We start from the raw sequence: 225,012 nt of genomic DNA, 5'->3' as shown, positions 1-225,012 counted from the left end.
TCATTTCCAGCTCTAAATTTTGGTTCTGCAGCGGACAGTGCTTGTGACTGCCTCGTCTCTTAACAGAGTGCCTGACAGCGTATGACAGCTACAGTAACTTAGCTTGGCAAACAGCTAATTTGATGAGGCCGAGTTTTATAACTTTATACACTGATTTCTGTAAAGCTGTATCATATTCAAGGGAGAAAAAAATCTTGTTTTTTCTGATAGATTGTTAAAGAAGCAGCCATTAGCTAGTTAGCTCAGTTAGCCATGCAGGTAGTGATCCTTTCAATTGACTCTGTTTGGAATGTGAGCTTGAAGCATTGGGGGCGAGCATTGGTGATTGCACAATCAGACTGAGGCGAGGGGGACCCAGTGGAGAAAATGAGCTCATAGGACCACTAACTGCATGGCTAACTGAGCTGGCTAGCAAATGGCTGCTACAGTTTAGAGTTGGTTTTGCAAAAAGTAAAGCTACCATCAAGATATTCGGTAAATTGCTTAGTTGTTAAAGAAATCAAAAATTAAAGGTTGGACGGTCGTTCGGGCATGGCTAAGAGAGGGGAGTGTGTAGTTGTGACATCACAACATTACATAAGTCCTGATGGCTCGTTTAAAGGCGGTTTCTGAATACAAGCTGTGTGCATTTCTCTGTGGACTCTAAATTGTAATCCCTCTTCAGTGCTTAAATCTGACCAGCATTTAATTTAGTCTGAGTACCATTTTACCAACTTCAGCAGCCAAACACAAATACAAAACATACCAGCTTTGCTCATAGAAATAACATTGCATTGTTTTGAAAAGGCAAATGAAATGTTTCACGGTCCAGGCCGAAACAGAGAGACTGAGCACGAGGGGTGGAGGACACTCTCCCTGTAATGGGTCACATCCTCCTGCCATTATCGTGACCGTAGACACGATGCTCGAAGACTAATCCACCAGGAAGTAGAGCTAAGCATTAATCACCGCTCCTCTGACTGCACGCACAGATTACACACAAACTCAAACACAGACATGCACGTGTTTATGTCATATTCATTTTTGTGCATGTGAACATCAACATGTACAGTCTTAAAGGCTATATTTACTTTTATGTACACAGTTCAGAGACTGACTTGGCGATCCTGAATGTCAGTAACTCTTGTAGTATCTCTCTCGTCATAGACTTGATTGATTCGCCACAGCTGTCTGGCCAGCAAAAGCCCACAAGACTGATTCCCATTTTAATAAGTCACAGCTGTGCCACATGGGGTTAAAAGTTTTTTTTTTTTCCTCTGGGTAAATGCAGACATAATCCCAAAGTCATAATCTAGCAGAGGTGGCAGAGAGGGCCGTTAATCCTCCTACAACATCATCATCAGGGAAGCCCTCGCCATCACCGCATCCCCCCTCCCTCTTGCCCCAGCAGGAGTGAATACATCCGTTCGGGCTTTACGCTGACTCTCGCTACTCTGATGAAGTGGAAAACTGGGCGGCAGAGGGAGGACACAGCGCGAGGAACAGTTTGTGAAGAGGACGGAGGACGAGGGAGATCAAGTGGATGAGGGTGGGTTTAATATCAGATCTGTTGGAGAGCGGACATGCGGATTATGAGGCCTTTTCATCCGCTGAACAACGGACGTCCATTCATAAAGTGGTTTGCACGTCACAGCAATATCCTCTAGCATTTGTACCAGTGGAAGCCTCTCTGATATGACGTCAAAAGGTCTGGACCATACGGACTATTGGATGGATCGCTTTCTTATAGCCCTGGCAGGATCTAACCGTATGCTCCTGAATTGTGACTTGAATCAATGACCATAATTTGATGGCCGTAAAGTAAAAGGACTGCATTAAAGCATTTTGAAAATAACAAGTAACTGATTCAAATGTATTCGACAGCAGCCAAAAACATTGGTGCAGTGGTTTCCAAATGTATCCTTTTTTCCATCATAAGCCAGTGTCCTTGTGGATTGCCCAAGAAGCAAATCCATTCTCAGAGCTCCGAGTCTGTGTCTCTTTTTTGTGAACCTAGCCAGTACTGTGTGGATTGGGAATGGTTTCCCAGCTGTGTTTGTAGAATAATCAGATTTAGGGAACACACAAGTCATCCTCATCTTGCACTGTGTAATTAGATATTCATCCCTGACTCATTTTTGGCTTATCGGTCAAGATAAGCGATCTGTAAGAAATCCAGAAAGAATCGCTTCATTTTTCATAAGAAAAAGCACAAGGCTCCAGCCAAGTCATCTTCCAAAGAGATAAAGTAACACAATTTGTGTGGCCCTTCTGTCAGCAATCCCCTCCCTCTTCTCTACATCACTTGCACGACTCCTTTCTTTATTTCGAGGCAGCTCTATCTCTTTCTCTTCTTCAAGCGTTTTTCATCGCTTGGCTTACCCTTACCCTGTTCTTCCATTGCTGGTGTAGGTAGCAGACAGGACCATAGTGGGCAGCCATATGGGATTACTGTTGGAATATAGAGCTATTGAAGATTTAATTTAAGATGACAATAATGCTTGCAGCAGCTTTAAAATGTGTCAGTGTAATTTGAGCCGAACCCAACATCCTGTATCGAACAGTTTCCAGATAACATACACATACCATAGCACCCTTATTATTTCAGCAGATTTCAGATTGGAGAGTCTTTGCCATGTGAACCATTCGATGATGGATGAAGTTGCGATAGCTCGGCCCTGGACCTGGTCGAGATGATACGTTGGGATTTTCATCCAGGCTGCTGCCATGGTTTAACAGTCACAGATGTGAAGAGGATAGCGCACAGCTAAAAAAGTTACATAACTAAGGTTGCATTGGCAAAGCGTGTAATTGAGGTTTTGTGGTTAAACCAGCTGATAAAAAAGTCTCATTTATTTATGGCACGTCTCTCCAAACTGCTGTTAGGTGTAGTAAATATTACAATGGTATCCTTCAGGAGACAGCCTCGGTCCGGGGGAAAAGTTTACGAGGACAGAAAGACTGCCTTTGTTGATAGGGGATTTCCAAGTGGCAGTAATCCATTAATAAATGCAGACTCTGGGTTGCTTCAATGTTATCACAGTGACTGAATTGTAACTTAAACCGTTTTATGTAACCAAGGCATCTATAAGGGATTCACTTTTCAAACAAACATAGCCCCACTTTAACTCGGATGTCTGAACTTGATCACCCTGCTCATTGGATTACCAGCAGGTCAAAGCAGGAAACTGGAACCCCAGAGACTGCATTCTTGATGCATCACTTAAAGTAACAATATGTACGAATTCTGAAATGTCAAGACCTTTGTCGGACATTTTGTGGAGTTGTGTACTTATTTTAAACGTTCAAAGTCAGGGAAATCAGCTAGTTTGCCTGAAGGTAATGGTAAGTGCTTTACATTTGGTCGCTAAACGTGGCGTGGATAAAACTGTTAAAAATCACCTGAACATCTGTACCTGAGTCACGTCCAATATGTTTTTAATCAGCATGGTGGTTATTCAATGGTGTGTTGACCAAGTGAGTGTTTAGTTGCCCCAAACAGCTGGTTTATTTTACTGTACATTAGCTGTAACCTAGCGGGCTACCACACGCACCAAGTATGTGTGTGTGTGTGTGTTTGAATTCAATCACTGAACTCAGCACTCACCAGAGACTCAAGTTACCTCTGTTATTTTCCCCTCTGCTCCCCGTAAAGTTACGTTCATGAGGTAAAGTATAATTCCCCTTGAATTGGCAGAAATTACATACTGAGGCCTCATCTTGTGGAGGCGTCCAAGTTAAATTTGACTTTTAAACAATAATGGCCTTATATGATGCATTTTACTAAACAAAATGTGATGTGCTTTATCAAAGTATAGCAAGTGGAACTGATCATCAATATGATGTTAATGTCATGGGTACAACAGGCGGCCATGTCACAAAGCCATCTATAAAGTGCCTGTTGATACATGTATCCCATGCGGCTCAGTGCCAGTGTGTCTTTCCCAAGGCACTCGAGCTGAGGCATCGTGGTCCAAACAGTCATTTGTTTTTATATCATTCAGTTACATCAGCTTACACTAAACCGCACGACTCATCCCTCCACACGATGTGAACACAGCAGCCTTCGACCTCTCTGATGAAAGCAAACATAAACTTATCAAAAAGGTGATGAGTTTCTATGACCTTTTCTAAGTATAGTGCGCTATCTCTTTATTTAACTTAAACTGCCATGTTCACATTTCACATTGTTGCTATTCCTGATGCGCTTAATCTACTGCTGTGTAATTCTTAAGGCCCAGTTGTGGGAAATATCTTCTCTTTTTTTGGTCCTCAATACAGAGAAAGATAATGAAACTAACAGACAGGGCTCTCCGTCCTTGAAGTGATGTGAAGAGAAGGGAAGAGAGAGTCCTTCAACTATTTCTACTGGAAGCCATTCAACTATTTCTGAGTGATTACTACCCAACAGGAACATAGTAGGAAGCTGTGGGCTCAGGGCCAAAGGCAATACATCTGTCAACAGCGCAAGCTCATTCTGCCTCTTGTTCTCCATGTGCGGCAGAACATGAGGTAAAATACTCTTGTGGTTCATGCTGCATTTGACTTAAAACAGGCCTGACACCCAACAGGAGTTTTAAGTCGGAAAATTGAATATGCAAGGTGAAACATCAACTCAGCTCATCAAACATGAGCCCTAAAATGTTTATCGCTATTAAAATGCTGCTGAAACAAAACAAACAAAAAACACTTTCGGAAAGAAACCGTATCGGATTTAATTGGGGTTACAAATAGGCTATCCTACATGCACACACTCAGCAATCAAGCATTTGTATCTTTCTATTTCCTCACGCTGTGTCCTCATCTACAGTAACAGAATGATCTTACACTTTAATCACATAAATCAAGCCAGCCTGGAGGCGAATACTGAAGAGCAGGAAGAAAGAACCAGGGAGGAGAAAACAGCAGCAACACAGTGATAGAAATGTCTTTTCCTTTCTCAAAAAACAAACCCGGTCGCTAACAGCTAGCAGTTCTTACCTTTTCTTTTCAAAGGATTAAGCCATTTTAACACCATGGCTGCCTCGCCACGTGCACAACAAGCTTGTCCCGACACTGTTTTGCAGGAGCACCCTCCTAAGAATTGGCCTCTGCTAATATAACCAAACATTTTTATGGGCAAACAATACCACAAAAATGTTGAAGGAATAGTTAAACATTTAGGAAAATACACTGATTTGATTTCTCTACAAGAGTTTTAAAAAAAAGACTGATACCACTTGCTACCAAATATGAAGCTGCTTAGCTTAGCTTAGCTGGAAATTCGGAAACCAGCATTATGTGTGGGACCATTTCGAGGCCAGATGCAGTGACTTCCCAGCAGGGACGTACACAGACATTTTGAGGGGCTGTTCCTCCAGCCTGAAACAAATAACCCTAACCCTGCTGCCTATGTGTTAGCCAGCTAGCTAGCTAACACATCTAATATCATAATATAAGTCAATATTGCTTGACATGATGTAAAGGTGACAAGCTGCACATTGTTCCGAAGCGTATGTAAAGATTGTTATTACCAGGGCATCCCATTGCTTACACCATTCATCAGAAATAATTTCCACAACTTAAAAAGACTCACCCAGAGCCTGTATGCATCGGCAACGATACCAAGTATGGGTGCCACAGTGTCAAATAACAGCGGGCAAAAATAAAACTTTTTTCCCCATGGAGGCAGTTTAGCCAAAGAGGGCCAACTGGCTGTTGCTCAGTCAAATGTTACTCAGCTTTGAACACGTCCTTGGTTCCCAGAGTCGTCGCCGGTGTGTGGATTTAGAATCCAAGACTCTAATTTAGACGACGCTAAGTTTTCTCCACTGTCCCTAGCTGCAGGCTAGCTAGCTAGCATGCTTAAATTTAGCTTGTGGTGATTGGTCTCCTCACCTGACTCTTGGTAAGATAACAAATGTCGAACATTTCCTTTAACAAAAACAAGTGGCTATGAAAATGCAGAACAACTCCCCACTTCCCACCCCGGTTTCTTGCCTCTGTTGAAACATTCTGTACCACAGTGAGCGTATATGCTTAAAACATCAGTGTCTGGGACTGAAGAGGCCCCTCGTTTCCCAGCAGCACATGTGCTTTTGAAACATTGACTTCAGCTGTTTGATTCTGGGGAACCATCAAAAGCTTTACAGTGAGCAGTGATCCAAAACGGGCTGCGTGAACTCTCAGGGTTACATCAGTATATGTGAGAGTCAGTATGGAAGACTTTAAAGTGAGTTGTGACAGGTTTATGCAGTGCACCATAAAAGGAGCATAATATCATTTAGAGTGAAAGTGATACCAGAATAAGCTCAATAAATATCATCAGCAGTCAGTTGTTAAGAGGTCAAAGGTCAGATCCACAGAACCCAGCTTGTAAATTTTAAATCGAGTAAATGTTTGTTGTTGAAGTGTTCAGTTCAACTCAAAGGAGCTTTATTGGCATGGGAAACAGACGTTTGCATTGGCAAAGCAAGTGTGAAATTCAGATATCAACACTTATACAAGTATTAATGCTTGTGCAGGAGGTGACACGCCCAGCTGGGAAGTGTTAGTCTGATGTTTGGAAAGGACGGACAGTGCATATATTATTATGCAACAGCACTGCATTCATAATAACCTTCCAGGAAAGCTTTTGCAGGGTGAGATCAAGTCCAACCCGATTCTATGAAATGTAAACAGCATGATGTAATGGAACAGGGAAATATCAAATTAAAGGGGTGTAATGAAGAATTATCAGTGAAACATACCTAAAGTATAAAAAGTGAAAGTGTGTGATTGTGCAGTAAAATGTTCCCTGTCAGTGTTTTAACATTGTAGCTGATGTTTTTGGATCAATAGTACTGCTGCTTTAATGCGTATGATGTGGATGTTGTAGAAAGTTGAGTGGATTACATTTGTAATCTGAAAAGTAATGAGTAACTAATGCAGTCATTCTTTCTGGCAAAGAAAAACTTAATATCATAAGCATAGCAATAGCATAAGGTTCCATAAAATGGAAATACTCAAGTAAGGAAAAAGTACCTCAAATTTGTACTTCAGTACAGTACTTTGCTAAAAGCTGCTTACCTGACGTAGACTTTAGGCGCCGGTGTCCTCATGTGACTCAGACACGTCGGCTGCCCACCACTTCTTTCCTTTACACAACACTGACCACACCTGGCCTGCAGACGGAAATATCCCAACATAATAAGTATCACTTAAACTTTCAGCATTGTTCTCACAACCTCGATCTTATACACTCTCATCACGGCAAAAATAGCAAGCACATTAATCCTCCTGACAGCCAGAACAATGTTTTTGACCCTCTCACCTACAGCCTGTAATGTTCCCTGTAATTGTCCGTCTGAAATGAACCTCTTGATCGTGCCACATTGATTTACAGTCTGCTTATAAGGATTCAAGTGGCTCTGTGTTTGGGAATCAGAGATGTCTTGATCTTCTCATGAGGTAAGTAAAATTCCTCGTGGTCACTTGAGCAAGGCTTCAGCTGTCATTAAGGCTGACTCAGCTGTCAGCTGTTATCATTCAGGAATTTGTACTTCATACTTATATAGGTAAATGATGCACTTTTTACTCTTTTAACCACTGATCACTGTACAGTTTCAGATTAATACAAAATGGAACAAATATTCAACTTCAATAAACTAATAAATTGTGATGTGTTATTATAGATTAATGCAGTATATAAAGTAGTTTAAATTACAGTAGCTTAACGAGCTGTAACATGAAGCTTCGATATAGTTTTAATGTATCAATAATTATATAGTGTAAAATATATATTATATCCAATAATATGATTTAGAATGTATCATTCTGAATGTATGATGAATACTCTGAAGTAAAGTTTTAATTCAGGACTATTCCTTGTAACAGAAAAATCTGTGGCATTTCTAATTTACTACAGTAAAAGAGCTGATGTGAACATTTCCACCACTGGGGGATCTTTTAGAATGACTTCATGTATTTGTGGCAGTTTGTTCAGGACTTATTTAAAATCTTCATGTTATCTGTAGCATTTCATATTATGATCTAAAGTACTTATGGTATGGTTCGTGGAAACCTGCTCAAATCTTAAACCCTATAGCACCATCTAGTGTGTACTTGTAGTAATGAGTCCTTTTTCACATTTGCGTGCCCAGAGGACTTTGACATTGTAAACATTTCTCCATGCTGTCAGAATATCAGTTGGATTGATCAGCTCTCTGACAACATATTTATTTTGCAAAGTCAAGAAGTTGACATTGCCAGACAGCGTGATAATACAGGCTTCAGAAAATGGTACATCCACAACTCTTCAGAATCAGTGGCAATATTTGAAATGCAAAAGTACTTAACGATGCCTTATTAGTCAAATCCAAGCTTAACTTAATTGACCTTTTCACAGATGACACATGCAGTAATGGGCTAATTAGCAGTAATGGAAGACTTGTCATGTCTATATTATCAGTACTTAAGTAATTTGTTGAAACTCTTGTTGAAACTCTGTATAATAAAAAATAAATAATGTAATAATGAAAAAGAAATACTATATAGATGTGAAGTTCATGATCTCCATCTGCACATAATTCAGCTGATTGAGTCATATTTGCTCAAAAAAGTCTACACCAGAAAGCAAATTATGAACGTCAAACATTAAGTAAGACCTGCCAGACATATGATATTGACCACGCATCCCATTAACACTACTCCAGTTACACACCACACCTATTGACATTAGCCGATCATCTTACCTGTCTAATCATATTTAAATGTTTTATTGAGCGTACGAGCAGTGAGATGGAAGTTGTGTACATACAGATTGAGAGAGGAGTGGAAAACACTGCAACAGTGGTTTTTAGATGTTTCAGTGTACATTAAGACTCGTGTTCTGTGAAGAAGGAAGCTAAGCTAAACTTTGTACAGCCACGTCCTTCGGCCTACACATTAAGTTACATACTGAAAAGATCCACTTTGGGTGGAGTATTACTTCATTATGATTCATGTATTATACGTGTGCTATAATATGCCACATGTTTAAGCTGTATGTTGATAAACTATGCCAATCTACATCCGTTTTTTCTTTGACTGAAAAGGCGTCCGTCCACTCCACTCCATGAATATAAGTTCAAAACACATTAAAAACACATTAACTGAAATTATCAACAGCATGTAAAGAATTGACAGATTTGACGTCATGATATCTATGTTGCAGAGACATCTACTAAGGTTATGCTAACAAGCTGGCCCTTCCCATCCTGGTCTAGAGTTCCTGAGCTCAAGGTGTAAACACAAGCACTTCCCCGGTGCTTCAAGCTCCCAGTCTGGACCACTGCACTGCACTGCACAGCTAACTGAGCTAACTAGCGAACAGTCCTTATTTGGGACATTTCTTACACGTTGCACCTTTAAAATGGGCTTTGGTGATCCAGCACACGGTTGTTGGGACGTGGTACTCCAACTTAAATGGTCCAAACTGCTTCCACATATTTGTCCACTGTAAGGACTCCATGTATGAGAGGGTTAAAGGCGTCTGTTCCATGTAAGAGTCCCAGTATGCCAAACCACAGTCAAAGCAAAGCCTCTTCAACTGGTTAGTAACATTATTTACTGTGCTTTTCCTAATGTGACATGTCAAAATGTTTTCTTTGAAAGAAGTCCAATGCAGTTGTTGTTTTACAGTCAGGTGTAGTAGTATTACTGTCTACGTCCAGCAGGTGGCATGAGCGCTGCAGAGTTGGACATATTCCCACAGCAGAGAGGGTTGACTGAGTTCATATACAGTGTGCTGTGTTGGAGCAGTATTAAGAAACCACAGTGAGATCCAGACTGAGTGCCTCAGTAGATATTATGGAAGCAAATACTTGCATTTAACTCATTCAGTCTACCATGCGGTGTCTGCGGTGAAACTGGAGAAATGCACATGAAATCAATGAAGGCACCATGTAACACTTAAGGGTACAATGTCGAGTTGAGTGTAAACATGTTGTTTTCTGTCATTCTGAATTAGTGATATGTAACTTGATACATTTCTGTTACTTTTGGATTACCTCAATACCAAACAAATGTAAATAAAGATCTTAAATTGTGTAGATGGCTTCACTTGAGACCAGAGTGATGTTGTCATGTGTGCGTGTGTGCACCATTCTTTATTTTAAAGTTGTAATCCTGTCAGTAATCCCCTTTTTTTAACGAATGTAATGGAATATTTTTACCTTTTTTGTATCCTAATTGCGTAATCCTGTTACATGTATTCCATCACTCCCCAAGCCTGGATGAATTAACAACAACAACAAACCCAAGCACACTGCACTGCTCACTGCACTCCTCCATTCATCTGACTCATAATCCCATTAGTTAACACATTTCCTGTTTATATTCCTGTCTGCGTCCAAGGTCCAACACAGTCACCTTGGTGCTGAGTTCACTGCAGAGGTTGTGTTTACTGAACGTGTCTCAGAAGACTTATTTCTCAAAATTGGCACGTTAGTATTTATTGATTACATGTGTGACGTTCAGTGATTAATTCAGATTTTTATTTGAACTGACTGGCTCTCAGCAGCAGCTTCTCTGTTTCAAATCAAGTGAACCTGGTGCACTGACTGGCCCCTGTCCAGTTACATTCTGCTACACTGGCCTACTTAGATGGATTGTAGTGAGTCTTAAATCCAGCTGGTATGTGTTTAGTTCAGTTACGCCGCCTTCACATTGTACCAGCAGCACAAATTGAACAGTATGATATCATGTTGCAACTTGGAAAGCAATTTGTTAAACTAATTGGATCACCCACACCATAATAATTAGAATGAGCTGCGGTTAATTTGAGTGTCAGTATACAGACGGTAGATTTTGTTTTATTGCTATGAATATTGTGTCACATATGGTTTGGATCAGCGCTGTCTGCTGCACCGTTTTTGCGGTTTCTGATGCCAGACTGTTTTTCAATTTGTTCCTGCACTCACTCTCCTGAAGAGGGCGCACATCCCCTGCAAATCAGCTCACACACACACACACTCAGAGGAAGGGGGAACACTTGATTTTCCTTCCTGTCACATGAGCGTCTGACTCATCTGTGTGGTCAGTGAGAGTGAGTCATGCTGGGAATCCTTCCCTAATAGTGTGTGTGTGTTTGTGTGTGTGTGTGTGTGTGTGTGTGTGTGTGTAGTGTGTAGTGTGTAGTGTAGTGTTTTTTTCATGTAATTTCAGTTGAATATGAGCTCAGAGCTCTGCAGAAAGGAGCAGAGGCTGCCAGTTCAGATTAGATGGAATTATGAATCTAACAGGACGCGCTGATCCTGACACAGACAGACAGTCAGACAGACAGATTAACCATAACCGTGCCTCCAGGCACCCAAATGCAAACACACACACACACACACACACACACACAAATGGCTGGGGTCACAGATAACGTGCACGTTCACCTACATTGTGCTGGTACAGTATACAGGATGTTATCTGATAGAATAACTGCAGTGTGCTGTGTCACAGAACATCCAGCTGTGAAGTCACTGTACTACAACACAATTCATTTAATCCCCAAACATTACGTTTCAATACAGTTTGTCACTCTAGATACAAATACAGACTAAAATACATACTAAATATACGCAGTTAGACATAATTGTATATTAATTTATTTTACAAGTGCATAATTATCAAACATTTCCCTCAGAGGTGTCTTTGGAAAGAACTATGTAATGCAGGTAATTGATTTTATCTGCAAGCTTTATAATCCATATTTGCTGTATGCTTGAATTGAGTTTTGAGTTGCAGTTGTCTACTTGCCTACTGGCAACTTTCACATTTTTGTTCCACAACAGTTGAGCATGCCTGAAACTAACCATTAACTTGCAAGTGCGCTAACGCTAACGTCTCCATTTTCCCCTATAATCGGTACCAAATTACAGAGTTCTCCCCGCAAATTTACACCTAAATGTCAGTTGCAATCAGAAGGTGGGAGCTAATTATAGTAAACTAAGCGGCCTATAAAGTGCCACAAATTGGACGTATAAAGTTAAGCAGGGCTTATTATCGCTTTTATTGTGAAATTCAAATTCAGGCACACAATAAAAGCGCACGCTGTCATGAAGTAAATAGTCGAACATTTTGGAAAACGTGCTTTTCTTGCCAAGAGTTAGGTGAGAAGATTGATAACACTTGAGCCGATTAACTTAGCACAGACAGAAAACAAGAGGAAACAGCTAACCTGCCAAATCATTACCAAATCCACTTACCAGCACCTCTAAAGCTCGCTCATTCACATGACCGTAAAGATAACAGCCTGTAACAACCACATGTGTTGAAAAGCAGCACATGTGGTTGTTAAGCTTCAGAGGTGTTGGTAGACGGATTGTGTGAGGTTAACTTTGGACAAAGCCAAGCTAGCTGTTTACATTCGTTTAGTCGAGCAAAGCTAAGCTAAATGTCTGCTGGTGCTTCATATTTACCGTACAGACACAAGAGTGGTATCAGTCTTCTCATCTACTTATTGGCAAGACAACAAATACACATATTTCCAAAAATGTTGTTTTATTTCTTTAAGAGAGTCGAAGGTCAAATGTTAGCTAGCAAAAAGCCCTAAAGCTAGCAAGCATTGATGCAGTTTCTTATTTTACTGACGGGGAAATGAGAGTATGTTTCTGTAAAACCACAGATAAGTTCAAACTTAACACTTTTTTATGGTGCCACTTTCTGTTTGTTTAGGTTGAACTTTCGCTTTCTCTCTTGTTCCAAGGCTGTGCTTCTGCTCTGGTTAGGTATACACACAAAAGCCACTTAGTTGGGGTTAGGAAAAAAATCATGGTTTGACTTAAAATACCTGTTTTGGTCACCACAATCACAGATGTAGACGGTCCGACTTCCTGTGAAAAATAGCCTGGCTTGAAATGTCCGCAGGTGTCCTTAAAAATATCCGGCGGTGTGACTCAAACTGCGCTCGGCCGTTTGGCCGCCTTGTTGGCTTTAATAACTCCACCACCATCTCCTCCAACTCCTGACTAGGTAGGCTAGCTAACGTTTTACCTTTGACTCTCTTAAAGTGAAATAAACTTTTTTTTTTTCTTGCCAAGAGTGAGATGAAAAGAGTGATACCACTCTCATGTCTGTACATTGAATATGAAGCTACCACCAGTAGCCTGTTAGCTTAGCTTTGCTTTAGTAAACAAAGGTAAACAGCTAGCCTGGCATTGTCCAAAGGTAACCTTATGCAATCCCATCCGCGAACACGCTGTTATCTTAATGGTTATGTGAATTAGTGACCTGTAAAGAAGATGGTAAGCATATAATGTGAACGTGTGTGCTGCTAACATTATATCCTGGCGACCGGGCTGAGACTGAGAGTCTTGAGGATGTAGAAGTGAAGCTGGTGGACTTCTGGTTTCCATATCAGACGCCACGTCGGTTTACACAGGTCACCAAACATCATCATGACTCACCGATCACTTCAGTAATCCACACTCTCATGTATTTATCACACACACCAACCTGCAATCATCCCACACTGCTGGCTGACTACCACGCACCACAGAATAAAGAGAACTATCACTGCATTAAAGTAAATGACAGCTTCGGGGAGCTGGTTTGTCTTCATCACTACCGCCCACAGACAGACAAACAGTTATATAATGTTCACAAACACCAAACAAAAGCACAGGCGAGTAGAAGACACAGGCCGTGGTGATGATTACGAAGAACGTTTTAGTTATTATTCAACCAGCCATATAAAATTTGGTGTCAGTGATGATTCATTAATATTATCAAGCTGCCAAGTAACAGTAGGAATAGGGCTGCTCAGTGTAAAAGTGTTGAGTAACAGTAGAGATATTGTGTTAAAATATTACTTTGGTAAAAGTAAGTAAGGTGCAAGTACCTCAGAATTTAACTTAAGTACAGTACTTGTGTAAATGTACTTAGTTACATTCCATCGCTGCCTTCCAAAGGATCACACCTAAATCTAAAATGACCTCACATTGTATTTGTGTTGTCACATCCAACAACAATCAGTGCATTTTTGGGTGTTACATCACATATTGAACCCGCTCAACCTGCTTGATGCCTCTCTACAGCTGATAGAGAACAGGCCTCTACTTGTTCCATCACAACGGATGTATGGGGCAAAAATGTAACTGGCCAGGTAACTATGAGTGACAGCTGCACCTCTTTCTTTTTTTGTAATTCAACCTAGTTGGTGCTGCTGCACATCAACATGGGCATAAAGAGTTGTTTACTCAGTCAGTATGGGTATGGGCATGCAGACAGTCAGACAGCCGTCTGGGTCCCTTCTGCATTTGAGACAGTTTCTGTTTTTATCAGGGTGGAAAAGTCCCTGAAACATTATTTAGAGCAGACTGAAACTGTAACCAGAATGATGAAATAGCAGCTATTTGATTGAAATATCAGTCAGTTAGAAAGAACATACTTAGATTAAGATTGTTCCTCTGAACAACACCAACAGCCAAGGTGTTTCCTCTGATGGGTGATACACCTAGAAACACCTGCGCGCACACGTCATGTTGCACGGATGTAAGTCAAACAATTGGATTATGAAATAGCTTGACGATCAAAAGCTAATTATAGTTTTATATTTGCATGTGATAGAGGCAGAATTTGAGAGGTGGTGAAGTCCTGTATATGTAAAGTATTAAAGCTTAATGTCTGCACTCAGTGCTGTACGTGATGCTCGGTGTAGAGATCAGGGTTACGTTAGTGGGCCATGCATCCTGACAGTTAAGAGGATGTGCAGCGGCTAAGAGCAGATACTGTCATGATATGTTCAGCATTAGACCTGCTCTCACACAGTGCTCTGACAGATAAAGGAGCAGTTAACCGCAGAGCCAAAGACCTGCCATTGGTGTTGGTATCTTACTCTCATTGTCCACATTGGCTCGAACGAAGTATGTTATTAACAAAGACATGTTTAGATGTTAATTGACTGGATGCAAGATAAATCACTGTTGCCTGCTGAAAGAATGGAGAAAAAAATGCACCAGTTTATATGTAAACAGTGCTTTGAGGACACGAGTCTTTAAAAGTTTGGCTAAGTTACATCTGTTAGATAGTGTAGCAGAGATATGCAGATAGGGAGCAGGTTTGTAAAGGATCCTGGGTAAGACCATTAGAGCTGCCCTACAGCTGAGAGGACAGAGGATCAGAGAGAGTTAAGTTTCCAGGAAACATCAACCTGCTGTGACGCTGACGGAGTCTTTTATCAATCAATGGCTTAACAAGTTCACACACGGTACTGTGGCTGTGGTTAGCTTTAGCTGTGGTCTACTTGTACGTTCATGACGGAGGAAGATAACAAATGTGTCTTGCCAAAAAGTATATAAAGGCCGGAGCTATGAGAGGAGTTAGATTGATGTTATTTTCAGTGTTTATTATAAATGTAATCGGCCCAATACGTCCATGACACTTTTTTCACATGACACAGTTTGATAAATAGTATTGCATTATAACATGATACTGGTCTGTGTCCTAGCACGACAGCAATACGCTGCTGATATAACTACATGAATTACGTAAAACCATCCATTGTGATGAGTGTTTGTGAACTGTTTGTGAAAGGTCACACTGAGTGGTCACACTGAGTGTAAAGGCAGATTTCAAAATAATTCACATCTGCAGCGGTGCTTTGTTGCAACACTGGGAACTCGACTACGCAACTACAGACATTCAGTTCTGTCAGTCTGTTGCAAAAACACACTGTACAATCAGGATCATCACTTATTTCAGCATCAAAGGAATCTTGATTTTGTGTCATGTGACTGTGTGTCACAGCTTCAGACAAAGTGCTGAAGTTGAATAACGTTGCATTGTAGCTCAGAACAATACAAAGTGTTTCGTAATGAATCAGAGTGATTTGGGGATTTGTACCTCTGACGCAGGCAGCTACAACAAACAGGAGGTCAAGTGAGGTATTAGGTATTGTGGCGCCAGACATGAGAAGGGTCAAATTTTTACAAATCTGAGTGTTTGGGACAAGCAGTCCTGACAGTGAAGACACTAGTCCTGTTCTGTGTACCTCCACTGACTCCACCATAATCATCCAGGGTGAAGTTCAAACTGAAAATTGTTGACCTCTGAATTCAAACAATTTAAAAATGCAGCTTAATCTTAGTGTTTTAACACAATAACATTAAATCTCAGTTTTGTCTAACCCCACAGTCTCAATGTTCTTTGGCTAAACCTTCTACCTTCCATCTCATCAGATGATACCTGTATTTTTCTCTCTATGGTCTATTTCTGTCAGTAACATTCCAGGGTCACTCTGTCAAACCCTTGTAGTCTATGTGTTGGTGACTGATAATGCGAGAAACCTGCTCTCCATTCAACTTGATCCACTTGAATTCCTGCATCCCTTATGGTGTGATTTTATTACATAAACTATATTTTGACATATCTTGAAGCCTTGTTGGGCACAGTCGTCTCCAACAATGATACCGAACCAAGGGTACATCTACCGCAGTCTGTAAGCTACTTCTGCAGCTGCCAGGGAGAACATGGAAAGATTTTGGAATAGCTCATGTATGAAACCTAATTAGCAAGTGAGCAGAGATTTCTTAATAATTGGCAAAAAAAAGTGGGCCGTAATGGATAAATGGTTGAAATAGTCAGCTAAAAGTGACCTATAGACTATAGGAATAGTCAGACCTAGCATAGAATTATCACCAGTAACCAGCTAAAAGTAATTGATAACATGTTAAGATAAATTAACTGACAAAGTTAGCTAAAAGTGATTTATAGACAATGCTAAAATGGTTTCGTAATTTATAAATAGTTTAAATGTTGAGCTAATGCTAATCTACAAATGGTTTTAACATCTAGTTCTACCAGGCTACAGTAGGCTAACAATATTAATACAAACTTAAATGACAATTCACGTGTATAAATACATTATTGTGGCAATATCCCCTTTTATAAAGTGTTAAATAACATCCTAATGTACTGTATATATAGTTGTTAGCTAAAATAACTGATGAAGTTAAAAGTAATTTATAAATACTGCTAAAATAGTTAGCCACAGTAATGTAGAGATGGCTGAAACGTCCAGTTCTACCACGACAAGGTTAATAGGCTAACAGCATGATTGCAAACTGAAGTCCCTTCACATCACATCACAGAACAAAACAAACCAATTTATAGGTTGGAGTATGGAGGTTGGATTGTGGAGTCACAGCCTGAGTTGAGCCGTGTTGACAGGCAGGTTTGGGCGGATCAGAGAACTTCATGGTAATAATATACATCACCCTGTTTGGTTCTGCTTCAAACACTGCATGTGTCTCTCCCTCATGACATGAGCAAGAGGAGGTTACCTTCAGGAGCCCTGGGAACTATTGTTTGAACGAGTTTAGCAATTGGTATTTCAAAATCCAATTGCGGCACAGTTAAAATAAAGAAGTGGATTGCTGTCATTCAACATTTCCCAAATGTCTCAAGACCACAAGAGTTCAAGTTATAGAAGTAAAGTTTGAAGTACGGATGACCTCGGAGTCAACGTTCAATACTCTCAAGTCATATTATGGAGGTTTACTGAAATGATTACGTAATTTAAAGTGTTTAATGCTAACTTAACTTGTTAAAATTATGTATATATGCCTGTCTAACACCTAAGCTGCTGCACTGTACTGTAGTGTATGGTGGCCCTGAAGGTCAAAACACAACAACATTTCAGACAACACAACAACAATTCAGGGATGTGTTTTGTGAAATGTCATTGTGTTCTGACCTTCAGGGCTACTGTAGTAATGTACTGGATGTCCTACACCTAATCAAAATGGCGTGACCCCTCAACTCTCTACAGTTGCGTAAGATCCTTAACTAAAATCCTGACGTGTAAACAGCGAGCCTTTGTTGGTACACAGAACAACCCGGTGGCACGATTGGCTCCACGGGTGCTTTGGACCTGTGACATAAGGCAGCTCACTGCCAATCTGCCTCACCCCCCAGGGTGCTGCTCACCCTCCTCTGTATTTATAGGTTGGGTCAGAGGAAACGTTTGGCAGCTACAGAGACAGGAAACGTTGAATTCTTCTGCAACAACACTGTGATCGTTTGTTTTGGTTTGGTTTCCAGCTGTTGGTTCATTGGTCCAAAGGAACAATTCATTTCACTGCAATTCTAATCAAGATTTTTGAAAATTATTCTTTTTGTGAAATTGTTTTGTCCTTTCAGTGTTGAACCTACACGTCATGTAGTAAATGGACTTGGCCTCCTCCTGCACTTTGTTACTGGAATACAACAGACATGCACACACAGATACAAACACAATAGCCAGAGGCCACTCAGAATCAATGAACTCTTGGTGCACCGAGGAAACGTCACCGCGTCCGTCTGGGTCACCGACGGAGGAAAATTCAGTTCATTCCAGTGTTTTTCCCCTCAGTGCACACAGAGTGAGCCCTGTCCAGACACTAATCATTGCCCACGTTTCACCCACATTGACTCCCTGGCTAGACTATCCGATGATCCTTTGGGGGGGAGGTGGTACTTTTCCAGCATTTCCTCTGTTTATATAATTTCATGAAAAGCCCTTCTGACAGACGTGCAAACTGCAATATATTTGATTTGCCTCACTGACGTTTTTGCATGTATCCTTTTGAATAAGTAATGGGGATCAAGTGATTGTGTAGCGTAGAAGAGTGTAAGGCTGGGCAATATGGTCAAAGGTCATCAATATTTGAATACAAAAACCAGAGTCAAATATTCAGCTGCAGTGGAATGTTTGCTATTCCACCACCGATTTCTATCAGTGTAAACTTTCCCCAAGGCAGAAATAATCTCATTCTTTAAGTTAGACCTCTCAGCACATTTAGAAAATATGCATGAGCAGCAGGAGGTGCTGTGGGTGCTGTGGGTGCTGCTCGCTTCGTCTCCGTCCGAGTCCTGTACAGTAAGAGCTGTTCCTGGTCCAACACCAGCTTGTAAAGATGCTGAGGCAGAAATATGCTGGGCATTGCCTGCTTTTTTTTGGATTATTTAAGCATATAAATATTTTTTTGTAGTAAACCAGAAGAGAGAGTATGAATCTGTAAAAAGCATAATATGGGATCTTAAAGGTTTGCCCTATAAACTGCTCACTTTACAGAAGTTGCAGCAGAAAGAGGAAGCATTTGTCACTTTGCCCAGTGAAAGTAAAATTCACCAGAAATGCCCCTCACTGTTCCTGTTTCTTCACAATTCTTTCCATGTGTCATGGTACTGTTCTGCCTACGTGATCACAAAATAGCTGCAGCATGACACAACAAAAAAGCTTTTTCTTTGTGTTTTCCTGGTTTCTTTGAAAGTCAAGTCATAAAGGGAAGAAGCAGTACATCGAAAGCATCTTAAAGCTGTGCTAATCTTTTTCATTAACACTGGAATGTTATGGTTATTTGTAATGACAGGGGTCGCTCAGTGTGACAACCATACAGAGAATTATCACTGTAGTTCCCCTCGGCCTTTTAGGGTCTCTCAGCTCATTGTTTTGGTTTTGTGGTCTGCAACTACTGTCTTGGTTCAGTGTTATCGCTCTCATCAACTCCTTTTGTAGCCACAGCATGCAGCCTGGATTTAAGGCTGCTCCTGGCCAATGTTCAGTTGCAGGAAAATTAATATGAACGAACACCACCACGACATCCCGGATGGAGCTGTTGCACTTATGTTCTGAAGAGGTGGACTCTGTGTTTATGTCATCGATGGTCGGTGCTCACACGCAGTCAAAGTTGATGGACGGTGTTTACCTGATGCTGAACTTTAAATGCGAGGATGCCTACCGTGTTATCATCACCATCTTGTTGCTACTGTTGAAATTCACTCTGACACAAAAAAAAAATGCACTAAGTGATAAGTATGTGTAGTATGAAGTAGCTCTCATTTCGTTATGCAACCCTGTGTTGTACAATGACAAAGAATACTTTGTCAGTGACTGGTGGATGCTGCAAAGAATCAATGTTGGCTGAAGAATCATAAAGGTTGCAAGAGTAACAGAGGAAACATTGTGACCTGTACATACAGAAGGTGCTCAGAAGAGTTCAAATTGACAGAATAATCAGAAACATATCTGTAGGTGTTCTTTGGCTGGACAGAAGATTTAACCAATCAGATTTTTCAGTCTAAATTGTTTTAACCTGTTGAATAACTCTTTCTCTTCAGCCTTAACTCTACCAGCTTCTAACTTTCTCTCATGATTCTATTAATGGAAAATAGCTGCTTAAAAAAGTCCCAGTATGCAGTAATCCACCTGAGAATATATTGCTTCATAGCGTAGAGCAAGAATAAAGTCATTTTGGGGATTTCATATCTGGCAGCAATTATCTGATAACACGATAGCAGAAAGACAAAGTGGCCAGTTGTCATTAAAGGAAATGAAGTCTCTATTTTTTGCAAGCTGGCATAAATGACTCCACCCTAAATCCACCGATGAGGTTATTTCTTCCTCTGAGAGATGAGTGGGTGTTCATGGTTACAATACTTGCATGTTTTCATCACCTCTTCCCAGGAAACAGATGCATGCACCGCTGTTGCTTTTAGTTCCCTCTTCACCAATATAACTTCTCTGCCTCCAAGTTTTTTTTCTTCCCCCTCTCTGTCATGCTGGGACTACGTGAGCCTTCACACATCACTCCCTCAATTATTCATGTAGAGGGGGGGGGGAAAAGAGGAGGAGGAGGCGAAGAGATGAAGAGAGGGGTAGAAGGAGGAGGGATGAGAGCAGAGGAGTTCAGGTGGACGTGACTCTTCTCACGCTGAACGCTTTCCACTTCCTCAGAACTCATCTTTTCCCCTCCTAACTTCTTTTTCCTCTCCTCCTCTCCTCGTACCTCCTATTCTCTCCATCTTTTCTTCCCTAACCTTCCTCTCTCTTTACATTTCTGTCTCCCTCACTTCTCTCTCCTTTCTTTGTTCCCTCCTTTCCTTACCTGTCTCACCTGCTCGCCTCCTCTCTGTAGCCCCGGGCGATCCCATTAGTCAGCTATCTCTAACCCATTAACTTGACGAGGACTTAGGCAGAGTCAGTACTGATATAACAGGAAGTAAGCCACTGTTGGCTAAAAGCGTCAGGAGCGCTCTGTAGCCACCTTGGAGATTTAGCTCTTTTTGAATCCACTGACTAATCTAGTGTCTATTTGAGCCCAGAGGGAATGATTTAATGTGCTGACTTCCAAGGCCGCTGGCGCCTGAAGCTGACCTACCTGGATGTCTGATTTAGATGAGATTAGCACAGCAGTGCTCCTCAGAAACAGGTTCAGGTGTTGGATGTCGACACGCAGAGAATATCTGTTGCACTGTGAGAAAGTCCTTCTTCCCACTGCAGTCGGTTGGTAAACAATTACTTCACCATCTATTCTTAAATTTGCTTTTTTTTAAATATTGAATTCTCTCTGGTCGGGGAGTCCCGGGCTCCCTGCAGCGTGAATCACATTCCATGTAACCACAACATCCTGGTTTTAAAACCAGCAACAGACCTTTGTCGCTTCTCATCCTTCTCTCAGAAGTGCTGGAGTATCAACCTTTGTTTCACAGTGCCTAAGATTTCAGTTATATTCATATTAATGGGGAAAAAACTGATAGCTTCCCAGCCAGGAGACAGAACTTTGACCGCTGGACCATTTGTGCAGTCTGTGTTTATTTGACCCAAAAACAGCCAGTGTACAAATTGTACAGATGAGACAGCCAACAACAAACAAGAAAGACTTCCCATCATCCAGAAAACAAGCATCCATTGCTCCGAAGGCCTTTTGTTTTGAAAATCCACCCTCTGGTATCTCAACCGTACGTATGTAACTTAAGTGACATCATTTACGTACTTTTAACCCAAACCGTGATCTTTTCCTAAACCTAACCAAACTACGACTATTTCACATTTTCAACCTTGTGTTTGTTTCCTTCTCAGATTGATAAAGCTCTGGGATAAGTACAAATTTTACTCTTTCCACTGACTTTGAATGCACCATAAGCTGAAAGGCTCTGAGCAATCATATGGACTGACTGCAGCATAGACGTGGACACTGGTTCAACAGAAGTGGAGACTGGATCAGCAGAAGTGGAGACTGGTTCAACAGATCCTTGAGGGAAACCAGACCAAACCATCGAGAGATGAACTCTAACCTAGCTCGCTTCTAGCCACTCGACAGTAAACACGCCTGTTCTGTCTCACATCTCATCTCTTGAATCTCCATCATAATGTCGTCTCCTCAAAACACTGTGGTTTTCATTTGTTATGTTTCGTTGTGACTTCCTGTTTTGTGGCTGCGACGCACCCGTACAACAAACCCACAATAAGTTGTTTGTACCCATGAAGGTCTCAGCATGCTTTGACACACAGGCTAGCCATGTTGATCAATTATATTTACTTACTGGTAATTTAAACATTGTTACATTTTATGTGACATTTTAATGGTTAACTCATATGATAAGAGGACCTTTGTGTTTAAGAGACACGACATAAAATGACATAAAATGAAACTAAAAGCTGGCCACAGTCCACACAAACCCTGCTTCACTGTCCTCTCTAATGTCTAAAACTGAAAGCCACCTTTAAGTTTATTCACACAGTAACAAACTGCATGTATTTATCATTTTTGTACAAGTCTGCTGTTATTTCGCTCACTTTAATATAATGTTTCTCTCATTTTTTTAAGTTAAAATGTGTAGTCTATTAAACTTTGTTTGAAGCTGTTGAAGTTATTAGTTTTTTATAGTAGTTTTCCTTTTCCGTGTGCCATACTTTCAGCACTTTTATTAGGAATAGAAAAATGCCAAAGTGTTGGAAAAGACAATCCATAGTCTGCCAGTTGAGCGTGACACAAAACAAAACTTCACGATGACTCATTACAGTACGACGATTTCTTTGAACGACGGTGGAGCTGTGCATAGGATCACGTAAAAGGGCTTTTTTTTTTCAGCAGCAGTGTAATCAGGGATAACACATGGTCTATTTAATCTGCTCTGTTCCATTCAAGGCCCCGCTGAATGACTTATCCTCCCCATTCACTGCAAAATCTCCCCATCAATGGCCTCTGCACAAAGAGAGAGGGATGAGTTTTCACTCCGCTGCACATACAATGGAGCTAATGCATTCTTTACAAAGCAGAGAGAAAACACAAAGTCAACTTGAGCATGTTCATTTACTATTTCACTGTAACCCACTCATAATCAGGTAGGGACTGTAGACCAGGTTGGGGAGGTAGGGTTTTTTTTAAATTAAGTCTATGGAGTGTAAGATTATTTCACTGGCACAAACTGGTTTGGTCCGTTTGAAAGCAAAGACCAGCAGTGTCCGTGGAGGGCAGCTAACAGGACTGTTGGATCTCGTTAATAAGTATACGTTTTCCAGGGGTCTGACCCAGTAAACTTCCACTCACGAGCCTGGCGTGACGTTGCAGGGTCCCTACAGGGAAAAGGGCATGCTTGACAAAGACTTTGTGATCATGTGACAACTGTTGTCCAGCAGTCATAAAGACATAAACGTGCATTTACTGGCAGTGAGGCAATGCAGGGGAAAGGGTATCTGTGTCGGCCGGTTCCCAACCTTTTTATAGCCTACCTGTTCTGTCAGACGAACGCCCTTTGGCCTTTGGTCTTCATTAACACCACGTGTCACGTTCCAAACATCTGAATATAATAAACTGGACATTAAAGGTGCAATATGTAAAAAAAAAAAAAAAAAGAAGTGTGTGGAAACGTTCAAAACTGAAATTAACAACATAAGTTCTGACGTTGTGGCTGTTTTGATGGAAGATTTAACATGCTAATCAAACACCAACACTTCCCTGGTTCTCCGAGCTCCACCACTAGCTCCACAGCTAACTGAGTTAACGGGCTAATGGCAGCTACAGTTATTAGCTGTTACTCTAGTCATATGCTGCCCCCTTTTTGTTGAGAGTATGAATTCAACAAGTGGCTGATTCTTACATATTGCACCTTTAACCATAAATGATAAAAGTAGATATTGTTTGTTACTTTATCAGTGTTAGCACAATACTTTTCAAGCTAGTTCAACCTCATATACATTACCTTTAGCTAGCAATTTCAACCTTGTATTCATTAGCCCATGTTTAGCTAACAAGGCTTTATCATTCATCCACTACTTTTAGCTAACTTTGTCAATATTTATACAACATTTAGCTATTTCAACCTCTTATACAATAACTTTAACTACATTTACTAACTATTTTAATCATGTGTCTCTTACTTAAGGCTAATTATTTCAACCATTTAGGCTATCCATTACTTTAAGCAATGACCTTTTAGCTATATCAACCTTTTATCATTATTTTTAGCTAATTTTTCAACTTATCCATTATTTTTAGCTAATTTTTCAACTTATCCATTACTTTTAGCTGTTTTAACCTTTATCATGTATTTTTAGTTATATTTAAACTGTTTATCCATTAGTTTTAGCTTGCTATTTCAGACTTTTATCTGTTCTCTTAAACTATTTCAACTTTTTATTCAAAACTACTTCAACCATTTATTACCTGAAGCCTGTCTATTTCAACCATTTACTAGTATTATTATTATTATTGTTGTTGTTGTTGTTATTATAACTATTATTATTATTATTATTATTATTATTATTGATGTAACTGTTTCAGCTGCTATATCCCAGGTTTTCATGCTCTCTTGATCACAACATGTGGTGTCCATAAAGGCCACAGAGTTTTGGGCATAGCCTGCGGTGCTGTGTGTTTGGCTGTACTTGTGTGTACAGTACAAGTAGCCTAGATTAATGGGAGCTCAAATGGGACAGGGACACATGACCGGCTTATAAGGAAGAGCTAAGCAGGTAGAAGAGGACGAGCTGCTGAGTCATGAAAAAGGAGCGACGAAAATAGAATGAGACATGATGACCGGTCACCTGGTTGCGGTGGATCAGTCTATGATTCACCATGAGTAGATGTTTGCAAAAAATCAGCCAACTTTCCTTTTTCATTACTCATCCATCTCATGTTGATAAGAGGCCCTGGGTTGATGGTAGACACCAGTCTGGACTCACACCAACTTGTCTGCCTTTAACCTGACTGATTGAGAACGCACACAATCCTTTCGTCAGCGTAGAATTAGCAGCTATTTGTGGAGCCAGTGGCTTAGGGCTGCACATACTATTCATATGCCTGACACAGCAACTCCTCTCTCCCACAGAGATTACACACACACACACACACACACACACACACACACACACACACAACCACAGCAGCATAACCATCAGTACCAACAGCAGACCATCTACTTTAGGCTAAGCACAACACATGCTGTAGTTACACATCTGAGCCACTCTTTATTAAGTTTATATCTCCGAATTAAAGGATAAAGACAAGTGAAACATCAATAAAATACTGCAGTGACAGGGTATGTGACACAAACATTTTGCATATTCTCAATCACACATGCACAGGTAAAGTGGCCCAATGTGACTGACAGCAATATGCAAAGTTAGAACGCAAAGTAGGAAGGAGGGTTTTGGTGATGTTGCGAGTGCTGAGGAGAAGGCATACTTGTCAGGAGTCACATACACAAGTTTATATCTGTGTGAATGAGGTGGAGCAGTGAGTGGTGGACCTGATCACAGTCACATAACCACTCTGACCACATGACGACCAGTCTGAGCCAAGACACTAAGTGCCTATGATTCAAACTTGAGGAAATACCACATTCAACTGGCAAATGCAGAGTGTGTGTGTGTGTGTGTGTGTGTGTGTGTGTGTGTGTGTGTGTGTGTGTGTGTGTGTGTGAATGATTGAGTGAGTCAGCGAGAGCAGGGAGAGGAGGAGAGGAAATGGTATGGCAGTGTAGACTGGCAAATGTTCAGCTCATTTGATGAGCTATTCAGGTCAATAATCAGTAAACATCAAGCAGGCTGCAATCAAATAATATCTCATGGAGGACAGCAAATCATCTGGGAATTCAAGAAATATGCAAAAACTGTATCTTTACTTAAACATATTTCCTGTTTCACAAGCATTGTGTCAGTCTTCTCTGCAGCAATAAAGCAGTTGAGCAAAATGTTAACCCGTCCGGAGAAAAAGCATTCGCACAGCAGGAAGCAGGAAAAGGATCGGATCATTTACTTATGGAAATTGGTGTCAAACTCACCGACCTTTGGATTTAAATAAAAGGGTTTAATTTAAATCGGCTGCTTTATCTTTAAAGACAACAAAGTGTTAGGTAGCACGCAAACAAGCTGAGTGCAAGTGTCAATAACTAGATAATAACTAGCAGAAATGAATGTAGAAAGGTGGAGTTCAAAATGGCCAGTTTGTACTTAAAGGTGCACTATGTAGTTTTGGTCATAATATTTACAATGTGAATAATGTTATAATACAAACACAGACTTATTTGCTTTTTTCCATACCTGAAAAACAAGCTGTCCTCAGAGAAGAATAAGGTCCCCAGGATGCTGTGTGAAGCTAAAAGGTAGCTACTTAGAAGGTTCCTGCAAATATAAAACAAAGCACAACTCTATTAAGTTATGAAATTATTATTTAGTTTATTCAGTAATTAACATCAATAAATGACCATTTTTCTCTTAAAAATTACAAATTGCACCTTAACTTTACACAAAATGCTCAATTGTCTGCTCAAGCATGTCAAAGTAGGCTAGCAGCCATGCTAACGGCTTTGCAGTGGTGCTTTGAGCTAAACACTAGTGTCACCCTGCTAACATACTTACAATGAAAATACCAGCATGCTAATGATTAGCATGTTCATGTTCATGTTCACCATTTTAGTCGTGTTTTAGCATGCCAACATTTGCTGAGTAGCACTAGACTCAAGGTACAGCTGAGGCAGGTAGGAATGTCATTAAAGCTGCTGTAAGCACTGTTGTCATTGTAGCTAACTTCCTGTCCGTATTGCAGTTAGCAATCCCCTCTCTGCTCTCCACGTCACCACACTTGACTTTATTTTTTTGTAGTTCTCTTTGCCTCTTTCTTTTCTTCAAGTGTTTTTCTTCGCTTGGCGTAATTAGTAGTATAAGCCTTCATGCTGAAATTGTTAGCTTTCCCTGTTCCGCCATTTCCGGTGCGTAGGAGGATCCTGCTCTCTGTGTGTTCACAAGCAGACAGGACCGCCTTTTTTCTTCTCTGTCCTGACTTGATAAAGTGGGCAGGGATACAAGAAAATGTCTTTTCTCTTTTACTGAATGAGCGAGGGGGAGGGAAAGACGTGGGTTACTGTCAAAACACTCACAGAATGCTCAACTGTCTCCTAAAGTATGTCAAAGTAGGGCAATTTCTCTACTGGCATGCTAACAGCTTTATGAGCCTGCCTAGGCACAGTGGCGCTTTGAGCTAAAAGCTAATGGCAACATGCTCACAAGGCCGCTACTACAAACACGCTAATGTTTAGCAGTTATGCTTACCATTTTTACCATTGTAGTTTAGTGTATTAGCATGCTAACATTTGCTGAGTAGCACTAAATTCAACGTACAGCTGAAGCTTATAGGAATGGCATTAATTTTAGTACGTGTTGGATGAATTTAGTTTTATTCCCTAAATGTAAAGCCACGAGGATAGCATGGCTAAAACAATCCAGTGAAAGGGTTACGGGCTTGCTACATACATAACATTTAAGCTAACTCCAAACCATGTTGCTACTTTATAAGTAGCTTTGGAGAAAATCTAGCTGTTTGCAAGTTGGCAGCCAGAAGTTTCTGCATCTTCTAAGATTTTAGAAACACAATGTAGATAAAGGTTTCATTCTAATTCAGTCTTTTCAAAATAACTCCAGAAATCGAAGCACCCTGTCCTGAAAATATGCTTTTATCTACCATGGAACTTGATTTCATCCTCAGTACAATAACCTCATTGACCTCAATCATGTAGGAGAAAGAGGGATCTGTTATTATCTCCTCTGATGCAATTTCCTGGCAACTTCCTGAATGCACATATTCACAGTGAGTCTGATAAGCAGCCAGCGTCTCACAGTGTGTGACTCATGGATTTTGTGAATGGGCAAGATAGGGGAGGGTGCCAGAACAGGCTGTGTACACCGCAGATTAGCTCCATAAATGGAAACACAAAGGGTTGACGTAATGAAGAGAAGCAAACAACGAACTGTACGTTATCCTGGAGTTAATTTATTGGTCCAGCAGATGCAAAATCAACTGTACAACATACTGTCCTCTCATGCATAGTCCTGTGATTAAGACAAGTGCCTTCCCTCCAAGCAGTCATCCAAAAACTACATAAAAATAAATAAAGAATATAATAAAAGTTTTTACAAAAACACATCTCAAGTATCTCAAACAAACATGTTAACAAAAGTTTTACTGAGAGAGGTAAGCGACAGCTTCTTTCTCAACAGATCATTGTTTCCATTCATTCCCAAAACATTAGTACAAAAACAGACGCATTTTCATTAAAACGACTCCCGGGACAGTTTCAAGTCATCTCCCATCCATCTCCAGTTATACTGTATGTACATTAACATTTACAAAGATATTATTAACAGCACGCATTGTTATCATAAAAATATATGTGCGTACATTTGTGCGTAGCAGACAACGGCAGCAAAGGGGAATAAAGGAAAATAAACTTGAAAATAATCTGTCCAATCAGTGGAGCGAACTCCGTCAAATGATTAGCATATAACTAAAAACAAAGAAACATAAATACTCAAACTGTGAAGAGTAAAATATTGAAATGATATGTGGAATTATTAGGTGAAATGTGGCGCCTCTCCTCAAGCAATCAACCCCAGAGAAGTAGCAAGAGAAGCGGCGTCAGGCTTGCAAAACAAGCACTACAGGCACTCTACGGCAAAAATCACCTCCATTACTGTGAAGTAACATGAAAAACACATTGTGACACAAAAAACACAAACATAAGTAAAAATGTATCCCCACTGTGCAAAATAATCGCTTATTTTGTAGCATGTCAGCATATAAAGGAGTCAGTTAAATCACAACGCTCCATTTTTAGAAAAACATGTACATGAAAAATGCTAGTGCTTCCAAAGAAGTGCCAAAAAGTTTACCATGTAAACTAAATACCTTATCCTTTTTTTAAATTAAAAGTGCAACCAGAAGGTGAAAAAAACAATGAGCTGAAAGTTGTACCTAGGCATGAGGGTTGGTCTCTCTACATAAACAAACCAGAGGAAGCTGGTTTTTCCCAGAGTGCTCGCTATCTGAGCTGTGAGATGCAACAGGAATGACTGTTGATTTAATGAGTCACAGTTTGCCTCTTTCAGCCTGGATACATTAATCACGTGAAGGTTTCCCAGAAAACAGATTCAGCCGTCTCAGAGAGAGAGGAAATGTCTAACAATAGCAAGATTTAAGATTTAAGAGTCTTGCTTTGAAATGACATAAATATCTCACGGAACACAAGTGAAATATCCAAAAAGGTACAATAACGTGTGTCCTCGGCTGACAAAATGATACATTAACCGAATTTACAGGCTGAGAAATGTTGCTTTTTGAGAAATAACTCTCCTTGTTCTTTCATGTTATTGTCTGTAGTGAGTCTTAGTCAAGCGTTCCACTTTCTGGCCTCTTCAGCCAGGTGAGACATCGGTACAATATCACTGGCAGGGCTGCAGGACGTCATGGCGGCCAGATGAGCTTCTCCTCAGGTTCTGTAAACACAAAAAAAGAAAGCAATAGGGTTAAAACTTTAGACGCCATCCATATTACTGCAAATATTAACCATGTGACACATTACATTCAGCTGCCAGAAGTGCAACAAGCACACTAAACACAGTGCTATTGCATAAATGAAAATAATATATATCCCTGGGCCTAAATACTCTCCCATGTAGTGTAATCCCTTAACCACCAGTTACATCACCCGTATATTCTCAGGCTCTGATGTCCTCTTTGATATTTTTAGAGGGCGTGAAAACTAGCAGTGAGTTCATGAGTGTGTGAATAGGTTGTTGTGGCTGACTGCGAGTGTGTGTGTGAGAGCCTGCACAGAGTTAATCCTCAAGTGATTATGAATGAAGCTGACAAGATCCTCACACACCCAACTTCATTATCCACCCTTTTCCACTGTGACAGCAAAACTAGTGCAGGCATGCCATTTCCCCTCATGCAGTTAATGAAGTTTAATGCAGGTTTGTTTAACCGCCTCCAGACAACTGTTTGGTTGCCTATGGTGGAGACCCAACTATGGTTAACACTATTATAATTCTCACAAGATGAATCCCAGTGAATCCAACAAGAGAAGACCATTAAACTGACTGTAAACGGTACCAACATGGCTAGTTAGTGAACAGTTTGGCTCTTCTGAAACACACAAAACGAATTTTCTGAATGAAGTATTGTCATCTCACTTATCCTTTTAATTCAGCTTGTGAACATTGTCAGGTTGTTAGTATGCTAACTTACTGACAAAACAAGTGCTTCTAGAGGCAGCTAGCTTTTAGCATGTTACATTTATGTCTAGACTTCTAGCAAGTTAGATGATAGTTACTTGAAAAACTTGCTTGCTTATCTGGTTAAGTCTGGTTGTTGTTTGAACTTATTTGTGTCAGATGTGGCTGCTAGCAGAACTATGAAGCAGCTGCAAAGCTTCTACAGTGCGTTTACCTTTGAAAAACTAAGAGTGAAATCACGTTCAGATATTGGAGGGTGGTTCGTCTTTAAGCGACAGGACAAGACAGGCCAGAAATAAGCAAAACACAGAGACAAGAACAGGAAAGTCAGCAGCATGAATCAGCGTAGTTCAACAAACAGAGCGTTTTGATGACAACAGTGACGACAGCACAGGAATCACAGGAATGTAAACTAGGAGTGTTTCCCTCCCACAAAGGAAACATTCTACTACTCCTCCGGAAAAACTATCATTTCCTGTGAATGAAGTCTGAAATAGAATAGACTCACTGGAAAAGTGTTCATGCTGTATTTAGGCAAAAAATGTCAGTGTGTAACTTTTACTTAGAGATGTTGCATCTATCATAATAGTTAGGTACTATGGAAGTCTAGGAAAAGAAATGTAAGCGGTGAACACGATGTAAACAAACATAAAGCCACAGGAGAGGAGTGAGGGGGTGAAATAAATAAAAAAGAGAGAGCGAAACGGCCATAAATAGTGAGTGAATACTTACAGGCAAACTTTGCCAAGCCAGTGCTGTATGGTGCAGAGGAAGAGAAGGCAGCAGAGGGAAAGAGGACAGGAAACAAATGAGCAACATACATGCAGTCTATACAGAGAAAGGAACAGATAAAGGAAATGTTTTGGTTTTTAGTGTCTTGATGTCCTAAATGCTCTTTGGAGAGGTCTCCTCTCGTGATTTGAGTCTAGATAATTTGGTTCTGGCCTTAAGAAACGCATCACTTGATTCTTAGTAATTACTAAATATATAAAGCATGAAGTTTTTAAGTGTGTTCCTGTGTGTTTATGAGAATTGTACCTGTCCGGCCAGAGCAAGAGGAAGGTGTGAGGGGCTGCAGAGTGCCAGTGAGGCGACTGATGGAGGCACCTCCTGAATGGGAGCCTCGTCCAGATCATCGATGCGAGGTTTCTTGATGTTTGACTCGGGGCTAGTCAGAGGAGTCACACTGTTTCTCCTGATCAAGGTGCCTGGACCCCTCTTCACCTCCTGGAGGGTATTAAATATCATACAAACAACATTTAGACTTAGAAATCAAGCCTGAGTTATATCCAGTTCTCTAGAACTTCTACAGCTGTGATGGCCTCTCAGAAGCCTAGTTTCTACCCCCTATAATGAATTGCATGACTTATGGGTGCGACTTCAGGCGCCCAGTTCCCAGTCTATCAAGTCTTACCTCAGGTCTGTCTCTGTGGGTGTTCACCGCCTCCACATTCAGAGAGATGGACTCCACTTTGCACCCATAGGCAACCGGGGTGAGCTTCAGCACTGTGTGGAGTGGACACTTGAGGTAGGGCATCTCATCTAGAACAACCAATCCAAGGAAAACAGATATGAATACAACCACATCAGACTCACGTATTGCAACTGATTATGACACTAATACAGAGGGATTATGGGAGTTGTAGTACCAACCTGCACTCTTATCCAGAAAGTAGGCCAGCAGGCAGCGCATGACGGCCTGGTGGCAGACAACCAGGACGTTCTCTTGCCTCTCCAGCTCCATGATGACCGGCTCAACCCGCTGGACCAGATCCTGGTATGACTGCAAGAATCATTATTGTTAGTTTTTTTGAATGCAGTTAGATCAAATGCTCTGTTAAGTGTGAAGGTCCAGACTGTGTGTGTACCTCTCCAGCAGGGTAGCGATAGTAGAATTTATCTTCATCTCTCAAAGCAAACTCGTCTGGGAATTTCTCCTTCACCTCATCGTACGTCATGTCTTCACACACTCCCTAAGAACACCCAAAAGGATAATACTTCAGTTTGACCAACACAAATATAGCAGTGAGATGTGTAGGACTGTAAAAGTGTGATACTCACAGCGTCTATCTCATTGAGAGCCTTCCACTGCTCGTAAGGGACCCCCAGGTGCTCGGCAGTCTGGATGCTGCGACACAGCTGGCTGGTCCAAACCTTCAGATCCTTCAGTTTCTGCTCCTCCACGAACCGAGCCAGGGCAGCTGAGAACTACAGCAGGGAGGACACAGGAAGTTGATCCTTTATGCTGTTAAACGTCTTGTCATGTTGTTCACTTTCACGGTTCTGTCTGCGACTGTTCGTACCTGTTTCCCCCGTGCCGACAGGCCTGCGTCACCGCCTAGCCGTCCCTCCAGGTTGTCAGTGCTCTCTCCGTGCCGACACAGGTAGATGGTTCGGGGCTGGACGTGGATGTTCATCAGGTAGTAGACGATCTTACTCTGGATGTGATCCATGATGCGGTTGACAAGGTAACGCCGACCCACGTCTATCACCTTGATGAAGGAGAGATCTCTGGAGGGAGAGAGAAAACAGGACTGCATGAGAATTTGTATTGGAAATTGATAGATGTCCTGACAAAATAAGAATCAGTGATTGTTTACCTGTCATGCTCATCTGGGTCCAGAGGTTGGTAGCTGGTTTTGTAGCATTCAATTCTTCTCTGAAAATCCAACATGGCATCAGTCTTGTTGCAGTCCTTGTAATCCGGACACGACACCTTCACTTCCTGCGCAGGGAGGGAAGCTTGTCAGACGGCAAAACACACGCCTGATTCCAGAGAGTTGTAAAGATTTAATGACGTCTCACACAGCACCATGACGAATTGTGTTGTCATGTTTTGTGACTCACCATGATGTTCGACGCAATGACGCTGGGATCATCGCAAACAGACTCGATGAAAAAGATCTGTGCACAGAAAGGAAAAGTAGTTCAGAGATGCTGCTTTGTCCATGAGGTCATACCTTGACTCCTCAGGTCGCCGTAGGGACACTTACCTTGAAGCTGTTCTCAGCACCGAACTTGAGGATCATCTCTCGCCTTTCTCTTGTCGTGTTTGTGGCATCGAAGACCTGAAAGAAACATGAAACAGCTTCGTCAGACCATGAGGCTAATTATCTAATTATCATGTCCCACATTAGGACAGTTTTAGAAAAGTTAGTCATGCATGATGGGAAACTCACCGCTACTTGGCCTCCCTCGTCCTTCAGATAGGATTTGACATCCCTCAAGGCTGCTAAGGCACATTGCCTGAAGAGGAGAAGATGTTCATTCAGTGTTTCCATTAAAGCATACACAGTAGATGACTCTGATTGTGCATTTGTGTTGAACTTACTGCCTGATTTTCACGGCACACTCGTTATCAGGCTTGAAGAAGTCATAGGAGCTGTAGTTCTTGACTGCTTCCCTGCGGTACTCTCCAACATTAAAGACTACAACACACATACACAGAGAAGAAAGAGGCAACAAGCATGAAACGATGTCTAGGAGGCAGAAATATGAGTTGATACTGACGGGAAAACCCCTTCAAGGAAGTGGCAAGTCTTCCTGTAACTGATAAGCTACTGACACTAGTGTTTACTGTATGTGTTTGTGAGTGTAGTGTACCTTTGGTGGGCATGCCGATCCAGTTGAGGTATCGGGTGAGCTTCTTCGAAATGTAGGTCTTTCCTCGAGCGGGTAGACCCACCATCACGATGACTGTGGGGGGGTTGGCGAAGTGGGGGGCGCCAGCTGCTGCGGAAAGGGACGACAGTGGGGGATATGTCATGAAATCTGTTCTTGTTTACTGACTGCAACAGGGACAGAATGAACATCTTGAATTGGCATTTTGTGCTCTGCAACCTGAGAGGGCAGCAGCAGCCAGAGAGCTGGCACAACAAACGGTGGGTCGCCAGGAACTGAATTATTAAAAACCACTACTTCTATGCCTAAAATCTTAATTTCTCTCCATGCTGACGCACTCTCAGTGGGCACTTGGGGGTCTGCTGATGCCAGACTAGCCTTTTATTTCCACCCCACTGCCCATTGACCCACTTCTGCGCACTCTGAACCAGCTTACACGAGCCAGCATGAGCCATTTTCACTTGACCAAACACTGTATACTTTACTGTAACTCCAGCCCTCAGGAGCTTTTATATCATATGATGAGTCTCTGCAGGCTGCCCTGGATTCACACAGTGGGAGGATAGGTGGGCAAAAATATATTCTGTTCTACAAATAGTGTATAAATTACTGCAGATGTTTAAAAGTGTTTTATCATCCTTGTGTGCAGGATTCTTTTCAGTCTCCATCAGTGCAGGTGGCAGTATCATCGCCTGATAACTCCTTGAGAGCAAATAATACGTCCTTGCAGCGCTGCTAATCTTGTTTTCATAACACAAGAGCCGCCATGCTTAAGCGGAAAAATGGATCAGACTCTAAATCAGTACTGACACGTGGCTCATCACTCCCCAAACAATTCATCTCACCTATGCAGCATTCCAGCTCATCCTACTTCATATCGATATGCATTTCAAGTCTCAGTTTTATCTTCTCATCACGGTCTTGGGCGCAAGTGAGGGGGTCAGTGCTCTCTTCCTCTCATCGATCCGTAAACCACAATGCCCCATGAATAATCAATGAGCAGCAGCAGAGGGTGAAGTCACCAACGTGAATCCAGATGTGTCGGAATGAAATCTTTTCAGTCACGATCACGATAAAGAAAACCCTTCTCTGTCTTACATCTTCATCATATAATTGCTCTGATATTTCACATTAGATTTAAATCCCTTCTACTTTTAATATGTAATTAAGAAAGATCTTCATCGGCTGATTTTTTTATGCTCAAACAAACTTTCTTCGTCTTCATGACTGAATGAACAAACTGACCCTGAATGCCAACACAATTTAATACTGTTTCACTTTTTTTATTTGGCGGACCCTGCCACCTTTCTAGCTTCAAACAGTGTTCTGGGGACCTTACTGTCCTCTGAGAACAGCTTGTTTATTAAGTTATGGAAAAAATACATATTTCTGAGCTTGTATTAGGTTACCTCATTAATACTGCAGATATTAAAAATCTGAGTTTGAATGTCTTCTCCAGAACTACATAGTGCCCCTTTTAAATTTGATATTTGACCTCTATTTTCCTTAACAGCAGCTTTAATTCATCTTTAAAAGCAAAAATACATGAGAGGCAGCATCTCGGAGACATTACAGTGATTATAAGATTATAAATTGCTTTAAAAACCCTGTTTTCTGACCCCGCATCCCTCATCAATAACCCTTCCCGGTGGTCTCTCTGGTGCTGAGCCAGACACGAGACAGCGGCAGGGTCGCGCCATGCACACGCGCTGCCGGCCGACCAATTAGAAAGCGGTACCGCTTCAAAAGGCGTCAGACACCGGCTGCGCGGCGCTGCGGTAACCATGGTGACCGTGGAGGGCCGGGACGTGCCGCGCGTGCTGATGGAGAGGACCGTTGATCGATGGAAGTGATGAGTCGCGAGACCGGCGTAGAGCAGGTGCACCCGATACGTCACAGCGGAAGAATAGCTTTTTAAGCTAACTGTGATGAAAACGCAAATTTCAATCGATGTTTAGCTCAATAGAAACACAAAAAGGTCGATATATGGTTGTATTACGGTGTTAGAAGCGGACTAGTAATGCTACAGACTCCATAGTCACATGCTTATATGTCAACTTAACTAAGCAGTAAGTCACCGTGAGGGAGAAGAGAGACATTATACCAATACTGCGACTATCATTCATCAGCAGACAACTTTGGGAATACGATAGAAGTCTCACCTCTCCGGGGTGCCGGCTTGTCATCCTTGGTGGGAATCCAGATCTTTTGGATCCTGTTCTGGGTCAGCTCCCTGGGCATTCCGCACAGCACACGAGAACCGAGCCGCTTATATCCCGAGAAAAAGTAGTGAAAAGAAAAAGAGCCGGCGAGCTTGGCTTGTTTTCAGCAGGAGCCTCCTCCGTTCAGGCGAAATGAACCGGGCCGTTCACAATGTCTACAGAGCTCTCTGAGCCGGGGCTAATCTGCCGGTGTGCGGCACACATCCGCTATTTAACTCCGCCCGGCCGGGAAGCAACGTGACTGCGGTGACGACATGCGGACGCAATACAAACTATACACACACACACACACACACACACACACACACACACACGGAGAAAGAGGCAGCCGCAGCGCCTCCATGTGGTCACTCTGTTCATTAGGATGATTATTTTATTATCAGTTTATTATCACGGAATTTAGCGTAAAACTTCTCAATTATAGGTTAGTGTTCGCTTAATTGCGTTTAATAAACCTCAAATAACACCGCAGCAGTAAAGAAGTATCGCTCTTTCTATTTATATTTTAACTGCTTTATTTTCAAACACTTTTTAAACTATTTCTTTCTTGTTTGTGTCGTTTTATAATGAATCGCGGGTGCAGCAGTCGTCATTTGATGATTTCCACATGGTCTAAGTATTGTATATAATATATTTAGCTTTTTAAATGTCATTTTCGTTCATTTCTCATCATGGTGCATTTATTATTTCAGGTAGTTATTATCCGTTTCCTACCACTTTAGACAGGTTAACACTGTTTCTCCTGATGCTGTAACACGCTGTAGTCTTCAGTCTGCAACCTGGTGTAAACGTGCAGAGTCTCACATCAGCCCCCTCTGCTTCCTCACACTGGGCTGGCCCACTGAGTCATGATGGGCATAATCATCACCTAGTCTAGATATATATATAGTGATGTGGATAAACATCAAAAAGCCCACACTAAACAAACATGTTTTAATAGTGCACAAAATCATTTTGAAAGGGAATATAGCAGGAGAACCAGACTCCCTTGATCATTTAATTAAAATAAGCTCAGTGTGTGTGTGTGTGTGTGTGTGTGTGTGTAGACAGTGTGTTTGAGTGGTAGCTGAGGACCTACTCTCATAAAAGGGTTATAATGAGTGGAGTTTTTGATGATGACTTTTTTTTTATCATATATTCAATCCAGCATTATTTCATTCTTTATAATTTGCAGTCTGTGTATGCAGCTTCTGTGCAGACACTAAATATAACAGCTCACCCAGTTTCTGCTGGTTTAGAGTTTCACCCCGACCCCTGTGGCAGGGGCTGCAGATGAAGAGGTCAGATAAGGCGATACACGCACTGCGCACACACACACACACACACACAATTCTTTCACACTATGACCTTGCAATATGGTTCAAATGCAATATAAAATATCAAACCTTTAAAGCTGTTCAGCGACATTCAGAAAATCCCAATGGAACAAATCTGTTAAAGGAAAAGTTCACCCAAGTTTTGTATTTCACAAAACATTTCTGGAGCTTCACAGCAAAACAGTGCTGCAGCATTCTCCTAAAATGCTGTGGTAGATGGGGACTTGTTTAAAAACGTAAAAATACAACTGATAAAAACATATAATGGCTCCACACAGCTCGTTTTGCATAATGCAAGTCTCTAGAAGACCCGAGATCCCAAATTGATTTGGAAAGATTTTTATTTACACCCCTTTTTTAAGCTGGGATTTAGCTGTTATGCTAAAATTATTAGCACACACCACGCCTGAAGTGGATTGAGTGTGGAAACAACATCTTTTCAAATCAATTTAGGATATGTGGGATTCCAGAGACTTAGATTAACAATGTTATGTTTTAGAACAAGTCCCCATCTACTTCAGTTCTTTAGCAGAATGCTGCAACACTGTTTTGCTGTGAAGCTCCAGCAATGGTTTGTGGGCTATGAAATTTCACCAGACTTTTGCATCAGCATGGGGATGAGAAGATAAAGCCTGAATCTTCATTTTTGGTTGCTCATTTTTCTTAAAGTGACTTAAAGGGCATCTGTGATGCTCATTACTGACTTCACCATGACCTCATTCTGTTTGCACACTCAGTATTTTTCTTTTTATGACCTCTTTTTAAAAAGTACTGCACATGTGAGGATTTATGTTTTTGTTTATGTTTTTGTTTTGTTTTTTTTAACTATAATTGATTTGTATAGTCCTCTATCTACAGCAGCATTGAAGTACTTCCTGCAGAATGAGGACTCCACTGTAAAAATATATATTTTTTTATTTACATTAGCTACTGCTACGGCTCTTAAACCTTTTACAGTGTGCTGAACTTCCCCATTGCCTCAGTTTGGACTTTTGAAAACCCTCTAAACTCTCTCCAACCTCTCCTCAAAGATCTCAGCACTTCGTAAACGCAAGTCATCATGGGAATTAGGAGCTGTTCCCTGACAGGATGTGTAATATTGTTTAGTGTAATTTATAATTTTGCTTTAAAGTGTTTATACCATGATGAAATATTTCACATTTTGAAGACATTCTGAAAAACAGCGGTGGTCCAGTCAGCATGACTAAGCTGATTTCTAATTTTAGAATGATGAGCTAGACTGACTCTCATAATAAAGGTTAAATTAAGGACAACAACAAAAAACTGCTCCCTTTATTCTGTCTCGACATCGACTTGAAAAGCCTCTGAACTCTCTCCAACCTTTCCCCTGAAGACCTCCTTCTGTGTGGCTCTCAAACTGCTATCCTGTTTATTAATGTGGTTTATTGATCAGTGACAAACTCTTTCCTGTTGAGCACCTGAACAAAGGGTAGAGTTGTGATATTTTTGTCTTGAACATCCTGCTTAAATAGTTATTGTGACTGCAGTTTTTAATTCTCAAATACAAGTAGAATAAGAGGAAACGCATACGAGGTCAGGTTATGATCTTTTACCAGAAGCGCCACAGTCTGAACTGAAAGCGTTCGATGGAGAAACCGTGATTGTGAAACTTAACTGTGTCAATTGTTTGTCCTGATAGTCTAGCACCTTTGTGTCTGTGGGTTTTTAGAGGATAAGATTGTTGCCTTCCCATAACTCACAGTAACACACTGATTCGACCGAGGCTTTTGCAATTTCACTACAATGTCTTATTGTTATTTTAAAGTATTAAATATAATAAGATTGCCCTGGCTTAGCTATTCACTTATATTGCAAATGCAGAGTGCCTGACAGTGATTCAGACTGTGTTTTGTCTCAGGAGGACACACTGCTTGTCTGTCTTGGCCAATTTTCCCCTAAAAATAGCTGTGAATCCACACGGGGCTCGGCGGAGTGTAACGTAATTAAAATGATATTTGTGAGGAAAACACTTGATTAAGTCTTTAGTCTGTAATGACATGTCATTTGATTGACAGGTCGGACCACAAAAGGGTTCATTCAGAGTATAAGTATAAGCATTAATGCATTTCCTTGTTCATGTATACAGTATGTAGGTTTGCTGCAAGTTATAAGACACCAGAATTTCACTTTAAATCACAGACAGGTGGAGATTCAGAGGACTTTCATATAGTAATGACTTTATTCCTACACTTAATCATGTACATCATGTGATCTGTTTCACTACAGTTTTAAGGTACTTGCACTTAACTCGAGGACTTCCATTTTATGTGACTTTATACTTCTACTCCAATGCACCTCAAAGAAAATATTGTACTCTATTTAATAGTTACTTTTCATGTGAAAACATATGATGAGCTCAGTGAATACAGTAGACTGTCAAAGATTAAACTAGTGGCTCTAAACCTTTTTGGCTTGTGGCTCCTTGTGGCATCAGATATGCATGTTAACCTGCCATCCCCCCTCTCCATGTCCTGGTCACAGAGAGTGCAGGGGCAGTGAGGTTAGTTAGTTGAATATGTTAGTCTGGTCTACCTGACTCACTGATCCTTTATCTGACTGAGGTTTGTGTTAGAACCACGACTCTGAAATATCAGTAGCCTAACTGTGCCGTGTATTGGTAAATCGAAGGTAGTGTTCGTGGTGCTGAAGTAGCAGGCAGATTTGTAGTTGTGCCATTTTCTGAGTCCTGCTCTTTTGTCAGTTTGGTTTTGTATTCATAATATTCTTTAAACTATATCATATAAATTCCAGTCCCTACTATACTGAAGCCTCTATATTAGAGGTGTCAGCCTTGTGATCAAAGTGACAAGTAGGAATGTGTGGTTATGGAAAAGCAAGAAGATCGTGGAGACAGACTGTGATATTGCTAAGTTTTGTACCACAAACAAAAGCTTTGTCAAGCATCCATAATATCCTCTATACTACATAATATAAATACTGATTTCTCTACTATAGTGCAGCTTATATTCTCTATAGAGTAGTCACCTTTATTATCGACGTGAGAAGGAGCAACATGTAGTCACAGAAGAGTGAGAGGATCATAGAGACACACTGCTGCCTGTAGTATTCCTGGGTAGGAGTATCTGTTATTCCACAAAAAAAGCTAAGATTAGAAATTAATTAATTAATTATATAAAGGAATAAAAATCTGTGTAGCAGAACTGTTTTTTCTTTTCTCCTCACTCCATGAATCATCTTGAGACCTTATGAATAAGGTGGAGGGTTTTTCTATCAAACCACAACAACCAAACACAGTAACCACAGAGATATATCAGTTGACCGCACCCATTCAAAAAAAATCACCAAATCCATTTTTTCATCCCGTTTAAGCTGCGTTCAATCTTGATTTTGGTTTATCGAAACATCTTCAGCTGGAAAAAAAAGAAACTGGACGCAAGATATCCAGGTCAGCCAGGCCCTTACAGAGGCACACATCGTGACCTCTTGACCCCGTCTCATGTCACACCCGCTGGTATTTAGGTCAGGGTTTCTTAGGCCACTGACAGCCAATCATATCACTCTGCTCAGCTGTGCACGCTCAGGGCACGTTCTTAGCATCAGCTTCACGCCTGGGTCTCACATATACACTACACACAGTGCTGCTTCAGGCCTGAAAGAGGCCAAACATACCTGCTGCTGACCCCGAAACCCAGCATGGACAGGTGTACGTTTGCGTGTCAGCCATTTTTGTACTATATTCAAAATCACATTAAGGAATTTGGTGTTTTTCTCTACTTGATTTGTAAGCTGGCAGCATTTTATTTTGTCATTTTCAGCTTTTCAAAGTAAAAAAAATACTGTTTTTAAAGGTGCTATATAAATAAAGTTATTATCATTACTGCTACTCTTAGCTGCATTCTTGTCCTTCAGAAGAAAGATCAGATGCATTTTTCTGATTTTATGACAACTTTTACTTTTTCAGGTAGTTTTTACTGATACACTCAGTGCTGTATCGTAGGCAACTGGACCTGTTTCAGTTTTGTGAAAACGGAGAGGAGTTGCAGGCTTTTACATTCTGGTAGGTGTGAGGCTTCTGTCCTTCAGTGTGTACTGCAACAAGGTCAGACTGTCTCCTCTGACATCTTCCTGTGTGAACTTGACGTTATTGTCTGCAGCATTTATATGTTCTGTGAAGGCTTCCACTTCCCTTGCTCTGATTTTGACCCAGGTGTCGTCCACATACCTGAACCAGTGGCTAGGAGCAGTTCCTGTGAAGGTAATCAAGGCTCTGCGCTCAACTTCTTCTATGTAGAGGTTGGCCACTATTGGGGACACAGGCGAGCCCATGGCAGCGCCGTGCTTCTGTCTGTAGAAACCTTCACTGTACTGGAAGGAGGTGGTTGTCAGGCAGAGGTCAAGTAAGGCACAAATGTGGTCTGGGGTGAAGGTGGTTCTGCTGGACAGAGTGCTGTCCTGCAGCAGGCGTTTCTTCACTATCTTCACCACTTCTTGGGTGGGAATGCATGTAAAAAGTGAGGTGACATCATAAGAAACCATTGTTTCGTCTGGCCAAGTGCTTGGATATGTTATAGGTAACTGAGTTGATGCCGCTGAAGATTGGTCTGAGTGGTGCCCTTTCATTGTGTATCTCTATAGATGCATTGGATGGCTTCCCTGGGGTACAGTTGGTAATACAATGGTCTGTCATTGACTTTGTCCTTTTCCAGTTTTTGCAGATATTCTATTTGTAGAATTTATATCTATTGATGATGTCAGGGCCTTCTTGGAGGTTTGGGGGGGGCTTTTGCATGAGCAAGAGCGGCTGATACCTTCACCCACAGCTGTTCTGCCTCTGTGTCTGCCAACTAATAGCACTAATACCTGAGGAACGTTTTAACAACAGCACGTCTACATGAGCAGTATGTTTCAGTCTTTCTACAGCTGTCTCTACTCAGTTTAATCCACATTCCTTTGACCTTTGACCCCTCCAACTCTGCAGTACGAATGAAGGAATTAAATCTTTCTAATGAGTCTCTCCTCTCCTTTTTGCTTCTCTGTCCAACCTGTTTCCCTGATCTGAATTAAACCTGCTCCGGTGGGATCCTTCCTTCTGACGTTGCTCACTGGAACCTCCAGGGCCCTTCTGGCGCTCTTACATAAGTTCTGAATGAGGCTGGGGCTGCGTTCACCGTCCCAGTCCCCCTTCCCATAATCCATCAGGTCTAAGTTAAGACTGTGGGCCGCTGGGGATGTGTTAACACTACTGAGGAACCAGAGTTATGTCAGATGAAATTCAAAGGGAAACTAGGCTTCCTGGATATTACGGGCTGTGTGGAAGTTTTGAATTTATGATTTTGCTAGAAAGTGTTTATAACCGAAATGTTTCATATGAGGCTGAAAAACAACTGTAGCCAGTCAGCATGACTAGGCTGATTTATAATTTCAGATAATCAGCTAAACTGACTCTAATAATAATAATAATAATAATAATAACAGAATTATGATGCTACATAAAGAAAACGGTAAACTAGACATAGTTTAAACCCTTTATTTTGTCACGACATAAAGGTATTTTTCATCACAGGAAAAAAACAACAAAGAATCTACAAGATGGACTCATCACTACATGCAGACACTGCTGATGGGGAAATATAAAAAATATTATTTACAAGTGGGGAGATGATGTGTGGCGGAGCTGGGGGGAGACGTCAGACCTGCTCGCCGAGGTCCAAAACGCGAAACTTGTCTAGATTGTAGAAGCAGGCCTTGACGACTCGCCCGCCGAAATAGCGTCCGTTCAGATCCACCACAGCTGCAAGGGAGAGAAAGAGAAGGTCAGAGTGTACTCGAGTACACAGATAAACCTTTCAACAGCAGAATCAGTATTGATATATTACAAGAAAAACCACTCAATCTGCCTTCAGATACGTACTTCCTCAGAGTCCCAGAATGCCCTTTGAAAGATCCTGAGCAGGGTCCTGAACATGTGTGTGTTCTCTGTTACAATTAATTTCACTGTTTGGTTGTTGAACAATAGAACAATGTTGTGAACGCTTCATTCTGTACCTAGCTGCTGGAGATATTTGACTGTGAAGCAACATCAGTTATCCACAGGAAGAAGTGCAGAACACCAACATAAATATGCCAGGACTGTTTTAAACAGTTCACTTGTTTCATGGTTGTTTTCCTTTAACCCTGAAGGCAGCGGCCTCATGTTCTTAGAAGAAATTATTTGTTTTTCTGTGGAACAAATTGTTGTGGCAAGCAGCTGACTGATGCTAGCCCTAAGTGCCAGAGATAAAAACCCAAAAAAGAAAAACAACTTTGTTTTGGCGCTCACACTTCTGAGAAAAAAGGAAAATTATAGTATCAGTGTCGTTTCCTGGGATTATGCGGAAGCGTACACTAAATGCTGTCCTAAGTTAAGACACACACATCAAAATAACCTTCCTTTAAAAAGGACAGTGTTGGTTCTGTCCTGTCTGGCTGTTTTAACCTTATCAATAAGATGAACAGTGTCCAATCCATTTTCCTTGAAGGGCGCTTGTGATCGCCTCAGTCAGCACATTTCATGCAGCACTTTTCATTAATGTCTGTGGACATGAGCTCCACTGTGCTGACACTGGATGTACAAAACACAGTTTGTTATGTTGCAGCGATTAGACTGAGAAGATTGTCTATCTGAAAATCTCATAACATCCTGAATCACTGCATTGTGTGTGTGAGGACAGCACAGTAGATTCTTTTAAGAGAAAAGTGTAGACATGTTGAGAAATATGTTTCTTGTTGAGGGTTAGATGAGATGATCAAGACCACTCTCATGTCTGTACACTATGTGATATAATAAATAATATGAAGATACAGCCAGGAGCCTGCTAGCCAGAAATAACCTCAAGTTTCACAGTAAAAAACAGGATATAAAGTCTGTTTTAGCGAGCTTTAAATGTGTTGCTAGGCAGAATGTTTCACCCTGGAAGTTTAAACAGAGCCAGACTAGCCGGTTCCCACTTTATACTAAGCTAAGCTAACAGGCTTTCAGCTACAGCTTCCTATTTAACAAACATGAAAGTGGTGCCAATCTTCCACAATTTCCCAGAGCCCAAAGTGAAGTCTTCAAATAGCCTCTTGTTATGGCAACAGTGCTGGCTATGAAGCTCCTCCAAATTAAGGTTTTTTTTTTTATTGACCATCTTCTTTTGAGCTTTATTGCTTAAACACATACCACCCTTGGCAGAAATACTGCCAACATCATCATTCACGAGAAGAAAGCCAGATAATAACAGAGGTGAATCAACATCCGTGTGTAAGGGTAAGCCAGCAGGGCGGGCAGGGGTGTGACGTTCTGATGGTGTTCACAGTCTGACAACTAAACAGATCCTTCACACATCAAATAAAAGAGAAATGTCCCACACTTCAACCCACAAAGCAAAGATACAAGACCAAACAACACTAATGTGGCAGCAGGCAGTGTCTTTGGCGACTCAAGCAAGAGAAAAAGTGCCAAAATGTATAAGTGGAGTAGTTGCTGTCACTCTGGGTCGCACTCAACAGCATCTGCACCCGGCAGAGGTAGTTCCTGCTGTTTACTGGCAGTGATTATGTGACGTGATTTTGGGCAAATCATTTTAACTCATGTCTTTGTCACCTTCCACTATTGTGTTGTTGTAGTTACTGTCTTCGGGATCTTGTATAAAAAAGAAATCACCAAATTTAATGTGGGAAAGTCACCGCGATGGTCAGCCCTCCCTACTGAGAACTTCCCCCTGAAAACAGCAGTCCTCTCTGGGGGTGAGAGCCAGACAGGTTCCACTATTTACTGATGGTGATTATGTGATGTGATGCTAGCACTGACTAGAAGCCATCCTTCACTGTTGCGCTGTTGTGGAATCACTAAAAAAGGGCTTAAGACTCACCACCAACGATAATTTTCATTCTCAATTACTCTGCAGATTATTTTTTTCATTATTTGTTAAAATGTCAAAAAAAAAAAAAAAAGATCACAAAAAGCTCCATCTTCAAATTGCTTCTTTTGTCCAACTAACAGCCCAAAACCCAGAGACTCTTCATTATAGATGACAAGAAAAGCCGCAAATCCTCGCATTGAAGAAGCAGGAACCACGGATTGTTTGTGGTTTTTGCTTGAAAATTACTTCGATTGTCAAAATAGTTTAGGATTCATTTTCTTTCGATCGGCTATTGATTAGTCGACTCATCGCTGCAGCTCTATGGGAAGCTACTTCAAACAAGGCCACGGGTCAGCTGTTGGCCTGAGGTGACACTTTAATGTAACCATCATTAATAAATGGTACATTTATAGATAGTTAAACTTTAGTTATTTCACTGTTAACAAACATTGTAATGCTTTATATTTGTTAAGCTTTATAAACATCAGTTGCTTCTTTATAATGGCCATCCAAATAATGTTTACAGATGAACTACACAGAATTTATTGAACATTTACAAAGTATTATAAATATCAGTTGTAACTTTACAATGAACAATTGCTTAATAAATGATTTATAAAGCATTTATTCGTTTGGTGACAGTGGTAATAACTTAAGTTTAATTAACTTTAAATTTACCATTTATAAATGATGCTTAATATTAAGTCTCAACTGAAGACTTGTTAAAGTGACTTCACTAAAATTTTATGCAGTCACAGAAGGGAATCAGGTGGAGTTGGACTCAAACTCTTGTGTTTGCAGCTGTATGGTGGTCACATCCAACCTGCTCCTGTGTGAACTCCGACCTCTCTCATGCAACAAGAGACCTTCCCTCCTGGGGGCAGTAAAATGTTTCATCATCATCTGTAGAAATGGATCAGGCAGTGTGAGTCTTCATATCATTCTTTGAGTGTCTGTCCCGCTTTCTGAGAGCGGTGATGTAAGCGCGGTGCCAGCGGTGCCGCAGGGAGCCGGCTGGGTTGCTGGGCCATTTGTGATGTAACACCTCGGGGAGCCGAGTCTCACCTTGTTTCTGATCTGGGCCAACCCATTTAGAATGGGACACACTTTCACCCACAATATTAGAGCAGTTATACAATGGAGAAAGTGATGCAAACACATTGAGGATGATCAACGCGTACATGTAGAAACACTATTTTGATATCAAAGTGACTCAGTGAGAGCAGAATCTCTATGGAAATGTGGAAGATTATGGTTTTCAGTGATGGAGTGTCAGTGATGACAAATGCAGGCTCGAGTTTGGAGAGTCAACAATCGGTCCAGTTTTTTTTTTGTGAGCTTCAGCGCTCCTGTGACATTTGACTTATTTTGAGGCAACATGACCTGACTGTAGAGACGAGTCTGCTCAGTTTTAAAGTGTCAAGCAACCTTTTTCTGGTGTGTCGAATAAGCTCAACTCTGAGCCGAGGGCCTCATTCAAGGTCTGTCCACACACAACGACTGAATACTGACCTTTAATGGCTGACTCCACCCTCTCGAACTCCAGAAATATCCTGACAGCTTCATCATCAAGCACTTCTGCAATCTGAGAGGAAATGTGTGTTTTTTCAGAGGGTCCTGTTTCACCGATACATTCACTTCACAAGTTGCAATTCTCTTCTCTCACCTCAAAAATGACACATTTAACCACTTTGCCGTATTTCTCGCACTCTTCTTTTGTCTCTCCCTCCAGATCTTCGTCCACCTCTCCTCTGCCCACCATGTTCTACAAGACAAACGCAGACATTAGGCCAACTTGCAAGGAACGGTGGAAGCCAAGAAAGTCTGATTTAACTAGCAAACTCAATTTTCCAAAATAAACCTTGACAAAGTGTTTTATATTTTTTTCCATTTTGTAATTTAAAAGTAAAATTTTAAAGTCTGCGCTCTGAACGCACTAAAAGGACTTGTGTTGTCCCAATTTTCTGACTAATTTCTGATCTAGATTACACTTGACAAGTAGTTTTGTTTCTGTCTGTGCTGAAATGTTGAATGTTGATATTTCTTGTTGATATTTGGTAGAAACATGAGGTGAGGACTCATCATTAACACACAGTGAAAAGAATATATATTTTTTCGATTATTCTATGATACTCATCCAGTCTAGAAAACAGAAGAGCACAACCAACATACCCTGAGCAGGACCACTTTGGTCGGGTTTTTCAGGATCTCTGTAAGCGGGTTGGCCTCCGACTTCTTGGAAGAGTCCGCTGGTCGGATGGAAACAGGAACAAAAGGTCACACTTTTTCTCCTGAAAAGAATATTCTCAGGCTGCTGGTGAGCTGGATTAAGCAACTGACAAAAATGTGTAACAATAAGTTTTATCGCATTGTATTGAGCTTGATTCAATGCGTGTGATAAATGAAACAATTCAGCAAATATTTTGTTCAAAAGCTGTTAAAAATACTGTTCTGTGTTTGCCAAGCCGATTTGATATCCACTTCTTCTGTCGTGTCTGGCTGTTTTCGTCACATTTGAACACTGCTTTTATTGTGTTATACACGCTGCTGAGAAAAAAATGTTTTGCTCAAAGGAACACTGAAGATGTGTACATGTACGTACACAGTGCATCTTAAAGAAGGACTTTTCAGCCAGTCCTTGGTTAAACTCTGACAATCTGACAAGACCAGCGATCCCCATATTAATAACAGGGGGCCACAAAGTGTTCCTCAGATAGCACCTAGTGTGTTGGTCCACTCATCTAAACTCATATTCTGCTCAGTGTACAATACTGATAACAGGGATTCCTGCTGACTGGCTGCAAATCCCTTCAAAATATAAACTCATACAAAAACAGCAGTTCAGCTGAAATCCAGCAGTGATGAACCTGACATCCAACCCTGATACTTAGTGGCCAAAAGTAAACACTGCACCACAAAGAAACAAAATATTTTTGAGAACCCAACACATCTGGTTGAACCATTTCAACTACAGTTTATGTTTGTCTCTGACGATCACATCACAGTTGGTGCTGTCGATAAACGACTTATTCTCATGTTTTTATGTTGCCGGTAATCCAACAAAAACATCGGAAACGTTTCCGTAAGTGTGGATTCTAATCTTTTAGGCAAAAATTTAAAATTTTGATTAAGACTTTTAGTCACTCTCTGGCAGAGTTCAGTGAGAGGATGGTTTGCACTCCCATGTCTATACTGTAATTATGAAGCTACAGCTAGCAGCTGGTTAACTTAGCTTATCTTAAAGATTGCAAACAGGGGGAAATAGCTAGCCTGGCACAGTTTATAATAATCCACCAAAGAGAACGTCTAAAGCTCACTAATTAACCTCTTATCTTTCTTGTTTAATCTGAACCAAAGACAAAGTGTAAAACAACATTTTGCAGCCTTAAGGAGGATGTGTGGCAGACCATGCAACCAGTGGTGAGCCCAGGGAGTTACTGAGTTACTTGTGAGGACTGAACATCGAAGATGTAACTTGTTAATTTGTGAGCTTTTGGGGGAGTCTATGTCTATCTGATCCATCCCCATATAAAAGGCACTGTGGTAATTTACTTAATCCTACCTTTCTATCTGCCCTGGCCTTGCTGGCTGTTACTGATCATCAACCCCTTTGCTAGTACTTCTCTAGGTCCAGTTTGTCCTTTCTGTGACCTTTGGACGAACTGCTTCTCTTGGTATATGTTATGTTATATTTTCCTCCATTGATGGACCCTGATCTAGGGACGGGTCTAGTATCGGCCTGGTCGATTATTGGGGCCGACATTCTGCATTGTTGAACTATCCCTTTAAGCCTTAATGACTATGCATTGTGGATTTTGCTTAATTTCATCATCGTCTACGGGTGAGGAGAGCAGGTTAAAATAATGAGAACAAATTTAAAGCTTAGGTGAGTCTGAATTAGAAGCAGGGACTGTTAGAGAAGACCAAATTCAAAAGAGACGGAAATTAGACCAAAACTATAAAAGACTGCAGCGTTAGCCAACATTAAGAGCAGTTTTTACTAACACACATCCAGCAGAAAACCATGCAGAACTATTCTACTCCTAGCCATGTCATATGTTAAAACTGAACTCTGGTTTGAGGACCAATCAACTCAACAGACAAGCACAGCTACTTTCATTTTGGTAAATGAGTGAGACAACAGATAAATACAGATAAAACATGCAGACACACAAACATACACACACACTTCTAAATTAAAAGGCAGGCTGGAGAGCACACTCTGTCTAATGGGAGAGAGAGAAAATGGGAGTGGAGGCCAACCTGCAAAGCCTCCGCCTGAAGTATCAGCAGCACCTGACTGGCTGGACCCTGCTGCTCAGTCACACACATACACATCACACACCAGCACACACATACATACCACACATTCATACACAAAATGAAAAAGAATAAAAACATGCACACAAAGTCACAGTAAACACAACTGATCCGGAAATGACACCATGATGTGTGTAGAGCTAAAATATACATGAAAGGAACAAAAGTGAGAAGAGAAGCTAAAACTCAAAGCAGGTTAGACACTGACAGAGACGAAACAACAGACATAAGCTCTGGACACAACACGAGCAAAGGTCGGTTCATGCAGTCGAAGGGTGAAAAGGACTTGAAGGAAAGAAAAGAGAAAAGTCAAAGTGGACAAAGAAAAACTGTGGCAGCAAAATAAATAAATATATTTCTTAAAAAGACAAATAGAGTACTTACGTTTCTCTGCAGCATCGCCTATGATGATCTTTCCGCCTCGCTTGCTTGTCTTCTCCACAGACAGCGCCGTGCTGAGGCCCTGCTCGTGCTTCCCCAGGCCCTGCCCTTCTTTGAAGCCGTACTTCTGCATGATCTTATGGGCCACAGTACCTCTGTTGGGGCAGATGGGGAGAAAAACGTTATAATCTAAGAGTGAATTGTTTTAATATTAAAGGCGTTTGTCCAAACTGACATTAAAAATCTCAGACTCGCATGTTTGAAACATCACAATACAACTACTACTACACAATGTAATCTACAGCTTTAAGACAAAAATTGAATTAATCAATATTGGTTTATTATTCAAATGAGCTAATGTTTTAGCGAATTAATATTGATGCACTGCAGAAAATGTATCAATTTACTTTGAATGGTAATGAAGTCACATATAAAACGTACCTTAAGATAAAGCATGTTACTCACTAAGTAAATGATTACATGAAACTACAGGAGCTTTTGTAGATTCCAGAAGATTCCAAAGCAGCTGAAGTTAAAGTACAAAAACGTAAATTGCCTGTCTGTTGTGTGTGTCTGTGTGCATGTGTGTGTCCCACCCACCCCATGTTGGCCAGGAAGGAGCTGGTTGGTCCAGGCGGTGAACGTGGTCGTTCTGAGTCATCATACATAGGTGGAGGGATGGCGGCCTTTGAGCCTCTGGCAGGACGACCTTCATCCTCGTAGGAAAACGCAGATGAGCCTAAAAAGCACAGAAAACACAACTGATATTGACATGCACCGAGGAGCACAACCAGATCAGATTTTGTATCACTGTCATGTTTACTGTAATTTGCTACCATTACTTGTTTACAAGTTGTATTCTGTACAGTGTCGTAGATTATTTTTATGACTGTGGCATCACAGCAGCTCTGGGAGGAGCCAATAATGATGCTGAGGCAAAAACAACTCTGACTGCAGAAACCTTGGTTTGATTTTCCTTCTTTGCATTTTTGACATTCACAATGTAAAAGACACCTCAAACACTGGTTTGGTCAATGCTGCCCCCTGCTGCTAATTTAACAGAATACTAACTGCACTAACAGTCTGTGGCCATCACTGACTATGTTTACATGCACATGAATATACTACTATTATTCAGAATGTGACAATAATCTGAATTTCATTCGGGCCATGTAAACAGTACATTCCAAATGCAGCATTTTCCATTGAAGTCATGCAGGAGATGCTGATATTGTTCCAGTTTAAGGGCCGTTCTTTTGACATGTATATTGCACATTCAGAATATGCATCTCATTTGGGTTTTTTAACCTGCAATTTGCAACCCAGTCTCTTGCTATTTAAATCAGCTCTGTGCGTTGCCTAGCCAACACTTTGCAAGGCTGTAGTAGAGATGCATGCAGAAAAGGAAAGCCAACATTTCTGGATTGAGGGAATGAAAGAAGGAGGGCGTTCATTAAATAGTATTCACACATGGATGTAAATGTTAATATTATTGGAATATTCATCCCTATCAGAGATGTAAACAGCTTAGTGAGAATACTGTCTTTTTCAGACAAAGATGTAAATACTGGAATACTCTGTGCATGTAAACACAGGCAATGTTTCACTCAGTTATCCAGACAGTTAAATAAAAAACAACCTTACTACAGGTTACAGAGCTTGTGTCTTACAGTCCAACATGTTAGAGGTCATTTCAGGACAGCCTAATTCTCTACTAACTAACCAAGTCAGAGGATAATTTGTCTCTCCAACTTTCATACAGGATGACCATGTAGCACACTGCCGTCTCAGTTCTGGTTCATTTTTCATAAAATTAGTCATGGGTTTAAAACAGAGGCCGAGAGACACTGTTCCTTTCCTGCTGTTATTACTGCTTAAATATCCAGTTGATGTTAAAAACCAAAAGAGTTTCACCTGATGAATCACAAGGCTTACCATCCCTGTCTACGAGTGAAGACGGAGGCGCGATAGCTGCTCCACCCATACCTGGAGGAGGGAGAGACAGACAGATGATGTTAGAGAAGTGAAGTTTAGATTTTAATTTTGTTTTTGATTTTCTTAATTTGCTGCTAAAATGTGATGGTTTTTTTTGTTTATCCTTTGTGTCCCTGAGTGATATATTAAGATCTTGCTGTTGACCAAAGAAAAGCATCTTAAGCTCAAACAGATAATCCACAAAGAAGGATTGGCCTGTATTTGAACTCACATTTAGTCCACAAAAGTGGACCATACTCATCTGGAGAGAATTTGTTTTTAAATCAGATAATGACAAATAATCACTTAATCATCTGGGCAAGGTTGGCCTTCAGGCTATAAATTCCAACTTAAAGCAAGAAGGATGAAAATATGATGGATGGATGGATGGATGATGGATGATGAGTCTTCACTACAAGCACTAACTTCGTTTCCTGCGCTCCTTCTCATAGTCGTCTTCCTCATCCGACTCTTCCTCTCCTGCTGGGAAACGAGAGAAACCACTTGGAGCTCCACCGTCGTGTCGGTCTTTCCTCTTCCTGCAACACATCAAGTTCAAGATTGAAAGAGGAGTTCCTGTAAATAATCAGTGCAGTGCACTCTCTCTGTAATTACTATTACATGACGAACAACTAAAAAATGTTGGGTCTGATCGAATGTTATGGCTACAAGCATACAATTACAGATGCAGCCCCCAGGACCCTGAATAGCAAAAGTAATTTTGTAATAATTGTAAATTATGTTTAACTCTTGAAGCTGGCAGTACTTTTCTCTCTCCTCGATCTCCTTCTGTCGCTCCTGCTCCCTCTGCCGCTGTCGTTCTTCTCTGTGTCGCTTCACCACCTTCTCATAGTCGTTGGGGAACATGGGATCGTACTCATCTGCCAACGGGATCAGCACGTCGCCAGAGGAGAAACCACTTGGCACAGCATCCTGAAGCACACACACAGGACAAATCCAAAATATGAGAGTGAGATAGAGCTACAACACAACCGCACACACTGCTCTGTATCCTATTATTAACATTAAATTTTACCATTTTCACTCTGCATCTTTGGCAGATCCGCCCAAATCAGGGGTAAAAAAAAAATTGGGCAACTTGTAACATTCTAATCACAGGTCATCAAGATCTGGATCACACAAACACTGATGACTAGGGATGGGTATCGAGCACAGGTTCCAAATTGTCAGACCATCTGAATCATATGCCTCCAAACCTATCAATTCCTTTCATCAATGCCAGAATGAATTGCAAAACAATGATGTCAAACTCATGCATCTACGCTTCTGGAAACTTGCAACAGGAAGGAGTCATAGTGGAAAGGAATAAACAGTCCAAAGCTTGGCTTAATTTCACACAGAAAGATGTCAACAGGGTTATTTATAATGTCTGTAAAATGATCATTTGAAGTAAGGGTTGAACATCTTTCTACACAACATGGGCTTAAATTCCAGGAATGCCAGTTATTTGACACTTTTCTCATAAGTGACACAGCTTCCCAACTGAGCGCCGCGTCTGTTACAGAGCTAAATATCCTCTGTTATAATAACATGAGCGCCATGCAGGCAGGCTTAGCAGACTTTTTCTGTGACTAAAACCGTATTTTTAAAAGACTAATTCACAAATATTCCCACATTTCATCCATCTTAGATAAAGATTGCTGCCACAGACAGCTCTCAGGCTACTCCCAACCCAACTCAATTCAACCTGTGTAGCCCTTTATTTTTCCACACAGAACATTAAACTGGATTCAATAAGGAAGTCGATAAAGAATCAGACCAATGAGCAGAAGTGATAACGGCATAGGCATCAGAAAAATCTTATCAATTCCTATTCTTTCTGATGACCAGGTTCGCTGGGTAAGACAGACCTTGAGTCCAGCGGCAGCATGTGGAGGAGTGTCTGTGATCTGTCTATCATCACTGGAGCCTCCTCTCTTTAGATCGATGACCGGGGCCAGGACAGTGGTCTGCTTCATCCGCTGGGTCTACACACACACACACACACACACACACACACATACACATAAACACAAACATTGGATATATGCACATTTGCTGTGGGAACATATCATTCTGTGTCGTTTATATTCTCTACTGTCTATGCACTCTTTTTCTTCAGCAATACCAATGAAGTACCTTCTCTGTGACAGATTGTTTATACATGCAAGTATTTTACCCGTGTACTGTACTTGTATTGCATGATGTACCTACCTTGGCCTGGGTCAGAGCTGCCTTCTTCACCTTCAGCTGGGACTGCAGCAGCTTGAAGTTCTTGGACCAGCCTTCGGTCTTGGTGTCACTGGCACCCACACCGAGGTCATCGTACAGCGACATTGCTGCCAGTCAACGTTTCTGTTTCCTGCAGACACAGAGACAAGTTTCATTTATAGCAACATTAACTGGCTTCTGCAGCATCATTGCCTTTTGCAACACTTGGATAGAAATTGAGGTTGTAACTCAGCAGCAGCATCAAAAGCTCAGTCACTTTTTAGAAAGTCGTTTTTTTTTAATATATTAAATGCAACGAAATGTCTAAATCTTTGTCACATAGCTATATGTAAGCAAGTAAGTGTAAGTTACACCAGGAGGGAGATACTGGCTAAAAGTATAGCTAACGTTAGCTAATGCTAAGACAGCTACATAACTACTCCTACACCAGTTGTGCTGAAAAACCAACAACATTATTTTAAGCTTGTTTTCAACTTACCCGTTTAAGAAACACCTGAACATGAACTAAATGTGAGTGCCTATAACGTGAAAGTATTTAACAGCACATTTGGTGTAGCGTTAGCTCCGAGCTGTGTACGAGGCGGAAGTGAGCACAACAGCAAAACCAAGCGCGACAGTCAACGACATTCGGCTACATCTTCCGCTTCAGCGCCACCTAGCGGCTGGGCTGTCTGCCTTCCCCTCTCCCTGCTAGCATAAACAGAGAGGAACGCTCTTTAGCTGAAAGACACTTCTCTTCTAATGTAAATGTGCTTTCGACCGAAAGAAGAAAACACACAACATGTCGTCTAATTCGAGCCATTTTGTGAGCGTAGTTTTGCAGCGGAACTACTAAATATGTCAACTACAGGCACCCGCCAGGAACCGCCCTCCTCCTCCTCCTCTGATTGGCTAGTGTGTGTCAGTGAAAGTGAAAGCTTCAGTGACTAAAAGTGAAGTTGCAGCAGGACGTTGCGCACTGAGGATGGCCTTACCGATTGTGCTTAATTCGGCGAGCATGTTTTAATTCTCCACAGAGCTGTCAGATGGATCTGGGTTCCCTCTTATTCTCTGTCTGCTTGATGATGATCAGTGTGCCGGGAGATGTGCGCTGCTCCGCCGGCGGTAAGTGCAGGACAGACACACCCCACTTTACACACACAGGGTAATGTTCAGAACTCCCTTTAAAAAATCTATACTTTTGCTGTAGGTGTATAGTCCATAGCACTGCAAAATAACAATAACAAAAACTGAAAATTAGAAATACTCTTTTCTTCCTACTATATTATTATTACTTTAACTTTCACCTATACCTTTCACAGCCACTACCGCCTGAGTGGATTTGTGCAGTGTCTGCAATTTTGATTAAACAAAACACACGTAGGCTATCAAAAAGACATATTAAAGGTGCACTATGTCTTCAGTGACTAAACAACCTAAATAAACTAACTCACTCTGTTTTCATAACTGAATAAACAAACTGACCATAAAGGAAAACAAAGTTTCATGCTGTTTTTAGTTTGTTTATATGTGGCGGACCCTGCCACCTTTCTTGCTCCAAACAGTGTTCTGGGGACCTTATTTTCCCCTGAGAACGGCTTGTTTATTCACTTATGGAAAAATAAAAATCTGTTTTTTTTAATCATTTCCTCATTAATATTGTAAATATTAAAATTCTGAGTCTGAATGTCTTAACAAAACTACATAGTGCCCCTTTAAAAACACATTTCAGTCACTATAAACTCTTAATAAAAAGTACAGATGACAGTTTAATAACAGAACAGACTGATGACATGTAAAGGAGTTATGACCAGTTCCTTGGGAGAACTTTTATCTACTGATGCGCAGTGTAGCACTGAGAAACTGTTGGATCTCAGTGAAAGTGAGTTTGAAGTTAGAAATACTGTTCACTTGTGTTTTCATGTTACTGATTAGCACGTAGTATAAAACAAATGATGGATTTACAGATCAGTAAAGGGTTAAGAAGCCCATATTATGAGGGCCTACAGAAAGCATATTGAAATCAACCATGACTCAATAACAACAGAAACCTGTTGCTGAGGGACTTTTTCCTACCACTGCCCTCTAGTTTTTTCTTTTGCCATCTGAAACTAATTTATAAAAAAAAACCATCCAAGGTCAGCATTTTAACGTTCTCCTTTTCCATCTCTGCATTCATATTTTAATTTTGCCACGTGATATTTTTTTCTTCCAGACGCAACCAGTTGCACATGCCCGCCAATTCCTCCAAAGAGTCTAACGCAACCTCTACCAGGGACCTGCTTCCAAATTAACGACAGTTTTCGCTACAACTGTATAGGAGGTTACGTGAGGAAGGCGGGAACCTCATCTCTCACCCGATGCAAGAACATTACTGGTGTTCCAAAGTGGATGGATGCCAGACTCGAGTGTATACGTAAGATTTCAAAATTATTTGTCTTCACATAATTCAAACCCTCTCCACCTCTCTGCCTGGTTACCATATGTTTGAGGACTGGCTCATCGGGCTCAAGACCATTCCCCCACTCAGTAACAGATTCCATGTATAGGAACCTGTTAAGACACACTGTGAAGGGACAAAGTAGTAGAAGATGAGAACACAGATATACACAAACTTGCAAAACTGCTGTGCAGTCCAAGGAAAACATAAGTGTGCATACCTGTAGGGCTTCAGCAGACAGAAAAAGGCCTTTGACAGCAGAAGTTATACATTGTCTGACTTGAACCGGTATCCAGGCTCAAATCCAATGTAGAAGCAGTTGTTGTACTCCAGCCCTCAAGCTCAATAATGTCATCCAAATTAAAGTCGGAAAGGAGAAATGATAGATCATTCACACCCTAGATAGCGCCAGCAGGAAGGAAGTTATCCCTTTCTCTCACCCTGATAGCCAGCTCCAAATACCTGGGTGGGGACCTTACAGAAGGTCGCCCTTCCTGAGTAAACACTCTTGTGGCAAAGGTTGTCATTTAGGGCTGCAAGTAACATTTTTTCATTTCATTTCATTTTCTTTCATGCCTGCAGATTATTTTCTATATTCTATGAAATGTCAAAAAGTCACAACTTTCCAATCCAAAAGACTATTCATTTACTATCATAAATGTAAAAGAAAAGCAGCAAATCCTTACATTTAAAGGGGCACTATGTAGTTTTAGAGGAGAAAATCAAACTCAGAATTTTAACATTGACTATATTAATGAGGTAGTAATACAAACTCAACTTTTTTTTCCCATAAGTGAATAAACAAGCTGGTCTCAGAGGAAAATAAGGTCCCCAGAACACTGTTTGAAGCTAGAAAGGTGGCAGGGTCTGCCAAATATAAACAAAGTAAAACAGTATGAAATTGTGGTCCTTTAAGGTCAGTTTGTTTATTCAATTTATTCAGTCGTGAAACCAAAGAGAGTTTGTTTATTTCATTTGTAATTCAGCCGATGAAGATCTTTCTCGACTGATTAAAACACTCCACACTATCACTACTTGACTGGCACCTTCGCATCTACTGGGAGTCACCTTAAAACTTCAAATTCAGCCTGTGTTCTTTTTGCGAAAAAGCAAATAACACAAATGAAAATGGCAGCTATGTCTGCCTGTGATAAAAAGCTGGAAAACAGTGAGGGAATGCGGGAAGATAAGTAACCTAAAACATGCCCGAACTGTACTGTAAAGACCTTCATCCAATCTTTACGCTACTTTTCCTCATCTCCATTGTCTTCAAACACCACTTTAGACAGCTGTCATAGCAATCACAGCTATTCCTGCACCAACTTGTACTGCACAAAAGTACAGCCCCAGACTATTTCTAACTACTTCCAAAGAACCTCTGTGATGCTCTGGGGGGGAAAAAATACAAGCTGTGGCCACATTGTTGCCAAGGAACCTAATGAAGAAACAAGGGTCATTAACTCACTGAATCTTTGGTGACAGCTGTATTGAAGTTAATAGGAAATGCATGAAGAAACACACTAAAACCCAACAAATGTGAGTCATATGACTTCTGATGAAGATATAACTCCAAAGAACAAACTTCAGAGAATAGGTTAACCATGAGATTTTGTCCTCCAAATGATTGACAGGGCTGATAATATTGTGATCAAACGGAGCCTTTCCTACACAGTCGACACCACAGTCTGGCCCCAAGCAAGATTCAGTAACGTAATGACCCCTCCTTCTTTTTTTAGGTTCCATCAGTAGATAAAAGAGTAAAAAAGGCTTGGTTGTCCTTGATCTCCTTAACCCCTCACCTGTCTCCCGAGGAACTGGTCATAACTCCTTTAAATGTCATCAGTCTGTTTTATTGTTAAACTGTCATCTTTACAATATTAATGAAGTAATTACAAAAACTCAGAAATATAAATTTTTTCCATAACTGAATAAACAAGCTGTTCTCTGGGGAAAAAAATATGGCCCCAGAACACTGTTTGAAGCCATAAAAGGTGGCAGGGTCTGCCAAATATATACAGAGTAAAAACAGCGTGAAACTGTGTTGTCCTTTAAGGTCAGTTTGTTTATTCAGTTTATTCATAAAAAAAGCATAAAAAAAGCATTCAATGAAGATCTTTCTCTTCTTATAAAAATGTATTTCCCAAAACTATGCAGTGCTCCTTAAAGAAGATGCAAATTTATGACATTGTTGCTTAAAAAAAAGACAAAAACGATTTATTTATGATTATAAACATAGTTGGAAAATTAATTTTCTCTTGATCGAGGAATTGGATAATCACCAAGCATCTTTTACACACACACACCCACACAAGTAAGTCTGCCATTGAGGAATTAAGATGATAAATTAAGGAAGGCACTCTGGTGTCTATATATACACTGCACAGCCACCCACTATGTGTTTGTAATTATACATGTCCCCTGACTCTAGTGGATTCATCAGACAGAATCTTTAACTTGGCGGAAGCGAAGGAGTACATGCTGTATGAGTGAAATGAGTCATCGCTGTATTACAGCAGTTTCAAAATTACACACATTAGAGCGGATGGAGATGCAACACCCTATATATTCCTTGTACATCACAATTTCTTTGGCACAACTGAACAGATTTAATTAAATGCAAGAGAGCAATTTTTTTTATTGTTCAACTGCTATGCCGTTGCTGACATCGAGCTGAGCAGCCTAAGTCAGGCAACATAAATTGTTTACTTATGTATTTTGCAAAATTCTGGACAATTTAGCCTTCACACAGCTGCATTTCACCAATTTCTTCTCATCATACCAAGCGGATACAATCTTTGGTTTTGATTTATGTGGCGAGGAAAAGTTTCAGACAGCACTCATCCGGTTTAGTTGAAAGACGAGTAAGTGGTGTATGCAGTACGCCCTCAAAACAAACATGATGAACACACACAAATTATGCAATTAGTGCTGCAGATGAATGCTCTTCCTTTGATGAAGTCTGGTTTCACAATAAATCAGAACTGTTAAAACTGAGTCAGAATAAATGAGAATAAATGAAAAAAAATCATAGTCACATAATGATGGGTGTAGTTTGTTAACCCACAGAGAACAAATGAGTGGTATCTTCAGTACACATTGTGTTTATAGGATTTAGGGGGGGAAATTGGCAGAAATGCAATATGCAGGGACATTTCTTCATACATCTGTTGTTCATCTTTCAGTCATTAGTTATTGTGCTTTGAACTCAAATTCAGTGGAACAAATATAAACTTGCATGGCACTCAGTAGAGAGCATACCTCCCAGCTCCCAGTCTGAACCGCTAACCGTACTACTAACTGAGTTAACTAACTAACAGCTAAATTCCTGGATCTGCAGCAAAAGTTAATAGGGTCTATTCTGGGCTGAGATGTATTGATATAGGAATTTTCATGAAAATCTGCTCAGTAGTTTTTGAGTAATGCTGGTGACAAACCAACCAACCAACCAACCACCCAACAAATGGACATGGGTGAGCACATAACCTACTTGTTGGAAGTAAAGAGTGGACTGTTGTAATGTATATATAAGCAAAAAACATAAATCATTGTAAAGCAAATGTATAAATGTGACAATTATTGAGTAGCATCTCTGACGTTTCCTCAGTAATACTTCATGTTTCATTGTGATAACACATCAAACTACAGACTACAGTAACAAGCTACATGTAAACACAGAGCTGCTATGTAAATATCACTTCGTGTTGCATCTGTATTGTTCATATCATGCAAACCATGTAGGAATATAATAGAAAAATATCATAGAAGCAAACTTCACTGCAGTCCCTTTGGAGGGCTTCTCTTGAAACTGCCGCTCTGCCTTCTTTCCCCTTCTCGTCTGGCCCTGGCTGCTTCACCACCTCTTCCCTCTATCTCTAATCTCTGTAACACGACTGGGTGGTCTCTCCAGTCTTTGACTCTGCAGATGTGAAAGAAAAAAAAATGTTTCCTGCTAACACTTTTTCCTTTTTTTCACCAAGAGCCCTGCATTATTCCACGAGAAATCAAACACAAATGTTGAAAAACATCCTGTCTTGCAACACCAGAGAAAGTGAGAAAAAAAATCCTGGATCCATCCCTTTATTCGGATCCGCACCAAAAGTTAGAGGGGTCTATTGTGGGCCGAGACCCACCCTCCATCCAAGTTTCATGGAAAACCATTCAGTGGTTTTGTGTTATCCTGCTCACAAACCAACCAACCAACAAACAAACAGTCACTGACAACCACCTGGGCGGAGATAATAACAAAATACAATTTCTAAATAAAGGCTACTCGATAAGGTCACAGACAATCACATAATTTTAGCACCTGAATGCTACCATAGGTTCTCCTACATGCTTGGAAAGGGAGAGGTGAGAGGTATTCAGTTGGTTGCAATCTGCAACCTCACCTTAGATGCCTCTAAATCCTACACACCTTTAACAACACATATATTCATCCATCTATTATCTATAACCACTTTTCCTTATAAAAGTAGGATTTAGTCCCCAAACATAATTTTTGTATTAACACAAAGTTTATGTGTAAAGTATTCATAATTTCAATTTTTTTCTTTCTAACAATTTGTTGTTTCAGCTGACCCGAACATAATCCCACCACCGCCACCACCGCCACCATCGCCAATAGTAGAACGTAAGTCTTTCTTTATGCATGAATTAGGGGGGAAAGAGTGATAGCTGTGGGCCAGTAATGAGCCAGAGGGAAGAACCTTTTTTTCTTTTTTTTTTTTAAACATTTATGACTAATTTTGGTTTGATCTTGCAGAGGTTCACACTGATATTCCCCTTGACTCCACCATTGCCACCATTGCCACCACAGTCAGTGAGTTCTGTATCTGCAATACTAAACTACTAATAAAACAGTACTAATCATGAAAATGAAAAAAAACAGACTAGTCTCTTTCTAGATCATTTTTGTTAGTATGGTTGTAGTGGCTAACATTATTGGCTGATTGCAGTAGTGGCAGTAGCGGTTGTGTTAGTAGTATAAGTGGTTGTCGGAGTTAGAGGAGAAAAGAGTACCAAAACATTTAATTCAAGTAAAACTCTTAAGTAAGCAGTTTTGTGTGTCAAATTTACAAAAAAGTACAACATAACCTGTTCAAGTTGTTTGCGAATAAAAGTGACTTTGTTAGAAATGGTGTGAGGATGACAAAAACAATGAGAGGATCCATCCTAAAGTCCAATATTTCAGTGTATGACATCGTTTATGATGTTTGTTATAGGACAAAACAAGGAAAAAATGCTCCCCCAAGACATTGGAATAAACAGTAATTATGTGCCTTCAGTGAGAGACTTAATGTGTTCTTTATCTCTGTCAAACTGTTTTTGTTGCATATTATAATGAACCCAGATACCTGTGTGGAATTATGTTTGTCTTAGCAGAGTTGTGGAAAGCACAGGTGTAACCGCATTGTCTGTTCTGTTAAGTGTTGCTATTAATGTAATGTTACACCTACACCTATGTTCCACAAGTCAAAATGTCCACCCTGAAACTGCTATAGCTATTAATAGTTATTAGCTGTATATAGCTATATCCATTAATAGCTATAAGCTATACATAGCTATAACCATTAATAGCTATTGATGGCTGTTAGCTGTATATAGCCATAAGCTATATATAGCTATAGCTATTAATAGCTATTAGCTGTATATAGCTAATAGCTATCAGCAAATAAGCTATTCTCCTTAGTCAATTGAACCAGACTCTGCAATTATTTTATCATACTGACATAATATATATATATATATACTATATTATGTCAGTCTAAATGGAGCAAATGAGCATTCTGTTTGTGACTTCCTCAGGTGCAGTATTAGTAGTGAGGTAGTTGTTGTACTAATATCAGTAGTAGAGGTATAATGGTTGTTCTGGTAGCTTTAATGGTTGTGGATATAGCATCAGAATTGTGTGCTTGTAGTTGTAGGAGTAACATTAGTCACAATGGGAGATGTTGTAACTCTTCACTTTCACGATGTAGTGTGACATATCTCTGCTTTACGAACTACACGTCCTATTGATTCCGGTGCCAAACTGTACAGTATGCGTCCATAGTTATCTCAGTGCTTTTTCATCTGTAACTTGGTTAAAATACTTCACTTTTCACAATTCGCTTTGTTTAGTGTTCCATTTTTTTGTATATACTGTTATTAGCATTTCTGATCATTGTTTAATCATGTAGGTGTTTATAACTTGCGAGGTTAGCCTGCTAAAATGAACAAAGACCTTCGTAATTGAAGCCGGACACATAAAATTTGAATCCCTTATCCAGCAATGAGGTCGAGGCTTTACTGCTTACTTTCACCAGACAGGGTACATCAGTCACTTTCATTTTTGGCAGCTCTTCCAAGCACCGAGTGTAGAAAAGAGCCGCAGCTACCTAAAGTTAGCGTGTGGCTAGCTAACATCCCAAGCGGTTACCTACCTACTGAATCTATCTAAAGGATCGAAAATGTTTAAAACACAATACTAAATATATGGGTTAACTATAAACAGTTTATACAAAGCAAACTGTGAAAAGTGAATCATTTTAACTAAGTTACTGGTGGATCACATGTGGATACACTGTGAAAGTGGAGTAGCAGTTGTAACAGCAGTTGTAACAGTGGTAATAATACTTAACAAACTAACGCATGACGCATGATGTTTTTTTCGTCTTATAACCATAACCAATGTGTGTAACACACTTGTGAAATAATCTCACACTCACTGTACTTCTATGCCACAGTCAATTGTGAACTGTCCATGCGAACTTACACCTGGACTCTCCAGATCACAGTATGAGTTTGTTTTCTTTAAAAGTAGTTTTACAAATAGCAGTGATAGTAGAAGAAGTAACAGAGGTAGTAAACAGTGTTGTAGCGTAGTAAAAGAAGTATTTTCAGTAGTAGATGCAGTCACCCTCTGAGCAGTAAGAAGTACATTTCTTTTCTTATCAGCAGCAGCCACAACCAGCCTACAGATGACCCAGAGTATAAGCACCTCAGTTTCAGTGACTGCAGAAACAGACAGCACAGAGCCAACCTCACCTGGTCTGCAGGATCTGTCAGTTCACACAACGGGTAAATAACTTACAGTCACACATACTCCGCTGATTTTCCCATTTAGCACATGCAGTGTTGTTGCTGCACTGCGGCCATGTTCCTCTGAAGTCACACTCAGGGTTGGAAGCTCAAATATTGTACTGAAAGTAGGGAATCTGACCTGATTGATCAGCAACCAAAAAGACAATGGATAGTGAAAATGTGGAGGGATATCGGGACATAATCAAAGGCAAAACAACACATTTGATAACCCATTAGCTAACGTTAGCATTCAACCACTTCAAAGCTAACATTACTGTTTGATTGTGTTTTGCGATAGGAAAGACATAAATACATTCTAAAATATAAACAAACATCTTTGACATGTTTATGATTGAATACTAATGTTATCTAAGGGGTTGTCAAAGGTTTGCCTTGAAATATGGCCTGACATACATCCAGATTTTCATTATCCATTGTCCAGTTCATCCTCAATCAGGAAGAGTTGAAATGATGTTTTGTCAGATTTGGTAAGTTTATAGCACTTCTAGCCTGGAACAGAGCAATCCAGTATATGAGTTTCCCATCCTGAGCGCCACGTCAGAGGAAAATGGCTGCTATGTGAGTATAATCTATTGGCTGACCTTTCTCATGTCAGATGATTTTATTGGTAAATTCCAACCAATCACACCTGAACCTATATTTATAAAGCTTCTGCGAAATCGTCTTAACATTCAAACCACGTTGTAAATTACCCATGGCATGGGTATATTGAACCTTTCAACAGCAAGGCAATGCAAAGTGCTTTACATACACTTTATATATAAAGATATGAAGACATGATCAAAAAGAAACACATGGCAATATATAAATACATTATAGTGATTAAAACAAAGTTTAACTTAAGATTTGAGAATAAACTAATAAGCTAAAATCAAATAATACAGATAAAACAGTAGTGTAAAAATTGCAGCCCAGCTACAGTGCCATTTAAGATATCAACACATAGTCCCAAATTTAACATATGAAAGGTGCAATATCTAAGAATTTTTGTTTAAAACATTCAAAAAAATAACTACAATTAACAATCAACAATTTTGATGCTGTGTTAAAGACATTTATATATTGTGTTGGAGAAATATCGTCTAAAGTTAGTGTACTAACTAGCTGCTCCGAGCTCCCAGTCCGGACAGACTAATAGGAGCGCTAGCTGCACGGCTAGAGTTAACTAGCTAACGGCAGCTACAGTTAGGAGCAGTTAGTTGTTGTGATATGCTGCCCCCCTATTGTTATACTGTTTGGAGTATGAATTGGACAGATGGCCAATTCTTACATATTGCACCTTTAATAAAATGCAGTGGAAAACAGAAAAGTGTCAGATCCTGACTTAAAATAACAGAGTTGGGGCAGACTTCAAGTTTTCTGGTAGATTCAGCTCTTTACAGTATAAACCAACAGTAGAATTGTATGATACACAGGAAGCCATTTTAAAGCATTTTGGTCTGAGTCAATGACTACACTAAGACTTCGGGCTAGTTTGTGTTCTTTACCATTAGTGATTGTAGGTGGACAGTGACTGTTATTACTTCTTCTTTGGGTCCAAAGGCAATAATTTCAAGGCCATCTTTCTTTAAATGGATCAAATGTTGGCACACCCAATTACTGATTTTCATGATGCACTTACTCAGTGCATGGTGATATTGTTAAATAAATATTTGTAATGTTAATAGTTATAGTAAGATATGTTGTTGTTTTCCATAATCTGCACTCTTGGGAGTGTGTAGATGTTGAACAAAAGAGGTCTGAGAATAGAACCTTGGGGAACTCGACATCATTGGATGTGTAACTACCAATCCACAAGAAGTAGTCCCTGTCCTTCAAGTAAGATTCAAACCAGTTAATCAGTGTTAGAGAAACTCCCACCAAGTTCTCCAGTCTATCTGGTAATATAATGTGGCTGACCATGTCTAATGCAGCACTGAGATCTCATAATAACAGGACTGAGAATTTTCCATGTTCTATGGTTTTGGATATCATTCAAGAACTTAAGAAAAAAGGCCTTGATGCTGTGGTGTGAGCTAAGTCCTAACTTGAAAACATCAAAACAATTGTGAAGGGCCAAGAAAGTGTCAAACAGCCCAACTTTACTTGGAAATGTGAGGCTTGATAAGGGCCTGTTACCGTTCATTTCGTGAGGTGTCTTGATTGTTATTTTACGAGAGTGGTGTAATAACCACAGTCTTCAGGGCCTGGGGGAAGAGTTTAACAATATCCAGTAGGTAGAATTTCAAGGGAGGAGGAATTATTAGTCGCCACAAGCTTAGAAATGTTAAGACCCTTTCGGGTAATGAAGTCATCAGAGTACACCCCTGATTGCTCTCTACAAACATAATTGGCCCCCATATAAAGAATATATTTAGGGCTGTTTCATTAGTTGAGTAACAGACCTGGGATGCAGTATGTATTAAATGTACCAAGCTTATGTTGCTGCTTACAGTACGTACAGCTTATACCTGACAGCATCGGTTTAACCGTCTCTTTGGATAGGGGGATTTTCCCATTTGCTCCACATGGGACTTTATGTATTCTCGTGTCTTCTTGTTCTAGTTCATCCCCTTTATATTGAATCACACTTTATATCTTGTGTATACCCCTGCACCTTGTGTGAAGCCTGTTTGCTTCATTCCCACTGAATGTTGCATCATTCATTCCCCTTTTCTTTGCTCTGGGGACCAGGAGAAACACAATTGCATTCCTCTGTTTACTGTACTGCACTGTGTACACATTTTCTCCCTTATCTGATGTTAAAACTTACAGTATCAGCAACCATCTCTAGTTTCCATGAGTCTTGGGAAAGACCAGTTCTGTCTGTAGTCCACTGAGTTACTGTTTAGGTCGGATTAACATTGTGTTAGCCAAAGACAGTTCAAAGTAGATGATCGCAACTGATCTGAACTGATGAGTTGCCATGCATTATCCTCCCAATGATTTAGCTGGTATAGGAAACCTCCTTAAAGGTTTTGTAGTTTGACACAAGCAGGAAAAAGTAGCAAAAATAGCAGCTAAGCAGAGAGCTAATCAGAAGACGGTCGGCGCTGGTGCAAAGGAAACAGCCATCTGCCATCGTATCCGAAATAATATATGCTTTAAAGGTGCAATATGTAAGAATTGGCCACCTGTCAAATTCATACTCAAAACAAGAGGGCACAGTATTTTACCAGAATATTAGTTTAAAAGTTTTTGCCGTTAGCTCAGTTAACCGTGCAGCTAGCGGTACAGACTGGGAGCTTGGGGACCAGGGGAGTGGTGCTGTTCACGCTGCTAGCACAGAAGCTTTGGATTGGGACAGGGCTGGTTAGCATGCTAACTTCAGTAGCTATCTCTGCAACACAGTACCTTGATATCATGCATATTTGAATGTTTATGTTTATGTTCATAATTGAAATTCTTACTTATAACAAGTAAGTAACCCTTTAATTACCTGTATACCTGTATATACCTGTATGCTTTTTTAGATAACCTTATCTTACCTAACCAATTTTAAGTGATAATTTTATAATTTAAGTGTTTGTATTTTAATTATTTCAATTGCATGTGGTTCATAACTATAAAGGTAGAGGTCGAACTAAAAATGAGACAGTACATAAAAAACAAAATTAAAATTCACATTTTTGTTATTTATTGTCTTTCAAATTCACCAGAATGTGTTTGTTTCACTGTAGCTGATACAATTTTTGCACTATTATAATCGATAAACATGTGGTTTATATTACGTTTATATTATACTTTATGTGGACTTCTGGAGTTGTCTTAAATTATTTTTTGCGCTAACTAAACGTCTTATTATTGAATCTGAGTGCAAAACTAGTGTACTTCATTTTAAGAATGTTAGGTACAAAATTTGGGCAGCTTAAACAAATTGGCCCTGGTCTCACCTGATCAGAGCTCCTCGTTATTGTGCTTGTTCAACTATTGGTCTCCTCAGCAGTATTGAGCATGGTGGTAAGGTGTGGAGTGTTGAAAAAATGTTAATCTAATCAGCCTGATCCACCATTTTATTTCTTTTTCATGCATACAGGCATCTTTAATGTAATTGATCTTACATACATATGTACTGGCTGTGTTTTCTTGCCACCGTACCAAATAATATTCAACCTTTCTTCCCAGCTACAACAGTAGATGTGACAGAAACCCAAACAACGGTCAGGACGACACCAGCCTCAACCACCGCTTTGCCCTCAGCGAATAGTACAGTTGAATCTCACAAGTTTGGTGAGCTTCTGCGCTGTGTCCAATTGTACTTGAAAAGTATTAGGAGCATACATTTGTTAAATATTTCTCTCTTGTTTAGCAGAACATACCAGTACAACAACAGCGTGGATTGCCATTGTTTCACTGATGATCGTCTGTGCTGTGGCTGGAATCAGCTTCTATTGTTATAAAAGGTTAGCTCAAATAAAGCATGTTAACATAACAAGATTTAACATTTTCTGTTGAGTTGTGTACTCAAACCCAGAGTAATCTGATTTTTGAGCAAGGTAGCGGTGCGTTTCATTGGGTCGCCTGTTGCTATGATTTTCATTGTTTGATTGAGAGACCTCCCAGTGGCATAAAATAGATATTGTGGGATTAATTGAGTAAAATTCACATAAAATTCTACTGCTTGTAGTCTCATCTCTGTTTCCTTTATACCTTAGGAGGACAAAATACAACATCCCAGTTCCCACAACAGAAGACGATATGACCATGGAAGACATTCAGTCTTCACGTAGAGTTTGTTCCCAACAAACTGATGCTGCATCGGAGAGCAGCAGGCTCAATGGAGATCAGGACCGGATAGTGTGATCAACTCCGTCCAATGACCCATTTGGTGTAAGCGTTATCAGGCATGATGTGACGTTTGTTATTTGCACATTTCCAAGAATTTGAACTGTGGACCTTTTTCTGAGCGGATCTAAAGAAACTTGTGATCAAGTATTTGAATAGCACACATTTTAAATAACCTACACCTGTTAACCGGGTGCTACAACAATTGGTGCTATTTTCTGAATACTTGTCCATCCTACAAGTATTGCTTGGTTAGCCAAAGACCGATATACAGTAGGTCACTTGTGTCAATGAAGGTTATTATCAAAAACGAATACTTTCATTTAAATCGATGAAATCTGCATCTGAAAATAGTCGCCATCTAAAATACAATTGACTCCTTTTTGAGTGCAGAGCAGCACTCAAAACTACAGTGCCCAGCTGTTTAAGTAAATCAGAAATCATTATTGTCACGTTTTGTTTTTTTTTACAAATGAGTAATTTGGTGCAGAGTGCCACAGACAGGAAGTGGATGTTGGAAAGCATTGACAGACAGGAATTGTTGGTTTTGCTCTTTTCATAGGAATGGTTGGCAATAAGGAAAATATATATATATATATATATCGCCAGCCTGATTCTTTAACCGTACAGTGTTGTTGTTCAAATAACCTCAAACTGGGCATTATAGGCCCTGGTGATGCTGGTGGTAAATAGGGATGATAGGGATGAGGATCTCTTCAACTGACTAAATTATCTGTATTTGTACCCAGAATGGGTGGTGCTTAATCAGGAACTGGGTGGTGCTTAAACCAAAAGTGGGTGGAGCTACATAGAAGTTGTTAATTTCAGCCTGGAATGAACATGGGTTGATCTGAAGTTGCTTTATTTATTATTTATTAGAAAACTATCACAGAACAGCCTCAGAATCAAGCTTCAGATCAATGTTTTTGACCACAAGAGTTTGAGAATTATGTACAGAATGAACAAACTTCAGTCAGCTGACCAATGAGAATTTTCTAAGATAGAAAAATTAGAAAGCATTACTGTGACTAGTATGAATTTCTTCAGTTAGTAGCAGGGTGCCAGACACTCGTACTCGCTCATCCCTGTTAATAAACTGGATTATAGGGTTTTGCCATGAGACATAGGAAATTAAAGATCACATTTTTGTTTGCACCATTTACATAGCAAAGAACAAACGTGCATCTAAATATGAGCTTAATATGAACAAATGCTAACAAACATATGCTAATGCTTACCTAAAGGCCAGTATAATTTATTCAGTAAGTAGCAGCAAATGTAAGCCAAAACGACAATCTGTAAGCAGTGAACAGTGAACCAGTGACCAATGTATTTTTTAGTGTTTAGTTTTCCAGCACTGTCTTTTAGAAAAGCTCAGTTCAATTGCAAAAAACATATCTAGTCACTTATTAATTGGGTCTGCACCATTCTGGGGCTAATTCTGTCATTGAAGTTACACAATTCAGCACGTTAGCGCATTAGCTGTGATGTGGTTTAATAGCCAATGGTGTGTTTGTAGCTTAGCTTATTGGTTAGCATGGCCATAGGCAGAAGTACCATCCAGGTGTCAAATACTGAGTCTTAAAATACTGGAGAAAATGTTCTTAAACATAGAATATAAAATGTCCCGAAGTGCTGTGGTTACTGAGTGTGTATAGTGCTGCAAGCGTCACCTGTTTCCTTTCCAGGCAGCCATCTTTGTTGAACGTCACGCACGCCTCCTCTGAAACTAAAATTCTTACGTATTGCACCTATTTAAAAAACAATATTAACTGGCCTTTTTTGTAAAAACCCCCAAATTAAACGGTATTTATAGGAAATGACCTCAGTTAATTTCCAGACCACTGCTTGTGGTTAGTCACTTTGTTTTGCATACCGTCTCATACTGCTTCCTCTTAATGAATGTGTTGTTGTGTGTGTACCCTGGTAATTCCATCATTGTGTGACATGTTTCAGAAGCATCTAGTATGTAATGACTGTATGACTTTTTTATTGAAGTATGTATCTTATCCTGAGACATCTGATATTTATGGACAACTGAATATTTAATTGTAAATCGATTTTCTGTTTTTAATCAACTATATATATATATTTTTTTATCAGTTGTTTTGTGTGCCTGCTTAGGAACTTTACTGTCCATGTTCATAGTTTTATAGGGATCAGTTTAAAATGAGCCTCTTCAAAGACCACGATGAATGATTTTTTTGCTGAAACCTCTCATGAAATGTCAGCAGCTATGGAAGGCAGGATTTCTTGTTGCTCTACGCTGTCAATTTTGTATGATAATTAAAAACATGCTTTCAAAAATCAGTTGTGTTGCAAATGACAGACTTCTGTGATCTCTATGGCCGCTGATAATAGAACAAGCTTTCAAGTCAAAACTATGTCGGCATGTTATACAAGAGTGACATCATTTTGGTTCCAGATCTTAGTTATCTCCCCTGGAAAGAAGTTCTTTGACTTCTCCAAAGTAAACTTGATAAAGAAAATCAACATTCCTAGCAGCATGTCCAGACAACAGAGTTCATTGTAAAGTTCTCCTGTCACTGTTCTGCAGACTGACACTCACAGCTGCTCACGTACTTCACGTAGACAAATCCCACTGATGCTGAATCACTGATAACAGAGAATTTCAGATTTAAAAAAGGTTGTCAGCGTTAAACAAACATGACTTAGTATTTAAATACTCAATGTTTTCATGACTTGTCTAATGTGCTGAAAAGCATCTGTGGTTTGTTGCCGTTACTGGGAAACCTTTTTGACAGTGCTCCCAAGAGGCTGGGGTTTATGGATATCAGCTGTTTGACGGGAGTAATTCGATAAATCCCACTGCAGTCGTCTGTGATTTGACTTCCACACAATATCAAGTATTGTTCATGCCACAAGTTTTGTAACAAGTTGTTAAGTTTTATCATATTAGCTTACTAAGGTCATAATACACATTAACATGAATGTTTTACCATAAGCGGTCTTAAAAGTAAAGAAAAAAGGTCAGATAAATTAAAAAAAGACACTCACAAATGTGGTTTTGTTGTTTAAGTAAAAGTACAAAAGACTTCCAAAAGTTTTCTTTTTTTTTTTATATACTCAAACTGTCACACAATCACTGTGTTCTCCAGTTATACCTCAGTCCTCTGCTGATGGCCACTATAAAGGAAATCAGCAGCCTATAGCTCATAAAGGACATCTCAATCAGATATTACATCATCTGATTGCAAACACATGCAAACAGCAAACATGCACATAAAACAAAAATACAAAACAGTCACAACACAAATGTGATGTCTGTACAAAGAACATTAAGAACACCTTGTCAGTAGTTTTAAGTCTGTTTTAGGGTCTCTGTCTGGGACCTGGCATTCTTCTGATTGGTGTTTGAAAATGGGATCTGAACGTCTTTTTCCAAACATCCATACAACACGACGGTTTTATTTTAGGTCCTCGAAGTCGAGTAGCGTTAAAAAAGTGCCAGGAACATCATGTGGTGGCCCACTGGGCCGAGTCTTCGTGGGATTTCAGCCATCGAGAGCACATCGTCAGTCATGAGGAAGGCAGTTGACCCGATGCGAGTCCACACACACCTCTCACACAATGGGCCGCCGTCAGACACGTCGTCCGTCTAAACAAAAAGAAAGGACATAAAAACCAGAGCAAGCAACGTCTCAGAGGGAATCACAGCTGGAAGTTTCAAAAAATAGCCATTGTTTTTAGACTTTTCCTTGTACAATCTTTACAAAAAGTTAACTGGCTAATTAAAAAGGTGCAATAAGTAAGGATTAGCCGCCTCTCGATTTCATACTCCAAACAAATAGAGGGCAGCATACCACCAGAGTAACCGCTAACTGCTGCTTACTGTAGTTTCTGTTACAGTTAAGCTATCTGTGCAGCTAGCAGTAGGGACTGGGAGCTAGGGGTGGTTTTATGAACGGGCCAAGGCTAGCTGGTAAGCATTTGTCTCTGCAACACAATACATTTACATCTTTGAAATAACATCAAAACTTTTATTTCTTAATTAAAATGATCAACATTAAAGACGTTTTAAATGTTGCACTGCATTAGGTTGTTCTATTCTAGTGGGAGTTTGATATGTTCTTACATATTTCATCTGTTGTTTGCACATGATGAAGGCTGAGCCAGGTGTGATGCAGTTGGGACAGTCTGTGATGGTGCACGGGATTGGCTCGCCCGCCTTCTGCAAGGTGCTGGGCATCACCGACTTCAGGAAGTACTCCTGCAGATGACAGGAAGTTGATGATGTGGTAGAGAGAGCACACCGCAGACAATTTCATTTATTTTAAGCTCGTTTTTTGTAAACGTTTTTGAACTGTAGATGTCAATTTTTCTACATTATATATGCAGGGCGGCTCCACAGCACAAAATTAAAAAAATCTTACTCAACATTGCCAACTCAAACACAACCTAAGGTAAACTGAGGTGTTTCTGACAAGCCAAGACACACAGCAAAGAATTCTGGCAAAAAAACATGTTAAAAAAATGCTTTAAAAAAAGAAAAGAAAAAAAGATTGCTTTGAAATTGTTTTGATAAGGGACACAAAATATCAACAGAATCCAATCAGTAGATTTAAAGATAGCTGTCTCTGGACCTTGCGAGCACAATTTTTGAAGCCAGTTATAAAGTATATTATAAAAGCAATCCTCAGTCCAACAAGAGTTACACGACCAACAGTTACAAATATGCTCTGTTCAAACTCAAGCCGAACAGGTTTATTGCCTTTGGGAAGATTTTGCAGTCTGAGTCTCGGCAGCTGTTTTATGGGCCAACTGGAGGGCCTCATTCAGGAATGCATTAGCTGGGGAAGATAAATTCTGCCCGTCTACGTGTCATGCTGATGCAATGTATCAGTGCTTTATTGTTCTGACTTTATCACACGGGATCACACATCTGGCGGATGACAGCTTCAAAAATCAGTGTGATGGTACAGTGTGAATGTGTTTCTGTAACTTCAGTGAGAGGGTAGGATCACAGCGTGACCTGGGATTTGTATTTACGAAGGTGGTGTTGCACTCAGAAGCTGTGGGGGGTGCAAAATCTCACAAAATGCCAATTTCTGAAATTAATTAATTAATTAATTAATTAATTAATTCAGTCCAAAATTGTAATAGGTGGGTCACAAAGACATAACATACACCAGCCTTTTTCCACTTCACATAACAACACCTGATCATATCGCGCTGTGTTTCCACCGCACACGTGACACGTCCATGACCTGGAGTGTGTGATGCAGTTTTGTTCCGTCCTCCACACCGCTTCATACCCCACTGGGAGCATTTTACATGCAGGGCGTCATGCCTGTGTAGTTCTTTAGTTATTTCCCTTGATTTTTGGGCCCTAACCGTGGTTACACAGGCGACGTAGTTAAATGGTTCGGTATTTTGTCTGTTTTATTGTCATTATTCCTGACCCTGTTGTGTTGAGTTCCTGAGTCTGCACAGGGTGTTTTACATTGAAAATTGACCAGATGCTATAGGACATCTCTGACTTCCTGTCTGGCTAGATCTGCTCTGTGCAATGTAACGTGGCTTCTGCCCACTTCCATCAAAAATAGACTTGTATTCTCACCAGAGTAGAGCGGAAGAGCTGCCTGGTGGAACCATCAGCATTGTCCAGCCCTGGAGCCAATAAAGTTTATTATTAAACTGTAAAATATCCTGCCTTTATCTTTTTGTCACTAGTCTATGATTACCACATTTAATCAGATCATTTATATAAAATGTGTTTATAACAGACAATATCTTGATATTGGAATTTTTAACCCCATTATATTGGTATTGTTCCAAAAATAGAGTTCAGGCTTTAGATCACATATGAAGGCGTTCTGTTTACAGAAACCTGCAAGCTCTAGTACTCCTCCTACATTTAGACTTGGTAAACTCGGACGTTGAACCGGAACCAGTAGCTCAATAATCCTTCAGTCCAGTGGCAAACTTTTTAACTACTATTGTGATAATCAATTAGTTGCTTTAGTCATTTTTTGAGCAAAATTGCCAAACAATCACTGACTCCACCTCCTCAAATATAAGGATTTATAGAAAACCAGTTACTTTGGTCTGCTGGCTGACTAAAATGAGTAATTTGATTGCATAACCTTCGGCTGCTGAAAAAACTATTTCTGTTATTTCGTAGATGATAGTTAGTCATCTACGAAATGATGTTAGTGGCAGCCCTTTTTTCCATAGGTCTTTTTTTTCCTCAGCAGACATAGTATGAAAAGCACAGGACTGAAAATAATGTGGTATTTGGTGAAAATAAAAAACCCTTGAAAGTATCTGGAGGAGAACTGGACTAAAGTTAGTTAAGCATTATGTCGCCGCCAACACATCAGCTTATGTTCCAAGCTTGTTCCACAGGGAAATGTTGTAGGGAAAGAGAGGAGCTAACTTCTGTCCTGTATGTTTATCTTTAAAACGGCGACAGAGCAACTTCCATTTCACTAGTGCGGCACCAGCAGTGGTGGGTGTCATTTCCTCTGCACTGCACAGATAGCCAACAACAGCAAATCATCCATAGAACTTGTATAACAGTCTAGACAGTGGTGTGTCCACATATTTGGCTTCAGTTTGGTTATCGCTTCCTTTTTGGGGGATTTTTTCTCTGCCTTGAATCAGCACATCTGTACACTGGACGTCTTCCAGACAATCCTGACAGAGCAGGACACCAGCTGGGTCCTGGCCATATCAGGTCACTAAAGAGAGGGCGTGGAGCTATGAAGCAAATGGATTCCAACTTGGGATCTGGCTATCTGAAAGCACTTTATCTAATCCAGGCTTAGTATAGCCTCTTGGTTGATACATTTTAGAATAAACAGCAAGTTGTGTTTGATTTACTGATACAAACTGGATCACAGAGACAAAGACTTTCCTTAGTTTTTCTAACTAAAGAACAACATTCTATTAACAGTTTCTTCTATCCTGGTTTAGATTGTTATTTTGTATGGATCATAACCCATCAAATGTAAACAACAATCAAAACCAGTTCAGTTATAGTCTTGAAAAAATACCCAATTGTAGGCTTTTATGACATTTCTGACTTAAACAACAGCACATCTGCGTTTATGGACAGGAAGTGAAACTGGAAATGATTAATGGTGAGAAAAGTTAGATCAGATCAGACAGAAGATTGACTTCCCCTTAACTCGCCATAACATCCTGACAGCTTCGTGAGAAGACGGACAAAGAAAATCGCATGTTGGTGGAGGTGTTGTTGACTTCATAATGTAGCACCCTGTTGCCACAGACCACAAGTTTCAACACCGTTTAAGGCAGATATAGACAAACAGCAGCGTAAGTTTGCAAATGTAAATCTTTCATTCAAAAAAGAGACAGGTCGGTTCCCGTTTTCCTTCACCCAGGACAAGTGGAACTGATACAAAAAAGAATAATACTTAAATCAAAACAGCAAACAAAAATAAATACCACCATGGCAGTGGCTCACTAACTGCAAACCAAACCAAACATCATTAATCCCATACAAAACAACATAATATGTTAGAAGAAAAACACAATAGAAAATATAATTAATATATTAAACCCACCAACGATACAGTCAGATTTCCCACAAAAAATTTCATGCTGACGCTCTGCCCATGCAACCTGCCGCACAAGGGCAAGACGCCTCCCCGACACTGGGACTTCCTGAGAACAGATTCATTCATTCAAATCTTATGAAGCGCACCCAGGATGCCGCAACATTATTGCGCAGAGTTAAAGGGGAACTACCGTTTTTTACAAGCTGGACCTTATTTCTAGCATAAAATACGATCATTTACTCACCCAGATAACTTTGGTGTCATTTGGAGTCGTTCGGACGAAATTAGATCAAGTGGAGCGCGGCGTATATCCATATAATGTAAGTGATCGGGGCACTGAAGCGCAGCCTCTATATAACGCATTATCTGCTGCGTAACTAGCTCATTTCACCAATATTTTGTTATGATACGCTAGTGCTATTCCCCTCTGAGTTGCCCGTTATCAACATCCGGGATCTGTAGGTTGACCTAGCCGTTTAGCCTAGCCGCAGCCGTTTGTTGTTCTTTGGTCAGCTGTTCCTCTCTCTGCCTCCGCATCCTCCTTTCAACGAGCTCCTCATCTGTGTACTCGGGCTCAAAACGGTAAGGACGTCCATCATAAACAAAGTCATCGCCCACCACCTCAGAATCGGAAAAATATTCAGCCATGTTGCAAAAAACTAGCAGTAGCAAACTACAGGTAAACAAGCCGGCTGTCGCGGGTGTGCGCGGCTTTCAGAGATGACATCAACCAGGTCAGAGGTCACCCCGGATGTTGATAACAGCAAACCCCGGACTCAGAGGGGAATAGCACTAGCGCATCATACAAAATATTGGTGAAATGAACTAGTTTCGCAGCAGATAATACGTTATATAGAGGCTGCGCTTCAGTGCCCCGATCACTCGCATTATATGGATATACGCGGCGCTCCACTGGATCTAATTTCGTCCGAACGACTCCAAATGACACCAAAGTTATCTGGGTGAGTAAATGATCGTATTTTATGCTAGAAATAAGGTCCAGGTTGTAAGAAACGGTAGTTCCCCTTTAACTTCTACTCACCGCCGTCCCAGTCAGCCACTTTCTTCACCCACGGAGCACACAACAGGCAGCATGCCAGCCCTCCGCGGGAAAGACAAAGCCGAGAAATGCCCGCACGGGTTGCCAACAATTTCCTTTTATCTCATAATCAACCCATGTGTACTGATTCACAGGTCCGACTAGACCACACACCTGCGTCAGTTCCACCCGGTTACAGTATGTACATGTGAGTGTGTGTGAACAACATACGCGGATGAAGAGTTAGCAGCAGTTAAACACTGTGGGTCAAATAAAATAATGCGTCAATTCCACCCGGCTACAATAATACCAGAAGGCTGAGCTTTAGAGATTTAAACAGAGGAGAGACTGGATGAAAAGACATAACTGAACCTACATAAGTCTTAAGGGTAAGGAGTGAGGGGCATTGTGTGATCATGTCTTACCCCAGCCATTGTGAGGATGCGGCGGATGGTCTTAGTGATTATCAGTGTGGTCTTGGCACGGGTCACCGCAACATACAGCAGGTTCCACTCATCGTCAGGGATGTTAGCTGAGCAGGGAAGAAAATAATTCAAATATTCACCACTTTTCAGACTACCTTAGCTACTGATCAGTTTATCAGATCCTTGGTATGGACCAATTATTACTCTAGCTTTACTCTCAGCCCTCTGACATTAGAACTTACTAACAAACAGAAGAGAAACCTTGAGAGGCAATTAGTCTGTGGAAACCGACTGTATACAGTTCATCGTGTATGGGATAAGAGTTTTAACCAATGTAAAATATATGTAGAAAAAACAAGAAAGACAGGTCTGCCCAAAGTTACATACAGAACGAGAAGTCGATATCGTCGTCCAGCTGGTGTCTCGAAGAGGGAACCTTGGAAAAGTCATCAGAGACCACCACAGTGTCGAACTCCAGACCTTTAGCCTTGTGGACGGTTCCCACAACGAAGTCTGGAATGAAACAGTAAACAAAGTATAACTGAGTCGAGGGTTTTGCCAGAATTACTTAATATGAAATATACTGTATTACTAAAATCCCAGAGGGAAGATTGCGGCATATTTGAAGGTTTCCAACAACGATATGATTTACTTAGTCAGTAGGAGCAATTGGGCTTGAGGTTGGGGAAGTCCGAAAATACTGAGAGACAGACTGAGTATTTACATGAGACTGCTAACAGTAACAAAGGCATAGAGTAGTGTTTTTACTATACCATACAAATTTCTAACCTCAGTACAATACCTTGAAAAGTACTGATATTCGATCCCACTTGGAAAAACATTGAGGGCGTAATTTTTTTCATTTTTATTAAAAGATAAATATAAAAAGGCTTGTGTACTGTGTGTTAAGCACAACAGCATCTACGTTAATTCACTTCTGACCATTGTCAGACAAGCAAGGGGAGGCGGTTTGGAACTGTAGTGGTGTGTGTGTCACTCTGAGAAGAGAGAGTGAGAAAGCTCAGCTGGTATGCGTGTATTGATACTGTGGAAAATGAGCATTGAAATAATTTAAAATATTCAAAATCATTTATATGTATCAAAATATCAACATTTTTGACAACACTAGTATAGACCAACCTTAACCCTTAAAGGTGCAACATGTAGGGCTTGTGCGACGCGTCAACATAATCAATTACATACTGTAAATACTGCCGCTATGTTGTTGTGCTACTGGCATGCTGGTCCTGCTAGTGATTGTTTGTCCTCACTGACGGATTAAAAATAACAGTAAACAACATGGATGAGCCGAAAGTGAAACTTAACGCTACACAGAGAAATGTCTGTTGTGTTCCCTCTGTAGTATTTATCCATGCTAACTAACACGCCCTGCTACTGACCAGTTCTACTCTGCTTATGATCCCCAGTCATGCCTCTGCCACAGTTGGTTAAAAATGCTGGTTACTAGTTACTACGACTAGTTGTTTTTTGTCCCCAGCCAAACATAATATATATATATGGATTACACGATTACCAGTTAAGACTGGGAAATTTTTTGTTGGGGAATAATGCCCTGCAGTGCATAGTTTGTCATATTTGTTTGTTGATGATTGAAGATGATTGAGTAAAACATTGAAATATAAATGACAAGTTTTAAAATGTTATTTTGGGTAAATTCGTTGTGATATTAATCGAGTAAAAAAAATTGTTAGATTAGATAAACTAATTAGTAATCCAAAAAATAATCAATAGATGAATTGATAAAAAATAATGTTGAAAACATTCAAAGATTTAGAGATATCTACTGAAGTTAGCATGCTAACTAGCTAGCCTTGACCCGTCCTGGTCCAAAGCTCCTGTGCTAGTGGTGAAAACACCAACACTTTCCCGGAGGTCCAAACTCCCAGTCCAGACTGTAAGCAACATTGCTAACTGAGCAAACTAGCTAACAGCTAGCAGCTACAGTTAGCAGCAGTCAGCAGTTACACTAATGAAATGTTCCTTTAAAGATGCAGATTCAAGAACATGGACGTCAACTTTACTGGCAGGTTTTGGGCCGAGACCTGACAGTGGTTGGACACAGTATATTAGACATAAACACTTTAGCTAACAGTACATTCACAAAGCAACAATTACTTGACTTCTACTTGATATCTAACATTTCATTTTGTTTGTCATTTCTGTGCAGTGCCTAGAAAGTAATCAATTTAAGATGTTTTGCATACCTGCTTGGTTAAAGTCATATTCAAAGCACCTTTCCAGGCGCTTTACCAGTTCGGGGATGCGACTTCCGTATTTTTCAACAATGCTGAGTTTGGCCTCCAGCTCCCTGTCCTCAGTCTCCTCGGCGTACTTTTTCAGGGCCCAGAAGGGATGCGTCTCACTTTTCTTAGCGAAGAAGCGAATAATAGGATCCCTGATGACTGAAGGCGGAGTTAAATCAATATACAGTAATGTCACAATGCAAGTGTTTTTTTTTTTTAAGGCAACAACTTACAGGGGAAATATAAATGCATTTGTATGAATCTCACATTTTGGTTTTTGGCCTCTGGATGCGTCCCCTGACTGCATCAGCTGCCAGACATCCAGGATCCTATTCAGGCCGATACCGCTGACACCCTGAAGGAAGAGTTTTTGAATTTAAATGTTACCTCTGCACTTAAGTTTCCAAATGACAAAAAGACGTTCAAACATTTTCAAATATTGATTGTTCCATCCCAGACTCTCTTTATATTAGGGCTGAAATCCTTTGGACAATAACAGTAGGTATTTCTTAAAGGCAGGATTAAAAATTTTAAATACAGCAATAGTAGCAGTATATATCACTCTCATATTTGTGATTTAAATATGAAACTACGGCTATCAGCCAGCTATCTCATTTTAACATAAACATGCACGGAAGGAAACAGTGAGCTGGGCCTTAGTGCGTCTGTGAGTATGTTATATATGTTTATACACTCACTCCTATGAAGTGAACCTTGCAGCGCGGGTTGGCGTCGGTGAGCCGGACGGCTTCGCTGAACACACTGAGATTGCATCTTGACAAGATGGCCATCTTCCCCCGACAATTACTGACCCCCGTCCTCATAGCTGCTTTGACACTGTCCACAGTCTCGTCAGACACGCCACCTACAGAATGGACAATAGTCATATTTTCATATTACATCAACTTCTAGGGCATTAAAATCATGTGTATTTTTAAAGCACACTATCCGTTTTTTAAGTAAAAGGAAACCATTTGCTGTGTTTACCTTTTTGCTTTCCTCCCACTAGAATCTTCTGCACGTTCTTACACACTTTGAGGAGGGTGGCACCCACATAGGCGATCTCAGCACCGAACCTGAAGCTCTGGACAAAGACAAAAGTAGCAGGGAGGTTAATTTTTCTGACCAACACTGAACTGCTGAGAGTTTAACACAAGACCATCTATTTGTGACTACTTCTCTCCTGTTTTGTCTCTACATGCAACGTTATCTTCCTTCTTCATCATCAGAAGGTTTTAAAAAGTTGACAAAAAAACCCCACACCTTGTGTTTAGGACTTTTTAATTTTTTACAATAAGTTTTGAATTGATTTATGGACTTTCATCCTCAGTAGATACTGGAGATAACTCCTGAGTTGATTCCAGAGGAATATCTATAATGTATATACGTTCTAGTTTTGCTCATCATCTACTACTGCATATTATACACGCTGCACCACACGCTGCACCTAATCTGTGTTCCCTACATGCAGTATTATCTACTGATGCGGAAAAGGCGTTTGACCATCTTGAGTGGAATTTCCTGTGGTTTACACTGGAACCCATAGGCTTTTGTAGTGTGGCATTATGTAGCTGAATATCAGTTGTTAATATGATGGTCTTACCTAAGATTAATTTTTTATCTAGTATGTTGCCCTTACCTTCACCTGCCCGCTATTGGAACAAGATTCAGAGTCTTGTATCAAAATTTCTGTGGTCAGGAAAACGACCTAGACTTAAAAGCACGATACTTCAACAGGGCAAACAGTCAGGGGGATTTGGGTTGCCCAATTTTAATTTATATTATTTGTCATATATGCTCCGCCCTCTAAGAAACTGGCTTTCCCAAGACTCGAACCCTTCGTGGCTCCAGATGGAATGTGGTATTGTTTTCCCTTACAAATCGGAAGACTTAATTTTTTGTGGTTTACCCTCCAGATACTGCCAATCAAAATTTGGCCCTATAATTGCCCACTCTATACAAATCTGGCATCAAGTGGTGAAATTAGGTAATTGGGAGATGCAGTGGCACACTCAGACACCAATGGCTTTTGAAATAATTTACTATGCTTGGAGAGGAAACCAATTATTTATCCTTCATGGTCTAATTCTGGTATTCACATTCTATCTCATGTTATAGATGGCAGAGGACTAAGGTCATATAAGGATCTTAAGAGCACATATAATTTACCCAGATCATCTTTTTACTTTTAGTTACAACTGAGAAATGCTATCTTAGCTCATGGAGTTCCATGTAATATTTCTCTTCCTGAACATCCCCTTCTTAAGCCTTTAGGCATTAAATCTAAATTCAGAGGTCTGGTATCCATTCTATACCAAAAAATGCAAGAAGCTAAAAGTCATACACTGGGGGTGACCGAAGTATGGAATGTTGACTTGAAGGAATTTAACCAAGTTACTGACTGGAAGAGAGTATGGGGAAACATTACGTCACGGAATTTCAATCATCAAATGATCCATTACAAATGTATTCATAGATTCGATCTCACCCCCCGGAAACGTTGTCAACTTCACCTCTGCTCCACTCCCATCTGCCCCTTGTGTAATCGTAGACAAATAGGAACTTATTTTCATTTGATGTGGCAATGTCCGGATGTGGAGCTTTTTTGGTCTCAAGTAACATCCCTGATGGGAGATATATTTGGGGTCAATATCCCGTGTAACCCAATTGTTCTGCTGTTAAATGATGACTCTCAATTACTGCTTTAGTTCACTCAGAGAAGACTACTATTTTTTGGCCTGACAGCAGCAAAAAAAATGCTAACACAGAGGTGGAAACCACCACACGCACTCAATATCTCTCAATGGAGTGCCCTATTGTATGACATTATTTCTCTAGAACTCTCTATGGCTCGATGGATGGGGCTATAGCAAGCAATATTGAGGTCCTGTCTAGGGCAATTGAGAAGGCTAGACTTAAGCTACATAGATGAAACTGGTTGGTCAATAAGGTTTAATCTCCCATATATGTATGAAGATATAAAGGTTTAGGTAATTCCTTGCATATGGATTTGTGTGAATGGACGTGTACCTGTATTTAGTATGTAGGTGTGTAAGCACACCTATTTGGGAAGATACTACTAGCAGTGTGAACTGATGGGATCACCTTTGTCTCATGATTATTATCATTATTTTCTTTTACCTGTGCATTCTTTTGTTATTTATTAGTTAAAGAGGAGAGGGAGGGAGGGATACAATTCTCCTGTATTAATTAGTCAAATTATTTGCTATGTATTCCTTTTTTATGTTCAGATATGACTGAATCCAGCAAGGGGAGGGGAAGGGGGTAAGCCAGAGGGATAAGGGAGGTATGGGTGGGACAAGGGCGGGACAATAGCTCACATTTTTACTATATTTTTTCCCTTTTTTACGCTGTCCGCAATATGCTTACGAGATGTATGGTTGTATATGGTTGTTAAAAAAAAAGAAAGAAAATGAAATAATAAAAACTTGATGCTTATCTATTTGACACCATGGACATGTTGTTGTGGAAGTTTATTTAAATAACCCAAATGATTGTGAATATACTGTAGCAGTAGCAGCATTAGCAGTGGCATATATTATTCAAAGGCTTCCAATAAGGTGTATCAACAGTGTTGCAATAAAGCTGGAAATGCAGTCAAATGTGGTTTCTCCCTGCAGAGCGGTAATGCAATATGTGACACTTTTTATATATTCATTGGAGTGGGGCATGCCCAAAACAAGAGTTCTCCTGAAAACCATTTTTAGAGCTTTGAAAGTTCAGTGTCAAAGTCTATTGAAAGACGAGGACAGGAAGGGGAGACATCAGCCACTGTCAGTTCCCCCTATTCTGCCTCCAAGGTCTCAAAAGTCAACTTGACAAGTGAGTGAACACTCTTATTGAGTCTTTTGCCTCTTTTTTGGTGCAAATAAAACGTCCGTTTCCTCTTAAAAAACTCAATTACAACGGTAAAGGCTTAAAAGCATTTGGGTCAGTCCTACATAAAACTCATTAATTGCAGAAAGAGAAAGGATGTCTCCTTCAAATTTTGACCTTACTACCCGTAACAGCTTCTTTGCAAATGTTTGTCTATTTGAGGGTGAAATTTCCAATACCTGTGTTAGGTAGTAGATGTGTGTGTGGTCCACTATGTTCAGGGCATTGACCGCTCCTTTGAAGGTGTAGATCTGCTGATGAGGATCTCCAACCAAGACTTTTCCACAGCGCTGAGACATAAGCACATCCATGATGGCTGTGAGGGAAGACACAAAGACACCATCACCATCACAAGCAAAATAAGCACGATAAATACATTTCCATAATCCTGCATCACTACCTGGAGTGCAGTCCTGGGCCTCATCGATGAAGAGGACATCGTAGTCGTCAGACAGCTGGGGCTTTGGGGTTTGGAGCTGCCACAACTTTAAGTAACCTGGGAATGAAAAAGTTCATCTGTGCAGCATTGCCTCTAATATTAGAACTACTTATTTATTATTGATTCATTTCACTAATTCACAGCCGACGTACCATCATGGGTCATGTAATACGCCTCCTGTTTTGTCTCGTTCAGGTTCTTCATCTTTTGCCAGATGTCTGTCGCTTCCTCGACAAAAAGCTAGGATTTCACAATAAAAGACATACAGTTTAAAAGTCACTTTGTGGTGCTTATACTTATATTTTATTTTTTTCCCACACTACGGGTACTAAATATACATTTATGTGTCCATACAGGCTTTTCATTCTCATCCAGAAGCAGCCTTCTGCCCTTTTTTGTATCACGATAACTGGGGACGTGTCTGGTCGTTATTGAGTCATCAGCAGAAGACATGAAGGTGTTGAGAGTTGTGGTCACCACTTTGGCTTTGATATAGCCGCCGCGGCCTTTAGGCAGAACAGAGTTGATGGTGAATGGCTTCAGGTTGAAGGTCAGCTTCTTACATAAATGGTAGCTGCCACATGGAAGAAAACAGAAGAGAAACAATCCTTTGAATCCTTATCCTTTGAATACAGCTTACAGATTTGAAATACTATTGATCTGGAGTTAACAGGAGTGAAAATTCAAAGTCAAAACTTAGGAACTTCAGATAGACCTTCAACGGATGTGGTTTTAGAAAACTGATATACATCTCGACACAATGACGAGTTACTGTGGACGAGGTTAGTCACCCAGAGAGAGCAGATTGGCCTGATGGTCAAACACACGTCAAGCTTCGTGGGCAGAAAACAGATAAGCAGACAGTGGGCGATGTTCCATCGACGTATAATGCTTAATTACCATAGACTCACACTCGCCACTTTTTCCACAAACTCAAAATATATTTTGAGTTATTGAATCAATGTACATCTTTGCCATTGTTAGTCCACAAAATTGGCATCGATAACAATAATTTATTGTGTTATCAATTGAGTGAGTTTGTGACTCTACGAACACAGGGCAGAGATTTTCAGACTTGCAGTTCTGGGTTAGGGAGAGGCATGCATCCATAAATATGTGCGTCAAGGTGTTTGAAATCTGTGTTAAGCACATGCACAAATTATCATTTAACATTTTATGACTCATCATCACTCATCATGACGCATGTATCTATAGACAGAAACACAGTGAGATATGCCAAATCGCCACCAAAGCATGTCAACAGTGACGTGTGACAAATCTCATTAGTTATATACATAGTCTTTCAGTCTAAAATAAACTCAGTTTCAGTAGATTGTTTCAATGATGTAGTTATTACTTTCAAAACTTACAATGTACAAGTCCAGTCAAATAATAGATTAACAAAATGTCTGACTGTTTTCATAATTCATTAAATTATACTACACAGAACCACAGTTCAACATCTTTTTAACATGCTACATTTGCCATCATGTTAAAATCTTCCAGAAGTTCTTCTTTGATTCTAATATTACGCGTCTCTGAAAAGTTTACTGCTCTGATCAAAACTTAAACAATGTAATCTGTGAGGGGGAACTTTAATGATGATAAAACTCACTATCCATTCATTTTCTATAAACACTTACCCTTTGAATACAGCTTACAGGTTTTAAATACTATTGATCTGGAGTTAACAGAATTGAAAATTCAAAGTCCAATCTTCCAGATGGATCTTCTAACTTAGCATTTGATTTAAGTTTGTTGCCTTAATTTTCCTCTACCTTTTCCCGTTTACAGTTGACGCGGACATTTGATCAACACGCACGCTTTTAAAGAGTTACATGCTTCCCTCCTTCATGTCTGGGATGCTGTGTATTAGACCCTGACTGGCTCAGAATACGTCTTCACAGTTGTTATAACTGAACTGAGCAGCACAACTTCCTGTCAACAGCACTTATCTTGGCGCTCAAGATCAGTATAAACTAAATAATGAACTACACATTGCACATTTGACATTACCGCTTTGATATTCAAGTAGTTAACTAAACAAAAACATATTTGCCACAGCTGCCTCTTTTTGTCCACACTTGGTATTTATATTTCATGTTTGACTGTCTCTGAGAAAATCTGAGGGGAAACTTCTCACCTCCTCCCAACCTCATTGAAGGCCAGTGAGTGGACAGTTTTGCAGGCCACATTGCTGGGGAAGCGGCGCTGCGCCTCGCTGGCCACTGACTTGTTGAAGGCCACATACAGGAAGCGGAGGTGTGGCCGCTGCTCAGCATACTTCACCAACGTGGTGGTCTTCCCTGTACCTGTAGCACACATCACCGTCCATTCAGCTGTGACACTATGATTCCTGATTGCAACACTCATAAAACTGATCATCCACCTTCAAAATAAAACACAATTTTTAGAGTAACATGCAATTGCAAAGATTAGGAAGAGTTTAAAAGAAACAACCTACCCAAATTACAGATATCATGAAACCAAACAAAACATGTTGCACATTGTAGTACTAAATGCGTTCTTCATTAAATACAGAGGCGAACTGGAACTCAGACATCGCCTATATGTGTATAATGTATAAACCCTTCAGGTCCCTGAGAAAATCTAGAAAAGGATGCTCCCTGGTGGTGACACAAACACTTCACCTTTAAACTAGTTTCACTATTAAACATATTCACTGCATGAGGATGCAATTACAGTCACAGTCAAAAGTTTACATACTCTTGTAAATTAAATTTATATCATGGCAGTCTTCAGTTCCAACGACTTCTGCAACTCTCATATTTCTGTGAGTGGAACACAAACTACTTTGTCACAAAAAACATTCATTAAGTTTGCTTCAAATCTGAATTTATTATGGGTCTTCTGAAAGTGTGACCAAAACTGCTGGCTCAAAAATATACATACAATAATTTCAATATTTAGCTAGATGTCCCTCGGCCATTTTCACCTCAATTAGGTGCTTTTGATAGCCATCCACAAGCTTCTTGTAGTCCTCTTGTAGTCCGCTTCTTGTAGTCCTCAAGTCAGGACTTGTGAAGGCCATTCCAAAACCTCAATTCTAGCGTGATTTAGCCATTCCTCTACCACTTTTGATGTGTGTTTGGGATCATTGTCCTGTTGGAACACCAAACTGCACCCAAGAGCCAATCTTCTGCTGATGATTTTAGGTTTTCCTGAAGAATTTGGAGATAATCCTCCTTCATTATGCCATTTACTTTCTTTAGAGAACCAGATCTACTGGCAGCAAAACAGCCACCACCATGCTTGACAGTAAGTATGGTGTTCTTGGAGTTAAAGGCCTCACCTTCTCTCCTCCAAACATATTGCTGCTCACTGTGGCCAAACAACTCAGCAAACTTCAGTCGAGCTTTAAGGTGCCGAGTCTGGATCAACGGCTTCTTTCTTGCACAGCAGCCTCGCAGCTCATGTTGATGCAAAACACACTTGACTGTGGACACTGACACCTGTCTTCCAGCAGCTTCTAATTCATTGCAGACTTGCTTTTGGTGGTTTTTGGTTGACCTTTGACCATCCTGACCAGTTTTCTCTCAGCAGCAGGTGAGTGTGTGTTTTCTTCCTGATAGTGGCAGTGACACAACCGTGCAATGAACTTTATACTTGCACAGCTGATATTGGGACCTGTAACTGCTTTGAAATGGCTCCAAGTGACATTCCTGACTTGTTCAATCAATGCTGAGCTCCTTAGACTTTCCCATTGTAGTGCTTGTGGGTGGCTAAGTCTAATGGGTGTATCAAAAAAGCCCTATTAAAATGGGCCCAGAAAAGTCATCAGCCATTATCGATCAGAATCACTCAGAAGAAGTTAAGAGGCCATGCTACAAAAAACATTTTCTATAATCACCAAAAAATCATCATTCAAGTTACTGCATGTATATTTTTGAGCAAGCAGATTTGGTCACATTTTCAGAAGACCTATAATAAATTCATTAATTGAGCCAGACTTCATGAATGTTTTTTGTGAAAAAGTAGTTTGTGTTCCTCTCATTCCATCACAGAAAAATCAGAGCTGTAGAAATCATTGGAAGCAAAGACTGCCACGATATACATTTTCATACAAGTGTATGTAAACTTTTGCCCGCACCTGTAAATGTTTTTTACATTCTGATGTAAATGCTGTGAGTGTGAGACTAGACACATAATGATAATGCAACATTCACACTGACATTTGGGATTGTCTTTTACTTGGTCTTAATTTCATTTTAGTCTGTCCGTGATGAAAATAAAATGGTTTTATAGAATGGTGTTGATGTACCTGCAAAAGCCACGATCTTGACCACGTGATCTGGCTGGATGTCGTGGCTGAGGATCTGCTGCTGTTCACATGTGAGGTGAATCTGAGGTCCCCTAGTAGACACACAGACACACAGACACACACACACGCAAAATGGTCATTGTCAGCAGGCCAAACCTCCCCACTTCCAGTTGGCTTAAGGGCTGACGGAGTTGTCAACAGTCACTTGACCTGCTATTCAAACAAACTGAAGAAGTTCATGGCTCTGAATCGAGGCAGAAAGAGTTTGAGAACCAATGCACTAGATCAGAAAGTGGGTCTATCCTCATGAAGAAATTAAGGGTGAATAACAAATAGGGTTGTTCCAATACTGATACCAGTATCAGAAATGCCACTGATACCACCTTAAATGCTGGTTTGGGTATCTGCGAGGACGCAAGTCTATGCACCAGTCTGATTCCAGATTATTTATTTATTAGAAACAGAACTCTGCAATTTCCCAACAGTGTCCTGCACACTGATGGAGAACTTTTACTGCACAAGTGGTCGATTTACATCTATGGCAAGCGACTTGTGTAACTTCAAGCACATACATAACATAATACATAGGATAAGTCAGGGCTTTCCACAAGGACGTGGAGTAATCAGCCAGTGCGAAAAAGTAGTCAGCTAGGGGGTCCAGGGGCATGGCCCCCCTGTAGAATAATTTTGAACATAAAAACAAAAAAGCCCAAACTTCTGGCAAATTCTGATGCTACTATTCCATCATGTTCACTGATCTTAATCATTGCATATTTCAATGAGTTCGCCTTCCCGATTGTAAACAGGGAATTAATTATTGTAAAGTAGATTAGGCAGTCTGATTTACAGTCTGTAAATATCTATTAACATTTAAAACAACATATATTCTGAACTGATCAGAACTTCAGTAATCAAGAATCATTAGACCTTATTTATCATTTTATGTTTATTGACACCTTCGGTGTAAAGTTATAAAAGGCATGTAATGATGTTTAATGTATTTTTTACTATTGACATACAGTAAATGTTTTGTTTCAACGAAATATTTTAAGAGGGAAAATGTCTCTAAATCACATGCCTCAATGTAATCTATGTATTGGTTTAATATTACCTTAGAGTAAAACTTTCTATATTTTTTCAACTGTAAATGTTTAACGGGAAATGTAGCACTTCTCACTGCTTACTGCGCACTTCTCAAGTCACAGCCACCGGTGGTTTTCCGAAGTCGCTCATCTACTGAGGATGTCGCATCTGTGCAATCATGTTTTATGAGGAGAGGAGTCTCCGCTCTCATACACGAAAGGACACAACCTCTCAGCTAAACACAAACACACATTGAGAGCATGTGGCGGTGGGACTGAAACAGACATAAATATTTTTTTTGGAATCGGTAAGGCGGAAGGAAAATAAAGAAGAAAAAAAATATTCCCGGTATATCTCTAGAAACAAAGCAGGCTGTACTTATTCTTCATGTACATCAGTCAGGCTAATGTGTTTGTTCCTCACCCGCTCTCACCGGAGCTGACAGAAAAGGGGCCGTTCTCCATCAGGTGAAGAACGTAGTAGATGTTGTAATGCAACCTGGAGAGACAGAAAAGAGAATTGTAGTGAAGCTGAGAAGAATATTGTGGGATTCAAAGGTGGTGACACTTGAAGCTCGTACCTGTCACTGATCTGGATGTTGCTCCTCTCTAAGGCAAGCAGCATCATGGCCATGTGACTGAGGTACTCTGTGATGGCGGTGTCTGACATGCAGCCGGTGAGCAGAGACACCAAGGCTTGCACGTCTCCAACACTCTCACTGAGGATCAGTATGATGGCCATGGCTGCGTACGGGTTGGGACCCTGCAGACCGGAGAGACAGATGATGTGAAAACTTCCACGGTGATCATGTGCACCCTACACTTTCTTCTTTGTGCATCTGTGCGAGTCATACCTCCAAGCCAAGGTTAAAGGACTTCTTAATGTCAGGAATACGTAATCTTATCGAGGCCTCCGCATGAGGAAAAAGGCGATGTTTCTTAACACACTCCAGAACGTCCTCCGGCCTCACCCGCTCTCCCAAATTATGCTGGGCCATTAAACTGAGCAAAACACACACAGAAAAGGACATACATTACCACACAGAGCATTTTAAATCTGCCAACATTCCCATACTTTAAACATTACTGGTCATTGTATATGACAATATCTAATCATTTAACTGAAGTTCTGAGTGAAACTGAGATCAGAAAAAAGTTTCACATTTAAATGAAAAAAAGTTAAAGTTGTCTCTACTTGATACTTAACCCAAATACTAAACAGCTTTGTGTTGCTATAATTAAGAAGATCAGTCTGAGCTTTTGATTTGGAAGTTTTAATGTCCATTTGGTATTTATCTATATGTGACAATTTCCATATTTGTCTCTGTCAACATCCGACCTCTTTGTCTTCATTCAAATGCAGACAGACACATGACAACTGGTTCTGAATGGCTAATTTTGCATCTTTGGCCGTCTCTTCTCCAGCTTCTTAAATTTGAATATTTTCAGTTATTTTAAACTCCTCTATGACAGTAAGCTGAATATCTTTGGGTTGTGGACAAAACAGGACATTCGAGGATGTCATCTTGGGTTTTGGGGACATTTTATGGACCAAACAAATCGAGAAAATAATCGACAGATTCATCGACAATGAAAATAGTCAGAGTTGCAGGCCTACTAGAAACAAGCACATGTTCAAATTAGTTAAATTTGTAAGATTACCACATATAGAAGTCATCGTTTATCGTATCTGCCACAACAAACAGAGAGCCTCTTCTTAATGTAATATTGTTACAGGACTGTCCCTTACTGAGGAAATGTAGACTTACACAACGAGGTGTCGTATGCTGTGCATTGTTAACGCTGGATTTGTTATGCGACTCTTCTTCAGGATGCCGAGGATCTCCAGCACTGTAGCGTTTTCCCTCATCATGTAGCGGAAGTATTGTTTCTTGAAGGGGACAAACTGTAAACAGAAAAACAAATACACACCCATATTTATCTCTCAAACACTTGAAGAAGAAACCTGAAGAATCTGCGTGAATGTATTTCTGCAGCAAGTTCACACTCCCTCTGCTTTTGTTCCATTACTTCTACTAAGATAATGTCACCTAACTCTGACATAACCCCCCACCCCATGCTTAAAAAATAACTTAATGCTACTGTGGTTTGTTTAACCTTGGGGTCTTGGACAATGTTCCTCCAGCGTTGGCAGACCATGCTGACACTGCGGTAGAGGTCCCGGGCAGGGACCTGGCACAGCACTTGTCTCAGCACCTCCTCTGGAAGGTCATCTATGCAGCCCTGGGGCTCCTGTAGGTCCTTGTTACTACCCAGGAGCCCATAGTGGGTGTCAGGAAGGGCCTCCACCTCCTCATCCTCTTTGCGAATGTCAGTGTCAAATTCGTCATCGCCCCAAAACATCTCTGCTGTCATTCCCTCCAGATAATCAAGCGATGCCTCCTCCCGCTTCATCTCAGGCTCTGGCAGCATCGCGGCAGCTAACAGGCTTACATCGTCAACCTCGTCCTCCTCCACCTCAGGATCTTCCGGCATTGCAAATGATAAAAAGCTGACATCATCATCCTCCTCATCCTCCTCTTTCGCAAGCTTTGGCCCTTCTTTGGGAAAAAGTTCTCCATTGAGTCTATTTGTGTGTGTTGACGAGCAGGGCTGGGGGGATTTGTGCGGACTGGATCTGAGGACTCCTGTCACAGAGAAGAAGTTGTTGATGCTCTTCTGTTGCCCGGAGGGACTTCCTGAGGCAGATGCTGTTGATATAAGGAGTGAGAGAGAAGATTCAGAGTCTGACATTCATTTTAGGATTTCCTACCAAAGGCTGGGCAAAAATAATAATGACACTTTCATGCACAGATGCTGCTTTGTCTGTTTCAGTGTTCCTTTAAAAAGTTTCTAGTGGAGTCTCAACAAATAATCAAGTAATTGGTTGGTAATAAACTATTAAAGTAATGACCAATTATTTTGATAATCAATTAATTGGCTTAAGCATTTTTTAAAGAAAAAAAAATATTCCCATAATTCCCAAATTCCCATATTTTCTGGTTTCTTTACTCCTCTATGACAGTGAAGTGAATGTCTTTAGGTTGTGTACAAAACAAGACATTTGAGGATGTCCTCTTGAGCTTTAGGAAACACTGATTAACATTTTTCTACATTTTCTTACATTTTACAAACCAAACTACTAATTGATGAATCGTGAAAATGATCAACAGATTAATCGATAATGAAAACACTCGTTAGTCGCAGCCCTGTTTTCTAGCATAATGTTTTTACAGCAGATTACCACACTTCCGTCGCTTGGTGGGTGTCCTGGGGTATAGCCCCCGGTTGGGGTTGCGGTTTCCCAGCCCACTGTTGACGGTTTGGGGCTGGGTGAGGGCATCAGTTCCCTCTGCACTTTGTCCAAGCTCATCACATTCCACTGCGTTTAGGTGTTTCCTTTTGACCTTCCCTAGGAAACAACACAACATTCAGTCATGTCAGCACGAGACAAACCACTGTATTGGGATTGACCTTACATAATGTCAGTCATTCTTTAGTTTTACTATCTATAATGATAATGACACTATTCAATCCTTACCATGCTGAGGTTAAACAAACAAACCAGTTTTATACTACATATTATCGTTTTTGACTCATTACCATCCAGACCTATCCTTTTATAAGACGTTGTTGCCCCCTCTTGACTCAACAGAGGTGGATTTTACCTCAGGCAACAGCAGACCTATGTATTGTAATATGAGCTCAAACTGAGAGTCCTATTATAGTCTAAAAGTAGTGCAGAAGGCATTTGCACCCTGACAAGAAAAGAGTTCAGGTGTTGTTCTTTTATGGCTATGAAAAAGTTACCAGTATTCAACTCAAATGCAAAAGAGCATACTACTTTGCCTAGCTAGCTACATAAAGTGACGTCATAGTTGAATAAAGTATGAAGCACTTCGTTATGTTTACCTTCTTTGGTGGCTGAGACAGACTTAGCTATTAGCCTGATAATTAACTTACCTTTAACAGCCACTTCCATCGTCGTGTCCAGCTCATACGTCTTATTAACAAAACTATGTAACTTAACGTTAAGGGTTTGTTTTGCTATGTATCCGTTCAAACTAAGCTAGCGTTAGCTAACTACCAACGTTGAGCCTTTAGTAAACAACGACTGTTGCTAGCTTATTTACACTTGCTAACATCACTTTCCGCTTATGTCTGCAACCACAAACCTGACCCAAAACTCAAGTACGCCTCTACAGTTAATGTCATCAAACTAACTCCAGTTAATTTTGACTTGTTTTTGTATTTGCTGTGTCGTCAGATACGCTCCGTTGTTGGCAAGTGCCTAGCTTTGTTTCAAGCATAATTACTAGCCACCTTATTGGTCGGCTCTTCTTCTTCTTCTTTGATTTTATTAGCGGTTGGTGAACTAGCTTATGGGTACTTTACTGAACCAAGAGGACTGGAGTGTGTGGCAGTTTGTAGGTAGAAAACCACATAAGTGCTTTTATATGAACGTTACTTTATTTAATTACATGAATTTTAACTTTATCACAGCACACAATTATTGCTGAGTTTAAAAACGTGTCTTTCCATTGAAAATTAATGGTATACAATATAAAGGTAATATGTCCTGCATGGAGGACACACTAACTCACAATGTATGCATGTTGATGTAAAGTGTGCTCCATCTAATTTCTTAATCATTTAAAGATTCAACACAAAAAAAACAATATAGAGTGACTGTAAGGTGTCACTTGTAGTGATAAACATACAGAGAATTATCACTAAAGCTATTCATAGGATAAATAAACTTCAATAAACTTATACTTTCAGTTGATTGAGGCAGAAACACAGACTGAGGCAAGAGCAAAGGTAGTATCACTTTTATTCATTGGTCAGTCATTTCTAGGGGTTAGGTTAAGTACATTTCCAGTTAATTGCACCATAATGAGATTGGAGGCACAGCATCAGTCATTTCCTCTTAATTATCAATACAGTACCTCTGATGAACATTACAGTTGAGTTACAAAGACAAAGATAAATCCCCCCTCATGTTGTTAACACTGTTGTTAATATACTAAGCCAATTACCATCTGTAACTATTACCACAGTGCATGACGTATTTTGTAATTAATGGCTCCTCTAAAGTAAGTTTAAAGATGTCTTTAGACAAAATCCAGAGGAAGGATGTGAGCTTGTAGAATTTAATGCTCCGACTGCTCTCTGGTTTTCTGTGGATTGATGGATCATGTTAAATGTTAGTGCAAAAAAGTCTGATACACTGTCTCCAAAGTCTATTATTTCCCTCAGAGGTTATCGAAGAGAAAAATAAGAAAATAAAAAAGTAAATGAAGCAAGAATTAACTACATTGTAGATCACCAAGAGGCTGATTTTTCTGCCCTTAAGTCTGGGAAACAGTATGTTAGCACGTGGAAAGGAATGTCGTACAATCACTACATAAAAATTACAAAAAATAGCATCCTTTCGTAATCTCATAAAAACCTGAAAATGACTATTTGTCACATAAGGCATACAAGACTAAAGCCTGAAATGCAGTCGACGATTGGCCACCAGGTGTTTCAGGCCTCACCTTGCTGAGTACAAAGAGTGGTCCAGGACATGTAGTGTGAACAGGGCTGATTCAGAGGCTCAGTTAATCTTTTTCAAGGCTTTGATTTCAAGATTTTTTAGCGTGATTTACACATACTGGTATTTCAACTCTAGCTCTATGGATGATCATTGCACTTCATAGAAACAAATATTAAAATATGAGGTCACATCAGGTCTAAAACCATGACGCGACTTCTCATACAATTTCTTCATATAATTTCGAACACTTCAATTTGCTTTCCAATACATTTCCAGATTTTCCAGTCCTGTGCATGAGCCCTATGTAACAGCAAAGACTACTTCCTCCTCCTGAGCATTCCTCTTCACTGCTTCAGGATGGGCAGCTCCCTCGGCTTAAAGAAGGCCTGAGCCATCCCCATGGCGAAGATGTACACTTTAGAGTCCACCACGATTTTTTCTTTCTTCAGCAGATCTGCGGGAAAAGAATGAACAGAGAGTTAAGTCAGCGTTTTTGGGGTGGTCTCGATGCTCACATACTAACACCACTCTGTGGAAAACATTAAGCCTCACCGTCTATTTTCATCTGGAATTCATCGAGAGGCAGGAGGATGACTTCAACGAATTCTGGAAAGAGAGGATAAAGGTTTGTGTGAGGAGTTGCTTTATGAGGGAAAAGGATTATTTTTGATATAATAAGAAACATAACTCACCTCCATCACCTGCAGAGGAACAGAGGAGAGCAAGATTAGCCAGGACATAAGACAGGTTTTTATATTACACACAAATGTATTCTTAAAATACATTAACATTTTCAGTGTCCCAACTTTTTTGGGGTCGGGGTTGTATATTAATTGATTTCAGTAATTAGATTTTACACTTATCCCTAGACTTGTATTACATCAAGTCCATTAGACCATTACATCAGTGGCATAAAATTGTCTTAAATTACAAAAATGTTGTTTTCTAGAACAATGTATCATCTAACGAAAGTAATAAGAATGATATGACTAGTAACATATTCAAGCTCCATATAAACTCAAAATGAGGCATAATAAATCTTAAGATGGAGTGTATAAAGGAGTGAGTCTGCTCACCGAGCTGTTGTGTTGGGTTGATATTCTCCATATCATCTCCGTTGATGTTGACCATGATGATCTGGGTGGTGCAGTTGGACAGACCGGGGTCCAGACAGGTCACTGCGATCCAAACAATAACATTAATACTAGACACTCAGTAGATAGGATACAACCTACAATGGCAGCTAATGCAATCAAATGTACAATACGTCTTTGTGTGACGATACCTGGAGTGACTCCGACTACTTCCCCTTTGTAGCCGGTTTCTTCTTTAAGCTCCCTCAAGGCAGCAGCCTCTGCGCTTTCACCCTCGTCGATCAACCCTGAGCACAGCAGACACAATGTTAGAAGTGTCAGAATACACAGATGTGGCATCGAGAGTTTGCAAAAGTCCCAACAGCTCCATTATGTGGGAAGAAGAATGAGATGTCAGGTGTTTTTGAGACTAAAAAACAAAACTTTACCACATGAAAAGTTCAAATTAAAAGGTTTGTTTTGTTGAAACTCTGGACTGAAAATGAGAAGTTTTAAAGGATGTTTGAGGAATGTATTAAAAAAAACCACTTTCTGACCTGCAGGAAACTCCAGAGTGTAGCATCCCATAGGGGGACGAAACTGCTTCACCATCACCACACAGTCTTTGTGGAGTGTCCGTTTCAGCAGCGCGATGATTCCAACACCTGCAGGAAAAGTGTGTTACAGCCAGTTAAGCTCAAAATCCGACCTTACTGTCAGCGCAACCTCCACTGACGAGCTAACAGGAAAACAAAAAGTACATAGATGCTCACCATCTGCCTCTGTGTTGGTTTGTCTCGTCGTCCTTTTTGCAGTCTCCCAGGTTCTGGTGGATGAAATCAGAAGGTGAAACTGTGCGCAGGATACTTGTGCAAATGATAATCCATGTCAGTTGAAGACGGAACAGTACCTGGTGTTTCCAGCAGGGTCCACGTACGTCGTCTTCTCCAGCTTCACCCATTTTCCTGATGCAATGAGCTGCAAGACAAAAAGGAAAAGAACCAGGCTGATCTATGGCACCGAACACGACTCTTTAAAGACTTATTACAGTCTGAGCTGCTGCTCTACTAATCTTACCAAACTACAAGAGTGGGAATTGTCTTACAAAGAAGCACTTATGTGGTTATTTTTGCAATACAATAATTTGATGTCATAATCTCAAAAACTTTGAATCTAAGGGCCAATTTTTTTTAATTGTGATATATCTAAATTTGAGAACACACACTCAGCAAGCTGAAAGTTTGAGGTCTACAAGTATCAGACACTTAAAGTGAAATGTTTGTTGCTGCAGGAGTCAGTACTTTCCAAGCTGTTTGAAGAAATTGTTTCAGTTTCTTGAAACAAGTCCAGTTGCCTACGTTACAGCACTTAGAATTACCATGACCTGGGTGACTGAGAACCTTCATCAACACTAATGTATAATGTGTTTAAACTAGGGTCTTTAATTGTGATTTTGTATGCAATTTATTTTATGGAATGTCTCGTCGGTTATCTGGACCGTGAGTCTGCAATAAAGTTTTGAATTGAAATGCATTGAATATTTAATTACTTTTAAATGCCTAGTATTCATAAAGCAGAATTTCAGACTTTTTAAGGACCTGCAGACACCCTGTTTGATGCAAGTTGATCAAATGTAATACATCAGAGAGGTGTCTAAGGTTGTTTTATTGATATATATAGTCAGGATTCTTCATGGAGGAGACTAATATAATCCTGTGTTTTGGAAAATTACGACGAAAGAACATAGAACCTCCTGCTTTTTTTTTCTTTTATTAATTGAAGGGTTAAGATGAAGCGTTGTACTTGGTAAAGGATATTTTGTTGTAACATGACATGTTATGTACTTCTGTATCCACTTGGAGCAGGTATAGTTTTTTGGAAAACCTAGTATGTGTAGTGATAAATAAGCAGGGTTCCCACACCTGCTTTAAAATAATATTCAAGGACCTTTCAAGGACTTTCCAGGCCTGATTCCCCTCAAATTCAAGGACCCAACATGGCTCCACAGTAACAACTGGAAGGACACTGAGCATGTTTGTGTTGCATTATTGTACACTGACAATGGTTCAGTTCATCGCAGCTATAATGTAATACCACGATGAAACTATTACTTTAAACTGAGTTATGAGGCAGACCTGTACAAAATCCCTGCTTTAAAACATGTCTTTGTGTGTCTTGTGGTTTACTGATGTTCTGTTGTGTTAACTCGACTACATTTTGCAGGTCATGTTACTGAAACTGTGAGTGGAGATTTCGGCTTCAAGTCAGAGTTAATGTGGGGTATTTTAAAGCAGCTGTCATGGAGTTTCTGTCTGGACATCATTTATTAAAACCCTAAAAACAACAAACGTACCTCTTCTTTCACTATGTGTGCAGTAGTCACCGCTTTAGGATCCCCTGAGTTGCTCATTTTCAGTATCCGGACAACTGGAAATGAATAACAGTCGAGTCAAAAAGCTTTAAATAACAAATTAACACTGTCCACCAAGAGCTCGGCTGAGAATTTAAACAAAATACAGAGAACCACCATTTTAATGCGGACCAGACTGGTCGCTTCTGATCATGAGTTGCTCAATTAGCTGCATATTTCGACATTTGGCTTATCAGCTCGTTTTTTTGTTTATTTTACGGTAGCTAGCTGATTTACACTTAACACTGCTACGAGGGTTGAGAGCTCGCACAATTTAAACTTTAAACAATCATTTAAAATGGAAATAATTAAACTTAACTCACGTGAAATCCAAACGGTGTGTAGGTACTGACTAGAAGAGATGGCATAGAATGAATGAGGAGTCACTCTGACACTACTTCCGGGTACCGCAAACGTCACCGGAGTCAAGTTTTGTCCCCAGTAAAATGGAAAAAACATAACAAAATGTTATTTTTCGGAGTCATTTCTATCATATTTTTAAAGTAGAAATTCAATGACATAGTAACATGCGCAATTCTTTTGGAATTATACTCATTCCATTCCAACTAATTGTAATACTTTGATTTAAGGTAAGTAAATATGGTTAGTATTTTGTGAAAATGAAGACTAACGTTACGCCTGTACTTTTTAAAAAGTTTATTTTGATCCTTTTTAAATTATGAACTGATCATATTACTGTTTCATGTATTGTACTGATTTCTGCACCATGACGCGGTGGGAAAATTGTTTCTTGAAACTTTCATGCCAATAAAGGAGTGGTAGCCCATTTGGATAAACGATCTATGTCTCAAGTCAGCGGGTGTTGCATCGACCCCGCCTACATGTGCACCTCCATAAGAAGTCCGACCTCTGAAAACACAATTTTATTATGTAAATCTAACAATAAAGCCTCGGCGGTTTAATAATGGGAATTAAGTCCATTAATAACAGTGAAAACTGAGGAGTAATATTCCCTCAAAATGACGCCGCGTCAAGTGAGAATGCGGCGCCGTACTTTTCCAAAATATCATGGCGTCGGAAGATATTTACTGATGGACACTTTTCCGTTACAGGATATTGCAGCATGAAGAAGGAGCAAGTTGTCAACTGTCAGTTTTCGGTTTGGTATCCGATATTCAAGAAACATACGATTAAAAGGTAAACAACTATAATTTGTACTTGAATACCAGAAAACATTTCATCTGTTGTCGCTGTAAAAAAAAATGGTTCATTTAGCTAACGGCTAGCGCTAGCTACCAGATAGAAGCACATAGCTGCCATCTCTATCTTCTTGCTTATCTTAAGCTTTAATAGGTGTGTTTGAATCCTTTTCAGAGGAGCTTTCTTTAACCTCATTCTCCCTTTGACATATGTATGTGTGTTGTCTTTTATTAACATGTATTTATATGCTATGTTATTACTCTTCTTTATTCCAGTCTGATTCTCCCACTGCCTCAGAATGTAATAGAATATTTACTGGACGATGGGACACTGGTAGTCTCCGGGAGGTATGAGGCCACTGACACACACACACACACACACACACACACACACAAATCCTGCCATTTGGTCTTTTGTGAGTGATCCACATGAGGTCTCATAAGTGATCTTTGGGACTCCTATTAAGTGTTGGCAGAAAGGTTGACCTGACCTGCTATGTTTGAGAAGCTCTGATGTAAAGATGCTAAGGGGTTTGCTTGTAGCAGATGATACAGGTTGACCCTGTTGTTATGGTCATATACTCATCTGTTGTTTCTCTTCCCTTCAGTGACCATAACACACAGCAGACTCACACTAACAACAGCGACTCGGATGCAGAAGAAGACGTTCAGGTACGGGAACAGAAACTAAGGTTGTGTGTCCGCTTGGAGGCTCTCTTTGGTGCAGATCCTGTTCTATTTTGGCTCATCTCTTTGAAAGGAAATTTGTCTTTACTGAAAAAAATTCACAACCATAAAATATTTCACATTTTCACAGGAAGGTGTCACCCTATTCTGTCATTTGAGAAGTCACTTTGTCATTGTTTTTTTACAATGTCATTGTTTAGTTATCTGTGAAATTATTTGTGACGGATTATTAGATTTGTTAAAAGACCCATGCTGAGATTGTAGACTGCAGTTAGAGAGTCAGTAGGGAAACTCTGACACAGAGTTCACTTTTAAAATGAAGAGGTAATTTATAACAAAACCTTGGTTAATGAACACACATGACAAATACATGTTTTAAAGGTTTTCAGTCTTTTTTCAGAGGCTTATATCAGGGAGAAATTGTGTTGTCTTTTGACAGTACTTTTTACATAACTACTTTGTCTGGTGAACAGACAACCTAACAGCATTTACACAGCAGTTAAACAGTAATTAGAAATGTATTTAATGGTGTCTTTTTAACCTCTCATCCTGTTTCTTGTCCTCTGCTTCCCTCTAGTGGTCAGATGATGAGACAACCACCACTGTCACTGTAAGCACATTTAATGTTTCTCATCCAAATGCACTGTCTGTAATTATGAGGCCAAACAAACATGATACACTCATTTCCCACCTGAAAAAGCTTTTGTTTAACATGTTTGAACACTTTTATTCTGCACACCTACTCTTTGTATGCAACAGAACTATGTATTTTAATACCCCCATGTTTATCATTTGATAACACTATAATTATGACTGCAGTTCATGATGTGTCATTGCGTCTGTTAGGCTCCTGAGTTCCCAGAATTCACCTCTAAAGTGCTGGAGGCTATAAACGCCCTGGGTGGGCGTGTCTTTCCCAAACTCAACTGGAGCGCTCCTCGGGTAAAACACTGCACACATGACCAGCTTTGTATGACTGTTTTATTTTAAGGTTGCAGACTGGCTTGTCATGATGAATACTTTTGTTGGACAATGTGAGAAATTAAATAGTTTTCCATTCAGTAAGAAATATACTGTAAACACCGTATCAGGATGTGAGAGCAGAAGGGGAGAAACCCCTTTTGCTGTAAGTGTCATAGAGTCAGACGAGAGACAATTGCCTCTCGTCTGAGGTGTTACAGGAAGATAGATGGTAGACGACATTTACATTCTAATTAAGTAGCAAAAGGGTCACTGTCCTGGGAAAGAGACGATCCACCAAACATCAAGGGGTCATTGTTCTGGGAAGAAATGTTGTAACCCCCCACTCTGTTTTGTATTTAAGTCAGAAACACTTGGAAGACGGGAGAGAACACTTTGGGTCTTCTCTCCATGCAGCATGTTTTAAAGAGATCTGATTCATGATACTGATTCTGAAGTTCTTCAGAGAATTAGCAACTCTCTACTTGAACAAGGAGAAATTCCCTTACACAATACTGTATATTGTCCCAGAAATGATGTTATTGTCATTTTAAGACCATTTTATGTCACCAATAGAATGATAATATAGTAGCATAATAATGCAAGTGCACCCTTTCAAAGAGCAATGAGTTTTTAATTCTTCAGACATTGGAATTTGAATTTGAGAAAAATATTAAAATATTCTAAATAGATTGAACATAAAACAGTTAATTAAACCACACAATCAAAACAATAAATTAAATGGACTTTCTGGCTACGTCAAAACATTTTTCAACATTTGGCACAGGGGTGTAGAGATGAGATTAGATGAGCTTTTAGGTAAGTTGTGTTGCCACTTTTTAAAGTAAAATGAACACACCGGCTCACTTATGTCAATGGGCTCTCCTCTCACCCCCAAAATGTTCCCACACTGGAGCTGTGGAGCGCGGCTTCGGGACTAAGTCTATTTGGACTCATTCTTCCAAACTTTCTGGCTGGAATCATGCTGTCTTTCAGGACACGCCCCTTGGCGCCTCATACAGACGCACAACATACTCTTCAGCGTCTGTATGCGATGCACAAAACCTTCCTGCCAGAAAGCTGAAGGGTGCATGACAAACCACCTCAACGTATTCGACTAGCAACGAATGAGACTGACCTGAGTTAGCTAACTAGTTTGCTGTTATGGATAGGTGCTGCACAGTGATGTAGTGTAACGTTAGGTTAGCTAGCTTACACTTCATGAGTGCAGAACGATTAGCCTAACATCAGTGTTGGGGGTTGATGTGCATTTTATTTTACAACTTGATCATTGCCAATAATATGTTGGATCCATGTTCATGTGTATTTTTAAACACATTTACATTTTTGAAAAAGTTCCAACTTTCAAAATACCATCAAACAATAATTTGGCGTCCCCCTTGCAATAACTATGCAGACCCCCCTGTTGAAGACCAAGTTTTGGGAGCAGCGGGCGCAGGTTCCACCAGAATGCACTAATTACTCACCAATCCCACAATCCATTAGTTTACACACAGACACTCTTGACTAACAGCAGGGGTCGCCACACTCAGCATAGTTTTTTTCTGTTCATTCTGCTTGTAATGGTGGAGAAATCCCTGCCGTTTATTTTGGCGTTATGTTGGCGACGTTCTTATGTAAACACAACAGGCAATGTCAAGGTCAGCTAAAATGATCGAGATCATGTCCATTCATCATATGATAAGTGGATAATATAATCATTATGACAGGGAGTATTAAATTCATTAGAAAAGTGTGTCACATGACCTCTTTTTATTTGTAGCATAAGCACATAATTTGTTGGCTAAAAGCCCTCTCCTGTTCAGTGCAGAGACAAATTAGAATTGCCTCTTGGAACACTGCCAGCACCAAGAATTGAGGCATAACTAAAAAACTGTGTGTGTGTGTGTGTGTGTGTGTGTGTGTGTGTGTGTGTGTGTGTCTTTCAGGATGCTAACTGGATCGCTCTGAACAGTTCCCTGCAGTGTCACAGCCTCAGCGATATATTCCTGCTGTTCAAGAGTTCCGACTTCATCACCCACGACCTCACACAGCCGTAAGCCTCTCCATCCGACAACATCGACACACACGTTCAAATACTTTGCATTTAGATGACAACCGCTATCAGAGAAAAATAACCAGCTCTGGTGTGCACGGGCGGCTTTCAATCTGCAGTAAAACACACGTGGCAGCTGGAGAAATTGCAGTGATGTAGATTTATGCCTCGCGCTCTTCTGCTCTGCGTGACAAACGTTTAGCGCCGCGACTGATTTACTGCAGCGTGCCTCCTCGGGAAAACTGTTTTCATGATATATGCTTGTTTGTCTGACTCTTTTAAAACTTCTTAAACGTCCTGAGGGGCTTTTTGCACTCTAACAAACATAAAAATTAAAGTGCAAAGCCATGTGATGTCTTAGTATTTGGTATGTCCCTCTTTTGCTTCTTGTGATGTCACAGAGTGCTTGGCTTCGTTAGTCTTCAAGTGCCCCCAATAAATGTTCCGTGGGGTTGAGGTCAGGTGACTGTGGAGGACTTCTTGGTCTTCTTTGGTCTTCAAGTAGCTCTTGCAAAGCTTTGAGCTGTGTTTTGGGCCATCGGGTTTTGCACAAACTTGTGGAGTCCATGCAAGCTCAAGTGCAAGATGTCACTAAAGCAAAAGGGGGACATACCAGATACTGAAGACAACCTGAAGACAAGATTAACCTAACTCACTTTAATAAGTACATTGCTACATAAACTCAACCTCTGCACAGACTGCATATACACTACAGTACATACCTTTTGTACTTACTTGATGATTTGTCCAAAAATCTGTCTTTAATCTGGTTATAAATTATCTTGAAAATGTGAAATACTTGTACTACTATACTTGTATACCCCTGATTTTAGTTTTTATTTAAAGGTTCTAACCATCAGTCATTTCTTTGTGCAGATTCCTTGTATGTAGTGACCAGGACTCCCCAGATCCAGTTATAAACTATGAGGTAATTAACTTTCAAAGGACAAAGTAAACACACAGCATTAGTACACTGTCTGTAAAGGATGTCAAGTTTGATTTAAATCAAAATATTACATGTGATTAGCTTGTGTTCAGTATGAGTTTACATGTCCCATCATGCAGTTATAGGGGGCTTTTTTGCTCTGAAGAAAAATTCTGTTTTCAAACTTTTTGTCATTAAATGAGTCAAATTTAGTCGGACTTGATGCTTCCTTCATATACCACACACACACACACTCACACCTCGATGGACTTTATCCACCATGCTGTCTTCTGTCCTCAGCTGGTCCTGAGAAAGTGGAGTGAGCTGATTCCTGGTGGAGAGTTTCGCTGCTTCGTCAAAGAGAACAAGCTGATCGGTAAAAACTCTGCACTCACACCATCAGTCGATCGCTGTGAAAAATGTTAAGATATTACTTATTGTTGTTAACTAGAGAGACAATCGTGTTTCCATTACATTTTACAATTTTACATCTTAGCCGACAAGTTGGAGGAAAACATGCTGGATTGATTTACAGCGCAGAATGGCTAGAGGGCGCTGTCTTTACACGGCAAACTGAGCTGGATATGGCTGATATGGAGAAAACCAGTATTTAACAATGATATAACCAGCTCCTTGGAATCCTTGAAAGTTTTTGAATTTGAGGTGAAAGTGAAAGGGAAAGTTGCTGAAAATAGACATGAATAAACATGGGGTCATTGAAAGTGATGGGTCCTTGAATCTCAGGGAACTGGGCCTGGAAAGTCCTTGATAAGTCCTCGAATTGGATGCGTAAGAAGGTGTAGGAGAACCCTGTGTAATGACGTTAGAGCTGTACTTCTACCCAGCAGGCTAATTTAGAAACAATTATAAAATTCAATTTGAGCTGGCTGATGGCGTTTCTGTGTTCCCAGCTATCTCCCAGAGAGACTACACTCAGTATTACCATCACATCTTGAAGCAGGAGGAGCAGATCTGTCAGGCCATACAGGAATTCTTCAGCCAGCACATCCAGTACAACTTCCCGGACGAAGACTGTGAGCATCAGCGTCCTTTTTTTTCTCCCTCACTGTTACACACCTCCTTCAGCTCTCCTCTGCTGCTGGAGTCATTAAATATTTACAGCTGAATACAGGATATTGCGACAGGAGAAAATGCAGAGGAACATTGATCAAATGTGGCATTTTTTGACTTGACAGTATACGTGAATATAGCACATACATATACAGTATATAATGTTAATGTTTAATGACTACATGTTGTTTATGCAGTGGTTTCCTTTCTGTTACAGTTGTGTTTGATGTCTACAGAGATAGCCAGGTAAGCACTGATGAATTTTGAAACAGTCTATTTTCAAGAACGCCATGTGAATGCTAAGTTGCGCCTCCATGTGTATTCTGTGTGTGTGTTGAAGGGGAGGGTGTGGCTGATCGATCTGAACCCGTTCGGAGAGGTGACCGACTCGCTGCTGTTCAGCTGGGAGGAGCTGACGTCTGGAGAAATCACCCAGCAGCAGGTCGGCCTTCGGTTCATGTTTTTTTCCACAAAAGGTTTCTCTGTAACGTGACAATTTAATAATACTAATGTGGTTTCTCTGTACGTGCAGGAAGGCCCGGCGTTTCGCTACACCAACAGCGAGGTGACGGTGCAGCCCAGTCCCTGTCTGAGCTACAGAATCCCACGTGACTTCGCTGACCTCTCAACTGGAGAAGACGCCTACAAACTCATTGACTTCCTCAAACTGGTAGGATGTTTTTACATATCTTTTTTTATGAGTATTTAGCTAGCTAGTGTTGTTGCTGCACAGTACCACACACTGCTGGGTGCTAACGCAGTTTTGCTAGCAATCAGAACCACCTCAACAAGTTATTTAAGATCTGTACACCAGAGAGAGCTGGAGAGGAAAACTAGTCAGTATTAGGGCTGCAACAAGTTATTCTGATGATTATTTTCACAATTAATTGATTAATTGTTTAGTCCGTAACATTTCGAAAAATGCTCATTACAATCTCCCAGAGCCCAAAGTGATGTTTTCATCTTGTTTCTTTTGTTCAACCAAATTTCATTTACCATCATAAATGACAAACAAAGCAGCAAATCTTCACATCTAAGAAGCTGGAACCAGCAGATGTTTGACTTTTTGGTTGAAAAATGACTGAATCAATTAATCGATTACCATCATGGTTCGCAGTTACTTTTCTTTTGATCAACTTATCAGATAATCGACTAATCACTGCAGCTGTAGTTGTTATTATCCCTCATCAGGTCTGAGTATTTCATCCAGTTTTGCCTGTTTATTTCTGTTAGTGTTTGTTACCAAACCTTAAACATATTTCATTTATCCCCAACCCCAGGTTCATCATACAAAACACATTTAAAAAAAAAAATATATATGGCTGGAATTATTGCCACAGTTTTCAAATGGCGAGCCGATGCACAAAGGATTCAGAGGAAAGGATGCATCTACATACCGGAACAAATTCAATGTGCATTACATTTATGCACTGTACATTAGTGACCTGAAGACATGATTTGGAACTTGCGGGCATTTTGAGTATAGCTGCAGAGAATTATGAAGAACCGGTTGTTTGTCTTCTTCTGTCATATTTCTGACAGAGTAGCTACTCAAGGCGCATTTCCTGCCCACAATGATCAATAAATGTGTCATCTCAAATGGAAGTCTGGTGTTTGTGTTATGAAGATATTCTTAGCCTCCCTGCCAGCAACCACAGGTGTCACTAAATCACTCTCTGTAGTGGGTCATGTGCAGATATTGTAAAGAATAAAACTATTAAGAATGATGGCATTAAACATAATGCAGGTTTTGTTTTTAGAGTTCTTGACTGGTCTGTTATATCACAAAGTCTATTTCTCAAGTGTGAATCTACTACACTGTATGCTAAAATCGGAAAATAACACTGGGAAACAGAGTATATCTTGAAGTTTAATCTCTTCTCCTACTCCTTGTCCTCTCTACAGAAGAAAAGTCAACAGGAAGACTCTGAGGAGGAGGAGGAAGAGGAGGAGAACGCTGCACAGTGACACGGCTCCTCTAAAACCTGAAGATAGCTGCTAGTGGCAACAACCCAATATATAATGTTTTCTGCATGAAGTGACTCTGTAGTCTCTGTCCTGTTGCAAGCTTTTTTTTTAAGTCAGCCTGTTTCTGTGATCAGTACAGTTCCTAGATAGCTCTTGTGTTTACGCTAACGGAACGTGTTAGATAGCAGATCACGTTAACGGCTCTCTGAGCGCTGTGTTGCAGATAGTAACGGCCCGGTGAGGGGAGGGAGTCCTCTTTCAGCTTTAGGAGTATTTTTCTTTTGTTTTTTTTTATTAAGGGGGAAAAATTGTGTTACTGCAACGGGATGTATTCACCAATACTGTAACAAATGCCTGCTTTTATACTTTGAAATAAGTGTGTACAATACTTAATGTATCTTTATTGCAGCGCATCGTGTCTCTGGATGTAAACTTCCATTGTACGTGTGTGTTTGTGTGTCATGAGGCTGTGACAGACTTCTTAATTTAACACTAAAGCCGTTCATCACTGAGTCACCTTTAATTTTCTGTCCAGCCATCCCCGCTCCTCCATCTCTCCCTGCCAATTTCCTCTGAGCAGTTTTGACACACTCATCGCTCCGAGCCGCTCCGGGCGCTCTTTTTGACTCCTGTTTTCTCCCATCATGCATCGCTGTAGTCTGCTGCTCGAAAAAACACCATTAAACTTCTTGTCGTGTATTGGCTCGGCTGTCAGTCTGGTGGGCGCTGTAAACCAGCACATTAGAAATTGATTGTGCTTTTACGCAACAGCTCTCATTACGCCCGGGAGCTAAATGAGCTGTGCATGCACGACACAGGGCAGTTCATTTTGTTGGGTTTTTCTTTTTTTTTTTTTTTGCCTTCACTGGATTGATAGAGCAATTACAGGGAGATGGAAAGAGCTGGTGTGATGAGAGTTACAGCTCCCCGGGTGAAACGTTGGGGACGGGAAACAGTATACAAGGTGCATATTGGAGGGAATGTTGCACGTTAATCATCATTATGAAAATGAAACCTGGCTGTAAATATAACAGCTAGAGGAGACCTGGTTTGACCTGTGGTGGATATTTGTGCACAGGGTGTGTTGTGTTTAATACGAACCTTGACATCTGACCAATGTTGTTCCACAGCTTAAACAGCTGATCTTAATTGAGCTTTATACTTTTCATTTGCACTTAGTTTGCTGCAGTGCCATTTCTGGTCAATACTGAGCTTAGCCACTGATGAGCTCCATTCTGTAATCAACATCAGGCTAATGAAAACAATATAAGAGTATATTATGTAGCATATTTTGTTTTCTTGAAAGACATGCAAGAGCTTGCTAATTTATTATTTATTTAGAGAGGTGTCGACTGAGCTGAGTATTGACTTAAGATGGGATTTTACACATGCCACTGTACTTATCACAGTGACAAAGCTGCAAAGAATTTTACTCTACTCCATTTCCTCTAACTCTGAGGAGCGTCTTTCAGCTTGTTGTTTTGGTTTCCTGGCCCGCAACTTAGCTGTTTTGGTTCAGTAGTCAGCTCCTTTAATTAAAGGTGCGATATGTAAGAATTCTAGTTGAGCATCTAAAAGAAAATAACTCCAATTATCAGCAGAAGCTGAAGAAATAACAGTTTTGATGTTATGATGACGATAGATATCTACTGAAGATAGCATGCTAACCACTAGCCTGTGCTAGCAGTGCAAACACCAACACATCCTTAGTAATCTGAGCTCCCAGTCTGGACTGCTAGATGCACAGCTAACTAGCTGATGGTAGCCACAGTTAGCAGCAGTTAGTGGTTATTCTGTTGAGTATTAATTCGACAGGGCGTCAGTTCTTACATATTGCGCCTTCAAGTGACTGAACACTACTTACCCACCACCAAACAGTGGACCGACAAAGTTCGCACCTAACTAGTGAGCATAGTGGAGCATTTAGCAGCTAAAGAGCCAGGTATTTCTCTCAGGAGAGAGTGGAAAACCAAAACAGAGCTAAAAGGAGATGAAACGAGTCATCTGGTTGCTCCCTAGTTGCTGCATATGTAAATGAGCAGTTTGCTAACAAATTCACCTTTAAAACGGGACAACTTGTGGCGGCTACAGCTTGTTGCGCTGCCCCCAAGTGGTCAAAAATCAGTTGATGCAGCTTTAAAGTTGAAACTAGATTTGTAAGCTAAATACCACGAGTAGCCTATAGGTAAGATATATGTCAGCTTAAAACACATTTCCGAGAGGTAGAAATGAACTACTCTGTTCACAGATTTTTACACAACCAAAGAGCCACAGTTTGAAGCTAAAAGATGCGGCCGAAGAGCTCTCAAAAGACATCAGTCATGTCTTTGTCCGTCAGCGAAAGTAAATGTAGAAAGACTGCTTCGTCTACACCTCTGTCTTCAGAGAATTAGCTGACATTATTTATCACTCTGGGAAACAGCAGACGTTATATTATTATTATAAACCAAACATTTTGACTTGACACAGAGCCAAGCACTGGTACTGCTGATAACACTGACAGTGCCCTGGTAAGGCATGACAGTGAGCCAATCAGCTGTTTTATTATTTACATCTGTGCTTTTTTTTTTTTACTGTTACCTGTCAAAATGTCCTCTGGAAAAACAGCAAAAAACCCATCATGCGGTTCTTCATTGGTTCTCTGGCTCCCTTTATAAACCCAGCCAATGAGATCATTTCTGCATATGTGCAAACAGGTCGACTGGAAATTATGGCAGTGTTAAAGCTGCATACAGGGAGTCTGCGCCTTCATCCCCCTCGACCTTCATGCCTCTTTTTAGCCATCTCTCTGATACCCCCCTCTCCTTCCTCCTTCTCCTCCCTTTGCAGCTGGGTAATCATCTATCATCAGGGAGGAGGTCAGATCTGCTGACTCAGAGCAAAGGATGTGGATGAGGGGGAGGAAGGAGGCAGGGATGAGAGGGGAGGGGGAGGAGGGAGAGGAGTTTTCCTCGGCTGCTGCTGAGGAAGAGCTGCAGTAGTTTGCAGCCGGAATACTCATGAGCAGCTGAGGCTGCTACACATTGTCCTCTCCCTCTCCCTCCCTCCCTCCTGTGTCTCCCTACAGCATTACACAGACACAAGTAACAGGGCCAGAAGTCCTGACTGGTGTGTGTGTGTGTGTCTGTGCCCCGGCCTGGGATGACCTCAGCCCCTGCAGCTGTCAGAGTCCATTGGATCAGGGCTCCTCTGCAAACTGAAACTTAGTAATCCAGGTGTTATGCGGCCCGGTTGAACCCCGGTATGCGTGCAGCTGTACCCGGGGTCGCTGCTGATCCCCGGCCGGCTGTGCTGAGCCTTGCCGACGCCTTTGGGGATCCCAAATAGTGACGGGAGCATGATGGTTGTTGTCAGCAAGTTGGCGCATTGCGAATTTACTGCTGCCACGTCCTGACCAGAACTACACACACACACACACACACACACACCCCTCTCTCTGGTGTCGGACAGGACGCATGAGCAGCATCCCGCCAGCTCCATTTATTGCCATAACAACATGCACTGCCACAATAAGGCTCGGTTTAAGGGTAAGTAGACAGCACAGTCAGGGAGTCAACAAGAGGAGAAGAACATTTTAACGCATTAAATTGTAAGTGGAGGAGTGGAAACCCAGAAAATGGACCGACAGCGCAGCAATTAAGGGCGTTTAGACAATTGCAGGTGGCAGCAGGTCCGCGGTCAAGTCACACATACGTAACATGCGTAATACAGGAAATGGGGGGTTTTGCCTTCAAAATAAAGGCACAACAGAAATTACAACGTGGTTTACAAATGTTTGAATTTGATAATAGTAGATACCCTGTATGTGATACTGTTAGATTAAACAATACAAATAGAAGTTTTTGGATTAGAGTCAAGTTTGACTTGTCTGTTATCACAATGACAGATCTCTCTCTCAAAATCATAAACCACTAAACAATTAGAGCCATTACAAACAGCCTACTTAAAACAAATCTGTAAACTATTACAAACTAATGTCACAGATCTTGATTCTGTTCTGATTTTATTTTTCATTTTTACATTTTTTAACAGTGTTCCTGTTTGTTATTTTACTTGTTATATCCAAAAACAAAAACAAAAACTAATATACACTTTATACACCTTACATAATAATTGAGCCTACTTTCAGGTTTCTCACATCGATTTGACTGTTCTTCCTGTTTTATTTTGTGTTTTTATTAAGTTGAAAATGTATATAAAGTTCTGTGCATTCTGTGTATGATAATAGTGATGACGATGACGATGATGATGATGATGATGAAAGGGATTTTATAGTACTGGTAATAGTAGTAGTATATACTTAATTGTTAATGCCACACCATGACGACCAATAGGGCCTATAAGTAATATCTAATTTCCTCCCATTGCTTCATTATGCGAATCAACATGCTCTTATTGTGAAAGCCCCGACGAGAAGCGCTCTTATCTCCGCGTGGCGTTGACAGCTGCTGTCCAGACGGCCGGAGGGGAGGAGGGGGAGGCGGGAGCGAGAGAAGAAGAGGAGGAGGGAGGCGGCAGGGACACGGTAACCTGCAGGAGGACTCGCATGGTCCTGCAGCAGCGGAGCGCACACCACCGGGACTCTCCAAACCTCTCACTCCCAGCTCAGCCTCATTTTTCTTTTTTTCTTTGTTTTTTTTTTACAGAAAAATACTCCCTTTTTTATTTTCTTTTTCTTCTCCCCCACTCCGCATCCTTCCTCCTCCCGCAGCCCAGTGTCGGTCGGACTTGGGCCGGTAAAGCAGCGCCATGGCTCGGGAGAACGGAGACACCGGCAGAGGAGAGACGTGGAAGAAACAAGTCGACGACATCAAGAAGATTTTTGATTTTAAAGAAGTCCTCGGCACGTGAGTACACGGAGCTTCACCTAACTTCACCTCAGATACCTCTGTGATGTTACAGTAACAGTCCGGTGGGGTTCAGTGTACATGTGGGGCTCCGTACTGACACTTTACTCCTTTACACACTTAATTCGCAATATTAGTCTTTGAATTGTATTAACAGAGACTGAAACTCTGAAACATTACTTTGAAGTAACTATTTGAGCTATTTATCCATTACTTTTAGCTTTTTCCTCCATGTATCCATTAGTGTTACTTAGCTATTTCATCATTTATCCATATTAGCTGTCAACTGATAAACGTACTTTTAGCCGTTCGTCTTAGCTTTGTTTTCACACACTCAAACGCAACACGATGTGTTCAGGTGCGACACAATATGTGGATATGTATTTTTCAGTTTTAAATCGAATGACGATGATGATTATTGTTATTGTTAATATTAATATTATAGTAATCAATGTTTTTCAGAATTAGTTGAGCTAATTTCCACGTACCATCTGGTAACTTTGGCTAAGTCCACCCTCTGCATTATGGTATCATTACATCAGGTGTAGCTGTTTTGTAATGTTCTTAAATGAACTTCCATTAGAGCTCTTTACACAACACTAATCCTTGTTGTGGCTTCAATCCTCTCATTAAATTATGAACTATGAAATTCCTTTTTTATATTTATACAAAATGACATCAGCTTGTCAACAAACTCCATGCAGTTGTATTCATGTTATTTTCAGTATCCCATAATTAATTTATATCAGGTTCATATTGACCCTCTGAGCATTTCTTTTGATTTCTCCTGTCTCCTCTAGTGTCACTGTGGTTTTCATGTAGTCTCTTCCGCTCCATGTGGTGTTTATAAAGGGACTCGTACAATGACTTGGGATGACTGTTTTGAGCCTATATGATTATGAGCTTATAATGATTCAGTGCTTCATCTGTTTTGGCACATTCTTTAATATTCCTTGAGGGGATTTTCTTTTGTTGATGACAGCGAGGCTCTAACAGACCACAGGAATTTCAGCCTCCCTGCAGCAGTAACGGTGTCACTGTTACACACTAGCTGCATTTTTACTTTCTCTTTCCCACAGGTCATAAAGGAGATTTTAATCTCCAGATCCATGTTAGGAAATGTCTTCTCTTCCTCTTCTTCTTTCTTGTTCCATCTTCAATCTCCTCATTCAAACTGCAGCAGAATACAAGTCGACGCCCCCCTGAATCTCTCACAGTCAGTCCCTGTCAGCCCCCCTCTGGTTTCCCCCCCTGCTGTGAAGAATGAGCCGCGTGTATTTGGACGGCAGCCTGGAGGGGGACACACGGGGCGGATGCAGATTGGGATTAACTGAGCAGGGATAAGGAAAACTTCCCTCTGAGTAGGAAGTTCAGTCATGTTGTGTAATGACTGATGAGGATGGACGACGAACTACAGTAGCTCGGGGTTTGTTCCTCCAAACACAACTCAAAATGGACCGGATGTGAAACACACACACACACACACACTTAGGATACAGAAGGGTACAGGACTCAATGATCCGCGTCGGCCATGTTGTAGGCACACATTAACCAGAGCTGCTGACGGATCTTTGAACCTGACGCATCAGCAGAAAAGAGGAAGGGGCGATCGTGTGGGAGACGGGGAAAGCGATTTGCAGGGTGAAGGAGAAGAGGAAGAAGAGGAAGAGGAGAGATGTAGCAGTGACTCAGTCAGAAACAGATGAGTGTTCTTTTTTATCAGTGAACAGAACAGGGATGAAAGCAGCAGCCTGGAACCAAACAAAAATGTGTTGTTGCCAGCAGGGTGAAGAAGTCAGTTTCACCAGCAGTGGTGTTGCTTTCAGGTGCAGGAGCACACGTGGGAACACCAAAGCTTAAGATTGATGTGAGTGTTACTGCAGTGATGAATGTTTCTGCGTCAGCGTTTCTGAGCTGCATCTGCACTGACAGGATGTGATGTCACAGATGTGACACTGACCCATCATATTTTGTCTCCTTGTACTGGGTCAACCTGACATACACTGGCTCACGTGTGTTATTGTGCTTGTGTGTTACACACCTTTTCCGTTGTGGCCCTTTCTTAGTGTGTGACATACTATTTTTTCTCCCCTAATGCTGGATTAATGTTGCCAGTATTAGCTTATGCTGGAAAGTGTGTGTGTGTGTGTGTGTGTTTGAATGCAGGCATGTACATGAGGCTCTCATTGGTGTCTTATTACCCTCCCCTGGTGTGTATTCTGTGTGCGTCCCTGTTGCTCACTGTTCAATAATTCAATACCAACAGGCGTGTGTGTTCTTTGTGTGTGTGCATGTGTGTGCGTGTCAGGTGGGACGCATCTCCCAGCAGGAGGGATCACAGTGAGAACAAGCGCAAAAGACAGACAAAAAAGATGAAGAAGAGGAAGACGGCAGAACCAGTATGGGTGCAAACTAGGGCTGCAACTAACAAATATTTTATGATATTTCTATAACATTTCAGAAAAGGTGATAAACTGCTCATCACAATTCCCCTGATCCCAAAGTGATCCCTCTAAATTGTTTCTTTGTCCAACCAACAGTCCAAAACCCCAAAGACTCTTCGTTTTTGCTTTAAAAAATGACTGAATCAATTAATCAATTTTCAAAAAAGATGGCAGTGAATTTTCTTCGGTCATCTAATCGATCAATCACCTCATCGCTCCAGCTCCAAAGTGTACTTTTGTCATTGTGAGCCCATTGCAGCTCACTGCCACTCAGCACAGCGTTTGCCAAAGTTTGGATTAGCCTAATGTTTTTAGACTGCGAGTTGAGGCTAGAGGTCAGGGACTAAATGGACACACTGGAGCGTCTTTCCAAGTGGCTCTGCAGTAAGATTCAAGTGTGTGTGTGTGTGAGTGAGATAGAGACACAAAGTAAAGTGGTGGCCGTGATGGCGATGCATTGTGGGAATGTCACTGTGCCATCTAGGGCACTCTGCCCTTAATTGATGCTCTACTTCCCTGCTGCTGGCACTGTTCTCTCCACTGTTTCTGGGACTGCAGAGCCCCCCCCCCCCCCCCTCTCTTTATGTCTCTCTATATCTTCCTCTTTATGTCTGCAGCTCTGTCATACATCTCACTGTATGCCTCTGTGTTCATCTCCAACAAGCTCTCCCTTTTTTGCACAGCACAGACGAGGACACGATGCAGAGTTGAAGTTTCTATTCTTTTATTGCCGTTATAAATAACATCTCATAAATAGAACAAAAGAGGATTGTTTTCTGTGTGACAACTTCATCGGCGGACTGCTGGCCCTCGTTACTAACAGTGTGTGTGCCTAGATGTCTAGTACTGTTAGATGCACGTGTGTGTGTGTTTCTAAATTTGTTCACGCACACAGACTTGACCACGCTGGAGTGAAATGTGAATACTCACAGTATGTCGGCAGGCTTATCCTCTGTTCATCTGTCCATCTGTTCCTTCCTCTTCACTTTTTCTGCCAGTTTGTCTTCTGTCGAGTCCTTCCCTCAGCCTGCCGAACTGTGTTGTTGTTTGTTGTTGCCGTAATGAACCAGTTATTGTTGTTGATGGCTTTGGTAATGTCATCAGCCATTATGCTGATGCACCTGAAATGATCTGCGTTGTTTGTTCCCGTGATGTTTTTGCTGATGATGTTGGCATACTGCTGATGTGATGTTCATGTTGGTTGAGGTTAGCCTTGTTGTAGGATGCTGCTGTTGACTTTGTTATGGCAGATGTAGATAAATGTATTGATAACGGTATTCGTGTTTTTGTTGTTGGAAAATTATGATTTAATACAATGGACCCTTTTGACAAAATGATCTTAACTCAGGGGCCACTTGCTCAGTTGTCATGACTCAGCAAACTCATTACATACTCAATACATCTTTTGATTCCATGACAAAAAGATAAGAAACAAAAAGGCACACAAAATAGTATATAGACAGTGTACAAAGAAGCAAGATGTCTCACTCCTGAGCAACTTCTGTTATCAGCTTCGGAATAAACGATGTGTCTTAATCAGAATTTTATTGATAAAGACCTTTTAAAACAAGGTTTAACATCATCTGGATGTAGTCTGATGAAGTATATGATCTACTGCTTTCTATTGTTCCCTGTTTTTCCGGAGAAGGGAAATGAAACAGAAAGGCAGAATTGTCTCCTAGCAATGTGAAAGTCGAACGTTTAGCAGGTTTACCCACATTTAAAAAACCTGCAAATGCACTCTAATTTTGGAGCTATGCATCGTGATGAACTCATCAAACTGTGACGTACATGGCAAAATAGTCAAAACAAAGTCTGATGTGGAGATATCAGATGATCAGATAAGCGACCATTTTAGCTTTATTATCTAAACCAGTTTATGTAGAGGTGAAACTGAAAGTGAACACACCCATAATTGTGTCATTTAACTTTTGTTTCCTCTTCTTTAAATACTGTCCACAATACCAATATGAATTACAGCCCAAAAAAAGCCTGAATGATCCTTAATGGTTTTGTTGTTGTTATTGATGACTCTGTTAGTGATGCCATTGTTATTGACATCAGTGCTGACGTTGTTACTTTTGTCTGTCTTCTAGTTTTAGAGGGGCTGAGGGTTTCAGCACAGATTGACACTGAATATGCTCATCTCTGTTTGGCATCTCAGCGCTACTAAAATTTGAGCTACAGTCATGTCACACAAACCGCCCACACACACCACAGGCACACACACACACACACACACACACACACACACACACACACACACACACACAAACACACACACTGAGCAGGACATTTAAAAGCAGCAGAGGGGTAAAGTCTCTTTTTTTGCCTTTGTACACATAGCAAATAAAACGCTTGCATTTGCCAGCTGTCAGGACTCTCCTCATCACCAAATGCATTTAATGTGAAATTATGTGAGTGTGTGTGTGTGTGTGTGTGTGTGTGTGTGTGTGTATGTGGAGGGGGAGCGCACCATCCATCTCTCTACACAGATTGACACGTGTCCAGACCTGAGTATTAATGATCATAAACTTTAGTCCATTATCGGATCAGCGCGCTATTTTAAGCTTCTCTGCGACCACATCCAGCTTATAATGGCCCCGTGCTGAAGGCCTGTTGTCTGTGTGCTGTTGTGACACACATGGCTCCATCATCCGACAGCTGCATGCATGCTTGTGTGTTGCTGTTCATGTAAGTAAACACAGCCACGTGTTCAACAGTCATTCAGACATTAAATGCAAATGACGGAGTGAAGTGTCACTATCTGTGCCAGAAGAAAGTCATTCTCTGAGTGTAAGGCCTTTTTGAAGACGTGCACTGCCAAAAAGTTGACATTTAAACCACTTTTTGTCTTGTAACCTTTCACTTTCTCACTTTATTACAGTAGCATTTACTTCATGCTGCATCATTTGCTTTACATAAGAAAGTCAGATTTTTCTGAAGCTTGGCATTACGCATCAAAAACACTTCACACTTGCCATTTTTGTCAGGGGCAACGTGCCCTGATATCCCGCTATGACTCAGTTTTTATCAGTCATGGAAGCAAGTCTTACTGCTGTTTCCTCATGATCTATTGAATGACATTTCAAGATGAACAGATGAACATGGGGATATTAAACCAAGCACACACACACACCTACAAAAGACATGACGTCTCTGTGTGGTCTGCAGACATAAATGAGGTACATAGAGTTATCAGGGACACAATATGAATGCAGGTGCTGTGGGGCAGCTGAGGAAACAGGACACTTGATGGTAATGCTCTTGAGTGGAGGATTTGGTTTCAGGCCTGTTGTGCAATCCTAAAGGGTCTCAACAACAACATCTGCTGTTTGAGGGGGAAATCAGGGCCACAGCCTGCTGGGAGACAAATTTTGCTTGTTATGATGAAGTTAGCGTTTGGGAGGCTGACCATATTTTGGTGATCAAGGACGACAGGCTGCTGGGGGTCAGCAGAGTTGTGTGATCACTGATGTTTACCGTTTCCCCGCAGGATATTGGCCTCTGAAAACATCATTAGAAGTCAACAGAAGACATTATGTGGTCATTTGGGCTTAAATACATTTGTTACAGCTCTCTGCTCTCAGCAGAGAGAAGCCACAGTGTGTATGAGTAAGTGCTTTGGTCATCTAACATGTTTGAATCAGACAAGAAAAAGAGTAAGATGTATGTGTTCCTGGGGTCCTGGGGTATCATTTACTATGAGTTTAATGCAACTGTCATCAGATTCTTATTCAGATGTTGTCAAATCTTGATTGGTGCATGAACACAACCGAAATCTTTGATGTGAACAGCAACCTTGGTAGGCAATTGTGTGTTCATGCAGCAGTCAGTTACTCATAGTGAGAATCTGAAGTAGAAATGATATTTTCAGGACCTTTAATATGTTGTTAATCCTTCTTTAAAATCTTGTTAAGTTTTTTCATTATTTGCTTTTGAGAAATACAATTGCCAGGAAATCTGAGGATTCCCCCTGAGGTCATGTCCTCTTTATTGTTTCTGGGAAGTGAAGAGATTTGGTACCTTCCTGCGAGTATGGACAATGCTTAGAAACTGTATTTAGACCATCATGTATAATAACCTTAGTGTAATGATAAAAAAACAGTTGAATTAATACATAAAAATGGATGTTTTATAATCATTTTTGTTGGCTTATGATGCCTTTGTTGAGTTGTGTTATGCTGTTGGAAATTACACTCCTCAGTATTTCTTAAATCCCAGCTGTAGTCCTGATTAACCACACATTCTTTGAAAACAGATTTGTATATTTGGGCAAAAAAATATGAAATAAAAATAGTGAGAGACGAGCTTGTTGAACCAGCTGCGTGAACCTGGAGGTTTAGGAGAAAGTATCCTCTCCTCTGAGCATTAATGCCGGTGGTCAGATGTGAAATGTGTCTGTGAAGCAGAATGCCGCTGAAATAGAGCAGACCCTGTTTCCCGAATAAATCAAGATTAAATCTGCCAGCGTGTGTTGTGGTTACCCTCAGGGAAATGCTTTCAGACTGCGTTGTGTGTTGGAATTACGATGCTTGTAGTTTTACTTCAAGCTTCCCTACGTTACCTGTATATCCTGTTAGAACCAATAAATACAGCGCCACTCAGTCGGCAAACCATAACAGTGATTAGCTTAAGTGTGAAGCAATGTAACACATCTGGGTTTCGGGTCGATGCTTAATACATTCTCAGATTTCCTGTTATTCATTTCATCAGTTAAACACACTGATGTACAGTCACTTCTTAATCCTGTTCACCATATAAAAAGTACCCAAAGACACACATAGACAAAGCTAAGTTAAACAAGGCGCACAGAAAGGGGGAAGACATTTATTTATATGAAAGTGTTTCACATTGTAATTTTAATATTTATTTGAGAGAAAGCCTTACAGTTAGCAGTTGTCAGGTTTTTGTGCAGAGCACAGCTTCTACCTGAACAGAGAGGCAAGTCAGACAGCAGCTTAGCATATTTCCCTTGAGGCTCCACTGCTTCTGACAGTGGCAGCGCAAAATATAACAAAATACCAGAGCAGAGGAGAAGGAGGAGGAAGAAGAGATAACACAGTCGAAAAGAGGAATTTTAATGAAAAGCAATGAGGGTGGGGAGTAGAAGCATATATAAGCCTAAGGGGACGGCCTCGGGGCGTGCTAGGGGTGTCCTGTTCCACCCGCTAAAGGATGAATGTGTTGGAATTGATTTTTCAATCAGCCCTTCCTTTCCTTCCACCATCTGCCGTCACCAGAAACTCAGGGAGCTTCTGCTCTGCTCTTCCTGGTATGTGCTTTAATTTGATTTCACAATCTTTTTATTAAGATTTTGCATATAAACAAAGAACAAGAAGCAAATATTCCCAGAATTGGGTAGGAGTCATTGCCTTGCAGCATACATTGAGTGTATGTCAGCGAGACGTCATATGTTGGCAGTGGCAATGATAATATAACGGTAATACAGCAAAACAACACTCTCCTCCCCAGCCCCACCATCCCGCCCGTCCCATTCTAGGAGGTTTAAAACTGGTGTACAGCACATCATTATGAATGCAAAAGTAAGAGGTATATGTAGAAAGGAATGCCATTCATATTTAGTCAGGAGTTGGTCTTCATGTAAAGGGATGAAAAAGAGTTTGTACCATATTATGTTGTTTGAGTGTTATGAAAGTATGTCAGAAAGGGTTGCCAGGTTTTATAGAACCTCGTCTGTGACCCCTTGGTTGAGAAACGCAGCATTTCTCCTGGTATGTGCTTTAAGAGTTCCCTCCAAGTACTGGCACAGTAATATTGATTTAATGGTGGCAGTGTTAGGCTCACCTGAGGAACGACTGCCCAGTACAGACTGTTCAGAATCCGGGATGAATCATCAGCCAGACCGTCTCAGTCTGGGTCTGTCTCCATCTCTCTCTCTCTCTGTTAGGCTTTGTCCGTTTCAGGAACATTAAGATCTGAGCTTTCCTCTCTTTCTTTCTTTCTGCTCGTCTCCTGTTGAGATGGCAGCAAGCGAGAGAACAGGCTGCACGGCTGAGATTGATTTTCAGAGCGAGACGAGGAAACTTTGCAAAAAGAGATAAATTCAACGCAGTCCGGTGATGTATCGGTGAATGAAAATGTGGGATATCACCATAATGCAATCTTTCAGCAGAACTCAGTAATGTTTCCAGGGAACCTTATATCAGTTTGATTTTCTTCACTGTGGTGAATATGAAGGTTCCCTGGTAGATTGATTCAGACTGCAGGCTTGTGATCAGAAAACAGGCATGTAGGTACATGTTTGTTTGTGTGTGACTGTGTTTTCTGAGATACAAGTGCATCATCTCTGGGTGTTCTGTAGATAATCACTATGTAGCTGTAGAGTTGATATGTATACGATACTTGCTCCTGAATCACTTTGTCTCTCTGTCCTAGAACAAACAAAATCAGTGCCAAACCTGAAACAAAATGATCAGTTTTATTCCACAATATTACCAGAAGTCCAGCCATTCAGCGGTATTTTTTTCTCTTGTCTGTGTGGAAAGCATCCTGTTGCACAAATTGAGATGGAAATAGCTAAATTCAGGCCATCTGTGTTTTGTTGTTGTGTTGAAATATCAGAATTATCTTGTTCAGTGAGCCTATTTCCCCTCAACCTGCTCTGTGTGCTAAGTGATATCAAAGCTTTCCACAAAATGTAAAAGTAGTAAGAGAAATGGTTGCATTCAACTTGATTAACATGTATTTTAGTTAGCAGTTAGTTGGCAGCTCGTTGGCATTCATGGCCTCAGCAAAACAAGTTTAAATTGTCCCGCCTTGACGTGAGATCTGTGTAATGTAGTTGATTGTGAGAGATGGATGAGACAGCTTTATTTCAGTGGTTATTTTTATCAAATTGTTTCTACTTTATGTTTCATTTGCTAATAACTCACCTGCTTCTTGTCTTCATTTAACATCATGATCCCCACAGTAACCTCTCTGGGACTTTTTCCTATAGCAGTCAAATTGCAGATTTAGTTATAGTGTGACAACATGCACCCAAATATTATTTGGCAGGCACGCAGCAGGTTGCCGTGGTAACAGCTAGCTGTTGCCCATCAGATTGTGAATGATCGCTGCCGTTAATGGAAGCAGCGCCACAGCAGCTCCACTGCTGGCCAGCACGCACTCTGTCTTCTGGACAGGTAATTTAGGGCAGACTGCACACACGCAAATACACACATACACACACGTACACACACTCAAAGAAAGAGGGAGAGAGGCAGACACATGTATAAACACACATGCATGAGCTAAGTCAAAAAAACTTAACCCAATGACACACAAAGTATCTGAAAATGTCAGAGAATCCCACATACACACACACACACACACACACACACACACACACACACACACACACAGACAGGAGCATAGCATATCTATGCTAACCCATTTTTTGCTTAAAACATACCAGAATTTACTCACAACAATGCTGTAAAATGACACACACTGTCTGCTCTGTGCTAGGCATTACACTTCACAAGAGTGGCACACACACACACACACACACACACTCATCTGCACCTTGGAGGCTTTTGCTGTATTATAGCAGACCTACTTTCACTGAGTCCCACTACTGTACTTAGATCAGTGTGTGTATGTGTGTGTGGCTGTTTATCTGGTGCAGCTTGGCCCAGTTACACTCAAGTCGTCCTTGAGCAGAATACAATGCTACACACACACCATCACACACACACACAAAGACAAACACAAGTGTTGAAGTCCCAAAGTTTTAAAATGTCTCCGACTCAACTGTAACAAGCTTAAGGAAGAGAGAGAGAGAGAGAGAGAGAACAAGAGGTCGCATTTCAGTTAGTGAAATCATTTGTATGCAAAAACTGCATTACCGTTTGGTCACACCCAGCTGTGTGCGTTGATGTGCATGTGAGAGAAAATGACGCATGCGTCATCCGTCTACTCAGAGCAGCCCTGTTATGTATCAGTACTGTCTAGCTTTCACTCATTTGTCTGAAAGCCACCTGAGCTCCACACACACACATAGCAGATGTGCATTTCATCATTTAATTTGTACACTGATGCCATGACATCATTGTGACATAACAGTGAGTCATTCGCATTTTGTCTGTAGTTGGGAAAACCATCTGTACCTCACATGCAGTGTTTCAGATGATGCTCTCTGGATTACCCTGATATGAGAGGTTATACTGTGTCTCACATTCAGGAGTAAATACGCATCAGGGCTCATAGTCCAGATCAGATCTCTGGCTCTATTCCGGGGGAAAACCTTTTATCACATGTCATTTCCCTCTCTGTCCCATGTTTCCTGTCTGACTCTCAGCTGTCCTTATCAACATAGGCAACACAAGTAAAATCATGTTCAGATGAATGGACATATGATTAAAGGTACTGATGGATCCTCTCGCTTTACACAAAGCAACATCTAGAAGTCTCAGTCCTCTGAGAAACATACACACAAAAAAATTCTGTATGCTAGAAATGAAGCTACAGCCAGGAGACGGTTAGCTTAGCTTAGCATAAAGACTGAAAACGGGCAGGAACATCTAGCACGTCTCTCTCCAAAGGTTCCCTTCAGTTTACATCAACATCTTTAAAACTCACCAATAAACATGTTACATCTTGTTTGTTTAAGTCGCACTGAAAACCAGTGTAAAAACAACTTATTGCGCCTTCATGTGCCGGACTATTTCTAGGCCGGGTGCCGTGACCACAAGACCCCATCAAACAGTTCGGGCATATAATCTTTTTCAGTACAAAAACCATCCATTTGACTGAAAAGCCTAACCTGTTTTCTTTATTGCATGTAAATGTCCTGAATAAGTCAGACACTGCTGGGTAGATTTTGATGAAACGCTCCACACTGCATTTTTTCACCGACTAATCAATTGGGAGAAACTGGCTGAACTGACTCATGGCATTTGCATCATTCATATTTTTGGTCACATGACACAGCTTCACGTCGATGCTAATATTCACATATAAGTCATGTGGCTGACACTCTCACCCACAGGTGTTCATAATAAGCAGGCTTGCTCGGCTGTTTATGGGTACCTGTCATTCTCCCTAGTCTCAAGGCCAGCCGCGCCCTGAGCAACCTTCCGCTACTGTTTACACACCTCATTTGGTATGTTTGTGTATCTTTAACTGCGCTTTTCTGACGTTAGCAGTGATTAAATGAATTTGTAATCTATTGAACGGAGCCAAGATAAAGCTGACTGAATAACTGTTATGCTGAGCCATAGTTGTGTTAACACCTGTTCTCTTGTGTGTCACCCTAACCCTGGGTGTGACGGTGGTATATGTGGTTAGGTTTGTATGTCTGAAAGAGAGCTGCAGTGGAAGTGATTGCATAGTTTCATTAGAGGGAAAAGCAAGTTCGTGCATGTGTGTGTATCTGTGTGTTAGTCCTTCAGTCACTGCACAACTCCATCATCTTTGAATATTTGTAATAGGTCTGTTTACACTGATACAACCAGTACAATAGAGGCAGTTATATCATACATCTGTAAAGCTAATATGTAGGTCTCCAGCATGGAGCGAGATCTGCTTGTTAATTACTAATTTCCATGCCTAACAACCAGACTGGAGACAAAGAGCTTCATCTACAGCTTGTTATGGTGAAGCTGGAGAGCCCTTCAGTAACACTCTCTATCATGTTCTCACTGAACAGTCTGTGAAGGTTTTTTAAGGTGATATCACTCCTTTCAGCCAAGGATCCCACTCAAGGACTAACTGAACTGAAGTGAACTGAATAATATTGATCATCTCATTACAGTTAGAGCCCGTCCGATGCATAAATAAAGTTTACTGTTCCAGTGCACCAATGTAATTTTGGACAATGCAGTTTATTATTGAATAGTAAAAAAGTCTACATCCATTATGTATGTAGCTTTGTCACAAGTCTTTGAGAAGCACATTTAAGGGATCTTTGCTTTGTTTCTCTTTCTACAACAGCCAACAGAGGAGCCCGAGGTAGTTGATATGTTGCCTCTGAACCAGACTCCTCTCTCTTAAAGGAAATGAAAATATGATGAAAGGTCTCCATCTTAGGCAAATACAGTGATGTTTACCCACAGCATGTGATACATGGTGACAAAATCCCCCAGCAACCCAACAGGTAATAGAGTGGCAGTACATCTGTGGCATCTCAAGTACAATATAGGCCCAGTAAATATGAAGTGTTAACTCATAAATAAATATGGCCGTGCATGACTACATTACCAAATATTGGAGTAGCAGATTAGTAACTGTAATGTATTTGCTGAATTTAATAATAAAACCCTAAATCAATGGTGAACTGTAACGAATTTACAGTAGTTCCATACGTGTGACCTCTCCTCATGTCTGGATGTCATGAAAGAGTCTTATCTTCCTTCTGCTGACAAATCCATTTTACTGTTCTCATCACTCCCTCTACACCAGATATAAGAGAGAAGGACCTCCAACATGGCCTTCAACATGTTTGGTAGTGACTTTCTATCTCCAGCCTTTCAAAAAAGAAAAAAAGAGTGAGGAAATTATATTTCACTCTGTCTGTCTTTCTACCATTTCCTGCTACCCCCCACTTCTCTCTCTGTGTCCCTCTGTATGCCTCTCTCAGCATGGTTCTTGTTAGCTGACTGTGTGCTTGTGTTGCTGTCACTGCAGTCAGCCTTGTACCTTTTAGACTTAGCTGATGCTGTTGTACAACATCCATCGTGTGTGTGTGTGTGTGTGTGAGCAGTGAGGGGTATCTCCAAGGTCACAGGAGACAAAATGCAGAGTCAGTTACTGCACTGTCAACAAAACAGCCTCTTAGGCGTAGCGGTGTATTGAAGTAACGGTGTGCTGTTTTTATTGTTGATTTCAGGCCATTGTTAATCATCAGATTTGCATAAAGAAATGAAAATGTGTGTGAATACACCAAGTATCAGCCAAGGAAAACACAAAGTCACGTTCTGTTTACAATCTTCTCACAAAACCCAATATTAATCGATCCTACCCTTCACACTGTGACGCCTCCCACCTATACTCCTTCTGCCAGCATAACAACTATAGCTGTGCAGGAGTAAATGTTTCTGCTTATCTACAAAAATGTGAAAACATAACATTGCACATTTGTGACATTACAACATGAAACAGCCAAAAAAGAGAGCGGTTTTCTGTCTGGTTCAGTCCAGAGTGAGTCAAGACATTGAGCATCCCCTTATGAGCACCTCTTCTAGCTAATTCCCCCAGCTTCAGTCAACTTTAGATTTTTAGGGACCATAACCAGAGCACCAGTGATAGTGAACTGTTATATATTTGTGGTTAAGTTAATCTTTAAACCTTACCTGACAAGCCACATGGTTTCGTTTGAAAAAGGGCAGGCACTTTTAAAAGACGCTTGGCAGATTATTGGACGAACCATCTGTCCACCACTGTCCATCATGGGCTAACTTCAGCCAACAGCAGGGGAGCGCTACCAGCAGAGCCTGTTGGTGAATCAAAGTCTTGCTGGAGCCAGTCAAGAGAAGAGCAAAACGTCTTTTCTTCAGTACTATTCTGTCCTGTTTTTATAATGACCAAATATCTTTCTTCTCAGTCAAGCTACAACTGATGCTATAGCAGCATCTACGCTAACCTGTCTACACTTACAAATGTCCACTCCCAAATTTTGACTTTCAGATTGATCATACGCAGTCATACACACACGTGTTCAAAAGCATGCGTGACCATGAGCATAAAGCAAACACATGCAGTCTCTGGCTCTCACACACAACATTGGATTGCCCAGAGTCCTCGCACGTCCTTGCAAACGGGCTGAAGCTGTTTCCATGGGGATTAATGTAAACAGAAGGGACATCCCAGTAGTGGTCAGGGCTGTTGCCATGGCAAATCCATACCTCATAGGCTGCGTTTAGTGTGTGACTGTGCGTGCATGTGTCCATGTCTGTTTGATGTGAACACACAAAGGGGACAAGAAGCATCATCTTTCTTTCCTGTGTAGTCGCTCCCTTTTTCCACTGAATTACACACACACAAGCACACACACGCACACATCTCACTCAAATACTGTTTCTCTCGTCTCAGGGAAATTCATTCCACCAGGCTTTGTGGTATCAACCTTAGACAAACAATTTTGCCAGGGTAGCTCAGATTAATTAGGATAAGCAAGTAAATGAACCAAATCCGTTACGTCTAAAGCGTTTCCAAATAAGAAATACTGAACATCAGCGGAAAGACAAAACACAGACGCTGCCAGAGAGGGTAAAGATCATTTAAATAAGATAAGATAATGTTAAGCAGTAACAGAACACTAACTGTGAAAAAATAGATACGCTGGTGCCTCCTGCCTTAAAGACATAATATGTAACATTCCTGCACTAAAATAAAAAAAACGACTAGACGTTTGTTGTACAGTATATTCTGTTGACTTGTGTACTTCTATCCCAGAGAAATCCCTAATGGTAAGCAAAGTAACATTGCGTTTCATTTGGTTGCCTGTTGCTCTAACTGGACTCTCTCAGGAGTCAGAGAGTGAGGACATTTGTCGGTGAGCGTGACTAAATTAACATGAATAAACCCACGAACATTTCTTCCTGAGTCATGTAGGTAGATTTTCACCAGCAGTGGTGGATCCCACACAACTTGCATCTTATCTCATGTCATGTTTTGATTGAGAGTATGAAATTACATACTGTGTGTTTAAACATGGATTAAATTCCCAAACGGAGGCATGCACAAACAGCTGCAGACAGCACATATTCATAGTACTTCTCTTTAAACTACTTAAAAGGGCACATTGTAGTTTTGGAGAAGAAACTCAGAATTCTAATATTTACAATATTAATGATGTAATAATACAAACTCAGAAACTTTATTTTTCCATTAGTGAATAAACAAGCTGTTCTCAGAGGATAATAAGGTCCCCAGAACACTGTTGGAAGCTAGAAAGGTGGCAGGGTCTGCCACATATAAACAAAGTAAAACAGTATGAAATTGTGCTTTCCTTTAAGATCAGTTTGTTTAAACAGTTTATTCAGTCATGAAAACAAAGAAAGTTTGTTTATTTAGTTTGTTCAGTCATATGTAGAGATGTATTTCCTAGTTGTCTACAGTCCCTGTAGTGGCTATGCAAGTCCACACAGTCGATGTGTTGAGGTTAAGGCGGGTAATGAAATTTACATCACGGGAAGGTATAATTTCAGCTTAATACATTATTTAAGGCCATATTTAAGGCCATTCCCATCAGCCATGTTGAACATGGCAAACATTATACAGACTAATGATGAGCATGGTAGCACATGACTTGTGCTACCATGCTCATCATTAGTTTGTAAGCATTTTGCTTTGCTGACATTAGAGCTCAAAGCAATTCACTGACTAAATAGAGCCTCGTAGAGTCCCTAGCATGGCTCTGCTTCAGAAGTGTTTTTGTGCCTGACCCAGCATCAGCATCTTTTCTGTGGAAAAGTGCAACCCCTCTATCTGATAAGTGTTTACAGTTTATTTTGTCTGCAAATTGGAAACATCCAGTGTCCAGATAAACATCAGGTTTTTTCTTTGAACCTCTATCTGGTTTCCACTGAAATACAGTCTTGAATTGTTATCTGTACCTCAGTTCTTGGGTATGAGGTCTTTGTCATTGATTCATCTCTTTTGAATTCTTATTGACAGTGGTATCAGATAGTGTCCTCACGTGATCTCGCCCTGCATGCATTGGTTCATGTTTCTCTGTTAATGTTTAATTTTGTCCTACAGAGCTCTGCATGCATGTGCCATCTGTTGTGGAATTGCTGGTGGAGTGGAGCCCATTATATCGCACCCATATGGACAATGGGTTGGATTACAATGTCTTGAGCTTTTAGTCCAAATTCTGGTTGATGTGGCTGTTTTGTCTTAATTGCATTGAAGACTGTTCAGGCATTTTACTGTCAGTGCTCTCTCTCTCTCTCTCTCTCTCTCATCTTCATCTTCCTCTGTCGGAGCCACAGTGAGAATATAGACTATAATTGGCACTTAATTGCTGCCGTGGCAACGGTGCTATTTAAGCCTACGCACCCTGCAACAAAGGCATATAGTGCACGTGCACGCACACACTCGCAATAAAAAGAGATAGGAAGACATACGAGGAAGGAGGCTCTGAGCGCTCTTTCCGTAATGTCACCTCAAGTGTGTGTGTTTTGTTTTTTTTAATATGGACTTAAGACTATGAGGTTTGGCTGAAAACTGTGTGTACTTGCGCCTCTGTGTGTGACAACAGTTTTCCGCTCCATTGCGTTTTCACAGCAGCAGTAATAAAATCCTTACCCATCACGCCTTGCCTCCCGTTGCCATAGTGATTCAAATCAGCAGTTTTCCACCTGTGGGTCAGAAAGCTACAACAGGTCTTGAGATCATTTTTGAGAGGCCGTGAGAAGATGAAACCGAAAAACTGACCAGTTAAGTTACATTGTGTGACTGTTCAACACTTTTTTACAACTTGGGTTTTAGTTTTTGTAGTGCTGGCCATGCAAAAAATTCTGATGATATTGTGTTTACCAAAATAATTGCAGACTAATTGCTTGGAACATGGCAACATTACTAGAAATCCAGCGGGACAACAAACAGGAGTAGCAAGACAACCATGTAAGTGGTTTTAACAGATAGGGTACCACTTTAAAACTGTAAGTGAGCACAGCTATGGTGTTAATAACTCGGTGCAGAGAGAGTTTGTTTAAAACATGTATGATCATGGAACTGTTATTGTAGTCGTTTGTTCATTTCCAGAGTGTTTTTGCCCGTTTTGCTTCAGTTTTTATCGTAAAAGATGTTCGATCGATTTTTGTTTTGATTCAGTGCTCAGTATTGGCAGAGACATGGTATCGTCAGGGGAGAAAAGGTTGAATCGTGCATTCCTTCCTTTCAGTCTCTTAAATCCTTCTTTGGCACACTGTGAATCAGTTTCACACACCATGAATGTTCTGCTCCATCTTCTTCTAGTGATTAATTGAATCTAACATGCTTCTGATGATTGAAATATTCAAACCCAAGATGAATAAGGGATGAAAATATTCAGTATCTTGTGCATCGCTTCATTCACATTTATACAGTATTTCCACCTTGTAATATTAGTGGGCTATTATCCTTTGTTAATTTTGTTATGGCAACTTGCCGTCAGTGAATCCCCACCTTCCTGTTGGTGCACCTTCCTGCCGCTGTACGAAGAGACTTCTCCACACTTTTGCATTCTTAGGTTCATAGCTAGCAACTCTGCACATGCCAAAAAAAAAGCAATACTGAGATTACTGAAAATGTGAGTTTCATAGAAATGTGAGCTTCTTGAGATAAAGGACGGAATCTTCAACTGAAAGGGAGTCACAAAAGGTCATTGTTGTAAAGTAAAAAAAAAAAAAATGTGACCATAAAACCCTGTTTGTCTCGAAAAGTCAGCTTTCAGTGTCAAATAAATGGTTGGGTCCTGGTTCAGTGGGCTGAATGCGGCTCCAACACTCAGCCTGCTGGGTAATGGAAGATGCTTCAGATGAAATGTTTCTGTCTGAGAGCCAAATGGCTTGTGCCCAAAACTGAAGCAGGAGGTCTTTTTCTACCAAACGACACCGCCTACCTGACATCTACATTTCATCTCTCTGTCTCTCTCTCTTTGTCTTTGTCAGTGTTGCTCTCTCCTCTTAATCTGACGCACACAAACCCTCCAATCATTTCACTGCTATTGTTTCGTTCCTTCTTTCCATTTCCCTTGTATCTTTTTCTCATTTACATCCCATCAACTATCTCCCCGTGCGGGGGGAGGCCTATCCGGCCTATCTTTTCATTGGGCATCGAGACAGTGACACGCAATCCAAGCAGATTACTTTGTATTCAAAGCACATGAAAATAACGGTGTGTGTGTTAATGTGTGTGCATGGTCCGCTCTGCGATGACGATAGTTCGGTGCTGGATAATTGTCCTTGTCCATGCTCTGTCATTATCAGGCCTTCTGCTGTGTGTGTGTGTGTGTGTGTGTGTATCCATTCAGAGTCAACCACTTCTGCTTTGATTAAACCTCTAATTATTGATCGGGCAGGAGCAGACCTACCGAGCTGACAATATCCCTTTCTGTGTGTGTGTGTGTGTGTGTGTGTGTGTGTGTGTGTCACAATGAAAAGAGCAGGGATGGAAACCTTTGGAAAGATGGGAGGGTGTCTCTGGTTAAGCTTAATCTCGTGAGAGGCGTGTTAACATTTTGCACTTAATGAATTAATACAATTACTGTGCGCCATTAATGCCATTTCACAGCTTCAATTTAAGTCAACTGCTCTGTACCAGAGCACTTTGTGAGCCAACAGGAGAGCATTAATGGACTGGTGTTGTCGAGGATACGTGTGGCCATCATCTACTCTTACTTAATGACCATGTGTATGTCAGTTGGTTAATACAGGTGTGAAATCATGCTAATTCAACAAAAGTTGAGCCATTTTTCTCTGCATTATTAGGCTACTTTTATATATCAGATGGAAATTTACACTTGTCAATAAATCAGCCTGATATTTTCTTGCCCAAATATTGTGATAGATGATATTATGGTAGCTCATTCGCCAACTTGCTGGGTGATGGACTAACCACTTCTTACCGTTCTTCCAGCCTCATTCAAATCCCTTGGCTCTGCATTTTCTCCCGCTTTTAACCCAAAATATTGCCAAATTGGGACGCTGGCATTCTTCTCCATGTCTGTATGTTAAAGCACTGCATGCATGCCGCTTCAACGGGCCAGTTAACCCAAAGTAACTTCAAAATATCAATCCGCGCTGCTATGACAGCTCTGGGTGAATTTTCTTTTCAAAGCCAGGAGATGCCATAACAGCTGTTTGATATTCGATATTGTGAAAAATATTGCATACGACGTCAAATATTGCGATTTACAAGAGTATCTATATCGGCCCAAACCTAGTAGCAGGTGGAATACTACCCTAGGTTTCCAGTTTGAGTTGTTCCAATCACATCCCAACTTGTGTTTTCCTGCCATGCCCTCTTAGCCTCTTCTGTAATGGATTTCTCTGTGTATGATTGTTTCATGGTGGCCCTCTAAAAGAAGCTCTTGCCCTTTGACTAAGAGGGGTTGACACCAAAACCTAGTGGCACCACTGCAGGTGCAAGATTGCTGAAACATTTAAGATGTTTTCCACCAGTGCACTCCAACAGTGCCAGGTCATTTAACAGAAACATGGTCTCTTTTTGTCAGTTTCACAGTGGTTCCAGGTGGATTTTCAGTAAAACACAAAAGAATGTGATGACTTTACAACTTTCCAGGCTGAATGTATTTTCAGCTTGACATTGAGAATCACTGATGGTTGCTGTCAGGCTCCATGTTAAATGTGTCACTGTCACCTTGTCAGCCTATTCTAGTCTCTCCCTTTCTACTTTCTATCTCTGTCTTTCACCGCGTATGTGTGCGTGTGTGCGCACGTTTGTGCGTGTATGTGTGTGTGAGAAAGTGTGTGTGTGTGTTTCGCGGTTCGGTATGTGCGATGGTGAACACACACATGCACACGCTGTTCCTGCCAATACATCTCCTCCTTTCGACAGACTGACAGAGGCAGTGGAGCTCGACTGACACAATTACACAGGTTCATACAGGAGGAAATGCAATCATTGTTGCCGCGGGTAACAGCAAGCGGGGACTGCCAGCTAGTCAACCCCCGACGCACACACAGACACACACACACACACACACACACACACAGCCCGTTTTGTGAACTCAGCTGCCAGATGTTATACAAGCCCCTTTCCTCTAATCAAATGAACCCCACAGGTCCTTAAGTGTGTGTGCGTCGGTGTGTGTGATGGTCTGTGTGTGTGTGTGTGTGTGTGTGTGTGTGTGTGGCAAGCAAATACATTTAGGGTTGACAAAATGTGAAGTGGACCATGCTGGGTTTTCTGGTAGTGCTGGTGGTGTGTGTATGCTTCTGAACCTGCGAGTAGCTTATTTATTAGGTCCATTTTGCCTCAATTCACAACGCTCACACACAAACACACACACACACACACATACACACACGCATACACACACTCTCTTCCCCTCTCCATCTCCTGACCTTTTCCCTTACTTCAGCACAATTCATTTTTCGTTCACTTCTTGCCACTATTCACACATGATATTCAGCATGAATGAACAGAGTGTGTGTATGGATGTGGGAGTGTGTATATATGAAAATTACACATTTCTTTCCTGTTGTAGTAAATCATATTTGTTGCTCTTAGTTGCAGCATCGTACTTGCTACTTAGTGATCCAACATCCACATTTTGTTGACAGTCACATCAGTGTTGGTTGTTGGTACATCAACATTTCTTCTGGAGGGATGAACACCATCTATTCTCTCATTTGCTGTTTTGATGATGGTGGTGGTGAGCACTGTGTTAACATGTCAGTGTCATGATGAGAGCCAAAGCAGGTTTTACTTGCACACAGGGTTCAAAATTAGCGGTCGCCAGTCGCCAGTGGCGACTAACTTTGAACCTTTGGCGAGTAAAGGAAGCCGGCTAACCGGCCACTCTGGCGAGTGAAAAAAAAATAGGGTCCGTCTATGGTCCAACTACTTTGATGTTCCTCCCGCCCCGGCTGTGACGCTCGGGTTGTGCGCCGATGTCGCGCAGATCTTCAAGCTCACAACATGCTGTAAAGCAAGGATTTGCTTGTTGCCTCTGATTATACTGATAATAGCCTACCTATTAGCTTCCAATGTAGACGCGCGACATGCGCGCTCACAACCCAAAGCGGCGCGTAGCCGCGTGCATTCGGTGCGACGGCGACGCCGTTTTTCCCCCCGTGCATGTCCGTGGAGCTGTGCGCCGCGGACGTGCACGGTTCCCTACGTTGCTGTGTCAGGCAGGTGTTTCCCCCGTTTCAAAGGTGAAGGAAGCCCTCAGTGGAAAGACGTCGCCTCCGCGATGTAGAATGTGTTTTATAGAAGAGAAACACACATTTCAGGAGCTGACTTGTATCATCAAAACAGACACATGTAAACACAGAAAGCTGAAAATCACTGGACATGTCTGTTGGGATTATACAAATCAACAGTGTAAAGTAGAGCTGTCAAGATGTATGCAGTAGTTAATTATTGCATATCCTACTGCACCTATCACTCCTATTGTTTCTGATGTAGGCCTACAGGTGCATTAGAATGTCATGGGAGAGTTTATTAAGGCCTATGTCACTAATTCACCGAATGAAACATCCCATGTCTTTATTTATTCAGTTTATTTTAATAGTAATAATTATGGCTAACATTCAATGAAGACCTAAAATTCAGTATCCCCAAAAATGTAAATATTTGGCCTTCTGAAAATTATGTCCATCTATATGCACTCATACTATAATGTAATTATTTGTTAATGGTAAGCACCCCCTTACCTTTAAGAATGCAAGTTAATACATTAAATGTTAATACTTTTCAGCAAAAAAGTATGTTTTATAAATAAACCTTTAAGGGAAAAAAAGGCAAATTTGACTCATTCCCTTATTCCACACAATAATATGCTAATATTGCTATAATATGTGTTAAAAATGCTTATGAGTGTATTATAACAGTTAAACACATTGAAAAATATACAAAACAGCTATACATAATTTTTGGCCAGTAAAAAATCTTTCTGGCCAGTAGATTTTTAAAGCTCACTAGCCAGTTGGCCAGTGAGCAAAAAAGTTAAGTTTGAACCCTGCTTGCACATCATGAAATTCATTAAAGTTTGTAGGACTGTCTTGCATATAATTTTTGTTTTCTTTAACTTAACAGTTTGTTGGTTGGTTGGTTTGTCAGCGGGATTACACAAAAACCCCAAAATGGATTTCTAAAATACATGAAGGAAGGATGGGTCTTGACCCAGAATAGACCCTATTAACTTTAAGTGTGCATCGAGGAGTTTTCAACATAATCGTTAATTTTCCAGGGAATGATACATGGATCTTGAGTCAGGGTAATTTAGGTGGCTGGTGTCTATGAGTGCCTACAAAAGGGGACTGTTGGGCCTTGGCGGTGGTATGCGCTCCACTGGGTGCTCTTCTAGTTGAAATCATGAGTCAAATTGGAGACAAAGATAGGAGGGGAGTCATCAGCCACCTTCTGGACCAGTGAGCATTGAGCAGCTGCCAGCGCGTGGGGAGGGTCAATCTTGCCTGTCACAACCCTGTGCTTGTGAGAAAACAATTGTGCATGCAGAGCAAAACTGCTCCCTCGCGAGTTCTGTTCTGTTCCCTCGTATGACGTGCACGCGCCTGATTTTTATGTGTGCTAGTTTTGGGACTAATAAAACGCAATGGAGGAGCTCTACTGTATCAGTCTTTTGCCTTCTTTTGGTGCAGCCAGAGCATTCGAATACTGATTTCGCTCTTCAAAGGGTTAGGGTTAGCATGATGGTGGTAATGTTTAGTTAAGCAATCATCCCTCCCAGAAGTGCATCCCTGAAGTAGAAAAAAACAATACCTACCATAGAGACTGACTTGATTTTATGTTTTTCTGTATATACCCAGTGTTACATCTGAGTGGTTGTATGGGAACAGCTGAGGTTATTCCGGCTGTAGTGGCAGAAAGGGTATATCAGTCATATGCCATCCAACCAAAATATAAACCAAATGTAAAAAAAGTTGCGTCCCGCAAAGCCAAAACAATGAGCCAAAAGATGCTTAAATACTCCATAGAGCTGAGGGAAAGTGCTGTTAGATAACAATTCTCTGTTGGTTCGTCAACACAAGCCTCCTCTTTACCATTACCTATTGTCATTTCCAATGTGATTATAAAAATGTCAGTTGTTCCTCTGTTTCATAATGTATTACCACTGAATTATTTTACACCTCCAATTAAAATCCTGGATTTAAAAATGCACAATAGCAAGTGCAGCTGCAATCTGCCCACCTGTGAAGATTAATAAGAGCTGCAGCTGTGAAAATCTAAGAACCACTGTGTGTCATAATTACCAATACCAGTGGTGTGAGAGAGAGTTGAGGCTAACCAGTTGTCTCTAATGTAGCGGGAATGTTTGTTGTTGACTGTTTACAATAATTACACCAGTGTAGCGGTGTAATCATTTCATAGTGACAGAGGAAGCAGACATTTTGAATGATCATCAAAGTGAACTCACATTGATACGATACTGATTCTGTTTTATTTTATCAGACATAATGTGTTTGTTGCGTTAGGATTATTGGGATTAGGGGGGAGCGGGGTTTAGTACAGATTAGGGCGGAGATCAAGTACAGTCGGTTGTGTAGAAGGCACCCCCACACACACACACACACACACACACACACACACACACACACACAGAGCACAGAGTGTGTGATAAAGAGATTGAGAGCTTATGCTACACTACGTATCTCCTGTTCTTTTCAGTAGATGCTCATTCATGCATGTACTAGTCTCTCCGAGAGTGATGAATGAAAAGAACAGAGAGTGTGTGTGTGTGTGTGTGTGTGTGTGTGTGTGTGTGTGTGTGTGTGTGTGTGTGTGTGTAGCTGATGCAACAATACAATCAGACTGGCCCACTTGTTTTGTCTGGTTTTGCCGTCAACAAAACCCACAACAGCCATTATCAGTGCGAGCAGGTATCTGCTCTGTGTGTATGCGCGCCTGTGTGAGGTGATTGAAGCGATGTGATCGGTCACCGGACAGTCCACCTTAATCACCAGGGGCAACTGTCTGGCACTATGATCACATGTCACTGTTAAAGATGTGGCGAGCGCGAGGTGAGAGACAAGAACGGCAGAGGGAGGGCGAGGAGGAAGGAGTGAAGGTGAGAGGGAGAACGAGATTCCTGCCGAGAGGCGTGAGAAAAACACAGAGAGCAGGCGCTGCAGGAGAGACAGCAGCGAACCGTTTTCCCATGCGTGTCATCTGCGGGGATGGCAAGCTTGGTTTCGGCCTTGTGGCAGATGGGCGGCTTGTCAAATGTGCTTGGCTCTAAAGGGCTCGGAGGCTTTCTGCATGGCAACACTCTCATATTGATGTCTCGTACTCAGCAGCCTGAATAAAAACCTCAGCAAGGTGAAGGAGGAGGAAGGGTTTTAATAAGGTTTAGTTTGGTGGTTGACTTTATAGAAAGTAACCTGATTATTTTTTCCAAGCAGGCAGATGAGATGGAAGTTTATTCATGAATTGTGCCTTTTCTGATTTAGATATAAAGCCTTGACAGATATTAGAAGCTGAACAAGGCTCTGTATTTTTATTACTTAAGATTACCATGAGTTTCGTCTTGTTTCTGTTTCTTCCTGCTTTTGATAATTTAATAGCCTGATATTACAAATACAAATTAGCCTTGAACCTTTAAGTTAATTGTCCAATTTCCAAATACCTCTTAATCTAATTGGATAGACTTACCACCAATCAGAACAACAAAAGTTTTTGTAGCACAAAGCTAGATAAAGTGTCAGTAGACCGGCAAGCATGTTAGTTTCCGCTGAGTCATAGTGTAGGAAAGTAAGCTGGCTACTACTAACTCTAATACAAAGAACATCACAGAACATCCTGTCAAACCACATACAGTATTTATAGTCACTATATCAAACCTGCCCCATATCAGATGAACGATTGTGATTGGCCCAGGCCTGACTTTGTCATTTTAGTGCACCCAGTAATACATTTTAAATGTAATTTCTTAACACATTATGTAAATGTTTGTTAACAGGAATGAAGGTGCAAATACATGTTTTTCATGTACAGTACGACCCATGATAGCACAGAGAAATAACCTCAATTGTTTGAAAAATAAACTGAAACTAAATTTCAGGCGCACTGGTGTGACTGATGACTATGTTAAGCTGTAGTTGACAGATTTTTGGGTTACTGTGCAATATAGTCACACCCTGGAGCCCAGAACAAGCTTCACATGAGGCAACAGATTAACAAAACTACAAGTCTACAGCCAGGTAAGCAGCACTCTGAGGCTGCACTTGGGCACAGTGGTCTTTAAGCTAAACACTAAATTCTGGTTAACATGCACAGTCACTCGAAGTTGCAGGACAGTTTTTTTTCCTTTCTGCAAGGATGATAATCATGACTCAGTGTTCAGCACTGGTTGCTTCAGTGTTAACTTCTACCCAATGCAGAAGTGCGCTGCTGCTAAATGCATATAGGCGAAACACTGGACACTAGACACCATAGTTCCCCTCATCTCCATTTAGCATTTTAGCTTCTTTCAGCTAACTTTGGTTATACGGCCCACACGAGCAGACGGTAAATTTAGCAGCCGGCTGGTGAACATGGTTGAGTGTTAAGTAACTAATGAACCAAACATTTCCCCCAGGAGTTGGTAGAGACCAAAAGTGGAGCTAAAAGGAGATCGAATATTGGACTTACATTCAACAGGTGGCCAGAACACAACTTCCAATCAATGCTATTGTTGCTTTGTGTCCTCCGTACAAAATTGTCTCTTATGAAGATATTAGATGATAAGATGATACTGACTCAGCCAGCCTTATTTCTACATGCAGGTAATTCTACAACCTTATTGCACAATTTCTCTCCCCCTTCAGTTATAACGGGAATTTCGAGCCTCGTTCAAGCTCATATGAAACTGAAGGTCAGAAGTTCAGCAGCAACAACATCAGCCAGGCCATGATGCGCCTTAAAAGAATCGTCTTGTGGGCTGAAATGTAATATCATTGTGCATTTAGCGGGACTCAAAATGTTATAAATTTGGATTTGTGTCAGCTGCAGGTAGCCTGAATGTTGTAGAGGATAAGACGACAGAGGAGAAGAAAAAAGAGGGGGAGGAAACAGTGAGAGAGAAGAGATAAGGAGAGAGAGAGATGTTTGCTCTAATGTGACATTAGTGAAGCTGAAGGCAGATCGACACAGGAGTCAACATATGGTTCAGCCAGATTAACTCACAATAGGCTCATCTTCATTCATCACCCTGCTTGTCTTCCTGACGCACACAAACACACATGCGCACATACAAGACCCCAAAGACATGGCTGAATTTCATTTTCCAAGTGTTTTGCCTAATATTGGTGCTGTGATTATTATTGAAGATCATCAATGTTTATGATGCAAGAAAACAAAAACTTGAGACCATTCTGAAGCATAGCAGTCTCTCTGAGTGAATACATAAAAGAAACTGCTAATGGTCTAATGTTACACTTGGCAGATCCAATCACATTACCATTTCAGTGTAATTTTCTGCATATTAAAATTTTATTTGATACCTGTACCTGTTGTAAATGGGATCTCAAGGGCAAAATAACTGAATTCACAGTGTTACATCTGGAGATACGCTGACTTTATTTTTCATCTAGGATAAAAGTCAGTTTTCTTTTTATTTTGCAATGTTTAATCTGAAGCAATGGCACTGAAATGTGAGTCTCAGTTGTATGTTTCCCTGTGTATTTAAAGGACCAATATGTAAGAATTTCAGTTTAAAGCATCCAAAAACGCTGCAGAGATATCTACTGCGGTTAGCATGCTGACCAGATAGCCCTGGGCCTGAAACCCTCTTTGTCCCAGCAGTCCAAAGGACCTGTGCTAGCGGTGTAAACACCAGCTAGCTGTACGGCTAACTGAGCTAACAAACTAACGGTAGCTACGGTCATGAACAGAATACAGTTAGCAGCAGGTAGCTACTCTGGTGATATGCTGCCCCTATTCAGTAGGAGTGTGAGTTCAACAGGTGGCCAATTCTTACATATTGAACCTTTAAAAATGATGAAAAATGATAAGTAATACTGAGTTTACCTCTAGCCAGATGTAGACCGTGCACCAAAACACACAGGCCTTGTCCATACCTGAAGCAAGACTGCTTTCCCAGTGTTTGTCGGCTGTTATTTATCAGTTTATCCTGCAGCCTGTTATCTGTTAAAATTACGGGAAATGCTTGTCCCATACTAGGGAGTAAAAGTAAGGTTATCTTGGCTTCTGATAACTTTTTTCTTTTTATCTTTGCTCCAAATTTATGCAAGTGAAACACTAAATCACTCGAGTTCTTCTCCAAGAATGCAACAATGGAATCGCTTACGTCTGCTTAAGTCTGTCGGGATTTAATTGAAGATTGATGCTTGCAGGTTTTTCTTCCCTGGCATGAATTGCAGATTTAATGTATGCTGTGGAAATGATACAAATTAAGCCAAGAAAAGACTGCTAACAAGACATATTTTTGAAAGTAGACAAGGCAACTTGTCTTTGTCCTCAAGTAGCCTGTATGCTGCTGCTGATTGTGCTGAATATCTTTCATATAAACACTCAATGTGCATCTTGTTTTTATCCCGCTGGTGTATGTGAGGGTGTAAATTGAAGGATGAGGATCTTTATTTCAGATGAGATTAAACCCTGCAGGGTGTACAGAACCCCCCACAGCTGACAGAATGTCATGAAAACTTTAATGTGAAAACCAGTCGGACACCAGAGAACAGAAGGTTATATTGTCCAGTAAATGATCCGCGTGTGACTCACGTGACATTTTTGTTTATGTGTTGACAGAGGAGCATTTTCCGAGGTGGTCCTGGCTCAGGAGAAGCTGACCGGCCGGATGTTCGCCGTGAAGTGCATCCCTAAAAAGGCTCTGAAGGGGAAGGAGAGCAGCATCGAGAACGAGATCGCCGTGCTCAGGAAGTAAGTGTGCTGCTAGACAAACACACACACACACACACACACACACGCACACACATAATCCTCCTCATTCCTGGTTACCGGGGCAACTGTGCATCTCCTCTCTCTTCCACGCACCCCTCGCCTCCCCCCCAACCCCCCCGCCCCCAGGTCACGATCCACAGCCCACCTACCACACACACACGCACACACACATCACGACTGAGACTTCTGTCTGTGTGAGCACGAAACAGCTGCACACTGTTAACCACAGGAGTCCTGCTGTGGATTCTGTTTGGATACTGGGCTCATTGTCAGAGTTTAAATGTGCAACATGTAAGAATCAGCCACCTGCCGAATTCATACTTTGAAAAAATCAGTAGCAGCATATCACCAGAGAGTTGGAGTGTCCACTTCTACAATAAACAATAAAAGAAAATACAGTCTGTAGCCAATGTCAGCATAACAGCTATTTATAACCACAGCTGACCAGTCTAGAAGAAAATCCCTTGACTCATCTAGAGCTGTCCCCAGCGGTGGGAAGCAACGGCAGTGTTAACGTATATTTTGCTTCTATTGCTATCATTTCTTTATCTGCCACCGAATGTAGCTTCTTGCTGGAAGTAGGTGGTGGAGGTGATAGTGGTAGCTTGCCAAGACCTTCAGCCATTTTTACGTTCACTGTGTAATTTATTGACTACCTGTTCTTCAATGGCCTAACCACGGGCAGTGCTTTCAATATGACTGAAGAGAGGTTTGAATTCCGCCCTCAGGGCAGCACTACTTCTTCATCCTCTCATGTTGAACTGTGGGCAACTGGATGCAACAATGATTCACTCTCTCCTTTTGAAGTACAAAGTGGTATTATGAAATGGGAAAGGTTTTGGCTAGCTGGTTAGCAAGCTAACTAGAGTAGACATCTCTGCAACAAAATACATGTTTGACATAACATTGTCACTGTTGTCTGTTCACATTCTGTTGATTATGTTGTAAAGTTCATTTTTAAACAGAAATGTATGCCATATCTTACTGCCCCTTTAGAGCAAAGACACAAAAGGAGTACGGCTTACCACACCAGATTCAAACCAGGGTTGCTGTGGCCCCAACACTGAGTACTAACCACTGTACAATCACAGCCACATGGTCAACTGAAAAAAACAAAAAATTCTTACATAAACTTCCTTTAAAATACATGCGAATCCAGTTGATTTTGAATAGATTGAAACCATCTCATTGGGAAAAAAACATAAGATGAGAAGAAAACATTTTTAGCCTTTTACTTTAAGTGCATTCAGAGTACAAAAAATGTTTCACACAAGCCTCTGGAAAGATCACTTTTTGCCTACTGCAGTTAAAATCAAGAAGGAATCACACAAGCATGTTACAATGCAATTACACAGAAATGTCACACTGCTGGGCTTCTCTGTGCTGTGAGAATACAATGCACATGTATCGTGCAATTGAATAGCGTACAATAAATGTGTTGATTTGGCTCTACTGTGTAACATTAGAGAAAGTTAGAATTGCCACCAGTAATGGAGGAGAGATGCAGACATTCATTTAGACAAATGAGTGTCATTAGTGTAAACAAATGAGAGCCTAAGTGAGCAGACTGGCAGTCTCTACCAGCCCGTTCACTACGAGACACCAGGTCGGCTTTGGAGGGAAATCTGGTGGATTACTTTACGGCACAAATCAGGAAGAGGGTGATGTCCTTCCACTGCAAATAGAGATTAATCGGTGGAAAGGACAACCAAGAAGAGCCATTTGGTCTTAATTTGGAGGAACTCACACACTGACAATGGCAATGTATTACAGGAGGTAGAGGCCAACACCATCATCCTAATAGTTAGCATTTATTTTTATTCATTCCCATGGTACCAAATTTTCAGGGACTGTCCCAGCCTAAAAATAGCTGGTGTGCAAACAGTTTCACATTAGCTTTAACTGTACCAAGATGTTACTTAAACGATAAAAATAAAGATTGCTATCCTCTGAGATACTGCTGTGATGGTCACTCACATATAAAAAAGTTCTCCACTTAATAAAATAATTGCTGTCATGACAACTGATTTTCAGCATTTATTTTAACATGTTTAAAAGGGGAATATGTAAGAATTTTAGTTGAAAACATTACAAAATCAACTTAAATTATCAACAGAACGCGAATACAGATACGTACAGACATTTGTATGTCTACATATTGTGCTGTAGAGATATCTACTGAAGTAAGCATGCTAACCTGGTCCAACGCTCTCATGATAGCAGTGTAAACACCGATCCAAACCGCTAGCTGCAAATCTAACTGAGCTAATTAGCTTAGGGCAGCTACAGTTAACAGCAGTTAGCAGTTAATCTGGTGATGTGCTGTTTTGTGTATGAATTTCACAGGTGGCCAGTTCTTACATAGTACACCTTCAAGACCATCCAACTCCTAATCTAATACTTTTTGTCTACAAATAGAATTATTTTTGCCTTTTGCTGATTTACTAACACTAGCTAACATTATGTTAGCTGCTAAGTAAGGGATAATGTGTAGTTCGGAGGTTGTTATGGAGAAATAAACCCCGACAGGTTGTATGGAACAGTTTCATACAACCTGAAGGGGTTTATTTCTACATAACAACCGACTAACTATACATTATCCCGCTTATTACACGGCCTTACGAGTGAAATAAATAATAAATGATTACCCATAATGATTCAGCAGCGACAAGGATTGGTCGTAAAGTTTTCACTTTCACTTTCACTTTCAAGGCCGGCCTGAGAGAGGAGCTGGACAGCGGTGCTGTCTTGCTTATGTTGCTATATGTTGCCAGGGCGGATCAGAGCGCCGTCCCTAGCAACGGTCTGTTATACTTGACGACGGTCATTATACAGAAATAACGGACCGTAGAACGCAGTGATGGACCAATCAGAGAGCAGCATTCAATAGAGCCGTGTAATAATGCTAGCTAACATGCAATATGCTGGTCAGGTACTGTAGAACTCAACCAGGACTCTTGATGCTGACAAAACACAGGTTCCACATGGTACCAACAGTGTTAAACAACTGGCTCACAAATCTTGTTAGAAGCTGGAACCAGCCATCAGAATTCTTACACAGAGACAAACAAAACCATCATTTTGGACCTGACAAACTTTACATTTTTAATTCACCATCATAATAATGCTTTTACTTTTATTTTTTGTGTTGTCAATATTACCTTTAAGGAAAATTGAGGATGAAATTCTAACAGCCCAAAACTGAAAGGTATTGAATTTCCAGACCAACGCAGCAAATAATCACAATTGTGAAGCGGATGTTAGAGACTGTGTGGCACTTTTACTTTGTAAATGACTTGATAATTGACCAATTATGTAAATTGTTGTAGATTCATTTTCTGTTCATCACTGTCGTCATTTCAGCAGACGTCAGAGCTTATGGATGGATGAAAATCATTTCAAAAGATATGAAATGATTAAGAATGGCAGACATCACAAGTTTGAGTGTGCAGCTGCTCCAGCCGTGTGGAGCGGTAACACAGGACACATGCAGGAGAAATCCATGAATGAGAACAACTAACTGTAGCATAAAGCCTATAATCTATGAGAGGGTTTTTCTGAATGCTCTCCTCTGCCATTACACTCAGACTGTTTGCTGCCAGCTCTTCATTATCCCAGGCAGGGCTTGAATACACACACGTTATCCCTTTTCAACCTGCACGCCTGCGTCTGGTGTGTGTCTGTGTGAGTGTGTGTGTATGAGTCACGTCTAAGCTCTGCCATCGCAGAGGTCATGCGCTCCATAATTAGTGTTAGATGCTCACCTGTGTGCCTGCTCTGGATTCCTGTATGTGTGTGTGTGTGTGTGTGTGTGTGTGTGTGTGTGTGTGTGTGTGTGTGCATGTGTGTGTGTGTGTGTGTGTGTGTGAGTGTGTGTGTGTGTGTTTGAAGGAGATAGACCAGGGGGAATTGCCTCTGTTCACAATGCAAAAGATGATTAACCCAAACACCCACAAAATCAATCGTGTTTCTACAAGGTATGAGGTGTTAGGATAACGAATGTACACCTACACACGCACACACACTGGCACACACACAAACATCCTCATCACAGTGCTGTAACCATGGAGAAATCAGGAGAGAACCGACAGAAATGAGCAGAAAGGTGAGGGGAAGATGAAAATGGGTTTGAATCCCTGACAAATTTGTACTGAGAGGAAACGAATGGTAAGATGTTCGTTTGAGAATTGATTCTCGACTTTGGAAATAATCTCACATATTTACTTTCCTTCATTCGAACATTCTTCACAGTCTTCTTCAAATGTCAACAAGCCTCCATCTGCTTGAGAAATGAAGTTGAGCGTCAAAGTTTAGCAGTTGATGTAACGATCTCACCTCAGTGTCCATTCAGAAGCTCTTCCAGACCTTTATCATATTACAAGATCTTCATCGGCAGATGGCGTTTGCTGGCAACTGGGCAAAAAAATGAATAAAATGGAAATTAGTGGGCAGAAGATCATGTGTAGCTGTCCAAGTTAGCTGTTCCCTGTAAAAGCAGAAGTATATTTTGACATGTAATATGGACCTTTAGGTAAGACGGTTTGTCAGTTGAGGAACCAAAGTTAAAAAATCAGGATACTGAAGTTCAGATTATGGGACTATCCAAGGCAAACACTGTCAGTGTATTACTTTGGATTATGAGTTTGTTGATGTGGCCGAATTTTAATGGAGAAGCAACATTTTTGAAGTCCAACAGCAATCATTAGGATTAAAAAGTCATTTAGTTCTCTTAATGTGTCATTATGTGATGTAAGACATGTTGCAGCTTTGAAATAAAAAGCTCTACTAATGGTTTGTTGTCGCTTTGCAGGATCAAGCACGAGAACATTGTGGCACTGGAGGACATCTACGAGAGTCCCGACCACCTCTACCTGATCATGCAGCTGTGAGTCCAGTTTTCATGTTCCTCTCTCTTGCTCTATACTTGGGTTTTTGGAAGATTTAGGGGAGAACATGGAACATCGGGCCTGTGAGAGCTGACCAATCAGAGCAGAGCAATTAGGCTTTTCTGCAGGGGGGGCTTTAAAGAGGCAGGCACTAAAGTGGAGTGTTCAGATAGAGGGTGAATAGAGGTGCTCCAGCAGTGGAGTGTTTTTTTGAACATTCAAGTATGTAAACATTTTCTAGTGGACACCCAGGATAAATATATGAACCTGAAAATAATCAACATATTTAAACCTCTCGGCAGCCCGGATACCCAACACTCAATATTTTAGAAACAAAGCTTGTGTTTCATGGTTTGTCTCATTTATGAGACAGCGATGATCTAATGCAGGGGTCTACTATCTACCAGCCTGGGAGCCATATCCATATCCCCACATTTTCAGTGTCCCTCCACGTGTTCAGAATTTAATATTAATTCAGGTAAAATGCTTTTGTACCATTTTTATTTTTTTAATTTTCCTTTTGAGTAATAATTGAATTAGAAAGCAAGCCTGTAACATTGGAGCCTGAAGCAAGCTGCTCCTGTCTTTGCATCCTGTTAACATGAACACTCAAGGTATGACCACCAGGACTTTGATATACTGCAGCTCACCTGACACAATAGGTCATTGGGAACATAAAAAGCAGGTTCACCTGGAGGTGAAGGATTTAATGGAGTTAAATGTGACTCCGTCCTGTCTTATTTATGAGGACGGAGATGTGCTTCTACAGACATTTTTCTACAAAACATGCAGAGCAGTGTGGCTCAGTATATTTAGATTTAGAGTGTGTTGAGATTTAGAGGACAATCAGAGCTGTGGCAGCGTTTTCGGAGCTCAGTTGATGACGAAGAGAATAACTTTCTTTTTAGATTCTGATTTAATTAGTTGGTAGCTTATGGAGCTATTTGTTAAAATTAAAATTGTATTCATAATTATTCATAAAACGCTATGTATGATCCAAATAATCATAATACCCCATCTCTGTCTTCTTTCACACTTCTTACAATCTTATTTTTCTGCCCACCCACCCATCATTATACACACACACAAACATACACACACTTTTCATTTCAGTGACAGCTCTACTGAGATGACAACATCTCACACACACACACACACACACACACACACACACACACACACACACACAAAGCCCACCGGTCCTCCCACTCACACACAAACACACCACACAACTACAAGGTCTCTGTTACATCAGTAGCATCTCTGCTTTGATGGTCAGCAGTAGAGGGAAGCAGGACAGCCCGTGGCTCACCCATGGGTGCCCTACTAACCTCTACGGCAAGGTTACTCTCTGATTACATAAGATGAGAAGTTTGTCTGGAAGTTTGGCACTCATACTGGAAACATTTCAGTTGAGTTCAGGTGGAAGTCATTGCTGAGGATTACACAACAGTAGCTATGTTTACAACCTGATGTCAGCGGATTATCTGTATCCGACCACGCGTCTTTGGATCCTTCGATTTCCACGCCAACTCTGGTCAAAACACGGAAAACTACAAGTTTTCCCTTGTGAAACTGTAAATCTGTAAACCCACAACCTATTTAGTTGTGATTCAGGGAATAAACCCTCCAGTGTATGTTTGAAGGACAATAACAGCTAAGCCACAAGATTTTGTGGTTGCACTCTGTCCTAATACTTAAATAGGGAGGACACTAAGATTACAGCTTTGTATATTTCATTTGTACTCCCAACAAACTGCTGTGTTGCTGCAAATGGAAAGAAATATCTCCACATCAAAGACTTGTACACATGTTAATAGACTAATCATGAAGCCCGTATGACCCGGCTATTGACTAAATCACAGTTGCACAATAAAAGTCAGTGATAGAAGGCAAATATTCATACAATATCTGTGCAATAATTAACTTCAAAAGATACGATTGCCATTAACAATTACGATTCAGAAAAACTCAGTTGACTTCTCAAGTTACTTCTACAGTTATTCAATTGATTAATCACATTTTCTGTGATCCAGTTCTGAAGGTCAGTGGTGGACTCAGGATGTTTGAGGGGCAGGGGCGAAAAATATAAAAGGCACCAGCGAGCAGAAAGTTGAAAAGTTAGTTACAAACCCTAGTTAAGATTAAAAACTTTCCACTGGTTCATCCAAGAGAGCACTTTATTATGTTTTATCTACCATAGGGGCATCCAAGAGGGCGCTTTTGATACAAGTTTTTTATCAAACCATTGGAGAAATGTAAGAAATGTAACTTGGATGAAACCTTGCAGATTTTAGCATGAATGAGGATCATAATGTGTTTTGAGGACATTCAACAGGGACTTCAGAGCAAACAGCTGAACAGACAATTAACAGTCACAGTCTGTAGAGGCTTACAGCGTAACGCAAATTGAATAGTAACAACTGTGGAGGAAAACTGGCAAACGTGTCAGTGATAGTGGCAAAGTGTTAGAAACAGAGATCTACTGTAGCTTACAGTAAAGAGGTTGTTGTGGAGTTGTTGTACAGTAGTGACATTCTCAGTAATAGGTTTGTCCTCTAAATAGGTCACTGTGACATAGTTAAGTCAGACCTCATCTGATAATGGACGTTGTAGCTGACATCACTGATATTTAATGGTTCTTACGTTCAGCGGCAGGCAGATTGGTGCAGCATGACATTTTCAGTCCAGGCCAAACACAGTCATCTAAAAAAAACAACTGCTTTGTGTCTGCTGTAGATGCACTGTAAGGTTTAAGGCATTAGGTACACTATGTACATGTTAATGTATACTTTAGGGGTGATAGTATTTATATATAGATATTTAGTACTTATTTGTGGCAGAGCTGTGGTCACCCAAAAGCTCTGAAAAAAGGTTAAATCCATTCTTCTTTAAAGCAACTTTTACATAACAGCAGTCATTGTGGCAGCAGGTGGTAATTTAGAGATAATGCTAAATGCTAAAATGTACTGAAACAACAGCACAGATAGAGGGCGGGTTACAGGTCACATTTAATCCTGGAATTTGGTACCAGTACCCAGCTGTACCTTTTTCTGTACTTTGCTTTCTCTGGCATACCAAAAATGTAATTTCATTTGTAAAAATTAGTCAAAACTAGAACATTTTGCACACCACACTAAATAAAACCCCTCCCCACCTGCCTCTCCCCTCCCAGATCTGTTCCTGCAACCTCCAGCCTGTCACAGTCTGTCACCAGGGCATAAAGACAGTGAAAAAAAGCTCAGTTATCTAAAACGACAACTTATCCAACTAGCTAATTAATTACCTGACAATGTAGATGACGGTCTTAAAGCCTTACTTAACTTGTTATTGTCAATGGAGGGTTAAACTTCTTTAGCACTGGCTGCTAACATTAGCTTCGGCTGCTGTGCGGGGACTTTCAGCCTATCAATCACTTTAATGCTTGAGTGATGTAACTCAACTCACTTTCCAGTCACATTGAGCACATATATCGATCACATCTGTCCACTTCTTTGCACTTGAATGATAAATTAAGAACTTTCCAGTCACATTGAGCACATATATTGATCACGTCTGTCCACTTCTTTACACTTGAATGATAAATTAAGAAACACTTTCAGCCTTTCGCAGAGCTGGAGTTCCTCCAACATGTCTGCTGAGAAGTGTTACATCATCTGAAATCCCTCTGCTGGCCAGACTTCAGTCAGAGGTCTTACCCCGATTAAGCTATTTACCTACAATGTTGACCTTTTGACCGAATTTCCTGTTGTAGTGAATAAACCGTTGTTAATAAAACTGTTTGTTACATTTACTATTTTTGGTTACATGAAATGGAAGTGATAATCCCTGTTCAGTCTTTACCTTACCCTTAAAAAATGTTATGTTTAAGACAGTTAGACTTTTTAGTGTTTAATGGGCATCACGGCTACTAATTGCACTCTATGAGAGGGAAATAACACCATTGACATTTGAATGATGATGTGATTGCTGCCAAAATTGCACATTACACATTTAAAAAAATAATGGATCTCATCACTTTGAGTGGAGGCTTTACTGAAATATTACTTGCTGTTACGGATTTAACAACCTTACTCAGTCTATGGGCAGCAATTGAGCTTCCTACTGCTGTTTATGTTCTTATTTCTGCTATACTTTATATCACACAGTCAATAATTCATCATCCCAAGAGGTTCACTGCACAACCTGTAGTTCCAGGTTACTGCTGTCACAGTGTTTTTCATGCCAGTATTTCAGATAGATTAATTAAATTGATTTTAGAGCAAAATGCTTTAATGCTAAAAAAGGTAGCAAGAAAGACCCTACCTCCGCTCCTTCGACCTCCTGTACACCTCCCTCTCTCCTCGCATCTGTTTTCTCTCCTGTCTAACACCATCTGCTCTCCTCTTCTTTCATTTCATACCTCCTCTCCTCTCATTCCACACCTTATTTCCACCGCCCTCACCTCTTGGCTTTTGCCTGCTCACTTGCGTTTTTCCTTACTTCCAATCTTTTATTTTTCCGCTACCATCTGTTCATGAAATATGGGTCTGTTGCCATAGTTACAGGGTCAAAGTAACACCAGGGTTATAACATTTTAAAGATGACCTTGGCCAGCAGGTTACATTATCAGGTCCAGAGCTTTATAGATGGATTTTTATCAGTATGGATTAAACCCCTTTATATTTCAGTGTTTGAAGATAAAACTAATACAAGAAATGCACCAGAGTGGAGGCTATATTAGACCTAAACTTGCCAGGTGACCAGACAAATAACCGACTGTTTGCTAACACACTCACCATACATCACTGTTATTTTTTATAGCGTGTTGTTCTGACACAAGGTGGCAAAGAAAATCAAGTAATGCAGGTTTAAATGCACTCGTACGTTCGGTTCTAAGGAGCTGAATATCAGACTTACATTTGAACACTGCTGCAATTTACTTCTAATGTTGCTTTGTTTCTCTCAATAACAACCTTATAAAGTGATAAAAATATCAAATATTGTCATTTTAGCTTTTTTCACTGCCACAAAATTGCCAAAAAAATGATTAACGCAGCTTTAATCAAGCAGTTACTTATTTTTTTATATGTATCTTTAGCTTATTGATCATCTAAAGCATCATACAGAGCCCCTCTACCTTTCTCTATGTCTTATGATCAGGCGGAGAATCAGAGAAATGCTTCAGTGTGAGAAACATGTTAAAATATAGAAGACTTAGTTCAAAAGCATCAGAAGAGAGAGTGGTTAAGACTCCCTTTTCATCTGTCCTTGGTGCTGCAGGCTGTACTTCCTAAAGCGGTGCACAGTAGCTTCATCACTATACAACTGATCTGCTGAAACACAAAGCAGTTGTGTCCGTCATGTGCTGTAACTGGTGACAGCAGATTGTTCTATCTAATCACAAATTGCAGCAGTGATTCAGCAAACATAAAAGTGGGGCTTTCTGCCACATGAATTTGTAGCAATCACTACTGTAATAATAACCTCATTTGTTATAATTATGTCATTTATTGAGATGTCAGGGTTTTTATTTTTTTTCAGATGACAGGAATCACATTTAGGAACAAGGATTTTTGAATATTTTCTGTGTAATTGCAGCGTGGCTGATCGATGCAGTCTGACAGTTTCCTTCGCTCCCGTTCATCACAGCTTGTCTTACGTAACCTCGACCGCAGGGAGGCAATCAGTCCGGGCTGCTATGAAAATCGATGCAACAGAGTGCAATGCGGGCCTTATATTGACGTTTGTATTGTGAATTGTGTATTAGAAAATATAGAAATGCTTGTAGTATAGAGAGAAACTGGCTTCTAACAAATCCAGAGGAAAGTGTACAGCGTCTGACTGTGATGAGGCTGTCAGTAAATCTTACACAGGAAATGTTGCATGTAAGTAGACGAGCCGTATCATTTTAATTCTTAAACAGTAACTGTGATCTTTGTTTACATGGCTTTCTTTATTAAAAGAACAGGTTTGATCATAACCAGCAATTTATCTGAATCCTGCTGTGTTTACTTGTTAGACTTTATTCTGATCACATCAAATGAATATGATCTAAACAAGGCACCTCAGTCCTCTTACAAGAGAACAGTAACACTTTCCTTTAAGTGAAACCAAACTGAATATATATGTTTATCTGGTGAAATTCTGTCATGACAATATGATCATAATGTTTCGTCATTTTACAAGAATTTCTGGCAAATTTGAGTTGTGTCTGATGCAACTCATAACATGAGAATACTCTTCATTCCTTTGAACATCAGTGCAATGAACTGATAATTTCAGAAAATATTAATATTTTATGTTTATTTAGTCGAGTTCTGTCTCAGAGAACGTGTTCACCGTTAGCTTAGCTACAATGCTAATTACATCGCCTAGTGAATTATTAATCAATTTGATCTTCTGTATGCCTTTTTACTCTTTTTACCCTTTTTTAGTTTACTGTTTCTTAGGCCTTGTCCAAACTAGTAGGGATAATTTTCTAAGCAGCTATTTTTCCCTCTGTTTTAAAAAAAAATCCTGTCCACACAACCTTCATTTTACAAAGTGAAACTCACTTGCCCGGCTGGTAGGTGGCGACAAAGTTCTACATCACCGATACGTCAAATACCAGAGAAGAACATTCGGAGCTCGCGCATTTAACTTTGATCTCGTTGGTGGTTGTGACTTGAAAACATAAACAGTAGTATGTGTACTAAGGTAAGGTATTTCCTTACCTTTGATTTAACACCTTTCTGTTGCACTGCCCGAGGTGCGATGGACAAACCGAAAGGGAGATTAGTGATTAGATTAATTAGTGTGGACAGACTGCCAGTGAACCAGACCAACCCAGGAATCAAAGCCCAGATAAGATGTTAATTGATCTATTGCTTAATAAGTGTCTGTGTTAGTCAATTTATGTTTACACAAATTAGAAGTTTAATAGAATTATAGTAATTATAGAGTTAACTTCAGAGTTGCCTTAATCTGATTCAAGTGTTTGTGTGAACAAAGATCAACTGGATCAGAGAAGCAAACCGGAGGTGTCAGTGCAGCCTTTGGTTAGACCTCCGACTCTCTGCTGTGATTAGTTTGTCAGGTCCTGAGACTATAATGGCTCTTCACCCTGCTGTGTGAACAGCATGTATCACACATACACACATGCTCGGAAATAAGGCCTCCTGTCAGCAGTAATGCGCTGCCATCGCCTCGAGAGAATGATACGACAGCCTGGGTCAGGGGAGGGATGGGTGAAGGGATGATGAAAGGGAAGAAGGGAGATGAGTCTCGTAACATTTAAAATGGAAAAACTTTAAAACATGAATATCATCCATCAATAGTTGGAAAACAGATGACTCTACCTCAGAAACATTTTTAAGAAACCTTCAGATGATGAGAATTTATGATGATGAGCGTTGATGTTTTCATGGCAGAGATCTTTGTTATTGTTATTTTTGTAATTTAATTTTAGATTGCAGGTCTGCTTTTGTCAACTTCTCTCTTCCTCATATGTCACTTAGCATTTCCTGTTGTCATAACATACAGTACATGATCATTTAATCACACGTGTCCGTTTTTTTTATTTTTGTTGTCGAACTACTGATTGCCAAATCTCATTTATTGGCTTCAGCTTCAAGGTCTTGTTATTGTGCATGCTGGCTCGCTGTCGTGATTTACTCGGACACTTGAGTAGAACAAAGCCATCATTAATGTGTTTTATTTATTCAGTAGCGTGGGATAATGGAGGTTTTTGTCTTCAGTGTTAGACAAACACCATTGCTGATGAACATTTATCTATGTGAGTCAGGCAGAAGTGTTCACGGACGAATTGATGTATTGAAGTTTCATTCACGTTGTCTTTTATCGCGTTCGACTTCCTTTCCCACTCTGACTCACTCCAAGATGTTCTAGCGACAGGCAACCAAATGAAACTCAACGTAACAAAATATATAGAAAAGGTTGAGTCTTTTTTAAACATTAAAATGCAGGAATTGACATAATATATGTTTAATAAATCTTTATTGTGCAATAGCATTACCCTAAAGGTGCAATATGTAAGAATTGGCCAGTTGACTCAAATTCATACTCCAAAGAAATAGGGGGTAGCATATCACCAGAGAAAGTGCTAACCGTTGCTAACTGTAGCTGCCGTTAGCAGTTAGCCGGGGTGGTATTATGAAAGAGGACGGGCCAGGACTAGCTGGTTCGCATGCTTATTTTAGAGGATATCTCTGCAACACAGCACATAGATGCATTTGATATAGTGTCAAAACTTTTTAATCTCTGTAACAGACAAACATCAAAAATAAAAGATTGAGGTCTCGTAAAGAATTAAAACAAGTAGTTTTTGATAGGACCTGTGCAGTATGACAAGTCAAAATGTCTGCTGTGAAAAAAGACTATTACATAAGGTCAGAAAACTTCATGTACTAATAAGAATAACAGTGTTAGCGTGGCAGGGAATGGAGGTGGTATGAGTGGGGAGGCAGCTGGCTGAAGCGGTGAGGTATGGCCGGAGAGACTGGAGCAGGATGGATGAGTGAGAGGGGATGGCGTGGTTAGCTGGAGACTGCTGGTGGAGGACAGGTTGAGAGTAGGCATGCAGGCTGGTGAGTGTAGTCCAGGTGCACAACAGAGACGAGATAAAAGCAGGAATAGGTCACGAGAAATAAATCACTGAATCACTTGAACACAGGTACACAAGGGAGAGGTGAAACATTTACCACAACAGTAGCTGAGATGAGGAGCCGGGGTGGATATTCTGCAGCGTGATGAGCTCGATGGAAGGAAGGTGTGCGCAATCAGCAGGGAGCCAGAAGCCAGCGGAGAGAGGGAGGGAGCGCAACACCCACATCACTCATAACACAGGGAAACACAAGAGACTACGAGGAAGGGGAACACAGGGAAACATAAGGGAAAACTAGAGTCACAGCTGTAACCGTGACATATGAGGCTGCAGGTATGATGTTGATCTCTACCAGCTGATGAGCAGCAGATGTTGTGCTAAACTTTTATTTCAGCTGTGCAAAGCTTTGAAGTGCTGGTAGAGACAGCACCTTTTACATTTCAATTTAGCCAAGTCATGTGAAATATGTTTATTTAGTCCATATTTTAATGATTTTGGAGGGTACAGTGGGTAAAGAAAAATCGTAGTGTGATCATTTTGACACATACTGTGATTGTGTTGTGATTCACGATTAGTGAGAAGTACCATTTTTGCATCACGATTTCCATTTTCACTGAAAAACCTAAAATTGTGATGATGTGTTATCTGATGGGGTCTTCACAGACACAAATATGTTGACCTGCAGGCCACAGCATCTCTGCAGCACTACAGTTCTTCATTATAAGGCTGTTTTGTCACACATTTAACCTTTATCAAAACACTGCAGCTTCTGCCATTTGGACGTTGCACTCGGCCATATTGCAATTTTGGTTACTTCAGCAGCCCTACATTGTATTTTGTTGATGTGCTGCGCAGTCATGTCAATTCAGGTCGGCATAAGCTGCATGTGCCAAATTGAAACCCAACCAGTACAAACCATCACTGTGTAGGTCAGCTCTGCAGCCCAGCTACTGAAAGCACAGTATGCACCCACACAGTGCTCAGAAGAGGTTTAATCTGCTAAAAAAGTTGAAATACCTGTATACCCTATGTGCAAATACATCTGCATTTTGGGATTGTTATCAAAAAACCATGCCACATACAAAGCTGATTCTTAAAACATCTTAAATATTGTCCACACAAGCACCGTTTGAAGAAAAAAAATGCCATCTGTATGAAGCTACACAAAAAAACAACGGAGTGAAGAACTAGCCGAACAAACAGGGGGTGATATAACCCTTACCCAAAAGCCATGTTGGCCAGTTAGAAGCCTGTCAAAAAGCTATTACCAGTAGGGTGCATGAGGAAGAGGGGGATCATATGTGTGGAGGGATTATACAGTTAGCACAGCACAGAAAATGTGGATGTGGAGTCCTTCCAGTCCAATTGATGACATCCTAGCTCTTTTCCCAGAGCCATACCCCTCTAAGGTGAGATGAGTTTCCTCATCCAGGGCGGATATAACCATCATCATGTAAATAAAGAAGATAACGACACACCAAAACTCTCTTTTGCCTGTCTAAACGTAATACACTAAATAAAGTCGGTTAGTTTTCAGTGGCCTAAAATGCAGTTTGTGTGTGGATAAAAACACATACAAAAAGCTATGTACTAGGCCTCAGAGTGTATATACATACCACAAACACTACTTTGGCTCTTTTGCAACATTTTTAAAGGCACTATATACAACATATGTTTTACACTCAAATAACGTGGTGGACAGTAAACGTAGTACTTCGAAGTAAATAGGGAGTGGTTTTTGACACAGCCTGGGACATTAATAAATTGTCGAGGTGACCTTTGACCTCCTAACTGTTGGATTTTTTGAGGTCTTTTTTGAAGTCTTTTTAGTATCAGATGAGAAAAGCAGTAATAATCCGACAATTGTTCCGGCTATGTGTGTGTGTGTGTGTGTGTGTGTGTGACATTGTGTTTATTGCGAGTGTACTGTATGTTTTTCCTTTGATGTCTGTGACCTTGCATGTATCTATGTTTGTCATGCTTGTCTTTGTGCGTTTGTGTGTATGCGTTTGCTTTTAAAATGTTTTTGTCCGTGTGTGTATGTGGTCCTGCCCTCGCATCTGTATATCTGTGCTTGTGTGTTTGTGTGTCCCCCTCTGTTCTTGTGTGGGTGCTCCTGTCTGATTGCCATGGTCTCCTTACGCAAACGCTTACGCAACTGTGCAGCCTGGTGGCTGATCTCCCTTTTGCATTTGTGTGCGTGTGTGTGTGTGTGTGTTTGTGCATGTGTGTTTAGCCTTTTCTTGTCATTACCAGACATGACTGCCTCTGAAACCCAACAAGTCGCTGCCCTCTTTGAAGGGAGAGAGAGGATTAGCAATTAATTCGGATCTCTTTTTTCCAGAAACTTCATTAGAGTTTAACTTCCACAGGCTCTAATCTGCTCTGTCGCCGTGACGACGCCCCACAGATACGCCATGCAGCTATGTGTGTGTGCTTGCATGTGCTTGCCTTTGTGCGTTCCTGTGTGTCTGTGTTGTGTTATGTGCACATTTGTGGCAACTAGTGTATGTAAGTGCTCGTGTGCAGATGCCTGTGTGTGTCTTTCATTATACTTTAAAGCACAAAGTATAAACACACAGTTTATAGGGAAAACTACAAGGTTGGCTGGTTATTACTACGACTACAGTTACTACTGCTGTGTTGCTGCAGTTACTACTAACATGCTACTTACTTATGGTGGCACTTTTTGCTCCAATTTGTATTTCAAACAGTCCAAATTAACATGTAAATGGGATGATGTCGTGAGGTAAAGGCAGAAGTGAACCTCCAGCAGGTGGAGCTATGTGTCTGCACAGAAGATGATGAACCAGTTCCCACATGGACTGTACATACTGTATCTACCTGAACAAGTCATTTCATGTGGTGTTGAGTCATAAAACATTATACTAAATATTAAAAGAATCTGCCAGAGGGGGAGAAATTGCAGATTAACGTCTTGAAGTTTTTTTCTTGGGTCAAATGTGACTTTCTTCTGTTTTACAACTTGGATGGGTTTCATTCTGTCTGCTCAGACAGAGCTACACTGGAAATGTGTCAACACATTTTGACAGGAGCTTTGAAGAACAGATTTTACATTTAAAATGGACCATAAGTACTAAATTCAGGTGGCTTTTTTTCCCAGCGTGGTTCCAAATTTATCTCTCAAAAGAAGCTGAAAAAAAGCCCAGTTTCTCAAAATTGCCCTGCCGTGATGAAAACAGAATTTCTTTCATTTCCAGTACCAATCCAATCAACATGTTTTAAGATGAGGACATGAAGGAGACAGACACGAACTTAAGTCTGGGGAGATTTTTAATCATCTGCACTGAAAACATGTGAAGTATTCTCATTTGTGACACACAGAGACAGAAGCTCACTTCCCAGTGCTCCACTTTAGTTCTTTAGTTAAAACTGTTACTGCGGCTATTGTAACCCCAAAAACAGATAACATATCAATCAGGTAATAAGCTGGGAATTTTGTGAGGTGCACATGAAACTGAGAGAAATCAGGAAATCTTTAAAATCCGCTAAGAATCAGTTTGAATGATGAAAGGAAAGGAAACACTTTCCAGGAATATATGAGGATGTATTTTTGCGAGCTTTATCACACTTCCAAAAATAAAACGAACATGTTACAAGGTATGGTAAAGGCTGCAGGGTATATGAGTGTTTTGTGTGTGCAAGTGTGTGTGTGAGTTCGCACATGGCTCACAGCTTCCAGACTCTTGGCTGGAAACATCTACAGCTCATAAATTACCAGAAATCTCAACCCAGCACACCCCCCCAGCCTGTTACGGGTTACTGCCATGTGTGTGCGACACAGGCTGTGTATGCATGTTAATGTTGTTAACAAACATACTGACACACACAATCTTTCACATTCTGCAGGGTGTCCGGCGGCGAGCTGTTCGACCGAATCGTGGAGAAAGGGTTTTACACGGAGAAGGATGCGAGCACACTAATCCGACAAGTCCTGGACGCTGTGAACTACCTGCACAAGATGGGCATCGTCCACCGAGACCTGAAGGTACTGCAGCGCACACATATTCACTCCCCTCCCACATTTTCAATCCACACGACTGCTTCTTTCTCACTTGACAGCCAATGATTTACTGCGGCAATAAGGGCAGCGCCTTGACACATGCAGTGCATTGTGGGTCATCTTGGCACGTGCCGGCTGTTGGAAGAAACGGGATTGGTCAGAGCGACCCCCATAAGCCAGAACATTGTAAAATGAGGAAGAAAAGAGGGCTATGTGTGTCAGTTTTAAAGCTGCATTAATATAAGCTGCTCAGATTTTTCTCTTCCACAAAACTTGAAGAATATTTGACTCAACTGAGCAAAAATTAAAAAGCCATGAAAACAAAAATGTATTAAAAGTACTTGATTCTCTCTCTTTCTTTCCCTCTTCTTGTCTTGCTCCTCCAGCCAGAGAACCTGCTGTATTTTAATCCCCAAGACGAGTCAAAGATCATGATCAGCGACTTTGGTCTCTCCAAGATGGAGAGCACCGGTGACGTCATGTCCACTGCCTGCGGCACGCCGGGATATGTGGGTAAGTTAGTAAGTCTTTCTTGGCCTCCATCAGTCTGTTATTGTTCTGCAATTGCAGTTCAGCACACTGTTTAGTTCAGTCCTCAGGTTTTTGGCTCCATGCACACCACTTCACATGCCGAGAAACCCAAGGCTTGACAAACTTGCTGTGCCTAGTTGCTAAACTATGATTGGACAATGTCGGGGGAAGGGTTTAGCCGACAGGAAATTGATTTGTGGTCATATCAGTGTCGTTGTTTGGTGATGGAGGTCATAGCTCATGTTTTGCTCATTATGTTACAACATGTAATCCAATTTGTTGGATTTCTGCAGGCGTCAATCCAGCAGCACACATGAAAAATTCACAGAGCGCATGTTGTTTCCATCTGACACCATTTATGCTTCCTGCATCATCTTTCTTCATTCACTGTGAGCTGGATTGCTCAGTATGTGGGTGCACTCATATGCACATTTTTCTGTATGTGTGTGTATGTGTGTTGTTCAAATAGGCAATCTGTGCATGTCACACACATACACACTCGCCAGTCATGCTTATCACTCCCAGACACACCACCCCCAACTACAAAATCAACATGGAGCCAAACAACGCTGTATGTATGTGTGTGTGTGTATACATATATATTCATTAATGTATTTTCATTATTTTGCGTGTGCATTTTGCAGCTGAGTGCGTCTGCATGTGTGTGTATGTGCTTTTCTGTGTTTGTGTGTCCGTGTGCGTGTGTTGTTATAAGAGACAGATGTTCAGTGTTAACAGCACACACACTTCCATGTTGGAACACAAACAGAGTGGTTGTTCTGACAAACATATAAACTCTCAGATAAACAAATCTGTCATGGAAATGCTGTCAGACAGAAACATTAATAACAGTTTATTGAACCTCTTAAATTTAATTTGTAGCGCCCCCATCAGGCCAACTTGAGTAAGCACAGCGGGAGTTCAGTTAATGTAAGTGTTCAGTATTCTTAGAAGTTTTAGAAGTGATGTCATCTGCTCATAAATAGCCAGTTTTTATTATTTTGTGTTTTAAAACCTATGAAATTTGACTTTAACAGAACAACAGGTAGTAATGCTTCAGTTATGCACATGTGGAGGCACACACATGCAAAAAATCTCCAAAAAATCAAACCAGCCAGGATTTTACTTTAAATGGTCAAACCTCTATTCTCTCTCTCTCTTTCGTCATATGTCTCTCTTTACCTCTCTCATCCATCCTTCCCACCCAGCTCATTTTGGGCTTCACCCCCGACCCCGAGCCTCCTCGCCCTCCTGCAAAGATTCTCTTGGCCACAAGGCATTTCCACTCCAGACAATGTGTGTCTAAATATAACTCAGAATGCACTAAATGAAAACCAGACCTGAACGATGAGCACATGCATACTGTATTTTCCTCTACTTATGAAGAACTTCCATTGACAAAGTTACCTCTCGGGGTCCATAGAGTGTGGCAGCTTCACAAAGAACTATTGTTGAACGTTTGTTTCCTGTTTTATGGGAGCGTAACTGATGCAAGTTAAATTTAATGCATGAACCTAAACCTAAATCGAAGTTATCATAGTAACACACAAATTATGAGCAGTAGGTCCAGACAGTATAGACTGACATGGAAACTTGGTCGATAAATATAAATTCCTGGAAAATGGCGCGTATCCAGTGATGACCTTATGCTGTATTTGTGGATGCTACTAAAAATATCCCACATTTTTGAACAGCTGTCTTTTTATCAACCTTTCCATTGAGACCTTCTTCATTTTATTTATTTTATTCTATTATTAGGTTATTTGACTAGAACAGAGCTCATTGATCAACAGAACAAAAAGAATTGTAAATGAGCCGTGGTTAGCCTAGAATGCTAATTTTCCGTCCTTTGTTCTTGGTTAGATGTTAAAAAGGGCACCTTACAAATAGAATGTAATAACATATCTTAAATGAATATTCAGCATTATATATATGCACCAGGGATTTCTCCCAGATACCTAGTGGATTGATGGCTCTTATTGTGAAAGAGTTCCAGGCAAGTGACCTGATTTTGTTGTTTACTTCCAAAAAATAAGTGAGCAAAACCATCTGAAAGCTCATTTAATAAGAAACGAATCCTGGCTCAACAAGATCAACAACAACAGCAGCTTGTTTGGAAAAAATAACAGAGGAGCAACTGAGAAGAACCAGAATGGAGAGTCAAGCTCATGAACAGAAAGTCCAAAGATGGTGCGGTCCCACACAGTGTTTGACAGGTGATTTGTACAAAAACACCAAAGCAATGAGAATTAAGCAACAAAAATTGAGCTAAATGGAGATTTCAGATTACCACCACAGTTTATACATTTACTCTATCGGCACATTTGACTTGCTTATTGAAGTAGTAAGCACCAGACACAATGACCTCATTGTTTGAAAATGTCCTAATTCTAAATCCAGCAAAAAAAACAACACACTTACATACACAAACACCTTCACAATGACTCAGAGTAGACCTATAAACACAGCTAAGTACTCTGATTCAGCACATGTGTGCAAAGTTTATATTTTGCCCCAGATATGAGTGGTATTTCTTCATATCTTGCTATGTGTGTGTTCGCGTGCCAAATCTATTTCCATCCAGCCTTGTGTATGTGTGTGTGTGTGTGTGTATGTGTGTGAGGTGATATTATGGTGAGCTCACTGTCAGCAGTAATTTGCTCTGTCCGAGGCTCGATAATGAGCTGCAGAGGAAGGTCAGGCCAGGCCATCTGCCTTACAAACACCAGTGATCTATGAGGATAACAGCAGAGGAGAGGAAACTACAGAAGTACATCTGATTTTACAAAGCAGCACATAGCTTTAGGTTGTAGTACAAGAACAACAGTCTTCCAAGAAATAATAGAATTTAAACCATGACATAATTGCTTTGTTTGGGTTTTTGTTATAGGTCTTTTTCAGTCGTGAGAACCTGTACCTCCAGCAGACAATTTCCCACCGTTAACCAAACTGCCATGTGATTTTCATTTGTACAACCATGGAGAGTCTGCATGTTTTCTCTGTTTTCAGGCTCATAAAACAGCTACATTTCCACGTAAAAATAGCACAGCGCTGTTAACTGGACCTCAAGCTGACAAATAGTAAAATGCTAATAACAAACACAATCCAGATTGAAGCAAAGTTTCACCAGGCTACTGCAAAATGGAGTCACATTAGGACGGTAGTAGCAAAAAACGTGTAGCCGTGGCTAATCAACGTTTTCTTTTACTTTCAGCTCCAGAGGTTCTTGCCCAGAAGCCGTACAGCAAGGCAGTGGACTGCTGGTCCATTGGAGTGATCGCCTACATCCTGTAAGTACTGACTTACTTTTGTATTCCATCAGGGACCGTGTACACACAGCTTTTTTTCTGAGCGACACACAATCTCTCAACTTTTCAGAAAGGTGTTGGTGACGTCACCAATGTCTAATAACAAAATGAACAGCTAGGGACAAAGGGACAGTCTCGATCATATAGCGATTGCATGTGCAGCGTTTTTTTCTCTCAGCGCACAGCTCAGTGCTCCTGAGCACACAGCCAGCGCCTTTCCACCCAAAAAAAATGCTATGTGGACACGGGCCATGACACTTCAGAAATGCTGCAAAGCTTCGAAGCTTCAACTTTGTCATGGTGATTGAAGACCAAATCGCTATTCGAAGGAAGGAGATGCTGCATCGGCTGTAATGAAAAAGGAAAGGGAAAAGAGTGAAAAGCTCCACCTTCCTTGGAGGTGGGGACAGTGACCGATGTCTCCTCACATGTCAATCATTTGACTCATTTACAATAATGGCAAAAGTGGTAACCACAAATTTTATAGCGTCAAAGCTTCTAATATTTGTGAGTAACTGTCACTGTAGTTTCAAGCCCCAAAAATGGCATCCAATGGCAGCCTGACTGACTTCATCAGATTCCCATACATTTTTCACCAGAAACCACATTATTAAACACCTCATTTCAGATCAGAGTTGGCTGAGCACATCACAGAGTTCCTCTCAGAGCACTTTATCAACAAAACCGCATTTGAAGGTGTTCAGACTGAAGACTCTTAAGTGAGAAGTTAGATGAAAAATTGTTAATTTGCGAAGTTGGGGTTTTTTTTGCTTTGAGACTCGACTCTTTCAACTGTGATAAGTCAAAATGTCTGCTGTGAAAAAGGCTCATTCTCCAGCCTCACAGTTGAGTCTAATTAGCCAGAACAAATGGAAACACCTGTGCTGTTGTGCAACCTTTAAAGACTACAATTGAGTGGTGAAAGCGAACTCCCAAGACTTGAAACCAAAACAGGTGATCAGTTTTGACTCATGTCTTCAGTATTTGGAGAAGAAATGCATGGTCTAATAAATCAGTGACAGTCCTGATGGATATATTACTGGAGTGGATTGTTGTAACTAGTTTGCAGTTGCAGACTTGAAACTTACAGTTCTTGAACTTCCATAAAATAAAGTGAAAACAGCTCTGCTTAGACATCTGTGTTTTTTTTTCATGTCGGAATTTGTAACAGTGCTCCATCTGTTGAAAATAATTGTCAGACACACAATGGCTCACCTCCCACGCAAAACCACTGACTGAGTAGTGATGTATTATAAATTCATGTAACCCAACGACACTTAAGACCACCTTTGCAATCTTTTCTCTAAAAAGAAACTTTGCTAGTTTTTAACCAGCTTTGTATCACTACAATGTTGGTAGTATACACAAATAAACAATGGTAAAACTATCTACCTCTTGCCCACTCTTTTGCCTGCAGAAATCCCCCAAATGACAGAAAATGTGCAGTGCATTCTGGTTGTTGTAGGTTTTCTACCTTTTGGAATACCACAGCGCCTTTTCTCTGTTTTCTGTGGTTACAAAAATATGTGTGTCTTTCATAGACAGACCAGTTTTATTAATCTCTCCAGTGATGGGATAATTCTTCAAGCTAGTTAGCATTTTTTTTTTGCCTTGCACTAGCAGCTGCAATAACAGTTAGCAATGCTAGTAAATGCTAATGCGTCCATGGAGGCTAATGCCCTCAGAGGTCACACAGCACAACTCTGCTCTGTGGCTGAACATGAAACACTTGCATTGGTCCCACATGTGTGTGTATTTGTTGATTTTTCCCTGACTGTCTGTGTGCGTGTGTGTGTGTGTGAGTGTGTGTTTTGATGATGATGATGTTGCTTGTGTGCCGTCATCAGAGCCAGATGGAGCTCTGCTGAATGGCCTTGTATGGATGTAGAGCTGCAGGCTAAGGTTTCTTTTTCTCTGCTTTTTGTTTTTCTTCTGCTGCGTCATCCCCACCTCTTACCAGCACACACACACACACACTTTCACTTGCCTGCGTGGGTGCGTGTGTGTCTGTGTCTGTGCGTCTTTAGAGCATGACCGCTAATGTGTATACAAGGCTGTTGATGCCCAAAGCCACTGCTTTAATTGTTTTAAGGTGTGCTTCTCCATCTGTATCCCTATTTATGTGTATGTTTGTGTTCGTGTGTGTGTGTGTGTGTGTGTGTGTGTGTGTGTGTGTGTGTGTGTGTGTGTGTGTGTGGTTCACCTGACAGACATTATTATCCTGAGCACGGGTCAGATCAGGGGTCAGAGGTCAGCAGCAGGTTAATGGGATGCAGAGCGTGTGCGGTGGTAGAGAGGAAGGCACAGACCTGCGTGTGTCTCTGATGTGACTGTAAAAGTGAAGGTCTCTCACCCTTTCTCTCTCTGTCTCCATCTGTGTTTGTGTGTGTCACAGTGTGTGTGTGAGTATCTGTCTTTATATGTCTGTAAACCACATGTTAAATTAAGCTTTTTATATAAAAGTGAGTAAAATGAGGTTTTGGTGCAGCTGCCATCTTAGTGGAGAAAGACTGTGTGTGTGTGTGTGTGTGTGTGTGTGTGTGTGTGTGTGTGTGTGTGTGCGTGTGTGCGTGTGTGTGTGTGTGTGTGTGTGAGAGAGAGAGAGAGAGAGAGAGAAAGAGGGAGAATGGCTCCCTGTTGGCAATTAGCACAATTAGCGTTGGGATTCAGACCTTGTTAGCTTTTAGCTGCTGCTCAGGTGGAAAGATCACATCAGGTAATCAGCCATGATAATCACTTGGGATCCTGAGTGTGTGTGTGTGTGTGTGTGTGTGTGTGTGTGTGTGTGTGTGTGTGTGTGTGTGGTGTGGTGTGGTGTGGTGTGGTGTGTGTGTTCCGCGGGATGGGTGGTGAGCGACGGCTGAGTCTCCAACCAAACGTGAAAGCAGAAAAACAAAAGGGAAACAACTCTTCACACCAGGCAGAACCCGAGTTTCTTACTGGTGTGTGTGTGTATGATCGATGGAGTGGAGGCTTAGCTGAGTGGCAGGTGGGTCTTTAAGGAACCAGAAAAATAGACGGCAAGCCTTTCTTTCTTTCCTCTCCGCAGGTAGATTCTTCCCTCCTTTCTTCCTCATGAGTTTCTCTTTTTTTACCTTTGCGTGTGTGTGTGTGTGTGTATCGATGGAGAACGGCATTTTAATGAGTTTTTATGAAAATCTCTTGGTGCATCCAGAACTTTCCTAATGAGGTTCAGATGATGTTTTTGGTTGAGCAGCAGCTCTGCTGTTGGTTCACTTGGCTCATTATGGAGAATCAGACTGGAGCTGCAGTTCATTTGTATTCACCAGCACTACTGTGAACCAGTAATCTCATATTAACCTGATTTAGGTGATACAGCCAACTACTGCCAACATTACGAGTCAGGGGGCTGTCGCATTAACCACTGCTGTGACCTAAATTACTCTGTCCTCTGCCACAAATACAAGCGAGACACAATTAACAATATCACACTTTACATCCAAAGTATAGCTGGGCTTCATGATTAGAATGAATATCAGAATATTTGCCTGTTATTGATATAAATCCAATTAGAATAATACAATTGATGTTTAGTGCAAGTGCAGTACAACACATATTGTCCATTTATAGTTGGTGCTAGGTATCAAACTTCCATGCTTTTATGGCACAGACCATATTGCCAAAAAAAAAAAAGTCTTATCATCCAATACCAAATTTCAATACCTAACGAGTTAATCAGCGTCAGGGAGCCAATAAGCATGCAGCGTGCTTATTGTGCCAAGATGTAATAGTGCTGGTGGAAAACATGAGGTTATGCCCAGAGACCGTGTTGTTCATGAACCTTTATGGAAGTCAAGGTAGCGGTATTGCCCAGACCTCATCCAGAGCTGCTGGTGTTCATACTGTTTTGTAGCCACTTGTATCAACAAGCTCCCCAAAATACAAGACAGTCCAAGACTCAACAATGTTCAATGTACAGGGGATATGAAAGAGAAGAGATGACGAACCCATACGTTTCTGTGCATTAATGACGAATCAGTTACCTAACTAATAACTTCCTAATAAGTCAATGAATTAATGAGTTAATGAACTATTACTATGAACTATTTATAACTTGTTTTGTACGGTAGAAAATGTCTTAATAAATGAGTTAATACAGTGTTTTTCCATTCTGGTCCTGGGAGGTTAGTTTCAGATGTTTCCCTGCTCCAACACACCTGATTCAAATGAATGAGTCGTTATCAGGCTTCAGCACAGCTTGATGACGAGCTGATCATTTGAATCAGGTGTGTTGGAGCAGGGAAACATCTCAAACATGCAGGACAGAAAGCTCTCAGGACGCAGATCAGAATTGAAAAACACTGATTTAATATATCAGTCACTGAATAACGAACAGAATAAATGAATGGAAAAAATGAATGAATTAAACACTGAATCACAGATTGAATATTTGACTGAGTAAACCTCTGTCTGCAGGCTGTGTGGTTACCCTCCATTCTACGATGAAAACGACTCCAAGCTGTTTGAGCAGATCCTGAAAGCCGACTATGAGTTTGACGCACCGTACTGGGACGACATATCCGACTCAGGTGAGCCTTTGTATTCATCCTCTTCCTCCTCTTCTTTCTTCTTCTTCTGCCTCCTTGACCATTTTCCCTTCCTCAGTCCACCATGTGGCACATATGGACCACACACCACATTCCCATCACAGCCCCTGACGTCATTTGCCTGGAATTAATGTATTTGGGAATGTGTGTCTGTGTCTGTGTATGTGAGGGCTTGGGGTCAGTCAGCACCACAGCTATGTACGAAGCCTGGCAGTAAAATCAGCTTGTGTTTGCTGGAAACATGTTCGAGACTCCAGCAAAGTTTTTGTGTGTGTGGATGGAGATAAAGTAGCATTTATGTGCTGTCAGGTGAGGCCTTGTGTTTCCAAAATAAATCAAACAGACGGTGCTCAGAACAAATGGCAATCATCCAAACCAGAGTTAGATTGGTCTTGCCAGACAGCTGCATTTTGCAGGTTTCTGCTATTTTGTACCAAAGAACCTCATAAATCCAGTGTTGCGATGAGCTTATTCTAAGTAAGATATCTCTGTCAATCAATCTAATCTAATCTAAAATCTATGGGGTTGACAATATCAGGAGGCTGGTCGACCACAGTGGTCCAGACTGAAATATCTCAACAACTATTGGATGGATTGCCATGAAATTGAATACATTCATTGTTCCCAGAGGATGAATCCTAATGACTATCCCCCGATAATCATTAGATTCCTCTTGTGCCACAAGGAGGTTGACTCATGTGGGTATGAGAAAAGTGTCTTGGCAACTATTGGATGGATTGCCAGGAAATGTCATGTAATCATGGTTCCCAGAGGATGAATCTTAATGATTTTGGGGATCCCCTGACGTTTCCTCATGCACCACGAGGGGATTGGCATGTGTTTGTGATTGAAGTCTCTCTGTAACTACTGGATGGATTGGTATGACATTTTGTGTCGACATTTATGTTCCCCTGAGGATGAATTTTAATAGCTTTGATGACCCCTTAAATTTTTACCTGTGAAAAATACCTCTAAAATTAATGACACTCCCATCAGGCTTAGCTGTACTTTAGTGCTAATTATCAAATGTCAGCATGCTAACATGTTAAGCTACGGTGGTAAGGATCGTAAACATTATACCTGCTCATTATACCATTATACCAGAGCATATTATACCTAGCATTTAGCACAAAGCATGTTGTGTCTAAGTACAGCCTCACAGAGACTCTTAGTCCTGTTTTTTAGGAGAGATGTTTTACAGATGCCAGGTTTTCAACAGATGCCACTCTGCTCTCCATGCAGGTGTACATTTGCACAAGCAATTCAAATTCATTGCTGTATCAGGTTGACATGGTGTTTGTGTGTCTAAAGTTTTTGACCTTTTATGGCCCTTTTGATGCCTTTTTTTTCTTCCAGCCAAGGATTTCATTGGTAATCTGATGGAAAAAGATCCAGCCAAGCGTTTCACCTGTGACCAGGCACTCAGACACCCCTGGTGAGACACACACACACAGAATGTCATACACAGGCTAACAAAATCAATACAGATATTGATGTACAGTCAGAAGTTTTAACAGAGGATTTGTGTGTGTTTGTGTGTGTGTGTGTGTGTGTGTACCAGGATCGCCGGCGACACAGCACTCTGCAAGAACATCCATGAGTCAGTCAGCAGACAGATCCGAAAGAACTTTGCCAAGAGCAAATGGAGGGTAAATGTTGTTTACTGCAGTTTGTGGTTTTGGCTCCATTGCAGCAGATTTTGTATTACTCCAGCTCTACTCCTTAAACAATTGTCTATGTTTTTAGAAGATGAATCACTTCATCTTAAAAACCTGGCTCACCATATTGTCAGGGTTTACCGCCATTGTCCACTTTTCTTCTGATGGTCTGAGAGGAAGAGAGAGTAATCTGCAGACTTAAAAACAAATTATTCTTTCTTTAAGAACTACAATTCAAACAATATGTGAATTTCACCTCTGGGTGTTAATAATTCATCTAGCTTGTGTAATATGTGAACCTCACATGTTTTTAATGGAAGATAAACTGCAACAGAAGACCATATCATGGTCTTGGTTGGTTGTGCCAATTCATTGAAAGCAGATTCTGGTCTGTAGCTTCAAAGCCACGACCAAATGAAACATCTCATTTTTTTATTTTTTGAATCCAATCATTTTTGAAGATCCCTTTATCCCCATAATCCAACTTCTACTCAGGAAACAGTGCATTGATAGTGTGGCAACCTCATGCCAATAGTAGAAGTAAAACCTTGATGATAAAACATCACACATTTTTGAACAGTTCTGCTCCTTCCCACCTCTTTCTAACTGATATTCATTTAGTTTACACCCCTCACTGTTATGTCGCATCAAAACATCCTATTTTAACAAGAGACACATAAAATAAACAAGATGCTTTTAAAATGCTGTGTATGATACACAGAAATTGGGGCAAAGTGAAAGCTCTGTTTCTTTAACTTCCTTCCTCTCCAGCAAGCGTTCAATGCCACCGCAGTGGTTCGGCACATGAGGCGGCTGCAGCTTGGCAGCAGCATGGGGAGCAGCATGGACACCTCCAACCCACCAAACAGGCCGAGCCAGACACAGAAGCCGGTCCAGGCGGGCCAGAACCAGCCAGCTCAGAGCCAAAACACCGGCCAGGCGGCGCAGGGCCAGAGCACCAACACGGCCGCCAGTAAAACCTCTTCCACAGACAACAACATAGCAGCTCCTCGCAAGGAATGTGAGTATGAATCAGTGGTATCGGTAGCACCAGAGAATCAAGAGAACATATGTGTACAACAAAAAGTGGATACTTGATCATTTGCTCCGTGAACAGCAATTGTCCAATCTTAGCTCAGCAACCGCAACGAGGCACAGCAGTTCTTTCATTCTGAATAAGAGTAACTAAGAATCTAATTGTAATTGTGTATATTGTTTGGAATAGAAAGCATAGTAACAGTATCTATATATCATAGCAAACAGTCAGTCACAACTTTATTAAAAAATATATATGCTGCTGATCATCTTCCGACTCTTTCCTCTCAGGTGTAACTGCTCCGGTCACACCCTGCAGTCTGGCATCAGCAGCTTCTTCTCCCGCGACAGGGGCCGAGCTGAACCGGCCACACCCCTCAGCGGTTCCCGCCCCGGTGCTCACAGAGACCAAGTGACGCCAGGTCCCGCGGGGAACCAGCTGGGAGGCCACAGCGCTGTGAGGCAGAGAGACGGAAAGAGATGGAGGACGACAGGAGAGGAAGAGGACGCCCCCTCTTCTTCTTCCCTCCCTCTCCTCACTGCTTCTCCACTTGGATGCGCCCCCCCAGCCAGTTCCCCGCCCTGCTCCCGGGAGAGCAGAGGACTTTACCTCCACCCCACTGATACGGGCCACAAAGCGCCATACTGTACGCCCAACACCCACCCACCAGGACGCCGTGTTGGATTCCTCCTGCCACAGCAACAGCACGGCCACTGACTGTCATTGAGGATGTTCGTACGGCCGGCTGCGAATGGTTGCTGTTAAAGATGACTGGGTGTCGACTGCTGCGAGCTTGAGCAGTAATTGGTGGTTCACGGTGGGGCCGCTGGTATCATATTATTCACTGTCAGTCAACATCAACTTCCCTCTTGAATCTGGTCTTTCCTGCGTCACTTTATTTAGCTTTTTTCCAAATTAGGTTTGACTGTTGGCAAATGGATCGTTTTATTGTTTTATTATTACTGTTAATTTTAAAGGTGGTATGTGTACATTTTAAAAAGCAAACATCATTGTCAGACTGATAGTGCTACTTTGGTATAATTACTGTAAATAAATAAGACCATGGCCGAGACGATTGGTCACCTCTACCTCATGCTATTACAGCTATTAATTGTGCGTTTATAAGGCCCCATTTCCCATAACCCCCCTTGTTTTCTTCTTGTTTCCACCTCTCCAAAATCTCTGAATGCTTTGGCTCAGTTCGCTCTAGAAGAACAGCACCCTCTTCCTGTTACGTGCCATAAAATAATCCAGCAAGATTTCCCTCCAAATCTGAGCTGGTGACTGCGACAACACAGAGTAGAGGCTGATTGGTCTTCTTAGTGATGACCTCATTTGTTTACACCAATTTTACGAATGTAGATAACTAATGTGACGATGATTTGTTCATGTTAAAATCAACACATATCACCTTTAAGACATTTTATATGTCTTTCTGGGCTTGTTTGTTTGTTTGTGCTTTAAGAAGTGCTTTAAAAGTACCATACGACTGTTGAGATATGAAATCATGAGTAAGCGCTTTACGTATTTTGCACAGAGAGGGTCAGATATTTCTCAGACACAGATTAGCCACCATCCACTTCTGTTTATCAGAGAGTAGAGATTGTAAACCTTTATGAAAAAAAATAGCCCAGAGTGGATGTCTGAGCATTGTACAACTTGCTTAATGTCTGAAAGATTCTGATTTGTTTATTATTTTCTTACTTTATAAGATTTTTATAACAATCACCCTTTAAGGGACACACATACAGGTTACTATGAAACATGCAGCAGGTGTAGGATATGATAGTGTAGGATAGATAGATAGATAGATAGATGTATTACAGGAAAACTGCCTCCAGATGAGAATGTTAGCGACGGGAGCTCGCCCTTTGATTTCCCGAACCAAGCAGCCACAAGCAGCGCAGTGCCGTTTCAAGGTTACACACCATCTCTGAGATATTTAACTGCCTCCCACATGGGTCCTCAGAGTATTTGGCCTGTGTGAAGGCAAAGATGGAGAAGCTGCCGCATGTCGCTGTTCCTTCCCCCCCTCTAAAGAAGCCATGATCTCACCCTTTTGCATTGTTAAGCACCCAGTTCAAGAAGTGCTCAGGGAAAACTGCAGCTGCACTGTGAGCTGGCGAATGCCGATTTCCTGGTTTAGGTTGTTCTGTCAGTGTTAGTGGTTCAGGCATCACAGTTAAAGATCCAGGGCTTAAGACATTAGCTCCGTCCTTCTTGCAGTTTTGTACGGACTCGTGACTTGAGTATTGAAGACAGACTTTGGGTTCAGACTATTCCAACAAGGACTCCAAGGTGTTTTGGACTTGATTATCTTCGCAGCATGCACAACTGGTTCTGTTTTCTGTTTTGTTAATGCAATCCCCAAGCCTGGAACACTTCATTGTGGACAAAACCACCCAAACAAAATGATAGCTTATTCTTTGATGTTTCCGATGACCAGATAACAGATGGTTTTATGACCAAAATCCGCAGCCTGGTGTGCAGAACAGGTCCAACCCTGACAAATGTAATATGGTTTGTGATCAGGCCCACTCGTAGAAAATGAATCTGCCAGCACGAAACGTCAGTGGGACTTATTTTTGGTCAAATTTGAGGATTTAAGGTTTTCATTTCAAAATGGATCAAATGACTGAAGTCCAGAGCTTGGAGTCACGTTTTAATTGATGATCTAAGATTAATATGGCGTTACTCAAATGTCACCTTCTCTAGACTCTGACATGATAACGGTTGAGATTGTGTCACTGGTTGTAATGGCCTTATAGACATAACTCAGAGAGCAGAACTGCACAGTGTTGTCTGCTCACTCACATATCAGATTGTCACATCTTTATCAGATGCAATTCTACTGATCCCTTTATTGTGAGTTGTCGCCAAAGACCAGTGCTAGGTATGAAGACACTTTGGTTCATTCTACATGATGAATTGATTAGAACTAGTCAGATATGAAGCTGTTTAAGACACATGAGAACTAAAACTAAGGGCTGAACTCCAAGAAATCTATTGACCTTTGATCCCTTCTTGATCTTTTGCCATTGACCTTTTTTATTATCTGCGCAGCATGGTGCTGAAGAGTATCTGCAAATGGATTCAAAGTACTTGTTTTAATCTGTCTGGCATGTCAGAAGAGTGTGAGACAACAGCTGGATGGAGGTCACAGTCAGGTAAAAATGACAGTAAATCAACTCTCACCCAAGCTTTCTGGAATTCACTCCTGGCCCGGTGCGTCGTTGTGTGTATTAAGCTCTGCACATTTGGCACTGACGTTGGCTCAAACATAAAAAAACATAATAGACCTTTGTGAATGTTATCCGATCTAAATCTGTGCATTCATGTTGTTCTGTAAGAGCAGCACCTCCTTCCTTCAGTCACTTCTGCAGGGACAATTCCAGCGTGTTGGACTTTCTGCTCTTCCTACAATACTTTACAACCTCCCTCCCCTATCTTTAGCTCTCAACCCTTAGCTTCAACTGAGGACGTAAATCTTTAAAAATGAGTCACAAATATGTAGTTTGAATTTTTTGAAAGGCTCAGTAATTTACAAAAACAGCTTCAGCAAATGTTACTTCCAACAGGAATAAAAAGAGCATTTGTTGGGGACTATTTTCAGCGGTGGATGAATACACATTTGTTGCGTTACTAGTGTTTGCAGCAGCAGAACAGTGTATGTGATGTCTTAAAATAAACTACAGTGCCCATGTTCATAATAATGAAGTAACATGGGACCAACAAAGGACCAAGATATTTGCTTTGTTAACAAGCAGAAACCGAACTTACTGTCCATGGGACATCTTATCAGATCACACCGGATATCGTCCATTTTAACAGTTAAAGGGGCACAACAACATTTTTTTTAGACATATATTCTTGAACTGTAGGACCTCTAGACGGGCATTTTGCTCCACCCCAGCAAAACTCAAAATACACGCCTGTTTTTCTCCCTAATGTTAAAACATATAAATGTAAACACATGACTTTAAAGTACTTCTTAAACTCATGTTCGAGAGGTTTAGACTTGATCTGTACACCTGTTCCTTGTATCAAGAGCGCTGTCTCTGTTTATAGGCCCGTAAAAAAGTTGCATAATGCACCTTTAAGTCAGAATCTCTAAATCCGAATGATTTCAATGGGATTGAAGAGATATTGTCTCTGTTAGCACAGCTAGTGATGGTTTACACTGACGGCGACAGATGGCTCGCGGTGTAAATTATGCTGTTGATAGAAGGAGTGAGCCGGAGAAGAGTTGGTAAAACTGATTTATAATTCAAAAACCTATCATCATGCAGGAATTGTCCTTCAGCAGAACATCTCGTTCCACTCAACCCATTTACGTGTACAGGCTCCGAACACACACACAGATCTACTGCGCTGCTGTTTAAGTACTTAAGCATAAATTGTGACACTTGAATATGTGCTAACAGCGCTGACATGCTTGTTGATTTGACTGAAAACACTGCAGTTACTTTATGCATGTTTGCCTAGCAACTAATCCAGTCGTAGTAGAGTTTAAGTCCAATAATTTTGGTAGAGTTACTGTAGGTGTGTAAGAAAAGGCCATTTAGCCTGATTTATGTTGTTATACTAAACACACAGTCATAGACAAAGCTAACGCTTCAGTGTTTCTGACTGAATTACAGCACCCATGTGTCTCCTGCTGCACGGCTACACAGTTCACCTTTCAGAAATATATATTCATTGTGACTTTTTTACAGCAGGGTTAGTGTTACATTTTTCTCTCTTAACCAAACTCTTAAGTCGATCCATGTGATTATCCATGTGTTTCTTAGGGGAACTTTTGACCATGTAAGGGCTTTATTCCAATGATCACCTTAATCTAATTATTCACTGTAACCATGTATACGTACCCATTGATTGCTATGCATTTTTTAAACATTTTTAAGTGTGTCGTCAATGCTTTTTCTTGGAAGTTGGGGTCAGGAAACAAAGGAAACATCAGCACCTGTAGTTAAATTAAAGGTTTAGACAATTAATTATTATTACTGAGTGAGCTACATTGTGAAAGTGGTGTACTGGGTTTTTTCTCTGGCACAGAAGATGTTAATGAATTGTCAGCCAACACTGTAAGAATATGTTTCATTAAATGTGATGTCTTGAGTCTGGACGTTTGGGGTTTTTTTGAATGTATTGTGAGGCAGGCAGAGGGTTCAGGTTCATGCTGCTCAGTGGTTTTATGTCTGCTGTAAAAAAAAACAAAAAACAAAAAAAAAAAACTGTTTTCTGAATGAATCTTTCCATGTTTAAAGTTGCTACTGTAAATAGATTGTGAATATGAATGATCATTTTCAAGATAATATTTACAAATGTTTGCTGTTCAGGCATGTGAGAGTGACTGAGTGAGCGAGCGTGTGTCGAGGGAAGTTGATTGTACTCTCTATGGAATGTTTAATGTAAAAGAAAAAAACAAAAGAAGCTAAAACCCCCTTTACTCCTTCCTGCAGTCTGCTTTCATATACTGTCCAGCACTGTCTGACTGCCACCTGCAGCGCTACACAGTGCAGTTTAACAGCATCAGCGTTCCACCACTTCAGTGTCAGTCCAACTAAAAAGTGAAAGCATCGTTTACTGAACTCAGGCTTACGTTTTTTTGCCATTCTAAAGGAAGAAATCCAAAGCTGTGACCGACTCAAAACACACTGTTATTAAGGACGAGGGGCGGCCGCGGCCTGCTCTCGTCCGCTCCCCCCACCCACCCCTTTGAGCTCACACACTCTTCGGACCTTTTTTTAACGAAGACGCCGCTGAAGTGCATCGTCACAAAAGATTAAACACAAGCATGTGGAAAAAAGTGCTTCAAGAATTCAACTTCACCATGAGTGTTTGCATAATCTTATATGCCCTTGTATGATGTTAGTATCTCTGTATTATGTAAAGACGTACACAGGTTGAGATGTTAGAGCCACGAAAAGCCGATTAGAGTTTCAGTTCTACAAACAGTTTCATGAGGCAGAAATAATCTCTTCAGTTGCTGTAACCTAGCTTGGTGGCATTTAGTACGAGAACTGGATGCCACGTTCCAATATGGTGCCCTAATTATTCAACTGAACGTGGCTCTAAAGCTACTTAATAGAGTGACTTACTACTGATTCGCTGTATACGTAAATGCCATGTACTTAAAATAATTAACTGACTAATGTGTTACTTATTGATAATAGGAAAGGTAATTTATGAATGGTTGTGGCAATCATTCAGAATGCAGCATTCTGACTTAGCCAGAAGTTAGCCGCTTAGCCGTAATAGCTTCATAGCTAGCGCCATTTATGGAGCCTTAGGCAAAAAAAAACCTTGATAAAAATGTAATCAAAGGTGTAAAGACCAAGGACTTTTGCTATTTAATTTGTTTAGTACTTAAAATGTGTTACATTATACAAGCTGACCTAGTTAGCATTAGCTTTGTATAATGAATTGGAAATCAAGCTAGGCAAAGTAGCTAACATCGATAGCTTTGTACAGCTAAATTCTACGACATTTATTGTATTTTTTATCCCAACAAACAAAATATAGGCCTGTTGTTAACTCTCCTTCCGAGGTGTTGAAGTACATGCAGCTAATGGCTATATACTTTAATTTAGGCTACTTAGTTAGCGGTGTTCATCATGCTTAATTTTACACAAGAATCTATTTGCTATGTGGTCTAAGATCAAAACACTAATCCAAACTAGTCAAGGAATTGTTGCCAAATGCTTTAGCAGCCACATTATTACCATGTATATTAGCATGCTAGCAGCAGTGCTTCAGTCTAGCTCATATTAGACATTGTCCTTTACCTCTGCCCTTCAGATGTGACTCAACTAATGAGAGCATCTCTGCCTCTGAGAGTTGTTTGTGAGCTAAAACTTTATTCAAGCTGCTTTTTTGGGACCCGGTGTCTCCCTGTGGGTGTCCTTGTCCAGAGCCTGCTGACTTGGCTGGCTGTATTGTATTTACTCTTTGCATGTGACCACGACAAACTCCCATTCTGTGCACTGTCGTCACGACACACTCATGTCTCAGAGCGGGCGCCGCCCGCCGCACTTTTTGTGCTGTGATGATGATGATGACTTTCTGTTAATGGGGCTTGTATATCAGATGCCTTCGACAATCATGTGCACATATCAGAGTTACCATGACGACACAGGCCAGAGCGACTGATTGTGTTTTGTTTGTCTTTCTCCTGGAATAAATCCCAAATGATCGTAATTTCAGTCTTCACTTGTGTCCTTTTGTTTTTTTTGTTCCTGTGTGTTCGTATGCATGTCTCAAACAGGATAGGGTCGTCTGATTAGCACGACTCGTTCTCAGATTTAGGACTACACTTCCTACAAATGTAAACCCATGTGTGTGTCTCCGTATGTTTGTACTCAGCATTTCAACACTCACAAGCTCCAGGATCCATGTTTGCGGAAATAAAGCAGACACCAGACACTCTTTACCACTTTGACCCACATTAAGCCTATATACATGCTGTACAGCAGATGTTTAGCAGGCAGAAGACAGATGCTGCAAACACACATGTTGGGATACTTGACTGAAGCTAAAGTATTGAAAACACATTGTCTACAGATGTTACTTTGCCATAGAAAGTATGTTCAGCCCGAAGGGGTTCTCCTTGGGTTTAGACACCAGTACTCACACTTAAAGATTGTGCAGTTGCAGCAAAGGGTTGAGTCAGAGTTCAGATAAAAATGCATGTTTACAGCCATGAAGAAAAACTAGAGACCCCTCAGCATTTTTGCTGTATCAGTGTTTTCCTGTGACAGGAGTTTCAAAATGTCTTTGAGTCCTCACAGCTGCCCAGCATCAGTGTGGGTGATTCTTATTGGTAAGGTTTGGACTGAAATAAGCAAACCAACGGTCGTTGATAGTAATTTTTAATTTCTAAATCAACATATTTGAGTTATCTCCCCCTCTTGGGAGAAATAATGGCACTTTCATGTGTGGTAATACATGAATAACCCTCCTGTAAAATGATTAATGAATATTCACTGTCAGTATGGTAAACAGCTGAATGATGCTGGTGACAGTTACCACTGATGGATGGCTAGTGTGAGTGGGAGGCTGCTGGAGTACAATCAAACAAGATAGTAGCATCAGTGAATAGTACTGTCGTAGGTTGGTTATTTACAGACAACGCGTCGCCTATTTGTGCCTGCTGATTCTAATAAGTATAGAAGTTGTCTGTTTTATGTCTGGCTACTTTGTTGGATCCTCAAAGAAAGAAGGGGAATTAATTGCAGGACCAGCAATCAGGTAGACATGTGTTCCCGCCTTCAATGTCTGATATCAGCAAATAACAGTATGTTGTTGTATAGCCTTACATTGTGAAAGCAGAGGCTGTAAACCTGGATACATTTATTCTTTAGCTCACAACCCCTGTGAAATGACTGGTTGCATTAGAATTAGTTAAGTTCAGTAACACGAGAACGATTAAATCATTTTATCACCATTCAGGTCTGGTCACTGGTGGGCATGCTCTATTGACCCCACAAGCATGAATATATTGTCGCAATTTAGACAAAATGACCCAAACACGAGACAAACAGAGGGAGGCTGGTGAAAAACAAAAGGCAAGCATTAATGAGCTGAAGTCCAAAATACAAAAGTGTGAACAATGAATGACAGACTCAAAAAACTGGCAACAAAAGGCAGACAAAGCAAAATACAAAATGAATTTTTTTTTAAAAACTGAGGACAAACCAGAAAAGCACAGTGAGCACACAAGGACAGGGAACAGGCACAGGACTGATGGGGGGAATCAGGCTGGGGAGGAGTCATTGTGAGAACGTTAGCATACTTACGTTAGCACGACAGCCTCAAAGCACTGCTTACTTTGCCATAGACTCTCAGTGTTGCTCTCTCTGTGTTTTTACAGAATAACACCAAACCATGACTATCCCCCTCCACTCACTTCTTGAGTGTTGATCTGTTTGCCCGATGGGGATTCTCAACGATGCTAATTGGCTTTTGCTCAACTTCCTGTACACGTACACCCCGGCAGACGCGGCTTCATTTCATTTTGCTCCACTGGATTTATGAGCATTTGTGCCAGATTTTCACTCTGCACCGGCTCTTGAACACAACTTAAAGAGAGAAGAAAACAATTAGTGGGAGGTGATACATCAACAGGAGACAGAAAAGCTGCTGGCTACTTCCAGCCCTTGCATGCCCTGTTAACACTACAATTATTGAGCTCGCGCACGCAACCAATCTCGTTTTGAAGTTTTAAATTATCGTCAAGTGCAGCTCGAGACGATGTTGAGTTTCCCCCCGCTGAGCAGCGTCAGCCCGGAGGTTTGGTACTCGCTCATCGCAGATAAGTTGTGTTAATATCGGTCTGTTGTTAGCAGAGTTTGGCCCAGTGGAGCTTCCTGTGGATCAAGTCATCGCACTTCCTCTGCTTTCCCCTCCATCTCAGTTGGAGACTTTTCCTCCTGACTGTCTGTCTATCTGGGCTCAGTACAGAGGAGAACACACACACACACACACACACACACACACACACACACACACACACACACACATTGAATGGGTTGGCTTATTCCAAATTATTCATCCCTCTGACACACACAGACCAAAGCACCGAAATGAAAATTGTGAAATCAAAGTATTTTACGTCCCTTTGACATTTATGGCCAACAACATGCACACACACACACACACACACAGCATCACGCTCAAACACAGACACACAGACACACAACCACAAACACACACACACAGAGAGCAAAGCATGCCCTCTAAATAAAAATGACCAGTCACATACACACACACATACAAACACAGCTTGTTGACTTTGGCTGTCAAACTATAAGTGTGTTTGTGCTCAGAGTCACTGATCTCTCTGCGTCTTAAACTGATTTCTTCTCATCTTTAATTCAGGGCTTAACCCTCCCCTCCCCTCCCCTCCCCTCCTCTCTCCTGCCTCCCACCCTCCTCTCCATCCCCTCCATCGCTGCAGGGCCTCTTCTCCTCCTCTCCCCTCTCTCCCCTGCAGAGGCTTGTTTTTTGTCTTTGTTCTTTACCTAGCAGCGTATATATATATTCCATAAAACTAATTACAGGCAGATCATCTGAAACGGAGCGATAAGGCGCAGTCTCACGGGGAGAGGTGGGATCGTGGAGAGGCTGGGGAATTTAAAGCGTCCGGAGACGAGCCGTGTCATTCGGACAGACAGTTCTGAATGCAAACAGCAGGGGGTGACGTGATGTTTCCCACTGCTGTCCCACTGCTTGCAGGCGGGTTTTAAGCTAAAAGGCTAAACCAAACTATAAACCATTTGCAGCAAACCCCTAGAAACATTTTACTTCGAGGGGAAAATGTACAAAATGATGTTCCTTTGATGCAACTCTCAGCATCCTCTCTAAAACATACAAAGGAGATCTGTTAGATGAAAGCGAACATGTTGGGTTCAGGTGGATGTCTGTTGCATATTAAGCCTATTTGCAGAACGCTATGGAGTTATGGCGATGCTTTCACTGAGTTTTGAGTGTCTGCGCAGCGAGAATGAAGTATTTAGAGCAACAAGGTTAAAGCATCACAGGACTGTATCTGTAACAACATCACAGTCCCCTCAATACATCCATCCAATAGGATCAAAGGTGGACGGATGTTAGCAGCTACTGTCCATTTTAACGAGAAGCAGAAAAGCAGGCTGCTGAGCTGAGAAGGCCACTGCATGTGAGGGGAGCGGAGAGGAGGAGGAGGAGGAGGAGGAAGGAGGATTTGTCTCTGGCTATGTACATTATCTTATTAAGTAAAGCCGCACTTTAATTATGGAAATTAAACAGGATAAATGTGATCCACTAGACAGACATATTCTCACCTAAAACGTTCTCATAATTGAAGTTAGTGATCAGATCTCATAGGAAAATTGTAAATAAAACTCCTGCGTCTGCCTCACAGGCTGCCACTGGACAGTCTGAAGAGGTGCAATGCATGCTGGGGCGGCTGAGTATGTGCAGCAAGCTCAAGGCATGCACTCCGATGTAGCATACGTCCGGGAATTTCTCGCATCCACATACTACGCAGTTGAAACTCGCTTCAGTTTGACATCATAATTAGTATGAATGGATACATCACCCACAATGCAATGCACATTGGTTTTACCCTTTAAGTCACCAGAATAATTTGAAATCTACCATAATTCATTCTACAAACAGTGGCTTTAATCTTTTGAATTGCCGGGTTGAATGGTGGTTTCAGTGATTCTGTGCCCTTCGGTTCTCCTCGGCATCGGATTCGCAGGTTTTTCTGCGGCAGGGTCAGTAAAGGTGTAAGTGCCTCCTGTGCCTGTGTTGCTTGCATGCCAACTAAGCAGAGTCTATATGACAGATGAAGGTGCACTGCATCTTTTGCTGAAAAGGAGACTGTGTCTGACAGAACGTAAAAACATGTTTGTATTCTTTGTTATTTCAGCATCTCGCTCTCCGACTGCAGGTCATCACTCAGCCGCTGCTTTCTCTCCCATCTCCCCATCACTGATTGATTATGTTTGTGTGGGCAAGCTAGAAACAGCACTCTAGCTTTTGATGAACACATCTCTGTCTCTCCTCGTCCCTCTCCGTCCACCCTTCCTCTTACTTTTGTCGTCTCTCGGCGATTTGATTTTTCTCCTTGCATTCGCTGCCGTCTCGTGATGTGACGGCTGCTCGCCTCCCTCCAGAGCTTTTGGTTCTGCAGACTGAATTAGACGAATATTTCAGCGACGTCCCGCTGCTCAGAACATTGCTGCCCACACAAACACATTCCAGTCACTTGATGGACCAGACACACACACACACACATCTCTCTCGCCCCCCAGATACGACACATGTACACATAAAACGTCTCCTCTGACCTTAACCTCTCTTTACACTCTCTGCGTGATGCTGCACGGCTTAACTGAACCTCTGAGTGTGTGTGGCTGTTTGTTTTTTTGTACTCCGGTGACCCAGATGTTAATATCCTTCTTCAAAACACTGTCACGTTCGCACTGATGTTCATCCAAATCAAATTTTATATGAAGAGAAACACAGTCGTACAAAAAATATCCACATACAAGCTGATGTTCCAGACTTAACTCACAACAATCAAATAACAAAAAGAACCCTCTCGAACATTTTCCGTCTCGGTTACACCGCGCTCTGCTCACAGTTTCAGTCGAAGAGAAAGTTGATAAATCACAACATCATTAAAAATTGAATGCAATGTCTTTTATCGTTGCTTCATTAGGCCGTGATTACATAAAAGGGCATTTTTGATGAGTCTTTTCTTTGTTTTTGATCGCAAGAAATGCAAAACCCAAATCTGCAGTTCCCCTCATCTCTACAGAGTATTTAGCGTCTTTCAGCACATTGTTTTGGCCACCAACTTTAATGGTTTGAGTGATTCTGACTGAACCTCCTTGGTATATATTATAATACTTATTATTTTTACACTGAGTTCACTTATTATTTTCCGTGTCACAGTTTGGTTAGGTTTAGGGAACTAAAATACTTGGTTAAGTTTAAGAAAACATGGCATCAGGTGAATTTGACCACGTGTTTGAAAGAATAACTTCTGCCATGTGCGTTGCAAGCTATGACATTATAAAAATTTGATTGGTAGGTTTCAATGATGGCCCTGGAGCAACATTAATTATGATGTTCCTAGAACATACAGGATATCAGAATGTGCAGCGGACACACCAGTCCAAATGACTGTCCATGTTGCCTTGTCTTGTCTAGATGGACTTTACAACACATTGGCACATTCACCTGTTCTCTAATGGCAGAGGCTGCAATGCCAATCTGCTTCTCAGGAGGATTTGGGGTTCAGCATCTTGCTCAAGGACACTTCAACCTGCCAGAGCCAGAGACAAATGATCTAAATCTATGGAGCAGACAGAGAAAACCTGACACAGGATCCCTCTCTGCCCATAATGCAGAGCGACAGCATCCTTCTCCGGACCATGCCTGGTGAAAGGTGATGTCTTCTAAACTTCATATCTCCAATGTGTAAAACTCTGTCATGAGGAAAAAAAAGCCAAGCACATCTCTGGACACAGCTCCAGCAGAGCCACATAAGGTATTATACGACTGTTTTCACAGCCTGACTGACTGGTACCTCATCTGACTCATGAACTGACTTGAGCTCTCATCATCTTGCTCCAACATAAACAAACGATACATCACTTTTCTTTCTCCATTTTTTGTGTTTTATCTTTAAACTTGCAGTAGCGAGTTTTTTGCTTCAGCTCGTCGTTATGATTATGCGTTGAAGTGCAGTGTAATAGCTATAGAATAATGACACCATCAGCGTTTAGACGGTTCCCTACAAACCTCGCTTTCACTATGCAATTTATTTCCGCCACCGGGCACGAAATTGCCAGGAAAGTGAAGGCTGATCGGCAACCATTTCTATCTGCTTTCACATCTCTGTTATAGACTAAACAAATGAATGAATAAACTCAGATTCGGTCCTGTGTTGTTGGTAGTTATCACTCTGAGGAAATTGGAAACGATCCTGTTGCCTTTGCGACTACAGCGCCAACAGTAACACCACTTGAAAATGCTAGGAGGGGGTTGTCTGCTATCACTTTTTAAATACTTTTACTTCAGGTTGGGAAACAGAACAATGCATTTGCGCTCCGATAAGCTCCTGCTGTTACTAATGTCGCACACAGCTGGGCTTTGTGTTGGAGCAAAAACACGTCCTATGTGATCACGGCCTGAGAGGAGCGACTGGGTCTAGTTGCTGAAGTACTGCTCCACCTGCAAGAGATCATCAGGAATATAAGTGATTCACTCTTGATTCGCTTTTGGTCTTTTGTCACACGACCAGGAATCCTGACAATCACTCTTGTGTTACATCAATGAGGGATACAGAAACAAAGAGTAGTTTATTTACAAGAAAACTATGCAGATTATTACGTTAAAGGTGTGTTTACTCATATGTGACAGTTGCTATTTGTTTGTCCCTTACATGGAGACCGCCCAGCAGTCTCTTTCTCTCCGCAGCCAGCTTTCAGTCCAGGGTGGGTGGCACTTTGGAGCAGGTGGGATTGGTTAAAGTTGCGTTCTCTGGCGTATCGCCGTGCTCGCATAGCGCCCGGGTGGAGGCTCCTCCTGCGTTATGGCGTTGATGTGATGCCCCGCCCTCCGCTGTGCGGCCTTCAGCTTCTCCTGCAGCTCCTGCGCCTCCTGCTCGGCCTTGCGTGCAGCCTTGCGGGCGTTCCTCAGGGAGCGCTTCACCTTCCGAACGCGCTCCTTCAGCTGCCGGTTCCTCCTCTCGGCGGCGGACAGGCGCTCCTGCAGCTTGCGGCCTCGCTCCTCCTCCTCGAAGAGCGCGGCCTGCACCGAGGAGCACAGCAGCTGGGGGGCGGGAAGAGAAGGAAAGTGTTGCAGTGAGTTAACGTACGCAAAGGGCTGTTTTCTTTACAGGCAAACCAAAGTGTTGTAAAACCCCCAGTTGCCATCTCGTCAGCTGGTTGGGTAGTATGGGAGCACTGGTGATGTGATTTTCCCAGCAGCCTCTCTGAGAAAATGAAAAAATCTTTCTCCCTTTGATCTCCACAGTGCTTTTATTTCCCTCCTCTCCTCTCCAAGGCCCAGCACACTTAAAAGAACGGAGGACGGGGAAATAAAGTGGAGGTCCTGACCCTCGTCAGTTACATTTATCCACACAGGCTCCCTGCTACCAGTGTGAAAATACAAGAGGACGATGTATGCCGTTTATGTGCGTCTGCGTAACATAAGCGTTTCACCCCGCAGACCTTCCGTCCCTCCCTCACAATGCGAGGGTCACGCACTTGGATGTGTCAGGGGCCCTGATTTTCCATCTCATTGGTAGAGCAGAGCTGACCTCCGCCGGCAGGGTTAACAGGGGTGAGCGCTCTCGTAGTCACAGCGGGGAACGTACGTGTGGTCATGTAGGACTGCACTTTGTCAGAGGAACATATCAACCTAGGAACATCTTTAAAACAACCTTTTATGGCCATCGCGTTAATGCTAATGCTTCCCTGTGTTCCACTAGCACTCCGCTTAATTCAGTAAAGTCAACACAACCAATATCACCACTGTGATTCAGTGCATTGAGTCAGTTTATGTTGAAATGTCGGACTTTTTGTCTAATGCTTGGTTGCTTGAATGCTAGCTCCCAACATTAGCTCTGTATAGGCTTCACCAAGTTCCTGAATTTTTAGATTTTCTTGCGTGAGTGAGGACGGGGATCAAAGATTCAAACCAAAAACAAATGTATCTTTAAAATGACCAATTTGAATATTAAACAAAAACATTCTTTTGACTCTGAAACGACGTTCTGGTGTGCAAGGATTTAGCATGCAATGGAAAATTAACTGCACAATTACACAAGTGTTTGTATGTCTCCATGTTTACTGTACTGTCTATTCATTTTAGAGTCAATTCATCTAAATTAAAACAAACCTTTTCGTTTCAGATATTTCTTCTACTGAGGGAATTGTTCGTGTGAAAATACTGTTTCTGGGATGACAGACTGTATTTGTTTTGACATGCAACACTGATCTCCAGCTGGAATTAAACCAGGTGCGCCGTGATTACATGGTCGAGCTCGAGGTGACGCCCAATGGAAGAGTTTTTAAAATGTGATTTGAAATGCTGTGAGTACAAGCAAACATTTTAGCGGAGTGGGAGTTTAAATCTCAGAGATGGAAATCTGAAAACCTGGACTGCTTAAATAATTTAAATAGATGCAATAAGAGACAAGAGAGGTCTTTTTCCTTTTCTTTTTTTGTAATTTTGGTGAACTCTTCCTTCCCACTTATCCATGGAAATGTCAAATCCAACTTACATAACATTGGTACATTTTTTTTTACAGTTTGAACACTCTCTCATGCTCCTAGGAAGACTCTCGGTGGGACGCCCCAAACACACACATGCACACACAAACGCACACCACCTGTCAAAACATCCGGGTGTTACCTGCCTGCTGTTAAGCATCATCTGTATAAACAGTATTTAGAGGACATGTGAAGACACATGCATGTCCTCAAATTCAAGTGTACAAAAATGTCAACACAGAAAGACATTGTCTCTTTTGCCCCCAAACTATATCATAGCTGCAGAGTGTCAATATTCAAAATCCACTCAAATACATTTAAATCTGCATTAAACAATATTCTTACACATACGTCAATCACTGTGGCAATCACACAGATAAGTGTCACCCAACTTTGCGGTTTCCCTTCAGCTCTTTGGTGCGTTTTAGCATCTTTCAGCTCATTGTTTTGGTTTTTAGAAACAGAAGCTTTACTGTTGGCTGAGTCTCACTGCTCTTATTGTGGTCTCCAGCCTCAGCAGGAAGTAGTTAGAGTTAGAAATATATGATATACAGTACCTGCTGTATGCTACCTGCTCAGCAGCAACATTTAGCAGCTGAATAGCCATATATTTCCTTCAGGAGGTGGTAGGGACCAAAACAGAACTTAAAGGAGAGTAAATATTGGACATCAATGATCACTACGTCAACTGTCTGAGGAGAAAATCTAAATTTTTTGTTTACCACTTGTTGTGCTGCCCCCATGTGGCCAAAAATCTACTAATGCAGCTTTAAGCAACTGAATATAGTTTGTAAACAGGCAGAATGTGGAAATAGTTGGATCAGGTTTCTCTGACATTTTAGAGACATGACAGTAATGGAATGTAACTAAGTATGTTTACTCCAGTACAGTACTTTACTTTACATTATTTCATATTTCCATTTATTAATTTTTTCATTCTCACGGACCAAACAGAGAATGAGAAGAAATCCCAGTGAAGGGTTGAAGGAGTTGAGAGTCGTGCCTTTGTGTGTGTGTGTGTGTGTGTGTGTGTGTGTGTGTCCATCCTGACCTCTTTCTAACTTTATATAGAGACTCAGCATGAGTTCCCCCTACTACTCAAACCCACACACATACACACACATACGTTCAGTGTCTTTAGAGCTTCACTACTGACGTCAAAGAGACAAGCCGGGGTTTCTTCTCTGTTCCTGAGGTCTTATTTTGCTTTGTGTGTGGTGTGTGTGTGTGTGTGTGTGTGTAGGAATAGGTCAATAAGACAGAAAGACAGAGAGAGAGCGATGAAGAGATAAAAAGAACAAAAGGGAGGCAGAGAAAGAAAGAAAAACAAAGACGAGACAGAGAAAGTGGGAGACACAGACAAGACACACACACACACACACACACACACACACAGTTCGACATGGTATTCAACCTGAGTTTTAACTACCGAGTGAAACAGGCAGACTCCTTTTATCCCTCTAAGCATCCACATAAAAAGTTAATGAGAGTCAGAAAACTTGTTAAAGGTGTTTACATAAAAGTTACAACTGGACTGATCCCTCACTGTGGTTCAGCATCAAACCATTAGAGCACGTGTAAACATGGAAATGTGCTGATTCAGGAGTATTTGGGGAATTTGCCTTATCTTACTGAGGCCTATCAAGTGAAGGCAAAGTCTGAAAACAAAAAAATCTGTATTGAACAGATGATTAGGGAGTCTCTACCTCCTGCTCAGGGTTAAAGCCGCTCCAAATGTAGCTGATAAGAGGAGGCTCCAACAAAAGCTAATTGGAGGTTTTGGCAGAGGAGTGGAGGAAGTCTCTTGTCTGTCCTTCTGGAGGGGCGTCTGGTTCCCACGAGGCTGAAACCAGAAGCAAACTGCCTCCCAATGTTGGCGATGTTTTGTGTTTGAACTCCAGCTGAAGGGTTTGTGGAAACCTCAAGTCGCGGAGAGAGTGATACAGCCAGGGAAACTCATCCTTTGGCCCAAACTCAGAATTCTAGATACTGAAATTAGAGATGGGATCTGGTTTTCTCAGTTGTTTCTAATTTCTTTTAATCTACAGCCAAAGCACAAAAAATGGAGAGAAGGAGGGTTTTTCATCTGCTTTGAATCTGATACTTGAAGGAAAAAGAAGAAGAAGAAGAAGGTCCTTCCATCTTATACTCTTCCATAAATTCCCAGAGCAAAACACCTGTTTTCTCCCGCCTTGCCTGCAGGTCGTGTCCTCTGCATGTGAGTGCCTGTCCTCTAAATGAGCAGTGTGTTTACCCCCTGCCTCACTGACCCTTGACCATACAGCTCAGGGGCCACACCCTGCAGGTCAAACCTGAATAAAAAGGGGAGAGGAAGACACCACAGCACCGCATGTTTCCTGATTTAGATCTGCAATTTTTACTGCCGACGATAACAAAATACCATAAATCCATTTAGGGAACATTTAATCATGTCCGTCTCTACGTGTGCTGCAAGCAGTGTCCAGGTCAGTCAGGGACAAGGTGCTGCATCCTGACTGTTAATGCAATGATGCAAATAGATTTTTACATGCAAACTCCATAAACTGCTGCAGTCTTTTGGGACAAGACCATCTCAAGTAAATGGAGGTTAGTCTACGTCAAGTCTGAAGTCAATGGAGACATGTTAAAGTGTGTCAATGAATTTGCACAAGACAAGGAGGGCAAAGACTAGCGTCGTTCCACCTCCAGCCGCCGTGTTCTGTCTTGTCCGCAGTGTGACCTGCTCAGCTCCCTCAGAGGAGGTGTCTTCGTAAATGCCTGAATCGCAGCAGCAGACCCGTCGTCTTCTGTCGACAGGGGTCCGGCTTATCCGTGGTCCCAGGTCAGCGGGCTGCGTTTCTTCACACTGATATGAATCGAAGCTGCAGACCGGCACGCTTTCAAACTGCTGCCTGTCAAACGTGTCGATCTCTGCTATTTGACCTTTGACCTCCGGGCGGCCAGCATCCTGTCTGCCTGAGGTGGAGGACCGACGGACCTCGACCAATCAGTCATCGCTTTGATCTTCATGATCACGCGTGACCAATCGTTGGAGAGTATAATCAATTCTTCTGTGTGCGTCTCCTTGTATTTTATATTCTTGTGTGCGTGTGTGTCTGTGTGTGTGTGTGTTTTTGCGTGTGTGTGGCTCTGCACTGTGCCAGAGGGTAGTTAAACTGTGTTCTTACTGATCCTCACCACATTCCTGTCAGCAGAGTCACAAGTCAACTCAGGATTAGGTGTCCACACACACTCAAACACACAAACAAACCAAGACCTCACTCTGCTGCTGACTCACACACGCACACACATTCATATTTATGTACAATGGTATATTCAAGTCACGAAGCAAGAATATGACAAAAAAAACCCAACACAACAACAACAGTTGTTAGTCCCCCCCCCACACACACATCCACTTCTCAGCCTAGACTGTTAATCTGATATCTCCATGGTAACGAGATGGGGTCGGGTTTGTTTACATCCCCTTCAAACACAAAAGGTGACCCCACTGAAGAAGGAGACTTTTTTTAATCTTATTCTTCTCAGAAAGGTAATGAGGTTGCACTAAATAAATTTTGTCTTCAAGAAGGCAGCACTATGGCAACCAACTATCCAATCAGACTGCATGGAAGTCCCCAGGATTACAATTCATGGTTCATTTTCAGGCATAAAAATGGTACTAATATGAAAATGTGTGTGTTGAAACTGATGCCTTACCCTGTTGTCCTCCTGGGTGTCCCACTCAGGACTGAAGGTGTGGAAAGGCTGGCTCCCCTGGGTGCAGTTGGAGAACTGGAAGAGGCTCGAGAACGTGCGCCTGTTCTCGGACGTGTCGGGGAAGATGGCGTCCTGGAAGTTGACGCCGTGGGGGAGGATGTTGTAGTTCTCGTCCATCCTGTGGAGGAGATAAACAGGAAAACTGTGAGGAGAGAGCTGGAGCTCCTGCAGGAACTATTGGCTTGAACGGCAGCTGTAGTTTTTAATTTTTAAACATTTTGCAAGTAAATAGCAAGTACAGCTGTCAGACAGATGTTGTGCATAAAAAGAAGAGCATTTCAAGTCTCACTTGATGGAAGTACAGAGGCATTCTCAAGTGGTACACCTCAAAATGATATTTAAATACAGTTGTCTTGTTTACATAGCTGACTGTAGATCACAGTTTGCACTTCTGTCTGACAAAAAGTTTTATAATGGCAACAATAAACCTAGTTTCTAGACTTTTTTTGAAGCTTTTATAGTCCAGATGTGTGTTGGAGCTGTTTGGATGAATATGCCCTGCTAGGCTTTGCAGCTCACCTGAGGAAAAAGAAGTAGGAGTAGTTCTCCATCACGGTGTGAGACTGGCAGGACAGGTACCCCAGTCCGGTCAGGTTGAGTCTTGATCCAGTGGGCACCTCCAGCATGCTGCCCCAGGCCTGGTCGCACAGCAACTCCACCTCCGCGGAGTACAGCAGCCCTTCCTCCGCGCCCTCGTACCCATACCCGAACCCGAAGGGCAGCGAGTTGTACAGGCTGCCCGCCCCGCCGCCCAGGGGTTCCCGGTGGATCCCCAGGACCCGGGCGTACACTATGATCTCCGCCAGCTCCGCTCGGCAGCCCTCGCTCAGCGGCCGCCACTCGGAGGGGAGCTGGCAGCCGTGCGTAAAAGTGTCAAGGTGCGTAAAAACGCAGAGCGCTGCGAGGAGGAGAGCCGCGGGAAACATGCTGAGGAGCTACAAGCTTCTGGCAGTTTCAAAAATGACTGTTACTGGGGGTCCCTTCAAACCTCCAAGTTTGAGTTAAGTCAAGTTAAAAATGCGAACAGAAAAATGTCAAAGAACTAAACACTTTGGATGGTTACCTTGACGCTCGAGGATGCTCCTCCTGACCAACAACTAAAAAAAAAAAAAGCAAATTAACTTTTCCACAAACTTCTGCTTTTATCCATTAAGTTTATGCAGGTTTAGTTAATTGCTTTAACTAAACTACCTTTGCAGACTTTAAAGAGAACAGAGCGGTCAAACCACCTTGCAGAAACTTCCACAACTCCAACCTGTTGCTGTGCTCCCACTGTTTCCTCTCATCTGTCTGCTGTGTGAGCGACAAGCTTCACCAGAGCAGACCGGGCGCTGCGTTCAAGGACTGATGGGACGCTCCGACATTTGATGTTTCCAAGAGAGCTTGATTGTGCGTTCAAGTGCTATTTGCCGGTTAATATCAATATAACTGATAAACGATGTTAAAACACTGTACAACAAGTAGATCCATACATCATTTTTTATCATAGATTGCCCACATATATTAATAGTGGATAATGTGGCAAATCGCAAGCCTTACATTTTTTTACCACTAGATGTTTTTTTAGCATAGACATACAGTAGTTTAGGCCTTCATTGAACTGAACTGAGAAACTCTGTTTTTTCAGAGATTTCCATTTTTCCGAGGGCGCATTTGAAAGCATCCCAGATCAATCCCAGAAAAGTGGGTAAGTGGTTTCTATTGTTGGAGAGCATCTTCAGAGGAAGTTCAGGGGGTTCTTTGAACAGGACCACTGATTGATAACAGTAGTCCACAGCAGAACATATAATAGGCTATATGAAAAAAAAAAAAAAGTGAAATGAAAGAAATTATAGTGTGTCAGAGTGGGATCTGTATGCTATAGAGCTATCAGCTGCTCCTGTTTCAATATACAGTCTTTTCTCCATTAAACAGCAGACAATATGGCCTCAAAATACATATAAACCATGGAGAGTATTTATGCTTCTTAGAATATACTCAGGCAGTTGGATTTAAGCTCAGTGGTGTGAAATTTTACATCAGATCTGGATTTTTGTCAAGACAGCACTGCCACCTAGTGGACACTGAGGTGAACATGTATTTATTTTCATTTTATATAATAGATTATCTGAATGAATCGAATAAATGCTGTAATATTTTACATTTGCTTTAATGTGCCACTCTGTAAACACGTTGGTAGGCGTGTTGTATTGGAGCAGTATTCTACAGTGACCTTGATGTCATTTCATAAAACAATATTTCCAGATATTACATCATAATTAGTTATATTTTAATTCTGATGCTTTATGTTTTACAGTTTTACACTATGACTGAGCAGGTTAGGGAATCTCCACTCTTTGTCCAAAGCGCAAGGTGACTCCTGGAGGGAATTCCCGCTGTCAGCTGAGGACAGGCCCCGCCCCCAGCTGTCAGCCTCTCGGTGACGTGTAGAAGATGCGGATGGAGCTGGCGGAGCCGCGGCTCTGTTCAGACCCTGCTGCACTTTACACTCACATCTGCGACCTGCTCTGTGACGTCACTTCGAGGAAACGAAATCCACACGAGTCAGAGCGATAATCAGGCATGTGGGGACAGGAAGTAAGGTAAATTAACCTTCAAAATAAAAGAAGAATCCCCGAATAAATTGACCCAAAACTTCAAACATGGATTAGCGGTTATCCATCGTGATGTGCTACAGCCTAGATTAGTTCAGATTGTATTTGATCTTTTTAATATTTATTTCTTTACTTGGTCATTTATGTTTTATGTTTTTTAATTGGAAAATAATGTTCAGGTCAAAGCTGCCAAAAATGATAGGAACCCCAACATTCATATGGTTTATGGAACCTGTGACTATATGTACAGGGTACATCTGCATTGTTGGTTTGATTTTCTTTTTCTTTCTTTCTTTTTTGTTTTTTTACCAGTAAAAGCTTCACACAATTAAATTATTACACCACATGCAACAGAATGAAGTTATTACTCAAAAAGTTCATATTGAATTCATATTGAGCATATTGTATTGTTTCATATAATCGGCTTAATTGTTTTATACCCGTGTTGTTCACTTTTCTTATTGTATATCTCTTTTCCATGTAATTGCTGCTGTTTTTGCACAATACATACATTTATACAGATACATTACATTGAAAGCCATTAAAAATGATATATGTGACAGTTAAGGTTCCAGTCACTATGCCTCCAATTGATCATGTGCCCTGGCTACTTGTACTGGCAAGCGCGCATGACTCTTACCCGGGAGGTGTGGGTTCAATCCCCGCCCGGGCCTTCTTCACCTTGCCACATATAGTTAAAAGATTTTTGTTGGAAAAAGTCCCTATCAAAACAAAGTAGAGATATCTGGCAAAGGTTATGCTCAATTCTTGAACCCTTTTTAGACTGAAATGACATTTTAGAAGAAATTCTGAGTGATTTGAAGCGAAGATTTTATTTTGGAAAAACACCACCGGAAGCGCGCTGTTCCTCTACGTAACTTGACGTCGCTACAACCCAGAAGCAGCACTACAAGGTTGATCGACACATTTCTTGCTCTCCGAGTGCTTCTGTGTGGTTTGGGAGTGACTTTCCAGACCGTGTTCAGCTCAGGAGTTGACAGCAGGTGGGTTACGACATTTTTACTTGTTTAACATTTGATGTGACGCAGTTTGGCTCACGTTGAGCCACAGCCGTGTCGTGTGAGTTGCTGCTAACTTTTCTGTGTTTACCAAGTACACGGGATAGGCCCACCTGAGGAAAGCGAAAGTAAAATTATATAACGACATATCAGCAAAGATATCTTTTAACATTTTAACAGGGCGACAGTGTGTCTATTCGCTGGTTAGCATTCACCCCACTTCTTTACTGTACTGTTACCAAGTTAGCTGCAGTTTCAGCGTGTTACCTCAGCTGCTAAGTGCTGATTTTAGCTAGTTGTTTATTAGTACCAGCCGTTGAGTAAGTGATTGAGTGAGGGCAGAAGCAGGCCAGTGTCCAGCCTGTTACATAGGTACTGCTCTCTGTTATTGTCACAATTCAATTATCATGTGACCTGCTGATGAGATAATTCAGTTTTACTGACTGTGTCCTGCTTCTCTGCTGCTGCATGCTGAACCACTGAGTCACTGGTGATGTCAGCATGGAGCAGTTTGTAATTTTTACACCATTCACTGACAACAGAGCACAAGTAAAGACAGCAAGACTGGAGATTTCATCCCAAGTCTTTATAGTCTGTATCAATATGGTGTGGTAATGTTAAAATTTCCCATAAAGGGAGAAAAAACTTGTTTTGAGTCAGTCATTTGTGTGGGAGATGTGAGCTTAAGAAACTATTACACATCTTACAACATAGAACCTATTTCCTGCACTTAAAAATTGTAATTAGCAGTATAAATCAAAATGATGGGGCAAAAAGATAATTTTCCTTGCCTTCCTCTCAGCATCATGGCATCTGGAGGCCCCATGATGAACGGCGACATCTCTCGCTCTCCCGGTCAGTCGGGCACGCTGGAGGAAACCCTGCAGCAGATGAACATCCTCATCCAGGAGAACAGAGACCTGAAGGGTGAGACTAATTGGTGGCGGTGGTGGGGTCAGAGCTGAGACTAATGTTTTTTTATTTGAGCTTCTTAGTTGTTGTTGCTGCACTGTTAAAACAACAAAGAAGTCTGTTCTAGTCCTCCTTAATACTCTTATCAGCTCAGGTCAATGGTCATTGTGTTCCTGGTGGCTCATGTCAGGGTAGCCGGAGCATTGTGTGGGGACACAAATGGCAACGGAAAGGCTCAGAATTCAAATGACTTGGCCGGTACAATCATCATATATTCAAATTCTCAGAGGCCCTGCGTCAGACCAACCTGACGATGAAGGAGCGTTTCGAGGGTCTGAGTGCCTGGCGGGAGAAGCAGCGGGAGGAGCGGGACTTCCTGGAGAGCAGGCTGGCGGAGGCTCGGAGCCGCATGGAGGCGCTGACCCTTCAGAACCAGGAGCTGAGCAGGAGACCCGGTGGGGAGGGAAGGACAGGGGGCGCACCTGGAGGCTTGATGGTGAGCATGTACATATTTTTGTTTAGGTGTTTTATTCTGGATGAAAGCAGCTGAGAGCCAGTGTTATGTTCCCATGTTCATAACTGTTTTAAGGATTAAAGCTTCTGTAGCTTTGTCTAACGAAAAAATCATTAAAGCGCGTAAACATTTTCTAGTAGATGCAAGTATGAACCTGAAAACGATCATAATATGGGACCTTTAACTACCATATATTCTGCATTGGTGACGTCTAATGTAATCTCCAGGCGGTGTCATTCAATCAGAGCGCGGAGCTCGAGGCCTTGCGTTCCCAGGTCACTCGCCTGCAGGCAGAGAAGAACGACCTGGTGGCGATGAACTCCGAGCTGCAGCTGAAGGCGGATCAGGACTCAAACAGCGACTCCTTCATTGAGGTCATCAGGGTCTCGGTGAATAGCAGCACACACGCATATATAATGAATTGTACATTCAGAATCTTCTTCTATTCAGCATGGAAGGGCTGTAATCTAACACCTACAGTCTACATTTAAACCCACATTAAGAAGACAGTTTCATCATGTGATGTTGATTGAATAAAACATTGGTGTAAGTCAAAGTTTGGGATCTAACTATTATTCCTCCCAGGATGGAGGTGTCGATGGCATTAGCGATGTGTGTGGTTCGGAGCGCAACAAACGTCTGGACCTGAGCATGACGGCGTCTCGGCTGGACAGCGAGGAGGTGACTGTCAGCCAGCTCCTCCAGTCACTGAGGAACGAGACGCAGCGGGCCGAGCGGCTGCAGGCCGAGCTGCAGTCCTCAGCTGACAGGTAGGGAACAGCCATTTAAAGAAACAGTTCACCACTTAATAATCTGCTGTCATCATGACAGATGAAAGGAAAGTTTCTAGTATCAGGAAATACAATAAGTCAGCCTGTTTCTTTCTTTCTTTCTTGTGCTTTTTCCTGGATATTAGACCAAATTGGTTGTTTAAAGATGAAACATGCCATCAGCATTTTTTGCAGTAATCCCACTGCTGTCTTTGCTTTGTATTCATGTTTAGTTATATTTTTAAGTGTGTTTTTCCGTAAAGCTCTTTGGTTTTTATCTAATCCTCCTGAAATGTGTTTTTTTTTTTTAACTGTTTATGAAACAAATTCTCAATTGTCAACAGAATTAGAGAGCTGGAGGAGAGGAGAAGCAATGAAGACGAATCAACACAGACCACCCAACCAGAGACTGCAGAGGCAAAGGAGGAGTCTGAGAAAGAGGAAAAGGTATTTACTCAATACTGAAACTATGTTTGGAGTAACAAAGACTATACACAATGCAGACTCGGTGTGAAAGATGATTGTGATCTGTCCATTCTGATGAGAGGCTGATGTTAAAGTAACATCTCACCTTGTATTTAAAGGGGAAATACGTAAACATTTTAGTTTAAACGTTCAGAAATGTATAGTAGAAAAGAAGAAATAACAGTCCTGTCTTGTAATACCACTTTGTACCTCCACAAGTCTGATATTATAGGTCAGGATGAAAATGTTCTCAGTACTTTATTCCAGGTCATCAAACAATCTGTCGCACTCGGAGGTTGTGTTCAGTCTCAGTCCAGCCGTAGCTGCATGGCTAACTGGACTAACTATCTAACGGCAGCTACAGTTAGCAGCAGTTAGCAGTTATTCTGGTGATATGCTGTCCCCCATTTGTATAGAGTATAAATTCGACAGGTGGCCAATTCTTACATATTGAACTCGGTTTGAAGTCGCATCTCTCTCCGCTGACATTTATCTACGATGTTATCATTACCGTAGCTGGCAGAAGTCCGCTGCTGTTTGTCATGTTTTGTTTCCTTCTCATAATGTTTGTGTGTCACGCACATATTTCAGGCAGCCTCTGAGGTGGAGAATCTGAAGTCTCAAATGATGACGCTGTTCAAAGAACTGCAGCAGGCTCAGAGCAAGCTTGATGAAGCAGAAGGCATGAAGAAGAACCTGCAGGACAGGTTAGGCCAACATACGCATACCCATTTAACTTTTAAGTAAAGGAGGAGACTGGAATAATACTGTGAAATGGTTTTTTTTCTATTACCAAACAAATTACAGGGAAAATGTATGAAAACAATTTCTGAGTATAGTGTACATCAGTGGTTCATTTCCTTAATCTTGATCCGCACATTTTAATGTATTACCTTTTGCGTCTAGATGTCGGGAAGTGGAACAAGATGTGGCCACTCTGAAGGCCCAGCTGGTGGAGAAACAGGCTGTTCAGACGGAGAATGACCGGCTGAAGCTGCAGCTGGAGAGCACGGTGGCCCAGAACCAGATGGAGCAGAGGAAGGCTGGGGAGGACAGGTCAGAGGCTGCACACACACACATCGTACATAAATGGAGGCATTGAAATTTGGGAAATCTGAACCCTTTTGATCACTTTCTGAAAAAAATATATATATATACAGTATATATATATATAGCAGTTTAAATGTGCAGACATTGCATTGGAAACCCTCATTTATTTGTATCCCAGTAGTGATAAGCTTATAGTTGGACACACACCGGTTAACACCCTTCCTTCCTCTCTCACAGGAACAACCTGGCCCAGCTGAAGGATGCCTACACCAAACTGTTTGAGGACTACAACGAACTCAAAGAGGACAAGAAGAAGAGAGAGGTCTGTTTATGTAGCACAGTATCAAATCCGGCTGATTTGCACCCGACATAACGCAGCTATAAGAGTACAAATTATGTGAAATGAGAGCAAGATGTATTTGACCATCGCCCTGTTGTCCTGCAGTCCCAGATGGTGCAGAAGGACCTGATGGACGAGCTGCAGCAGCGGCTGACTGCTGCTGAACAGGCGCTGGTTGCTAAACAGGACAAGATCGATCTCATGAAGCAGGAGATCTTCCGGAAGGAACAGGAGCTGGAGCAAATATCTGTCTTCCAGGCTCAGGTCAGCAGGCGTATAAATGCTTTCACATCTGTGTTGAGATCTTAGTACCAGAAGCTGACATGACAGCACGGGTACCCATCGTGCTTTTTGTTGTACTCTCTGTGCAGGCAGAGGTCTACTCCTCAGACTTCTACGCAGAGCGAGCAGCAAGGGAGAAACTCCATGAGGAGAGGGAGCGTCTGGCTGCTCAGCTGGAGTATGTGAAGAAGCAGAACATCCATCTGCAGGAGGAAATGGACTCACTGGGCCGGTACGGAATTAAACAGAAGACGGTTAACAGCTAGAAACAGAGACAGATGAGGTGTATTGTACTGTACTAATATGATGGGACTGTTACTGTGTGGTCGCTACAGAACTCCTTTTTACATTCTGATACATCAAGGAAAATCCCTGCTCTCATGTTGACATACATATGTGTTACCATGCAGGGTTATGAAGGTCGATTTTACACCGGTCTAAAACAATTGAAGCTAAAGGGCATTTCTTTCTCTTTTTTTTCTCTAATAATTTGTCTTGTTTCTCCACAGGCGATCACTGGGCGAAATGCAGAGGAGACATGTGTCCCTGGGAGGAAGTCCACACGGAGCCGGTGCTTCTTTGGTTGGAAGAGGTATATGTCCTTTTATTATGTCCTGAGTGCAGCCTTCTAGGTATACTTCCTATCATGCTGTGTACAAATGACATGTCTTGTAGCTGAATTTTTAAGAGCCTTCAAAGAATCATTTGTCCTTTCCAGAAATGTGTTTTCTTTCCAAGTGAGATAAGAAGATTGATACTATTCCTGTGCATCTGTGCTAAATATGAAGCCAGGGCCAGGGTACAGTTCAGTAGTTTATAGTGGAAGCAGGGGGACACACCAACCTTGAACTATTTCTTGGCTGGGCCAGCGACTTCCTGGGGACTTACTGTCTCCATGGCTCAAGGAAGTCACTGGTCTAGCCAAGAAAAAAGAACCCCACATAAAATCACAAATGATCATTTTGCAATTAGATTTTTTAATTTTTTCAGCTGTTTCCCTCAATTCCCAGTCTTAAAGCCTAGCTAAGCTAACCAACTGCTGGCTCTAGTGTCATATTTAGTGCACAGACAGGAGAGTTCTATCAATTTTCTAATGTAATTTTCAACAGGAAGTGAATAACCCAATTTCCAAAATGTTGAAATACTCCTTTGTTGAACCTTTCACCATCTCTACATTAAAACATACAACATGTGATTGCCAGAACATGTTGCAACATAACAAAATATCAAGGGGAAGTGCTCGTTTGATGGCAAAATGTAGTGTAGCAGGAACATCTGTCCAGCATGTTCAGGTTGTGATCAGTGTCTCTGTCTCTCAGGTACTGACTGGCAGCAGGGGAATATTCCTGAACACGCCTGTCCCAAGTGCAATGAGATCCTGCCAGACCTGGACTCCCTGCAGATCCACATCATGGACTGCATCAACTAGACCTCCATTATTACTAGCATCCACCAAAACAGTGGCTCCTTTAGCACCTTAATCTTAGTCTTCCTCTGCTTTTACCTGTACCTCTTCTCAGATCTCTGAGTCCACAGTTACACGAAAAACTCTTTCACTTTCTACAGATCTGAAAATGATTTGTCCTGTCTGGTGTTTTACATCTTAAAAGGCTTTTAAAGAGTTAGAATAGAACAGGAAAAACATTGCAGGACACATCTTTTATTTTTTGACCCCATGTCATCTGGCACATAGACTGTTTCTTGCTGTAATGACGAGGCTGAATATTAATTTCTTCAGCACAAAAGACGCCTGGAATACCAAAACCAAAAGTGTATGAACACTTTCACGAGACGTTTGTTGCTGTCTGTTTGTATGCACGCATTAAATGAGGTCAGCCATTACAAGTTGCATTTTTTTCACCTAGCAATTGGTTGCTGAAGGCTTTTTATTATTTTTCAAATGTTTTTTTCTCGTCAAATGAAAATTCTATATTTTTTGCTTGGAAAGGATATTTTTACTCATGATTACTTTGTTGGTGTTGGTGGAAAATGAGCATGCACCATGTAGGCACTTTAATACAAGGATATATATTTTATTTAGACTGCAGATGATACCTGGTAATTAAAACTTATATTTATCTTGTTGATCAACCTATCACTGTAAGTCACAGCCTTTGTAAGTGTATGTACAGGAGGCTCCAACACCCTGCTGATTATGTAGTCTGTAGATTAAAAAGACCTTCTGATTCCATGTTGTAATTCTGTGAATGACAATAAAAAACTCCAAATTTATGTTTGCTTTTTGTAATATTGGATGCTTGTTTGTCACATATCTCTATCCTTGCTGTAGTCTTTTGGAAAATCTTCCCAATTGACGACTGTATGAACTGGGTCTTTTTTCTTCTTCTATCCTATAAATACACAATTTAACATTTCTTTTTCTTTTTTATTTCTGTACTGAATAGAACTTACAGTATACTGTATTCATGATTAAGTCCCATTTCTTGCTTTGAAAATACAAAATTTAAAACATGTCAGACACAAATGTATTATTATTATCATCATCATCATCATCATCATCATCATCACTATTATTATTTCGAGAGAAATTGCACTCCACATCGGTGTCACCCATCATTCATGTCTTATGCAGGATTTTAGGGCCGTATTGTAGTGGGGTTTATTTAAACCCTGGATTTATCCTTCCAGGTACACATCTTCCTTACCTACTGACCAAGCAATCAAATGGAAGTCGGCAAAGCAAAGGCTATGGTTGAGGTTAAGACACGGTTGACAGTAGGATTTATAAGCCCAAGCGAGGAAAGCTATATTTGCACCTAACAACAACAAGGAAGATGCACCTGCGAGCTTAAAATCAGGGGGAATGCTACAGAATACTCCGGGCCTCAGTCTTGTAAACAAACCACTTTGGGTTCCTGAGTTCCCCGTCGACAAATATTGCAACAAAATGAATATTGGCAGAAATATATTTTTTTGAACATATATTTTATCCTACATTAATTTGTCTTTGGAAGAATGTAGTCCTCAAAGTTCGGTCGAAAAGCCATTTTGTGATAGACGAGCCTGTTTTTTCAGTCAGGCAGATCGTTGGGCAACTACCACAACTTTGACAACACAGCCGGGTCCTCCGTTTAGCGCCAGATTAGATTTTCTCCCTCGCTCAGAGCTCTGGAAGCAGGTTGTAAAGCTTACAACACAGGCCTAATGTGGCATTTTTAATGAAATATAACTCATGTCTTTTACATAGCTACATGCCGTGCTAATAACTGGAAAATAAGCAATACATTGACAGGTTTGACGTAGTTCTGAAAGCAGCCAAAGTTGCATTAGAGCTAGCAAAGGACACAAAGCGGTATCAGTGGAAGTCAAGGTAAGTTGGCTGTCTCATCTTTTTGTACCTATAAAAAAATAGAAAGCAAAGTTTAATAAGAAGCTAGCTAACGTTTCATTTTGATATTCACAGAAGTGACAAACAGTATTCATATCCTCATATTGTTGACATTCACAGGTAAAATCACTGTTTATCGTAAATGTTGATCTATTTAAATGGGCCCCGGTGAAACTGAAGTTCAGTACTTTACTCATCTCTTTCAAGTAAACTCACATTTGAAGTTGATAGCATAGATAGCCTATGTTAAAATATTTGGATGTAACAGAAAATGTTGCACTGATAAATGTCATAAAACTGTGATATTATTTTCATAGGTTTACCATATAAGAAGAGTTCCCAAATTAGTATGTTGTTCATTTCAAGTAATAATTTAAGTGTCTGCCTTCTTGTAGGTAATCAGAGATCAAATTCAAAGTCATCAACCTCTCCAAAATGGACAGTAAGTATCATTTGATTCAAAACACAGATATCAGATATCAGCTTTATGAATCTGTCAAGACATAAGTCCGTGCATATCTTCTCTCTTCCTTCCCAGGTGAGGATGATCTGGACATTTTGACGGCTCTGCTGGCCGAGAACGAGGGCATCGGAGAACAACAGGGCGGTCAGGAGGAGCAGGCAGACGACTTGGACGGCCTGTTTGACGGCGACAATGATGAGGAGGAAGAGTACAAAGATGGCATCGAGGAGGACGCGGGGAAAGAAGACTCAGTGTCGGAACTCTTTGGAGATGTGGACGACATTGAACAAGAAGAAACAGACACTAAAGAGAAAGAAGGTGGAGGAGAAGCGTGTGAGAGCCTGGACAGGTCCAAGGAGGATTTACAAGGTTTGTGCTGCTGCAGTCTCTCCTCTACAGTGTAATAAGTTCATTAAGTGTTGCTTGTTGGGTTCACCAGTGGGGCTTTGTGTCTTCCTTCCTCAGATGAGCTCAGGCGGATGCAGGAGCAGATGCGGCGGTTGCAGCAACAGCTGAATGCAAGCCAGAAGGTTTCTACCTCATCTTCCGCTCCAGTCACAGCTGCAGGGAGCTCGGCTGCTCCCAAACCATTGACCCCCAAACCAGCACCCTCTCGACAGCCCTCCAAACTGACCCCAGCCAAACCAGCCACTGCCATTCAGAAGACCAAGACACAAGCAGGTAAACTTTTTGTTGTTCACAAGCCGCAGTTTTTGACAAATCCTGATCTTTGCTGGCCACTTTTGCTATTTTATTTGACACAAGAAGCACAGAATAAACAGGTAAAGACACAAACACCTGCACATACAGTACCTGCAACAAAAGTTGATTGTGCTTCTGTTTTCTTTATCTTCTGAAAGCAGCAACATCTTCATCCACCCCAGTCAGAGAAGGAGGTGTGAAGCTCCAGGAGTCCTCTGACTTTTTTGATCAGCTCAACAATGCTGACTCCTTCAAGCGCAAACCCAGGGTAGCTCACCATGCCAAACCCAGCACATCCGGTACAATTTACACAAATATTTACATAAACCAGAATAACTGAAAGAAGTTTGTTATTGGAAGTCATGTTTTAAGTGTATTTTCTTCACTATGTTCTCAGCAGAAGACAGAGGGCCACTGGTGGAGATAAAGCTTGGCAGCTCCTTCCAGCCAGTAGAGAGCACCAGCAAGGTCACCCACCCACCCAAGGTCAGATCACCTCCATCCTCCCAGAGCAGACCTGCACCAGCTGCATCAGCAGGACAGCCCAAACCGTCCTCTCTTCCTCCTCTTCCTAAAGATGTGGCTGTTGAAAGATACTCAGGACTGCGTCTCAGGTGAGGACACTGAAGTGATTGAAAACAATTTTGAGTCGCATATACATACAAACAAAACCAGACTTTCTCGTCCAGTGTTTCAGTTTGGATCTGGGCTCTTCTGTTTCAGAAAACCACTTGTTTCCTCCAGCGAGATGGACCGCAAGATGGCCGACCGCCGTCTGATCCGCCTGTCGCAGGTGCCTGAGCGTTTGACTCGGGAGAAGCTGGAGGACAGCGACTGGGTGACCTTTGCAGTGCTGGTCAACAAGGCCACGCCGCAGAGCAACAGCAGTGTAGGTTTATGCTTACACCTCTCATCCCTGGTTATAACCCTCCATTTTTTGTTTTTTGAATACTTCAATGTGCAAACGCTTACAAATCACACATGTAAGTCTTAATTTCAGGAAACTTACATATCATACGTAACAGTAATATTGAATAATTTTTCCTGTTCTGCTTTTTTGCTTGTATTTTTTTGTAACTTTTTGAAGCAGGGATATTGCAACATCACGACCATGTTTGTTCACAGTGTAAAAGAAGGCTCTAGTACCAAGCAACTCTGCAAGGAAACAGCAGTTTAGAATGAGTGAAACATTCTGTTTAATTATCATTTATAACACAATTATGACAAAATTATAGTTGTAGCCCCTTTATGCTACCCATGAAAAAATAAAGTTACATAGATGAACAAATAAAAAATCAAATAGAAACATTTTTGTGGTATAAAGACATTTTCTGGTCAAAATTGTAGCTAAATTTGCGGGAGCTTCTGGCTGTCACCATTTCTACATCACTAATTTAAGAGAAAACAATTGGAAAACTGAATCAGAAACATTTTATCTATTTATAGTTTCTCTTTCTGTAGCATATATTGTCATGTTTTTGATCCAAATGCTGTTTCTCAGAGTTTCTTTCCTGTTCTAAAGCCTGGTTCACGTGGATATTACAGCACAATCCATTCCCTACAGACATGTGTCTCTAAGAACAGAGGCAGTATAATAGTTGGACTGAATTATAGCCAATGCAGTTGAGTAACAGATGCTTTCCTAATCTAGCAGCGTCAAATCTTGATTGGTGGGAGATCGAAGTGATGAAGGTTTTTGTCACAGCGCTCAAATTCATCCAAAGTTACATTGAACTTAACAGAATGTTTTGGAAACACTGTGCAGTGTTCAGTTTTTGACTGAGTGCTTCCTCTCTGCAGGGCAAAACCTTTAGCATCTGGAAACTGAACGACCTCCATAACCTGGAAGTGTTTGTGTCTCTGCTGCTGTTCGGGGAAGTCCACAAAGAGCACTGGAAGACAGAGCCGGGCACAGTCATCGGTCTCCTCAACCCCAACCCTATGAAGCAGAAAGAAGGATATGACGGGGTGAGTGGACAGTCTGGACTGAAAATAATACCGTCTACCATAATTGTCATTAAAAATACTTGAATTTGATTTGCAAGAGAATGAGGGAATCCAGTGTCAGTGATATTAAGCTTATTACAATTTGTCAGAATCCTCCTCTGTAGGTTTCATCCATTCCTTTAGTTTTCAAATAGTGGAATTGAGGGAGAAATCATATAGGAGATACTGGTGAGGGTTTGAGTTTTTTATATAGCTAACCCTCATAGCTGGACATTTTCATTCTTTTCCTGCATGCAGCATCTGATTTTACTTAAAGATGACCGGCGTGTAGACAAGATTTAAGTCTGAACAGGGTGACAGGAAACTGGGTCAGAAACACGGAACGTTTCACTCTCACAGCTCATTGCAATTGAAAATGAGCTGTTGTGAAGTGATAATGTTGTTTTGTTTATCTTTTACTGAACTGGTTTTGAGATTGAGAGATTATTGACTGGTTTGGCAATGAAAGCCAATTAGTGCAGAACGAAGTCTGGAGCTGTTGGTGAAATTAAAATAGATGTCAGCATGGCACGACACGCTGAGATGTTAACAGGGGAATGTGGCGAGGGAGGTCAAAGCTGTTTCCAAATGCACCACACACACACACACACACACCCTTACCACCCACAGAGGGCAGTTTGAGTTCAGACCAGTAGAAATGAGGCGTCACCTCCACTCCATTACATTTTGGCCACAGCTTTTAAAACCTCACTAGGTCACTGCTGAATCAGTTAAGTACTCTTTCCTAGATGACTGCGCTCTTCCTTTTGTCTTTCTTCTGCTTTTTCTGAGAGCATTTTCTTTCTTGTGTTTTGTTTTTTTGCTTGAAAAATGACTAAATCGATACATTTATTATCAACAGTTGCTCTTTGCTTTTCTGTTGATTTATTATTGAGTAATTGTACCTGGGGAAAATAACAGTGACAGCTATGCCTGCACAGTACAACGAAAATCTGTATCGCTCGTATTAGCTAATATCACAGTTGCCACCAAATTGAGACCAATTAATCTGAGGGTAGCTGACGGTTAGCTGGGCATCTGTCTCTGTCTAAATGTTAGCATGCTGAGTGTGAATGCATGACACCTATAAATAAAATCATTTTTCTTGTTCATTATGTTTCAGTCAGCCTTTTGCGATGTGTTTTACTGATATGTATCGAGATCATGATGAAGCTTGACTTATCTTTGCTCACTAATGACAGCACATTGTCATTATTTCTCATATTATAGATGATAAAAGCTTGTGTTGAACATTTGCAGGTGAGCCTGACGGTGGATCACCCACAGAAGGTGTTGCTGTTGGGTGTAGCTCAGGACTACGGCAACTGCGTGGCCATGAAGAAGAACGGAGACCCCTGCTCTCAGATCGTCAACCTGGTGGGTCCATCTTCCCTCGGTGTTCCTTTCCCTGAAGTTATTAAAGTTATAATGAGTTAGGGTTATCTGTATCTCACAGCTTGTTTCTTTGTGGCTGTTTGTTCACAGTATGAGTGCCAGTACTGCCAGTATCACGTTAAGGCCCAGTATAAGAAGATGAGCGCGAAGAGGGCCGAGCTGCAGTCGTCGTTTTCTGGGAAAGCTCCCAACAAGGTGAAGGGGAAGGGCGGCAGCCTGAAAGAGCGTCTGTGTCAGGACGGCTTCCACTACGGCGGTGTGTCCTCAGCCGCCTGCGCTGCCTCACTGTGAGTCATATTCAGTGGAGTCATTTTATTGTACTGGTTCCTGCAAACCTTTCCTTTAATGCATCATATTTAATCAGCGCATCTGACAATAAAAAACGTTGGAATAATGTGCGCTATGAAGATTTATCGTGTCTATATATAGCACATATAGCAGATAATAACACATACCGAGATCACGGCCCTGTCCAATTTGGATTCTGGCTGAAATTGTCTTCACACTTTTACAGTGATTGCTGAAGTCAATTGTGCAGGACTAACTGCAGCTTACAAAGCCAGGAGCAGCGTGTGGGACCTGGCGAGGATGCGAGCTGCCTGACATTTCCAGTAACAGGTCTATTTGTTGCAGAACGGCGTCCAAACCGAACAAACCCGTCCAGAAGACTCTGGGCAAGCTGTTTGTGAAGGGCTCGTCTCAGCTCATCGATCAGGCCAAGAGGCTGGGTGAGGACCAGTAGTCTTACACACACTCATACACACACACCTCCACCCTCCTTCCTGTAACCTAATTTTTCCCAGTTGTCTCTTTTTAAAACAGTGACTGTGAAGGGAGAGGACACTAAATGACTGGCTGTAAAAGTAAAAAAGGAACGTCCTTTTTTTAATTGTCTCTTGTTTGTGTGGTTTTTTTTAGCCGTGCAGTCTGGTGAAGTTTCAGGTTGTTCAAATGAATTTAAGAGCCTGATGTCGATGCCAACACCCGGAGCTCTGCAGCTGAAGAAGCATTTAATACAGGGCCCCAAACCAGGTAAACGGCCTGGAAATATCTCTATGCCTTTGACTACTACCACTCATGGCCAGTCCCTCACTGAATTATAAGACATTCTTAAAAGACATCAATATTTACAATCACTTTTACTTTAGTCTCTCTTTCAAACTCGACACTGACTGAACAATGTTCGAGCGCTGCCTTAACAGAGACAGATTAAAAAATGTTAACTAGACGCCGTCACTTCAACACATGTAATAGCATTGCGCCTGACAAGTGGAAAATTGTGTTCACCCCACTGCGTGTTGTGTTAGCATCAATACAATTGGAGCCAGAGCCACTACATACCTGTGACTATTGCAGTCATTTGTCATGGGAGTAAATGCCAAACATACCTGTTCACATTAACTGATTTTCAGTATGAAGAGGCAGAAAATCAGCTTGACTCTGACCACAAATGGATTTTAAAGAGCATAAGTAGTTCATTTGAATCTGAATCAGCGTTCTGCAGTGAATTAGAGTCCAGTTCAACAATGTTAATTTGCCTCATCAATTCTTAATGTCAACTTTTTCTGTGGTAAATTCGGGGGAAAAAATCATTAAAACTTTATGAATAAGTAATGTCTGTAGCCTGGTTTGATCCCAGCTTGCAACAGTAGCTTGGTGTTTACATTGTTGTCCGTCCTCAGTCTCCAAAGATGCAGCTGGAGCTCCCCTTCAGTCCATCTCAGCCTCAGACCTGCTGAAGCAGCAGAAACAGATGCAGCGGGAGCTTCTGCAGAACCGTCGGCAGAGGGCAGACAACGTCCAGAAGAGGGTGCTGCAGAGTTCAGCGGGACCCAGACCTGGGTCGTCATCCTCACTGGGCGGGGTCGGTCTGACGTCCCCGAAAGCAGCGTCTGAGGTCCCCAAGAACACCCAGAGCCCCGCGGCTCCCCACGCCCCCACCCTGGGCCGAGGCTTCTCTGAAGGGGAAGACATCCTCTTCTTTGAGAACAGTTCTCCACCTGCACCGGCCCCCAGCGCTCTCAGCCTATCAGCCGCCAAGCTGTCTGCTCTGAAGAAGCTGAGAGCCAAAGGGAAGGGGCTTCAAAAGGAAGACCCCAACGCCGTGAAGAGAAAGAGGAGCAACAGCAGTGAGATCAACACCCGGGTGGAGAAGAATCTCACCTCCCCCAAGGGTATACAATCATACCTGTGTCTCCGTCTGTTTCTTTTTACCAAATACAGAAAAGCCTGCATGTTTTGTCTGTTTGCACATGGCTCTTAGGGCCACCATATACCTCCATTTACGATGCAGCATAACATAAACCTAATTGATTTTAGGGATTTTGCTTGGTAGCGGTTTATATAAGAAAATCATTCACTAAAAGGTCATGCAGTTATGAAAGAGGATGAAGAGCTCACTGCTGAAAGTGAAGAAATTTGAGCACTAGATTTGTCTATAAAACAATTTATTGTTGCCTGTTCTAACCTTTCCTTTTACTTACTGTGCAGGTGAAACATCCAGTAACGAGGAAGAGGAACCGGCCCAGAAGAAGAAGCGAGATCAGCTCGCCTACGTCCAGTCAGAGGAGTTTCAAAAGATCCTCAACGCCAAATCCCGACACGGCGCTGTGCTACAGGCGGTACGACAAGTCACGCTTGATAACATTCATCTATAACATATAAAACATTGTAGGATGTGTTTAAATTAAAGACATTTTCTATCTCTCTCAGGCTGAGTACCAGCTGCAGGAGCGCTACTTCGATGTCCTGGTGAAGAAGGAGCAGATGGAGGAGAAGATGAAGGGCATCAGAGAGATGAAGTGTCGTGCTGTTTCCTGTAAAAAGGTACTGAGTTATAAATATATTTATTAGCCATATGTGGTGTTTATAAACATTAATATGAGCATGGTGGAGAGGATTAATAGCCCCCTCTCAGTTGAACTAAGTTATTTCCCATGATCCCTTGCCTCCAGTGTGGCTACACCTACTTCAAGCCGGCAGATCGTTGCGTGGAGGAGAATCATGACCTGCGGTGGCACGATGCTATGAAGCGCTTCTTCAAATGTCCCTGTGGACAGAGAGCCATCGCTCTAGACAGACTGCCCAACAAACACTGCAGGTGAGACTCTTAATGCTCCTGTCATCACTTTCAGGATTCACTATGATCATGCAATTAACATGCGTGTTAAATTGAATGTTGTATTATCGTTCCAGTAACTGTGGGCTGTTTAAATGGGAGCGTGATGGGATGCTGAAGGTAAAATCTCTTTTACTCGGATCATTTAAAAAGAATCTTCCATTGTTGTAAAGGAAACAGACCTGATGTTGCTCTTGACGTTTTTCTTTCAGGAGAAAGCCGGACCAAAGATCGGTGGAGAGCTCCTCCTGACTCGAGGAGAGGAGCACGGCAAGTTCCTCAACAGCAATTGACGACACCAAGCTGTTTTTTTTTTTTTTACATTTGTATGAATCATGTTTTTAAAGTGTTTGTTTTGTTCATTTTGTATATTTGAATGTCTGTGATAATATTGGATGTGCTGGAAATAGGCTGATTAAAGTGATATTTTGCATCGTTTCATGTCAAACGTTTGTTTTTTACTCGGTTGATAGAACACTGTAGTGATGAAAGATGAGCACACTGATTCTGGTGCAGATCTGGAAAGAATGTAATCATATAAAAACAAATTTAATAGGAAACATTTTCTCAATATAATGATTCATTTCCTGACCGTTATTCTGTTTTTTCACAAAAGACATTTCGACATGAGACAGTAGGAAAAGAGCAGGCCTTAGTGAGTGATGGCTGAATTCAATTTAGCTGCTTCAAATTAGGATCTTGAATTTTTTATATTGTGCATGCTGGCTCACTGTCTCCTTGTCATGGCTGACTGAGACCCCTGAACAAAACAGAGCCATCGTTAATGTTATTAGTGACACATGCTTTTCCTGCGAGGACAAGCCAAAATGTCTGCTGTGAAAAAGCCCAGTCCTTTCAGATTAAAGTTTACACATAAACCCAACTTCAGCTTTTTCTTTTCAAGGTTTTTCTAGCCTTTAATAAACGGTACACGCAATCTGAGAAATAATGGAATTCTATTTGTTTTTGGTTGTTTGGATGTAAACTGGGTAGTGTCGGTAGGATAAGGAAATTATATCCTGTACGACAGAGAAAGTAGTTCTACCTATAGGTGTACTGCATAGGAAATTTAGGTGTGATTAGCAGAACATCTTCCCACAATATCCAGAAGTTGTTTACCTTTATGCTATAGTTGCCAGTCTAACAGCTGTAAACTCACAAGGGGACGAAATCTTCTGACAGCAGAAAAAGTTTCAGCAATCTAAAACAAATACAGAGCCCAATTAATAATAAAGGCAGGTTGCTTATATATAAAAAGTATTTAACAGCACTTCTTCATTATACTATTAGGGAGTCATCACATTACTGCCTTTAAGAAGCCCTCTTACTGTTTCATATTTCTGGAACATTTGGTATTTGGTTAGTAAAGGACTGAACAGTCTCCTGTATCAGGACACAGCCATCCTCTAACACACTCCATGTGTTGGCGTGATGACAGAGGCCAGGTGGCGCACACTCCAGTCAGCGAGCCAATCCACTTGGCTGTGAATTGGAAAGGTCTGAGGTGGAATCACAGCACAGAGATAAAAATAAGGTTTTTGGACGTGAAGCTGTGTGATTACCCAGTATGGCGTGCCATGCCACATCATTCTGAGGGTTTCATTTGGGCTCATTGTGCCGTCGCTATTTTTTTTCCCTCTCTCCACTTCGTCTGTCTCTCCGTTGCCCAGTTTGTGTCTAATATTTCCACTCTGGAATGTGGAATCCATCTCCTCCTGATGACTTCTGCAGCTCACCTCATCTTCCCTTTTATTCCACACCGCCTCCCTTCCTTTAAATACTCCAAATACCAGACAGAGCGAGCCTGAGTAAAAACACATCAATGGTCCGGTGAAGTCAGACACCTCTTTATTTGTTATTTCGACTTCGGGACATAAAATACGTTTCAGATTGTTGATAATGCCTCAGGCTGAAATTGTGTAGCTTGTATGTACATGCAGAAAAGGCAGTTAAAAACAAACATGTAAAATGCATGCCTCCATTTTATATAATAAAGTCAGCTTGCAATACAAAAAATGCAATTTCAATACATTTTACAGTTTGACATGGAGACACAAATTGTACCATTAAGGTTTTATTAAACAAAAGAAAGAGATAACCTGTATCTTGTTTAGATTAGACTAGACTAGATTAGAGTAGGGAAAAATAAGGTGATAACTTTAGCACTTGCTCTCAAGGTGTCAGGAATCTACATTGGTACGGGGGTAAAGGTGATACTCCAATGAGAGGTGCTGTAGCCCGGCCCTCCACGCGACACAGTACACTCAGTGGAACCAGTGGTAGCGAGGATAGAGGCCATCGTAGTGATACTCCCGTAACTGCTCATTCGTCTCCCTTGATCTCTCATCTTGCTCTGTGGATAAAGAAAATCAAAAAAATAAACAAGGTGGCTATAATCAAGGTCGGAATTATCACCTTATATGCAGTTTCTCTCAGCACTGTGGTGCTTTAGCGTCTTTTAGCTAATTGTTTTGGTTATCCAGCCTAAAAATGTGCTTCTTTGGCTCACTGGCGTTGGAGGTAACCATCGCAGAATATTGCACATGCTTTTACGATAGAATAAGAGGGGGTGTTTTTGTTCTTCTCCTTGTAATGACATCGGGTATATGCTGGATGAAGAGCCAACAATCTTGAGACTTATGAACAATAAGAGTTATGACATGTGGGACTTTCTACAAAACCATGGTGTGTTCTGTGATCTAATGGTGGGGATCTTTTTACCACCTTGTTGATCCAAACCATCCAAAACACTGTCACGTATAAACCAAGTCGCATTTTTATGGTTAGCAGTTCTTAGTTTAGAAACTGTCATGACAACTATCACACCGGACAGACACCCGCAGGGATGATTGTCAGCTTGGGGTTGACCACAAATGGACACTGTGATTTGGTATGGAGTCCCAGGGACTCTGCCGTGGTTCAGAGGCTCGTGGGTGACGTGAAGTTCATTCAAGACTCAAACTGGAACTCCAACTCCAAGTAAACGTCAGGTTTTTCCACAAGGATCAATTACGGTTAGCCATCACAACATGACGCAAAGTTAATTTAGCTGGATTTGTTGCATCCAGGTCTTACCATCACGCACTTCCTCGGCATAGTTCTCATGCTCATTCCTTTGCTCCTCATTGTATTCCCTCCACCGCTCGTTTGCAGCAATCTTTATCCTCTGCTCAGCTAGGGAGAGAAGAAGGGAAAGGAAAGTTGAGAAGTCATCCAAACATTTGCTCTACACGTGCTGGCATGATACTGATAGATGAAGCAGGTACAGACTGTTGCCTCCATAGACAACCTGATATTTTTGACTTTTAGCTATGCAAGTGGCATGGCGTTTGAAGTTAACTTTGTAGACATTCATGGTCCCAGAGGATTAATCTTAATGATTAATGACTCCCTGACTTGCCCTCCAGCCTCAGCAGCTTTTAAAAGTTTTCACCTGTCCTGTATTTCAACATCTATTGGCACCAAATCATGTAAAGACATTCCTGGTCCCCAGAGGATGAAACCTACTGACTATGATCATCCCCTAATTCCTTTAGTGCCAGCATGAGGTTGCCATTTTTGGTTTTGAGTTACATATTGCAGCAATTATTGAATAGCTTGGTGTAAAATTTAGTACACGGATTCATGGTCCCCTCATGATGAATTGTAAAAACTATGGTGATCTCTTGGCTTTACATCACACACTATCAACAGGTCCAAGATGATGAATCCTAAAGACTTTGGTGATTCCCTTACCTGCCCTGTACCCTCACCAGCAGGTCAAAGTTTTCACATGTCCTGTATTTAAACATCTTTTGGCACCAAATCTTTTTCAGGCATTCCTGTTCCCCAGACGATGAACCCTACTGACCCTTGATAATTCCCTGTCTCCTCTAGTGCCCCCATGAGTTTTTTTTTTTTTTTTTTTTTTTACAAATTAGCAAGTGTTAGCATGCTTACAAGTTAAAATTACAATGCTGAACATGATAAGCATTATATTTGATTAACATCACCATGTTAGTATTATCATTGTGAGCACGCTGACATTAGCATTTAGCTCAAAGCAATGCTAATGTACGCCTATATGTACAGCCTCACAAACTTTTTTTCCTTACAAATAGGCCAATGATTTAGGGCTTAGTTGTACTGTAGGAAACATGTCTCACACCCACCTTCACACCTGTAAAACCACTTGCCTGTCAACAGGCGTTTGCGCTGCCTCTCTTTTTCCCATTCTGTCTTATTTGTTACCCTGCAAATGGATTCTATTTTAGTCTTATTGAATATGGAGTATGCTAAAGTGATGGCATGTCCTAACCACTTCTTCTACCCCTTTTCCACCAACTCTGGAAAGGGTTCCGTTCAGGTTCCGTTACTTTATTTTGACCTGTTTGGAGCATTTCAACCTAAACTAAACTGGTTCCGAATCAGAAAATTTGGTTCCAAGTAGGAGCCAAAGAATAGCAGGTTTTCCTCGATCTAAAGTGCAAGACATGATGAAATGTCACACTCTTTGTCATACTATCTTCTTTAATAGTTGGTTCATGCTTGTTTTTGGATTGAAACACTGTTGATAAAGCATCCTTGATTACAATGATTCTGCTCAAAACTGGTGGAACTGGGCTGGTTTGCTGGATAGCACTGAGGTTCCAAAAACCCTGAATGGAACCGATCAAAAGACAGAGCTAATTTGGTGGAAAATTGCTGTCCTTGACCTCAGAATAACAGATCATAAGGTAAAGGGGAAAATCATGAGACATTGGGAAACACAACCATACAGGGATGCACTGAAGTCACAGTTGGTTATTCAATCATCAAACATCTGTTGGAAATATTGGTTATATTACAGATCTGTGCGTCGTGTTTTGAATAACTCTTTTCTGTTAGTACATGTTGATCTTTTGTATCTCACAGTAAGTCAGGTAATAAAGACTATGTGAAAAATGATACTGGCTGACAAACCACAACAAGCTACTAAAGCAGAACCTCAAAAACAACTCAAATTCAGCCATGTTATGATCATTTGTTGGCATGCAAATGCAGAGATGCTTAAGGCCTGGCCAAAAGAAAAGTCCTTACAAGCAGTCACACAACTGCCCCCTCATGAACCGAGCTGGCATGAACATAATCCGCCTTTTTCAACAGTAAGTGTTTTATTTTTTTCCAAGAATGCGGGCCTGTTTGTCCAACGACGAGGCCCCGTTTGGTGCTCTGATGGGCGGGCAAGGTGAAATGACCTGTCTCTGGAGGCCTGCCCAGGGGCACGCTGCTCTGATGGGTTTTTCACCAGTAAAAGAGGCGAATTGACAAGAAAATAATTCACTGTAAAGAGGAAAATCACTGTTGGCAACAATTTTGGTAAGTCTGGCCATTTATCTCAGTTAAAGGAATAAAGGAATCCTGTTTCTAGCTTTTGAAAAGTTATTTTGGTCATACAGTATGACGAAGTTCCAGCGTGATTGCAGGAATGTCCTGGAACACCTTTAATTTGTGTGTTAGTTGATTTGGGTTGAGGTCTGTCGGTGTTGTGCATCGTACAGGATGCTGGCAGTGAAAGAATGAGCTTATTGTACCAAGAAACTGACAGAGTAAGAGCCTGCTCCATGCTACCCTGTGACTCCTTCTGCAGCCTCCAGCTGCTGTGTGTGTGAGAGAGAGCGTGTGTGTGCATGTTGGATTTAAGAGCTGCTACTGTATAGAACAACACCTGCCTGAGTTTCCATTACTCTCTTTCTATTTCTCACTTGAGCTTGCAGTCAAAACCTCAAACCATATCATCTTCAGAGTCCAGCTACAAACCAATAAACCAACACTCACACATACACACATTTCTCTGTGGGAGGCCAAACTTAAAATGTGGCCACATAAACCACTCAGGCAGTGTTGTGACAAGTCAACCACACATAGCACCAAATATGAATAAATATAACACTAACTTAAAACCAGAGACCAAACACTTTGCTCATGAACCTGCTGGTTTCCTGCCAGTGAGATGTAATCAACTCAAAACTATTTCTTCCTGGCAGATGACAGCAGTCCAGCTACTGTTATCTAAAGAGAAACCGGTTTTAAAGCAGTTACCTTGGAGCTCAGCATAGTTTCGGGGTGAGCGGCGACTGCGGCGTTTGAAGAAGTTGGATGCTTCCGACTCGGGCACAAACACCGGCCGTGCTGGCCCTGAAAGTCAGAGGTCAGAAGGTGAAGGTGACATGAGTAGGATGTGTGGAGCACAGTTATTTGAATTAGTGAAAAAGGGTTGATCAGGGTTATAACCTTTAGGATGGCCTTTAGCATGGCCTGCTTTTGAGTCGTCCCGGACTGCTGCACTATCCACCACGCTGGAAACTACAGTTCGAGGAAAAAGAGAAATTATGATTTCCTGTCTTTTATTCTAAAAAACATGTGAATTGTTCCAGTATTGTGACAATATTATGAACAAATGAATGTTGAGAGTTTTAAAACTGTGTCTCTATATGTGTAAATGTGGACACTAATCTTTAAATGTGCATAGGATTTGTGTGTTTATAAGCATCTGAAACTATACCACGCCCATTAGTTGTACAAAACTAAGTACATTTACTCAAGTACTGTTTGTACCAAAGTATATTCATGAGGGGCTTGTACTTCTGTTACATTTTGAAGGCAAATATTGTGTTCTCGACTACACTTATTTGATAACTTTAGTTACTAGTTACTTGCAGATTCCATGCTGCATCAGTTTTATCTATATAAATGATAATTATTTTATTTTACTGGTAATCAGAGGTTTTTTTTTCTGGTAAAAGTGAAAGTCAACCATATACGGAAGTATTCAAATGGATTTTCTGGAGTAGTGTCAAAAGTAAAGTTAACAGTTGACAGTTAAGCACAGAGCGAATCTGACAGAGCTGCATGCAAAACGAATAGTTCGCTCCTTTGTGTTTTTAATGTAACTGATAATAAAATAGTGTCAATGGTATCCTGGTGTGCACTAGATATATGTATATGTATGTCTATACTGTATTCTATGGGCCAACCTATCATCAGCCTGGCCAGTTATCAGATGTAATATTCACCTTTTCTCTGATTATCTGAATCAGGGTTATTTTTTTATTCAATTGCCGATAAACAAAATCAATTTAACAATGCACTACTTTGGCTCTGATGCAGTATGCAATCTTAAAGGTAACTAGATACTAATGTTATCAAATAAATGTAGTGGAGTACAGTACAGAACTTAAAAAATATATACTTAATTACATTACATTGCTTCCCATAGTATACAGTAGATACATACAGTACATCTAAATATATGTATTATTTACTTTAAAGTACATTTAATGTCTTTTACTTTTACCAAAGTAATATTTTGATAAGATATTTTTTACTTTAACTCAGTTTTTGGGTACTTTTTACATTACTGGACATCTCCAGGTGAAATTACAGCTTTTGCTTCTCTATTTAAATTAAAGAAAAGATGTTCCCTCGGCTCCTATAGCCAAACATGTAATGCTTGCTGCCTGTACTCATTACTGAAAACATAACTCAAAACTAATTTAATGCAAATATGAGTCTATTTAATCTTACACGGGATAAAATTATACAAAATTTACAAAATGATCACTACATTTTGGAATAAATATGGAATTTACATTTCACCCTCAAAACTCTTCTTTTTATCTCCTCTGAGGATGTATAATCAAAAACACCCCTCTCCACGCCCACCCAGACAAGGTACTTACAGGTGAGGAAGAGGAGGGTGGTGAGCAAAGAGAGCACAACAACTTGAGTCCAGGACATCTTGATAGAGAGAGACGCAAGAACCTTACTGGACCTGACAGCACACCTAACTGAACTGAACTGAGAGAGGAGAGGAAGATGAAGGGGGAATGGGAGGAAGGTGGGGGAGGCAGGGAGAGTGGGAGGAGAGAGAGGAAGAGAAAGGCTCGGGGAGGGGAGGGAAGCTGCTGGAATTTTGATTGCCCAAGGGAGAAGAAGAAGAAGAAGAAGAAGAAGAAGAAAACACGGAGGGAAAGGATGAGTGATGGGCGAGGTGAATTAAAGAAGGAAAATAGTAAATGTGTGTTTATATATAGGTAAGAGGTACAATATGTTGAGATGTATGAGATGTAGTGGAGTACGTGAGTAGATGTACTTAGTTACATTCCACCACTGTGTACTACATAGTAGTGACATAGATGTGCTGTATCACAGAGACTTTTTTGCAATTACTGCTAGCTTGTGGTATCTGAATATGCTGCGTTGTTTCAAATGTTGAAAGGTTGAAATACTAAAACTACTTAAACCTGCATTAAATGATTGTTGGCCACTTGGGGGCAGCACAACATTGACCCTTTATCACCTTATCAAGTTGATTAACTAACAACTGCCTTCACACATCCAACAGACATGGAGCAACATTAGCATTGGTTTGGAATGAAAACTAATGTATACCAACATAACATCCACCTGATGAATATAAATCCAAGAGTTACTCCAATTTTAGCTCTGTTTTGGTCTCCACCGACTCCTGAACTGTTCCTTTAATTAAAACTTCTATATTCACAATGACACGGGTCATTTCAGCAGCTTTAAACACGTAGAAACTGAGGTGAATTATATCCTAATATGGTTTTCTGTGTCTCTGAACGATTTTTACACATTTTTCTGAGTTATGGAGAGATCTGCAACAGGAAAGTATTGTCAGCTGTGAGACTTTCTGCCTCTGTTTTGAATTCTGAGAGAGAAAAGTGGATCAGCAAACAGAGGCAGGTCTGCTGCTTTGGCGACTCCTGCAAGAAACCAAAGACAGAGACAAAGAAATTTCCCCATTTGCGGGACAAATAAAGGATTTCTGATTCTAATTCTGAAACTGGACACAGAGGACAAGGACAAATAATGTAAAATGTCGTTAGAACGTTAGCTTTGAGATTTCTTTCTTTTTGCCAAGTATATTTATTTCCTGGCTCATATGCTGTTTTGTGTGGCTGGGTGAGCTGACACAAACGAGGACACGTCTCTCACCACCAGCCTATCAGTTATCAAAGACTCATCCAGTAGTTCAAGGGCCCCTTTGTGTCTGTACGTGGATGACGTTCATACAGACTTCCATGTGATCTGTTTTTGTGTATTTTCTTTGCACTATGGGTTAAACTTGAGTTTGCTGACCAAAGTTCACTGAACTTGAGCTCTGAATAAATGGGTAAATGGGTCAGTTTGCAGTTTGAAGACTGTTTGACAAAATTTAAAGCTGAAATCAACCCTCCATCCCCAAAAGAAGATACAATATTACATTGTATAGGCATGATATTACACCTATAGATAATGTGTAGCTATTGCAAAATAATAACACTTTATAACATGAAATTTAACAGACCTGCTGTGCTCACAGATTATTATGGCGTGCTCTATTGTGCATTGTTACCTACTATATGAATGGGGTATATTTCCCCTCAGGCAAAGTGTATGCAAGTGGTAACATCTCAATGCTGTAGTGGACCCTGTCATTATCTTTCCAGGTATGACTGATCTCAGGGTTGAGCATACCTTATGGTACTAACCTGTGGTTAATGCTTCATCGTGCTGCGGGCTATTGAAGTGCATGTGTGGAGATTTGAGGTGCAGAATTCATACGTTGCTATGGATTTTTCCTTTGACTGTGTGTGAAATCTGAAATGTGGGTCAGTTTCCTCCAAGGGAAACTGGGCAGAGACGACAGGCCACTTTGCCCAGAAAAATGACAACAGATCTGAAGTCAGGGGAACGTTTAGCGGTACATGAGCCTGCAGTTAGACCTGTGTGTGTGAGAGAAACTATTTGCTGTGTGTGCATTTATCTGTATTCGCTTGTACAAATGTGTTTTTATACCTATGTATTTATTGGTGTTTATATGTAAATGTGACTGATTGTCCCTCTGCAATGTCTCTGGTGTTTGTTCATATCAGACAGTTCATTTGGTCTTTTACCTCCTTCTCTAATGCCCACATCGACAAAGCCTCCACATTACAGCTCTCCTGTGTGTGAATGAATTTCCTGCATTTCTGAATAAAACACAGAACTGAGAGCTTCCCTTTGGATTTGGACAAAGGCGCTGTTTGAGTACACACAGGCACACACTCTCTAAGCTGTACAGGATCAGATGTTTTTCAGGGGGGCTCCAAGGTGGGGAGCCAGGAAATAAGCAGGCCCCCATCTGAAAACAGTAAAACCTTCTGAGACCATCATGTGACTGTCGGAAAGTCATTCAGTGTTGAGCAACTTTCTCTGATGCACCGACAACAGCATGTGTGATTGTAATCTGTCCATAATCCCACAACAGTTTTCTCGTTAAAGGTGCAATGTGTAGGGATTCGCCACCTGTTAAATTTCTAATCTTAACATTATCTGTTATTCATACTTTTAGTGGCAGGTTCTCAGTGTGTAGTTAGTGGCTATGATATATAGCAATACTTAGGATCTGATACAGGGTGCCTATCTAATATTGCAACACATCCTCATACACAAACAACTGAATGGGTCCATTGCAGCGACTCTCAAAACATGATTTAACATAATCGCTGATACTTATGTTATGGATTAGATTATTGTATGTAATGTGTAAATATCATGTCTTTAGGATTTACATTTTTGGCACTTAATTATGCTCAAGACTTTGACATTTATCAACTTCAAGTCTTTTCATTGTTGCAGTCATTTATTATCATTATTGTTATCAAAACATTTCATTTATCACAGCATGACTCTAGAAAAACAAATGTGCATTAAATCATCAAAAAAATCACAACAGACACAAGAGCATTAACAGTGTTACATTTAAAAGGCAGTATAAGGTAAAGGCCTCTGTTAGTGTTAAGAGCTACAATCAACACTGATCATTCGCACATTTTTGCTTGAGAAGAGCTTTCAACATTCTCTCACTTACACAGCTTTGTCTCATTCTCAACCTCGCTCCACCTCTCTCTCTCTCACACACACATTACGATTCTTACTTTCTTAATCAACACGGGAACAAATCTTTTTCAAACATGTGAAACTAACGTCCCTTTGCTTGTCAAATTATTAATAAACAGTTTGATAGACATTTGAGACTGTGTTCACACTGATCCACTGCTTTTAAGTGCCATTTTAACTGTATTTGTGCTGTAAAAGGTTGTAAAGCAAGTAGCAGGTGTACTGACTGTCAGGTGCTTTAGTCTATAACTAATATTGGCCGCGTTTCCCAGATTCTATCGTTCTTAAGGACTTAAGAAGGCTCTTAAGAAGGGTTCGGCTAAGAAGGAGCGCTAAGATACGGGTGTTTCCCAGATGCGTTCTTAACTGCCTTCTTAGGAGAACCTTAAGATCAAGCCAAAGAAGCTTCTTAAGAAACTCTTAGTGGGAGCTGTCCACCGCGCTGCTGCTGTGCTGAATCAATCGATGCCAGGCAAATCGATCACCCACCTCTTTATGTGTGTGTGTGTGTGTGTGTGCTGTCAGACCGGGCTGTCCAGGCAAAGAGATCCAACGGCTGATCACTCTGGTGTCTCCACACATCAAGAGAGCAACCCGCTGCAATTTTGGCCTCAGCCCGGAGGTGCAGCACAGAGTGATCAGCCGTTGGATCTCCGCACGAGGTAGCCCGTTCTTTGCCTGGACAGCCCGGTCTGACAGCACGTCCAGTGGGGAGAAGTGCTGACGCACATATGCATTTATGTAAACCGTCTAGCTTCGCGCACGGCGACGCTGTTGGTTCGCAGCGAGAATGTGCTGTATTGCAGCCGTGGTTTCTCACACGCGCGGACTTTGGCAACGCATTTATATACTGTAGAGTAGCAGGTGAAGCCTCTCTGGATGAGGTTCAGCTGAGTTTAATACATCTGTTCCCTTGATATCTGTGAAATGCCACAGGGTTGTTGTTTTTTATGTGTAGTACTATAAACTCATATATGCAGATGTTGTGGAAAACTTAAACGTGTAATTCAATAAAAAGGTTTTTTTTTTCATCTACCATTTTCTATTTTTTTTTCTTGCGCCAGTGGTCCGCAGCTATGAGCGCATTTCAACATTGAGCATTGTTTTATTATTTCGCAAAGTGGATGATATAAATTTCCCTGACGCGGCTTGATCACTGAGCATTTGGTCGCTAAGAAGGCTGTTAAGAGTGGGCCAGCTCGATCTTACATTTCCTTCTTAGTGAAAGATCTTCTTAAGCTAAGAGCGACTCTGGGAAACGCATCCTTCTTTCACAGCGTTCTTAAGAGCGCTCCTAAGAAGATCTTAGCACTTAAGAGCTTCTTAACGAATCGGGGAAACGCGGCCATTATCAATTCAAATAGTACTTCATATCTTTATGTTTTTGGTTAGAACAACATGCTCTTGAGAACATTTCCAAATGTTTCAATCAGCACAAACTCTAAAGTATCAAGTAACAAAAAGTCAGAACTGAGTACCTAAAAATGTAATTCCTCCATTAAAATTTGATAATATGATGAGAAAACTTTCACTAAATAAAACTTTCTGTGCCAGTGTGAACATGCCCTGTTACTTCGTATCCAATCACCATAGCAATCTTTTCTACTTTGAGCTCCGCAGTGATTTCTTTCATCGCAGGCCTGTGGCGTCTTTAGAGGGAAATCCTCTCTCCCTGCACCAGGCGGCCTCGGAAAGCCCAGGTGTCCTGTAGGAGAAACAGAGTTAAAGGGTTACTTCAACAAAAACAAACCACAACATTAACATGTTACCTACTGAACTACTTAATGTCCATATGCTTAATGATATATAAAACTGTTTTGAGTAAGATGCAATGCACTGAGCATCTTTAAACCCAAGAAATGGGAGCTTTACCCCTAGCCTCTGATCTGACTAGGTCTTCTTGTTTGCAGTAACAGCTTGTCTCCCTGTATGTTTACTGTTAACATTTGCTCTAAGCCAAATTGCATTTAACTGAATCCTAAGGATGCATCACTTTGACATGCTTGGTGAGTTCAATTTCAGTTATATGTCTGATAATGACAAGTAACAACACTGACAAGCAACTGTGTTCAGAATGCAGATACTTGACTTTACTAGGCTGACTGCAAAGTAAATGTAGCTCATGACAGAGACATACAGTGTAATTTATTGGACTCCTCATATCTTGTTGATATCAGCTACTTATGTTGTTATTGCTACCAAACTTGAGTTATAACATGCTGGGTTTGTGTCCAATGCAGCTTTAAGGGTGAAGGTTGTTATTACTGCACTAAGCTTCAAGGGTTATACTCACACAACCTACCAAATATCAACATTTAACATCAATATTTTTTTCAATATGTGTGAACTGTATGAAAAACAGTTAAAACTCCAAAGTTCAGGACTTTTTGATCAATCACTGCCCGATCTCACTACACGAAGTCTTCCGTTTTATCAGCCCCATTTTTAAAGTGTATGCTTGCAAAGACAGTCAAATTTAGAAATTACAAACCAAATATGAACGATGCCCTTCATTCTCGCATATCTGTTCACATTTTTGTCTGACTGAAATTGCGTTGGTCACGTTGGATTGTGTATAATATGTAAAAGTTGAGTATAAAGTCTCAAGAAATTCAGAGGTAATGGAACTGTATCAAACTCCCTAAAGTGATTTGTATCTCATACTATGTTGCCGCAGTGTTTTATTATTATAAATGTAATGTGAATGTAAATGTCTGACCGTGAAGGTGATTTCGTTGCCCAGAGCGTACTTCCTGGCTGCGATCTCCTGCACCTCTTTCTCTATGTTCTCCTGTGTGGTTCCCTTCACGTCAATGTAATAGCAATCAGAACCGGCGTAGTGGCAGGAGATGGCCTGGAAACAAAAGTAAGAGCACAAGAGATCCTGTGAGCTGATGAGGTGTGGGGCCTGTTTGTTTTAGGACGTGCCGGAACAACAGGTGGATTATGGGTACCTTGCGGAAGCCCTGCGTCTGGTTCATGCCGGAGCCATGGATCAGCAGTGGATGGAAAAAGACGGTATCACCCTTCTCCATCTCCAGGTGCACCCTGGGGTGCTGCGGGTCATAGCCACGCACTCCATGGTACATCTTGTTTACACCACCCTGAGGACCCACAAACAGTGTATATGTGTTTGTACTTCCTATCAAGTGTAATTCCTGTCGAATTTAGTGTGTGTGTGTGTGTGTGTGTGTGTGTGTATGTGCGTGCGTGCATGTTGGTGTGTACCTCCCACTCAGGGTAGTCGTGCTCCTGCAGGTTGCCGGTGTGTGTTCCCGGCAGGACGACCAGACATCCGTTCTGCCTGTTTACTTTCTCCATTGCAGTCCAAGCACAGACGATCTTGTCTGCGGGGCGGAACGGGAAGTAATGCAGATCCTGATGCATCGGGTGACGAGACGTCTTCTTACCTGAAACAACAGGACAGACAGGTCGTAACACCTGAATCTGGTGTTAGAAAACTAAAGAGAATAAAGTGACCCTTCTTATACAGCAGTTAAAATGAGTTCAAGGGATCCCTGAGGTGGTTCCAGTAGTTCGCCAGACAAATGAAAACCAGTAAATTGCAAGTATTACTTGATTGCTCCATACCTGCATCAGGAGGTTTGTTGATCAGCATTGTGTGCATGGCCATGATGTTGGGTCCAGTGAAACACTCCACATACTTCAGAATCTGATATAGAAAAGCATATGTTTTTGTCCAAAATGGTTCACCTTTGCATTTTTTCAAGCTAATTTTGCTTAAAAAGAATAACATAAAGAAAAAAAGAATAGCTAACAGATATAAACAAGGACCTGTTGTGACCTTGTTGTGTGTGTGTTGTACCTCTGGTAAGGTGCAGTACCGGAACAGTTCAGGATCTTCCTGGTAGTCCTGCAGTTTGGAGACCGCTTTTTGATCCGGAACGAACTCTGACTTAAGGATCGCCAAGTCCCTCATCACCACCAGACCGGGAACCTTCACTTCCTGTCGACAGATCCGTTCAAACTCCTTTCTGGAGTCCACACAGATAACATTCAGCATCTCACAATATAAATGTTGTGTAAATGTATAAGTGATATGTTTATGATCATACTCTGGGTCACCTGAACATGTTGATGTCCTCTTCAGACACCAGATTCTTAATGAGAATAAAGCCATTTTCCTCGTAGAAGAGGCGCTGTTCTGGGGTCAGCAGGTTGTTATCAAAAGAATATCTACCAAAAAAAGTGAAAACAGACAACAACATGTTGGTTACTTTTATATTTAGTTGGAATCAAATCAATGATTAGTCCACTTGTAATTGTTGCATTCAGGTTCTATTGGATACACAGTACATTTTAGTTTCCAAAAGGTAAAAAAGCACTGCAAATAAAGTTGCAGTGACACTAAACCAGCTTAAAATAGGGCTTGTTTTCTTATTAAATTCTGAATGCATGACAATGATTGCACCACCAGCTGTTAGTGCTTGTACACAGGAGTAGAAAAGTGGGGCATTAAACGTGGTCAAAGGGAGCGCTGAAGGAACTGTGTCAAAGGTGAGTGATAAATATAGATTATATAATAGAGGACATGTAAACAGAGACAACTGTTCTGGCTGCCAAATGCTGTGTTGGAATTGGGGCAAACTTAATCTCAAAGTGTCCTTACCTCAGCCTGCGAGGGTGGGTGGAGTAGGAGGTGGAGGCTTGAGCAGAGGTTGGAGCAGCTGTCTGAAGAAGTAATGTTAAGTGAAGGAGAACAACAAGAAGCAGTGACACCTCTGAGTTAGGCTGTGTTAGGCTCACTGTTTAGACTGCTGTTTGGAGCCTCCATGTAACCGTTAAAAATGTATTTTCCTTTGGTAAAACTCTTTAAGTGCTCGACTTGTGACCAAAACAAGTTACCTACAAACCGCCACAAAAACAATGGCGGCAGCCTCAATGCAAAGTAACGGTGTTACTGTGTACACGAGTGAAAGAACCCAGTTAAATAACGATAATAATGCATTCAAAAACAATAATATCGATAAAGTACACCATTTCTCCCGAGGCCTGTGGTCCACAGCGGAACCCCGGTCTAACCCACCAGAGTTGCCCGCCGCTAGATGCGCAGCTGTCGGCTAACGGATCAGTCTCTTCCGCTCTGTGCAGCCTGGGTGATACGACAGGAGCAAAGCAGAATAAAAGGATACGATCGCAGAAGAGGGTCGAAAAAGATGATTGATCAGTAGTCTGAGTCTTTCCGCTGCCCGAGACATGTTGTCAGTCAGGTTGTAAGTCGGTGTGATCCCGGTATGGACGGATAACAACTTATGAGTAGTGTGTGACTGGGGCAAAGGGCAGTGATGATGACAACAACACACACCCACAGGCACTGTCAACACAGTGCAGGCTGGTTTTACATGCAGGTCTGTACCACCTGGTTATTCTGAGGAAATCATGTTTCACAAAAGCATGTCATTTTGTTATGAGAAATACTTGTGGTAATGCATGATTAAATATATATGATCCTTACAAAGAATTATTGGATAGATGTGTACGAGACAGCAATATTTCTGTTTTTAAAATAACTTTAAAATAGCCTATTAATCTATATTTCAACGTACTTATAATACTATTTTATATTTATAATCTGTATGACCAATTTTCAGCAATATGATAAAATTATAGTCGCTGCAGCTTTCATCCAACAGGTGGCGCCACACACCAGATATTAAACTTAATGGCAGTTTCTAGTTGTCTGCCCAGTTTATGCCCAATGTCCCATTTTTCTGTTTCTGCACAGATTATGGCTATTTGATATCCATGGGCATAGTTTTAAAATCAATCAAATTGTTATCGAAGAACAAATCAAATATTCATTACTGTCAGATGACAAACAATTCTCTCAACTTGAAATGAATTTGAAAAGTGATTTAATTGATAATATTTATTTTATACAGAATGTATGGTTATACTTAGAACGTTATTTTACAGTGAAAAATAAGTAGACCATCATCTTCTAATTTCAAGGAATATTTTAAAATTAATTATTTGAAAATATATGTGATACAACTTCACTATAAGACTCACTGCCACTTCACTATAAGATATAACATGACATTTTTGAAGCTTTAACATATCACATGGACTGTTATTTTTGTTATTTGTAATACATTAAGTATCGGCTTTTTGTTGTTGTTGCATTTTTTATTTATTTATTTAATTTTTTTAGATGAACGTCTTTTTATTGTTTACTTGTCTTATTTAAACGTCGTATGTTCAATATTTCATTAAAGATTGACTTTGACAAATTAAAAAATGCATTTCAGTACATTAATACAATTGTTTCACTGTTAGATCGCTTTAAAGCCACAGTATTGCAATGCTATGAGCGAATGACTTACAAGAAATAGCGGAAAGGAAAGCTATTGAATTAAAGATGCAAATGTTTCCCAGCCCTCCTCTCAGCTTCGTCAAGCTAACAGCAGTTTGCTAGCACTAAGGCGGAACCAAGCTGACTTTCCTGTTAAATATATTTTATTAACATGCTAAAACATAACATTGAGAAGTTATGTATTTATGTGTGCATATAGGATAACTACCTATATGCATTATCTATATGTATAATAATGAAATTAAATATTTTTGTCAATGGACACTTTGAAATACATCCTTGGCACTTTTATTTTGAAAGTTGTAAAAGAAAACGTCCGACGGTTGCTGAGAATGTTTTTATTTTGAAATCACACGGGAAGTCCTCTTATGGTTCACTGTGTGGTACTTGACGGCAGCTAGCTCGCACCCCTCCCGTCCGTCTCCTGTGTCGACAGCAGATCCTCCTCCAGCCTCTTTAAACTGCTTTCACCGCCACACAAACGACATTTTGGGGGTTCGGTCTGTAGCCCTCCGTCCTCACACCCCTCGTATCTCTCTGTGTGTTTCGGAGGATATTTCTTCTCTGTCGGAGCGTTTAG

General features: G+C 41.0%; 13 protein-coding genes across 28 annotated transcripts in view; 6 read left to right on the top strand and 7 right to left on the bottom strand.

Moving 5' to 3' along the window:
• Positions 1-27,976: 27,976 nt before the first annotated feature.
• Positions 27,977-36,288, bottom strand: pfkfb3 (6-phosphofructo-2-kinase/fructose-2,6-biphosphatase 3; the record flags this gene model as incomplete). Of its 3 annotated transcripts, none has more annotated exons than XM_084345477.1 (15): positions 36,025-36,288; positions 33,845-33,973; positions 33,573-33,669; positions 33,421-33,487; positions 33,235-33,309; positions 33,089-33,145; positions 32,842-32,966; positions 32,545-32,752; positions 32,303-32,449; positions 32,110-32,214; positions 31,895-32,024; positions 31,656-31,783; positions 31,280-31,468; positions 30,974-30,996; positions 27,977-29,500 (listed from the first exon to the last, which is right to left on the bottom strand). In XM_084345477.1, exons 1-15 carry the CDS (start codon positions 36,101-36,103, stop codon positions 29,494-29,496), a joined length of 1,566 nt encoding a protein of 521 aa, XP_084201603.1. In that variant the 5' UTR covers positions 36,104-36,288. The 3 variants fall into 3 exon arrangements, with proteins under 3 accessions (XP_084201603.1, XP_084201602.1, XP_084201601.1); XM_084345475.1 differs by lacking the exon at positions 27,977-29,500 and adding an exon at positions 30,452-30,506 and having other exon boundaries at positions 33,845-33,970; XM_084345476.1 differs by lacking the exon at positions 30,974-30,996.
• A 6,605-nt stretch (positions 36,289-42,893) lies between these two features.
• rbm17 (RNA binding motif protein 17) lies at positions 42,894-54,774 on the bottom strand. Of its 6 annotated transcripts, none has more exons than XM_084345485.1 (13): positions 54,651-54,774; positions 54,155-54,302; positions 53,812-53,928; positions 52,689-52,873; positions 52,367-52,479; positions 51,902-51,952; positions 50,567-50,705; positions 49,970-50,121; positions 49,529-49,579; positions 47,438-47,514; positions 46,932-47,030; positions 46,778-46,850; positions 42,894-43,173 (listed from the first exon to the last, which is right to left on the bottom strand). In XM_084345485.1, the coding sequence occupies exons 2-13, from the start codon at positions 54,275-54,277 to the stop codon at positions 43,070-43,072; spliced, it is 1,284 nt and encodes a 427-aa protein (XP_084201611.1). In that variant the 5' UTR covers positions 54,278-54,302; positions 54,651-54,774; the 3' UTR covers positions 42,894-43,069. The 6 variants fall into 6 exon arrangements, with proteins under 6 accessions (XP_084201611.1, XP_084201609.1, XP_084201610.1 ...); XM_084345483.1 differs by having other exon boundaries at positions 51,881-51,952; positions 54,651-54,773; XM_084345484.1 differs by having other exon boundaries at positions 51,881-51,952; positions 52,707-52,873; positions 54,651-54,773.
• Positions 54,775-55,036: 262 nt separating this feature from the next.
• Positions 55,037-70,748, top strand: il15ra (interleukin 15 receptor subunit alpha). Of its 7 annotated transcripts, none has more exons than XM_084345495.1 (8): positions 55,037-55,276; positions 56,367-56,567; positions 61,165-61,221; positions 61,354-61,410; positions 63,531-63,650; positions 67,779-67,883; positions 67,963-68,056; positions 68,309-70,748. In XM_084345495.1, exons 1-8 carry the CDS (start codon positions 55,198-55,200, stop codon positions 68,454-68,456), a joined length of 861 nt encoding a protein of 286 aa, XP_084201621.1. In that variant the 5' UTR covers positions 55,037-55,197; the 3' UTR covers positions 68,457-70,748. The 7 variants fall into 7 exon arrangements, with proteins under 7 accessions (XP_084201621.1, XP_084201620.1, XP_084201619.1 ...); XM_084345494.1 differs by having other exon boundaries at positions 63,528-63,650; positions 67,966-68,056; XM_084345493.1 differs by having other exon boundaries at positions 63,528-63,650.
• Positions 70,749-71,459: 711 nt separating this feature from the next.
• Positions 71,460-93,743, bottom strand: fbxo18 (F-box DNA helicase 1). The gene is made up of 21 exons (XM_084345470.1): positions 93,377-93,743; positions 92,658-92,825; positions 91,532-92,124; positions 91,183-91,319; positions 90,268-90,415; positions 89,995-90,176; positions 89,838-89,912; positions 88,332-88,423; positions 86,193-86,361; positions 84,404-84,623; positions 84,202-84,289; positions 84,011-84,106; positions 83,790-83,926; positions 80,701-80,797; positions 80,412-80,578; positions 79,981-80,068; positions 79,675-79,872; positions 77,837-77,962; positions 77,450-77,556; positions 72,535-72,669; positions 71,460-72,057 (listed from the first exon to the last, which is right to left on the bottom strand). The coding sequence occupies exons 1-21, from the start codon at positions 93,393-93,395 to the stop codon at positions 71,896-71,898; spliced, it is 3,204 nt and encodes a 1,067-aa protein (XP_084201596.1). The 5' UTR covers positions 93,396-93,743; the 3' UTR covers positions 71,460-71,895.
• Positions 93,744-94,229: 486 nt separating this feature from the next.
• On the bottom strand, positions 94,230-98,834 carry nudt5 (nudix (nucleoside diphosphate linked moiety X)-type motif 5). Its single transcript, XM_084345504.1, has 9 exons — positions 98,759-98,834; positions 98,379-98,452; positions 96,936-97,003; positions 96,799-96,851; positions 96,583-96,690; positions 96,238-96,333; positions 96,029-96,130; positions 95,505-95,558; positions 94,230-95,406 (listed from the first exon to the last, which is right to left on the bottom strand). The coding sequence occupies exons 2-9, from the start codon at positions 98,433-98,435 to the stop codon at positions 95,297-95,299; spliced, it is 648 nt and encodes a 215-aa protein (XP_084201630.1). The 5' UTR covers positions 98,436-98,452; positions 98,759-98,834; the 3' UTR covers positions 94,230-95,296.
• A 674-nt stretch (positions 98,835-99,508) lies between these two features.
• cdc123 (cell division cycle 123 homolog) lies at positions 99,509-107,961 on the top strand. Its single transcript, XM_084345490.1, has 13 exons — positions 99,509-99,593; positions 99,872-99,943; positions 100,204-100,267; positions 100,860-100,892; positions 101,129-101,224; positions 103,192-103,298; positions 104,175-104,226; positions 104,524-104,599; positions 105,135-105,257; positions 105,512-105,540; positions 105,635-105,736; positions 105,827-105,964; positions 107,200-107,961. Exons 1-13 carry the CDS (start codon positions 99,520-99,522, stop codon positions 107,260-107,262), a joined length of 1,029 nt encoding a protein of 342 aa, XP_084201616.1. The 5' UTR covers positions 99,509-99,519; the 3' UTR covers positions 107,263-107,961.
• A 3,825-nt stretch (positions 107,962-111,786) lies between these two features.
• camk1da (calcium/calmodulin-dependent protein kinase 1Da) lies at positions 111,787-169,223 on the top strand. Its single transcript, XM_084345489.1, has 11 exons — positions 111,787-112,109; positions 139,946-140,077; positions 144,909-144,983; positions 157,439-157,577; positions 157,979-158,105; positions 161,338-161,413; positions 165,869-165,981; positions 167,356-167,434; positions 167,561-167,648; positions 168,429-168,678; positions 168,984-169,223. The coding sequence occupies exons 1-11, from the start codon at positions 112,012-112,014 to the stop codon at positions 169,106-169,108; spliced, it is 1,302 nt and encodes a 433-aa protein (XP_084201615.1). The 5' UTR covers positions 111,787-112,011; the 3' UTR covers positions 169,109-169,223.
• Positions 169,224-180,671: 11,448 nt separating this feature from the next.
• On the bottom strand, positions 180,672-189,493 carry ccdc3a (coiled-coil domain containing 3a). The gene is made up of 3 exons (XM_084345492.1): positions 188,748-189,493; positions 188,169-188,346; positions 180,672-183,024 (listed from the first exon to the last, which is right to left on the bottom strand). Exons 1-3 carry the CDS (start codon positions 189,152-189,154, stop codon positions 182,719-182,721), a joined length of 891 nt encoding a protein of 296 aa, XP_084201618.1. The 5' UTR covers positions 189,155-189,493; the 3' UTR covers positions 180,672-182,718.
• Positions 189,494-191,706: 2,213 nt separating this feature from the next.
• On the top strand, positions 191,707-198,406 carry optn (optineurin). Its single transcript, XM_084345474.1, has 13 exons — positions 191,707-191,826; positions 192,644-192,768; positions 193,041-193,249; positions 193,495-193,656; positions 193,853-194,037; positions 194,382-194,484; positions 195,094-195,209; positions 195,409-195,558; positions 195,790-195,874; positions 195,998-196,156; positions 196,264-196,406; positions 196,684-196,766; positions 197,494-198,406. Exons 2-13 carry the CDS (start codon positions 192,648-192,650, stop codon positions 197,601-197,603), a joined length of 1,626 nt encoding a protein of 541 aa, XP_084201600.1. The 5' UTR covers positions 191,707-191,826; positions 192,644-192,647; the 3' UTR covers positions 197,604-198,406.
• An 881-nt stretch (positions 198,407-199,287) lies between these two features.
• On the top strand, positions 199,288-207,623 carry mcm10 (minichromosome maintenance 10 replication initiation factor). Of its 3 annotated transcripts, none has more exons than XM_084345472.1 (18): positions 199,288-199,505; positions 199,919-199,965; positions 200,062-200,355; positions 200,452-200,667; positions 200,850-200,987; positions 201,086-201,302; positions 201,412-201,577; positions 202,489-202,656; positions 203,935-204,051; positions 204,160-204,356; positions 204,703-204,797; positions 204,988-205,101; positions 205,752-206,243; positions 206,560-206,690; positions 206,782-206,895; positions 207,024-207,169; positions 207,265-207,307; positions 207,400-207,623. In XM_084345472.1, exons 2-18 carry the CDS (start codon positions 199,959-199,961, stop codon positions 207,478-207,480), a joined length of 2,736 nt encoding a protein of 911 aa, XP_084201598.1. In that variant the 5' UTR covers positions 199,288-199,505; positions 199,919-199,958; the 3' UTR covers positions 207,481-207,623. The 3 variants fall into 3 exon arrangements, with proteins under 3 accessions (XP_084201598.1, XP_084201599.1, XP_084201597.1); XM_084345473.1 differs by having other exon boundaries at positions 200,847-200,987; positions 201,089-201,302; XM_084345471.1 differs by having other exon boundaries at positions 200,847-200,987.
• A 1,395-nt stretch (positions 207,624-209,018) lies between these two features.
• On the bottom strand, positions 209,019-215,018 carry ucmaa (upper zone of growth plate and cartilage matrix associated a). The gene is made up of 5 exons (XM_084345503.1): positions 214,888-215,018; positions 213,440-213,511; positions 213,248-213,343; positions 210,263-210,361; positions 209,019-209,540 (listed from the first exon to the last, which is right to left on the bottom strand). The coding sequence occupies exons 1-5, from the start codon at positions 214,943-214,945 to the stop codon at positions 209,452-209,454; spliced, it is 414 nt and encodes a 137-aa protein (XP_084201629.1). The 5' UTR covers positions 214,946-215,018; the 3' UTR covers positions 209,019-209,451.
• A 2,799-nt stretch (positions 215,019-217,817) lies between these two features.
• phyh (phytanoyl-CoA 2-hydroxylase) lies at positions 217,818-223,409 on the bottom strand. Its single transcript, XM_084345491.1, has 9 exons — positions 223,249-223,409; positions 222,726-222,787; positions 222,182-222,292; positions 221,922-222,090; positions 221,687-221,768; positions 221,324-221,505; positions 221,050-221,199; positions 220,815-220,949; positions 217,818-219,800 (listed from the first exon to the last, which is right to left on the bottom strand). Exons 1-9 carry the CDS (start codon positions 223,312-223,314, stop codon positions 219,747-219,749), a joined length of 1,011 nt encoding a protein of 336 aa, XP_084201617.1. The 5' UTR covers positions 223,315-223,409; the 3' UTR covers positions 217,818-219,746.
• A 1,430-nt stretch (positions 223,410-224,839) lies between these two features.
• The window catches only part of cdk17 (cyclin dependent kinase 17), a 41,198-nt gene continuing 41,025 nt past the window's right edge, over positions 224,840-225,012 (top strand). Inside the window, exon 1 of the mRNA XM_084345481.1 lies at positions 224,840-225,012. This exon is cut by the window's right edge and continues 127 nt beyond it. The gene's annotated coding sequence lies outside the window, so the exon portion shown is untranslated.

Source organism: Pagrus pagrus (assembly GCF_965226575.1).
Source record: "Pagrus pagrus genome assembly, chromosome: 23".
Lineage (NCBI taxonomy): Eukaryota > Metazoa > Chordata > Actinopteri > Spariformes > Sparidae > Pagrus > Pagrus pagrus.
This window is presented reverse-complemented; position numbering and strand designations above follow the sequence as displayed.

Coding starts and splice junctions, on each gene's coding strand:
- rbm17 (XM_084345483.1), bottom strand. CDS start 54,277: ATGTCGCTGTACGATGACCTCGGTGTGGGTGCCAGTGACACCAAGACC. Junction 52,480..52,688: donor AAGTACTGCCAGCTTCAAGA/GTTAAACATAAT, acceptor GATGTGTTGCAG/GAAGAGGAAAGACCGACACG. Junction 50,706..51,880: donor TAAGCCTTGTGATTCATCAG/GTGAAACTCTTT, acceptor TGTGCTTTTTAG/GCTCATCTGCGTTTTCCTAC.
- il15ra (XM_084345493.1), top strand. CDS start 55,198: ATGGATCTGGGTTCCCTCTTATTCTCTGTCTGCTTGATGATGATCAGT. Junction 63,651..67,778: donor TCTGTCAGTTCACACAACGG/GTAAATAACTTA, acceptor CTTTCTTCCCAG/CTACAACAGTAGATGTGACA. Junction 68,057..68,308: donor AGCTTCTATTGTTATAAAAG/GTTAGCTCAAAT, acceptor TTTATACCTTAG/GAGGACAAAATACAACATCC.
- fbxo18 (XM_084345470.1), bottom strand. Junction 84,290..84,403: donor TGGATGAGAATGAAAAGCCT/GTATGGACACAT, acceptor GTGAAATCCTAG/CTTTTTGTCGAGGAAGCGAC. Junction 79,873..79,980: donor CAGAGGCCAAAAACCAAAAT/GTGAGATTCATA, acceptor CTCCGCCTTCAG/TCATCAGGGATCCTATTATT.
- nudt5 (XM_084345504.1), bottom strand. CDS start 98,435: ATGAGCAACTCAGGGGATCCTAAAGCGGTGACTACTGCACACATAGTG. Junction 96,691..96,798: donor AACCAACACAGAGGCAGATG/GTGAGCATCTAT, acceptor CTTTTCCTGCAG/GTGTTGGAATCATCGCGCTG. Junction 96,131..96,237: donor AGTAGTCGGAGTCACTCCAG/GTATCGTCACAC, acceptor TTTGGATCGCAG/TGACCTGTCTGGACCCCGGT.
- cdc123 (XM_084345490.1), top strand. CDS start 99,520: ATGAAGAAGGAGCAAGTTGTCAACTGTCAGTTTTCGGTTTGGTATCCG. Junction 105,541..105,634: donor ATGTCTACAGAGATAGCCAG/GTAAGCACTGAT, acceptor TGTGTGTTGAAG/GGGAGGGTGTGGCTGATCGA. Junction 105,737..105,826: donor GAGAAATCACCCAGCAGCAG/GTCGGCCTTCGG, acceptor CTGTACGTGCAG/GAAGGCCCGGCGTTTCGCTA.
- camk1da (XM_084345489.1), top strand. CDS start 112,012: ATGGCTCGGGAGAACGGAGACACCGGCAGAGGAGAGACGTGGAAGAAA. Junction 112,110..139,945: donor TTTAAAGAAGTCCTCGGCAC/GTGAGTACACGG, acceptor ATGTGTTGACAG/AGGAGCATTTTCCGAGGTGG. Junction 161,414..165,868: donor GGAGTGATCGCCTACATCCT/GTAAGTACTGAC, acceptor CTCTGTCTGCAG/GCTGTGTGGTTACCCTCCAT.
- ccdc3a (XM_084345492.1), bottom strand. CDS start 189,154: ATGTTTCCCGCGGCTCTCCTCCTCGCAGCGCTCTGCGTTTTTACGCAC. Junction 188,347..188,747: donor TCCTACTTCTTTTTCCTCAG/GTGAGCTGCAAA, acceptor TCTCCTCCACAG/GATGGACGAGAACTACAACA. Junction 183,025..188,168: donor ACACCCAGGAGGACAACAGG/GTAAGGCATCAG, acceptor CCCGCCCCCCAG/CTGCTGTGCTCCTCGGTGCA.
- optn (XM_084345474.1), top strand. CDS start 192,648: ATGGCATCTGGAGGCCCCATGATGAACGGCGACATCTCTCGCTCTCCC. Junction 192,769..193,040: donor GGAGAACAGAGACCTGAAGG/GTGAGACTAATT, acceptor TCAAATTCTCAG/AGGCCCTGCGTCAGACCAAC. Junction 193,250..193,494: donor GCGCACCTGGAGGCTTGATG/GTGAGCATGTAC, acceptor TGTAATCTCCAG/GCGGTGTCATTCAATCAGAG.
- mcm10 (XM_084345471.1), top strand. Junction 200,988..201,085: donor TGCCAAACCCAGCACATCCG/GTACAATTTACA, acceptor CTATGTTCTCAG/CAGAAGACAGAGGGCCACTG. Junction 204,357..204,702: donor GCCGCCTGCGCTGCCTCACT/GTGAGTCATATT, acceptor TATTTGTTGCAG/AACGGCGTCCAAACCGAACA.
- ucmaa (XM_084345503.1), bottom strand. CDS start 214,945: ATGTCCTGGACTCAAGTTGTTGTGCTCTCTTTGCTCACCACCCTCCTC. Junction 213,344..213,439: donor TGCTAAAGGCCATCCTAAAG/GTTATAACCCTG, acceptor TCTGACTTTCAG/GGCCAGCACGGCCGGTGTTT. Junction 210,362..213,247: donor AAACTATGCTGAGCTCCAAG/GTAACTGCTTTA, acceptor TTCTCTCCCTAG/CTGAGCAGAGGATAAAGATT.
- phyh (XM_084345491.1), bottom strand. CDS start 223,314: ATGTCTCGGGCAGCGGAAAGACTCAGACTACTGATCAATCATCTTTTT. Junction 222,788..223,248: donor TTCGACCCTCTTCTGCGATC/GTATCCTTTTAT, acceptor TTACTTCTTCAG/ACAGCTGCTCCAACCTCTGC. Junction 222,293..222,725: donor ACCCACCCTCGCAGGCTGAG/GTAAGGACACTT, acceptor TTTTTTTGGTAG/ATATTCTTTTGATAACAACC.